Source organism: Danio aesculapii, chromosome 24 (genome assembly GCF_903798145.1).
Source record: "Danio aesculapii chromosome 24, fDanAes4.1, whole genome shotgun sequence".
NCBI classification, from domain to species: Eukaryota; Metazoa; Chordata; class Actinopteri; order Cypriniformes; family Danionidae; genus Danio; species Danio aesculapii.
In genome coordinates this window covers 18,819,113-19,104,112 of record NC_079458.1, presented here as the reverse complement: position 1 = coordinate 19,104,112, position 285,000 = coordinate 18,819,113, and the positions used below count along the sequence as shown (strand labels likewise).

At 36.6% G+C, this 285,000-nt stretch overlaps 2 long non-coding RNA genes across 3 annotated transcripts; both read right to left on the bottom strand.

The window, feature by feature from the left end:
- Positions 1-128,157: 128,157 nt before the first annotated feature.
- LOC130218879 (uncharacterized) lies at positions 128,158-204,287 on the bottom strand. Of its 2 annotated transcripts, XR_008836005.1 has the most exons (7): positions 204,091-204,287; positions 197,593-197,944; positions 183,632-183,738; positions 143,571-143,699; positions 143,333-143,456; positions 131,791-132,436; positions 128,158-128,676 (listed from the first exon to the last, which is right to left on the bottom strand). It is a non-coding gene; the product is annotated as an uncharacterized LOC130218879 (long non-coding RNA). The 2 variants fall into 2 exon arrangements; XR_008836006.1 differs by lacking the exon at positions 197,593-197,944.
- Positions 204,288-240,513: 36,226 nt separating this feature from the next.
- On the bottom strand, positions 240,514-245,708 carry LOC130218248 (uncharacterized). The gene is made up of 3 exons (XR_008835933.1): positions 245,607-245,708; positions 242,192-242,301; positions 240,514-240,639 (listed from the first exon to the last, which is right to left on the bottom strand). It is a non-coding gene; the product is annotated as an uncharacterized LOC130218248 (long non-coding RNA).
- Between the last annotated feature and the right edge of the window lie 39,292 nt (positions 245,709-285,000).

Genomic DNA, 285,000 nt, shown 5'->3' with positions numbered 1-285,000 from the left:
TATCTTTCTAAATCATAATATATGGTAATGAGCATTTTCCTTGCATTGAGAGTCCCAGGCAGCAAATGTGCCCTAAAAATGTCTGTAAATATTAGTTTTCCTGTCAGCTCAAAGAAATTCTCTTGAAATGGTTTTAAATAGCATTGCTTCTGTTTATTTTGCGGAAGATATTTAAATGCATTGCAATTAAAATAAACATTAATTAGTGTGTATCTGCGTGTGGTCTTAAACATCCTGAAACCTGAGCTAGAGAGGCCTACAAATCCGTTACAGTTCTGAAATCTGACACATACAGAAGGCTGACCTGTTTTTTATAGCAAATTATAAAATATTACACTAAAAATAATGAAGTGGGGAGAGATGTGGCCTGAAGGACCCTCGTTGTTCTATATTGAGTCTCACCTCCTGGCAAAGTAACTCACAGCAAGCTAATTATAAAATATTATATTCATATTATGTTGAGAGTAAAGGACTATTGCTGTACCTACTATAAAAATCAATTATGAACAGTTACACATTTTTTTTTTGTTTGTTACATGTGGGAATATACATGTGTCAAGATTCAATACATTAATAATATTATTACATCATATAATTGTAATCCATTTATAATCAGACTCCCTAGTTTTTCATGATTTTTTTTGTGATTTTTTTTTTTTCGATAAAAATTACTGATTTCGTGGCAGTAATTCCCAGAAATTAAAAGGAGCAGCTCTAACCATAATAGACGAAGCTGTGGATTATGAACCACAATCTGTTAGTATTTTTATTTGTTAAAATTGATCTATTACAGGCACAGTTTCTAGCGCAAGCTTATAACCTCAGTATAACCTCAGATTTTATTTCAGAGAGCAGGCATGAGGTTCAGCTGTGTCCTTTTCAGCTACTCTGACTGACAGTATTTACACAGCAGAGGGACAGCACGTGCTATTAGAGGCATGACACTTTTGCTCGTGATGTGGAGCCGATTCTTAAATCACAGCACATTATGTTAGCTGACCAATCAGAGCCTCTTGAGGATGGGCCTTTTGGAGGAACTTGGAAATATGATTGTCATTTCATGTTAGCTGAGTAGCTGTTTACAATCAAAGTAAGATTTATGAAAAAATAATGTGATTTTTTTACAAATGAAGTATGAGCACACAACCAAGCCTTTAAAATTACACTCTGGACCACCCCTTTAAAGACTCCAGCACAAGACAGCAAAAAGTGAAAGTAAACACTCATGGAAAACTTGTTAAATGGCAGCTGCCTAAATTACAACATTTGCTGTATCTGATCCCCACAGAAAGATACCTATATAAACATATATGTTTTGAGATAAGTTTTTAATACATGTAGCACATGAAATTGGCTGTTTTCCTATATTTTATAAATATACATGTACATATAATAAAGGCAAACGGACAATTTATATATGTATTTATAATATAGGAAAACGGCCAATTTTATATATCACATATATAAAAAGAGTTAGATCAAACCTATATTCAAACATATATGTTTAAATAGGTTCTTTCCATGTGGGCTCTCACTTATTTGCCATAGTTAAATTCCATAACATGCTAATTACAGTTACAGATTTCAAGTGTGTGCACATAAATACGTTTTTTTTTTTGTATTTTTTTATTAGTTCTTAGTTATTGCCTACATGTATATAATAGAAAATATGAGCTAGGCATCATATATGACAGTTGGCAAAGTATATGAGCTAAATAGGAGACATATCTTGTACAGGTATGTACATATAGGGCTTTGCATATAAAGAAGCAATACAGGAGACCTATGGCCATAAGCACATATATGGACCATATATATACACATATATGCAGTGTATATACTATCATATATGTGCATATTAGAGGTTGCACCGACTAGTCGACTAATCGACTAGTCGACTTTAATGCTCTGCAGTGACGCTCTTTGATTGACGTCGACTAGTCGCGCTGCGCAGATCACACGGTTTGACCTGAAATACATGGCAGCTTTACACAGCTCACTTACACAGCATGCACGATCATAGCGTTAAATATGCATCTGAGCAAGTCTCTGACAGTGTAATAGGGTTTAACGTAACATTATAGCCTTTGTCTTTCGTACGTTATGTTATGAATAACTTCACATGAATCTGTGTGCTGACGATCGACAAATGCTTTACTTCTGCACTAAAATATCTGTTATTGTTACATTCTTTCTAGAACATGCAGTGATCAATGTATTGACTGCATTTGTTTAGCAGTAAAATTAGCCCAGGTGCTAATGTTGCATTATTAACAACATGAATGTGTTGATAGTGCACTAAAACCAGTAATTAGTAATGTTGCATTGTTTTGCAACGTGTCATGAGCTGTCAAAGAGCATGTGAATATATTTTTCTTGCAAATAAATCACAAATTGTGGCGTGTTGCAAAACATTTGCGTCTTGTGTTTTATTGATGACGTCAACAGCTACTAGTCGACTCGACTTTGATAACATAAAAGTCGACTCTCAAAAATCTGAAGTTGTTCAACCTATAGCTTTCATATATGTGCATATATCCTCATATAGGTTCTTTCCATGTGGGGAATTTAGGCTATGCCATTTATTAAAATAATCTATTTCTAATATCAAGCTACACCGTTCTTTAAATTTTTTATTACATGGCCACGCACACACACACATACACACACAAAATACACCACTTCATCACACAAATCTAAAGACAGTGCAATGAAATATTAGAGTGTGTGAAAGTTTATGATGCATGTGTATATATGCATGTTGTTCAAAAACATGTAATAAATTGCTTCTATAGACACAACCAACAATGTAAACTCTATAACAAAACAGAAAGCATTGTTGAAAAAGGAGAGGAGCACTAATGCACTTAATACCTTCATCTATATTATATTGAGACTACCAAAATGAACATCATTCAAAACCTCTCCTGTTGGCTTCCAATGAAGGAAACATAAATGCATTTCATACAGTTTTAAATAACAACAAAAAGATCAGGAGTAAATAACAACCGGATTTCATTTCTCTTCAAAAAAAATATATATATACATACACAAAATCTCCAGTCTGTCCCTCCGCTCTTAACAGAAGCATCTAATATCAGAAAAACGCACTCAACCCAAACACAAAGCTTGCATCTATACGGAAACATCTTGTAGATATTGAAATCACTATGCGCCTCTCCATCTGAGTGCACGTCTTTTATTGAGCCTCACACGCAAAGATCATTTGATCCTCTCAATGAGTCTGGCATCAGAAAACATAGTGAGACCCTCATAAATAATTTGATTCTCTAAAGGGCCTAGAAAGCATCGGTTGAGGTACGATTCAAAGAAACCAGGCGATCGGCAGATAGAAGCTCCTCATTATGCGTATCAAGTGCATCAATCTCTGGAAGAAGCTCTCAGTGTGGAGATGGAGAAGAAGACATTTGTGCTCCGCAGGCAAGACAATGTGTTGACCCATAAACAAAGCAAGCGATCAGAGCGAGGCACTTGTGTGGAGAAATAGCAGGGCTTTCAAAACAGGAGCGTAATCTGTATGTGACTGAAGGCAAGAGTGAGGGAGGTTTTAATTTACTTCTGTACACGCGAGCAGAAGCCGGCCGAGCACATCAGAATGTGATTTTACACTCAAGTACACTCTGGACTCCTGCTTTTTACTTGTTTTTTTCTTCTTCAAACAGAAGCGATAGGGTAGAGTGACCCTCTTGTTCTCTGCGTGGCTGTGGAGCTCGTGGTGCATCTGTTCAGCCATTATAAGTAAAAGCACAAGGAAAAAGGAAAAGAGAAGAGGACGGAGGGGGAGGGAAAGTGGAGCAGAATACATTTAGATAAATAAATAAAAATGTACACAAAATAAATTAAATTATATAAATAAATAAACTACAGGGGTATGAAAAGTGTAAATGAAGCAATAATGATAGTTGATGATAAAGCACATCTATGAATTTTTCCAAAATAGTCTTACAAAAATTACAAAATCACTCTTAGACCAGACTATGGTGCACTGTAAAAAAATCTGTAATTTTACGTTTTTTTTCCGTCAGCTGGGGTGCCAAAAAAAAAAGTTAAATAACGGATGTTAGATTACAGAAATTTACCGTAGAATAACGAACGTTAAATTACAGAAATTTACCTAGAATAATGATTGTTAATTTAGAGAAATTTACCATAGAATAACGAATGTTATATTACAGAAATTTACCGTAGAATAATGATTGTTAATTTACAGAAATTTACCGTAAAATAACGAACGTTAAATTACAGAATTTTACCATAGAATAATGATTGTTAATTTACAGAAATTTACCATAAAATAACGAACGTTAAATTTCAGAAATTTACCGTAGAATAATGATTGTTAATTTACAGAAATTTACCGTAAAATAACGAACGTTAAATTACAGAAATTTACCGTAGAATAATGATTGTTAATTTACAGAAATTTACCGTAAAATAACGAACGTTAAATTACAGAAATTTACCGTAGAATAATGATTGTTAATTTACAGATTTTACCGTAGAATAACGATCGTTAAATTACAGAAATTACCTTAAATTAAAATTTCTGGTAAATTTCTGTAATTTACTGTCAGTTATTCTAGGGTAAATTTCTGTAATTTAACAGCCGTTATTTGCGCTTTTTATTCCAGCACCCCAGCTGCTGAAAAAAAAACGTAACATTTTTTATGTATTTTTTTCACAGTGTGGCCAAGAGTGTTCAAACGCTTTGCAAGCCACTAGAAAAACAAATTGAAGAAAGAATTGACAGTAAAAGTCAGTCCAAGGCACTTGAAAAATGTGGACAAAATATTAAAAAGCCTTTATTGACATGACTATTCCTTAAAACTGCACAGTTTTGAGGAATTGCCATGTCAATAAAAGCTTTTTAATATTTTTTTCCACATTTTTCGAGTGCCTTGGACTGACTTTTGCTGTTTATTCTGACGAATCCCTTACCCAAAAAGTACCGACACATTATTTAAGCTACATCTAAGCACCTTTTGTTTGATTTTGAAGAAAGAATTCATCATCTTCATGAAGCCATCATGCGACCCGAGTTTGATTCCCAGCTTGAGTTCCTTTGCCAATCCTTCCCCTCTCTCTACTCATAATGCTTTCCTGTCTAAAAAATGAGCGCAATCTCACAATTTTATGTATTAAAACTGGCCAAATATTATGAATTCATATGATTTTACTCGTATAAATTGCACTCATATCTGTTCAGCCATTGTAAGTAAAAGCACTGGAGGGGGAGGAAAGTGAGAAGCATAAGTGCACTCAGACAAATAAATAAATAAATAAATAAACTGCAGGGGTATAAAAAGTGTAAATGAACAATTATGATAGATCTATGACAGCACATCTATGTATTTATTCAAAAATAGTCCTACAAAAATTACAAAATCACTCTTAGAGCATATTACGGTGGTAAAAAGTGCTCAAATGCAAATGCAAGGTAAGAAAACACTTGCCAGTAGAAAAACACTAAAAAACCATCGGCCATTGTAAAGCACTGAGGGAGAAGAGAAGAGGACGGAGGGGGAGGGAAAGTGAGAAGCATGGTTAATACACACGCAGACAAATAAATAAGTAAAAATAAAATAAATTAAGTGTAAGTATAAATAAATAAACAAACTACAGGGGTATAAAAAAGTTATTATGATAGATGATGATGAAGCACATTTATGAATTTATTCAAAAATATTCATACAAAAATTACCCATGGACGCATTTTGTGTGATGACCAGGGCTCTCAATTTGATAATCATTTTAGGGGTGGAGGGTAATGTCAAACTAGATGAGACAAATATCCTAATAAATAAGAGAAAGTTTTCTTTGAGCATAACCACTTCATTAAGTACTTACTCATGTTTATATACATACAGTATTTCATTCTGTTTAAGTTCAATCTTTTTGATTATTTAATTCATGTTGTTTGATATTATGTTTTTTTTAATCTTATACTAATTTACATAATACATTCTAAGTAATTAGAAAAATGTAATAAAATGTAAAAATGTTATAAAAAGACATTGACATTTTTGTCAGAGAAACATAACTAATCTAATTAATCTCTTTACATGAACAGCTTAATTAGTTAATGTTTACTTATAAACAAATGCATTTGTTCACGGATTAAATAACATGAACTAACACTGAACAACACGTTTATTCAGCAATACTAAATATTTGTTAAGGTTATCTTGCACATTTTGTAATGTGTTAGTTAATGCATTAGTAAAATGAAAAATTCTACACAAATAATGAAAAATTAAGTTGCAGTCAATAAAAAAACATAAAATTTGTTCTGAGAACTAAAAAAATTTTGTTATAAGAACTAGAAAATTGAGTTGCAGAAACTAGAAAAATTCTGTTACGGTAACTAGAAAAATGAGGTAAAGCTACTTAAAATCAGTAATTAAAATTAATTAAGTTACATTAACTAAATACATATGAGAAATAAATATGAGAACTAGAAAAATAAGGTTGCAGTAACTAGAACAAATAAGTTACAGTAACTTTAAACATTTATTTTTCTGAGAAGTCGAAAAATTAAGTTGCAGTAACTAGTAAATTGATACTGAAAACTACAACTTGTAGTAACTAAAATAAATTAGGTTGTAACTAAAAATTAAGTTGTGGTAGCTTGAAAAAATTATTTAAAGTAACTAGAAACAATAAGTTGCTCAAAATTAGGCTATGTGCATATTGCATGCAAAATTAAGAACTACAAAAATTAAGTTGCAGTAACCAGAACATATAAGTTGAAGTAACTAGATACCTTAAGTTATGAGAAATAGAAAATTTTGGTTAATGTAATTAAAAAAAATAATAAAATGTCGTGTAACTAGAAAAATGACAAAGACGTTCTAAATGGACATGGAGTGTTTGGAGTATTAAACCTCAGCTTTAACTTGCATTTTATTTATGTTTATGGACTCTTTACTAGCATGGTTTATCACTGACAAAGCATTTTTAAGGTAATTAGGAAAGTTGTTATAGTGTAACTATTCCAACATTCACCTAATGCTTTACTAATATTTATAAACTCTTTATTACCATTACATATAGACCTCAAATCAGCAGAAGCCATTTACACATCACTTAAACTTTCAAAACCTCTATCACATTATGGAACAGTGAGAAAATTGCCAGTCTTTACCATCCTAAAACATAAACAACAGATAATTTAACAAATACATTAAGAACAAGAACTTTTTTTGTGATAAAACATCTTAATAAAGAATGCATCCACTAACATTTTGCTATATGTGTATTAACATTAACAAAGATTAAGTAATGCTTAACAGATGTGTTGCTCATTGTAATTCAATGCATTAATTAATGTTAACTAGCACAAACATTCTAAAGTGTTACCAATTATAAATTATTAAATAATTAATATAAAAATAATATTGATACATAAATAATAATGTATAATAATGAATAATAATAATTTTTAAAAATGACTAAATTAAAGATATATTTTTATGTGTGCACTCAAATGCGAGCATTATCACATCCAGATGTTAACGGCCACTGTTTTTCCAAGAACTCCCACTTAATGTTCCATTCAAGACTATATGGAAAACGCTGTTTACATATTTTCTCGGAAAAAAACAACAACCTGTGGAGGATCTTGTGACTGGAGCTGCACTAATGAATTCATGAGTTTCTGAAGAGCCTTAATAGAAGCGCAATTGGAATGAAAAACAATAACTGTGTAAAATATCAGCTGCGCACGCTTCACCATTACCACCTCATTTCGGCAGCAGTGCTCTTGCACGTTTGACTGGACAACACAAACTGCTTCAGCTTAAGAATGATTCATCCAATCATTGGCACCTAGTGTGTGTTTAAACAAGGTGAGATTACCACACAAGAGCTCATATATATTCACTAAACTGTTGTCTGGTGGTGACCACATATATCCACTTGTTATGGTGCATTGTATGTTGTTTCCACATTCAAGCCTCTGCTCATTTGAAATAGGATATCTCAATTTGAATAGTCATTTATGATTACATCTTTTGCACCAATACTTATAAAACATGAATCACTTTCTGATCATCTGAGAATAAACATCTGTGTATAAACATTTGAATCGTGTTTACAGTATATATTACCAGCATTTGTTGTTTCCTTTTGGAAACTGATCGAGCGTTTGGAGCAGAAACTGTGACGTCAGTCTTAACAAGCGGAGAGGGAGTCAAGTTAAGAGTGTTAACGTGTAAGGAAGGATCTATAAGTTGTGAAGAGAGCTTCTGTTGTTTATTTGAGTCTGTTGAGCTCCTACTGTAGCATGGAAGACGACATTGATTTTACTGTCAGGCTTAAAGCACTTACTTCCGGAGCCAGGTACACATGAAGTGGAGTGGGAGAAGTTATCTGCTCTAAAGCTGCTGCTGGAGAATCAACAAAGCATTCAGCTGCTTTTGTCTGCCACAATAATGGCTATGCTATTCAATAACAATTCTTTCTTATTATAGTAATTATTGATATATGAAACTATTTGCAATTAGGAAAGACACTTCATTGTTTTTCCAATTTTCAACATTTTATATATTATGAGAGTTGGGCAGCACGGTGGCGCAGTGGGTTGCACGTTCACCTCACAGCAAGAAGGTTGCTTGTTCCAGCCTCGGCTGGGTCAGTTGGCGTTTCTGTGTGGAGTTTGCATGTTCTCCCCGTGTTCGCGTGGGTTTCCTCCGGGTGCTTCGGTTTCCCCCTCAGTCCAAAGACATGCACTATATGAATTAGGTAGGCTGAATTGCCTGTAGTGTATGTGTGTGAATGAGTGTGTATGGGTGTTTCCCTGTGATGGGTTGCAGCTAGAAGGGCATCCGCTGCGTAAAACATATGCTGGACAAGTTGGCGGTTCATTCCGCTGTGGCGACCTCAGATTAATAAAGGGACTAAGTCGAAAAGAAAAAAAATGAATGGATATTATGAGAGTTTGGACTATTTCAGTGACTTTGACTATTGGGACACAATATCCACTTTTTTTTGTTTACTTAATGAAACTTTATATGTTTTAAGCATTACAGTCTTGAATTTATCAATAACATTGAACAAATGTTATTATTTTATTATTATGTTATTATTTTATGATGTTATTATTTTATTTTACTGAATTATATTACATTTTATTACTATAAATATAATCAATATATATATATATATATATATATATATATATATATATATATATATATATATATATATATATATATATATATATATATATATATATATATACACACACATACATACACAGTATAGAAAAATAATAAACAATAAAGAAATAATAATAAACATTTTGATTTATGTAGCATAATTATTCTGATTTATATAGCATTTTATTACTAATTTCATGGTGATTTTTTTACTTGTTTATAGAATTTTAATATTTAAAAATAAACATAATAAATAAATTTTTTTTAAAATTGTTAGAAAAAAAATCGAAATTTAAATAGAGTTGAGGCCAGAATTATTAGCCCCCCTGTTTATTTTTTACCCAGTTTCTATTCTTTGCCATGATGACAGTAAATAATATTTGACTAGATATTTTTCAAGACACTTCTATACAGCCTAAAGTGACATTTAAAGGCTTAACTAGGTTAATTAGGTTAACTAGGCAGATTAGGGTAGTTATGCAAGTTAATGTATGCCAATGGTTTGTTCTGTAGACTATCAAAAAATATATAGCTTAAAGGGGCTAATAATTATAACCTTAATTTATTTATTTATTTGTTTTTAAACCGCTTTTATTCTAGCCGAAATAAAACAAACAAGACTTTTTGCAGAAGCAAAATTATTATCAGATATATTGTGAAAATCTCTTTGTTCTGTTAAACGTCATTTGGGAAATACTTCCAAAAAAATCCAAAGCAGGGCTAATAATTCTAACTTCAACTGTATGTAGGCTGTCCTCACAACTTATAGACCCCTTGAGATCCAGGTGCATAAACATGATTGTAATTATTATTTTTTTTTATTACTATTTCATTTTTACCATGAAAAAAATGCCATTTTCAAAGTGAAGGTCATTGGTTCTTTCCAAGAGAATAAACTGCAATAAATGTATACCTTGAAAGCAATGCATGCGCTTTGGATAAAAGCATCTGCTGCATAAAATTCAATTTGTGAATTTCCTACACCTGTACCAAGCGCTTCAAAGCTTGAGCCATATTGTAATGTTTTATAATGAAGCCAGAGAGAAAGATGAAGGCCAGTTTACATATATGTGTCTGTGTGTGTCAAGGCCAAGCTCATTAAGGGCCAGCAAGCCTGTGTTGTAAAGGTCTGGTCACAGCTTGGCCGTGGCACTGCTATCTCTCAGCAGATTGTGTGTGCTAGACCACACTTTTTTCTTTCTTTTTTTTTGTATAAAATGGATCTGTTAATAAGCCAAGCACTTCATCAGCCTGCCCGAGGCTATAATGGTGTCCCACCAACACACTGCTTTCATTTTCGCCTTTCATCAAACACGCTTTCCTTCCCCTTTTCTGCTTCTCTCCCTCCTCCCACTACTTTCCATTTCAAATGGGCAAAGAAACAAACCTTGGACCCTTTTGGTCTGAAAACCAGCATATTTTTAAAAACAGCTCAACTCGTCACAACAGCAGATGAAATCTCGGCTGGGAATTCAGGATAGCTAAATAAATAAATAAACACAAGGGATGTAAGTAGGAGCTGTCAATCTTTTAGATTATAAATAATCATACACTTTTTGCTTATTTACCATATGTACACTATCATCATTTGCTATTTCCAGCCAAGTTGCGATGGTGATTCTCACAAAATGTTTTAATTTTCCTCAAGTTTTTTTTTTCTGTGTAACCTAGATGTCTTTCTAATTAATAATAATAACAAAATAAATGCAGAAATAAATGCTTGAGGACTCTAAAAGGACATCTATTCAGAAAAAGATATAAGGACTCCAGATTATTCATTCATTTATACACAACTAAGCTCATTCATTCATTCATTCATTCATTCATTCATTCATTTTCCTTTGGCTTTGTCTCCATTTCAGAGGTCACCACAGCAGAATGAACCGCCAACTTTTCCAGCATATGTTTTACACAGCGGATGCTCTTCCAGCCACAATTCAGTATTGGGAAACACCCACCCACACACTCACACACACACACACACACACACACACACACACACACACACACACACACACACACACACACATACACACACACACACGCACACACGCACACACGCACACACACACACACACACACACACACACACACACACACACACACACGCACACACGCACACACGCACACACACACTAGAGATTTTTCGTTTATTCAATTCACCTATTGTGCATGTCTTTGGACTGTGGGGGAAACCAGAGCACCTAGAGGAAACCTGGGTGAAAGTGCTAACCACTGAGCCACTATGCTGCCACAACAAAGCAAAGAAAGAAAGCCTGTGAAGAACTTTAGATTTAAATATCTTTTTCATTCTTTAATTATTTTAGATGCCTATGAGCCCCAATTCAAGCATCTCCATTAGTTTCTTTCTATAAAATTAACGGGTCTAAAATAGCATTGTTAAAATATTTATTGAGCTAAAAGTTTACATTTTTGTACACTGTTTACATATTAATTTGTATTTTTAAACAGTTTTTGTAAATGAAAGTAAATGAAAGCTAATAATAGTTGCAGATCTCTGTCACTTTCAGACAACTGTAAAAATTACACTTTCTTTCTTTCTTTCTTTCTTTCTTTCTTTCTTTCTTTCTTTCTTTCTTTCTTTCCTTTCTTTTCTTTCTTTCTTTCAAAATTTATGTGGGAAAATATGATTTAAGTAATAACTTTCTTAACAAATATAACAGACAACATTTACAGCATATAAACAACATAGTGCAGTCATATATAGTTCAGTATAGTCCCTTTTATTCCATTTTGATATTTAATTTAATTTGCTATCATTTTTTCTTCTAGATAAAGTCTTATTTCTTTAGCTTTGGCTGGAATAAAAGCAGTTTTTAATATGTTTAAGGTCAATATTATTTTTATAAGTATTACAATATTATTGTAATAAGAAATTACATTACATTTTTTTTTTGATTAGCTGCAGAACAAACCACTGTTATCAAATAACTTGCCAAATTACCCGAACTTGCCCATTTAATCAACCCAGGCTCATTCTGAAAACATACCATATCCATTTCTGAAGAGCGCCAATTAAATACATCCCAGGAGGCAAGTTTTTTTTGCAGTTTTTGATTTCACGATTCCACCAGAGATCGCTGTGTTCGCTTTTTCAGATCTCAAATTTATCTTGCGAGTACCATTCACGCCTGCTGTTCTCGTGTAAATCCACACGAGGCTGCTGTCGACTGAATGACTGACTGATCAACTGACCCACGCTCCTCCATCCCTAAACCCTAGTGTTTTCAAAGGCACCGATTGATCCAAAGCCCACCCACTTTCCTAAACCCAACAGAGAGTTTTAAAATGCAATCCAGAAAAAGTCCTCGCCAGATTTTTACCAAATTTTCAGATTTTACCACATTCACACCCTGTTATTTATTGTTTATGTTAATTTTTGGCTTTTGTTTTACCTGCTTTCTGGAACAGCTCTTCACTGAACTTGAACCCCATCGTCGTGATCAACTCCTCTCTGCATCTGAAGTCCGCCAAAGTACATGGCGAGCTAACTGGACAAACTGGTAACAGCAGGAAAGCCATCCATATTGAGGTAAGCGGTCAGCTGGTAAGTGTGAAAAGGAACAGGGTCATACCGCCCAGTAGCATTCGCTTGAAAGACGAAATTTAGCCAGACGTACTTCTGGCTAGCTAATTTGTGATCTCCAGAAATGTATATAGGGCTACGTTTAACCTAATTAATCTAGTTAAGCTTTTAATTTGTAATTTAAGTTGAATACTAGCATCTTGCAAAATATCTATTAAAGCTTTTGATACTGTCATCATGGTGAAGACAAAAGAAATTAGTTCATTGAAATAAAAAAAGCCTATTAAACAGCACTTAAAAGAATTACAATTTCACCAGAGGGCTAATAAATGTGACTTCATTTTGATAAAGGCCTCCTTAGTATATAAGATTATTATAGAATTATCATGTAGCCTACACATGCTCCAATGGATACTTTTTAGCAGAAACGGACACTTTAATCAAATATTTAAATAGATATTCAAATTGCAAATCTTTGCATTGTTTAATCTGGTGTGCATTATTTACACTATATGTATTTATTATTCATTCCACATAGACAGACACAAGGTAACCAGACTGCATCAGACATGTTAACCGATGCAGTTATTTCTCAAATTCATGTGCAAACAAGATGTTGTGACACTAAATAGAGCGAGTCACACTAATTCTCAGCAATATGAAAAGACTTGGTCTTGGCAGTGAAAGTGACCGTGCATTAACCAACACGAGTCCGACCCGGTCTTGAAAAGAGGTGCTTAAGTGGTTACGGGAGAAAAAGCACCGGCATTCCTTTCCTTTGCCCACTCCATTTTCAAAAAATGTGGTGAGGAAAGCTCAGAGGTCAGAAACCAGCTCAGATTTGTGCTGCAATTTGTAAACTTTAATCTTTATACATGGTTTTATTTCACAGACACATTTTGTGAAGTGCACCAACGCCAAAAACATACATGAAAGAACATGCTAAAAATGCTAATGCCAAATCACCTCAGGCAAATTATTTTCAGCTGATGTTTTACTTAATTAATTAACATGATTACGGTTTATCTTCCAGATCCAAAACCAGTCCAAAACACCCTGTACAATTAGAAGAGTTAAGCTAATACAGGAAGTGCTGAAACTATGCAAATGCGTGTGCATATTTACAATTTGTCCAAATGGCTGAACAAGAAGTTAATGAGAAGATTTCAGACCTGTGTATGTTCAGTTATTACAATTTTATGGCAAAGAATAGGTTGTGAAATAATTGAACAAAAATAAAGGAGCCTGAGAAAAATGCTAATTTTAGAAGACCATTTCTGATGGCACTTACAGGTTTTTGTATCTGAACTCTTCATATATGTTGTTATCTACCTTTTAGCAACATTTTCCCCGTTTTTTTTCTGGATACCACCGTAATAGTTAAAATACATTTTAGTAATCAAAATGCATGCCCAATTAATTTGACATCACAAAAAGTTTATCAAATTAAGAATTTTTAAAAAACCAACCAAACAAACAATCTATTAAAAATTATTGTTTTTAATTAGTTTTACACTCAAATTATTTTTACCGCTTGTTCAAACTACCGATTTAAAATGTATTCTGAAATTCTGGAATTTTTAAAAAGATTTTTTAACTGAATGAATTGTGTGGATCTCTGCATTTTTTACAGTGTACACTGTCAAAAATTCACATGTAACCAAGTTTACTTCAGACAGGTTTTTGCGAAGACACAGTGTTTTTGTATGTACCTGATATGAGGTTTTCAATCAATAAATAAAAAATGTCCTTAAACTGAAACAATAGGACTCTAAATGCTAAAAAAACGTTGTCACAAGGCTTTTCACACATAAATAATGAAAAACATTTTCTGAAACTGTGGAAAATTATTCTAATTTTAGTATTTTTTATTTCTCCCACTGATTCAGAAAGCATTTCCCAGTACTGGGTTGCAGCTGGAAGGGCATCCACTTTGTAAAACATATGCTGGATAAGTTGGCCGTTCATTCTGCTGTGGCTGTTCATTCTGATAAATAACCAGGCCACTGTGTACACGTTTTCAGATCTGAAAATTCTCTAGTGAGTGCCATTCGCACCTGCTGTTCTCACGTAAATCCAACAGAGGCCACTGACTGACTGACCAACTGACCGATACCCCACCCTCCCCCTTCCCTAAACCCAACCAATAGTGTTTTAAAAAGCACAGATTGACTCACACAGATTAAAGCCGTATCCGGAGGTAAGCGGTCAGATGGTAAGCAAGAAAAGGAACGGCACCATACCGCACCAAAGCATTTGTTTTAAAGATAAAATGCAGCCAGATGTAGCTCTGGCTACATAATTCGTGATCTCCAGAAACATATATAGGGCTATGTTTTCAGAATGAGCCCATTTTGCTAACATTAGTCAACATACCGTGAATTAACATGAACTAACAATGAACAACTATATTTTCATTATTATTATCATTGTTTGTTCATGTTAGTAAATACATTAACTACCATTAACTATTATGTGTCCTTTGTTGATAACCAATTTGTCTTGATTTGTACTTTGATTCGGGACCCCAAAACACCCTGTAAGTCCCTCTAATGCAACTCAATGAGCCCAAACACCACATCAACACATAAAACACACAGATGAAAATAGGAAATATACAAAATTATACTTATAGGAGAAGTAGAAGGCAGACTTATCAGAAACTCCCAGCTGTATTTAGCAATACCACATAAAAAATAAAATTAAAAATAAGATAATTTAGGCACACCATTTTTAATAATGCTAAAAAACTACTTTAAATCCTATTTTAGCTAACTATGAATATAATGAAGAAGAAGGAACAACAACGCAGAAAAGGAGACACTTTTAAAAATAAATATTTTGTATTAAAATTTTTTTTTAACATATTTATACTTTCTTTTATTGATTTGTTTAAACTATTTCACAAAAACACCTCACAAATAGAAATACACAGACTTTTGAGCTTTGTATAAGCATTCTGTCGCCCTCCTCAGCTTGTTGACACTTGTTGAACATTTTCAGCAAGCTGTTTTGTTTGTTTTTTTAATCGATTATTTGCGCCGTCTTAAATTCTACCGGATCATTAAACTTTAAAGTGTGTAATTAACTAAATAAAATAAAACGATAAATTCGTTTACTAACACAGTCCGACTTTATTTACAATCCTAATTGCTCTTTTTGTGTTGTGCTCAATGTTTATAATGTGTTTGTAATGTTTGTGTGTGTTTGTAACTTTAATCACTGCATTAATTGGTTCAGAATTTAATAACTGAGCTAGTGGGCCTAAAGGATCTTAAAGCTCTTATCACTCTACATTTAGACTTAATTATTAATGTTATACACCATCTAAGGGAAACAATTAAAGGAATACGACCGCATAATGGCTTGGCTGGGAGGCATAATGAAAACATCATGCTTATAAGCGGTGGTGTGGGTGGCCAATTCCAGAGACAAGAAGATTCTCTAATGAAACAGAGAAGCTCTGAAGCTCATTAATTGTGCTGGAATATGGTTAATTGAGAACGAGGCAGGGCTGGACGGGAAGGCCATTACGGAGGTTTTATGGACAACACTACTTTGATGGTTCATTTTGAAAGGGTGGATGTTAAACAAAGCGCAGCAGGACTTCTGTGATCTGTGAAACAGCCCCAGACATTAATCAATAATGTTTATACTGTAAATACAGATTTTACTTACTGTATATGCTCCTGTTTACTTTATTACTGGTGTATAAATAACTACATAGGAATAATTATATTTGTTAACAGATACATAGTTTAGGTATGACATTTTTTTAAATATTTTTCTACTTATCATTCATTCATTTTCTTTTCAGCTTAGTCCCTTTATTAATCAGGGATTGACATATGTTTTACACAGTGGATGCCCTTCCAGCTGCATCCCCTCACTGGGAAACAGTCATACACTCATTCACACACATACACTACGAACAATTTGGCTTACCCAATTCACCAATAGCGCATGTCTTTGAACATGCAAACTCCACACAGAAATGCCAGCTGACCCAGCCGAGGCTCGAACCAGCGACCTTCTTGCTGAGGCAACAGTGCTACCAACTACGCCACTGTGCCAACATTTTTCTACTTATATAATTTAGAATTATAAATATATTTTCTATGAGGTTTGAATTATTACATTTGGACATATTTAAATAATTACATTTATTTGTAATAATTAATGCATTTATTTTTAACTATGATCAAAACTGAGGGTGTCACGGTGGCGCATTGGCTAGCACGATCACCTCACAGCAAGAAAGTCGCTGGTTGAAGCCCCAGCTGGGTCAGTTGGCGTTTCTGTGTGGAGTTTGCATGTTCTTCCCATGTTCGCAGGTGTTTCTTCCGGGTGCTCCGGTTTCCCCCACATTCCAAATACATGCTGTATAGGTGAATTGAACAAAGTAAATTGGCCCTAGTGTATGTGTGTGAAAGTGAGTGTATGGGTGTTTCCCAGTGTTGGTTTTGTAGCTGGAAGGACATCCACTGCGTAAAACATATGCTGGATAAGTTGGCGGTTCATTTCGATGTGGCGACCCCTGATAAATAAAGAGACTAATCCGAAAGGAAAATGAATGAATGAATGTATGAATGAATAATCAAAACTGTCTGGAACCATAGATTAAGTACATTGTAAAAAAAATGCTGGGTTCCACCCAAATCTTCGTCCAACACAAATTTATTAAAGAGGTGGTCCAGAGTGTATTTTTAAGGCTTGGCTGTATTTATAGGCAGCAAAGTAATGTGTGCTCATGCTTCATTTGTAGAAAATCATGTTATTTATTTTCATTTATCTTACTTTAATTACATACAGCTCAGCTAACATGAAAACTGTCAAATTTCCTAGTTCCTCTGAAAACCCGCCCTCATGAGGTTCTGATTGGTCAGCTAACATGTAACTAAATTGTTAACAGCGCCAAACAGCATTTTCTGTTGTTTACGTCCTTGCTACAACATACCGTTAATGCTAGAAACTATGTAATAGATCGATTTACTGTTATAGAACAAATTAAAATACTTATAGGTTGTGGCTCACTATACACAGCTTCTATTGTGGTTGGAGCTGCTCCTACTCTGAGCTGCTCCTACTTTTGAAATCTCTTGCTTTTCTAGAAGCTGTCCTTTTTCAAATGCTAGAGCTATACATATTTTTTTTTTATTCTCTGGAACATATGAAATTCAATTAAATTGTAAGCACTTTTCTATTTGTGCCGTGTCCTTTGGAAGACCAAATACAGAAACGGAAGAAGCTCCATGAAAATAGCAGCGTTTGGACGGCATTTCAGCTTTCTCTGCAATAACATTACAGCATCTCTTGCTGGCACCCTTCGCTGTGCAGGGTGTATGCGTGTAACCTGAAGATTTTATGACATCATAAACTCAGATGTATTTTGTTGTAGTCCCCAAACTTCAGTCGATGTAGGCTAAGCTAACTCTATAAAAGTCAATGTCTCCCTTTGCATTGAGTGTATTACAGTCAGAGATGTTGTTTAAAGTCCCACAGCTACATTACACATCAACTAAAGTTTATATGAAATCATAGTGGACCACCCCTTTAAGTGAATTTATTATTATTTTTTTTTTGCAAATTTAGGTTTATTAAACATAAACCAATTAAGTTGCCCGCCTAAAATCTGAAAAACTGTTGATTCAGCTGATTTTAAATAAGTAGTTTGAACAAGACAAAGCGTAAGGGATAACGAATGGATCTAAAATGCATGACATGGAGGCAAAGAAGAACAGTACGCTATAAAGTGAAATTGCCTCTGTGAATTTGTCAAGTACTGACACATTAAAGCTAGTTTTGCTCTTTACAGCACAATATTTGACTGAATTTTCACATGCGAGAAAGATTATGTCTGTGAATGTAGTGTAACATTTACACTATTCAAAAATATTTATATTTTTAAATTATTTTTAAGTTAATAATATAAATAAATAAATATATATATATATATATATATATATATATATATATATATATATATTGTATAGTTAAAATGCTTAAAAAAGAATGCATCAAGATTATAAGGTAAGTAATAAGTAATAACATTTGACATTTATATACAGTACTCTTGCATTGGGACTGACAGCAGAAAATGAACATGTTTTTTCCAAACTTTTTAAAAACTCCATTATACACCTAATAAAAAAAAATCATTATACACATCTACACAGGACTGCATGAATGACATTTTTAAATGTGTAAATAAAAAATCTGCAAAGCTCTCTTCATTCACCAAGCTACCTCTAAACAACGATGCACCCATTTCAGACCACACAAGTGTTAAAGACACGAAACTAGGAGCTTCCAACTTACACAATGTACAACTCCCAAATAAAGGGAGTCGTTAACAGTCAATGCTCCCAAGTAAGAATAAGGTCAAGTTAAGTTTAAGTGTGTCATGCTTAACCGGTTGCTCCCTCAGAACTGAGTCAGTGTGAGTAAGCACCGAATTGAGTCAGTGTGACTCTCGGGGCTCCCCAAGGGCCCGGGTCAGACCTGAGCACTGAAGCACAGCCGTCGACACAAAGCTAATATCAGCTTCAGTTAAGGACCTGTGAGAGCCGGTTTCATTACAGCTTGACTTGGTCGGTGTTTAGAGGCCTCGCGCTCTTTGTCAGGTATTATTGGAGAAGGCAGTGGAAGACACTCAATGAATAGATCATTATTGATTTTACCTAAAAGGCACGTTGAATGAAATCAGTCTCTCTAGCATCTCCACTTGCCCCCTCCTCTCCACGGACGAGAACTCCCTCCATCCCGTCTCTTTCGCCAAATATCCCAGTATCGATCACTGGCCCCAAAGGTCAACTCTTGAGCATTCACTGCGATTGCTTCAACAATCCGGTTAGGCTTGTGAAGTACAGCCATTTGGTTTCGAGTGTGGTGCAAAACGCGCAAACCAACGCCAACAACAACAACAACAAAAAAAAAAAACGGTGGGTGCGAAAGGTTGAATGTACTTTCAACCCGGTTTGTCTTTGTCCTCTCTCTGAGGGGTCTATTTTCATGGATGTGCACTTTTCTTCAACAACAAAGAGCCGATTTTGATGGGGGCGGCACAGCTGGAGAATTGCAATCTAAAAATCACAGCTGGCTCACAGTGGGCGACTGGCCATCCCAGCATCCCTTATACATTTACAGTGCTGTTGTGGCTAAACAGGCTCGGATACCCGGTCTGGCACTCGGAGACGCGGTAATAAGGCTGGATCTAAAGGCAAAATGGTAATAAGGTTCGCGCCCCCTGCGGAGGAAGCGGACTGCGGCGAGGACACTTGTGATTGTTTGCATGCGTACATATTTTCATGTTTATGCATTTGTTCCGACACCTCAAAGCTTTGCACGAGTCGCCCACACTTGGATATCGAGGAGATGGCGTGGATAATAAAAGAAAATGACTCTCGGATAAAAATAAAGCACGCCCTTCTTTCTGTTTCATCATCACACGACTGTTGTTTGCTAAAATTCCCATCTGCGCGTGACACCCTGCTGTCTTTGCTGCCGTCGTACAGTTTCTTGACTATTTGTCAACCTCCGTGCGACATGCTGCGGTTTTAAAAAATTCATGCAGTCTAATTTATGCTAATATGCTGCCTATTTAAGTCGCAGTAACTGGCTGTTGGAGCTAAAGAGAGAAAACTGGAGGAGGGAGCGGTTTGTCTGCATTCCTCAGGTTTAGATGATCAAAGCATGTAATGATCAGGCCGCGACCAAGCCAAAGCCACATGGAGTGCTCTGTGTTTATGTTCCTGTTGATGTAGCATTGCTGGGTGGTTCAAACCATCAGGCTTCGGTTTTGTGCGTTCCGAATTGGCTGCAGTGATCTAGTTCAGAGAGAGAAAAAAACAACATATGTTCTGTAATACACTGTTTTGCAATATCTCCCCTTTCCTTTAAATTTTAATATGGCCTCTGTTTTTTATTCAGGAGTGACTCATAGCAGGCAATTCATGGTGACAGAATAAGTAAGGTTTGTTTCGCGAATACACACAAAGAGCTTGTATAAGGAGAACAGCAGCAGGCTCAAGTGCTACATTCAGACTGACAGCGTTTCTGTCAAAGAGAGTTTGATAGAAAGATTTTCGTCCTTTGCTAACAGCCATAAATTATAAAACAGTTCAACAAGAATGTGGAGTGTAGCATATTTGACTGCCAGGAAATCTAATGTGCGGTGCATGAGCAAGACCACATTTAAAGAGAGTATTAGCTCATACAGAACTGAAAATTTGATGGTTATTTACTCACCCCCACATAACTTTTTTCCTTAGTAGAACATTTAAGAAGATTTTAAGATGAAACTGTGATCCTTGGTGATACAGGTCAATGGCTATTGACACTTTAAGAGTCAAAAACCACACACAGGCAGCACAAATTTAATACCTGCAGTTGCTGAGAATACATGCCTACAGTATGAAATGAAACAACTGGTCAGTCCAAGAAACTGTTTAACTTCAATCTATTATCATTCATTCATTTTCTTTTCGACTTAGTTGCTTTATTAATCAGGGGTCGCCACAGCGAAATGAACCACCAAATTATCAAGCATATGTTTTACGCAGCGGATGCCCTTCCGGCTGCAACCCAACACTGGGAAACACCTATACACCCTCTTTCACACACACATACACTTTGGCCAATTTAGCTTATTCAATTCACCTGTACCGCATGTCTTTGGACTTGTGGGGGAAACCAGAGCACCCAGAGGAAACTCATGCCAACATGGGGAGAACAGGCAAACTCCACACAGAAATGCCAACTGACCCAGCCAAGGCTCAAACCAGCAACCTTCTTGCTGTGAGGCGATCATGCTACCCACTGCGCCAGCGTGATGCCCCTTCAGTCTATTATCTATTATCGTTAATCCATAGCCTCAGTCTTCCTGTTACATAATACATTTTTTTAAATTATAATACCATGACAGCCATTGGCACAAAGCTTGTGTACTTGACTGGCCTGCCTGCAGTCCTGACCTGTCTCCAATAGAGAATGTGTGGCGCATTTTGAAGCTCAAAATGTGACAATGAAGACCACATACTATTGTCTACTTTAAGACTTGTTGGCAGGAAGAATGGGACAAAATTACAAACTTCATCACTTGGTGTCTTCGGTCCCTAAAAGTGTTGTGAAATGAAATGGCAACATTACAAAGTGGTAAATGCTTTACTGTCGCAACTTTTTTGATACGTGTTGCAATAACCAAACTTGGAATTTGTTTATTTTGAAAAAAAATATCTAAAATTAATAAAAATAAAAAACATAAGGAACACATTAAATTGTCTGCAATGAAATACATGAAATATTAGTCAAAGTAAATATAGAAATCACTACTTTCTTTTTATATTGGCATTTCCATATTGTCCCAACTTTTTCTGATTTGAGGTTATAAAAACGTAATATAAAACATAAAATGTTATATGAATATTTAATTTAAAATATTAACAGATAATATAACAGTATATTTTTAATACTTAACACTACCTTTATTTCAGGGACTAGTAAAGGTTTTGTTGACTGTCCACTTTCCATATTAAATATTATAATATCTTCTAAAGATCCATTGGCATGAATCTCACAAGCATTGGAAAGTCAGGTGACTAGCTTTTCCTGCTCATTGTAGCAACCTAATACCTTGTAAACATGACAAATCAAATCTGTTTCTACTGGAAGTTGGTTGGTAGTGAGCCAATCAGTAGGATTGGTGATTTCGGTTAGTGGGTGCTATTTTTGCATGCAATATAGATCAAATAGTCTGCGAATGGCTTTTGGGAGGCATCCCATCTGAGACAGCAGATGAAACAACACATAAACATACACATAATGACACTTCATTTACTACTTCAATGTTAAAAAATCTGCCTGACCTAAACTGACCCCACCTTACACAGTGGATATAACTCCTCCCGAATACTCTGCATATTAAATAGACCTTCAATCTGAAGGTTATCTGATTAAAGCTTTTAGCTCTGACTTCTAAATCACATTCCCTAAGTGCTGAGGTAATAAACAATGTCAAGTGCATGAAGCCTTTTCTGCCACGTGATTAAAAAAAATAAATAAATAGAAAGTGAATGTGACTTTTTATCTCACATTTCTGACTTTGTCCTATAGCAATGGATTCGAATGTTGTCACTCGATTGAATGGGCATTATCAGTGTTTAGACATGGGCCTACTGGTAGGCTCAGAAGGCTGTTATCATACATCCACATGGTTATTCAGCTATAGATCACATATGGCTGTGGATGGAAGTTAATGAGAATTATGTACAATATTTATTACATTTCCAATAAATTGTATTTTGTTAACGTTTACCCCTACAGGTCAATATCCCGACCCTAAACCCAACCATCACTGTAATGTAAAAACAGATCTGGATCTGGAGTCTTCTCTATTAGTATAGCTGATTAACCATGTGGATGGATGATAATAGGCACAGAAGGCTCCTACTGGCCCATATCTATCAGCTGATAACCAAATATAACACCCATTCAATAGAGTGATAATATGCGAAGTAGGTGTTCTGACTTTATATTTCACTATTAAGAACTAAATCTGAATTTAAGTGATTTTCCTTGGGTTATTTCTCTCAATTGGGAGTTTAGAGTCTCTCATATATTTTTTTCTTGCACTTTTGAGTTGATATCTTCACTAAGAAAAAAATCTAAGATTTCCAATTTTCCAAGATTCCAAGTTTATGCAGTATCTCAGTATTTTTGGGGGATAATTGCACCTTATTTCATGTTATTGTGTGTTTCTTACAATTCTGAGTATATCTTGCAATCTGGACTTACTTTTTTATAATTTCAAGATTTCGCCCGCAATTTTACAGTTGTGAGCACCTAACTTGCAATAGTGAGATCACAATTCAAAGAACAAAAGCCTAATTTTTAAGAAGGACACATGCAATTGTTAGAAAATACTTCGAAATTGTAAGATAATAGGCTGTATTTTAACGATCTAGGTGCAAGTCTAAAGAGCATGGCACAAAAGCATTAGGGGGGGGGGTCCGATTCCACTTTTGCTATTTTAAGGATGGAAAATTAAGCTCTGCGCCCTGGCACATGGTCTAACAAGGTTGTACTTATTCTCTTTATGAGTTGTGGGTGCGTTTTGAGCATAACATGTATCAAACCAATCAGAGTCTCGTCTCTCATTCCCTTTAAGTTTCAGTACATCTCGCCATGGCGCATTTACTATTTACATGGCGGACTTTGTAAGTAGAAAAACTGACCGCTTCACTAGCGAGTTAAACAGCCCATCTGCATCAAGGATAAAGAACGAGCCTCCTCCATCCAGGCTCTTTGCTTTCTCTTTACTTTACTTTTTCTCTTTACTTTACTTGTTTACTTTCGTGGATAAGGAAACGGTGTTGTACGCACTCCACTTAAGACATCCATTAACCTACATGTTTAATTTTGTTTGTTAAACACAAAGATTTGTTTCAAAACTATTTCAAACACGTCTTGCGCCTTATTGCGCCGGGTGTATGAGAGGGCCCATAAAGGAAATGTTTATATCCTGTAATTTTTCTCATAAAATTTGACTTGGAGAATAGTGAGTTTATAGTATCTTTGCAAATCCAACTTTATTTCTAGCAATTTGTCATTTTTTGCAACTGTGATGCAAAGTTCTATGAAGAAAAATCATCTGAAGAGCCTACATTACATACAAATATTCCCACAATCTAAGTTTTTGCTGAGTAAGTCAGCAAAAACACGATTTTTCGTTTGACGTTTCCATGCAATCTGATTTCTGGCTTAAATCACCTCATTCCACTGCCTCTGCAAACTTCACTGTCCAACATGCCAAGTGAACGAAATCGACATGCCCCTACACGACCTCAACAACAAGCACAATACAGCTGGGAAACTTAAACAGTGCACGCAAAAATCATGACTCAAGCTCTGTGCGGAGAGCAAGGGGCTTTCCTGCTTCCCACTATTCCCACTTTCCACTCCAAACAGCATCCCTTGAGCTTCATTTGAGGGTTTTACCATGAATCTGCACATTTTTGCGGCTCAAATATACAGTACCAAAGCCAGCCAACTGTCTCCGCAAAGAAGCATTTGACCCTTGATTGGTGGAACTGTTGAGCCGGTGCTCCAAAAAAACTCTTCTCCTTAACACACAACCCCTTTCAGGCCTGAGTTTAGACCGGTAACACAAGTGTATTGATTCTCGATTCCTCCAGCAGTGCGGCAAAAGCATTATTCCAGTTCTGCTTGACTGTGCCTAAGACAGGGGGTAAACAGGGACTCTCCTTTAGCCAGAAACCAACAGTAATGTGCTGATTAAGACGAGGGGGGTCCCTCTAAGGCCAGACAGTGACATTTGACCACAGCCTCCGTCTGAGACTAATCAATCACATCATTATAATGGTCCAGGTTAAGGAATTTTCCAGTAAACTTGAAGGTTTTGGTGAAGATGGCTTTCATAGATGAAAACCAATGTAATCTTCATGAGCAAACGCTTAGCACTGAGCTTTGATGGCAAGTTAATTATTATGTGTTGAATGTAGCAATTACAACTGAATTCGTTCTGATTTCTGTGTCGCGTGAATTAGGCAAATGAGTTAAAGGAGTTCAGTTAAAATGTGTTTTAGGGAAAGGGAATTAAATTGTGTGTATGCTGGCTCAACACTGATAATTTTTATGGTTTATTATAATATGAGGCAGTTGAATGCTTAATTCTGATTGGTTGATGAATGTTTTGAGTATTGAAATTTAATTCATGGCAATGCTCAATTAAAGTGGTTCCAGTGCATTACAGTTTCACATGTCTTTGCTAGAGGATTTTACTTATTTCAATGTGAACTAAAACTAAAGAACGAAATATAATTAGAGAAATGGGTCTATAAAAAAGTCAGTAGGAAACAATAGTGTATTGTTTGAATATTTGATTTAATTGCAGATGCCAGTTTATACAATAATACCAAAAGTGTGATTTCTTTGTCAACAGTAATTGCTAGACGTCTTATACTGCTTAAGTGGAAGGACAAATTTCCACCAACTTTTATTCATTAGATTAGAGATCTTGTGTATAAGCTTACAATGGAGAAGATCTGGTACTCCACCAAAGGTTGCAGCTAAAAAGTTTATCTTATTTGGCAGCTAGTGCTGACAAACAGTATATATAGAGCAAATGAATCCAAACTTTTTTTCACATTTTTTCTTCACTCCATATTATTTTAATTTTCATATTTATTATTTTATTTCTTTATTTTATATTTTAAGCCTATTGTGATTCATTGTGTGTATATATATATATATATATATATATATATATATATATATATATATATATATATATATATATATATATATATATATATATATATATGTGTGTGTATAACAGGTGAGTGAACGTATAAATATACTTATATTTGCTTATGTATGTATATATATATCATACTATACTATAATGTATATGCATAATATATTGTATAGAAATGGTGCAGTGGGATGGGGTGCTCTGTTGGAGCAAAGATAATGTGTCTCTATGTTTCAAATCTTTTTGAAATTGTTGTTTAATTGAGTAAAATGTCAAAAAAAAAAAAAGATCTGAACAAAAACAATATAGCGTACAAATGGGAAAAAAAAGAAAACCTTGATTGTTCTTTTCATACAAAACTGTGCTTTACTATTTAGTGTTACTGGTATTTCTCTCCCATTTAAATGCACACACATAACCAGAGGCAGATTTAGTGATGTTGGGGCCCTAAGCAATTCCAGCCATGGGGTCCAAAAGTTCTAAAATGCACCTTTTGTACTATATTCATTCATTTGTTTTCCAGCTTAGTCCCTTTATTAATCTGGGGTCGCCACAGCAGAATGAACCGCCAACTTACCGCACATGTTTTACATAGCAGATGCCCTTCCAGCCGCAACCCATCTCTGGGAAACATCCATACACACTCTTTCACACTCATACACTCAGACAATTTAGCCTACCCTATTCACCTGTACAGCATATCTTTGGACTGTGGGGGAAACCGGAGCACCCAGAGGAAACCCACACGAACGCAGGGAGAACATGCACACTCCACACAGAAACGCCAACTGACCCAGCCGAGGCTCGAACCAGCGACCTTCTTGCTGTGAGGCGACAGCACAACCTACTGCGCCACTGCGTCGCCCTTATTATTATTATTTTGCAGTTTTTTTTCTTATATAATTTAATCTCCTTTTCTACTTTTTATATTAATGCAAAATAATAATAACGTGTAAAACATCTTATAAAACATTTGAAACTATTTGTTTTCTTAAAATGAATTCACAACTAAAAATAATAAAGAAACTATTTCATTTTTAAAACTAAATCTTTACTCATTTGACTGCTGGACTGGTCCATGATTGAAGGTGGGGGACAAATTTGCACAGATAATTACGCTTAAATTAAAAATTTTAGACCCTCACTGTACAAAATATGATAGAAAACAATAATAAATATAATTAATGGGCATCATTTATACATCTAGGTTTTTATTTAGGTATTCAGATTTCCTGGGGCCCTAAGTGGCTGCTTACCTTGCTTATTGGTTAAATCCACCCCTGCACAAAACATATAGACACATTCATACAAAAAGAAAAGAAAAAAGAAAGCACTGCCAATGTTAGTTAATCGAAAGAGATGGTAAAGGAAGAGTGGGATGAAGGAGAACAGAAGAGGATAAACAGTGAACAGGCAGGTTGATCGGGCATCTCACGATGATGCCCAGAGACTCAAAGGGGGGGTACCGTCTCTGTAGTATTTTGGTAGAGTGATTTGACCCCCCAATTCAACTTAGGAGGGAGGAGAGGGTTATAAGGATTGTTTATGGGAAGCAAGAAAATAGATGGAGGGAGGGTGGGCTAGAGAGAACAAGAAGGACAGTGCTAGAGGGAGTTTTAGGGAGTAGATGATTGGTTAAGGAGGCAAAGAGAGGCGTGGTCCCACTTCCGAATCTTTGCTAACAAGTTAACTCCATTTTGCGAGATACTAGTAGTCAGCTTAAAGTGCCATTTAAATGCTTTACTAGATTAATTATAGGTTAACTAGGCAACTTAGGTTAATTGGTCAAGATATTGGACAACAGTGGTTTGCCAATCTGGAAAAAAATAATAACGACTAATAATATTGACCTTAGCAGTTTAATTTTTTTTTTATTCCAAATAAATTCAAATAAATACTTTCTGCATAAGAAAAATATGAAAGTAAATACTGTGCAAAAAAAATTAATTAATTCATTTATGCAATACACTGTTTCTAATGGCAGTCAATGTTACTTAGATTACCTTTATAGTTAAATTTGTAACAGTTAACAATAGTTGATGTTAAAAATTGACTAACAAACTTTTTTACTGAGTGTAAAAAATTCTCCTCATGGTTCTCTTTTTCAACTTAAAAATATATTAAACGTACAGCTAATAAAATGTGGCCATGTTTCACAGTATTACTCCGTCAATAAAAACACATTGGTTTCTTAACCTTCCCAGAGGTAAACAACAGTTGTTCGCATTGGTTCCCTGAAAATACACCAAGCGTAAAGCACTTAAAGAACGTCTCTTCATTTTGTGGATTCAATCGCCTTATTAATTCAAATCTGACTTTGAATGCCTGCATGTAGCCGGGATAATTATTAGCAGGGGAAGATCAAAGGAAGCATATTATGGTCCTTCTTCATTTTTTTTTTTTTTTTTTTGCTGATGTGTGTGATGTGCCTCCACTTTGATGTTGTAAGCTGTTTCATTTAATGTAGAGAGGATAAAAATACTACACCATGTAATCTGGCATTTATCCTGGGAGAGCAGAATTCCAAAATGTGACACATGTCAAGAGGCAGGGAAAAAAAGAAATGGAAAGAATGAATGTGTTTCTTCCCAAAAGAACTGACCCCCCATGTACATCATCAAAAACATGATACTTTTGACAGAGGGGAATCTGATTTTCATTAAAATGATAAATAAGCAAATGAACTTATGACCTGGTGAAGATAATAAATAGACAGAGATGATGGGCAGGTTAATTAGTCAACATCATTTTTTTAGCATCATTTTTTTAGTGAAATATATATCCTACAGTGTATGTAGAGTATTAAAGTATTAGTGTATAGTATTAAAATAATCTAATTATTATTATTATTATTATTATTATTATTATTATTATTATTATTATTATTATTGTGAACTTGGTGGATTTCATTGTTCTCCAGTATTTGAGTTACCGTTTCCATTCTGGCAATGACCAGTCTAGCCATTCTCCTCTGACCTCTGGCATCAACAATGCATTTGTGCCCACATAACTGCCGCTCACTGAATTTCTCTTTTTGGGACCATTTTCTGCAAACCCTAGAGATGGTTGTGCATAAAAATCCCAGTTGATCAGCAGTTTCTGAAATACTCAGGCCAGCCCATCTGGCACCAACAACCATGTCACGTTCAAAGTTACTTAAATTTAGTTTCCATTTGAACTGCTGCATATCGTCTTGACCATGTCTACATGCCTAAATACGTTGTAGGATTGGTGTACCTAATAAAGTGGCCGTTGAGTGTATATGTATATATATTCATTTATTTTCTTTTCGGCTTAGTCCCTTTATTAATCTGGGGTCGCCACAGCGGAATGAACTGCCAACTTATCCAGCAAAAGTTTTATGCAGCAGATGCCCTTCACTGGGAAAAAATAAAGTAAAATAATAATAATTATATATATTAATTATATATATATATATATATATATATTAATATTTATATTATAAAAGAATATAGGCTATAAAACAAACCACTTTGTCAACGTCCAATTGCTAGCTTAATTAAATTAACAACATGAGTTTTTAAAAGACTTTACATTCCACTTTTTGAGTAATTTGCAAAACAACTAGTAAAATAATATGTGCTGTTATCATGGCAAAACAAAAGAAATTAGTTATTAGAAAATTGTCATTAAATTTCAATAACTAATTTACTTTGTCATTTGAGCAATTTATGACCAAATAAATCAGTTTAATGCATGATGAGCCATCAATCTCATGTAAATCAGAAATATTCGTCTGTTAAAAGTGAACTGTCAGCTTTTCAGAAACACTAGGTTACCAATACAATCGACAGCGAAAAAATCGAATTCCACGTTTTTCAAAAAAATGTAACAAACAGTATAGAGTGCATCCTGCCCACAGTGTGTAGCACGCAGCAAGCTGAACATTCTCAGTTTGTGACAAAATGAGAAAAAAAGAATACAGATGAGCCCTTACATGTTGATATGAACCCCCTCCCGACTGAAAGTATTGATTTTTTTTCGTATGTGACTGAGCGAGTGAGAAAATTGAGAAAAACGACTCTGTATATGAATATACATTGAAAGAAAAAAAAGGTAGCACTGATTTTGTATATATTCCAGAAAGATACATTTGTTCAATTATGAACTTGCGTGCATGTGTGCTCTGCAGACAGATAGAGGGATATACTGCGTGTATGTGTGTATAAAGTGAGTGTGGGTGTGTGTGTTAATGATATATCTTCCTTGGTCGGGCCTGTGCTTCCAATTTGGAGGCTGTCAGAGTTCAGGGTGATGGAGTGTCAGAGCTGGAAGCTTGATGCATGTGGAAAGGGCAGCTTCTATAGGGGCCCAGCAGTGCCTCTGTCATCACACACACACACACACACACACACACACACACACACATGGGGAGAAATGTCACGCACAAATATGCACTCAACCCCACACACTGTCAGGGCACAACGCACAGGGGCCCCACACGTGTATGACCCCCTCCCTCCCCTTCATGCTTTTCATACGTGTGAAGTGAAAACTCGTCAAAAATGACTGCAAATTATTATTCACCAAACCCTCCTCGAGATACAACAAAACAGCAGCATCGGTGGTGGTGGTGTGGCGATGCAGTAATATTGTGGTAGATTGAGGTGTTTGTTTAACTATGGACGCTTTTGGAATTGTGGATTTTTTAGAAACTGTATTATGAAAATTTTTGTTACTCTAATTTGTCTTTTAAAAATCTGATCGTTCTTTCTGTAATTACTTAATTAGACATACTTTGTCACAATCCTTCAAACCACTAGGTTTAACTCATTAATGATTTATAATTAATGAGTTAAATGAGTAATTATAGTAAAGTTTAGTATGATCATTTTCCTTTTAGGTATTTTAAAAAGAGCTGGTCAGAATACATTTGCTGTTGTAGTTTTATAGTAATATATGTAACAATGGATAAACATTGAACATTATTTTAACAACATTTTGACATTCTGTTTATTATTTATTATTTCTAATGGTGTAAAAATATTTTGCAGCTAGTTTAGATGTTATTTTGTCCTCTTGTATATAGTAAAGTTTTCTGAGTCATTTATTAAAGAATGAATTATTTGTTTCTCTCGCTCTCATGGCTGTATGCAAGCAGTCAACTGTGAAGCCAAGTGAAAGTATAAATTTGTCATGTTAAAACACATACAATTAACAAAAACTTTCGAAAGCGAAAGCCAAATACCAGACATTGGGAGATTTAGAAGTGCCAAAAAGGCATGTCTCAGTGGGACTGCAGAGCATGTCACTGTCTGTGGGAGTGTTGACAGTTCTCGCTCACACAGAACCATCAGTAAGCTTTGAAATGGGTAAACGAGAGACAATTGTCGACTGGTTAATCGATTGTAAATTTTTGGTTATCTTGGTATAAAAAAAAGAGTAAAAGGATGATAATAACCGTAAAAAATAAAGTGTCGCCAAATATACTTTAATATATAATTTTAAGCCATTAATATACCTGTGCAACCCAATATATATATATATATATATATAATCACTCATGTAAAACTTTTAACTAGTTTCTTGACAGAATGCCATGTTCTATTAGGTATTTTGCAATATACAAGTATTCAATTTAAAGTGCCACTTAAAGGCTAGGTTATTTGGGTTACTTAGGTAAGGTAGGTTAATTAGGCAAGCCATTAGATTTTTTTCTGTAGCATATCATCTTGTTAAGTCGTGACGTAAGTTATACTGATTCCGGGTCCAAGCCGCTACTCATTTAAATTGAGAAAATGTAGAGTAATTCCTATTTTTAGTCGTATCACACATTAATGGAATTTTATACAAAATCATGGTGAACACAACAGTCTCTTGACTTGCGGCATCACAGACATCAATATTTTAAGAATTTATAACAAATGAATCAGTTTCTGGCATTAATTAGGCATGGATATATATATATATATATATATATATATATATATATATATATATATATATACTGTATATATATATATATATATATATATATATATAGCGATCAGGATTTGTGAAAGTATTACATCACTTTGTAAACGTTTATTATCATCATTTGTTGAGTCTGCTCATACAGTTTGATAGTGCGCTTGGACCTGGAAGCTGCTTCATGTGATGTCACACTTAACAAGCGGATAAATATATTAAGGGAGGTAATAATATTGTCCTTCAATAGTCAAACTGCAAAAAAAAAAAAAAAAGTAAAAAAAAAAAATCAAACTGCTTATATTAGCCAAAATAAAAAAATTGTCTTTCCCCAGAAGATAAAATATTATATGAAATACTGTGAAAAATGTCCTTGCTTGCTCTGTTAAACATCACTTGGGAAAAAAGAAAACAAATAATTTAATCAACTGTATTCATACTTACATATTACACATATAACAATTGCTTTTCTTATTTTAGGGTATCATATTTTAGAAACTTGTAATAATTCTTAGTTTTATGAAGCGTTTGAATATTTCAAGATTTGAAATCTGGCTCGTGAGCAAGGCACAGGGGCCCCACACGTGCATGACCCCATCCCCCCATTTCATGTGTTTCATGCGCGTGTCTGAAACGAGAGCACGTCAGAAACGACTGCGAATTATTATCCGCCAAACCTTCCATGAAATACAATAAAACAGCATCAGCGACAGCGGCCCAGCGAGAGCTGAATTCAAACCGTCAGAAGCGCCTCTGTGTACCTGCTCAGCCACCATGAGGAGCCTCATTAACAACATGCAAAGTGAAGTGATTCAGGAGCTGAGCAGACGAAGCCAGGCTGTCAGTGAAGACGACTGCTTTAATTGTCTAGGGAGGGAGGGGAATCAAGTGGCGTTCGCTAATTGAAAGATTTCTCCTCATATTCCAGGTTCCTCGTGACAGATGCCCGAGGAGCCATTGAGCAAATGTGAGCTGACTTCATTGGGAGCTGATGAAAGAGACAGACCTCGGCCTCCCTGAAGGAGTTATTCTCCAAGGCCACTTGAAGACTGGCCGCTGTAGTAGTAGTGCACAGGTGTGACACACATACATACATACACAAATACATAAATGAGAAACCACACTGGCCAAGGACACAGAAACTGTGCTGGGCAGCAGTGATGCTTTGATGTTGGAAAGTATGGAAGATGTTTGGAGAGTGGTAATGGTTCCTCAAAACACAGCTGTGTTCAGATGTTGTGCTGCTGAGGTGCAGTGCTTGTGTGTTTTTTTTTCTTTCTGGAAAGTGTGAGTCTTGTTTTTTATATTGTCTTATAATATAGTCTATCTTAAAACAGTACTGTAAAAATGCTGGGTTCCACACAATCCATTTGTGTTGGGAAAACTTGAAGACATTAAGTTAACTTAATGTTTTTATATATATAAATTTAAGTGAATTGAACATAAAACAATTTAGTTGTCACCCAAAAAACTGAAGAATTTTGTTGATTCGGCTCATTTGATAGGTAGTCTGAACACACAGCAAACATCATTTATTTGAGTGAGTGATGTTGTCAGATAGACATGCTATTAACTTTGAGATGTTTCTTCTGCTTTTTATGTGTGTGGATTTTTTGAAAATAAATATTAAGTTATCTCCTTTAAAGTTTGTGTGGAATCAAAATTAGGAATGTCCCCATCAGGTTTTTTGCCCTCGAGTCCAAGTCTGCGTCATTTGATTTTGAGCATCTACCCGATCCGATACTTCTACAATACATAAACAAATAATAAAGAAGAGCGAAGAAACATCCTGGATGTTCCTTATTTTGTATATAATTCAGCCTGATCTCACGAGAAAACGTAAGTATTTTATGTTTTGTCAGTTTAGTAGCTAATTCGTACGAATTTGTACGAGTTCTGTTGTACGAAATTGTATGATTTTAAAAAGGAGGCGTGACACCTAACCCCACCCCTAAACCCAACTGTCATTGGGGGATGAGCAAATCGTACTAAATTGTACGAATTAGATCGTACGAATTCATACGAATTAGCCATTAAATCAAAAAGTTACGAATTGCCATGAGATTGTGTTGTTTAATTCACCTTATTTTAACATTCAACAACTCTATTAACAAACAGAGCACTTCTGTGAGGTAGCTTGAACAATCAAGTAATAAATAACATCAATTCTTCACTTCTGGACTTTAGTGCATCAGTAAATAGAAAAAAAATCCAACATAAAAACAAATAGCACCTCAACTTAAAATACCCGGCAGGCATTCCCAAGTTTACATATCTCTCAGTTTGCTATGGCAATGTTGTCGTCATCAACTTTATAATACCTCCAGACCGCAGACATACTCGCGCTTTCTGCTTCAAGCTGCTTGTTCTAATTTGTTAGCATTTAACCAATAGCGTCTCTGCAGCAAAGTGATGTCATGCAGCACACGTTGCTGTTTCTGTGTGAAGTTAGGAAAGAGGTCTAACTCTGTGGCACCGCATAACTTTAGATGATACATATACATTCCTGAGTCCTAATCGGGAGGTAATGTCCAATTCCAACTGATGTGATCTGATCTGGACATCCCTGATCAAAATGTACAATGTTTAAATTCATCTGTCATATAATATAATTTACGTTCATTCCATTCATCTTTATTTCTATAGCGCTTTTACAATGTAGATTGTGTCAAAGCAGTTTAACATAGAAGTTCTAGTAGACTGAAACTTTGTCAGTTCAGCCTTTAGAGTTGAAGTTCAGTTTAGTTCATTTATATATTTAATCCATGCAAGTTAATCCACTGAAGAAAAGTTTTTCAGTTTAATCAAAGTCTGACCATTTGATTCTGCACGGGGTATATTGACAATATTCTTAACCACGCCCCCTAACTGTTGGTTTGCTATGAGTGTAAGCCCCGCCTCTACTCAATATTCCATTTCAGTTGGAAGTACATCAACACACTGAAATAAAAGTCTCAGCAATGTACAATTCATGTAGACTTTAATATTAATGCTATTAAATAAACTTTCTGTAAGTAATCAGTTAATCAATTTTAATTTTAATGAGAACTCTTATCTCAGCATCATTTCCATTACATATCAAAACTCATTATATGACATTAGGTGACAGTAAATTAAGCTTAAAAGTCATGTAATTTCAATAATAATAATAAATAAATAAATAATAATAATAGTAATAATAATGATAAACAATATTCTCAGTTTAGGTATTTAAAAAACTTGTGATAATTCATATTTTTATGATGATTAACATATTTTAAGTCTTAATGAACTCTAATAAATGTGTAAGCCAAATGATCATGCATTTGTTTATATGGCAAAACATGTCTTTTTCTCCAAGAAGGTCCATTCTGTTTCCAAAGGCAGATATTGATTAGATCAGGGCCTGGTTAATATGTAGACTTTGGAGGTGTTACAATGTGGTCACATATTGATTGGTCAGTTTGCATGTCTCAGTATTTGGGCTGGCAATGCGGTGGTGCAGCAGGTGGTGCTCTCACCTCTCAGCAAGAAGGTTGGTTCGAGCCTCGGCAGGGTCAGTTGCTGTTTCTGTGTGGAGTTTGGATGTTCTCCCCGCGTTAGCGTGGGTTTCCTCCGGGTGCAAACATGTGATACAGGTGAATTGGGTAGGCTAAACTTGTCCATAGTGTATTAATGTGATTGAGTGTGTATGTTTCACAGAGATGGGTTGCAGCTGGAAAAATGTAAAACATATGCTGGATAAGTTAGCGGTTCATTCTGCTGTGGCGACCCTAGATTAATAAAGGGACTAAGCCGAAAATAAAATGAATGAATGAGTATTTGGGCTTTGGTCACATGGTCAAGAAATATACAAAATATGTAGTAAACTTGCTCTGCCTCTTTTCCTGCTCTGAGCTGTACCTGCTCTGCTCCTCTCCTGCAATCAGGCTATCTTCGATGCCTACTCTCTCTCTCTCTATCTCCCTCCCTCTGTCTCTTTTCCACTCCTCCTCTCTCTCAGGTAACTTTATTTTATATTTAAGCTGGGTACAATTTTTATCATTTGTTTTTATCATTTCGTTTTATATTTTATACAGTTATTTTGTAACTAATTCAGTTGTAACCATCGAGAATTGTTGTCATTAAATCGTTTAATTTTCAAGTATTTGTAAATGACTTTTGATTTAACATCAACACTTATTTGCGCCATATTGCAATATAATGCAATCACATAATAGCAACGCTCTCCTACATTTTTACCTATTATAACTGCCCTTATTTTTTTTTACCATTATTATACTGATAACTTTTTAGTCATTTGGCAGAACGCTCAGGTTACTAAAGTAACCCTCGTTATAGTGGAATGTTATAGTGGAATTATTACACTTATGGGAATTTCATTCAGAAGGCCAATCGTCTGAAAGAGTATGTAAACGGGCCAATGAAATGCCAAATGAATTGGCAGCGTCAGCTTGCGCACCTGATGTTTGTTGCAATCAATTTAGCATAAAAGCACAGCGAAAGCAAGATGAGGCATTCTTTTTAAACTGAAGAGACTGATACCTAAAGCTAAGGGACAGTCATTATGGCGATGCAATAATCTGCAGGGCTCACCTAAGCTGGGAACTTTACTGAGTAAAGAACTCTGGCGCCTTGAGAGTTTAGGCAGAGTTTGTGGAGGGTGATCGAGTTTTGACTGTGATTTTGTTGGAGAATTGGGTTGAAGACACAGCAAATGCGTTGTGTGAGGCAGTTTGAAGTGGAAGGTTGAGATGTTGTTGTTGGCGTTATAGTTGGAGATGTAGTTATTGTTGTTTATGAAGTAGTTGTAGTTGTTGTAGTAGTAGTAGTAGTAGTAGTAGTAGTAGTAGCTGATGTGGAGCAGTGCGTTCTATAAATCGGAGATTACTGTAGTGAGAAACCCTGGCTTTTTATAGTGGGTTAGGAATCGTCTGATTGGTGGATCTTTGGTGGATCATACATAGTTAATGCAGAACCAGCCATGTTCAATCATAATCAATCATCATCACATCCTTATAAATAAACTTAGTGAAGTTTATTTATAAACTAATTTCGAAAGGATCATAAGCTTATGACTCCTTTCGGCTGGTCCCGCATAATCCAATTTATGATTCACCAATCAGACGATTCCTAAGCCACTATAAATACCCTAAGTTCCATATAACAGCCATCTTAGTTTACCAATCTCCTTTCCACCCCTACTCCTTTCCTAGATGTGTGGCACGTTGGCCCAGTGGTAAGCACTGTTGCCTCACAGCAAGAACGCCACTGGTTCTAGTCCTTACCAAGCCAGCCAACATCCCCCGGGTTCCCTGGTTTCCTCCCACCGTCCAAAAACATGCAACTTAAATTAATTGACTAATCCAAATCACCACCATAGACATGCACATGGTAAGTAGTTGTGTCTTAAGCTGAATATCACTGAATTATTAGTTAATGTTTACTAAATACAAACATCCAAACCTTTGCTACAGTACAATTTCAACCACTCCAAACAAACAAACATTAGCCTGTTTACTTTACATGCCACCGCTGCCACCATCAATAAAACATCCTCACACAAACTCAACGAAGCAGCATTATTCCAATCGGCACAAAACCATAAAATCAGCCACCCCACCTTTACATTAAACACACTATAAGCAGTCGGGGAGGAAAAGAGCCCTACAATGGCAACTTTGTAAATGTCAGAGATTTCAAAGTTTGACATAATGAAAGGAAACAAGCATCATTCCTCCCCCAACGCCCATTAAAACCAGCCTGCAACGAATCCCCCTGTTTATCAATTAGCTCTCCTGTACTTTCAGACGACCAGAAGAGCAGAAGAGAAGAGAAAACAAAACACAGACGAAGAGAGGGAGGTAATGAAGATGAGGAGGGGAGGATGGAGATGCTCTCTCTCTCTCTCTCTCTGGTTGCCCTTAGGCGGTGGAGACAATAACTGACACATTTCTTAACCTAGTGTAGTGATGCCCCATATCCTGTAGCCTGGACCTTCCCTGTTCTCCCAGCATCCCCAGCTTTCCTTTTATCCCCATCCATCAGAGAGAGCTGACAGCCTGCCACAGGGAAACACACACGCACACGCACACACACACACACACACACACATATATACACACGCACAGGCACACACGAGCGCAGTCTCACAAGTGTGCGCTCACACATACACATACAAACACAAACACACAGACACATAAACACATGCACAGACGCAGACACAGATTCAAACACACACGGATGCATACAAACACAAATGCACGTAGACTCACACACTTATCCACTTATGTAGGCCTATGCACTGTCTGTAGCAAGTGTAACACTGAACAAAAAAAGGCTTACAGTAAGTCATTGTGATAAATGTAGAAGAAATGGTCACAGTGTTTTACATTACAGTTTTTCCCAATTGTTTACACACATTTTCTGAAACTTTGTCTCATATTGTCAGAACTCTACACACAAATCAAAGAACACACACACATTGGGCAAAACCCTTCAATTCCCCTGCAAAATGAAACTTTACATTCAAAACAATATGATTTCTTCTCAAAATGGTATTTTGTTTTCAAATGACACACACACAAACAATCGCATGAATAGACATTTATAAGAACCAGTTGATCACTGATGTGCTTAATGTAAAACACTATGACCACTTCTTCTCCATTCATCATAATGACTTGCTGTAAGCCTTTTTTTGTTTAGTGTTACACACTACAGACAGCAGGCCTACATAAGTCCACTGTAAAATATTTTTAGAATGTTGTTTTTATACAAAACACACAAATACACGGTACCAAATATATTTTACTGTATTTTTCCCACAAAAACAGTGTACACAGTGTTCATCCTAACCAACACATAGTTACACATCACGTAGTCTACATATGCCATCAACAAAAGTATTTACAGAATACAGGTACAGTAAAAATAAATTAATAAATAAATTGTGTGGATTTTGGTCAAACACTTTCAAGAGAATTGTGTGTAGTGTTTTGAAAAAAAAAAAAAAAAGTGTGTTTTGAACCTGCAATTTGAGTGTGAAGAAGGAATTGTGCTTGTAGTTTAGCAGAATCGGTTCAGGGGGTTGGTGCATCAGTTACATGTTGTAGTCATTGTCTGAAGTACAAGTAATTGTGTGTAAACAACTAAGAAAAGCGGTAAATAAGTCTGTTAATTTTGGTCATACACTTTCCATCCCCAGGCAGAAAAATAATCCTTAATAGGTTTGAGGAATGGAGAATATGGAAGGAGATAAACAACTAAAAAACGTGGGTTGGCAGCGAACCAGTTATGAACCAGATGAGCTCGGATTTCTAAATTACATTTATGTGTGAGAGTTGTTTACCTATGTGATGAGTTAATATGCAAAGTAGGGCAACTGACTTTAAAATTTAGGATAACAGTGTGTTTCTTGTGAAAACAAGAGATTTTCTGCATGAAAATTGTGCCAAATGCAGAGAATTGTGTGTAGTGTTTTGAAAAAAGTGTGTTTTAAACCTGTAATTTGTGTGTAAAGCAGGAATTGTGCTTGTAGTTTAGCAGAATCGGTTCAGGGGGTTGGTGCATCAGATACATGTTGTAGTCACTGTGTCTGAAGTACAAGTAATTGTGTGTAAACAACTAAGAAAAACTGTAAAGTGGCACAATACAGTATATGAGACACAAATGTAGGGATGTGTATGTGGATTGCAGCTAGAAGGGCATCTGCTAGAATAGTTAATTTTGTTGTGGAATAACCTCTTCATATATCACCCTTTTAAAATACAAGACTGTGATGAGATGGTGGCGATTTTACTGGCCACGCAATGGATGGAAACCCAATGAAGATATATAGTACTATGTTCCAACTCATTATCTTCATTAGATGGTTTTTACAGTGATTTTTTTTACAGTTCATCCAGAGTTTATCTTCAAGACTGAACTTTATGTATGAAATTTATACAAAATTCATACTAAAACAAAAAGGGAAACAAAAGTTTATGAAAACCTCCTCATGTACAGTAGAAGTGAATGAGGTGGCAGAGAAGCTGACTTGAACTTGATTTCAGAAATGCTGTTGCTGTCAATCATTGTTTACTTCACTAAGTCAGTTCAATGGTAAGACGATTGATTTGCGAAGGTTTGCGAAGAAATTTCATGCTCCCTATTTTCAAAATACGAAAATACAGTATTTTATTTTGATACATTTGTGGCTGCGATTCTTTGTAGTTTATTTTGATACAAATAAAATGGAGGTATTTTGTATTTTAGTTTAAAATACATTTCAATGTATTTTTACCCATCCCTTGGTGCAGACACAGATGCAAACACACAAAGATGCATACACACACAAACAGACATGCAAGTGCACAACCACAAAAGCATACACAAGCGGACACATTCACAACATACATGCTCACAAACACACAGACACATACAAACACTCACAAACACACACATGCAACAAACACCCCTCTGAATCTCTAGGCACCGGTGATAAACACAATACCCAGAAAAGCGCATTTTAAAGAACACAAATGATTATAATGTCCACAGGGCAGTGGCACAATACTAACCCATATGATAGATGACGCCGCTGGAAGCTTTTATGGGTGCCGTAGAACAGCCAGAAACAAAAAGGGAGATGAAATTGCAAATAGCAGAGGAAGGGAAATCACTTTTGGCTTATAAAAATCACTAGCGCCGAGATGAGGGGAATAACAGAGGGAACAGCATTGAAGCAATTGTTTAATTGAAAAAAGGCAGGATGAATTTGGCAGCGAGTTACTGAATCTGCTGCTGTGTGTGAGGAAACTGTAGTATTTTGAGATATTGGGAGTGTAATTGTGGAGATGTTTTGGAGGGTGTCTGGACGGGGTTTTGGTGGTGTTGTGGGCGATGCTGAGGTGGAAACAGACAGAAACATGTTGACAGACCTGAGACCAGTTTTGTCATCTAATCAAATTTTCATGGCCAAGCACTGACTGCACAACTGCATAAGGCCGCTGTGATAGGAGAATATTGCTTTGAGGACAGAGTTTTCTGTCTAGGTTTGTTGTTGTTGTTGTTCCTTCCATCCATCCGTCCACCATTCTGTACTTCTTGTTTTTCATTAGTCCATATTTTTTCTTTAATTTTTAATTATTATCATTTTCGTTCACCCATCATCCATCCTTCTCCTTCCTTTTCCTTATTGTGTCTTCCCCCTTACCTCCATCTTTACCTTCCTCTTTCTGTCTGCCTTTCATCCTTATTTTTCCTTCATCTATATTCATCTTTCCTTCCTTCTATGTCATGTTTGTCCTACCTCAATCCATCCATCAATACTTTATTCTGCTATCAATACTTTATTCTTTATTCTGTTACCTTCAATTCTTTCTTTCCGTCACACATCGTTTTTCCTCCTTCAAACCCCTTTCTCTTCATTGCTCCATTCATCAGTCCATTCGTCCATACATCCAAAATTTGCCTAATTAATATTTCTTCCTTTGTTTCTTCCATACTGTTTCTCTCATTTTTCTTTACTCCTTTTCATCCATCCTCTTTTTAACATATCCTTCTTTTTTCTTCCAAATTTACTTTAATTTATCCTATCTATACTTTATTTTTTTCTCCTTCCCTCCATCCATACTTCTTTACTTTCCTCTTTCTGTCTGTCATTTCAATCCATCCATCAATACTTTATTCTTTATTTATTTTGTCCCTTGTCTTACTTCCCATTCTTTCTTTTCTACACACTTAATTTTTTCTCCTTCAAACCCTGTTCTTTCCCTCCATTCATCCGTCCTTCAATCCATCTACCCATCCTACTTCCTTTCTTTCTTCCATGCGGTTTTTCTCCTTTTTGCTTGCTCCCTATTCATCTTTTTAACTTATCCTTCTTTTTCTTCCAAATGTTCTTACGTTTATCTTTTTTATACCTTATACTTTTCTTCTTCCCTCCATCCATTTTTCTGTACTTTTCTCTTTCTTTCTGTGTGTCATTTACTCCTTATTTTCCTTCCTTCCATTTGTCGTGTTTTTCCTAATTCAATCCATCCATCAATACTTTATTCTTTATTTATTTTGTTGCTTCTGTTACTTCCCATTCTTTCTTTCCTTCACACATTATTTTTCGTTAAAATCATTTTCCTTCCATCCCTCTGTCCATCCATCCCTCCATCATCCATCCATCCATCCATTCATCAATCCATCCATCCATCCAGCCATCCAGCCATTTCCTTACTTTATTTCATCCATCATTTTTTAACAAATCCTTATTTTTTTCTTCCAAATTTCCTTTCATTTATCCTATCTATACTTTATTCTTTTCTCCTTCCCTCCATCCATACTTCTTTAGTTTCCTCTTTCTGTCTGACTGTAATTTTCTCCTTATTTTTCCTTCCTTCCATTTGTCGTGTTTTTCCATCCATCTATCCATTCATCCATCCATCCATCCATCCATCCATCCATCCATCCAAAATATCCCTACTTAATATTTCTTCCTTTGTTTCTTCTACACTGTTTCTTTTCTTTTTTCTTAATTCCCTTTCATCCATCATCTTTTTACATATGTTTCTTTTTTCTTCCAAATTTCCTTTCATTTATCCTATCTATACTTTATTTTTTTCTTCTTCCCTCCATCCATTCTTCTTTAGTTTCCTCTTTCGGTCTGTGTGTCATTTTATCCTTATCTTTCCTTCCTTCAATTTGTTGTGTTTTTCCTAATTCAATCCATTAATCAATACTTTATTCTTTATTTATTTTGTCCCTTCTTTTACTTTCCATTCTTCTGTCCATCCATCCATCCATTCATCCTTTCATCTATTTATCTGTCCAAAATTCCCTTGCAATTCCCATGCTTTTTCTTTACTCCCTTTCATCCATCATCTTTTTACATATGTTTCTTTTTTCTTCCAAGTTTCCTTTCATTTGTCATATCTATACTTTCTTCTTTTTTCCCTCCATCCATACTTCTTTACTTCCCTCTTTCTGTCTGTGTGTCATTTGCTCTTTATGTTCCTTCCTTCCATTTGTTGTGTTTTTCCTACTGCAATCCATCCATCAATTCTTTATTTATTTTGTCCCTTCTGTTACTTCCCATTCTTTCTTTCCTTTACACATAATTTTCTTCTTAAAACCCTTTACCTTCCATCCCTCTGTCTGTCCATCCATCCATCCATCCATCCATCCATTCATCCATTCATCCATTCATCCATCCATCCACCCACCCATCCAAAATTTCCCTACATAATATTTCTCCTTTTTCCCTTACTCCATTTAATCCATCACATTTCTATCAATACTTTTTTATTTTCTGCTACTTTCAACTCTCTCTTTCCTTCATATTTCCATACATATTTATCCTTCCAACCCCTTTGTCTCCATTTCATCCAATCATCCATCAATCCATTGATCCATCCATCCATCCATCCATCCAAACAGCCAAACATTACTTTTCCTTCCTTCCTTCCCTTTTCTAACACATCTTTTTCATTCATTCATTCATTCATTCATTCATTCATTCATTCATTCATTCATTCATTCATTCATTTATTTTCCTTCAGCTTTTTAAGAATCAGAACTCTTTAAGAACTCTTTAAGAATCAGAGGTCACCACAGCAGAATGAACTGCCAACTTATCTAGCATATGTTTTGCACAGAGGATGCCCATCCAGCTGCAACCCATCACTGCGAAACACCCATACACTCTCATTCATACACATACACTACGGACAATTTAGCTAACCCAATTCACCTGTAGTGCATGTCCTTGGACGGTGGGGGAAACTGGAGCATCTGGAGGAAACCCACACGAACATGGGGAGAACATGCAAACTCCACACAGAAATGCCAAATGACCCAGCTGAGGCTCAAACAAGCAACCTTCTTGCTGTGAGGCAACAGTGCTAGCCACTGTGCCACCCCTTCTTCCATTCAGTACTTACAATTAAATTTCCTTTCATATATCCATCCATCCATCCATCCATCCACCCATCCATTCGTTTATCCTTCTCTCCTTCCCTCCTTTCATCCCCTCTCTCCCTCCATTAACACATTTGCTTCTCACACTCCCTCCTTCATTACCTATCCTTCCTTCATTGCTTCCTCTCTTCCTTCCATTCTTTCTCTTTTCATGCTTCCCCTTCCTTTTATTTCCCCTCCCCCCCTTCTTTCTCCATCCTCAGTTCTCTTCACAACTGTTGTTACAACTGAAACCCAGAACAGACTGAAAACAACCGACAAGGACAATTTACCAACCAGCCTATAAATCTTAAATCTATCAACCCATCCAGTATGTTGTGTTTGCGCTGACACAATTCTGATTTCCATAGTGTAAAGCAGGTCAGAGTCAGTGCACGAGAGTTCACCCACAGGTCTTATTTAATGTCTCTGTTTGCCCTTTGCATGAATATTTAGACGCTGCCTTATTGCATACACGCTTTTAAAGCGAGCTCCTCCTATTAATGATCTTAATGACGAGGAAGGGTGAAGATCCTCGCAAATTCTGCCCAGCCAACGCACCTCCGAGGCCTCGCCGCCACACTTTATGATGATGTTCTGTGCAATTAATCAAAGTGGCGTTTATTGCTTGTGCCAGACATATTAAATTGCTCCCTTGTCCTTAGGGCTCCGGGGCTACTGGGTGTCATTATGGCCCCGCAATCACTAAAACTCATTTCCTGTTTTTGCTACAGGTCACATATAATCTAAAAAGGTGCCTGGTCTTCTCTCCGATTGTAACATAAACTATATTGAAAATGGGAGTAAATTATAGAAAATCCCGAGCCCAGGACGTATTTGCGTAATGCGTTCGCAACATATGCCTGCTTTTGCCCCCCGTGCTGATTTGAGAGGCAATGGGTTTTATAATATAGCCATGCGTAGAATATGAAAATAAGAGTTATACGCTGCGTTTTGAGCAGACTTGTGTATGAAAACAAGCCTTTCTGTACTCCTAAGTCTTAAGTGGCAACATCTCTCTTATGGCCACAATAAACAGCTCATTAACAAGCAAAGCCTGTTTCTGTCTGGTGTGCGGTAATACAGGCAGCTAGCAGAGAAACACAGATAATGTATAATCACACACACAAACGTGTGAACAAATGTGGTGAGTTGCATTAAAGAAGTGATGCTGGGTTAGGAGGCCACATCTCCTTTTCAGAGATGACTCAAAAACCTCAAATGCTCTGTCCTAAAACAGTGTGCTGCCTACTAAGGGAGCACTTTAAGGTGTTGGAAGTGAGCTCCCTGCTTTTGATGACAGTTTATTAATGCTACCCCTTAGGATAGATAATTTTAGACAGGATTGCTTATCTTGAGTCCCAGAATGCACAGCAACTGGTGAGTGAAAAAAAATTAAATGTAAGATGTTGGGTTAGATACATATTTTAAATAAATATATTATAACACAAACACACACACACACATATATATATATTTGCCATATCTGGTTTCAGTTTTTTTTTTTTTGTTCTTGTGTGTATTTATCCTTCAACAACAAAAAAAATACAGAAAAAGTATAGAAAGTAATATAATTTCTAACGTAATAAATAAAGAAGACATATTATTACAATAATTGCCTTATAATATAATAAGGCATTGCCTCCTGTGATGGCAGAATTGAGTTTTTAGCATTCAACTCCAAATTTTAAGCTCAAAACATTAATGCAGTCTCGTGGAATGCAAGTTTTTCTTAAATCATGTTACGGGCCTCATACACTACCTTTCAAAAGTATTAGGACCGAATGAATGAATAAATAAATAAATGAAAGCAGTGTTTCCTCTAGGATTTTTTTCCAGCTGTGGTGGCAAGCCTTTTTTTACACAGACCTACCAACTACCTATGGCGTTATTTCAATAACAAATGTCGTGAGCGCAGTATTACAAGTCAAGATCGCATTCATGTAATACAAAAAAAAAAAGCGCTATATAAATACACATTACACTTGTCATGATTACCAGCGATCTCTAACCACCAGAGGTCGCTGGTAAGCACTCACTTTCACATGGACTACATCTAATGAACTACATATTCAGTCATGCTACACACACACACACAAACCTGCTCCAGGTCTCCACTGATTGGACTCCCACAGCTGATGCTGCTTCTGGACTAATAGCACACACTACTTTAGCAGCACATACACTCACTTCCTGGTCTTGTTTCCCCATGTTTTGACCTTTGCCAAGTTTGTCTGTTTGTCCCTGTTCACTGCCTGCCTTCCAACCTCTCACCTGTTATAGTGACTACGATTCTGGATTTGCCTTTATTCATCTGTTTGCACCTGTGTTGACCCTTGCTTGCCTGAGTACCGAATAAACCTGCACTTGGATCCTAACATTGTCTCTGTCACCCCCCGTGTTACAACACTACATTAATACGAGCATGTGAATCTCTTTGCTTGCGCACCGATTTCCTCTGTTCGTGCACAAAACTTCTTGCACACTCCCTCAAATATACGCTGCTCAAACACAGATCTTCTTGTGTGTGCTCAAATAAACGTTGCTGAAGAGCGATTTAGCGCGTTTATGTAGTGAGTAGTATGTCTCCAACATTTATTAGATTTGCTTGGAATATCTATGAATGCCTCTAATAGACCTATAGAGCGGCAATAATGCGTCCTGAAGTAAAGTGAAACAGCTTTAAACTCCAGCAAGATAAAGTCATTATATACAGAGCCATAGACCTTTATCTATAAAGTATAATTATTTAAACTTCTCATTATAACTGAATGCTATATGTCATGTTTGCTAGCCTCACGCATCACACACATGTCAGTCAGTCAATTAGTCAGAATGTAACCTTTAAGGGTTAAACAAATAATGCACAGCACCACTACGGTTACAGAAAAGTTTGCGCTGTTATAATTCACTTACCTTTTAATACGTTTTGGTGCGATTATAACCCGCTTTTAAAAAACGACTGAATGTTTTAATTGAGAAGCTGTAATGTAGCCATGGCGGGATGAATTTTGGAATGAATGTAGCGGAAATGACTTTTGTAAGTTGTTGGTTGGGTTTAGGGCGGGCGGGTTGATCGGTAAAATCGGTTGGGTTCAGGGAAGGAGGAGGGTTGGTCGGCCGGCCGATTTACTGATCGCCCAGTCAATCATTTAGCCAGTCGGACAGACACACATTCGTTCGACAGCGGCCTCTGGTGGGTTCGCGCGAGAACAACGCGGGTGCGAACGGCACTCGCGGGAGACGTCTGAGAAGCAAAAAAGGCGCACACAGTGGCCTCGCGGATTCGCGAAAAACCAAAAACTGCAAAAATACGTACCTCCCGGGATGTATTTCGCGGTCTCCAGAAACGTCCTCGGCACTACGTTTTCAGAATGAGCCTGGGTTGTAATTAACATGAACAACTATGACCAGTGCTTATAAGGAATTTATTAATATTAGTTAATTTACTCATACATATTTAAACCAATACACCAAACTAACATCAGTATGAATGGTTTTATTAACTAACATCAACAAATATTAATAAATTTTTTTAGAGGATCTTGCTAATTTTCGCTCATGTTACTTGCATCTATTGCTATTACATGACTCTGAAATACTCTATTCTTAATTATGACATTTCAAAGTATGTTATGAAAGGGATTAATACATCAGGAAGGTTGTTATCGCAGAAAACAGCCCAACAGGCTTATCGGCAGTCAAACACAGAGCGCTGGGCTGTTGTATAATGCTATGTTCACACCAGACGCGGAACACGCGAATAAATCACGCTATTTGAACGTAAATAGACATGTGAAAATTTTGAGTTTACTCGCTTCATTCACGCATCAATTTCGCTTCATTCATGCATCAAATTCACTTCACAATAGACGTGGATTCGCGCCATGGGCAGGGCTTCTGTTTGCCCGGTGACTCTAGCTTCATTGTTAAATGGCTAACATGGTTTAATAGAGAGAATAGCTGTGTTTATGTGCTTTAGGAAGGCTGATAAACAGTGTCGATTCGTTTGGCACCGTGTCTGAGTCCACTAGATCCATTCAGAGGTGCACCCAGCTCTGTGAGTTCATCAACTTCTCCAGAAACTAAGCTGTATGATGGAGGCTTTCAGCGGTGCTTCCGACTGAGCCGAGCCCAGTTTGATGAACTTGTTGTTCTTGTCCGGTGTCAGCAGGAGGGTTCCAACAACACCAACACAAACAACAGGCGCTACATCATAATCACGCCCTTACATTAGAAAGCTCCTGATTGGTTAATGCGGCATGAAAGCTGCTGAAGTTTAAATTTTCCAACTCGAGCGATACGTGTGAAATGCGTATTAAGCACGTCAATCGTGCAAAATGCCTAACTCGTGCCGCATTATTTGCGTGAATCGCATCATCCGCAGTGCCTCATTCACTTGTATCGTGCTGCAGGATGCCTATTAACGTCTTTAGGCATTTATTTACCAGGTAAATCACTCACGCTTGACACTTCATCACCGTCTGTTGTGAATGCAGCATAAGACTGGAGAGCTTTATTCTGCAAAACTACTGCCTGGGTGTACTTTATCCTATTTATTACATATCTACTTTCCACAAAATGTAACGATTAAAAGCAAAACAATTTTCTGAAGTGTAACATTTTATAAATTATTTAATTAGAGGCAAAGCTGACAGAAACAAAAATGGCTGAATGGAACATACACTAATCTACCCTTTATTGTCAGTCAGGATGACATGAAGTATCTTGATGAGCCTGTGTTGTTATCTCAGACTGATATGATTGACCAATCAGAATCAAGTATTCAAGACAGCCATGTAATAATCCCAAATAACAACCCCCGAAACGAATAAAATAGCCTCATCTGGGTACAATAAATAATATTGACCATTAATAAGTACATGTACATATTTTTATACACTAATCTGTCACGTCACCGTTTTTGACTGTTTGGCACCATCTTCTGACTGAATAATACATAGGTTAGTGCAGGCAGCATTCAGCTGATTTTCTTTCTAATAGCTTTACACTTGTTAGTTTAAAGTGTATTGTAAAATACATTATTACAGCCCAGATTAGAATGCTTTGTGTCTAATTGTTTACTTTTGTGACAATTAGACACGTAATAAGTGAGATTTATCACAACAAATTCAGTCTAATACAACAGCCTTATGTTTAGCATCGGGCTGCCTAGATGTACATTATCCTTTACTTAACAAATTATTAGATTTAAGCATTTTGTAGACACTTTTATAGATACTGACTTACATTGCATTGAAGGTTCACATTTGATCAGTTCTTGCTTATAAATCTTGGGAATTAAACCTGCATCCTTGGTGTTGCTAGCACTATGCTCTACTATTTAATCTGCTGAAAAGAGACCCATATTGTAGATTGTTACCAAGCCTAATCATTTCTGATGTACTCCATGGACTTGTCTTATTTCTGACAGCAGTACAAATAGATTCTGAAATTTAGCTTTGATGTTTTTTTTGTAGGTGTGTGTTTTGTAGGCAGACATCCAAGAAACCCACTGCCAAAATCTATTCGATTTCTCCCCATCTAAAACACCAATATAGCATTCTAAATGAACAAGTTTCCATGATGGTTAGAACGCTACCGAGGAAGGGACCTACATAGGGAGCAGGAAGTTCACTAGGTTTTGAAACAGAGCTCCAGAAGACACACAGGGCGACATTGAAAAAGATGTACAAACCCTGCCTATTTCTAAAACTTTAATGTCTGTCATTTCTTGGCAGTGGGATTTTGGATGACTTATCAGATAGTGTCCCTGGCTCTTCGATGTTAAAATTAATCAGACCATCCCTAGGTCTCTCTTTCTAGATACTGCGTGAGCCCTGATCCGGCGGGTCAGTCTTCATGAGATAATTTGCAGCTGCAGTGGGAATGGGAGGGTGGGGGAGGACAGTTATTTCAGTGGGACAGGCAGTTAGTTAGCCTTGCCATCAGGGTGGCATCTGTCATCCCACTGTGCTACTGCTTGTGTCCTATGATGGATGTCACAATTTGGACCATCAAAATAGGAGCCCCCCGCTGCTTTTAATTGCCAAAGCTGGGCTCCGGCACATTTGTTATTACCGAGCGCTTGTTACGTCACACCAAATGAATTAACAGGTGAAGATAATAGATGTGCACCCGGGCGACCCAGGCTATAGCCTCTACCAGGGCCCCGAGTAATTACGGGATAATAAATGTTCTCTATTGAAGCAGTGGGGGGCAGCATTAGACTGGCAAAAAAAGCCTTTCTGACAGGCTGTATGGAAATACACTGCACCGGCAGTGATGACACACACTCATCGGCTGTCTGACAGGCGCTTGTATAATTAGACCTGTAATACACGCAATTAGAAAAATAGTGAAAAGTGTGCAATTTTACAGGTAGAAATATATTCCATCGATTCCATTCAAATCGTTCAAACTTGGCACTGCGATGTCTGCTGGGGTAAGTGCAATGGTGGCAGCTTCTTGAGGACAGAATATCTATAACAGAAAGTAATGGGTGTTGTAGAACTTCTATGAATGCACATAAAAAATACACAGTCATGCTGAACTTTTGTGGTAATTACCCACTTAGGCTCAAATTGTACTCGTGCATACACTTCATGACAGATTCCAGCTTAAATAAGTCAAACACTGTCAATTGCCATTCCTTTTATTCTTTTGACCTCTTTAATTAAGTCATATTTTATGTGGATTCTTGCACATTATTATATTCCCGTAGTGCATGATTTGCAAACTAATACATTTTGACATTTGCAAGACATATCCAGCTCCACTTGTATGGTTTTCTAACACAGTAAACTCAACTGGTACACTTGGAATGAAAAGTAGGAATTTTGTGAAAAAGAATAAAAGAAAGTACAGCCAAAGTTGCATGGTGGTTTCACTAAATGCATATTTTACATTTGTGTCTGTTACTGGTTTCGGGTTTATAGAGTAGGTGTTAGGATATTTTCAAAGACAACAGAACATTAAACTTTTAGTGTAGCTCACGTTTGATTTTGAAACTATTTTATATGAACAACAACTAACACAACACAGTGTCTATACTTGTAAATAATACAATACATAACAATCCAATGCAATCTCAAGACAATTTCAATGCAACTTTATTAGTGGCTAGTAACTAACTTTTTTAGTTTACTAGTAATTTAGTGGCTAATCGGTATGATTTTGTACAATATCATTTTTACATTTTCCACATAGGCTCATTCTAAAAATGTAGCCCTATATACATTTCTGGAGATCTTGAACTATGTAGCCAGAAGTACGTATGACTGCATTTTGTCTTAAAAACAAACGCTACGGGGCGGTATGACGTCGTTCCTTTTCATGCTAATCAGCTGATGACTTACCTCTGTATGGACGGCTTTCCCACTGTTACCAGTTTGTCCGATAGCTCACCATGTACGTCGTCGGACTTAAGACATAGAGAAGAGTTAACCATTATGATGAGTTTTGAGTCCAGTGAAGAACAGCTCCAGAAAGCGAGTAAGACTAAAACAGAAGAAAAAAAATTAAATAAACAAGTTAATAACAGGGTGGTAATGTAGTAAAATCTGAAAATGTGGTGAAAATCAGGTGAGGGCTTTTATTTTTCTGGATTGCTGTCGCTGTTGCGGTTTAGGGAAGGGGGTGGGCGGATCAATCTGTGCTTTTGAAAACACTATTGGTTGGGTTTAGGGAAGGGGGAGGGTGTGTTCGTATATCGGTTAGTCTGGCCTCTGGGGTGGATTTACGCGAGAACAGCAGGCGATTATGGCAAGAGAAATTTGAGATCTGAAAAGCGTACACAGCAACCTCTGGTGGATTTGCGAAAACAACAACTGCAATAAATGTAGCTCCTGGGACGTATTTGCCGCTCTCCAGAAATGTATATAGGACTGGTTTCAGGCATCCTTTTAAAAATCTGTTGAATTATTTGAACCAAATTGAGCGAAGGGCGACGCGGTGGTGCAGTGGGTAACACGTTCGCCTCAGAGCAAGAAGGTCGCTGGTTTGAGCTTCGGCTGGGACAGTTGACGTTTCTGTGTGGAGTTTGCATGTTCTCCCAATGATCATGTGGGTTTCCTCCAGGTGCTCCAGTTTCCCCCACAAGTCCAAAAACATGTGGTATAGGTGAATTAGGTGAGCTAAATTGTCTTTAGTCTATGTGTGTGAATGAGTGTGTATTGATGTTTTCCAGTGATGGGTGATGGCTGGAAGGGCATCCGCTGCGTAAAACATGTGCTGGATAAGTTGGCGGTCCATTCCGCTGTGACAACCCCAGGTTAATAAAGGGACAAAGCCAAAAAGAAAATGAATGAAATTGAGCGAATTTGTACAAATTAGCCATTTTTTGGGCTAATATGTAAAATGTTAATATTTTCCTCACAAAAGCAAACAGATTAATTTTTAAGGTACTCAGTGTGCTCGCATTACTTCCAATAACAGGGCAAATGGATTCAAAGCATTGGTGTGAACAGATTAAAACTGTTGCAACAGCAAAATGTTTGTGCACAACTTTTCTAGAATTCAAATTTAACAATTTTTTACAAAACAGTGTCTAGAAACGAGAAAGGTGACTTGACAGAAGCAAATATGGCCCATTATGACATACTCAAGGTACCTGCATGACTTCTGACAATAGTACAAATGAATTCTGGAAAACTTTCTTAATGATGTGTTTTGTGTAGACTTATTTAAGCTGTTGTGGCAGCAACAGTTGTACACTACTGTATGTAATGTAACGCACAGTGTGCCAATGCTAGATATACATTCAACTATTTTTGATAAAACTAAACAGCGCATTTAATTTCCAAACTGTTATGAAACATAACCACCCAATAACTCAAACAAAACCTTTTGTGACCCATTTCTAGGTAATCTGTTTCAAATAAAACAGAATGTGCTATTAGCATCATTTCAAAAGTTTTCAGAAATGTCGCCACATGCACATATTTCCAGTGAGCCTAGGTTGATCAAAACCAGAAGAGTAAATATAACCCGCTCAGACTGGAGGCAGTGGGAGTCAGCGCATTCAGCAGAGTGTCAGCCAGAGATGGCTAGATATAAATAAGCCCAGAATGTCTTAAGCAAACAGAAATTATACAAAATTAATTAGCGAGCCCTGGATGATAATTACGGGTGGTGAGCGGCGGGGCCTTTGCGTGGGGCTGGAAAGAGCCCAGGCACAACAGAATTTGGGAGGATGTGGCGCGAGTCTGCGTTTACAGCCTGCTGCCGCCTCCGCACAAACCTCTGTAATTACTAACTTACATTTCTCTCTTTCGCCTTCACCTTTCATTTCACAGTCATTTGGGAGAGCCAAGGTAAACCAGAGGACTAATTGGCAATAGACGTTTCCACTGGTGAGGCGTAATGCATTAAAGATGTGGGGCTCAGGCTAGTTATGAGCAGCCAAATAAACATTAGCCTTTAGCTACACAGCTAACCTTCAGTATCCTCCCCCTTCATCCAGTTCCCTTCTTCTTTCTGTCTTTCTAGCGCTCTATTTCTGCCTCTCTCTTTTTTATTGATACAAACAAAGAAATAAACAATTTGCCTGTGCCTCTTTTAATTGAAAATTTTCGAAGATCTTAATTGGTGTTAGTGTTTTACTGTACATGTTATCAGATCACCAAGCTAAATAATCATCATCATTTTCTTTTCGGCTCAGTCCCTTTATTAATCAAGGGCTTCCACAGTGTAATGAAGCACCAACTTATCCAGCATGTATGTTTTATGCAGTGGATACCCTTTCAGCTGCAACCCAGTACCCCCTACTGAAAAAAACATCCTAAACCAGCCCAGGCTAGTTGGCTGGTTTTAGCTGGTCATCCAGGCTGGTTTTAGAGGGGGTTTTGGCCACTTCCAGGCTGGTTTCCAGCCATTCCCAGCCTGGTCTTAGCTAGTCAGGCTGGCAGATGACCAGCTAAAACCAGCTTGACCAGCCTGGCCAGGCTGGGAGCCCAGCCAAAACCAGCTATGTCCAGCTTAAACCAGGCTGGTCAAGCTGGTTTTAGCTGGTCATTTTCCAGCCTGACCAGCTAAGACCAGGCTGGAAATGGCTGGAAGCTAGCCTGGAAGTGACCAAAACCCCTCTAAAACCAGGCTGGTCAACCAGCTAAAACCAGCCAACCAGCTTAGACTGTTTTAAACTGTTTTTTTTTCTGTAGGGCTGAAAAACACCCATACACTCACTCACCGATTCATGTAGATTTAGTCAACAATGTAAGTCACATGACAAGAACCTAAAGTAAATTTCTGATGTAATCAACAATAATTCTTTCGCAACAGTACAAATATATCAGAACTTTAGCTTTGGCACACTTGTATAGACAAGCCAAGCTACCGTACAAGAAGACAGTTGTGCCCTATAAAACAATTCATGCACCACTCACTTGACAGCACCAATCTGCAGCATACCGAACCAACACTAAAATTGCCAGATCTTTGTTCATCTGTTTTTCATAACAGAGTAGGGAGCAACAAGCGAGTTTTTTTTTATTCTTCGTTTCCACTGTGTGGTACGGTTCGGCTCAGCTCACTTCAGATTGGCTTTGCTTGACCTGGATTGCATTTACACTGCAGTTTAGTATTGCATGAAGTGGGTGGGATTTAGCTTTATTCATGCCGCCTTTACTGCTGTGACATCCTGAAAAACTAGCTCTTGCTGGATATGCTCTTCTGATACCAAAAAGAACAACATCTGGACCTCTTCCACCAACCTAGGCTCATTCTGAAAACGTAGCCCTATATACATTTCTGGAGAGCACCAAATACATCCCAGGAGTTATGTTTTTTTTTGCAATTTTTGTTTTTGCAAATCCACTAGAGGCAGCTGTGCATGCAATTTGAGATATCTCTTGCGAGTGCCATTCGCGCTTGCTCTTCTTGCATAAATCCTCCAGAGGCCGCTGCCAACTGACTGACTGAACAACCGACTGATCACCCCACCCACCCTCTCCCTTTAAACCCAACCGATAGTGTTTTAAAAAGCACCGATTGACCAGTGCCCACCCCTTTCCCTAAACCCAATCGACAGTGTTTTGAAAAGCAATACAGAAAAAGAAAAGCCCTCGCCTGATTTTTTGCCACGTATTCAGATTTAAGCACATTCTCACCCTGTTATTTACTCGTCTATTTTATTTTTTGGCTTTTGTTTTCGTCTTACCTGCTTTCTGGAACTGTTCTTCACCAGACTCGAACCCCGTTGTCGTGGTCAACTCCTCTCTGCGTCTCAAATCCTTCGATGTACAATGGCGAGCTACAGGACAAACTGGTAACAGCAGAAAAGTCGTCTATACAAAGATAAGCTGTAAGCTGCTAGGGCAAATGAATGGCATCATACCGCCCTGTGGCATTTGTTTTAAAGACGAAATGCAGCCATACGTCCTTCTGGCTACATAATTTGCAATCTTCAGAAATGTATATAGGGCTACATTTTCAGAATGAGCCTGTGCTGTTTTCTACTGACCACGATGCTGTGATTTCAGGTGTGTTTTTCTTGCGCTCATATAAAAAGCAGTTTAGTCTTGCAAAACAACAACAGTTGCTTCTGCTGACTATTCAAATATATAGCGGGATTGGTGCTGTGTTGCAAATCTAATGACATGGGTAGTGACAATAGTCAAATCGGTAATCATGTGTCAAATTTTGGTAACAGTATGGATTTCTTGGAGCTTCACCTGTGGTGATACTAAAAAAAGTCCCATGTAAAAGGTACAGAATGCAGCGGAAAAGCCCTCAAAAGTGATAAGTAATAAGTAAAAATTCTTTAAAAAATTTTTAAAAACTCTACAAAATAAACAAATGAAGTGTACAGGAGTGAAACAGTACTTCTGTGTGTTGCAATGAACAGATATACTGTATAAAAAACGTGCCTATCCCTCCACTCTCCTCCTGTCCTGTTTGACTCTTCATGTGTCTGATTCTCCCTCTGCCAGCGTTTCTCTTCTCCTTCTCTGTGTTGTTCTTCAGCATGATGAGTAGCTCATGTAGAATGATGGCTGAGTGACAGAAGAACCTTCAAGCTGAGGCCTGAGGTCTGGTGTATGACAACGGGATGCCCAGCTGTCAAAACACTGAGGTGCTGTATGTATGCATGTGTGTCTATACTACATGTTAACGAAAGGCAAGCAGGATCTCTGTCACAAACATGCCCTGTGCAATGGACTGAAAATCACGGCAGCACCTCCTATGTGGTCTGTATGTTTTCCAGCAGCCGCTGAGCAAGGAATTCTATCTTTGGCAGAGTCCATGCCTTAATGTACAATGATGTGTAAAGTAATCTGCCATTTAAGAAAAACGGCCTGGTGGGAAGATCCTATTCAGCGGTAAAGACTCTGCATGATACCACAGGAAAGCTTTGCATATAAATGTCTGGCAATGCAGTATATAGTAGTGAAAATAATCAAACCTGGATTGAAAGTTAAATGACTTATTTAAAGTATATATTTGGTAATATTTTCATCAACAATGAACAATGAATAAAGGCTTCAGTTAGCATTATTATGTCTGTATTTGAAAATTATCAACATGCTTTAAGGCAATGCATCCGAATTAATGAAGTCTATGTCTATTCATATCCACAGTGATATACTGGATCTTATTCAAATGAGTGTCTCATAGTGAATTATGTTGTGCTAATTATACTAATCTTGCAAATTATGTACTTAAATATTAATCTACATCACATTGAGTAGATTTCAGTGTCATTTAGAGCAATGCATCTACATTAGGGATGTAAAAATACATTGTAGTCATGATTTGATCATGTATATGTTACCGGCAATGTGTAAAATCCTGATATTGTATAGAATGCCTAGGAAATGTATAGAATGTCTAATGGTTTTAGGCAAAGTATGAAATATCAGCTTTTGTAAAGATTTGGCATACTTTTTCTAGGCATTCTTCACAATTCCTAGGCATTATATATGTAGAATGACAAGTATGACTTAGACAAAGTGTCAGATTTTTGGTAACTGGTTTGGAAAAAAAAAAAAAAAAAAAAAAAAAAAAAAAACAGTTTTTAGCAGCATTGGCTCTTACTTGAGATAATTCACCACAGAAATTTCCTTGCATGTCAATGGCAGGATTTCTGTTCTGGCACTACACTGCCTTCCGAAATGGTCACAACAATCCACAGGAAAACATGGATTGTTGGATGAAAGAGCATCTGTGGAACCTCAGCCCAAAAAATATTCACTGACATCGTGAGAAGAACTATGGTAACATTGTCTGCGATATGGTACCTGCAATATGCTTTCTTAAAATAATGTTCAACACTTATGTACTTTGATTGCCATCATCAAACAACACCACCACCAACATCAGTGGTGGGAAAAATGTCAGTGGTAGGAGACCCCCTCCCCCAACTAAGCGTGATTTCCGACAGGGGTCCCCATCAGTAGTCCTTGCAGGGGACCCCCCACATTTTGCGCTACGCCACTGGGTAGGAAAGTTACATACTTTGCCACATGGCAACTCTGCATTCTATAGATCTATTGTTCATTGTATATAGAATGCCTAAGCAATGTGTAAAATAGCAATCATATAATACTTTTTGACGTCGATTTTAGACATTCTATATATTTCCAATGCATTCTGTAGAATGCCGGATTTCACAAATTGCCGGTAACATATATATATCTGGATTCTTAACTCAGAATCTCAAAATACAGAATTATTTTGATATTCTAAGCTATAATACACTGTAAAAAATGATATGATTAATTAGAATATGTTTTTTAGGTCATTGTAACTTATTAAATGAAGTTATACATGTTCTAACTAAATTTTATAAGTTAAACAAGCTCTTTTACTCAGTTTAACATAATACATTCAATGGTTTAATGGACTCATGAAGTTAATTTGATTCAGCTTAAAAATTTAAGGCAGCCAGGATTTTTTTTTTTTTTACAATGTAGATACAGGGGTGGATTTAGTGATTTGGGGGTCCTAAGCAATTTCGACCATGGGGCCTGAAAGTTCTAAAATGCACCTTTTAAACTTTAATTTACTTTTAATTTTTTTATTTTGCTGTTCTTATACCACTCAAGCTCCTTTTTTATATTGTATCTTAATGCAAAATAATAATAAAGCAAATAATAATAAATAAAAGTAAAGCATCTTGTCAAACTTTTTAAATGATTTGTTTTCTTAAAATGGATTCACAACAAAAAATGATATATAAACCATTTCATTTTAAAACTAAATCTTTACCTAATTTGACTGCTGGACTGTTCCATGATTGAGAGTCAGGGACATATTTGCACAATTGCAATGTAATAAACATTAAACTTATATTTTAGACTCTCATAAAATAAAATATGATAGAAAATGATGTTATATATCATTTATAGGTATAATTTATACTTCTAGGTATTTATTTGGGGGGCCCCAGATTTCCTGGGGCCATAAGTGGCATAACCTTGCTTATTGGTTAAATTCACCCCTGTGTAGATATAAATATAAAATAGAAGCAAAATAGCTTTAAATATAAATATATAAGTGTTATATCACCATCATGATCCTTACTTATAAGATGTGCTAAATAATTAACAATAACGTATTGTACTTTAAGTGCTAAATTTCGAATGAGTTTGGGGTAGCTGGACCTGAACAGTCATAAGTATGGTCCTTTTCCTCTTTGTCACTGACTACAAATAAATGAGTAATTTTAACTTGTAAATAAACTGTAATTTTATTGAACTATTAATAATGAGTGATTTTAAAATAAGTAGTTTTAACTGGTCAGACATTTGCCGTTTTTCCCAGGTTATAATTATTATATTTAATGGTATGTACACTAAACTTCCCATGCTCTCAAGATAAGCATACTTTGGATCTCTTAAGCTGCATACAATATTTCTTAATGCACTTCAAAAATAAACCATCTAAAGCAACGAAAATCATTGTATAACAACATTAAATTTGATATGGTGATTTAAAAAATGTACCATATGTACTTTCACATGGGTAAAAATTTGGGCAAAAATAGATTGTTGATGCAAGAGGTCAGAAGAGAATGACTAGATTCACAGTTTGAGCTGCTATAAAAAAAGGCAACTCAAACACAGTACCCACTTGTTACAAGTAATGGACAAAAGTTACTATAAGTTCAGCTAGTTATGTTTCTTTTAAATTTCTTATTGAGATCACAAAAATAAGAGGTTCAACTTGAGATTCAGGCACATCTGGTGAACGACAGCTTTGGAGGGGGGCTTGTATGGATATTTTGTGAATAAAACATGCAGAGAGCAGAATGGAAATGGTTCTGCTTGTCATATTGGCCATGATTGATGGAACTGCAGTGCATTGAACAGAGAGACACCTGCTATTTGGCCATTCCTTTACTGTGTGCCTTTCACCGACTGGACCGGGTCCAGACTGTCATATACAAATACTGCTTTTTTAATTGTTGTTATTTGAATAACTTTATGCATTTAAGGCATTCTACTGTAATTGATATTTATTTTAAGTTCTTAAATTATAGAAAGTGAAATTAAGACTTTTTAGACAATGTGAAGCAATGTAAAATACTAATTATTATTATTATTATTTATTATTATTATTATTAATAATAATAATCATCATGTTTTTATTGTTGTTTTTATTATTATTATTATTATTATTATTATTATTATTATTATTATTATCATTGTGGTTTATGTAAGACTTCATATTTATTTTTAAATTTATTATAATTATAAAATGGTAGTTAAGTTGTAGTTGTGTCATTTTGTCTTTGATAATAATAATTTTTAAGATGCCTATATAGTTTAATTTTAAATTTGTTTTTTATTTTACTTTTATTCTTTTTACTTTTATTCTGAACCGCCAATTATTCCAGCATATGTTTTGGAAAACACCCAGTACTGGAAACCACCCATAAACTCTCACATTCACACACACACACACACACACTTATACACTATGGCCAATTGCATGTCTTTGGACCTTTGGGCTGTGGCAGAAAACCGGAGAACCCTTAGGAAACCCACGTGAACACAGGGAGAACATGCAAACTCCAAACAAAAATGCCAACGACTCAGCTGGGACTCAAACCAGTGACCTTCTTGTTGTGAGGCAACAGTGGTAACCACTGAGCCAAAAAATAAATAAAAAAAAATAATAATAATAATAATGCAGCTCATTTACTCTCATTTTTTCCACACAACCCAAATAGAAATTTTCAAGACTGATTTCTATGCAGTTGTGTTAAATAGGCATAGAAGCTTTCAAGTTTCAAGCATCATTGAACACTTACCTTTTAAATCTAGTTTTGTGTAAGAAACAGCCTGAAATATAAATCTTAGAATCTTTAAATATACCATAATTTCCTCAAGACAGTCTTTGTTTATAAATGAATGCTGAGATGAAAAAAACAACAACTTATTAAATCTGCTCACCTTCGCATTACTGTTTAATGAAACCGGACACTGGGGTTGGGGGATATGCGACTATTGAACGCATTTGTGGTCAGTCTTTCTATGCTTACAGGCCAATACATCAAAAAATTTAAATATTCAGCATCAAAAAGCCAAAGGCTACATGCCTGATGATCTTAATTGCCCCATATTTTTGATGTCAAGCAATCATAACGCCTTCAAAGTGACACAAATTGATTTGTATGTCGACAGCTGTGCGCTTGCATAAAAAAAGTGCGGTTAATAGAACGAGTCTGTCTTAGCGGCTCTTAGCGAACGCCTTCTCAAACGAAAGAGAAATGCAAATGCGTTCATACTTGAGTAGCTCAGACATCTGTGAGGTTAATGGAGGTCTGAATATTGCTGTCCACCGCAATGTTATTCCTTTAAAGACAGAATCAATCATAAACAACGACTCAAAGGGGGGGAAAAAACGCTTGCCTTTAGACTCAATTAAAAGTAGAGTGACATAACACAAAAAGCATAAATTACGCAGCCCGCCATCATTGTTTTCTTGTTTACCATGTTATGAAGGGCCGATGTTTGATGTATGTACACACACTGCTCCGGGCGATAGTTTATGATCATTATTATTCAAATGAGCTGTTGTGTTTTGAAGGTCTTAAATCACTGAACAGGAATTTCTGAAGTCCCGAATTATATGCATGCAAATGGGCGGCTGAATGTATTCATGCTCGCTGTTTGGAATAACATTAGCCGCTATGCTAAGTTTGGTGTGTACGCCTAAACTATTAGCTAAGTCGATGTTTTTTTTTTGGTTGTGTAGCTCCTGATGTGAGCGTTACGACTGCTGGTCGCTTTCCATAACATGATTAATGACTTATTTTTAATGAGGGACAGCACTGAACCCCTGCCACGTCGTAGCAAAACACGCTACAAATGAGTGGACTGAAGCTTTAGCGTCATTAACAACAAACCTTACGCTCTCGTAAACAACTCGCACGCTTCAATTCTCCAGACGCTAAGCGAAAAGCTGGCATGCATATTACGCAGAAATCAGATGCTCATGAAGTCGATGGCAAAATGGTCAGATTGATAGAAAACTACTCAAACTGTTTCACATCATTCCCATAAATCTTGTAGCTGCTTGTTTATGCCAGGAAATAAAGGGAGCCTCTGGGAGACCAAATGAAACAAAGGGGAGGAAAAATAAAATAAGTTGAAGCGTGAGGAACTTTTAAAAGCATTTTGTCAATGAATCATGCAATTGAATATGATACAGCAGGACTCCATGAAGGTGCCCGTATAAATGGGCCTCATGCTGTAATTCGGTTTGAAAGCCCATTGCAATGGGAAGTTCAATACTAGATGAGTGGCCCCATCAGCTGTTAGTGCCACTTTGTTGCGTATTGCAGTGAGTGATCTAGATATTTCAGAGGGGGAAAACATGTTTAAAGAGTTTCTTTAAGTAGGACGTGACGCCTTGAAAGTCCATTAATGATATAATATTCACAACAGCTCTTCAGTGAAGTTTGCTGAATGATATGGTTAAATTAGTTGGTTGGTCAAATAAGTATTTGCAATGTAAAAGAAGTGCAAGTATAGACTTGGAAAAAAACTTTAAAATGTAGTTTTGTAAACCATAGATACTCACATACATGAACTCCAATCATTATATATTGGAAAAATATATATATTAAATATATATTAAAGTGTTTGGTAACACTAGTTTAAGTACCAATTGCCGCTATTAACGACCTGCCTATTATTAAAATATTGGTTGTTTATTAGTACAATGCTCAGCATATATAAGTACACCCCTCACAAATAAATTTTTTTAATTCATGTTTTTAATAGGAAGATATACAACATTATATCTGTGCATATACATCAGATTAGTCAGTCCTGAAGCCAAATCTGGAGCTTATCTAACAAAATAACTTACGATAACGGTCCAAGAACTAGTACACTCAATTTTATATGTTATAAATTTCATACAAATTCATACACATTTGTACCAAAAGGGTCAATATTGACATCTTAAATGTACAAATTAGCACCTTAAACTTTTAATAGGGACACATTCACATTCATATTTCCCTCAAATAGCACCAGATAATTTTTTCAGCTCTTTTCAATCATCTTAGATGCACTTATTTGGTCCACACCAATGTTACTATGCAAGCGCTCACATTTACTGTATTCAAATGAGCCTTGCTAAAAGAGCAATAATACCAGGGTTTGTTTTAATCGAACCAAACCTGCCAAGTGTATTTTTTAAATGAACCGCAGGTTTGCCACAGAAGGTCAGGCACCCATTACTTCTAATTGGAAAGAGTCCAGCAAGATAATAAAACCTGCGCAGGTGCGTTCGCATCTGCCTCTCGCTCTGGTTCACTGTCTGTCAGCCCCAATCTTCCCATTTCCCAGCTCTCCACCCCTGGAGGTAATTCATCTAACAGAGGCAGATTAACACATTACCGCTGTACCATCCTCAGCTCTTCAAATTGTATGCCTCGCTTAAACATTCCTTTCATTTACTGCTTATTTGCTGCTTAAAGCCTCTGTGATCAAGAGAGGGGAATGAGCAATTGTCTGAGACGCCGGCCTGTTTGCATATGTAAAAAGAGCGAGAGGAACTGAGTCGGGCATGAAGAGCTCAAGCATTCAGGTAAAAGATGAATCGCGCGCAGACACTGGGGATTTGCCCACTGGACAATTCCATCACAAACGCAGACAGCAGAGTCATTTGGAACAGATCTTGATTGGTTTCTCATTGTGTGTCCGGAAAATCCCTTGTGTGCAGCGAAGCTTTAATTGAGTTTGACATCTCAGGATTATGAATCCTATGGCTATGTTAAATGGCCAATTTACATCTTAATTTAAAATTCCACATGGATAAAAAAATGATATTAATTACATTATGCAGGGAATGAAAATCAAGTTATTGTTTTTCCCCCTTATTTTAATTTCAACCGCAGGGCAGAAAAGAGAGCTGTTTATTTGAATCACTGAACAGCGAGAAAGCAGGCCAAAACATAGAGTTTGCATTTTTTAAATTATAGCAACAACACACCAGTCCATCCCACTTCAGATTACGACTGTGAACACAGATTTTACTGAAGTATTTTGCTGTAGTTTGGGCAATATTGATGCCATGTCAATGAGTACATTTACATGGAATAATCAGATTTTAATATGATTAAGACAATACTTTGATTAAGAGTCTACCATGTAAACAGCAATCCGACTAAAGTCATAATTAAACTAAACAGAAATCAAATTAAGACGTTGAGGTTCGATAACTGAATATTTAAACTGTAATAAATATGGTTCATTATATGGTTCTTTACATATAGAAGCAGTTCTATGTTGAAGCATGCCATTTTGAAGAATTCTTTTATATGGAAATTATTATTGTGTGTTAGAGTACAGGGTTCTACCCCAACCCCCCCCCCCCCCCCCCCCTTTTTTTTTTTTTTTTTTTTTTTTTAAATCTTTAACTGTCAAGGAACCTCAGCACTCATTTTCTGAAGCTCAACCATTTGGCTACACCATTCTAAAAACAGTCCTTTAAGGTTCTTTTCACATAGTAACCGAATATTTAATCTCTAATAAATATTGTTCATTATATGGTTCTTTACAGATAGGAGCAGTTCTACATTGAAGCATGTCATTTTGAAGAATTGTTTTATACAAAAATGTTTGTTGTCTGAAGTTCTGAAGAATTATGATATCCTGATGAAACCTTTTATGCTGAAATACTTATCTTTTTTTTCCTGCCTTTTGTTTACATGTTCAACCATGCATCTACACTCTCAATGTTTTAAAAATTCTATAAAAAAATACATTTTTATTATAATGAATGTTAGATACTGTAAACTTAGTTTAGTTTTAATTTAGTTGGATTTTTATGTGAAAAGGACCCCCCCACCCCCCAAAAAAATAAAAAATAAAATAAAATAAATAAATTATAAATAAAAATCTAACAAAAAGTGCTCAGGAGTAGCTTAAATAATGTGTCAGTGCTTCCTGGGTAAGGGATTCACAAGAATTAACAGCAAAAATCAGTCCAAGGCACTCAAAAATATTAAAAAGCCTTTATTGACATGGATATTCCTTAAAACGGCACCTACACATTCTGGCAAACAACTGCTTTCATCAGGGTAACAAAAAAAAAAAAACAGTTTAAATTTTTATCTTTTTAAAGCACTTATCTATTGTAACTAAACTAAATTGGCTGTAGTATATGAGAGAGAGAGAGAGAGAGAGAGAGAGTGTGTGTGTGTGTGTGTGTGTGTGTTTGAATAAGTATGTATGGGTGTTTCCTGGTACTAGGTTATGACTAGAAGGGCATCCGCTGCATAAAACATATGCCGGAAGAGTTGGCGGTTCATTCCATTGTGGTGACCCCTGATAAACAAAGAGACTAGCCGAAGGAAAATTAATGAATGAATCTTTTGTAACATTATACATGTTTTTGGCTGTTACTCCTTATTTTGCACCCTTGATAAATCCATAAATGTCTTAAAACAAAAGGTCTTATTGACATAAAATATAAAACATAAAATGTATTATTACTAAAGCATTTTAAAGTTAGTAGATGGAGAGATGTAGTCGTAGTATTTTATGCAAGGTGCATTGTGCTATCTTCAAAGCATGCTTTAAGTGGCCATTCCTGCTTTCCTCATAGTAAAAGAAAAAAAAGAAAAAACATATCAGTCAGACCGCCTGGTTTTGACACATGAAACAAACAAAGCAGTGTTTGTCATTGAGATTAAAGCCGATCAAAGAGTGTAGTGACCATAAAATGCATCGACTTATGAACCTCAGAAAAAGAAAAAAGAGGGACTAAAAATCAAAAAAGTGAATTGTATCTTCCCGAGGAGGAGGAAAAATACAATTTTATGTGATAAAAAAACGTGTGAGGGAACTACTGCATTACAGACCGCTCTCTCAACGAGAATGTAAAAGGTAATTTCACATATAAAAAGAACTCTAATGCATGCTAGTAATGTCGTGGGGATGGAACAAAGGCAAACTTTCATCTCTTTAAGCTCGGATGGAGAAAACCTTTGATGCTTTGAAAATGATAATAAAAATCTCAGAACGAACCACTGAATACGATGCAGGCCCCCCAGCACTTAATGCAGACATGGGGAGAAAAAAGCCTTCAAATTGTGACATTTAGGCCGGCCAAATTACACCCTGAACAAACACAATAGTGCAGGGAATGAGAAATCCTATTATATCAACGATTAGTTGAAATCTCAGCACGCTAAGAGACAGAATTTATGTTCATAAGACGTTCTACATTTTGCAAAGCAACATTAATATAGAACTGATTTATTACAACGAGAGATGAAAAAGATTTAATACACTGCAGGTGTTGATGGGGTAAGAAAAGAATAGTTATCGCCATACTTCTCCAGTTAACTTACTGCATTAAGAATATGTTAAATATGCAAATAAGGGGATAGTTCATTATATGTGCTAATTTGCATACTTTTCTAACACATCCAAAAAAATCTGAAAAATAATTATTGTTTATTTTTTTTAACATTACAGTAAGTTTGTACAGTAAATCACCCCATAATTCAGAAAACAAAACCAACAAATAATCTTCACAATTTTGTTAGAATATAATGTTGTAAATAATCAGACAAACAATGATTTATGAAAAAATCCCTCTATAAAAACAAAATTACAATAAAGATTTGAATAAAGAAGAAAAAATTATAATTTTGAGAAATTGGGTCTTTACAGACCCCTTATTATGGGTTTTTGAAAATGACCTTCCTAAGTGAAGTGAAATATCTAGCTAAGGCTTAAATCTGAAAGTGGACTGTGTTTAAAACTATTGCTTCATCTATCAAAGAGTCGACTCAGAGTGGTTCAAATGAATCCTCTTGGTAACAAATCTTTAGCTGTGTCGGTGTGACGTTGATACGAAACTCAAGCCCCACCCATTTAATGCGCACGCAGACCCGGGAAAATTTAACCCCCCAGCCCCACCTACAAACACTGTAGAAAAAGGAGAAGATTAACACTGTAGCAGATCCCGGTTGAATCAAGTCGCATAGACTTTGTGCTCTGAAGTGTGAGGGAAAGTTCGTGTTATTTTCCCTACCCAAAGATGAGGCTGTGAAGAGTCAGTAGTTAAAGTTTATTTTTGCAAAAATACCTCAGCATTATAACAAAAGCCATGTGTTATGTCATTTTTCTGACGAGTGCTTTAGCAGTCTACACGCTTACAATGGGGGATTTGTCAGCCGTTTGTTAAATGAAGGATCAGAAAAGACAGAGTCAGAGCTTGACAGGAACTTTACAGTACACAGTTCACGAATTAGTCCATTTCACAAGTGTAAGTAATTTAAGTGCGATTAAAATGGTTGCTCCTTGTTTTCTCTAGCTTGCAAGTCATGTGTTTAATTGTGTTTTGTTACTTGTAACACTCCATGCCGCTTGTACTGTATCTGAGTAACTCTTTATATGCTCATATCGCGTTGAAAACACGACGCATGCCGCTTTCTTTACGAATTTAAATGCATTTGTGAGCTCGCGATCCTCTGCCATTTGTCATTGCTATGGCCATCGTCAGCTGCTCCTACACACATGCGGCGGTCAGGTTTCAAAATCTAAATAGTTCAGCTTTTGCCACTGTGTGGATTAATACTGAATGTGTGTAATGGTTAAGAATAGAGCAATATGCTGGTGTTAAACTGCATTGCATTAATGCACTCCTGCATTGGAGTCACTCATACACTGTGCCTACTTCTACAATATTGATAAGCATTTGGTGAGCATGGTGGTAAACATTTCTCTCTGTCTCACACTGAACGCAATCGACCAATCGCAATAGACTGGGTCATCAAGCCAATTAGTGCAGATTAGCATTGCACTAAGGAGGGGCTTGGGAACAAATGAAATACTGAACGAATCATATGGGAGTCATTGGGATAATTAGGTAAAAATAAATGACAATGACAATGAAAGTGTTTTTTTGACCTTGCATATATATCAGACTGTTGTTGGTGACCCCCAAAACCAAAATATGACCCTTTTTAATGCATAATAGGGGCTCTTAAAAAAAAAATAATAATAAATAAATATATATATATATATATATATATATATATATATATATATATATATATATATATATATATATATGTATGTGTGTGTATATATATATATATATATATATATATATATATATATATATATATATATATATATATATATATTAAGGGTGTAACGATATGCATGTTGGTATTTAACCGTTCGGTACGAGACTTTCGGTTCAGTACACATTGCAAACCGAACGATTCAGACTAATATCTAAAAACATAAAAGAGAATAAGTACAAAAAATAATGTTTTCAGTGCAACAGTGCTCAACAAGGCATCCCAAATGACGTGACATGCTGCCTTCCCAGCCTACCTCCAAACACTACTCCAGTCAGGCACACGCTGCACTACCTCGCAAAATGGCTAGTAACATTAATGTAATCCTCCTATAACCAACAGCGGGTCTGGCGTTTGGGAGTACTTTGGTTTCCCTGTAAGTTATGAGGGTGATGGCAAGAGAGTGGTGGAAAAAAAACTGACAAGCGCTATGACAGTAAGCTATTTTAGCGGTAATATTTGAGCATGTCAACATGCGCACTATGCAAGTATCCCCACAGCATTCAGACAGGCAATTCCTAGATTCGAACAGGGCAAAACAAATCACCAAGGCGATCGGTACATTTTGGAGCATTTGTGCATAAAATTGATGTCGTGTTTTCACAGCAAAATGTTCACCACATGTGCGGAATTAGGATGCATTCACACATTAAGCATCTTTGCACCTAAAAACGCCAAACGCAGCGCTCAGGAATGCTTTAAAACAGTCGTCTTGTCAACTTGCTGCAGTAAACAGCCCGCAATGCTTGCCCCGCCTTCAAGCTCTTCTTATTGGCACACTGCACTAGAACAGAACGCGAATGGATTGGTTAATATCAGCTGTCAATCACTCAGTTCCGATGACAGGGTGATACAGCAGCGAAAATGTAAAGGTCTGGATATGAGAGAATGAAAACAACACTGATAGATTTAGTTTTAGAAACCATCTACAGTTACAAATAAAGGCACATCTGATTAGTGATCATGTAATGAATGGCAATCCAGCATTTACACTTTTCAAAGAGTGGATAAAAGACTTCCAGTGGTTAAAGTCCACTATGAAAATGTCTAAAACATTCACCGTAAAGCCGGTGGGACGGAGTTTTCAGGTAACAGTGTTTGCCACTGAATCTACACATTTTAAGCATGAGATGTTCTAATGTAATTTAATCCTTCATTTAATCTTCACGATGCTGTCAGTCGTGCGACTGATACCACGTTCACCAATGCTAAAGAGCATGCATTCACTGAGATGAAACTAATACTTCAGCTCATGAAAAGACCGTTACTGCTATTAAGATGACGTATGCAAATAATAAGTTATATGTCAATATCATCTGTGCAATATCAGACAGCACCCGTGAGAACAGCACAGTTATTATTGTTAATTCAGTTCATCTCATGTCATCATCACGTCAAGAAGTGCGTGCAGGACCGGTGAGCGCATGCTGATTTTTGTTTATTTGTTAGTTGTGATTAGAGTGTTAATATATAATAGAATCTGCTAATATAAAAAGTCTTGTAATAGTGCTCAGAATTTTTGGTGGGTGCGACAAAATTTTGTCTGGTGCGCCTACATTTTTGAAGTTAGGAGCACTGGTGCTACCATGAAAAATGGTTCATTTCGAGCTTAATCGGTCGTGGAAATTTCGGGTTTTATAAAAAATGTTAAATGTAATAGAGCCCCGTTACATTATTCCTTCATAAGCCCATTTCAGTCAGATAATTGCTGCTTTCAGATCCACTAAAATGGAAGGTGAGTGTCAAATCAAGCAGATCTGTGCTGTCCGAAGAAAAGGTGGACACTTATCTTTCTGAAAATAAACATTACTTAAAAATTGATTGAAACTGGGTTCCATATAAAAACGAATTTTTTCTTTTCTTTTTATTTGTTTAACTACTACATATTACATTTATTTTTTATAAGCAGATTTTTGGTTTTGAGTATAAAGAAGGATTTGTTTTATTTGCTGCTAAGCAGAAACCCCAGAAGTAGCCTCTCACTTTAAAACATGAGTTTAAGTAAATAATCAGAATCTAAAAGTTTTGTTGGACAGAAATAAGTTGCTCTTTCTAAACTATAGTTCAAAGCTCTTTTGGAAGTGAGGTGCAAAAAAGATGGAGGAAATTAGGCATGAAAATTAGCATCATAAGGGACAGTCCAGCGGCCCCGCTCCTGAGGTCCGTCCGGCAGGACAGATGATCGTCCTCACTAAACGCATCGCCTCGTGAACCCCTGACCCTGGTGTGCATTGAAATAACCCATTAGCTGCGTAATGTATTTAGACCAATGTCTCTCCCTCCACCCCCTCCTTCTCAGAAACACATTTTGACTCCACATTTCCAATTATTCAAACCATTTCCTGTGAATGTAGTCTTGTGTCCCTGCGCTCTGAGAGCTGGCCGTTCATCAGCTCTTCCTCTCGCAGTTTTCCAGAGCTACAGCATACATTATCCTTGGAAGATAAACTGTTTTGTGTGCAGTGTTATTGTGATTTTGTTTAGGGATTAGTATTGTTTTATTTACCTGCTAGTACAGTGTCTATTAAAGAGCCCATATTATACATGAAAATAGGGTCATATTTAGGTTGTAAGGGTCTCCAACAACAGTCTAATATGCATGCAAGGTCAAAAAACACTTTGATGGTCTTATAATCTGCATTTATTTTTACCTAATTATCCCAACGACTCCCATATGAATCGTTCAGCGATTCATTTGTTCCCAAACCCTTCCTCAGCGCGAAGCTAATCTGCGCTGATTGGACCAATGACAGCCTGCTGCGATTGGTCGACACGGACCAGGCTTCAGCGCGAGAGTGAAATGGCCAGCTGCTAATCTACAATATAAAAGTAGTCACAGTGCACACACGCTTCATAGTGGATTTTGGCTGCCAGTGGGTGAATGTAAACACAGACGATGGACTAGAAAATACTAACGACTAACTATTTTATTGAGCAAAAAGTCCAAGAACTGGCGAGGAGGTCACAGTCTTCTTGCTCTTTTCACACACACACACACACACACACGCACACACACACACACACACAGGGCCTGCGCGTCCATAGAGGACCGGCTGAATAGAGAGGGCGCGGCGCTCAGTTATATCCACGAATACCCGTGCGTTACACACACGAGGAGACACAGACACACACACACACAGGGCCGGCGCGTCCATAGAGGAGCGGCGCTCAGTTATATCCACGAATACCCGTGCGTTACACACACGAGGAGACACAGACACACACACACACAGGGCCAGGCGGCGTCCATAGAGGAGCGGCGCTCAGTTATATCCACGAATACCCGTGCGTTACACACACGAGGAGACACAGACACACACACACACACAGGGCCGGCGCGTCCATAGAGGAGCGGCGCTCAGTTATATCCGCGAATACCCGTGCGTTACACACACGAGGAGACACAGACACACACACACACAGGGCCGGCGCGTCCATAGAGGAGCGGCGCTCAGTTATATCCGCGAATACCCGTGCGTTAAACACACGAGGAGACAATAATATTGAGCTGAAATATTTTGAAACTTGTCCGTTGCATGTGTGTAAACAGCTGACGATCCGTAATCAAAGCGGCACGCGTCGCGTTTTCAACGTGGCTTTACACGCGATATGGGAATATAAAGAGTTAACCTGATACAGTACACGCGGTTACAAGTAACAAAACACAACTAAATATATAATTTGCAAGCTAGAGTAAACGAGGCAATAATTTTAATCGCACTTACTTACACTTGTGAAATGGGGGTAGAAAATGATCCATGATCCACTGATCCATGTTCTGACAGTCTATACTGATCCTTCCTTTAACAAACTGAATAAGTCTTCTTTGAAAGCATATAGTTTCCAGAAGCACTCAGAACTGCTCAAGGCTGGGCTGTATTGCTGATGTTTCATCTTTGATTAGACGGTCCATAATATCCATCTGCACAGCGTGACTTCATTCGACCGGTGTCTGTGTGTGTCTCTGTGTGTGTGTGTGAGACTTTTTTTCTGTTAGTGGGCGGGGCCGCAGGTTTCAAATCTCCCGGGTTTGCGAGCCCAACTACTTGTGTTTCGTAGCTGCGTCATCGCGAAACACCTAATAACTCGTTATCAAGACGACTCGTTTGAAGCACTATGAGTCGACTCTTTTATAGATGAATCAATAGTTTTAAACACTGTACACTTACAGATTTAAGCCTTAGCTGGATATTTCACTTCACTTAGAGCTGTGTGACACACTACATGGAAGGGCATTTTCAAAAACCCATAATATGGGCTCTTTAATATAGTGTAATATCTTTTATTTTTATTATTTTAGTGTTTCTACCAACATAGACTCACTGTGAAAACTTAGACCTATACACATTTCTGGAGATCGCGAATTATGTAGCCAGAGCTAAGTATGGCGGCATTTCATCTTAATTTCACCGGCTTGCTTTTTACTACAAAGACATCGTTTTTGCGTGTAAGTAACATAGTAAACAATGTAAACAACAGGTCTCTTGCTGAAACTGTGACATAAACAACTGAATAAATATCCATAACTCAACACTATTGCCTTGGTGGACTAAATGTGTTCGATGAGATGTTGTTCTGTGGATTCCTACCTTTCAAAATAAACCCTGATGTCCAGCAATGAACAGCTTCCCATTGAAAAACATCTAGCTACAATGGCTGCTTGAGGGTTGTAGCTTTAGTTTAATGTATAGTTTTATCAAGATTACTCTTGTTCTTTTCGGTGCAATCTATTCATAAACACTGACATGTGCAAAAACAGTGCCCCAATGTGTCCATGTCCTGACGCTGGCTAAGAACAAACGCTAGTGGGCGGTATGACACGCTTACCAGCTGACCACTTACCGACATACGGTTGGCTTTTCCGCTGTTACCAGTTGTCCAGTTAGCTTGCCATGAACATCGGCAGACTTGAAACACAGAGTGGAGTTGACTGTGAATATGGGGTTCGAGTCCGGTGAAGCATGATTCCAGAAAGCAGGTAAGACAAAAACAGTAGCCACAAAAATAAAAGTAAATAACAGGGTGAGAATGTTCTAAAATCAGAAAACTAGGAGTGTCAAAATTAATTGTTTCTTCAGTGCACCAATTCGTTATCAGTTCAGTAATAATCATAACCGGTTACTATGTACTGACATCATTTATCTCATATGCGCTATGTCACCGTAGCATACTATGGCGAGGGAGGCGAGCGCAAGTAAGAGCAAATCTGTTCCAACTTACTATGACCTTTTATGTGAAGCTGCTTGGACACAATCTACATTGTAAAAGCGCTTTACAAATAAAGATGAATTGCATTGAATTGAATCGCAGCCCTTTCTGTTGAGTGTGTGACCAATCAAAGGGGTGTGAGAAAGAACTTGCTAGACAAGGCTCAGAAAGCGAGCGGGATATTTATATTTGTTTATTTGCTATAAATGCACATGTTGTTTAAAGGTACAGTTTATATATCAGACTGTTTGCATGAAAGGACAAAATTATATTACAAATAGTATATAAATATTTATACATTTTATTACAAGAATTGCTGTGCTGTGAAGAAAATATAAAACTGAGTATGGAAAGCATTGTCAATGCTCCGTGATGCACCGAGATATCGAATTGAACCGAATCGATGGCATGATAGTCGTAACCGAACCCTGAGACCAATGTAGGTTTACACCCCTACTGAAAACATGTTAAAAATTAGGCGAGGACTTTTCTTTTTCTGGATTGCTTTTGAAAACACTGCGGTTTGGTTTAGGGAAGGGGGTGGGTCAACGGGTGCTTTTTAAAACACTATTGGTTGGGTTTAGAGAAGGGGGAGGGTGGGGAGATTGCTCAGTCAGTCAGTCGACAGCAGCCTCTGGTGGATTTTTGGAGAACAGCAGGAGTGTATGGCACTTGCAAGAGAAAACCGAGATCTGAAAAAGCATACACAGCGGCCTCTGGTGGATTTTGCTCTCTCTAGAAATGCATATAGGGGTACGTAATCAGAATGAGCCTGAGTTGGTTTTTACTGTAGTCATGCTCTTATAATAGTTATACATGGATATACGCAGTATTAAACTTTATTACACTTTTATTAATTCTAGTATTTCAAGATATTATAATATATTTAGCTATTTAATTTTATAAATATTAGAATAATATACATATAAATATTATATACACAATTATGTTTAATAGTATTTTAATGGTTAAGTTTTAGTTAACACTAATAACCTTATGCATTTAACTAAAAACTATTGTAATTTTGACCCTTGCTTTTTCATCTTTTCAGTGAATCAAGTTGTTCACAGTTGCTCTCAGTGATTCATTTAGCCTAAATTTTCATCCGTTCACAGAAAAGTGACATCAGAAGATTTCATATGTTGAGCACAAGATGTATTTTTATGCATAATTAAGATAAACTGGGACTAACTGAAAGGAGGGAAATGTTCTAGCATGTTCCTTGGTGGAATTAAACTCATAGTTTTGGAAAAAACATGATAGTGAGTAAATAATGACAGAATATTCATTTCTGAGTGAAGTATCCCTTTAAAGGCTGGTTTTGGAAATTTAAATGAGGCAGCATGGACTTTAAGATAACTGAATTAATATTTTACATTTCAACTAAATTTGCCAGAGGAGAGTTGAAGTTAAAGAATCAAGACAGGGAAGCTTTGAGCTCTCTAATGTTATTCAAATACACTGACCCAAGTGCAGAAAAAATCCTCTCTTGTTCCAGTCAAGGACATTATCAGGTCTTTCATTTTTATATTCAATGCAATTTTGAGGTTGAATGATATTTTGCATGGGTATTGAAGGCAGACTAAAGGAACGCTTTAAGATAAGTGTTATTTGAGTCAGAGGGAATTTGAATGGACAGTTCATGGCATTGCAAAGACGCTGATTGGAGACTCTGTTCCTCTGAAATGTCTACGGTTGACTCCTTACATACCACAAAGTGGATCTGATCGCAGCGTCTCATTGAAGTCATCTATCCAAATGTGGGAAATAGGAGCAACAACACGGACTGGATACTTCCATACTTCCCTGCTATACAATGCAGCATATAAAAAGTCAAATTAGTAGGAATTACACAGCCAAATCAAATCCATTATAAACGTGCATTCATTTCAACTAAAAATAAAATGAACCCTCGGTAACGCTGTCTCCCTGACAAGCTTGAGGCCTCTGAGTGGAATGAACTGCCAATATTCAAACACAGATAGGAACATTTCTTCAAATTAATGCTAGAGCCCTTTGAAACGAGGAGGCTTTTTTCCTGCAAAAGAGAGTGAAAGAAGGAAGAAAAACAGCTCTGCTTATCTTTTAGTTTTGATTTAGGCTGAAACTCTCCGGAGGTGTAGTCAATCCCCATGATAACCAAGCATGAATCCTGATCTTCACAGCATAATTGCAGCTTTTGAGGAGTGAAACATGAGAGAACGCAACGCTAACACCAACTTTTTATTTCTAACTTTTCCTACAGTACAGATCCCCGGATCTCTTATGAGTAAAGAAAGCTAAGCTATAATTATTGAAAAGCTAAGCTTTAAGTTACAGCTATTTTCAGGCTGCTTTTTTGCTGATGCCTGACTTGGCGGCGCTTTGGAAAGGGCGTGTTTGGTTAAAAAATGAAAACGGCTTTTCTTTCTCATGAACTTGGGTTAAAACGGAAATTGTCATTTAATTTAAACTCTTAAAAGGGCTTATAAAAACAACCATTAAACTGACCGTTCCCTCATTTTGCAGCATATTACATCATATACAAAGTATGTGACCATAATTATGTGAGAAAGACCTTTTTGACTAACGAGAAATTATCCAAAAGTACAGACTATGTCCAAAATTAAGCCCAAAATGGATCTTTTGTACGCCTTTTTTGTATTCTGGAGCCAGAGATTTTTTCAAGCTGCGTGTTTCCGAACAATGACATAATGCTTCTATTTGTTGTTGTTTAACTACCTGACAGAATGCATTGTAAATGATTATCAATTGTACAATGGTTAACAATTGTAGTTTAGTTTTATAAAACAAACCAAAATAGACTGGTCAACATTGCAACCTTTCCTCGAATGCAGGCCTTGGGGAAACCACAAACATGGGTCATAAAGAAACCTATACACACACCACTACGCTATAACCAGTCTAAAAACAAACACTGCAGTATTTGGTGTAGGCATTTCAGTGCTTCTGTTTTGCTCTAATGGGAATGATTATAGTGTACCAGCAGCTCACAGTTACTGCAGGTTAATCTTTCTTTTTTAGATATACATGGACATGGTACTCTCATTTCACTTGCTCTTTCTTGAAAACCAGATTATTCTCTTGTACAGTACATGGTTTAATATATATTTAGACATACAGAGTTATATAGTACAACGGCATTACATTGTTCATTAATAAGACTGCCAGACAGCATTAGACTTTCTCCACCCCTACCTACCAGATCTCTTAGAGACTTTAAAACACAGAGTTTAACAAATCTTAAACCAATGAGGCCCAAAACCTTCTTTTCTGCAGTATAAATTCATGGTCAGAAAGCCACACAGGAATCATGTCAGTGGAAAAATTGATAATACAATAATAAACAGCTAAAAATCATCTACACCTCCCTCTGTGCCTGGCACTGAGCTCCCCTTGCTCCATTTGAGACCTTTAGGGCTGGAGCTGAACCGATTGTTCCGGTCTGGTTTTCTCCTTTGGAAATACAACAGTTCAAGCATGAATACAGACTGGGAACCCACACTGCATCTGTGCTGGTGGGTACAGATGGGTAAGGAGCCATCAGTGGTAAAAAGATCAAATCAAAGGTGCATCACTCACTATTTGGTACTGAGGTGCCAGCTGCTTCTGAGAACTTCAGGAACTGAATCAATATGTACAGCCTGGAAGCCACTTTTGGTAATGTACATGCATGTAACAGTTTGTCAACACACACAACCATGTTATTGGAAAAGCAGTACTTCATGGAAATCAGTGGTAAACTGCTAAAATCATCTGTTACCCAGATCGCCTGGTATTGAGCTTCCCAATGTCTGTTACAGTCCTTTAGGGCCAGATTTGAACCATTATTTCTATCTATATTTCTATCCTTGACCCTACATTTCTGTTTTGGAAATGCCAATATTGCACTCTCCGAAATAAAGGTACAGGAGCTGTCACCGGGGCAGTACCTTTTCAAAAGACACACATTTGTACCCAAAGAATCCATATTGGTACTTCAAAGGGGCATATTAATACCGAAATGTACCTAAAAAGTACCTATGAGGTACCATTATGAACACTTCTGTTACAAATTTGTAGTTTTTGAAAAGGTACTGCCCCAGTGACAGCTCCTGTACTTTTATTTCTGAGCATGTGTATAGTTTGAGAATGGACATTGGATGGGATCCTACATTAGAACTGTGTCAGTAAAAAAAAGGTAAATTTATCTACGCCTCCCTAAAACAAAGCTCTCCTGGTTGGCTCCATCTTAGACCTTTAGGGATGGAGCTGAACCAATCTCTCTGGGCCTGAACCCCAATTTTGAAAATGTGCATAACAGCTTGAGAATGGACACAGGCTGTGAACTTGCACCAGATCTATGTGAATAAAAATGTGGTACTATGGGGCCACTTTTCCTCTTTAGAAATGTCCATACTGCTCATGCTACTTTGAGAATGGATGCTGGCTTGGATCCCACATTGGAACTTTGTCAGTGAAAAAGAGGTAGTACAGGGCTCTCAATGATAAACAGTGAAAATCATATATGCCTCCCTAAAACTAAGCTCCCCTAGCTCCATCTGAGACCTTTAGGGATGGGGTTGAACCAATCACTCTGGCCCCGAACCCTATTTTCTACTGTGAAAATGTGCATAACAGCTTGAGATTGGACACAGGCTGTGAACCTGCACTTGAAATGTATCCGTGAAAATGGGGTACTACAGGGCTCCCTTCTTCCCTGACTCTGTTCAAGACCTTTAGGGTCCAATATGAACAAATCCTTCCGGACTAGAACCGCCTTTTCTCCTTTGAGATAAACACAACCCGGGCATCTGCATCGGAGCTGTGCCTGTGGAAGAGGGCTAGTACAGAGCTCTCAATGGTAAACAGCTAAAATCATCTACGCCTATCCCTCACCGCTTGGCATTGAGCATAAAACTCTACAATCGCACCCCCACGGGGATAAACAAGTCTTTAGGTCAAGTCCAAAGCGGCTCGGATACATTCCTTCCTGTTATTAATAAGATCTTGGAGGATACAGCTACAGCTCACGAATATTGAACCCAAGCGCCTGGCCTTCCACGTGCCGTAGCTGTGCATCGAAGGCACTCTAACCCCTTTTAATTGCCCTAGAGGTGGGACGGGTTACAGAGGGCCGTGCCTGGTGAAAATAATGCATTATTTATTGGGATCTGCCTGCTCCTCTTTGCGCGTGCATCAGGGCTAATAGATTAATGAGGTCACATTAACATTTCTTTCACAGCCTGGAACAAGAAGGCTGTTGATGGAAATTAGATTAAGCCAGCCTAGATTAAGCACATTTACTTCAATACAATCTCAGGTACTTTCTACTAACACTATATAATGGCATCGCAGCACGCACATAATGCGTATCCCATTACAAGCTGCATTTAAAAAATCAAATAAAAGTATGTAATTTTTGGGCAAAAAGTAAGAAACACTCACCAAATGCATCATTAGAGGCCGGCACGTCCGTTGTTTAAGGCATTAAGGTAATTTAACAATGTCAAGAGGAAAGTGTAATGGCCATGATGGATTTTTGTTTTTCTCATGCTCCATGGCCGATAATATTTTTATAGTCTTTTTCTTGTGTACTTAAGCCATTAAAGACTCCAAATGTAAGAAAATTGTCTGTCAATTTGTCAGTTATTTGCTCACTAAATGTTGTAGCACTTACTGTCATTTGTGGTGATCAATACTTAATAAATTAGGATGTTCACCTCAGTTTAAGACACGGATGTACAGCACCTTCTCTGTCCCAGAGGGGCCCGGACTGATGGAAGCTTCTCTCTAATGTAGCCAAAGCGAGCCTTTTCTGTAAATTGCTTTTGTAAATTCAGTTGCGCTGAAATACAACTCAACCTCGACTTTCATTAAACGGGATGCTGAAAGTCAGAGAAAGCAAGAAAAAGCGTGGGGCGGAGGAAGAGCTGGAGGAGGGGCATGGCCACTGAGTACAGTAATGCATGGAAGATTGTACTTTCTACAAAACAACCCCATTTACCATATTGAATTATCAGGCAGAACATCAATGCTCGTCGTCACTGAGAAACACACTCCCTATACATCCAATCCAATTAAATACGTTTGTTAAATAACGTAATGATTGCTTTAACCATTCTCTCACTCGCAGTCCATTCATTATGAATACTAAAAATGCCATCGTACACTACTCTGGGAAAAGGTTATGTGGACCGATGGAATTAATTGTCCCGCTGAAGAAAAATGTCATGGGAACAATTAGATTTTTGCGATGCCCGATTCCACCTCCCCAGCCAGTTAGTGGCGTGGCGTTTTAATTTGTAACCCGACATGATAATATGCTGTTAGTGGGTAAAAGCGGCAAATATATCTCATATTGATTAAAAGAGATGAGCTAATGTTTCTCTGTGAGGAAAAGCTGCTTTGTGCAGGTGTAGGTGCCCTCTCTGATTCATAATTGCCTCAAATCCCATCAGGTTCTCATTATAAATACTGGACGATCAGGCGGTGAACATTCACACAAACTACTGCTGCAGGCCAGCGTGCTTCAGGTTAATGATACAGTGGACGCTTTGCTTTAAATTTCACACAAATTTATTTTGAATAATTAGTATTCAGATGAAATAATGTCCATACGGTATATTGTACATCAAAGACATGCTAAAACTGACTAAAAGCTAAACCAACCTAAGCTCATTTCGAAAACGTACCCCTATATACATTTCTGGAGAATGACAAATATGTCCCAGGAGCTACGTTTTTTTGCGAATCCACCAGAGGTTGCTGTGTATGCTTTTTGAGATTTCAAAATTCTCTCACGAGTGCCATTCGCGCCTACTGTTCTCACGTAAATGCACCCGAGGCCACTGTCGACTGACTGACTGACCGATAGACTGACTCACCCTCTTCCTTCCATAAACCCAACCAATAGTGTTTTCAAATGCATGAATTGACCCACCCACCACCTTCCCTAAATTCAACCGACAGTTTTAAAAAGCAAAAAGCCCTCATCTGATTTTTACCATGATTTCAGATTTTACCACATTCTCACCCTGTTATTTACTTATTTTATTTTTTTTGGCCAGACTCAAACCCTGTCTCCGTGGTCAGCTACTCTCTGCATCTAAAGTCCACCAGCGTACATGGCGAGCTAACTGGACAAACTGGTAACAGTGGGAAAGACGTCCACATGGAGGTAAGCGGTCAGCTAGTAAACGTGAAAAGGAATAGCATCACACTGCCCTGTAGCGTTAGTTTTAAAGACGAAATGCAGGCACACGTACTTCTGGCAACATAATTTGCAATCTCCAAGAAATGTATATAGGGCTAGGTTTTCAGAATGAGCCTGCGTTGAACTAAACATGATTGCAAATATGAAAAAGAAACTATAAAACTCTCATATCAAAACAGATTTTAACGACATTTTGAAATGTAATTCCTGGCTCTTTCAAACAGCTATTTTGGGCATGCAAGATTATATTTTATGCACTTGAATAGGAAAATACTAAAACCTGTCACATTTAAATAACAGAAACTAATGTGATGTTTCACATAAATTAATTTATTCATTTTCTTTTCGGCTTAGTCCCTTTATTAATCTGGGGTTGCCACAGCGGAATAAACCGGCAACTTATCCAACATATGTTTGACGCAGTGGATGCCCTTCCAGTTGCAACCCATCACTGGTAAATACCCATACACTCTCATTCACACACATACACTACAGCCAATTTAGCTTACACAATTCACCTATAGCACATGTCTTTGACTTGAGTTGAGGCTTTATTGGTACCCGTAGGTAGATTCTTTTAGCAGCAAAGTTTGGCAATGATACAAACAATTAAATCACACATGTGCATACCCACATATACAAAAACAAAAAGTACCTTATAAAATATTACAATTTATTCAGAACGACAATAGGTGATGGGACAAAGCTATTCCTGTAACGTTTTGTCCTACTAAAAAGCATCAGAAAACTTCAACCCGAAGGGAGCAGGATAAACTCCTCAGACAGAGAATGAGAGCGACAGCTACTAATATTCTGGGCAAACTGTAAAAGATGCCTACTATACAGGGATTCAATACTCAGCTGTGATTTACCAATCAACCTGCTGGACCACCAATAACCTGGCTCAGTCTATTCCTGATTTTAAGGGACAGATTTCCAAACCATGCCACCAGAGCGAAGGATAGAATAGACTCAATAAAAGCACAGTAGAAAAGAGTACACAGCATCACAGTTTGCCTCAAAGTTTAAAAAATGGTCAATAATGGTACCCAAATATTTGTAGTTCTCCACATATTCTACTTTTTGACCCCTGATATTAGTCACCTCAGTTGCTTTATGTCTTTGGACTTGTGGGGGAAACCAAAGCACCCCGTGGAAACCCACGCAAACAGGGGGTGAGCATGCAAACTCCACACAGAATTGCCAACTGACCCAGCAGAGGCTTAAACCAGGACCTTCTTGCTCACATAAATTTGGTTTCTTATACTCAGGACACAAGAAGACTCTAGAAGGATATGTGATAGCCAAATCAAACACGGGAGAAAAAAGGAACCGAACAAAACTTCATATTTCGCAGTGTGTCACAATGAGCTGGTTTATAGCTTTTAAGAGCTTGTTTACATTTCAGACAAGTAGAGATAATAGGACCACATTAAAATGTCAAAAAAGTGTGCATGCACATAAATGGTTTGTTTGCACATCAATAGAACAGACTAACATGTCATTTTCCTTACAGCTCCCGTAAACGTCTTTACTGATTACAATCCTCATCCATCAAAACATTTCTAACGAGATGCTGCTTTGCTTTATCCAGCTAAGAAATGCTACTTATACTGATATGATTATTTCTTAAATGAGTGTGTGACTTTTCTCAAAACAATGTTAATTTTAAAAAAGGCCTAGCACATGTTATTAACCAATAATAAAGCATCTTAATAAAACTTTTTAAACCAACTTTAGCTTTCTACTAATTCTAATCGAACGACAAGGTTTAGACATCTTCATGAATGCCCAAGAAAGATATTTCCGAAAGATACTGACATATTATTTACTTCATATTAATTGCTCATAAATATGTAAAAAACATACTGTAAAATACATTTAAGACTTTCAAATAGCAGATTTTGGCATCATTGGCACAGCGCTCTCGATATGCTAAATATGTCAGAGGTATTTTAGGACAAATTTTACACATAAGTACCAAAAAAAAAAATTATATGATGCCAATTAATTAATTAATAAATTAATGAGTTATTAATATGATTTTAATATCACTGTTTTTATCAATGATAAAAAAAGCAGCTCGTGAAAACGAAGCTAACAATTCTTGTTTCCCAGCATGTTCTCTTTTAGTCAGCTAGGAAAGTTTTCTTTATGTATATACAGTGCTCAGCATAATTGAGTACACCCCATTCATTAAACAGATAGATTTATTAAAATAATATTTTAGTCACCAAACATATTTAGAAATTGAAAGATAATACAATCAAATTCAAGCAAAATATTGCAAAAAAAAATTACTATCTACAAAATTTCAACTATATATTTTTTTTTTTTTTTTGCTTCTCTTGATTTTTTGTCTTTTGTAAATGTTTCATTCCCTTTAAGAGTCAGTTGCATCGCGCAATGGCACATTTGCTATTTACATGGCGGACTTTGTAAGTAGAAAAACTAAATGCTTCACTAGCAAGAAAACAGTTGAACAGACAATCTGCAGCACAAGGATAAAGAATGAGCCTTCTCAAATTGTCCTTTACTTTCTCTATCTCTCTTTCCTGGATAAGGAAACAGTGTTGTACACTCCACTGAAAACATCCATTAGCCTAAATAATTAATTTCGTTTGCTAAGCACAAAGATTTATTTCAAAACTAATTCTAAATCAGTTCTAATTTCAAGCAAACGAACAAATGAGCAATAATAACAAAGTGTGGTAAAAAAACTGAGTTATATCCAAACATACGTCCTATGTGCTAAGCTTGTTTTTAAAATCATGTTATCATGCACCGGGTGTATGATAGAGCCCAATATAGTATAGCTTCCTATTAAAAATATGACTATAAAAGATAGATTTGTGAGGGGTGTACTTATACTGTATAGTTTGTACCATGTGTGCATATGCATAGAGTGTTTCATTTGTGTAAATGAATAGTGTCTTATGTGTGCATATGTATGGAGTGTGTCATGTGTGCATATGCATGGAGGGTTTCATGTGTGTATATGAATAGAGTATCATCTGGCATATGTATAGAGTGCATCATGTGTGCATATATATAGTGTGTATCGTGTGTATATGTATAGAGTGTATCATTTGTGCATATGTATAGAGTGTATACCATGTACAGAGTGTATCATTTGTGTGTAAATGTTTTAGCGGTTGCACGACTACTGATTTCTGTTAATCGATTTCTTTTCAAAACAATACTCGAATTACTCGACTACCCGAGGTCCGTCTTCGCGACAGCTGATTGGTCGGGAGACCAGTCCATCATCATTGGGTGACGTGGCGCGGGCATATAAAAAGGAGGCCAGGAAGAGTGGAGGAGAGCGCTTTTCCCTTTGATCCTTTTGCTTAACTTTCTTTTGGGTAAAATTATTTTGCATTACTTTTGCCCATTTTGAGAAACTTTGTGAATTTTGTACATTTTTATTTCGGTTGATTAGTTAGTTATTTTTTGCCTCAGCTTTTATCCTGAGAATATTGTGCTATACCTCCCCAAGTTCACTCTTTTCTCAGAGTAAGATGGACAGGGAAGATGTCGTACGACTTCAATTTTGCAAACACGTAGAACATATATTGTTAAAGACATCAGGTAAGAGGTGAACATCATCTTTGCATTTATTTTATTCTGCAGTTCAGTATAGGGAAAAATACGGTGCACTGCGCTGAAGACCTTTGTTTTCTAGCGAGGTAAGGGGTTATTCATGAGTTAGAATGGTTTTGTTATATTTCTTTCTTTTGTTTGGCTTCACTATCGTCCCTTTACTCTTGAACTAATTTTTGTTTGATACATTGTTTAAATCTGCTACTTTATTACATTCTTTTTATTATTGTAAACATTTCTCTTTGTATATATATTTGGGCATTATTTCAGTTTCACTTTTTGTACATTAAATCACTTTGTTGGCAGTTCCATTGTCAGTGTCTTTTGCTTACACCCTCACATTGTGAAAGTACAACATTTTTTAAATGTTATTCCTCTTACCATAGACTAACATCAAAGAGGTTGTAACACTGTGGTTCGAACTACTCTGGTTAAAAAGACACGAAGAAATCCTTCTCAATACACTTTTTTAATTAATTCATAGCTTAAAGCAAAAACTTGTCAAAACATTGTCAAAACATTGACATAACATTTTTTTTTTCAGTTTTACAGTAATACAAAAAACAAATAGGCCAATAACAAATATTAACGTCTGCGTCATATAGGCAACTTGTATGTGTGAACTCCCTCCTATTTCTTTAACAACCTATTGTGCCAACTTTATTATTTAACAAGCTTTCAGTAATAAAAGTTAATCTTAATTAAGCCAGTTCGTAAAAGACAAAAATAGTTTTTCAACAGTAGTTCGTAAACAATACAGCCCACCATCAAAAAAGTATAAATAAATAGTTTAAATTGAAAATACATAAATAAAATACAAAACAAATAAATAAAAAAGCTGTACGTAATTATTAAGCTATGACATTTTAATTTTACAATTAACGTATAGAAAGTAAAAAAGTATCTAACAGCTACACAAAATACAGAATGCGCATCTTGAAAGCTCCTGCATAACGCAGTATTTATAACTAATTAAAACATTTAATAGTTGTTTTAAAGAGCACCTAGGTTACCCCTTTTTTCAGATTTAACATAAGTCTTTTGCGTCTCCAGAATGTGTCTGTAAAGTTTCAGCTCAAAACACCAATCAGATTTTTTATTATACCTTTTATAAGATTCTATCTTATACCGTTTTGCATCAGGAAGCGGTTTTGTTGTACTGCACCTTTTAAGGCTAGTCCTCCCCGCCCACCGTTTCTACGTGCCTTTCTGCGTTCCTTAATCTCCTCCCTCGGCTGCGTCAGACAGACTTATCATGCCGATCGCCTGCAGTTGGAGCTCATCAGCTCCCACAGTATAAAAACACATCTACGAAGACAGACGGTGAGAAGCCTCTCCGCTAACCCTGACACTAATAAGTTCTCTCTCTCTCTCATGCAGAGCACACAGAGTGATCGGATCGGGCAATCTGCGTTTCACAGCAGCACGGACTACAAAAGGAAACATTTCACTATCAACTCACCTACAACTCACCTGGAGCATGACAACACTGGGACGAAGGGAAGTTCACCGAAGTCACCTGCACTCCTTGCACTTTCACCTCCCCATCACTGTAAATAAAAAGCACTTTGGGGGTGTTCACTTACAACTTGTGTCTGCCTTTTCACTCCACCCTGCTACAATGAATAGAGCCACGTGTGTATATGTATAGAGTGTTCCAATTGTGCATATGCATAGAGTGTTTCATCTCGACTGAAGTGTATTATTGCATAGTGTATCATGTGTGTAAATGTATGGAGTGTGCATATTTATATAGTGTATATGTATAGAGTGGATCATGTGTGCATATGCATAGAGTGTTTCATATGTGTATATGTATAGTGTGTACCATGTGTGCATATGAATAGGATGTGTCTTCTGTGTGTATATTTACAGAGTGGATCATGTGTGCAAATGTATAGAGTGTATCATTTGTGTCTATATGTCTATCCCCGATCCTGACAGAAGTGTAACATTGATGTCTGTAAGTATGGAGTGTTTCATGTGTGTATATGTATGCTGTGTATAAACATGGAGTGTATATGTAGATAGTGTGTCATCTGTCTGTATATGTGTGTAAATGTATAGAGTGTGCATATGTATATAGTGTATATGTATCGTGTGCAAATGTTTGAAATGTATCATTTGTGTGTATATGTATAGAGTGTATCATATATGCATATGCATAGAGTGTTTCATGTGTATTTATGATTAGACTGTCAGGTATATGTATCATGTGTACGGTCTGTGTGTAAGTATGGAGCGTATATGTATAGAGTGTATCACATGTGTATGTATAGAGTGTGTGGGTTTATCAACTTCCAGTGGGCATGTGACTCACCTTTCACACCAGAGCCCCAGGTTCTATCAAGTTCCAATAGCTTAGTGGGTTCGTGACACATAATTGATTATTATTATATAAGTATGGAGTGTTTCATGTGTGTATATGTATGCTGTGTATATGTATAGAGTGTGCATATGTAAATAGTGAATCATCTGTGTGTATATGTATAGATAATAATAATTATTATTACATGTATAGGGTGTATCATGTGTGCATATGCATAGAGTGTATCATGTGTGCATATGCCGAGTGTTTCATATGTGTATATGAATAGAGTGTCATGTGTGTATATGTATAGAGTGTGTATATGTATAGAGTGTATCATGTGTGCATATGCATAGAGTGCATCGTGTCTGCATATGCAGAGTGTTTCATATGTGTATATGAATAGAGTGTGTTTATGTATAGAGAGTATCATGTGTGCATATGTATATAGTGTATCGTGTGTATATGTATAGAGTGTGCATATTTATATTGTGTATCTGTGTGTTTATGTATAGAGTGTATCATGTGTGTATATGTGTTGTGACTATCCTTGATTGAAATTTCAAATTAGTCACATCTTGGGTCCGCTGAGGGGTTTAGACGCTTTCTTAGGAAATAATACATGGAACAACAAGTCTTCATTTGTGGCTGTTTATTGTAGAGCTTGTTTGAACAAAAACTAATATGAAATAAACAAAATCAAACAACTTTGGTCAACAAACACTGAAAGTAAGGTCTAAAGACCATGTGCTCCCAGCAGGCCCTTCTCCAGTAGGCCTTACCCAGGCCTTTTAAGCTTCCTCTGGCCTGCAGGGGGTGCAAATCTCCAAAATAAAAGAGATCAAGATTAACACAAACCTTTAAATAAAATAAACAAATGGCTCCAACAATATGTGTGTTGTGTATATGTATAGACTGTACCATGTGTGCATTTGCATAGAGTGTTTCATATGTGTATATGTATAGTGTGTACCATGTGTGCATATGTATAGAATGTGTCTTCTGTGTGTGTATATGTACAGAGTGGATCATGTGTGCAAATGTATAGAGTGTATCATGTGTGTATATGTATAGGGTGTATATGCATAGAGTGTATAGAGTGTGCATATGTATATAGTGTGTTAATGTATGGAGTGTGCATATGTATATAGTGTATATGTATCATGTGTATATGAATAGAGTGTCATGTGTGTATATGTAAGGAGTGTATCATGTGTGCAAATGTGTAGAATAAATCATTTGTCTGTATATGTATGCAGTGCATCATATGTGTATATGTATAGATAGTGTGGATATCAACTTCCAGTAGCTTAGTGGGTATGTGACTCACCTTGCACACCAGAGACCAGGTTGTGTATTGACAGAAGTGTATCAGAAGTGTATGTCTGTAAGTATGGACTGTTTCATGTTTGTATATGTATGCTGTGTATAAACATGGAGTGTATATGTAAATTGTGTGTATATGTATAGAGTGTATCATGTGTGTAAATGTATATAGTGTATATGTATCAAGTGCAAATTTATGAAATGTGTCATTTGTGTGTATATGTATAGAGTGTATCATGTGTGTAAATGTATAGAATGTATCATAGAGCAGGCATGTCCAAGCTCGGTCCTGGAGGGCCGGTGTCCTGCAAAGTTTAGTTCCAACCCCAATCAGACACACCTGGGCTAGCTAATCAAGCACTTACTAGGCTTTCTAGAAACATCCGTGCAGGTGTGTTGAGGCAAGTTGGAGCTAAAATCTGCAGGACACCGGCCCTCCAGGACCGAGTTTGGACACCCCTGGCATAGAGTGTGTTATGTATAGACTGTACCATGTGTGCATTTGCATAGAGTGTTTCATATAAGGATAGAGTGTGTCTTCTGTGTGTATGTGTATAGTGTATCATGTGTGCATATGCAAAAAGTGTATCATGTGTGCATATGAATAGAGTGCCATGTGTGTAAATGTATATAGTATGTATAGAGTGTATCCTATATGCATAGAGTGTTTCATGTGTGTTTATGATTAGAGTGTCATATGTATGGTGTGTGTATGTATAGAGTGTGTGGGTTTATCAACTTCCAGTGGGTATGTGACTCACCTTTCACACCAGAGACCTGGGTTCTATCCCAGATCTCGACAGAAGTGTATTATTGATTGTTATTATATAAGTATGGAGTGTTTTTATGTGTGTATATGTATGCTGTGTATAAGCATAGAGTGTACATATGTATGGAGTGTATCATGTGTGTAAATGTAGAGAGTGTGCATATGTATATAGTGTATCATCTGTGTGTATATGTAAAGAGTGTATCATGTGTGCATATGCAAAAAGTGTATCATGTGTGCATATGTATGGAATGTATATCTATAGAGTGTATCATGTATGTAAATGTATAAAGTCTATCATCTGTGTGTATATGTATAGAGTGTATCATGTGTGCATATGTATAGAATGTAGAATGTGTGTAAATGTATAGAGTGTGCATATGTATAGACTGTACCATGTGTGCATTTGCATAGAGTGTTTCTTATGTGTATATGTATAGAGTGTATCATGTGTGCATATGCATAGAGTGTATCATGTGTGCATATGCATAGAGTGTATCATGTGTGCATATGAATAGAGTGCCATGTGTGTAAATGTATAGAGTGTGCAAATGTAAATCTTCAGCTTAACCTTGCGAAAACGGAAATGCTTGAAGTTTTTGCCAACCCGACTCTACACAATAACCTTTCAATCCAGATGAATGGGGCAACCAATACTGCATCCAAAATGGTAAAAAGCCTTGGAGTAACGATTGATGACCAACTAAACTTCTCTGACCACATTTCTAGAACTGCTCGATCTTGCAGATTCGCACTCTATAACATCAGAAAGGTCCGACCCTTCATATCTGAACATACAGCTCAACTTATTGTTCATGTTATGAAGCGGACAGGAGACAGAGGTAAGGAAACGTTAGGGTGTTTATTAAATGACAACAAGGAGCACATGAAGGATAGCCAGGAGGATCAGGAATGATGTTGGGGTCTTTTCCTCCGTGGCTGGGTAACAGGAATACACGAGGATGGACAGCACACACCAGATACAGCTGACAGAGGATGACACAGACTTGGAAGGACTGGAAGACAGGACGATTCGGGAGGACCAGGAAGACTAGGAGGAATACAAAGAGAACAGGTAAGTAAATCGTTTGTTTTAGCTGAGGATGACTACGCTGAGTGGTCGCTCAGTTGTCCGCTTTCGTCGAGACGAGCCCGGACAATGAGCGACTGGAGTGCTGTGCTTTTATCTGGTGCTCGTGAATGTGATGCAGCTGTGTGCTCATTAGAAGTCAGGTGATGGTGATCTTCGTGAGTGGGGGTCGTGAGAGCCTGACCAATCCATGACAGTACCCCCCTCCCCAGGGCCCGCTCCTGAGGGCCGACACCTCCGACGCCGTGGTGGTCTCCCTCTGCCTCTAGGCGCTGGGAACTCAGGGTGGCTCTCATGAAACTCCACCATGAGACTAGGATCGAGAATATCAGCTCTGGGAACCCATGTCCTTTCTTCGGGGCCGTACCCTTCCCAGTCCACCAGGTACTCCAACTGGCCACCACGACGTCGGGAACGCAAGATCTCCTTCACTGCGTAGACGGCTCCTTCTTCTAGGAGCAGTGGAGGAGGGGGTTCCTCTTCGTGGTCAGGCTCTGTGGAGGGAAGAACAGGATCGTGATAGGGTTTCAGGAGTGATACGTGGAATGTAGGGTGAATACGGTAGTGAGAGGGTAATTGTAGTTTGTAGGTGACGGGGTTAACCTGTTCCACGATGGTGAAGGGACCAACAAATCGGGGACTTAACTTGCGAGAGGGCAGTCGCATGCGTATGTCCCGGGTGGATAGCCACACCTTTTGTCCGGGTGTGTATCTGGGTTCTTCAGACCTTCTCCTATCGGCGGTTACCTTGCTTCGACGGACTGCCCTCTGCAGATGTTGATGAGCCTCGTCCCAGACTCTCTCGCTCTCCCCGGAACCAGTGATCCACTGCGGGGACATCAGATGGTTCGCCATCCCAGGGAAAGAGCGGTGGTTGGAAGCCCAGGACGCACTGGAATGGCGTGAGTCCGGTGGAGGGTTGCCGCAGTGAATTTTGGGCATATTCTGCCCAGCCCAAATACTGGCTCCAGGAGTTCTGGTGACCACTGCAGAAGGTCCTCAGGAACCGTCCCACCTCCTGAATCTTCCTCTCTGTCTGCCCGTTGGTTTGGGGATGATATCCAGAAGAGAGGCTGACGGCCACACCTAGGAGCTTGAAGAAGGCTTTCCATAGACGTGAGATGAACTGTGGACCTCTGTCCGACACAATATCTTCTGGAATACCAAATGACCTGAAGACTTGATTAAAGATATTGTCGGCAGTTTCAAAGGCTGTGGGAAGACCTTTCAGAGGGATTAGTTTGACAAACTTTGAGAATCTATCTACTATGACTAGAATACAGGTATTACCTTCTGACGAAGGGAGGTCAGTGATAAAGTCCACTCCTAGGTGTGACCAGGGACGGTTCGGAATCGGCAAGGGATGGAGCTTTCCAGCGGGTAGATGACGTGGGCTCTTGGATTGGGCACAGTCCTTACAGCCCTGAACATATTGCCTCACATCCCTTGCCATGTTTGGCCACCAGAATCGTTGGGATACTAGCGAGAGAGTATTGTTGATCCCTGGATGTCCAGTGCCTAGCGAGGTATGTAAGGAGTGGATCAGATCTACCCGGTGTTCAGGTGGTATGAACTGCCGATGAGGAGGGCATCCCGGCGGAGCAGGGGCTTCCGGAGTGGCAACGACTGGAGGAGCGTTCCAGGTGATCGGACAAATGGAGATGTGTTCGGGAAGAATCTTCGTTGGGAGTTCTTCATGATCGTGATGCTCGTGTAAACGAGAGAGAGCGTCTGCTCTTAGATTCTTGGGTCCTGGACGATAGGAAATGGAGAAATCAAAACGTGAGAAGAAAAGTGACCATCTGGCTTGACGTGGACATAGTCTCTTGGCCTCTTTGATGTATTGGAGGTTTTTGTGATCTGTGATCACCTGGAACGGATGTTTGGCTCCCTCCAACCAGTGACGCCACTCCTCCAAGGCTAGCTTGATTGCTAGAAACTCCCTGTCTCCTATGCTGTAATTCTGCTCCGCCGGGCTCAACTTCCGAGAGAAATAGGCACAGGGATGCAGTCGGGGCGGTGTATCATGATGTTGAGATAATACTGCCCCGACGCCGGTGGTGGATGCGTCCACTTCCACCACGAAAGGAAGATTTGGGTCAGGATGAGTCAGGAGTGGGGCCCTTGTGAACTCCTTCTTAAGAAGGCGGAAGGCTGCGGCTGCTTCTTTGGTCCACTCCAGTCCTTTGGGTTTACCCTTGAGGAGATTAGTGAGAGGTGATGTAATCCTGCTGTAGTCCTTGATAAACCGTCTATAAAAGTTAGCAAACCCGAGAAACCTCTGGAGCTCCTTAATGGAAGTGGGTTCTGACCAGGATAGAACAGCCTCAATTTTCTTCCCATCCATACGTATACCGGTTTGGTCAATGATGTATCCCAAGAAATGAATCGACTTCTGGTGGAATGAGCATTTCTCCGCTTTGAGGTAGAGGTGATGTTCTCTCAATGTGTGTAGGACCTCCGCAACGTGTTGGCGATGTTCGGCCTCACTCCGGGAGTAAATGAGGATGTCATCTATGTACACTATTACACAGTGGTGAAGAAACTCCCGGAGGACTTCATGAATGAAGTTTTGGAATACGGAGGGGGCGTTGACCAGACCGTAAGGCATGACCTCATATTCATAGTGGCCAGTAGGAGTCACGAATGCTGTCTTCCATTGGTCCCCCTCACGTATTCTTATCAGATTATACGCGCTGCGGAGGTCCAATTTAGTGAAGACTTTAGCTTCTCGGAGCTGTTCCAAAGCGGCTGGTACCAGAGGAAGGGGATATCGGTATTTTACTGTACCGTTATTTAGGACCCTGTAGTCGATGCATGGACGCAGCCCTCCGTCCTTCTTGGCCACAAAGAAGAAGCTTGAGGCGGCTGGTGATTTTGAGTGACGTATGTACCCCTGACTCAGAGCCTCCCTTATGTAATCTTCCATTGCCTGATTCTCTGGAAGCGAGAGCGGGTAGATCCTACCTCTTGGCAACTGGGCATCTGGAACTAGGTCGATCGCGCAGTCCCATGGCCGATGCGGCGGTAGCTGGGAAGCTCTCTTGGGGCAGAAGACATCATGAAAGGAGCTGTACTCCTTAGGAATGTGGATAGACTGCTTCTCAGGAGGGCTCTCGACCGATGTTGCAAACAAAGAAATGGGGTTCCGACCTTGAAGAGGGAGATTTGGAAAACAGGCAGGTGTACATCCAGATCCCCATTTCTTTATCTCTCCTGTGCCCCAAGAGATGATGGGATCGTGCTTCACCAGCCACGGGCGCCCTAGAATGATGTCCATATTTGCACCCTCCAGAACCAGAAATTGAATCCTCTCTTGATGTAACAACCCCACTTGAAGAAGGATGTCTTCGCATTGTCGATGGATACGGGTCGAAGATCGAGTGCACTGGGTTATCGGTTGTATCTGGTATATATGCGAGGACGCCTCAGTACGGAGGTGGAGTTGACGACAGAGGGATTGGGAGATGAAGTTCCCTGCTGACCCGGAGTCGATGAGGGCTGTGACAAGGAGAGAAATAGAGGCAGTAGTTATTTGTACGGTGGTAGTAAGTGGTTTACATTGTTCAATATTCGTACTGAATACACTCACTGAAGTCCGAATGGGACGAAGGAGACACTCCATACGGGTGTGTCCACTGACACCGCAGTATAGACACAGACCCCGGGTCAGCCTCCTCTGTCGTTCCGCTGATGTCAGTCTTCCAGACTCTATTATCATGGGTTCTGGTTCTGGAGAGGCTGTTGACTCAGGCGATTGGAGGAGTGCAGACGAGGGGGTGATGGTGTCCTGTTGATAGGAACGGAGACGATCGGAACATCGGAGAGAATGTTGGATGAATCTCTCCAGACCCATTGTATCATCTAATGTGGCCAGTTGGATTCGGAGAGTGGGTTCCAAGCCGAGCCGGTACGTGGTCAACAACGATCTCTCATTCCATCCACTTGCAGCTGCTAGAGTGCGAAACCGGAGAGCATATTCCTGTGTAGATAGAGTACCTTGCTTTAGATGATACAGCTGCTCTCCAGCGGCTACTTCCCCATCAGAACGTCCAAACACCTCTTTGAAATACTCCGTGAAGGTAGTGATGGAATTCATGACCGGCCCGGCTTGGTTCCAGATCGTCTCAGCCCATTTAAGTGCAGGTCCAGAGAGTAGTGATACGATGTAGGCGATCTTTGACTTATCTGTGGGATATAGAGAAGGTTGCATTTCGAATATGAGGGAACATTGTAACAGAAAACCATTGCACTCCCCCGCTCCGCCTGAGTAGGGCGCTGGTCGGGCCATGGGACTGGAAGGAAGGGCCGAAGAAGAAACTGTGGAGGCGGAAGTGCTCGGTGCTGGTGGTGCGTTGGAAAGTGGAGCTGGTGGCTGTAGAATCCGCTTCAACTGGTCCACCAGCTCTTGAAAGTGATCGGGGGTGCTCATGTTGTCGTCGTTATTGGTCCGGGCTTCTGTTATGAAGCGGACAGGAGACAGAGGTAAGGAAACGTTAGGGTGTTTATTAAATGACAACAAGGAGCACATGAAGGATAGCCAGGAGGATCAGGAATGATGTTGGGGTCTTTTCCTCCGTGGCTGGGTAACAGGAATACACGAGGATGGACAGCACACACCAGATACAGCTGACAGAGGATGACACAGACTTGGAAGGACTGGAAGACAGGACGATTCGGGAGGACCAGGAAGACTAGGAGGAATACAAAGAGAACAGGTAAGTAAATCGTTTGTTTTAGCTGAGGATGACTACGCTGAGTGGTCGCTCAGTTGTCCGCTTTCGTCGAGACGAGCCCGGACAATGAGCGACTGGAGTGCTGTGCTTTTATCTGGTGCTCGTGAATGTGATGCAGCTGTGTGCTCATTAGAAGTCAGGTGATGGTGATCTTCGTGAGTGGGGGTCGTGAGAGCCTGACCAATCCATGACAGTTCAAGCTCTTGTTCTCTCCAAACTGGATTATTGCAACTCTCTACTAGCCGGGCTTCCAACTAATTCTATCAAACCTCTTCAGCTACTTCAGAACGCAGCAGCACGAGTGGTCTTTGATGAACCCAAAAGAGCACATGTCACTCCGCTACTCACCCGTTTGCACTGGCTGCCAGTTGCTGCTCGCATCAAATTCAAAGCTCTGATGTTTGCTTACAAAGCGACCTCTGGCTTTGCTCCTTCTTATCTGCTCTCACTCTCACACAGATCTATGGGCCTTCCAGAAACTTGCGTTCTGTGAATGGACGTTGTCTCATGGTTCCATCCCTAAGAGGGAAGAAATCACTTTCCCGAACTCTCGCATTCAATCTGCCCATTTGATGGAATGAACTCCCTTACTACATCAGAACAGCAGAGTCACTTGCTGTCTTCAAGAAACCACTAAAAACTCAACTATTTAGTTTCCACTTTCCTTCCTAATCTGTAACTGCCTCTCTGGCTATACCACTAACTGTTCTCTCTCTCAAAAAAAAAAATAATAAATTCTAATGCTTTGCTTCTTAGACTTTACACACCTGAAACTTGTCTATAGCACTTGTTCACTGCTGCTCTTATAGTTGTGTAAATTTCTTCCTTGTCCTCATTTGTAAGTCGCTTTGGATAAAAGCGTCTGCTAAATGACTAAATGTAAATGTGTGTCATCTGTGTCTATATGCATAGAGTTTATCATATAGCATAGAGTGTTTCATCTGTGTTTATGATTAGAGTGTCATGTGTATATATGTGTGTGTGTGTGTGTGTGTGTGTGTGTGTGTGTGTATATAGACTGTGTGTGTGCACATATGTATAGACTGTACCATGTGTGCATTTGTATAGACTGTGTATGTGTATCATGTGTGCATATGCATAGAGTGCCAGACTCTAACCATAAACACACATGAAACACTCTATGCATATGCACAAATGATACACTCTATACATAGAGGTGACAGACTATTTTCATATATGTATAGAGTGTGTAAATGTATAAAGTCTATCATCACTGTGAATATGTATAGAATGTATCATTAATGTCTGTAAGTGTATATGTATGCTGTGAATGTGTATATGTGTATCATGTGTGCAAATGTAAATAGTGTGTCATCTGTGTGTATATGTATAGAATGTATCATGTGTGCATATGCATAGAGTGTATCATGTGTGCATATGAATAGAGTGCCATGTGTGTAAATGTATAGAGTGTGCATATGTAAATAGTCTGTCACCTCTATGTATAGAATGTATCATTTGTGCATATGCATAGAGTGTTTCATGTGTGTTTATGGTTAGAGTCTCGTGTATGTATAGAGTGTGTGGGTTTATCAACTTCCAGTGGGTATGTGACTCACCTTTCACACCAGAGACCAAGGTTCTATCAAGTTCCAATAGCTTAGTGGGTTCGTGCCTCACCTTTCACACCAGACAGCAGAGTTCTATCCCAGATCTCGACAGAAGTGTATTATTGATTGTCATTATATAAGTATGGAGTGTTTTTATGTGTGTATATGTATGCTGTGTATAAGCGTAGAGTGTACATATGTATGGAGTGTATATGTATAGTGTATCACGTGTGCATTTACATATAGTGTTTCATATGTGTATATGTATAGAGTGTATCATGTGTGCATATGAGTAGAGTGCCATGTGTGTAAATGTATAGAGTGTGCATATGTAAATAGTGTGTCATCTGTGTGTATTTGTATAGAGTGTATTTTCTGTGTGTGTATCATGTGTGCGTGTGTGTATATGTATAGAATGTGTCATGTGTGCATATGTATAGACTGTACCATGTGTGCATTTGTATATAGTGTATCATGTGTACATATGCATAAAGTGTTTTGTGTGTGTATGATCAGAGTGTCATGTGTGTATATGTATGGAGTGTATCATGTGTGCAAATGTGTAGAATAAATCACTTGTCTGTATATGTATATGTATATGTATACAGTGTATCATATGTGTATATGTATAAATTCTGTGGAGTTATCGACTTTCTGTAGCGTAGTGGGTTTGTGACTCACCTTGCACACCAGAGACCAGGGTTCTAACCCAGAACCTGACAGTAGTGTATAATTGTGTATCATTGATGTCTGTAAGTATAGAGTGTATATGTATCGTGTGCAAATGTATGAAATGTATCATTTTTGTGTATATGTATAGAGTGTGTAAATGTGTAAAGTTTATCATCACTGTGAATATGTATAGAATGTATCGTTGATGTCTGTAAGTATATAGTGTATATGTATGCTGTGTATATGTAAATAGTGTGTCATCTGTGTGTATACGTGTAGAATGTATCATGTGTGCATATGAATAGAGTGCCATGTGTGCAAATGTAAATAGTGTGTCATCTCTGTGAATATGTATCATTGATGTCTGTAAGTGTGAATGTGTATATGTATAGAGTGTGAATATGTATAGAATGTATCATTGATGTGTATATGTATTATGTGCAAATGTATCATTTGTGTGTATATGTATAGAATGTGTATATGTATGTATGTGTATATGTATAGAGTGTGTAAATGTATAAAGTCTATCATCTCTGTGTAAATGTATAGAGTGTGTATATGTATCAAATATAAAAAATTTGTATATGTATGGAGTGTATATGTATGCTGTGTATAAGCCTAGAGTGTATATATGTATGGAGTGTATATGTATAGAGTGTGCATATGTAAATAGTGTGTCATCTGTGTGTATATGTATAGAATGTATCATGTGTGCATATGCATAGAGTGTATCATGTGTGCATATGAATAGAGTGCCATGTGTGTAAATGTATAGAGTGTGCATATGTAAATAGTCTGTCACCTCTATGCATAGAGTGTATCATTTGTGCATATGCATAGAGTGTTTCATGTGTGTTTATGGTTAGAGTCTCGTGTATGTATAGAGTGTGTGGGTTTATCAACTTCCAGTGGGTATGTGACTCACCTTTCACACCAGAGGCCAAAGTTCTATAAAGTTCCAATAGCTCAATGGGTTCGTGCCTCACCTTTCACACCAGAGACCAGGGTTCTATCCCAGGTCTCGACAGAAGTGTTTTATAGATTGTCTCTATATATTAGTGTATTATTGATTGTCTCTATCATATGTGTATATGTATAGATTCTGTGGAGTCATCGCCGTCCTGTAGCGTAGTGGGTTTGTGACTCACCTTGCACACCAGAGACCAGGGTTCTAACCCAGAACCTGAGAGTAGTGTATCATTGTGTATCATTGGATGTCTGTAAGTATAGAGTGTATATGTATCATATGAAATGTATCATTTGTGTGTATATGTATAGAGTGTGTAAATGTATAAAGTCTATCATCACTGTGAATATGTATAGAATGTATCATTAATGTCTGTAAGTGTATATGTGAATGTGTATATGTGTATCATGTGTGTCATCTCTGTGAATATGTATCATTGATATGTGTATATGTATAGAGTGTGAATATGTATAGAATGTATTATTGATGTGTATATGTATTATGTGCAAATGTATCATTTGTGTGTATATGTATAGAATGTGTATATGTATGCGGTGTATATGTATAGAGTGTGCTTATATAAATAGTGTGTCACCTGTATGTATAATGTATCATTTGTGCATATGCATAGAGTGTTTATATGTATGTATGTGTATATATATAGAGTGTGTAAATGTATAAAATATAAAGAATTTGTATATGTATGGAGTGTATATGTATAGAGTGTGCATATGTAAATAGTGTGTCATCTGTGTGTATATGTATAGAGTGTATCATGTGTTATTATATGTATAGAATGTATCATGTGTGCATATGCATAGAGTGTATCATGTGTGCATATGAATAGAGTGCCATGTGTGTAAATGTATAGAGTGTGCATATGTAAATTGTGTATCATTGATGTCTGTAAGTATAGAGTGTATATGTATCGTATGAAATGTATCATTTATGTGTATATGTATAGAGTGTGTAAATGTATAAAGTCTATCATCTCTGTGAATATGTATCATTGATGTCTGTAAGTATACAGTGTATATGTATAGAGTGTGCATATGTAAATCGTGTGTATATGTATAGAATGTGTCGTGTGCATATGAATAGAGTGTGCAAACATAAGTAGTGTGTCATCTCTGTGAATATGTATAGAATGTATCACTGATCTCTGTAAGTATTGAGTGTGAAAGTGTATATGTATAGAGTGTGCATCTGTAAATAGTGTGTCATCTCTGTGAATATGTATCATTGATGTCTGTTAGTGTATATGTATTGTGTGCAAATGTATCATTTGTGTGTATATTGTTACGACTTTATAGTTTTGTTCTAGGGTTTAAGCGGCAACATTTAAGGGTGGTTAAAATTTGTGGTGAGTAGGTGGCAAAATTTAAACAACAACCAAAATACTGCCAAAAAAATAGGTGAATTTATTTACAATAGTGAAAAGGCAAACAGAAAAGAAAAGTATTTACAAGGTCACACAAAAGAGAATAATTCAACGTATTGTGGTTGGGGAAACGAGAATTAAGTGGCGCCAAATAAATGAAAGCAATATAACAAAACGCCCAAATCTAGCTATCAGGACCCTCTAATCTATCTAATAGAAAATAAACAAACAGAACATCTTCAGCGTTTTCACGCTATATCTAATCCTACTCTTCTAACCAAAAATACGAAGAAAACTTACAGCGGGTGGCGCTCACTTCTAAACTAGTGTGTTTAGACAGTATAGTTATCTACATGATGCAAAATGTATGTCACGTGACCTCTAAACTCCTCGAATCCCCAGGGAAAGGCTGACGCCAGAGATCGGGGAATTTTACCAGCACACAAACAAGACGGTAACAACTATTAACACAACAAGAACAAGACCAACATCAAAACTCTAAACTAACATCAATATCACATCACATAAGCCAAAACACACACAAAAACAAGCAGCATAAAGCAAACAAGACAGAGCAAAAAGCAGTACGAGCTTCCCCGCTCGCGTCCCTTTAAACGGTGAGCTCCTAATGTGATTGGTAGAGATGTCGATGACGTCACAGGGTGGAATAGAGATTGACATCTTCACGGACGAATGGGAAACTGGAATGGGCGTACCTAAGAATTGACAGAGAGAGAGGGAGGGAGCGAGCGAGCGAGCGAAAGAGAGAGAGAGAGAGAGAGAGCGAACACACACACAAGCAAAACAGACAGGCATAATATACATTTGACTGTAACACCCTGACCCTCAAGAACAAACCTGTTTGTTAAAATAAACCAGAGAGAGAAAAAAAAATTAAACTCTAGACAGGGCATCCGCCATAACATTATCAATGCCTTTTTTATGTCTAATATCCAAATTATAATTCTGGACTAGCAGAGACCATCTCATCAGTCGTTGGTTATGATTGTACATCCTGGATAAAAATACGAGGGGATTGTGATCTGTATATACAATCACAGGTAAACAGCTGGAACCAATGTAAACCTCAAAGTGTTGCAAAGCAAACAACAGAGCAAGGGTTTCCTTTTCAATCGTAGAGTAATTGAGCTGATGTTTATTAAACTTACGAGAGAAATAGCTAACAGGATGGTCAATACCAGTATCATCTTCCTGGAGGAGTACTGCACCAGAACCCACAGCACTTGCATCAATCTCAAGCTTAAATGGTGATGCACAGTCAGGAGCGGCAAGAACAGGTGCATTACATAACAGTGCTTTCACACTATCAAAGGCACTTTGACAAGCATCAGACCATACATACGATGTAGAAGGGCTAAGTAAGGATGTTAAGGGGTTAACCACAGTAGAAAAGTTTTTGCAAAAACTGCGGTAATAACCGGCCATACCCAAGAACCTCCGTAGTTCTCGGCGAGTGGTGGGGACTGGAAACTGTGAAATAGCAGTTACTTTCGCATCTACAGGGCGAACTTGACCTTGTCCAACCTCCTTGCCCAGGTATGTGACAGTCGCTTGGCCGAACTCACATTTAGCTAAATTCAGTGTCAGAGATGCGTTAGAAAGTCGTGTAAATACTTCCCTTAACGAATTCACATGATCAAGCCAGCTCATGGAATAAACTACTACATCATCGAGATATGCGCTACAGTTTGGTACATCTGCCAACACCGTATTTACTAGACGTTGAAACGTCGCGGGTGCGTTTCTAAGACCGAAAGCCATCGAAGTATATTGCGTAAATGAATCTGGAGTGACGAATGCTGAGATGTCAGAAGCTCTATCAGTGAGTGGAATTTGCCAGTAACCTTTCAGCATGTCTAATTTAGAGACAAACCGTGCAGAACCGACGTTGTCAACGCAGTCCTCCATGCGTGGTAAAGGATAGCTGTCTGGGACAGTGACTGCGTTAACCTTTCGGTAATCAGTACAAAATCTGTACGTTCCATCTGGTTTGGGCACCAGCAAGCACGGTGAACTCCAAGGGCTACTGCTAGGTTTCGCCAATTTATTTTCAAGCAAGTAGTTTACTTCTTGACGCATAATGGATCTTTTAACCATATTCAAACGATATGGGTGCTGCTTTATTGGACGCGCGCCATCCACATTAATATCGTGTTTTAACACATTTGTTTGGGATGGAACATCATTAAACAAACAGTTAAAATCAGATATTAACTTAATGATATCAATTTTCTGATCAGCAGGCAAATGTTTGAGATATGAATTTAGATCACTCAAAAGTTCTGAATTGACTAACCTCACAGATGATTGGGGAAGGTCACGAAGAATTACACCGTCATCAGCATCTGACATCACAGCAGAAATCTGTTCCGCAACTGCAACAACAGTGGAAACAACGGATTCCGTATTTGACACGGGCACATCCTTACCTGTCTCTTTGGAATGGTATGCTTTGAGCATATTAATATGACACACGCGGGTTTGACGTTTCCTATCGGGTGTATGAATCATATAATCAGTCTCACTCATTTTCTTTTTAATTTCGTACGGACCGGCGAAACGAGCAGAAAGTGAAGAACCGGGTACTGGTAAAAGTACGAGAACTTTATCTCCAACAACGAATGAGCGCGCAACAGCCTTTCTGTCGTACTTGCGCTTCATACCTTTCTGTGCACTGGCCAAAGATTCTTTAGCCAGTTTACACGCTGAGTGTAAACGATCACGAAACTGACTAACATAATCTAATATGTTAGTTTTCTTACTGGTCTCAACAGACAACATGCGTTCTTTTAAGACTTTTAACGGACCTCTAATTTCGTGGGAAAATACGAGCTCAGCTGGGCTATATCCAAGCGATTCTTGAATTGTTTCTCTCGCAGCAAATAAAACCAAAGGGACTCCTTCATCCCAGTTCTTATCTGTACTCAGGCAGTATTTGCGGAGCATGGACTTGAGTGTTTGATGAAAGCGTTCAAGCGCACCCTGACTCTCAGGATGATATGCGCTTGAAACACGATGGGTGATGTCGAGTGATTGTAAAACTTGCTTAAAAAGCTTCGATAGAAAATTCGTTCCTTGATCACTTTGAATGATTTTGGGCAGGCCAAATGTAGAGAAGAATTTTATCAGAGCTTTAACAATCACAGGTGCAGTGATTTTTCTCAGTGGAACAGCTTCTGGAAATCTAGTCGCGGCACACATTATAGTTAGCAAAAACTGATTACCAGATTTTGTTTTGGGGAGCGGCCCCACACAGTCAACAATTATGTGTTCAAAAGGATCGCCAATCACAGGTATGGGAGTCAAGGGAGCAGGCGGAATCACTTGATTTGGCTTTCCCACTATCTGACATGTATGGCAAACACGACAGTATTTAACCACATCTTTTTTTAAACCTGGCCAAAAGAAATGCTTCAAAATTCGGTTGTATGTTTTTGTAATTCCTAGATGGCCAGCAAGCTGATGGTCATGCGCCAGATATAATACGTGTTGACGATAAGGAGATGGAACCACAATTTGATACACAGCATCCCAATCAAAATCCCTATCCGGATTTGAACACCATTTCCTCATCAGTAACTCATTGTCAATGAAAAATCCACTTTTCATTTCTTTTATCACATCTGTTGTGACAACGGAATTGAAAATAGGAGCAAGAGATTTATCCTCTTTTTGAGCAACAATTATTTTCTCTCGTGATACAGGTAACTTTAACGTTTCCGTATCAGTCACACTTACATCAACATTCTCTGTGTTTTGTTTTTCTTTGGATGTGTTAGAATTAGGAATTTTCTCATCAGATAGCAGAGGAGAGAAAAATGAATCAGCCAACTCAATTTCACTACCCATCTTGCGCGACTGCGCGCGCGTAACTGCGCACGCAGGGAAAACATCGGGGTAAGCGTCAGTCAAATCCGATTGAGCACACAAATCTGGTTTTTCGGTTACTTCTAACACTGGCATTACTTTTCCTCCTGCCAGATCATTTCCAAGAATAACATCTATACCCTTCACAGGAAGTGACGGGCGCACAGCCACCCTCACAAATCCTGTACACAGATCACTCTTCAAGTGTATACGATGCAGCGGCGCTTTGATGCAATTCATCTCAATGCCCTGCACAATCACACTGGAACCACAGAAAGTGTCGTCCGACAACTTTAATTTGTCTGCAACAATAAAAGATTGCAAAGCACCCGTGTCCCGAAGAATTTTTACTTTAATCTGATCCTCACCATTTTCAGACAACGAAATAAATCCTTCCAGAATAAAAGGTTTGTAGTTGTCATCAATTTTGTCATCATCAGATGCATTAAAAGCAGTGTGAGTTTTTAAAAACCCTACGCTTTTCACTTGCGGTTGCTGTTTCCGTTTTAAAACCAAACAATCAGCTATTACATGACCCTGCTTATGACAATAATAACACTCACGTTCTTCACGAGGTGTGCTAGATTTTCGACTGGTTTGTGAAGAATTAGGTTGGGATTTCTCAGAACGTGCAGGTGCAAAAACATTCTTGTGAGTTAAAATGAACTCGTCTGCTAGAACAGCGGCTTGCGACAATGAAGTCACCTTCTGTTCATTTAGATAGACAACAACTCGCTCGGGCAAACAATTTTTAAATTCTTCCATTAACATCAGTTCCCGCAGTGAGTTAAAATCAGCCACCTTACTAGCGCTGCACCACTTATCAAACAAGATTCCCTTCTCTCTTGCGAATTCAACAAAAGTCTGTGCAGACGTTTTCTTAGATGCTCTGAATCGCTGTCTATAGGCTTCTGGAACAAGCTCATAAACTCGCAAAATTGCAGACTTGACAATTTCATATTTTAAGCTATCCTCAACTGACAGAGTAGAGCAAACCTCTTGAGCTTTACCAAACAACTTGCACTGGAGCAATAGTGACCAAACCTCTTTAGGCCAACGTAAAGAAATGGCTATCCGCTCAAATGCACAAAAATAAGAATCTACTTCTGATTCTCTAAATGGTGGGACTAATGCAATGTGCTTACCTATGTCAAATGCGGTCGGAGCTGGATCAGTAGGCGGGGACACATCAGAGGACACAGAGGCAGGAGCCGAATTGGGCTGCGCAGCTGAGCCAGAAGAAATCTTCATCGCCTCCAGATCTAGCTGTCGCAGCTTGATCACTTTATCAGCCTCAATTTCTAGCTTGCGTATTTCTAAACCGCAAGTTTATTTCAGCCTGACGTGTGTGCGCTTTTTCTTGTGCCTCGTACTGCAGACGGGCTAAGCGGACTTTCAGTCGCGCGTCATCTCTGTAACCAGAGGAAATCGGGGAGAACGGATCAAACGCTGGCAAGCCGGCCTTCGCCTCCGCGCTGACATCAGCTTGACCATTTGGATCCTCCTCAGCACCCGGACTGAGATGCGCCACAGCAACGTCATCCTGGCTAATATTTTCACCAGTACCCTCCACAACATTTGACAGAGGAAGAACATTTTTCTCATGTAAATTCAACAGTATCTTACCTTTTATTTCTGCCTTGCGACTCTGCTTGTTAACAACAATCTGATAATGATCAGCGATCAGTAATAAATCCTGCTTCCTACAAACATTAATCTGCTCTATGGTTGGTTTTGTAACAAATTCCTCCAAACTAAAAACCTCCATGATACAGACTAGACAAAACAAACAGCAAGATACCCTTCCGCATACACCTGTTATATGCAATACACAAACGAACACCAATTGCCACCAACAAACACAAAAATTACCACAATTTCAGGTTCTTTTATTAAAAAGATATCCCGGACGAGCCCCCATTTAAATGTTACGACTTTATAGTTTTGTTCTAGGGTTTAAGCGGCAACATTTAAGGGTGGTTAAAATTTGTGGTGAGTAGGTGGCAAAATTTAAACAACAACCAAAATACTGCCAAAAAAATAGGTGAATTTATTTACAATAGTGAAAAGGCAAACAGAAAAGAAAAGTATTTACAAGGTCACACAAAAGAGAATAATTCAACGTATTGTGGTTGGGGAAACGAGAATTAAGTGGCGCCAAATAAATGAAAGCAATATAACAAAACGCCCAAATCTAGCTATCAGGACCCTCTAATCTATCTAATAGAAAATAAACAAACAGAACATCTTCAGCGTTTTCACGCTATATCTAATCCTACTCTTCTAACCAAAAATACGAAGAAAACTTACAGCGGGTGGCGCTCACTTCTAAACTAGTGTGTTTAGACAGTATAGTTATCTACATGATGCAAAATGTATGTCACGTGACCTCTAAACTCCTCGAATCCCCAGGGAAAGGCTGACGCCAGAGATCGGGGAATTTTACCAGCACACAAACAAGACGGTAACAACTATTAACACAACAAGAACAAGACCAACATCAAAACTCTAAACTAACATCAATATCACATCACATAAGCCAAAACACACACAAAAACAAGCAGCATAAAGCAAACAAGACAGAGCAAAAAGCAGTACGAGCTTCCCCGCTCGCGTCCCTTTAAACGGTGAGCTCCTAATGTGATTGGTAGAGATGTCGATGACGTCACAGGGTGGAATAGAGATTGACATCTTCACGGACGAATGGGAAACTGGAATGGGCGTACCTAAGAATTGACAGAGAGAGAGGGAGGGAGCGAGCGAGCGAGCGAAAGAGAGAGAGAGAGAGAGAGAGAGAGCGAACACACACACAAGCAAAACAGACAGGCATAATATACATTTGACTGTAACAATATGTATAGAGTGTGAATGTGTATATGTATGGAGTGTGCATCTATAAATAGTGTGTCACCTGTATGTATAATGTATCATTTGTGCATATGCATAAAATATAAAGAATTTGTATATGTATGGAGTGTATATGTATAGAGTGTGCATATGTAAATAGTGTGTCATCTGTGTGTATATGTATAGAATGTATCATTTATGAATAGAGTATGCATATGAATAGAGTGCCATGTGTGTAAATGTATAGAGTGTGCATATGTAAATAGTCTGTCACCTCTATGTATAGAGTGTATCATTTGTGCATATGCATAGAGTGTTTCATGTGTGTTTATGGTTAGAGTCTCGTGTATGTATAGAGTGTGTGGGTTTATCAACTTCCAGTGGGTATGTGACTCACCTTTCACACCAGAGACTAAAGTTCTATCAAGTTCCAATAGCTTAATGAGTTCGTGCCTCACCTTTCACACCAGAGACCAGGGTTCTATCCCAGGTCTCGACAGAAGTATTTTATAGATTGTCTCTATATATTAGTGTATTATTGATTGTCTCTATCATATGTGTATATGTATAGATTCTGTGGAGTCATCGCCGTCCTTGCACACCAGAGACCAGGGTTCTAACCCAGAACCTGACAGTAGTGTATCATTGTGTATCATTGATGTCTGTAAGTATAGAGTGTATATGTATTGTGTGCAAATGTATGAAATGTATCATTTGTGTGTATATGTATAGAGTGTGTAAATGTGTAAAGTCTATCATCACTGTGAATATGTATAGAACGTATCATTGATGTCTGTAAGTGTATATGTATGCTGTGTATATGTAAATAGTGTAGAATGCATCATGTGTGCATATGAATAGAGTGCCATGTGTGCAAATGTAAATAGTGTGTCATCTCTGTGAATATGTATCATTGATGTCCTTAAGTGTGAATGTGTATATGTATAGAGTGTGAATATGTATAGAATGTATCATTGATGTGTATATGTATTATGTGCAAATGTATCATTTGTGTGTATTTGTATAGAGTGTGTAAATGTATAAAGTCTATCATCTCTGTGTAAATGTATAGAGTGTGTATATGTATAAAATATAAAGAATTTGTATATGTATGGAGTGTATATGTATGCTGTGTATAAGCCTAGAGTGTATATGTATGGAGTGTATATGTATAGAGTGTGCATATGTAAATAGTGTGTCATCTGTGTGCATATGCATAGAGTGTATCATGTGTGCATATGAATAGAGTGCCATGTGTGTAAATGTATAGAGTGTGCATATGTAAATTGTGTATCATTGATGTCTGTAAGTATAGAGTGTATATGTATCGTATGAAATGTATCATTTGTGTGTATATGTATAGAGTGTGTAAATGTATAAAGTCTATCATCTCTGTGAATATGTATCATTGATGTCTGTAAGTATACAGTGTATATGTATAGAGTGTGCATATGTAAATTGTGTGTATATGTATAGAATGTGTCATGTGTGCATATGAATAGAGTGTGCATAGTAAATAGTGTGTCATCTCTGTGAATATGTATAGAATGTATCATTGATCTCTGTAAGTATAGAGTGTGAAAGTGTATATGTATAGAGTGTGCATCTGTAAATAGTGTGTCATCTCTGTGAATATGTATCATTGATGTCTGTTAGTGTATATGTATTGTGTGCAAATGTATCATTTGTGTGTTTATGTATAGAGTGTGAATGTGTATATGTATGGAGTGTGCTTATATAAATAGTGTGTCACATGTATGTATAGAGTGTATCATTTGTGCATATGCATAAAATATAAAGAATTTGTATATGTATGGAGTGTATATGTATAGAGTGTGCATATGTAAATAGTGTGTCATCTGTGTGTATATGTATAGAGTGTATCATGTGTTATTATATGTATAGAATGTATCATGTGTGCATATGCATAGAGTGTATCATGTGTGCATATGAATAGAGTGCCATGTGTGTAAATGTATAGAGTGTGCATATGTAAATTGTGTATCATTGTGTATCATTGATGTCTGTAAGTATAGAGTGTATATGTATCGTATGAAATGTATCATTTGTGTGTATATGTATAGTGTGTAAATGTATAAAGTCTATCATCTCTGTGAATATGTATCATTGATGTCTGTAAGTATACAGTGTATATGTATAGAGTGTGCATATGTAAATTGTGTGTATATGTATAGAATGTGTCATGTGTGCATGTGAATAGAGTGTGCATAGTAAATAGAGTGTCATCTCTGTGAATATGTATAGAATGTATCATTGATCTCTGTAAGTATAGAGTGTGAAAGTGTATATGTATAGAGTGTGCATCTGTAAATAGTTTGTCATCTCTGTGAATATGTATCATTGATGTCTGTTAGTGTATATGTATTGTGTGCAAATGTATCATTTGTGTGTATATGTATAGAGTGTGAATGTGTATATGTATGGAGTGTGCATCTATAAATAGTGTGTCACCTGTATGTATAGAGTGTATCATTTGTGCATATGCATAAAATATAAAGAATTTGTATATGTATGGAGTGTAAATGTATAGAGTGTGCATATGTAAATAGTCTGTCACCTCTATGTATAGAGTGTATCATTTGTGCATATGCATAGAGTGTTTCATGTGTGTTTAAGGTTAGAGTCTCGTGTATGTATAGAGTGTGTGGGTTTATCAACTTCCAGTGGGTATGTGACTCACGTTTCACACCAGAGACCAAAGTTCTATCAAGTTCCAATAGCTTAATGGGTTCATGCCTCACCTTTCACACCAGAGACCAGGGTTCTATCCCAGGTTTCGACAGAAGTGTTTTATAGATTGTCTCTATATATTAGTGTATTATTGATTGTCTCTATCATATGTGTATATGTATAGATTCTGTGGAGCCATCGCCGTACTGTAGCGTAGTGGGTTTGTGACTCACCTTGCACACCAGAGACCAGGGTTCTAACCCAGAACCTGACAGTAGTGTATCATTGTGTATCATTGATGTCTGTAAGTATAGAGTGTATATGTATCATATGAAATGTATCATTTGTGTGTATATGTATAGAGTGTGTAAATGTATAAAGTCTATCATCACTGTGAATATGTATAGAATGTATCATTAATGTCTGTAAGTGTATATCTATGCTGTGTATTTGTATAGTGTGTCATCTGTGTGTGTATATGTGTAGAATGTATCATGTGTGCAAATGTAAATAGTGTGTCATCTCTGTGAATATGTATCATTGATGTCTGTAAGTGTGAATATGTATAAAATGTATTATTGATGTGTATATGTATTATGTGCAAATGTATCATTTGTGTGTATATGTATAGAATGTGTATATGTATGCTGTGTATATGTATAGAGTGTGCTTATATAAATAGTGTGTCACCTGTATGTATAATGTATCATTTGTGCATATGCATAGAGTGTTTATATGTATGTATGTGTATATGTATAGAGTGTGTAAATGTATTAAGGCTATCATCTCTGTGTAAATGTATAGAGTGTGTATATGTATAAAATATAAAGAATTTGTATATGTATGGAGTGTATATGTATAGAGTGTGCATATGTAAATAGTGTGTCATCTGTGTGTATATGTATAGAGTGTATCATGTGTTATTATATGTATAGAATGTATCATGTGTGCATATGCATAGAGTGTATCATGTGTGCATATGAATAGAGTGCCATGTGTGTAAATGTATAGAGTGTGCATATGTAAATTGTGTATCATTGATGTCTGTAAGTATAGAGTGTATATGTATCGTATGAAATGTATCATTTATGTGTATATGTATAGAGTGTGTAAATGTATAAAGTCTATCATCTCTGTGAATATGTATCATTGATGTCTGTAAGTATACAGTGTATATGTATAGAGTGTGCATATGTAAATCGTGTGTATATGTATACAATGTGTCGTGTGCATATGAATAGAGTGTGCAAACATAAATAGTGTGTCATCTCTGTGAATATGTATAGAATGTATCATTGATCTCTGTAAGTATAGAGTGTGAAAGTGTATATGTATAGAGTGTGCATCTGTAAATAGTGTGTCATCTCTGTGAATATGTATCATTGATGTCTGTTAGTGTATATGTATTGTGTGCAAATGTATCATTTGTGTGTATATGTATAGAGTGTGAATGTGTATATGTATGGAGTGTGCATCTATAAATAGTGTGTCACCTGTATGTATATTGTATCATTTGTGCATATGCATAGAGTGTTTATATGTATGTATGTGTATATGTATAGAGTATGTAAATGTATAAAGTCTATCATCTCTGTGTAAATGTATAGAGTGTGTATATGATACACAATTTCGTGTATCATATACAGTCTCGTGTATGTATAGAGTGTGTGGGTTTATCAACTTCCAGTGGGTATGTGACTCACGTTTCACACCAGAGACCAAAGTTCTATCAAGTTCCAATAGCTTAATGGGTTCGTGCCTCACCTTTCACACCAGAGACCAGGGTTCTATCCCAGGTTTCGACAGAAGTGTTTTATAGATTGTCTCTATATATTAGTGTATTATTGATTGTCTCTATCATATGTGTATATGTATAGATTCTGTGGAGTCATCGCCGTCCTGTAGCGTAGTGGGTTTGTGACTCACCTTGCACACCAGAGACCAGGGTTCTAACCCAGAACCTGAGAGTAGTGTATCATTGTGTATCATTGGATGTCTGTAAGTATAGAGTGGAAATGTATCATTTGTGTGTATATGTATAGAGTGTGTAAATGTATAAAGTCTATCATCACTGTGAATATGTATAGAATGTATGCTATGTATAGTGTGTATATGTGTAGAATGTATCATGTGTGCAAATGTAAATAGTGTGTCATCTCTGTGAATATGTATCATTGATGTCCTTAAGTGTGAATGTGAATATGTATAGAATGTATCATTGATGTGTATATGTATTATGTGCAAATGTATCATTTGTGTGTATTTGTATAGAGTGTGTAAATGTATAAAGTCTATCATCTCTGTGTAAATGTATAGAGTGTGTATATGTATAAAATATAAAGAATTTGTATATGTATGGAGTGTATATGTATGCTGTGTATAAGCCTAGAGTGTATATATGTATGGAGTGTATATGTATAGAGTGTGCATATGTAAATAGTGTGTCATCTGTGTGCATATGCATAGAGTGTATCATGTGTGCATATGAATAGAGTGCCATGTGTGTAAATGTATAGAGTGTGCATATGTAAATTGTGTATCATTGATGTCTGTAAGTATAGAGTGTATATGTATCATATGAAATGTATCATTTATGTGTATATGTATAGAGTGTGTAAATGTATAAAGTCTATCATCTCTGTGAATATGTATCATTGATGTCTGTAAGTATACAGTGTATATGTATAGAGTGTGCATATGTAAATCGTGTGTATATGTATAGAATGTGTCGTGTGTGCATATGAATAGAGTGTGCATAGTAAATAGTGTGTCATCTCTGTGAATATGTATAGAATGTATCATTGATCTCTGTAAGTATAGAGTGTGAAAGTGTATATGTATAGAGTGTGCATCTGTAAATAGTGTGTCATCTCTGTGAATATGTATCATTGATGTCTGTTAGTGTATATGTATTGTGTGCAAATGTATCATTTGTGTGTATATGTATAGAGTGTGAATGTGTATATGTATGGAGTGTGCTTATATAAATAGTGTGTCACCTGTATGTATAGAGTGTATCATTTGTGCATATGCATAAAATATAAAGAATTTGTATATGTATGGAGTGTAAATGTATAAAGTGTGCATATGTAAATAGTCTGTCACCTCTATGTATAGAGTGTATCATTTGTGCATATGCATAGAGTGTTTCATGTGTGTTTAAGGTTAGAGTCTCGTGTATGTATAGAGTGTGTGGGTTTATCAACTTCCAGTGGGTATGTGACTCACGTTTCACACCAGAGACCAAAGTTCTATCAAGTTCCAATAGCTTAATGGGTTCGTGCCTCACCTTTCACACCAGAGACCAGGGTTCTATCCCAGGTTTCGACAGAAGTGTTTTATAGATCTCTGTAAGTATAGAGTGTGAAAGTGTATATGTATAGAGTGTGCATCTGTAAATAGTGTCATCTCTGTGAATATGTATCATTGATGTCTGTTAGTGTATATGTATTGTGTGCAAATGTATCATTTGTGTGTATATGTATAGAGTGTGAATGTGTATATGTATGGAGTGTGCATCTATAAATAGTGTGTCACCTGTATGTATAGAGTGTATCATTTGTGCATATGCATAAAATATAAAGAATTTGTATATGTATGGAGTGTAAATGTATAGAGTGTGCATATGTAAATAGTCTGTCACCTCTATGTATAGAGTGTATCATTTGTGCATATGCATAGAGTGTTTCATGTGTGTTTAAGGTTAGAGTCTCGTGTATGTATAGAGTGTGTGGGTTTATCAACTTCCAGTGGGTATGTGACTCACGTTTCACACCAGAGACCAAAGTTCTATCAAGTTCCAATAGCTTAATGGGTTCGTGCCTCACCTTTCACACCAGAGACCAGGGTTCTATCCCAGGTTTCGACAGAAGTGTTTTATAGATTGTCTCTATATATTAGTGTATTATTGATTGTCTCTATCATATGTGTATATGTATAGATTCTGTGGAGCTTCGCTGTACTGTAGCGTAGTGGGTTTGTGACTCACCTTGCACACCAGAGACCAGGGTTCTAACCCAGAACCTGACAGTAGTGTATCATTGTGTATCATTGATGTCTGTAAGTATAGAGTGTATATGTATCATATGAAATGTATCATTTGTGTATATATGTATAGAGTGTGTAAATGTATAAAGTCTATCATCACTGTGAATATGTATAGAATGTATCATTAATGTCTGTAAGTGTATATCTATGCTGTGTATTTGTATAGTGTGTCATCTGTGTGTATATGTGTAGAATGTATCATGTGTGCAAATGTAAATAGTGCGTCATCTCTGTGAATATGTATCATTGATGTCTGTAAGTGTGTATATGTATAGAGTGTGAATATGTATAAAATGTATTATTGATGTGTATATGTATTATGTGCAAATGTATCATTTGTGTGTATATGTATAGAATGTGTATATGTATGCTGTGTATATGTATAGAGTGTGCTTATATAAATAGTGTGTCACCTGTATGTATAATGTATCATTTGTGCATATGCATAGAGTGTTTATATGTATGTATGTGTATATGTATAGAGTGTGTAAATGTATAAAGTCTATCATCTCTGTGTAAATGTATAGAGTGTGTATATGTATAAAATATAAAGAATTTGTATATGTATGGAGTGTATATGTATAGAGTGTGCATATGTAAATAGTGTGTCATCTGTGTGTATATGTATAGAGTGTATCATGTGTTATTATATGTATAGAATGTATCATGTGTGCATATGCATAGAGTGTATCATGTGTGCATATGAATAGAGTGCCATGTGTGTAAATGTATAGAGTGTGCATATGTAAATTGTGTATCATTGATGTCTGTAAGTATAGAGTGTATATGTATCGTATGAAATGTATCATTTATGTGTATATGTATAGAGTGTGTAAATGTATAAAGTCTATCATCTCTGTGAATATGTATCATTGATGTCTGTAAGTATACAGTGTATATGTATAGAGTGTGCATATGTAAATCGTGTGTATATGTATACAATGTGTCGTGTGCATATGAATAGAGTGTGCAAACATAAATAGTGTGTCATCTCTGTGAATATGTATAGAATGTATCATTGATCTCTGTAAGTATAGAGTGTGAAAGTGTATATGTATAGAGTGTGCATCTGTAAATAGTGTGTCATCTCTGTGAATATGTATCATTGATGTCTGTTAGTGTATATGTATTGTGTGCAAATGTATCATTTGTGTGTATATGTATAGAGTGTGAATGTGTATATGTATGGAGTGTGCATCTATAAATAGTGTGTCACCTGTATGTATATTGTATCATTTGTGCATATGCATAGAGTGTTTATATGTATGTATGTGTATATGTATAGAGTATGTAAATGTATAAAGTCTATCATCTCTGTGTAAATGTATAGAGTGTGTATATGATACACAATTTCGTGTATCATATACAGTCTCGTGTATGTATAGAGTGTGTGGGTTTATCAACTTCCAGTGGGTATGTGACTCACGTTTCACACCAGAGACCAAAGTTCTATCAAGTTCCAATAGCTTAATGGGTTCGTGCCTCACCTTTCACACCAGAGACCAGGGTTCTATCCCAGGTTTCGACAGAAGTGTTTTATAGATTGTCTCTATATATTAGTGTATTATTGATTGTCTCTATCATATGTGTATATGTATAGATTCTGTGGAGTCATCGCCGTCCTGTAGCGTAGTGGGTTTGTGACTCACCTTGCACACCAGAGACCAGGGTTCTAACCCAGAACCTGAGAGTAGTGTATCATTGTGTATCATTGGATGTCTGTAAGTATAGAGTGTAAATGTATCATATGAAATGTATCATTTGTGTGTATATGTATAGAGTGTGTAAATGTATAAAGTCTATCGTCACTGTGAATATGTATAGAATGTATCATTAATGTCTGTAAGTGTATATGTATGCTATGTATATGTGTAGAATGTATCATGTGTGCAAATGTAAATAGTGTGTCATCTCTGTGAATATGTATCATTGATGTCCTTAAGTGTGAATGTGAATATGTATAGAATGTATCATTGATGTGTATATGTATTATGTGCAAATGTATCATTTGTGTGTATTTGTATAGAGTGTGTAAATGTATAAAGTCTATCATCTCTGTGTAAATGTATAGAGTGTGTATATGTATAAAATATAAAGAATTTGTATATGTATGGAGTGTATATGTATGCTGTGTATAAGCCTAGAGTGTATATATGTATGGAGTGTATATGTATAGAGTGTGCATATGTAAATAGTGTGTCATCTGTGTGCATATGCATAGAGTGTATCATGTGTGCATATGAATAGAGTGCCATGTGTGTAAATGTATAGAGTGTGCATATGTAAATTGTGTATCATTGATGTCTGTAAGTATAGAGTGTATATGTATCATATGAAATGTATCATTTATGTGTATATGTATAGAGTGTGTAAATGTATAAAGTCTATCATCTCTGTGAATATGTATCATTGATGTCTGTAAGTATACAGTGTATATGTATAGAGTGTGCATATGTAAATCGTGTGTATATGTATAGAATGTGTCGTGTGTGCATATGAATAGAGTGTGCATAGTAAATAGTGTGTCATCTCTGTGAATATGTATAGAATGTATCATTGATCTCTGTAAGTATAGAGTGTGAAAGTGTATATGTATAGAGTGTGCATCTGTAAATAGTGTGTCATCTCTGTGAATATGTATCATTGATGTCTGTTAGTGTATATGTATTGTGTGCAAATGTATCATTTGTGTGTATATGTATAGAGTGTGAATGTGTATATGTATGGAGTGTGCTTATATAAATAGTGTGTCACCTGTATGTATAATGTATCATTTGTGCATATGCATAGAGTGTTTATATGTATGTATGTGTATATGTATAGAGTATGTAAATGTATAAAGTCTATCATCTCTGTGTAAATGTATAGAGTGTGTATATGATACACAATTTCGTGTATCATATACAGTCTCGTGTATGTATAGAGTGTGTGGGTTTATCAACTTCCAGTGGGTATGTGACTCACGTTTCACACCAGAGACCAAAGTTCTATCAAGTTCCAATAGCTTAATGGGTTCGTGCCTCACCTTTCACACCAGAGACCAGGGTTCTATCCCAGGTCTCGACAGAAGTGTTTTATAGATTGTCTCTATATATTAGTGTATTATTGATTGTCTCTATCATATGTGTATATGTATAGATTCTGTGGAGTCATCGCCATCCTGTAGCGTAGTGGGTTTGTGACTCACCTTGCACACCAGAGACCAGGGTTCTAACCCAGAACCTGACAGTAGTGTATCATTGTGTATCATTGATGTCTGTAAGTATAGAGTGTATATGTATCGTGTGCAAATGTATGAAATGTATCATTTGTGTGTATATGTATAGAGTGTGTAAATGTGTAAAGTCTATCATCACTGTGAATATGTATAGAATGTAGCATTGATGTCTGTAAGTGTATATGTATGCTGTGTATATGTAAATAGTGTAGAATGCATCATGTGTGCAAATGTAAATAGTGTGTCATCTCTGTCAATATGTATCATTGATGTCCTTAAGTGTGAATGTGTATATGTATAGAGTGTGAATATGTATAGAATGTATCATTGATGTGTATATGTATTATGTGCAAATGTATCATTTGTGTGTATTTGTATAGAGTGTGTAAATGTATAAAGTCTATCATCTCTGTGTAAATGTATAGAGTGTGTATATGTATAAAATATAAAGAATTTGTATATGTATGGAGTGTATATGTATGCTGTGTATAAGCCTAGAGTGTATATATGTATGGAGTGTATATGTATAGAGTGTGCATATGTAAATAGTGTGTCATCTGTGTGCATATGCATAGAGTGTATCATGTGTGCATATGAATAGAGTGCCATGTGTGTAAATGTATAGAGTGTGCATATGTAAATTGTGTATCATTGATGTCTGTAAGTATAGAGTGTATATGTATCGTATGAAATGTATCATTTGTGTGTATATGTATAGAGTGTGTAAATGTATAAAGTCTATCATCTCTGTGAATATGTATCATTGATGTCTGTAAGTATACAGTGTATATGTATAGAGTGTGCATATGTAAATTGTGTGTATATGTATAGAATGTGTCATGTGTGCATATGAATAGAGTGTGCATAGTAAATAGTGTGTCATCTCTGTGAATATGTATAGAATGTATCATTGATCTCTGTAAGTATAGAGTGTGAAAGTGTATATGTATAGAGTGTGCATCTGTAAATAGTGTGTCATCTCTGTGAATATGTATCATTGATGTCTGTTAGTGTATATGTATTGTGTGCAAATGTATCATTTGTGTGTATATGTATAGAGTGTGAATGTGTATATGTATGGAGTGTGCATCTATAAATAGTGTGTCACCTGTATGTATAGAGTGTATCATTTGTGCATATGCATAAAATATAAAGAATTTGTATATGTATGGAGTGTAAATGTATAAAGTGTGCATATGTAAATAGTCTGTCACCTCTATGTATAGAGTGTATCATTTGTGCATATGCATAGAGTGTTTCATGTGTGTTTAAGGTTAGAGTCTCGTGTATGTATAGAGTGTGTGGGTTTATCAACTTCCAGTGGGTATGTGACTCACGTTTCACACCAGAGACCAAAGTTCTATCAAGTTCCAATAGCTTAATGGGTTCGTGCCTCACCTTTCACACCAGAGACCAGGGTTCTATCCCAGGTTTCGACAGAAGTGTTTTATAGATCTCTGTAAGTATAGAGTGTGAAAGTGTATATGTATAGAGTGTGCATCTGTAAATAGTGTCATCTCTGTGAATATGTATCATTGATGTCTGTTAGTGTATATGTATTGTGTGCAAATGTATCATTTGTGTGTATATGTATAGAGTGTGAATGTGTATATGTATGGAGTGTGCATCTATAAATAGTGTGTCACCTGTATGTATAGAGTGTATCATTTGTGCATATGCATAAAATATAAAGAATTTGTATATGTATGGAGTGTAAATGTATAGAGTGTGCATATGTAAATAGTCTGTCACCTCTATGTATAGAGTGTATCATTTGTGCATATGCATAGAGTGTTTCATGTGTGTTTAAGGTTAGAGTCTCGTGTATGTATAGAGTGTGTGGGTTTATCAACTTCCAGTGGGTATGTGACTCACGTTTCACACCAGAGACCAAAGTTCTATCAAGTTCCAATAGCTTAATGGGTTCGTGCCTCACCTTTCACACCAGAGACCAGGGTTCTATCCCAGGTTTCGACAGAAGTGTTTTATAGATTGTCTCTATATATTAGTGTATTATTGATTGTCTCTATCATATGTGTATATGTATAGATTCTGTGGAGCCATCGCCGTACTGTAGCGTAGTGGGTTTGTGACTCACCTTGCACACCAGAGACCAGGGTTCTAACCCAGAACCTGACAGTAGTGTATCATTGTGTATCATTGATGTCTGTAAGTATAGAGTGTATATGTATCATATGAAATGTATCATTTGTGTATATATGTATAGAGTGTGTAAATGTATAAAGTCTATCATCACTGTGAATATGTATAGAATGTATCATTAATGTCTGTAAGTGTATATCTATGCTGTGTATTTGTATAGTGTGTCATCTGTGTGTATATGTATCATTGATGTCTGTAAGTATGTATAGAGTGTGAATATGTATAAAATGTATTATTGATGTGTATATGTATTATGTGCAAATGTATCATTTGTGTGTATATGTATAGAATGTGTATATGTATGCTGTGTATATGTATAGAGTGTGCTTATATAAATAGTGTGTCACCTGTATGTATAATGTATCATTTGTGCATATGCATAGAGTGTTTATATGTATGTATGTGTATATGTATAGAGTGTGTAAATGTATAAAGTCTATCATCTCTGTGTATATGTATAGAGTATGCATCTGTAAATAGTGTGTCATCTCTGTGAATATGTATCATTGATGTCTGTTAGTGTATATGTATTGTGTGCAAATGTATCATTTGTGTGTATATGTATAGAGTGTGAATGTGTATATGTATGGAGTGTGCTTATATAAATAGTGTGTCACCTGTATGTATAATGTATCATTTGTGCATATGCATAGAGTGTTTATATGTATGTATGTGTATATGTATAGAGTATGTAAATGTATAAAGTCTATCATCTCTGTGTAAATGTATAGAGTGTGTATATGATACACAATTTCGTGTATCATATACAGTCTCGTGTATGTATAGAGTGTGTGGGTTTATCAACTTCCAGTGGGTATGTGACTCACGTTTCACACCAGAGACCAAAGTTCTATCAAGTTCCAATAGCTTAATGGGTTCGTGCCTCACCTTTCACACCAGAGACCAGGGTTCTATCCCAGGTCTCGACAGAAGTGTTTTATAGATTGTCTCTATATATTAGTGTATTATTGATTGTCTCTATCATATGTGTATATGTATAGATTCTGTGGAGTCATCGCCGTCCTGTAGCGTAGTGGGTTTGTGACTCACCTTGCACACCAGAGACCAGGGTTCTAACCCAGAACCTGACAGTAGTGTATCATTGTGTATCATTGATGTCTGTAAGTATAGAGTGTATATGTATCGTGTGCAAATGTATGAAATGTATCATTTGTGTATATATGTATAGAGTGTGTAAATGTGTAAAGTCTATCATCACTGTGAATATGTATAGAATGTAGCATTGATGTCTGTAAGTGTATATGTATGCTGTGTATATGTAAATAGTGTAGAATGCATCATGTGTGCAAATGTAAATAGTGTGTCATCTCTGTGAATATGTATCATTGATGTCCTTAAGTGTGAATGTGTATATGTATAGAGTGTGAATATGTATAGAATGTATCATTGATGTGTATATGTATTATGTGCAAATGTATCATTTGTGTGTATATGTATAGAGTGTGTAAATGTATAAAGTCTATCATCTCTGTGTAAATGTATAGAGTGTGTATATGTATAAAATATAAAGAATTTGTATATGTATGCTGTGTATAAGCCTAGAGTGTATATATGTATGGAGTGTATATGTATAGCGTGTGCATATGTAAATAGTGTGTCATCTGTGTGCATATGCATAGAGTGTATCATGTGTGCATATGAATAGAGTGCCATGTGTGTAAATGTATAGAGTGTGCATATGTAAATTGTGTATCATTGATGTCTGTAAGTATAGAGTGTATATGTATCGTATGAAATGTATCATTTGTGTGTATATGTATAGAGTGTGTAAATGTATAAAGTCTATCATCTCTGTGAATATGTATCTTTGATGTCTGTAAGTATACAGTGTATATGTATAGAGTGTGCATCTGTAAATAGTGTGTCATCTCTGTGAATATGTATCATTGATGTCTGTTAGTGTATATGTATTGTGTGCAAATGTATCATTTGTGTGTATATGTATAGAGTGTGAATGTGTATATGTATGGAGTGTGCATCTATAAATAGTGTGTCACCTGTATGTATAGAGTGTATCATTTGTGCATATGCATAAAATATAAAGAATTTGTATATGTATGGAGTGTATATGTATAGAGTGTGCATATGTAAATAGTGTGTCATCTGTGTGTATATGTATAGAATGTATCATGTGTGCATATGCATAGAGTGTATCATGTGTGCATATGAATAGAGTGCCATGTGTGTAAATGTATAGAGTGTGCATATGTAAATAGTCTGTCACCTCTATGTATAGAGTGTATCATTTGTGCATATGCATAGAGTGTTTCATGTGTGTTTATGGTTAGAGTCTCGTGTATGTATAGAGTGTGTGGGTTTATCAACTTCCAGTGGGTATGTGACTCACTTTTCACACCAGAGACTAAAGTTCTATCAAGTTCCAATAGCTTAATGGGTTCGTGCCTCACCTTTCACACCAGAGACCAGGGTTCTATCCCAGGTCTCGACAGAAGTGTTTTATAGATTGTCTCTATATATTAGTGTATTATTGATTGTCTCTATCATATGTGTATATGTATAGATTCTGTGGAGTCATCGCCATCCTGTAGCGTAGTGGGTTTGTGACTCACCTTGCACACCAGAGACCAGGGTTCTAACCCAGAACCTGACAGTAGTGTATCATTGTGTATCATTGATATCTGTAAGTATAGAGTGTATATGTATCGTGTGCAAATGTATGAAATGTATCATTTGTGTGTATATGTATAGAGTGTGTAAATGTGTAAAGTCTATCATCACTGTGAATATGTATAGAATGTAGCATTGATGTCTGTAAGTGTATATGTATGCTGTGTATATGTAAATAGTGTAGAATGCATCATGTGTGCAAATGTAAATAGTGTGTCATCTCTGTGAATATGTATCATTGATGTCCTTAAGTGTGAATGTGTATATGTATAGAGTGTGAATATGTATAGAATGTATCATTGATGTGTATATGTATTATGTGCAAATGTATCATTTGTGTGTATATGTATAGAGTGTGTAAATGTATAAAGTCTATCATCTCTGTGTAAATGTATAGAGTGTGTATATGTATAAAATATAAAGAATGTGTATATGTATGCTGTGTATAAGCCTAGAGTGTATATATATGTATGGAGTGTATATGTATAGCGTGTGCATATGTAAATAGTGTGTCATCTGTGTGCATATGCATAGAGTGTATCATGTGTGCATATGAATAGAGTGCCATGTGTGTAAATGTATAGAGTGTGCATATGTAAATTGTGTATCATTGATGTCTGTAAGTATAGAGTGTATATGTATCGTATGAAATGTATCATTTGTGTGTATATGTATAGAGTGTGTAAATGTATAAAGTCTATCATCTCTGTGAATATGTATCATTGATGTCTGTAAGTATACAGTGTATATGTATAGAGTGTGCATATGTAAATTGTGTGTCATCTCTGTGAATATGTATCACTGATGTCTGTTAGTGTATATGTATTGTGTGCAAATGTATCATTTGTGTGTTTATGTATAGAGTGTGAATGTGTATATGTATGGAGTGTGCATCTATAAATAGTGTGTCACCTGTATGTATAGAGTGTATCATTTGTGCATATGCATAAAATATAAAGAATTTGTATATGTATGGAGTGTATATGTATAGAGTGTGCATATGTAAATAGTGTGTCATCTGTGTGTATATGTATAGAATGTATCATGTGTGCATAGGCATAGAGTGTATCATGTGTGCATATGAATAGAGTGCCATGTGTGTAAATGTATAGAGTGTGCATATGTAAATAGTCTGTCACCTCTATGTATAGAGTGTATCATTTGTGCATATGCATAGAGTGTTTCATGTGTGTTTATGGTTAGAGTCTCGTGTATGTATAGAGTGTGTGGGTTTATCAACTTCCAGTGGGTATGTGACTCACCTTTCACACCAGAGACTAAAGGTCTATCAAGTTCCAATAGCTTAATGGGTTCGTGCCTCACCTTTCACACCAGAGACCAGGGTTCTATCCCAGGTCTCGACAGAAGTGTTTTATAGATTGTCTCTATATATTAGTGTATTATTGATTGTCTCTATCATATGTGTATATGTATAGATTCTGTGGAGTCATCGCCGTCCTGTAGCGTAGTGGGTTTGTGACTCACCTTGCACACCAGAGACCAGGGTTCTAACCCAGAACCTGACAGTAGTGTATCATTGTGTATCATTGATGTCTGTAAGTATAGAGTGTATATGTATCGTGTGCAAATGTATGAAATGTATCATTTGTGTGTATATGTATAGAGTGTGTAAATGTGTAAAGTCTATCATCACTGTGAATATGTATAGAATGTAGCATTGATGTCTGTAAGTGTATATGTATGCTGTGTATATGTAAATAGTGTAGAATGCATCATGTGTGCAAATGTAAATAGTGTGTCATCTCTGTGAATATGTATCATTGATGTCCTTAAGTGTGAATGTGTATATGTATAGAGTGTGAATATGTATAGAATGTATCATTGATGTGTATATGTATTATGTGCAAATGTATCATTTGTGTGTATTTGTATAGAGTGTGTAAATGTATAAAGTCTATCATCTCTGTGTAAATGTATAGAGTGTGTATATGTATAAAATATAAAGAATTTGTATATGTATGGAGTGTATATGTATGCTGTGTATAAGCCTAGAGTGTATATATGTATGGAGTGTATATGTATAGCGTGTGCATATGTAAATAGTGTGTCATCTGTGTGCATATGCATAGAGTGTATCATGTGTGCATATGAATAGAGTGCCATGTGTGTAAATGTATAGAGTGTGCATATGTAAATTGTGTATCATTGATGTCTGTAAGTATAGAGTGTATATGTATCGTATGAAATGTATCATTTGTGTGTATATGTATAGAGTGTGTAAATGTATAAAGTCTATCATCTCTGTGAATATGTATCATTGATGTCTGTAAGTATACAGTGTATATGTATAGAGTGTGCATATGTAAATTGTGTGTCATCTCTGTGAATATGTATCACTGATGTCTGTTAGTGTATATGTATTGTGTGCAAATGTATCATTTGTGTGTTTATGTATAGAGTGTGAATGTGTATATGTATGGAGTGTGCATCTATAAATAGTGTGTCACCTGTATGTATAGAGTGTATCATTTGTGCATATGCATAAAATATAAAGAATTTGTATATGTATGGAGTGTATATGTATAGAGTGTGCATATGTAAATAGTGTGTCATCTGTGTGTATATGTATAGAATGTATCATGTGTGCATAGGCATAGAGTGTATCATGTGTGCATATGAATAGAGTGCCATGTGTGTAAATGTATAGAGTGTGCATATGTAAATAGTCTGTCACCTCTATGTATAGAGTGTATCATTTGTGCATATGCATAGAGTGTTTCATGTGTGTTTATGGTTAGAGTCTTGTGTATGTATAGAGTGTGTGGGTTTATCAACTTCCAGTGGGTATGTGACTCACCTTTCACACCAGAGACTAAAGGTCTATCAAGTTCCAATAGCTTAATGGGTTCGTGCCTCACTTTTCACACCAGAGACCAGGGTTCTATCCCAGGTCTCGACAGAAGTGTTTTATAGATTGTCTCTATATATTAGTGTATTATTGATTGTCTCTATCATATGTGTATATGTATAGATTCTGTGGAGTCATCGCCGTCCTGTAGCGTAGTGGGTTTGTGACTCACCTTGCACACCAGAGACCAGGGTTCTAACCCAGAACCTGACAGTAGTGTATCGTTGTGTATCATTGATGTCTGTAAGTATAGAGTGTATATGTATCGTGTGCAAATGTATGAAATGTATCATTTGTGTGTATATGTATAGAGTGTGTAAAGTCTATCATCACTGTGAATATGTATAGAATGTATCATTGATGTCTGTAAGTGTATATGTATGCTGTGTATATGTAAATAGTGTAGAATGCATCATGTGTGCATATGAATAGAGTGCCATGTGTGCAAATGTAAATAGTGTGTCATCTCTGTGAATATGTATCATTGATGTCCTTAAGTGTGAATGTGTATATGTATAGAGTGTGAATATGTATAGAATGTATCATTGATGTGTATATGTATTATGTGCAAATGTATCATTTGTGTGTATTTGTATAGAGTGTGTAAATGTATAAAGTCTATCATCTCTGTGTAAATGTATAGAGTGTGTATATGTATAAAATATAAAGAATTTGTATATGTATGGAGTGTATATGTATGCTGTGTATAAGCCTAGAGTGTATATATGTATGGAGTGTATATGTATAGAGTGTGCATATGTAAATAGTGTGTCATCTGTGTGCATATGCATAGAGTGTATCATGTGTGCATATGAATAGAGTGCCATGTGTGTAAATGTATAGAGTGTGCATATGTAAATTGTGTATCATTGATGTCTGTAAGTATAGAGTGTGTATGAAATGTATCATTTGTGTGTATATGTATAGAGTGTGTAAATGTATAAAGTCTATCATCTCTGTGAATATGTATCATTGATGTCTGTAAGTATACAGTGTATATGTATAGAGTGTGCATATGTAAATTGTGTATATATGTATAGAATGTGTCATGTGTGCATATGAATAGAGTGTGCATAGTAAATAGTGTGTCATCTCTGTGAATATGTATAGAATGTATCATTGATCTCTGTAAGTATAGAGTGTGAAAGTGTAGATGTATAGAGTGTGCATCTGTAAATAGTGTGTCATCTCTGTGAATATGTATCATTGATGTCTGTTAGTGTATATGTATTGTGTGCAAATGTATCATTTGTGTGTTTATGTATAGAGTGTGAATGTGTATATGTATGGAGTGTGCATCTATAAATAGTGTGTCACCTGTATGTATAGAGTGTATCATTTGTGCATATGCATAAAATATAAAGAATTTGTATATGTATGGAGTGTATATGTATAGAGTGTGCATATGTAAATAGTGTGTCATCTGTGTGTATATGTATAGAGTGTATCATGTGTTATTATATGTATAGAATGTATCATGTGTGCATATGCATAGAGTGTATCATGTGTGCATATGAATAGAGTGCCATGTGTGTAAATGTATAGAGTGTGCATATGTAAATTGTGTATCATTGTGTATCATTGATGTCTGTAAGTATAGAGTGTATATGTATCGTATGAAATGTATCATTTGTGTGTATATGTATAGAGTGTGTAAATGTATATAGTCTATCATCTCTGTGAATATGTATAGAATGTATCATTGATGTCTGTAAGTGCAAATGTATGCTGTGCATATGTAAATAGTCTGTCACCTCTATGTATAGAGTGTATCATTTGTGCATATGCATAGAGTGTTTCATGTGTGTTTATGGTTAGAGTCTCGTGTATGTATAGAGTGTGTGGGTTTATCAACTTCCAGTGGGTATGTGACTCAACTTTCACACCAGAGACCAAGGTTCTATCAAGGTCCAATAGCTTAGTGGGTTCGTGCCTCACCTTTCACACCAGACAGCAGAGTTCTATCCCAGATCTTGACAGAAGTGTATTATTGATTGTCATTATATAAGTATGGAGTGTTTTTATGTGTGTATATGTATGCTGTGTATAAGCGTAGTGTACATATGTATGGAGTGTATATGTATAGAGTGTATCATGTGTGCATTTGCATATAGTGTTTCATATGTGTATATGTATAGAGTGTATCATGTGTGCATATGAGTAGAGTGCCATGTGTGTAAATGTATAGTTGGGTATATGTAAATAGTGTGTCATCTGTGTGTATATGTATAGAGTGTGTAAATATATAGTCTATCATCTCTGTGTATATGTATAGAATGTATCATTGATGTCTGTAAGTGTGCAAATGTATGAAATGTATCATTTGTGTGTGTATATGTATAGAGTGTGTAAATGTATAAAGTCTATCATCAGTGTGAATGTGTATATGTATGCTGTGTACATATGTATGGAGTGTATATGTATAGAGTGTGCATGTGTAAATAGTGTGTCATCTGTGTGTATATGTATAGAGTGTATCATGCGTGCATATGAATAGAGTGCCATGTGTGTAAATGTTCCACAACAGAAGTGCATAATTTTCATGCAATGATTATTTTTTAAGTATGAAGTGTTTCATGTGTGTATATGTATGCTGTGTTAAAGCAAAGTGTACATATGTATGGAGAGTGTATGTTTATAGTCTATCATGTGTGCATATGTATATAGTGTATTGTGTGTAAATGTATATAGTGTATCGTGTGTAAATGTATAGAGTGTGCATATGTATATAGTGTGTCATCTGTGTGTATGTGTATAGAGTGTATCATGTGTGTTTATGATTAGTGTCGTGTATATGTATCATGTGTACGGGGTGTGTTTATGTATAGAGTTTATCACGTGTGTATGTATAGAATGTGTGGGTTTATCAACTTCCAGTGGGTATGTGAGTCACCTTTCACACCAGAGATCCAGGTTCCGTCAACTTCCAATAGCTTAGTGGGTTTGTGACTCACCTTGCACATCAGAGACCAGGGTTCTATCTCAGATCCTGACAGATGTGTGTCATTGTGTATCATTGAAGTATGAAATGTATCATTTGTTTCTATATGTATAGAGTGTATCTTCTGTGTGTATATGTATTGAATGTATCATGTGTGTATGTGCCATGGAATGTATAATTTGTGCGTATATGTATAGAATGTGTCATATATATAGACTGTATCATGTGTGCATATTAATAGAGTGCCATGTGTATATGTACAGAGTGTGCATATGCATAGTGTTTCATGTGTGTTGTGTATATCTGTAGACTGTACCATGTGTGCATTTGCTTAGAGTGTTGCATATGTATAGAATGTGTGCAAATGTATAGAGTGTATCATTTGTGTCTATATGCCTATCCCAGATCCTGACAGAAGTGTATCATCGATGTGTGTATATAGAGTGTATCATGTGTGCATATGTATAGACTACCATGTGTGCATTTGTATAGAGTGTGTATGTGTATCATGTGTCCATATTAATAGTGTATCATGTGTGCATATGAATAGAGTGCCGTGAGTGTGTATATGTATGCTGTGTATAAACATAAAGTGTGTATATGTATAGATTGTTTTGTGTGTATCAGAATAGAGTGTCATGTGTGTATATGTATAATGTGTATCATCTGTGTGTAAATGTATAGAGTGTATCATGTGTGCATATGCATAAAGTGTTTTGTGTGTGTATGAATAGAATGTCATGTGTGTATATGTATGGAGTGTATCATGTGTGCAAATGTGCAGAATAAATCATTTTTTCTGTATATGTATACAGTGTATCATATGTGTATATGTATAGATTGAGTAGATTTATCAACTTCGAGTTGCTTAGTGGGTTTGTGACTCACCTTGCACACCAGAGACCAGGGTTCTATCCCAGATGTATCAATGTGTATCATTGATGTCTGCGAGTATGGAGTGTGTGTACGTGTAGAGTGTGTAAATGTATAAAGTCTGTGTGTGTGTGTGTGTGTATATGTATAGAGTGTGCATTTGCATAAAGTGTTTCATATGTGTAGAATGTGTCTTATGTGTGCAAATGTATAGAGTGTATCATTTGTGTGTATATGTCTATCCCAGATCCTGACAGATGTGTGAATAAGTATAGACTATTTCATGTGTGTGTATATGTATAGAGTTTATCATATATGGATAGTGTTTCATGCGTGTTTATGATTAGAGTGTACGGTGTGTGTATGTATGAAGTGTGTGGTTTTATCAACTTCCAGTGGGTATGTGACTCACGTTTCACACTAGAGACCCAGGTACTATTATCTTCCAGTGGGTTTGTGCCTCACCTTTCACACAAGAGACACGGGTTCTGTCCCACATCACAACAGAAGTGTATAATTGATGGTTATTTTCTAAGTATGGAGTGTGTATATGTATGCTGTGTATAAGCATAGAGTGTACATATGTATGGGGTGTGTATGTTTATAGTGTGACTCACCTTTCACACCAGAGACCCAGCTTCTATTAACTTCTAATAGCTTAGTGGGTTCGTAACTCAGCTTTCACACCAGAGACCCTATCCCAGATCTCGACAGAAGTGTATTATTGATTATTATGTTTCATGTGTGTATATGTATGCTGTGCTGTGTACAAATGTATGGAGTGTATATGTATAGAGTGTATCATGTGTGCAAATGCAAAAGGTGTATCATGGGTGCATATGCATGGATTGTATATGAGTGTTTCATATGTGTATATGAATAGTGCCATGTGTGTATGTGTATCATGTGTGCATATGTATATAGTGTGTCATGTGTGTAAATGTATAGAGTGTGCATATGTATATAGTGTATCTGTGTGTATATGTATAGAGTGTATCATGTGTAAATGTATAGAGTGTGCATATGTATATAGTGTGTCATCTGTGTGTATATGTATAGAGTGTATCATGTGTGAATATGCAAAAGGTGTATCTTGTGTGCATATGCATAGAGTGTATCATGTGTGTAAATGTATAGAGTGTGCATATGTATATAGTGTATCATCTGTGTGTATATGTATAGAGTGTATCATGTGTGCATATGCAAAACGTGTATCTTGTGTGCATATGCATAGAGTGTATCATGTGTGCATATGCATAGAGTGTTTCATATGTGTATATGAATAGAGTGCCATGTGTGTATATGTATAGAGTGTATCATGTGTGCATATGTATATAGTGTATCATGTGTGTATATGTATAGAGTGTATCATGTGTGCATATGCATAGAGTGTTTTATATGTCTATATGTGTGTTGTGTATATGTATAGACTGTACCATGTGTGCATTTGCATAGTGTTTCATATGTGTATATGTATAGTGTGTACCATGTGTGCATATGTATAGAATGTGTCTTCTGTGTGTATATGTACAGAATGGATCATGTGTGCAAATGTATAGAGTATCATTTGTGTGTATATGTCTATATGTCTATCCCAGATCCTGACAGAAGTGCATCATCGATGTCTGAATAAGTAAAGAGTGTTTCATGTGTGTATGTGTATAGGGTGTATATGCATTCAATTTAATTAAATTCAATTCACCTTTATTTGTGTAGCGCTTTTACAATGTAGATTGTGTCAAAGCAGCTTCACATAAATGGTCATAGTAAATTGGAACAGTGTAGTTCAGTTTTTAGTATTTAAGTTCAGTTCAGTTTAGCTCAGTTCAGTGTGGTTTAATAATCACTACTGAGAGTCCAAACACTGAAGAGCAAATCCAACGATGCGCAGCTCTACAGATCTCGAACCATGCAAGCCATTGGCGACAGCGGAGAGGGGAAAAACTTCACTAATTGGTGAAAGTGAAGAAAACAAACCTTGAGAGAAACCAGACTCAGTTGGGCACGACCATTTTAATTTCTCCGCTGGCCAAAGGTCTTGTGCAGAGCTGCAGTCTTAGCGGCGGAGGCTGAAAGCTGGCCTCAGCGAAGACTCGTCTGCCCCTGGAGCGTCACAGGAATCAGTCTCATGTTCTCCACTCCTCCATGACCACCACAGTAGCTGCTCAGGATACGGCCAGGTCCAAGATATGGAAACCTTGGGATCATCTCATTGTTGGTCTTGGATTGAATCAGTGACTCTGCATAGTCTGAGGGCCTCGGGAAGAGTATCTCCAGGTGGAAATGGAGAATAAAGAGAATAATTAGCGTAGCTGCTGTTCATGGTGTATATAAACAAGGTGCAGAAACCTGTGTGGAAGCCTGCTAAGTGGTGCACTGAGTGTATGCTTTACTAAACAGATAGGTCTTTAATCTAGTTTTAAATTGGGAGAGTGTGTCTGAGCCTTGGACGTTATCAGGAAGGCTATTCCAGAGTTTATGAGCCATAAATCAGAAGGCTTGACCTCCTTTACTCGACTTAGCTATTCTGGGTACTACCAGAAGCCCTGAGTTTTGAGATCTTAAAGAGCGAATTGGATTGTAGCGAGACAGGAGTTTGGTTAGATAAACAGGAGCTAGATTATTTAAAGCTTTGTAGGTAAGAAGCAATATTTTAAATTCAATACGAAACCTAACAGGCAGCCAGTGTAAGGAGGATAAAATTGGGGTGATGTGATCAAATTTTCTAGACCTGGTAAGAACTCTGGCAGCTGCATTTTGCACTAGCTGAAGTTTATTAATAGAGGATGCTGGGCAGCCAGCAAACAGTGCATTACAGTTGTCTAGCCTAGAAGTCATAAAAGCATGGACTAGCTTTTCTGCATCTGCGATGGATAGTATACCTCGTAACTTAGCAATATTTCTCAGATGAAAGAAAGCAGTTTTTGTGACATGGGATATATGATTTTTAAAAGTTAAATTTCTGTCTAATATAACGCTAACTTTGTATGCCTGTAATTGTAGGTCGAGTTGTGAGATCTGCTGTGTACAGGATTTAGGCCCAATAAGTAATAATTCTGTTTTGTCTGAGTTTAAGAGAAGATAATTGTTGGTCATCCAGTCTTTAACATATTTAATACACTCCAAGTTAGCTGGGACAGTTTAGACATCTTGTCAGGTTTAGTTGAAATATATAATTGAGTATCATCTGCATAGCAGTGAAAGCTGATCCCATGTCTTCTAATAATGTCTCCCAGGGGTAGCATGTATAATGTAAACAGCAAAGGGCCTAAAACTGATCCTTGAGGCACCCCGTACTTTACTGGGCTGACTTGTGAAGGCTGTCCATTAATATTCACAAACTGGTAACGGTCAGCTAAGTATGACTTAAACCATTGTAGAGCCTGTCCCTGGACACCAGTAGACTTTAAGCGATTAATGAGGATACCGTGGTCAATGGTGTCAAATGCCGCACTAAGATCGAGTAGAACTAATAGCGAGATGTACCCTTGGTCAGCAGCTAAGAGTAAATCATTGGTTATTTTCACTAGTGCAGTTTCGGTACTGTGATGAGCTCTGAAACCTGACTGAAACACTTCAAAAACATTGTTCGTCTGCAGAAAGGAGCATAATTGAGCAGAAACAACTTTTTCTAGTATTTTAGACATAAATGGAAGATTTGAAATAGGCCTAATTAGCTAAGTTGCTGGGATCAAGTTGTGGTTTTACTAATAATAGGCTTAATAACAGCTAATTTGTAAGGATTTGGAACATGGCCTAAAGATAAAGAAGAGTTGATAACATTAAGAGGTTCTCCTATAACAGGTAGCAATTCTTTCAGTAATTTTGTTGGAATTGGATCCAACATACACGTAGCTGGTTTAGAGCTATTTAAAATTTTGTCTAGCTCTTCCTGTTCTATGATTTTAAAGCACTGTAGGTTATTTAGATTCAGTAGAATGTTTACTGGATCTGAAGTATAACGCGGTGCAGAAAGTTTAATATCTCCTATTTTCTGTCTAAAGCCTTCTATTTTATCACTGAAAAAATTCATGAAGTCATCACTACTAATTTGCGGTGGAACATTTTGTTCCAAAGATGACCGATTATTTGTTAATTTAGCGATGGTGTTAAATAAGAATCTAGGATTGTTATGATTATTTTCTATCAGTTTGCGGAGGTGCTCCGCCCTGGCAGATTTTAAAGCCCTCCTATAGCTGGACATACTGTCTTTGTACGCAATTTTAAAATCTTCAAAATAATTTTTTTTCCATTTACGTTCCAGGGCACGGGTTGCTGTTTTGAGAGCATGGGTATGACTATTATACCATGGTGTAGTTTTATTCTCTCTAGCCTTTTTTAGTTTGATGGGTGCCACAGTATTTAGAGTGCTAGTAAAGATGGCATCCTTACTGCTGGTTACTACATCAAGGTAATTTGCGTTTGCGGGTGCATTTCGAAATAGAGAAAGATCAGGTAAGTTATTTATGAATTCATCTTTGGTGGATGGAACAATAGTTCTACTAGGGCGATATATCGGAGCAGATCTGCTAATTTCAGGTAAACACAGCTTATATAGTAAGAGGTAGTGGTCTGTAATATCATCACTTTGTGGTATAATGTCTACATCAATTACCTCAATTCCATAAGACAGAATTAGATCTAGTGTATGCTTTAAGCGATGGGTTGGACCAATAACGTTTTGCTTTATCCCTAGTGAATGTAGTAAATCCATAAACGCGAGCCCTAATGTGTCGTTGGCGTCATCTGTGTGGATTTTAAAGTCTCTTACAATTAGTATTTTATCAGTTTTAATTAGTAAGTCAGAAATAAAATCAGAAAACTCTTTTAGAAAATTGACATAGGGTCCTGGGGGTCTATATATGGTGATTAGAGCAAGAGATAACATAGGTTTTTGCATAGTGCCCAGAAGCATAACATTAAGCGCAACAGCACAAGTCTGTTTCTCTGATTAACATTAAGAATATCACTAAAGATTGATGCAACTCCACCACCACGACCAGTTTGACGAGCCTCATGTTTATATAAGAATCCTGGAGGAGTTGCTTCATTTAAACTAATATAGTCATTTTGTTTCAGCCAGGTTTCAGTGAGACAGAGTGCATTAAGATTGTTATCTGTTATTATTTCATTTATGATAAGTGCTTTAGGTGCTAGTGACCTGGTGTTTAGGAGACCAAGCTTTATAAAATTTGTATTTTCACTTTTTAGTGGTTTTTCTGGTTTAATTCTTAATAGATTATTTCTGGAGCACACAGTACGTTTATTTCTTGATCTAATAATACGAGGAACAGACACAGTCTCTATGGGGTTAGCCAGATATGCATTACTGTACGAGTAGGAGTTTGTATGGATAAATTGTGAATTTTGTGAATTTTTACTTACTAGTCAGATAGAGCGAAGTATTCTGGAGATGTTGTCCGACAGGAGTTCAGCTCCAGCTCGACTGGGGTGCAGCCCGTCAGCGCGGAAAAGCCTGGGACGCTCCCAGAAAAGATTCCAGTTATTGGCAAAGAGCAATTTCTGTTCTTCACACCATGTTAATAGCCATTCATTCAGAGCAAAAAGTCTACTGAACCTTTCATTTCATTTCCTTGGCGATAGGTAGGAAGCGGTCCAGAAACGATGATCTGGTGGGCGAGGTGAGTCGAACCGTCTCGATCAGGCTTCTGAAGTCCTTCTTCAGGATCTCTGTCTGCTGGAGCCCGGTGACGTTTGTCCCCACGTGGAGGACGACGGCACCGAGGCTCTCGGAAGTGTTTAGGATAGTAGGTATCTGTGCAGAATTATTCTTAACTCGGGCACCAGGGAAGCAGAAAGTGCGTACTTTGTTACCATTGGAGGAAGCGGAGCGGACGTGGCGCACGATTTAGTCGCCGATGATGGCCACATCATGACCCGTCTCGCGGAGAGGGGCGAAGCGGTTCTCCGTGGGGATCTCAAACACTGGAGGAGGAGACGTTCTGCCCCGGGGCCGTCGACCTACCCCGAGGCGTGAACGACGCCTGGGAGAGCCCTCGGTGCGCTGAGCCTGGACAGAGAAACATGCGGGGTTGAGGAAGACGTTGTGCTGTGGTTGTATTGCACACTTATCTGACGAGCGAGTACGGGGTAAGAGCATTTGTGTGTATATGTATAGAGTGTATCTGTATCTGTGTTAATGCATCATGTGTGCATATGCATAGAGTGTTTCATGTGTATATGTATAGACTGTACCACGTGTGCATTTGCATAAAGTGTTTCGTATAGTGTGTGCAAATGAATATTGTGTGTATATGTATCTTGTGCAAATGTATCAGTTGTGTGTAAATGTAAATAGTGTATCATCTGTGTGTATAAGTATAGAATTTATCACGTGTGCATATGCAAAAAGTGTATAAGAATAGAGTGTACTTATGTATGGAGTGTGTATAAGCATAGTGTGACCATTCACACCAGAGACCCAGGTTCTGTCAACTTCCAATAGCTTAGTGGGTTCGTGCCTCACCTTTCACACCAGAGACCAGGGTTCTATCCCAGATCTCAACAGAAGTGTATTATTATTATGTAAGTATGGCGTGTTTCATGTGTGTATATGTATGCTGTGTATAACCATAGAGTGTACATATGTATGGAGTCTATATGTATAGAGTGTATCATGTGTGCATAAGCATAGAGTGTTTCATGTGTGTTATGTATAGACTGTACCATGTGTGCATTTGCATAGAGTGTTTCATATGTGTATATGTATAGTGTGTGTCTTCTGTGTGTATATGTACAGAGTGGACTATGTGTGCAAATGTATAGAGTGTATCATTTGTGTGTTAGAGTTCAAGATGGCGCCGATGACCATGGCCGCCTCTGTGTCGTGCTCTGCAGTAGTGTTTGTGTTTTTGTTAGTTTGTGTTGTCTCGAGTCATATTCCTACAATTAGTTTCACCAGAGACGAATTGTTGGACATTCGGGCACATACACCACTGAATATTTTTCCATACCTGGATTTATCTGATGTTCTGTTGGACATTGTAGTCAGAGGATCTGCAGTGCTACTCAAACGCTTTCAAGCGCGCAGACGAGGAAAGCGTGCAGGCGCGCTTGTGAAACTCAGACAGCGCGGATTTCGGACCGCGTTGCCTAGCATCCATCTGGCAAATCTCCGCTCTCTACCCAACAAAATAGACGAACTCATTCTGCTCTCTCAGCCAAACAGGGATTTTCTGCATTCAGCTGCTCTGTGTTTCACGGAAACCTGGCTGAACAACACCATACCGGACAACGCGCTTCACCTACCGGGCTATCAGCTGTTCAGAGCGGATCGCGACGAAGAATCAACGCGGAAATCACGCGGTGGCAGGACGTGCTTTTACATCAATGAAAGGTGGTGTACAGATGTAACAGTTTTAAAGAAGATGTGCTGTCCAGATCTCGAAGCACTGTTTATTAACTGTAAGCCTTTTTACTCCCCACGCGAGTTCTGCTCGTTCATCCTCGTCAGTGTTTACATTCCTCCGCACGCGCATGCGAGCCTGGCGATACAGAAACTAGCTGATCAGATCACGGTGATAGAGCAACAACACCCGGACTCTGTTTTAATCATTCTCGGGGATTTTAACAAAGCAAAACTATCCCGTGAACTGCCAAAATATAGACAGCATGTTACATGTCCCACAAGAGACAGTAATATACTGGATCACTGCTATACTACAATAAAGGATGCATACTGCTCCGTCCAACGAGCAGCTTTGGGACACTCTGACCATTGTTTGATTCATCTCATTCCAACCTACAGGCAGAAACTGAAAACAGCCAAACCTGTATTAAGATCTGTGAAAAGATGGACTAACGAAACAGTGCGGGATCTACAAGCCTGTTTCGACCTCACTGACTGGAGTGTTTTTGAAGCTGCTGTAAACGATCTGGGTGAGCTCACAGAGACTGTAACATCTTATATCAGTTTCTGTGAAGACGTGTGCATTCCTACCAGGACTCAACTCACATACAACAATGACAAACCATGGTTCACTGTAAAACTCAGACAGCTACGTCAGGCCAAGGAGGTTGCTTACAGGAATGGGGATAGGGCCTTGTATAAGCAGGCCAAATACACACTGGAAAAGGATATCAGAGTCGCAAAAAGGAACTATTCTGAGAAACTAAAGAGTCAGTTCTCTTCCAGCGACTCAGCATCTGTGTGGAAAAGTCTGAAAAACATAACAAACTACAAGACACCATCCCCCAGCACTGTAGACAATGAACGACTTGCAAACGATCTAAATGAGTTTTACTGCCGGTTTGAGAAAACCCCCCACACCCACTCTGAACTGCTCTTCACGCCACCATTAACACCTCCACCACCCCCGCCTCCCCCATACCTGCACAACAGTTCAGTGAAGAGGAGGTGCGCCAGGTCTTCCAGAAACAGAAGAGGAAAAAAGCACCAGGCCCAGATTTTATTTTATTTGACCAACTGGCCCCCATCTTCACCCTGATCTTCAACAGATCACTGGAGCTGTGTGAAGTGCCCTCCTGCCTCAAACGCTCCACCATCATCCCCATCCCAAAGAAACCCAAACTTACAGGACTAAATGACTACAGACCGGTGGCACTAACATCTGTGGTCATGAAGTCTTTTGAAAAACTGGTGCTGGCCCACCTGAAGGACATCACTGAACCCTCACTGGACTCTCTTCAGTTTGCCTACAGAGCAAACAGGTCCGTCGATGATGCAGTAAATATGGGACTGCATTATGTTCTGCAACACCTAGACAGACCAGGGACCTATGTGAGGATCTTGTTTGTTGACTTCAGCTCGGGGTTTAACACTATCATCCCAAAACTTCTCCTGCCCAAATTAACTCAGCTCTCTGTGCCCACCTCTGTCTGTCAGTGGATCAACAGCTTCCTAACGGACAGGCAGCAGCTGGTGAAGCTGGGAAAATTCTCATCTAGTATCTGCACAATCAGCACTGGCGCCCCCCAGGGGTGTGTCCTCTCCCCACTGCTCTTCTCCCTGTACACGAATGACTGCACTTCAAAAGACTCCTCTGTGAAGCTCTTGAAGTTTGCAGACGACACCACACTTATCGGCCTCATTCAGGACGGTGACGAGTCTGCTTACAGGTTAAGGAGTAGGCTGTCTGGTGCAGTCACAACAACCTGGAGCTCAACACGCTCAAAACAGTGGAGATGATAGTGGACTTCAGGAGAAACCCCCCTGCTCTCCCCCACTGAGTATCATGGACAGCATTGTGGCAGCAGTGGAGTCATTCAGGTTCCTGGGCACCACCATCTCTCAGGATCTGAAGTGGGACACTCACATTGACTCCATTGTCAAAAAAGCTCAACAGAGGCTGTACTTTCTTCGTCAGCTGAGGAAGTTTAACCTCCCAAAGGAGCTGCTGGAACAGTTCTACACCTCCATCATTGAATCAGTCATCTGCACATCAATAACTGTCTGGTTTAGCTCAGCTACTAAATACGACCTCCAAAGACTAAGTCGAATAGTTCCGACCAGAGATGTATAAAGTACTAGAGACCCAGACTTAAGTAAAAGTACAAGTACTCTATCAAAAAGTGACTTGAGTAGAAGTAAAAGTGCTCTTTAAGCACCATACTTAAGTGGAAGTACTAAAGTATTCAACATTTTTTGTACTTAAGTATTGCAAGTAGTTTATTTCAAAATGTACTACTCAAGTACTGAAAGTAAAAGTACAAGTATTGTGTAATGTAGTTATTAAAGAATGCAGTCAAAAGACATCATATTGTTTTGTTTATTTTAAATCTCTTTTTTGGGAGCACGTCATTAAGCAGAACAAAAAGAAACATGACTTACAATACTGTTTTTCTCTCACGCTTGAACCACAGATCTGACAGATTATAACAGCTTTAACACACACCTTTCAAAGTTGTGTGTCACAAAAACAGTCCATAATCCACTCAAAACGCTATTGAAACCCATTTTCGGAGCACAAATTACTGGTTGTAAACGCTGTAAATGAACGTTCTAATTCACTTGATTTTGATTTTATTGTAAAAAAAAAGAAAACGTGTATATAACTGTGTTAAATGAAAATCTGAAATATTTTATGGCTTATGGCTATGATTTAGTATTCAAAAATGTTTTGTTTTGATTGTTTTAATTAAATTGGTCTTAAACTTCATATTTTTATAGTATATTTATTCATTCTGGTACTTTTACCATAAACCAACATCTCAACCATTTGGTAGAGGCTGATATTTTAGAAATTATGGGATGTGTTGGGGGAAAATGTTGGTTTTTTTTCTTGGTGTGACAGTTAAATGGTTACTTGTAATACAATTGTGTCCTTTAATACAGCAGTAATATATATGAACTGTACCCTTAATTTGACCCGCTCAAAGAAAACACTCTTTCTGAATGTATCAAACAAAACTCATGCACAGAAGACAGCATGAGCATTTATAGCAAATAAACTAATGTAAATATTCTCCCGCCTGCTTTTTAAACGCAGTTATTATTTGGTTATTTTCTTCACCTTCTAAACAGAAAGGGCTGCTATCGGCTTTAGAAATGAAAGCGTTGTTCACTGACGGCGGGAAGAACAGCCGCGGTTACAGTCTATGTATGTATAATACGCGGTTATCACAGGTAATCTATAATAGACACAGTGGAGAAAACTTGCACCTCATACACGCCCAGGTCTGGATCCACAAGTATCGCTTTAACAGCCAATAGCCAAAAGTTACCTCACAAACAGGCCAGCGGGTCAAATGTCCAAAGTGAGAGAGGCAGAGATGGAGTCTCACAACATTTCTCTGTAGTAGTGAAATAGCGGCTCGTGTGCTGTGCCGCCTTCACTCGCCCTCGCGCCTCCGTCCTTCGCCATAGTATTGCGACACCGCACATAGGAGATAAATGACGTCAGTACATAATAACCCGTTATGATCTATTACTGAACCGATATCGACCATTTTGACACCTCTAGTAACGAGTAACGATGCAGCTCATAAAAAATCTATCGGAGTAAAAGTATTAAACTCATCGAAAATATGTACTTAAGTAAAAGTGGAAGTAGGAGAAAAAAACAATACTCCAGTAAAGTACAGATACTGCCTTTTAGTACTTAAGTACAGTAGTGAAGTAGTTCTACTTCGTTACTATACATCTCTGGTTCCGACTGCTGAGCGAATCACTGGTACAACCCTTCCTACTCCCCAAGAACTGTACTTATCCAGAGCGAGCAGAAGGGCTGACAAAATCACTCTGGACCCCTCACACCCAGCACACTGCCTCTTTGAACTTTTACCTTCTGGTCGACGCTACAGAGCACTGCGCACCAGAACAGCCCGACACAGAAACAGTTTCTTCCCTCAGGCAATCCATCTCATGAACACTTGATGATAATAATTGTGGAGCCAACATCACTACTTGCCATACACTTTTATACACATATACACTTATTTAACAACACACTTTACATGCCAATTTGCACATAACAGCTGCACATATAACGTTGTATATAGTAATAAACATGTTCATACACTTGTCAATCTGTATATTTGCACTCACTACTTCTATTTTTTCAAAAATATATTTATTATCTGTTTTTTTGTCCTGTCTCTGTAATCCTGTTGCACTGTAGAAGCTCTGTCACGAAAACAAATTCCTCGTATGTGTGAACATACCTGGCAATAAAGCTCTTTCTGATTCTGATTCTTAGTGGGTTTGTGACTCACCTTTCACAGCAGAGACCAGGGTTCTGTCCCAGAAGTGCAGAGATGTATAGTAACAAAGTAGAAGTACTGAAAGGCAGTATCTGTACTTTAATGGAGTATTGTTTTTTTCTCCTACTTCCACTTTTACTTAAGTACACATTTTCGATCAGTTTAATACTTTTACTCCGATAGATTTTTTATGAGCTGCATTGTTACTCGTTACTAGAGGTGTCAAAATGATCGATATCGGTTCAGTAATAGATCATAACCGGTTATTACGTACTGACGTCATTCATCTCCTATGCGCGATATCGCAATACTATGGCGAAGGACGGATCCGCGAGGGCGAGAGAAGGCGGCACAGCACACGAGCCGCTATTTCACTACTACGGAGAAATGCTCCATCTCTGCCTCTCTCACTTTGGACATTTGACCCGCTGGCCTGTTTGTGAGGTAACTTTTTCTCTCCTCTTGGCTGTTAAAGAGGTACTTGTAGATCCAGAGGAGCAAGTTTTCTCCACTGTGTCCATTATGGATACCTGTGATTGAGCGGGTCAAATTAAGGGTGCAGTTCATATATCTTACTGCTGTATTAAAGAACAAAATTGTACAGTATTACAAATATCCCTTTAACTGTCACACCAAGAAAAAAACTATAATTTTTTTATTCCATTTCTTAACTCCTAATGTCGCTAGTTAACACAATCAATGCATTTTTTCCCCCAACCCATCCCATAATTTCTAAAATATCAGCCTCTACCAGATGGTTGAGATGTTGGTTTAAGGTGAAAGTACCAGAATGAATAAATATACTATAAAAATATGAAGTGTAAGACCAATCTAATTAAAAACATAATCAAAATAAAACATTTTTGAATACTAAATCATAGCCATAAGCCATAAAATATTTCAGATTTTTATTCAACACAGTAATACACACGTTTTCTTGTTTTTTACAATGAAATCAAAATCAAGTGAATTAGTGCAACAGGATTTAGTTTGCTTGTTTAGTTTAGTTTCACGAGTGCTTCCAGAAGATGGAACTCCTCTTTATTGTGGTATTAACCAATCAATCAAACTTCCAAAACTCCCAAAGCGTGAGTGTGTGTTTGTGTATGTGTGTGTGTAAGAGAGAGAGAGTGTGTATGAGTGTGTAAAAGTGTATTTATATGTGTTTGTGTGTGCGTGTGCCCATGTATATGTATAACAACATCTGTATTACACAGATATTACGAGGAGATGGTGAATTATGTGGACATTATGTATGACATTCAATCATACTAAATATTTTTCAATTTCAGAAAGTAAAACTACACATAATTTCCTGTAAGGGTTAGGTTTAGAGATAGGATTTGGGGTTAGAGCAATTGAAAGTACAGTTTGTACAGTATAAAAACAATTATAACTTATGTTATGTCCCCACAATTCACAAAAATGTGTGTGTGAGAGAGAGAGAGAGAGATATAGAGAGAATAGTGTGTGAGAGTGTGTGAATGTGTGAGAGTGTAGGGAGAGAGTGTACATTTAGGTGTGTGCAAGGCAGTGTACATGTGTGTGTGTGTGTGTGTGTGTGTGTGTGTGTGTGTGAGAGAGAGAGAGAGAGAGAGAGAGAGAGAGAGAGAGAGAGAGAGAGAGAGAGAGAGAAAGAGAATGTATGTGAGTGAACATGGTGAATTATCTCATCAGTGAAGGGATTTTCTGGTAAAAGGGCCTGACGATGTGAGTTTTTGTACCATAGAAATTACTGACATCCATCAAATATCTACAAAAAACAAACAAACAATCAAATATCAACACAATTGTTAGCACAAGTTAATAGTTACTAGTTACACAAGTATTAGCCATTTAAGAGGTAATCATCTTTGAAAGTTGTGATTTCCACACACAAGGTCTAAAAATTCATTATATTTACTCCAAAAATATCCTAAAAGTGTTGATATATATATATATATATATATATATATATATATATATATATATATATATATATATATATATATATATATATATATATATATATATACTTAAGACATTTTCTATATTCATGAATAAATAACAAGCTGTGTCAAATTTATTCTGTGAATGATCAAAAGTTGATGTTTCTCAGCAAACAGTTCATTCAGACTGCAGAAATGCATGATATGAAATCATTAGTTTTGCTTTGACAAATTAACCATTTGGTCTAGCATGTTTTTGAACCATTAATACAAACACACTAAATATTTTTCATGGTACCAAGTAACATAACTTTGTAAAGTTAGGGCTCTTAGAGGGTAATATGTTAAAAAATATATGCTTACCTTGCAAATTTTTACCAAAAACAGTTCACATGATGTCAAGACTGATTTCTTTGTTTTTGATTTCAATGTAGAAGCAATGTTGTGATGAGTACTTTCAAGTTTAGTTAAGTTAGGTACTCCTCTCAATAAGATATGGACAACTTTTTGGTCGAGCAGGCAAGTAAAGGAATAATATATTAATATTAATATGTTTATATATTTTGATTAAAAAATTCTTGTGTTGTGAAGAAAAAAATCTAATTATGTATGGAAAGCATTATCAATGCTTAGATATCAAATTGAACTGAATCGATGGCATGATAATCGTAACCGAACCAAACCGTGAGACCAGTGTAAAATCACACCCTTACTTATTACAATTATAGACCTTTTTCTTGGCTACTGCATGGAGGGCGCCATAGCGACCAGCGTCTTCCGGAAGAATGTTAAGAACTTCCATTTACAACCGGTAATTTGCGCTCCGAAACTGGGTTTCAATAGCGTTTTGAGTGGATTACGGAGTGTTTTGTGACACACAACCTTGAAAGGTGTGTGTTAAAGCTGTTTTAATCTGTCAGATCTGTGGTTCAAGCGCGAGAAAAAAAACAGTATTGTAAGCCATGTTTCTTTTCAATCTGCTTAATCACGTGCCCCAAAAATAGATATTTAAAATAAACAAAACAATATGATGTCTTTTGACTGCTTTCTTTAATAATTACATTACACAATACTTGTACTTTTACTTTCAGTACTTAGGTAGTAAATTTTGAAATAAACTACTTGCAATACTTAAGTACAAAAAATGTTGAATACTTTAGTACTTCCACTTAAGTATGGTGCTTAAAGAGCACTTCTACTTCTAAAGTCTTTTTTTGATAGAGTACTTGTACTTTTACTTAAGTCTGGGACTCTAGTACTTTATACATCTCTGAATATTGATGGTTATTATATAAGTATGGAGTGTCCCATGTGTGTATATTTATGCTGTGTATAAGCATAGAGTGGATACGTACAGTATATAGTGTATATGTATAGATTGTGCATATGTATATAGAGTATCATCTGTGTGTATAGAGTGTCATGTAAGTATATGTATAGGGTGAATCATGTGTGCATTTGAATACAGTGTATCATCTGTGTATGTGTATATAGTGTCATGTGTGTAACACAGGGAGAACATGCAAACTCCACACAGAAACACCAACTGAGCCGAGGCTCGAACCAGCGACCTACTTGCTGTGAGGTGACAGTACTACCTACTGCGCCGCCAGCTCGATAACGTTAATATTATTTTGTAGTGTGTGCTGTGCCGCGGTTTTAATATCTTGCAGTGTGCGCACATTTAAGATTTGAGGTAATAACATCGCCATGATGGTCAAAGAAATCGAAACATGCTTTTCACCCCAATGCAATTTAATAGGCCACTATAAAGACTAAAAAACTTTATTCTTACATTTGCTTAATTATTGCAGCCTAGGGCTATACTTCTCACCATGTATTTTATATTTTCTAAAACATACAGTATAGTGTAAAAGGATGTTTATTAAAACAAGCAAACAAAATTATATTTTAACTGAACACATCACATAATGTACAGTACACATAAATATTGTGAAAAGGCAAAGCTGAAAATCTAAGGTTAAAGCGCCACCCAGCAACCAAAAGCTTCTGGCGCACGTAGGTACCTCCGCAGCAGCGTTACGAGTGGCGGTATACGCGCCGTTCTGAAGTAGTGACATCTGTATATGCTGAGCACTGCAGAATGTTCTCTATACTCTGTAGGTAAGGGAAGTGTTCCGGGCACACTCTCTTCTTCTGTTGTTACAAACATTCCACCCTTCAATGCTTGGGTAATTTCATTCTTTCGTTAGTTTTCATTATTTGTTGCTCATGATACAGTCTAATGTAATGAAAACAATGTAATGCCTGATTTTTAAATTACATTCATTTATTTAAATTGTCTTTATCTGTCTTTGCACAAAATCAAACATGTGTATTTAAACAAGACCACTATTATAATAAGGGTTATAAGACAATATACAATTGGGGGGGATCTTGTTTTTTTTTTTTCAGGGAAAAATATTCTAAAGGAGCTGTTGGCATGCAATTGAACCAGATTTTCTTAAAAACCCAAACAATACAAACAAAAATATAACAAGACAAAAAATCTGAAAAATTGTTATGTGTAATATCAATGGAATAACACAAGGATAATGTACTGAACTACTGAAATGTATTTAATACTTTAAGTAAAAGTCTTTTTAATGATAGCAGCTTAAAGACGCCTCTCATATGTAGAATGAAGTCACATGCATTGCTCAGGTGTGAGTTTTTCACAGACTTCAACAGTGTAAAAAGCTTAATGATTTTGAGGGTCTCGTCTATAGAATCTGAGCTTTATTTTCTTTTTTATATTGGATTTAAGTCAGGTGATTGACTGGGCCATTCTACAGCTTGATTTTCTTTCTCTGAAAGCATTTGAGAGTTCCCTTGGCTGTGTTTTAGATCATTGTCATGCTGAATTGTCCACCCTTCATCTTTATCATCTTGATAATGTAGATGTTAGACTAAAGCAGCTAATATTCATTTACATTGACGAAGGGCAGAGGGTTGCTGAATAACTACTGCGAGATTTCAACTGCTGTCTGGGCTTTCTACACCTCCCCTTCTTCATGTGTTCAATACTTTTTTCCTGTGTCGTTTCATTTTATTACACATAACCTAATTTGTAAACTAATTAATATTGTTTTCTTTGCATATATGGATTTCTTTGGTTGATACCAACATCTAGTGAACATTTTAAGTCAACAGCACCTTTAGAAATATGTTTGAGAAAATGGTGACGTGTTAAATACTTATTCCCTTACTGTATATAGTATTTTGGTAGTATTTAATAGGAGAATTTCCCTACAAAATCCTACTGTTTTTAATTAAACGATGCTTAAGTTAAAATTGTTAATGATGCTGAGACAAACCAAAGAACATGTAGATGCTCCACAGGTCGAAGTTCGCAATTTTCATTGTTACACCATTTGGAAGTAATCAGAAAGCGACGTCGTCACATAACCCTGCGAATAAGGTGTCAGCAAGCTCCTTTTACTGAAAAAAAGAGAAAATAAATAAATATATAAAGCGTTGCTCCAGCAGATAAAAAGTGTTCAAATTACAAAAGGAAAGGATGGAAAAATAACTGCAATTTACACTCATTTTCACCTTTTGTTGCGAGTTTTCTGTCCTGGGATTGGCGCGGCCGGGGAGAGGAGGCTATTCTCCAGGGAGCGGGATGTGTGTTCGGCAGGACAATGGACGGAGGCTCACACCAGGCCCGGCGCGTCACACCTGCTGAGAGAATAAATGACACACTTCGTTCTTCACCGTTGTCTGCCTGGCATTTCACACACGCTCCAAATTCATCACCTTTGTCTTCAAAACAAAGGCAAGAGGAGAAAAAAAAGGGGAGAAATTGCTTGGTCTGAGGTGAGCTTAAGGAAATATTTCCAGAGCCGGAGAGGGACAATAACCTTTTGTGTGCTTTGTGCTAGTACACAGACAAAAGCCTCAAATACAACATCCGTTTGAAGATCTAAGTCCATCAGAGATGTTTTTATGAGGGATGCACATTTTGGCATGGCAGGTCTATTAATATTCTTCCAAGTTGTGATTGGAAATTAAGCTGGATGGACATTTCCCAAAGGGCTTGCGGCAAACAGAGAAGCGTGTTGGATTGAGTCTCATGCATCTGTGTATGAATCTGCTATAATCAGACAGGGAGAGATGTTATGCTTGAAATTAAATTAAAACATGTTTAAGATTATTATTATTATTGTCAGTGTTGAGGGAAGCTTCTATTGAACAACTGGTTCTTAGTTACAATAGCTACTTTTTAAGGAAAGAGGTGTTTTTTGTTTCACTTTCTCATATGAGGTACGGTTGCTGTTTTGTAATAAAATAAAATTTTATTTAATTAATTAACAATAAAATTTTACGTTTGACAAATGTATGGCCCTTTTACACCAAAACTGAAATGGGAAGTGAATGAATCTCAGGCTGAATAAAATATAAATTCACATCTCTGTACAGCTGAGGAGAAGCTTAAACAAACCTTTCAGCTATGCTACCTTTCTGCATTGATGAAGCAATTAATGCATGAAAAAACCCTCTTCTGCATAGAATATTGATTTAAGTTTAAGTTTTTGTGCAAGTCAGATGAGTAAATCAACCTACATTAGTTAATTACTGTTTTTTAGCAAGTTAGCATGTCAGTAAACCGATTTCTAAAGACTCCTAAACTTTTTGCTCAAATTAGTCACCAGCAATTTTCGAGATGCTATTCACCATTCACAGCTGAACAATTTTCACTGGTGAAAAGCAGAGTTAACTTGCAAAATCACTCCCTGACGTTAGATGGTTCTTAATGATAAACAAAAATAGCCCGGGACACAAGGTGGCACTGCCAACTTCACTCTTCAGGCACTGATTTGTTGCACAGAAAAAGTAGACACCTAACTCTTTTTCATTGCCTGTCTTCAATATCCAAAACCCTATGTCCTCATTCACTATTGCCTGCATTAGACCAATTGTTGTGTGAATAGAATTGTCACACTGCCTCCACACTTTTGTACGTCATAAAAAATTGAAACCAGCTTAGATTTTTTCTGTTTTTCGCAACAGAAAAAACGCTTTGAAATGTGCTTTGACAGGTCAGAATCACCGTATAAGCGAAAAGCTAAATACGATGAACACAGTTCATAAAATAAATATAGAATGTGACGGACAGTTGAGAATTCATGACTGGTGCAGTCTGCCCTGCTTCTGTTTGGTATGTGTGTGTGTGTCCATATATTTGACGTAGCCTACTGTGCACATTATAATATAAAGCATTGTCCGCTTTTGTTCTGCTGCTTTGACACGTCAACGTGGCCACCATCTATTATAATGTCCATAGGTACTGCCAGTCTCTGTTCAGAATTTGTTTATGCACGTGAATGTGTGACGTATCCAGCCTGATCTCATGAGAAAACGTAAGTATTTTACGTTTTGACAGTTTAGTGGCTAATTCGTACGAATTCGTACGAGTTCAGCTGTACGAAATGGTAAGATTTTAAAAAGGAGGCGTGGCACCTAACCCCGCCCCTAAACCCAACCGTCATTGGAGGATGAGCAAATCGTACTAAATTGTACGAATTAGCCACTAAAAAAAAAGTTACGAATTGCCGTGAGATTGTGTTGACGTATCACAAGCAATGTATCAAAATTCCACTGATTTCCTGAAATAAATTCGCATTTCGACATAATCCAGTGCAGCTCTTTGACAATGAGCTAAACTCTCCTTCCTCTCTATGCAGTAATGGATGAACACAATATGCAGCCTATTCCTCTTTCTTTTTCTACTTTGGAGAAGAGAGGAGAACAAAGTAGCACTACTTAAATTGACTCCGAAAAGTTTTGTGTTTTTCGTAATGGATTAATTAATATGCATTGGACTCAGTGTGCAAGGTTAGGTTACATGACTAATTTTTTCGCATTTGACTACGAAAAAAAAAAACACATACAAAAATTTCGGACTTAGTGTGCAAAGACCTTAAGTGAGCTGTTTGTTAGAAATGAAACAAATGATTTTGATTCCTGTCATGTACAGTACACTAATTTAACAATTATAATTTATTTTGAAGCGTACACCATACTGTGTGAATGCCATCTTGTGGTCAGATGCAGGAATTCATTAGGTGAATGAACTCTCACAATGCATTATGGGTATTTTCTACATCTAATAGATGTCTAGCCTTGTTTTATCCAAGCTGTCTCTGTTTAGATGTCTATTAGATGTTTATTAAGCACAAAATTGTTTGCATGGTCGTTAATGTGGTGCATTATGGGATTGATTGTGTGCACGTAGGCCATCCGCTTTGTTTTGGACACCACCAATGGCTGCTCGGGTGGTTTTCTTCTGTTTAATCTCCTTCACTCCAGCACAACACAGAACTTATCCTTTTAGTCCATAAAAGAAAATATGAAACTCACCATAAAATGTGTACTCAGGTTAACTATTCATGATAGAGTGCCATCAAGTGGAGTTTTAACTTCAACAGCTCAAGGCAAGTAAACAAAGGTGCAAATCCCATAGGTCAACCCACATGGCACATCAGACCCCCTTCAAAAACAGTAAGCCAGTTTTTTTTAATTGATGATTTTATGCCTACCATTTTGTACATTGCTTTTAAACATTAAAGAGCTGCAATAAGTGTGAAGTCCTTTGTGCACTGGCCTTAATAGTGTCTTTTTTGTTCTTTGCCATTTTGTAAAAATAAAATCCTAGAGATTTCAGGTTAAACTGTGTTCAAGTTCAATGTGATGATGCAGAAACAAACCAAAGAAGATGAAGAGACTCAACAGGTCGAAGTTTGCAAATTTTAAAGTAATCAAAAACCTTTGTTGTCACATAACTCTGTGAATGAGATATCAGTGTCCATTTATATTCCTCCAAGTTGTGATTGGAAATTAAGCTGGACAGACATTTCCCAAAGGTCTTGTTGGAAACAGGCAGCAGGTTGGATTGGGTCTCATGAATCTGTGTATGAATCCGTTGCCTGCAATAATCAGGTAGTGAGAAGTGGGGACTTTATGTGTGGAAGACAGTCAATTAAACTGGAAGCGGGACTAAAGAGGAGTGATTATGACCTGACCTTTAGCAGTGCATTAAAAGCCCCGGCAGCCGAGATCTTGAGAATGAGGTGTCATCTCTGAATGCAGACCAATAAAACGCAGTCGTTCGAATGGGGGATCAAAAATTATGTCCAAATATACACAGCCACCTAGATTTATGTACAAACAATTCCGCTAACTGCTTTAGGCGAGGAAAAGTGAGCTGCACGCACAAATGTCAGGATTTAACACAGTCCTCATTTACGCCGCAGTCACATCTTGTATCTTATGAATCATTTGTTACCAAAGCTACACATTTATCGTCTTTAATTCTTTCTTAAGCCCTTTTAGCAGCTGCAGTTGAAGGGATTATGGAATTAAAATTGTGAAGTCGAACCTTTTTGTTTTCAGTCAGTCTAGATTATACTAGCTTGTGTTAAAAAACATACCCATAATGCAATGCGGTGCTCTTTCTCATGTACAGTAGATATTTTGAAAAGGATTTAAAGGTATTATATATATATATATATATTATTATTATTACTTTTTTAATAGCTTTATTTTTAGCTAGCATATTATTTAATTTTGGCCAGAACTGCATTGAATGTCAAAAATTTAAGGATCAAGAAAATTATTTCTTAATATCTTAATTATATTTTATCTTCTGTGTCTCATAAATGTACCTCATAGGTTTATAAAAAATGTTTTCAGTCACATGATGATAATTAGCTTTGGTCAGAGTTTCAAAAAAAAAAAATATATATAAATTATAAAATAAAATAAAACAAAATAAAATTGTGTATATAAATGTAATATATAAAATTTATAAATATATAAAAATGCAGGGCTTCACACAATTCCTTCATAATGTCCCATATTGTTGATTGAACATAAAACTATTAAGTTATCCCACCAAAAAACTCAAAAAACTAGTGTTGATTTAGCTCATATATATATATAAATAAATTTATTTATTTTGCTAGTATATTAAACATCCATTGGTGCAATAAAAGAAGTCATTTAGCTGTAAATTCAATCTAATAGCTTTTTTGAAAACATCTGTAGGCATTTATAAACAATTAAATCATATGCTACACTCTCAGAAATAAAGGTACATGAGCTGTCACTGGCGTGATACATTATTAAAAGGAACACATTTGTACTTAAAGGGTCCATATTGGTCCCTCAAACGTAAATATTAGTACCACATTTTTTTTAAGAGGAACACTTTTCTATTTTTTAAGTACTAGTATGTACCCTTGAGGTATTAATATGGACCTCTTAAGTACAAATTTGTACCTTTTGAAAAGGTACCACCCCCGTGACAGCTCACATATCTTAAGGTTTCTGAGAGTGTAGCATCATGTTGCATGTCTGCAAAATCCAAATGTTGTGTCTGCCTTGCTAATAAGAACATGTCAGGAGTAACAGCTCCATCAGTTAACACATAGCAATTTTCTTGATTTATGAACATACTCAGGTTAAAGCAAGTGATTAAGAGATCATGCATAATTTAGGAGAAAACTGCTTCCCGATTATTTATCACTCCCTCTATTTTTTTAAGCAGAATAAATGAACTCATGCATTAAGCTGTGCGTTCATTTCAAGTAATGTTTAAAACTGCTTTTGTTCTCCATTCCTCTGTATATTTCGGGGGAACTCCTGCAAGAATCCTCCTCATCCTCTGCCTCAAACAGGAGCCGGGTTTAAGACCAACCTAATCCCTCCAAATGGTGCTCTAATTTCATAATCTCCCCCTGAAAAGTAATTTTGAATTGGCTCCAAAGGTTCAGAAATAAAAATGGGAAATTAATGCTCCAATGCATGGGTGGCTCTTACATTTTCTTCTTCTTGGAAAAAAAAAATGAAGTTGTTGCAAAAATCTCGATGATCCTCAGGGGACGTCCTCTCCTCTCTCAAAAAGAGCTGATTAGCAGGATATTGTAATGCAGATAACAGCCTCTACCTCTTCTCTGGTATTAAGCCTGAGGCTGTGTTGCCGGGGTTCTGTCTGTGAGTGCTGTTCCCCAGTGGATGCATACACTTTTGGTTTCATCTGATCTCAGTGCATATAGCTAAACTCAGAGGATTTAGCATTGCATTTGGTGGGAAGTGTCTTTATGTTGCACCTGCCTGGAATTGGTTGAGGAGGAGGGCTGTCCAAAAATCACAACTGCAGAATTGCTAAATATAAAAGGTAGTTCTGGGTCATGATGTTTGATTCCATGATCTGATCCTACCGACAAACAGGAAAACTAATCAACCAGCCACTCTGTTATGTTAGGCTGAACATGCAAACAAAGGTAGTGGTGGCTGACGTGAAACTGATGTTTCGAGATCCCGAAGCGCACGTGTTTCGAAACACTGCACCGAAGCATGATCCAAAACACCCAGGTCATGTGACTGATGCGTTTCAAAACACCAGGTCATGTGACTAAACCAATTAAAAGCATTGGTCATTTCAGAGGCGTTTGGAGATCTGGCAAATCTGCATTTGACTGACAGGTTCAGAGAAAAAAACTCATGTAGTGAACCATGCGTGTGCACAGAGTAACTGTGCTGCTAATGGACCGAGTTCGAATCCCTACTTGTAGAAATACTTTGTAAATATGACTTGATGTATTTATTAATGTTACTTTTTATGACCAAAACAAGACATATTTATTCACAAAGTGTTCATTCGAATGTCAGACCAATTTTAAAACAAAACAGGTTACAAGAACAGATCATTTAAAAATAACATCCATAGCTGCATCTCCCTGGATTCGAACCCATTATTTTGGCATGCTAGTCCTGAACTCTCGCTTTACTAAATCACTTAAAAGCTCAAATCTTCAACGTGGAGTTGAACAGCTCAATTTGCTTAAGAGTTTCTTTGCTGAAGCTGTTTCAGAGAAATACATAAAAAATGGCCACTAGGTGTCACTTTAGAGACAAGTTTTGAAACGTTTCGATGCTTCGACACATTTGCTTTGACTGTTTTAGTATATTAAGAAGCCTTGCTTTGCCCATCATTACAAAAAACAGTAAAAACAAACTGTAAAAAACTGTCCAAAGGTCAAACAGAAAATAAGGAACAAGGATGAACACTTACGTAATGAATACAACATGAAACAATATTCAGCAAAGCGTGTGTGAAACTGAGAGGTTTAAATTCTCTAGATAATCAGTCTATGATGAGCTTCCATCTGTATGTGTGTGCAATCAAGGCGAGAACTGGAACTGGTGTGTGTGTGAAGTGCCTGATGGGACCCGTAGTTCTCCTCAGTGGCAGAATTGTAGTTCTCCAGTGATCTGCTAGTGATCATAACACAATCAGTAAAACATAAATCAACCAACCAACAATGCATCTTTTGAAAAAACAGGTTCCAGGACTAAAAATTAAGTTGCGGTAACTAGAAAAATAAAGTTGCGGTAGCTAGAAAAATTAAGCTACAGCAACTTAATTTAACAGCTTAATTTTTTCTAGTTCACAGCATAATTTTTTGAGTTCTCACAATTTATTTTTGTAGTTTTTATAACATATATAGTTTTAGTTACAGCAACTAAATTTCTCTAGTTACAAAAACTTATTTTTTTTCTAGTTACAACTTAATTCGGCAATTTTTAGTCAAAGTTTAGTCATTTTCTAGTTCACCCTCTTACAAGTTAATGTATTAACTAACACATTTCTATATTTGTAAGTTTATATAAACAAAGATTAATATTGCAAAATAAATGGGTTGTTTATTGTAAGATCATGTTATCTATTCCATTGTTGAATACTGTGTACTAGTGTATTTGTAAGTAAACATTAACTAATTAAGCTGTTATTGTAATGAGGTGCATTAGAACATACATTAAGTGTTAACATTAACATAGAATATGTAATGCAGAACGAAATCGTTGTTCGCTATCAGTTCATATTAATGAATGCATTAACAAGCATGTTAATATATGTTTAGCTAACATTAACAAAGATTAAGAAATGCTTAGCATGTGTTATTGATCAATAGTTCATGTTAGCTAATGCATTAACTAATGTTAACTAATACAACCTCATTGTAAATTCTTTTTCTATACGTTTAGTAAGTTAAAGTTTAAAATGGGATTTGTCAGACAAAATGAAAGTTATAGTCATGTCTCACTGTAATCTGCAATTCCTTACACTACATTTCAAATTTTATTTCAGATTTTATTGAAACAACACTTACTGCACCATCCAGTTTTCTTCAGTTCAACATGCACTGAGTATAAAGAATGCCTGTGACCCTGAATTTAAATTCAAAACAGCTACACAGTTGAGTTTCTTTTTTCACACATTGTTGCTTCAGAAAGCCTGATTGGCGAATGTTGTGAAGTTCTGCCTTGATAGAGGAGGTAATCAGCGACATAGTCACTGGCCTTATTATGTGGAATAATGGAGCTAAACGTCTGTATTAACACATCATATCGCTCTCGCCATCACAGCAGTCAATGATATATAAAAACCATTTATAATTATCCCCCTGCAATGAACTGTCATCAGCCAGTTTGGCATGAAGAGGAAATCTCATTTCCTTCAAATCACATTCATAGGCAGGGACTAGCAGGTAGCAGAGGAAATGCTGAGTGGGGTTTTCCACAGGGGGAAGAAAAAGACAAGGTCCAGGAGACCCAGCACAAGGAAGATAGTAAAAATATTATGCTAATGCCTCCACAGTGGGCTAATCACCACGACCCTGAATTAAAAGGCCAGATAATTAATTCCAGAGTACTAGGTTATCTACTTTGGCTATTGTCTCCACCAGAGAAAAGGAGAAAGGATTCATCCCTTTGTCTGTGTTTAACAAGACAGATAAGGTAGGCCTGAACTCGCCTGGCATGGGCTTCTGGAAATTAGAGCATGGATGTGTAAAAAGAGGTTCTTCTTTATTGCGAAGACGAAAAAAGGCATGCTGACCTCCTTACGATGTCCTTCTACATCCAGAAAAGAAACTGCGGCTGACTTGTTTGGGCAGGAAGGGCGGCTGAAGTCCTTTGTGGTGGTCCTGAGAAGTGTGATATTGCGTGCTACTTTATTTATCCTGTCCTTTCGGCCTGACACAGCTTCTACTTTTCCAGGACAGATCTCATTAAAGGATACGCAAAGGTCTTTTCGCCAGCCTGTAGGTGAACGATGTGAAATATTGGTAGGCAGACTGAATCATGCGAGACAACAACAACAGAACAAATCTGATTTACTCTGAGCCTTCTTTGTTTTTGGGGCATATTTGAGGACACAAAAAGAAGTGAAATTACAGGAAGCGGTGAGAAAATTTGTCTTGTATGACCACCATAGATCAATATGTCTGGAGCAGAGATGTCTAAAACCTACAGTAGGATTCACATCATAACCACTCATTTTAAATGTAGAGAAATACTTCAAAAAGAGAGAGTTAGAATGGTATTTCGACTCAATCTGCAATGATAAATGATCTTAAACTTGGATAAACTTGAATTTAGACCTGGCGTCCATTCTTCTACCCTGCTAAAATGATCTAAGATTATTTGACAGATCCTGTATCTTTTAATTTTGTTAACTGATCTCTGGCTAATTTGATTCTTCAAAAAAGTTCTGAATCAGATTAAAATGACTGAATGAACTGATCTGAGATCGTGTGTTGTGAAGGACAGATCTATCAATCCTCGAAATCATGATCAGCAATGCAAAGATTGACTGTGTAATGACATTATCTGATTAATTTTCACTTAAGGAATAACTGTCTGTTTAACCTAATTGTGCATCATAAAAAGCATTTTGATGTCCTTAGAGGTGTCTGCAACTTTTGCGAAGCATCAAATCTCCACCATATTAGCTGTGAAAACAACATAATAAATGTTCTCTTTGAACCCTTTGGGGAGTCTTTGTAGGCTCTAAAACTATATATTCTATATATATATATATATATATATATATATATATATATATATATATATATATATATATATATATATATATATATATATATTCAGCATTCAGTATATATTTAGAATTCAGTGTATACTTTTGAGTATTACAGTACCTTTGCTTGAAAAGACCCGATCTATTCCTGTTTATATGAAATAAGCCTGCTCCTGAGCAGGTTTGAGCCACCAGAACTCACGGATGAGTTTTGAAGAACAAAACAATCCTGGATTGTGTTAAATTGTCAATAACCAAATCCAGCTAACTGAGTAATCCACGTACGGAGAATGTTGTTTAGTGATGTTTAGTATAAAGATTACAAAATATTAATAATAATTTTAATAATAATAATATTAATCATCATCAGCGCCGGTCACACAGCACTTATGTGGCAGGCCAGAAACACAAACTTGTGCGACAAGTTTCGCAGTTCGCTGCGCTGGAAAGTTCAAGGTTGGTAAACCTGCAAAATCGCATCATGTGATTGCGTAAGACCAATTGAAGATCAAAACATGACGTCTATGGACAGAAATTTAAAATATGGACCAATCGCTCGCTTTTTTTTAATGTCTAATCGTCTTGTTTAATCTTGCCCTTTTTCGCAGTGCCATACGCATGCAAAAACTGCAGCATAATACAATTGAGAAAACAAGGTCAATCTCAATTGGTTTAATACTGGGTTCACACGAGTATTTATGGAAGTCAATGCAAGTGTGCGAAGGAAGGCAAATTACTTTCAGGCTGTGTGCATGACATGGAATGTCACGTTTGTTATGAACACTAGGAAATCATCTTCTATACAGGTTAAAAAAATTAACTCAAGCTGAAAATATATGTGAGTGAACTAAAGTGACATGTTGCTTTACATTTGGTGTGAACCCAAGTTAGGACTTTGCCGCAAACCCAATACAACTATTGAGCAATTTAAGACAGCATTGAATGTTTCATAGAAAACACAACAGGGTCATTATGTTCCAACTGACTTCCCAGCTTAAATTTTGGAATTTGTTAGGATTATTATTATTATTTTTTTAAGTATAAAAAGTGATTGAAGCTAAAATTTGAAATGTATTGGGTGCAACTTTATTCTGCAATCCACTATTTTGTAAAGGGAGAAGATATTTGACACAAATAAGAGGGAGCGTAACAGTGACTTAGAAAGATGGCTGCGTTATTATTACATAAAAAAAAACTGTTATCTGATATGATGCGGCACGGTGGCTCAGTGGTTAACACTGTCGCCTAACAGCAAGAAGGTCGCTGGTTTAAGTCCCGGCTGAGCCAGTTGGCATTTCTGTGTGGAGTTTGCATGTTCTCACCCGTGTTCCTGAAAGAGAAGCGGTAACATGCAGTATAGGTGAATTGGATGGATTTAGGAGGGACTAAATTGGCCATAGTGTGTGTGTATGTGTGTGTGAGAGAGAATGCGAGAGTACTAGGTTGTGGCTGGAAGGGCATCTGCTGCGTAAAACACATGCTGGAATAGTTGGTGGTTCATTCCGCTGTGGCAACCCCTGATAAATTAAGGACTAAGCCGAAGAAAAATTAATGAATGATGTTATTTGATATGCTTTAAAGCAGGGGTGTCCAAACTTGGTCCTGGAGGGCCGGTGTGCTGCAGATTTTAGCTCCAACTTGCCTCAACACACCTGCAAGGATGTTTCTAGAAAGCCTAGTAAGAGCTTGATTAGCTAGCCCAGGTGTGTCTGATTGGGGTTGGAACTAAACTTTGCAGGACACCGGCCCTCCAGGACCGTGTTCGGACATGCCTGCTTTAAAGGAATGGGCAGGAACTTAATGGCTTGTTTCAGGTCGCTGATTGAAGAAGACTCCTATTAAAAACCATGTGTATGATAGCTCTAAACAGGAGGTACATTGTGATCCATTCAACAAATACTGTAAATTGGAAAAAAAAATGTGGGTTGATGGCTTTGATTAAAACACTTTAGTTATTTTCCCCCAAATTACATATATGCTCTGCCATCTACAGTAGAGTATGGAATTGAAAAGTTATTGAAGGTTATCAATGTTCCATGTTCCACTGTCACTACTATATCTACATTTCCAATGCAACTACATCTTGATGCCCATATTGATACACAGTAAAAAGACACTTCTTGAATCTGCGTATTTTCCATACACAATCCTTCCTATAGTACCAGTAGCATCGTATGACTCTACCAAAGCCAGCCTTCGACGGGCCCAGCTGCAGTTTGAAGTCCTCTCTCTCTTGGACAAGCCTAGGAGAGAAGCACCTCTGTGCAATCCCATAATCCACTGTCCACGCTCTGTCAAATGCAAACCTGCCTGCGCCTCCCCAGCAGTGAATTATTCATCTGTGCCACGGGGTGAGGAGTCAAATAAGCCCATTTTGTCAGCAGTGGGCAGTGGAGTTGATGAGAGCTGAAGCAGGGGCTGCTGGGAAAGGGGTGACCATCTCTGCCTGAGCTGTCGCTTCTGCTACCTCAACCAACAGAGAGAGAAAGAAAGAGAGAGAGAGAGAGAAAGAGAGAGAGAGGAATGTAATGAGAGCAGGTCTCATGCATTATTCAGCAGTAGGACGTCTCACAAAGAAATATAGAAACACTGGGCAGATTTTTGACAAGGCAGGGTTGCAATCATGCACACCGCACTCCCAGAGGAAATGTGATAACTCTGGTCAGGAGCAGAAGAGAGAGAGAGACAGAAAGAAGCAAAAGCGGGCATGTGAATACTGGCCTCCATGAGAAAAAAAACTGAAGGCTTTTCAAATGAATTGGAATTTACCTAAGCGTCATGCAAAGCTTAGTGGCATCAGACTCGCTGTTTACACCTGTTAATGTTGCTTAGCAGGCATTTACTTTGAAGTATCCTGTAGTGGGAGAAATCCTGCGTTCAGAGTGTTTTTAACAGGTATAAAAACATAATATGTCAGGCGGGATGTGTATTACCTGCCAAATTTACATATGTTAAGTGCGGCAAATGTAGGGTGATACATCTGCCTACAGTAAAGCGGATTAAAGGCTGAAGTGTTTGGCACCATAAACGCTTGCCTAAATGTAATTTGCTGAAAACTTAATGCGTTCATTGTAAAGGTTGACTGTCAGGGAGAGGAAAAGAAAACTGACACATGAAAAAAAATGTTGGAGGAAACCAGGAATGAAGAGAAATGAATGAGATAATAAACACAAGTCTGGGTGTTTTAAAAATAGAACAAAGCAAGTGAAGTTTAGACACTTTAAATGATTACTGGCGTAATCACATCAGGAGTTCTGTTGCTCTTCTTTTGCAAAACCGATATCCATTTCACAAAGTATTTAAATGATTAACCACAGACATCACTAGGGATCATAAAAATCCCATTGAATTATACAGTACATTTACATTGACAATTTAAAACATTTATCAGACCCTACAAACTAGTGCAGGATCTACTTTAAAACGGTAACTTGGGAAGGTACTTATAATTTAAAGCAGTTCAACTAAAGTCAGCCATTAGCAAGGCTACATGCTGCTAATGAAGTATGTTTAAAAAATATTTTATATGCTATAAATACACTGAATAATAAGAATCTCAGGGGTGTTTAATGCATCTACACCAAACCACATCCAGAAAATTAAAAGCCTACTGAGCGGCAGAAGAAAGTTTTGGGCTTGAGGTGTGCGTTTGTACAGATATTTGTCAGAATATTCCAAATTTGTACTTTAAAGCCATCAATTAAATCTTAAGTGAACATAAACATTTGGAAAAGGGTTCATTTACATGAGAACAATGTCCTAACAATAAAAAAAAGTCTTTCTTTGCGGTTTTAAAAAGTTTTTTGTTTAGATGGCAAAGTTGTTAAAACCTGTTCACACAGATCCACAAAAACAACTAAATCTACTGTATTACACATGCCAGGCATGTACAAACTTTAGCTATTTTTCCATCCAAAGATGCTAATTTAACTTATGTGCAAAACTGGAATATCGCATAAAAGACATGCGAATAAAGCAGTGTTTCCATCCAATAAGAACAAAATCGTCACTTTCTGATTAACTAGCGCCAAGTATCAAATATGTATCAAATAAGTATCAAGTATCAAAAAAGCTGCGTGACTCTTTTCCTTATTTAATAAGTGACTTGCGCCTCAGAAGACAATGTCAACACGCAAATGAATGCGTGGTGGCGTTTGAAGGCATGAGGTGTCGAGCACAGATGCTCTTGACAGTACTGGAGATGATTAATAATATAATAACACTAATACTGAAATGGTTAAGGCCTTTTAGAATGACCAAAACAACATTTCAGATGCTTTACAATCAGTGTAACACATAAAACACATCAACATGACATCAAGGTTTTTACAAAATAACGTGTTTGGTTCTTTTTTAAGATGGAAGCAATAATGGTATGATTTTTTTAATACTTGCACTTTTAAATAGCTTTTTAAATGGTGCTTATTACCTATAAAATACAAAAAATGCTTCCCAATTCAAACTTAAAACTTCAGTTGAAACACCGAAAGAAATCAAATGCTTGTCGGTATATGATATTTGTGAAAAGGGTGTAAAAAATGTCAAAATATGACAACAAAATTTTTCTTGTCTAGAAAAATGCACCTTTTCCACTGAAAAATACAATTAAGTTGAAGCATCACTACTGCTAGTTTGCATCCCCATAATCATTTAAAAAAAGAAGTGTAAGAAGTGTACTAGATTGCTTGGGTTTATGAGTCTTGTTCTGATTGGCTTAGACTTTTCACACAAGAGGTTTCACAGCACAAGAGGGGAGCAACATGCTTTGACAAAAATGAGAACACTTGAAATTCATAGTCCCTGTGATATCCTCTCATGACTATGAATGCGATTTAAGCACAGCCGTAATGAAAATGTCAGCATTTTGCTTGCCTTTTCACCCTCCACAGCTGACAAATAATACAAACATATCACCTGTTTCTCTAATGCAAAAAATCCCAACTCGATGCATCAAAGTGTCATTAGGATTTTCATATTGCTTGAATTATTTTAAGAACAGAACCGTTCAGCCTGTACAAGGCTGTAGCCTCACATACTGACAAACCCAATGCTCACAAACCTTAACCAAAATATAAAAGATGAAAAAAGTTTTTTCATTCTTTACATTTCTGTCTTGCTATCAATCCTCACTTCTGGATTGCACTGACTGAATGGAATTTTCTGTCCTCTCTCTCTCTCTCTCTCTCTCTCTCTCTCTCTCAGGCAGTGATATATGGCTGTAGGCAAAGGCTGAGATGAAGTGGAGAAAAGTAAATACTAATGCAATTATTCCAGCCAAAGTGTCTTATTGATATATAGGCTGCTCTAATCCTCTTTATATCAGTGCTTTCTATATTACAGAAACAGCGTGAATGTAGTAATAAACATAGGGGAGCGCTCTTAAATATATCTGCTGCTTCATTTATTCGCTATTATAGTGAAGAAACTCTGTGAGCAAGTTACATTTAATTATGTTTTAAATTCATACTTCAGCCCACCAATAAAATGCAACTGTTTGGCCCCAAAAACACAATAGTTCAGTACACACACATTTGTCTTAAAATCTTTTTCCACTGATGTTTGCAATTGAGGTACTTCGGTTTTTGTTAGACAAATGGTGATTTCACAATAATATACAGTGGGTGACACATCAAAATGACCATTACCACCGTGTATGGCACCGCCACGGTACTAAGGGATTACGAACATGTTTTAGGTGTAATGGAGTTTGCGACTGTGCCGTCATGGGGCACAAAGGAACCTTTAAGTATAAGTATTTAGTTACAATTAATATAAGCAAATTCCTAAATCATATGATGTATTTTTAAAAGCTTCAAAGCAATGTATAGCCTAAAGCAGGTGTAGCCTTTGTACAGTAGTATATTGTCATACTTTGACAACATTAAAACTTATCATAATTATACACTTGAAATCTCTGCAGCATCTAGCCTAGTTTGAAAACCCCAGGGTTGTTTTTGTAGATCTATATCAGACTTTTGAAAACAATTTGCCTGCGCTTGATTATTTTGAATTATTGCTATTCTCATCTAAATTGATTGGAATATTTCATTTATTATTAAATATTCTGTAGGGTCAAATCCGAAGGAAGTAGTTTCAGTATTAAATGTCAATCTTCTATGCATATCACATTGTAGCCTGCAGTGAAACAAAACAGACTTTTAAAAACGGTTACGTCAGTTGTCCTGTGTTATTATAACAAATGCCATTACAATCGATGTTTAATTTATTTATTTGTTTGCATATTTTGATATATTTTTTTTTGTATTCTAAATAAAACTAAAGGATTTAGAAATCGAACATTATTTTTACCCCAACGCAATTTATTGGGGCACTATAAATGCTAAAGATGATTGCAGCCTAGAGCTATGCTTCTCACCATGTATTGTAGACATCTCTAAAACAAACAGTACAGTGTAAAAGCATGTTTATTACTAAGGAAACAAAAACAACCAAACAAAATTATATTTTAATTTAACACACCACATCACATACAGTATCTTTGCATGGTACACATACAGTACTGTCCTATCTAGTATTGTGAAAAGGCAAAGCTGAAAATTGCATGTTGATATTTTAGTTAACAAAGTCTATTAAAGCGCCACCCAGCATTCAATAGCTGTAGGCACATTTACTGCCAAGGTGGCAAGAGCGGCGGAAGACAGAACATATTGAATTGTTAACATCTGTATATATATTTGTCTGATATATATATTTGTCTGATACTGATGACTTGTAGAACAGTTACCTTGTCAGAATTTGCAAATTGACCACTAAATCAAATGTGTAAAATATGTCTTTTTGTCAGGATATCTTGAAGCATCCATGGTTCTTCACTTTAATGCTTTAATTAAGATAAAACAATGAATTCTTTTGTTCTTATTTATGGATTGTTTACAAATCACCATGACTAATTTTTTAAATAGACTAAGTAAAAATTAGATTGATATTGTGCAATCTGAATTCAGTAGCATTACACATGACCATTTCATGATCATTTCATGACCATCCAACAGCTTTTCAATGGCCATTGCAGATTACACCCATAGAAAAGTGTGAAAAAAAATCTATAGCTTCCCACTCAAGTGGACATCTTCCTCCAAAAGGTTTATAAGAGTACCTGAATGCATGTATAATTACTGTACAGGTATTCAACTCCAAGCAAGCATTTTCTGTGTGTGTTTTTAAAAGAAATCTAATAGATGTCTAGATATATATGGGCTGCCTAAAACAAACCTAAATTTAGTCTGTCAGTGAAAATCTAAGCAACTCAGGCTCATTACGGATACGTACCCAGGTCTACATTTCTGGGGACAGCAAAATGTATAACCGGAGGTACGTCTGCTCGACGTTTTTGCAAATCCAACAGAGGTTGCTGTATATGCATTTTGATGATCTCAAATTTCTCTCATGCATCCTCTTCTTGTGTAAATCCACCAGAGTGTGAAATGTACACTTCAGCTGACCAGACGAGTTTGCTGTCAACTGACCGACTGATCCACCCACCCGCTTCCCTAAACCCAACCAATAATGTTTTCAAAAGCAATCTAGAAAAAGAAAAGCTGTCACGGCCGCGTGATTTCAACATGTTTTCATATTTTGTGTTATTTATCTTTTTTTTTGTTCTGCGTCCCAAGACTGTCGACGTACGTGGTGAGCTACTGGGCAAACTGGTACCAGCGGAAAAGCCATCCACATGGAGGTAAGTGGGCAGCGGTAGCACGAAAAGGAACAGAAGCCGTCTGTGATGTCATACCACCCCTGTAGCATTCATTTTAAAGACATCTGGCTACATAGTTTGTGCTCTTCAGAAATGTAGACCGAGGTACGTATCGACAATGAGCTTGTTTGCAACTAATAGATGTCTAAAAATATCCCAAATAAGACTAGGCATCAAATACAAGTGAAGTCTGGCTAATCTGTGTATCTGTTGGCTTAACAATTTGGTCAAACTCTAATGCCCCATTCATACAAGGCGTTAGTGTCAATGCTTCCCATTCACTTTGAATAAGTGACGTCAAGCGTTGCTGTACTGAATTGTGTGTCCATCGGCGCTGGGAATTCCTCAACTTTTCAAGTGCCAACCGAAACGTCAGCCAGTCAGGGGTGCGTTTCCCAAACAACGACATAACTCATGACTGAACTGTCATAGTACGATGCATCGTTTGAGAAAAGAATGATGTAGTGACGAGTGTTTCCCAAAACCTGCAGTTTGTCTGTTGCAGATCCATCGTTTGAGCCACGTTAGTTATAATGTAAAACGTCCATAATGATGCTCTAAATGGGGTGGAGTAACAATTTCTTTAGGGAAGAACCCCATTATTTTTTTGTGCAAATTATATTGTTTTACAGGCACACGCATTTAAAAAAAATCCAATATTAGTTTTAGTAAAAACATGCACTCACTTTCTATATTAACTGAAATATACAGTTGAAGCCAGAATTATTAGCCCCGCTTTGAATTTTTTTCTTTTTTAAGTATCTACCAAATGATGTTTAATGGAGCAAAGATATTTTCACAGTATGCCTGATAATATATTTCTTATGGAGAAAGTCTTTTTTGTTTTATTTCGGCTAGAATAAAAGCAGTTTTTAATTTTTTAAAAACATTTTAAGGACAAAATGATTAGCCCCTTTAAGCTATATATTTTTTCAATAGTCTACAGAACAAACCATCGTTATACAATAACTTGCCTAATTACCCTAACCTGCCCAGTTAACCTAATTACCCAAGTTAAGCCTTTAAATGTCACTTTAAGCTGTATAGAGGTGTCTTGAAAAATATCTAGTAAAATATTATTTACTGTCAACATGGCAAAGATAAAATAAATCAGTTATTAGAAATGAGTTATTAAAACTATTATGTTTAGAAATGTGTTGGAAAAATCTTCTCTCTGGTAAACAGAAATTGGGGAAAAAAATAAACAGGGGGGCTAATAATTCTGACTTCAACTGTATGTAAATGGAACATATGGCCATATGGCGTTTCCTTTACAAATATTATTGAGAATATTCCATAGTGTATTCTAAATTAACATAAAATCACTTACAAAACCTAACACATAATCTAATATCATATAGCCTATAAATCATATAAATAAATAAATAAATAATAAGGCTATTTTTTAAGAAATGAAATTTAATATTTATTATATATTAGGAAATGAAAAAAAATCATACTTTAATAATAGTATTAATAATATTAATGATGACGATTATTTTTATTATTATTATTACTATTAAGCAGGATATTGTTTATTTATTTTTTTTTTTTGTTTTGTTTTGAAAAGTCTACTTTTACAATTTGACACATGCAAACCACTGCAGAAATGTGTTGTTTTTTTGTTTTTGTTTTTTTGCAGAAACTAACAAGCCCATGTCATATACAGTACAGATACTTAATAAATAACCTACTATAAATTTAAATGATTAACGTATGATATATATATTTTTTTGTTATTACAAGTTTTGGAGACTTAACATAAATTCTGCTTTTAAATAATAGGTCACCTATAGCTTTCATCATGAACCACGGCTGTGTTCAAAATGACATCAATGTTTTCAAAGTACACTACGAAGGGAGCGCAATTGTAAACATGAAGATCGCAAAAACTGAACTTTAAAAATGCTTTGAAAGCAAACTACACCTAAGAGTGATGACTTTAATACTTTTTTTTTATCGTTCCAAGTTTAAATGTTAAAATGTTCTAAAGGAATAGGGCATAGAGGGGATAACTGGGAATAGAATACAGCCATGAACTATGTTTCTAACTACAGCTCTAGGGGTGTAGTTACAAGCATAGAAGTTTGCGATGCAGTTTGTGAATGTTCGTTGAAACGATGGATTTCGAAATGCCAATTCAATGAACCATGTTTGTAATGACACAACTTGCGACCATAACGATGGTTTTTAGGAAAACACTGCAGATCGCTTTATGCAAATACCCCAGCTCAGACAGTAGCCGATTGTGGACTTAATTTATTGACTGATGCTGATGATGATCACGTCAACCCAAATTTTAAAAATGCCCTTTTCAAGTGTTGACACTGAAGCCTGTGTGAATCATGTGTAAGATGATTAGATTTTCACAGACATCACAAATTTAGCCTTGGTTTAGCCAAACCATCAATGTTTAGACGTCTGTTAGACAAAAAACTGTTGAATTGTAGAAGCACATTTTAAGGGTAGATAACGTACAAATGTGTCCCTTTAAACGACAAGATGTGGTTTCCACAAAGTACAACGTTGTACAGTACATTTCTGATGCACAAAGAAAAAAGAGACCTCATGGGGAAAAAAAATAGGTTTCAGGTATACTCATAGATATCCATCCCGAAGCAGCTAATGTGAAACAGATTTCAGCTGGGTTTCATTATAAAAGACACAAATTTAGTCTTAAGAGGGCTTACGTCTCATGAAGTCACAGATGCACTAAAAACAACAAAAAGCAGAGCAGAGCATAGTTTTAATAGTCATTTCATAATTAGCAATCATAACATCGAACATTAGATGCTTTTAGAGACCGTCTTTAGGTCAAGCTCTGTTGTTTTCTTTAAGAACACGGCTATGAAGCGAATTAAATTAGATTGAATAAATGATGAACTGAAAGTAGGTCAAGGGCTCTTCAGTAAACAAAACTGTAAGTGAGTTATGAAGTAGGCGACCGGTCTTGTAAAACCCTTCATTCTCTAGTTTTTATATCTATAGGTCCATCTTTCCAAATATGTTTTTAAAAAAAGGCCTCTGAGTAAATCAGATAATGCTGATGTTACATGTGTGTGTTTGTGTAAGAAAAAAAAGATGGATTCTTGGTTAAAAGATAGTTCACCCAAAAACGAAAAAGTGCTTCTTGCTGAAAAAAAAATTAGCTTATCCTTAGGTCACAGGTGAATATTTTTTTATGGCTGAAACTGTGGTCCTTGGTGATTCATAAAATGCAAGTCAACAGCAACCAGCAGTCTTAGATTAAAAAATAAAGCATATACAGGCAAAATTATTACCTGTAGCTCCTAATGTTATCCCTAAGTTATATGAAGTGAAATGATCGGAAAATGAGCATTATTTACAACACGGTTGGGTTTAGGGGTGGGGTTAGGTGCCACGCCTCCTTTTTTAAATCGTACAATTTCGTACGACTGAACTTGTACGAATTCATACGAATTAGCCACTAAACTGACAAAACGTAAAATACTTACATTTTCTTGTGAGATCAGGCTGGGGAAACCTGATTTACATATGCAAAATACAATGCCATCATTTCAAAAACAAGATCATTCAAACTTGGTAGACTTCAGCCATGTAATGCCATGTTTGTTGTATGTAATGCAGAGCTTCTCAACAATTTGTAACAGGCTAAACCCTCAGGATCTAAAATATTTACAGTATCTCAATTATCTTTATTATGCCAACAATTTAACTCCATGCTTGCATGTTCATGGTTTTCTAATAGTGGTCGCATGATATTCAGTCATTGTTGAAGTGATTTATTTTGAATAAATCATCATTTTGATTTTCCGTTATCGTACATTCCCATGGTTGAATTGTCTTTTCATCAACACAAAACAACCCCCAGTGAGTCATTTACAAAAAGATGTTATATAATGTTTAATCCACATCCTTTTTATAATAACAAAGATTGCAATGCATTTAAAATACTCAAATCTGTATGAGAAACAAGTTCGCTAAACAGTAATTTAAATGTAATCAAAAAATAATCTAATAAAGCTTACGCTCAGTCAACTGGACTATTTGAATGTTGATTAACGGTAAAGTCACACTTTATTTCGATGGTTACATTGCATCTACATGCCAACTCATTCTCATTAGATTATAAGTAGACTGTTAGTTTGGGGTTAGGGTTAACATTAGTGTAAGTTGACATGTACTTGCAAAGTTACTTATAGTCAGTTAAATGTCTGTTGAAGGAGCAGTATCAACAGATATTAAGCAGAGAGTCTACCAATACTCGAATGGACCATCAAAATAAAGTGTTACCAAAGGTAATAATGCTCTAAATAACATTCCGTTTCTTGGACAAACAGATTGTTTATGGTTTTAGACCTCAGTGTATAATCAAAACCCACAGGCCAATTTTGTTTTCCCTAAATATGTTTTTCTTACTGTTAAAGTGCCATTGACTTGCATTCATTCATTTCAGCTAAATACATCTTTAATGTTCTACAGAAAAAAAGACAGACCCGTATATCTTAAATGACCAGAGAGTGAGTAAATTAAAATCTAATTAAGTACTTGATGTATTTAAAGAGGTATTGTCTCAGATAGAGATAGTGTCTCAGTAGAGAAATCTCTACATATTAGACCAAAAAAAGTTCAGTGATCCATAAAACTTCTCTTCTCTGATTTGCTCACTATTTCTGCTTTCTGATTGAAGGGAATGTAATCCTAATGAAATGACCCTTTAAAGTGAGCACATGCCCTCACCTGATAAGTTATTCCTGACTCGCTTTTAAGCTGCTGTCAAACAATTTCCCTCGAAACTGTGCTTTGTTTTTTTTGTTTTTTTGGAGGAGGGGCTTTGAGTGAATCCCACCGGAGGAAGAACGAGTGTGCTGACACTGTACTGGGAAACATCATGCCGCTGACAGAGCTTTAATTGAAATGACAGATTATTTTAATGTGTAGGAAAGTCATTAAAACTCTGCACAGCATAGCAGCATCCATTATCCTGGCTGAAAATAGCTCAGCTTCTCAAACAGCTCGGTAAATATGTTAAAGCTGTAAAATAAGACTGGATCAGGCTGCTTTGTCAGTCACCCTTGCGTATCTGGGTAAATCAGCATAGAAGGAAGATACTGAGAAATGCCCACATCAAGAAGTCCAAGCGAAAAATCAGCAGTTGATTGAAATGATGGTGACAAGAGTTTTAGTGAAAATAAGCTTGAAAATATGGTCCTTTCAAATGACCAATTGAGTTATGTAAAGACAATAATAATCTACAGACAAATGCTCTATCTATCTATCTATCTATCTATCTATCTATCTATCTATCTATCTATCTATCTATCTATCTATCTATCTATCTATCTATCTATCTATCTATCTATCTATCTATCTATCTATCTATCTATCTATCTATCTATCTATCTATCTATCTATCTATCCATCTATCCATCCAAACAATTTCTACGAAACAAACCACTGTTGTTGAATAATTTGCATAATTAAACTAATAATCTATTTAATTAACAAAAAAATTACTACATATTACATACTGTCATCATGACAGTGAAAATATATTACAGGTTTTTCTCAGTCACTATGGTGCATTTCTATTTACATTTGCACAACAGTTAATGCATTTCTCAAAACAATTAGTACAAACTGCAAAACCTAGTTGATAACCTGCAAAAGTGTCACTTGCTCAAAATGGATAGCTCATTCCTCAAAAGCAAGTCTTCATGTCAATGAAAGTGTCAGTGTCATCAAGATGAAAAGTCCTGACACCATTGTTAATGAACAAGATAGTCAAATGGCTTCGTCATGTTTTCATTATGACAGTTTACTCTGTACAGTTTTTTTTCGAATGCAAAATGTTAGATTTTGGTGACACTTCCTGAAAATGCTGGAGATAGCGCTATATACTATTTGCACAGCCATTTGAAAACTACAGTAAAGTTAGACATCACTGCATTTAGTGAGGTATCTACGCCCTTGACTAATGCACTAACGTTAACTAATGCAAACTTATTGTAAAGTGTTACTAAAAAATATGTATGCATACAAAAAAGTACACAAGATGACAACATATGCTCATTCTGAAAACTTAGCCCTATTTACATTTCTGGAGATCGCAAATTATGTAGCCAGAAGTACGTATGGCTGCATTTCGTCTTTAAAATGAACGCTACAGGATGGTATGACCATGTTCCTTTTTGTGCTTATCAGCTGACCTCTTACCTTCGTATGGACGGCTTTCCCGCTGTTACCAGTTTGTCCAATAGCTCACCATGAATGTCAGCAGACTTGAGATGTGGAGAGGTGGTGAGCACGACGGTGGGGTTCGAGTTCCAGAAAGCAGTTAAGACAAAAACAGAAGCCAAAAAATAAAATAAACAAGTAAATAAAGAATGTGTTAAAATATGAAAACCTTTTTCTGGAAAAAATTTAAATCTTTTTCTGGATTAGGGAAGTGGTTAATCGGGTGAATTGGTGCTTTTGAAAACACTATTGGTTGGGTTTAGGGAAGGAAGAGGGTGGGTCAGTTGATTGGTCAGTCAGTCAGTTATTCAGTCAGTCGACAGCGGCCTCTGGTGGATTTACATGAGAACAGCAGGTGCGGATGGCACTTGCGAGAGAAATTTGAGATCTGAAAAAGTGTAAATAGCGGCCTCTGATGGATTCGCGAAAACCAAAACTGCAAAAAAAAAAGTACCTCCTGGGACGTATTTGGCTCTTTAGAAATGTATATATACTACATTTTCTGAATGAGCCTGGGTTGCAAGATGATGTCCAAATAATGCATCTAGAAATTTCTAAAAACGTGAGCTGACAATTGATTTCCTTTAATACGACACTAATTATAGCACACATGAGTAAATCAACATTTTTTAAGTGCAATCGGATGCTGCTAGACAAGCAGCACCATAAAGCAGTTTGCGTTTCCAACCTGAGGACAAATGAACAGTAGATTAGAATTCAGCAGAAGCCCTAAACGCCAAGGCTCATTTAAATGATCTACTGGGAAACATTAAGCGTGATGACTGCACTAACAATTGATCTAAACGAGCGCGGAAATGCGTTTGATTTATTTCAGTTGTTACCTGTTACCGGCGCTGGGGCTCTAATTTTTGTTTAGTTGTTCCACAGGCTTCATACTGAGAGGTATGTATTTCTCAGGCATGTTGATTTGTCTTTTATTACCAGGCCCAGGCACGTTACGTCGCATGAAAAGAGGCGACATGCTCAGAATTGACCCACAAAAACCAACATCTCACCAACCATCCTTCCACCCTAGACATCTAGGGCTGATTTTTGATGGCCGAATTGCTTTCCCGACAGCATCTCAATCTCTCTCTTAATTTAGGATTCCTTAAACAATCCGGCGGTGCAGGTCGGTGAATTATAGACATGCGGCGGCTGCGGCTGCATTTTGATCAACTGATAGGAAATTCCATTTTCTACTGCGCAGTGTCTCTAAGCTCTCAACGCGGCTGCTTAAGACTATAAGCACCAGTGAGGGACTCACAATTTGGAGCTTATTTTCCTCGACTCCCATTGTCATTCAGCAGAGGTAAATATTTAAAGAGGGTATTGAGCTGAGCACGGCGTACTCTGGGACATGGCAGCAATGTATATGGAGGAGAGCCTTTTATTAAGAGCAATGGCAGTCATATTAAAGTAAAGAATGTCTGACATGGGCAGGAAATTGCCAGTATATGACACAATTCCTCAATATACGGCAGTCAGCTGTACTGTAATTTTCCAGGACAGATGACAGAGGCAGAAAAATCCATCTAAAACAGCTGATTATAGTCTGCCAGCACATTCGGCTTGATAATTATGCCGAGGATTCTGTCAGGGCTTGGGATATTTTCATTCTGATTTCTGAATTTGCGAATGTTTGACGGGGAACTCGTGTTGTATAATCAAGAGAACGTGTGCTATTTAAGGCAGCCGTTTTCACCTTTAAGAGCTTTTGCTATTCAACCTCCATTGGTAGGTCTATTTACCTGTCTGCAACATGTAATCAAACAGGAGCTGACATTAGCGACGGCCTTAATGTAGGTTAAAAGCTGATCTGGCTACCGAGCCACATGTTAGTCTTTACTTCAAATGGTGGTCGATGCACTCGCCTTGTTTATATAGTGTTCTCAAAGCGACGGTCCAATAAAAACAAACTGTATCCTGTAAGCACACCCAGGTTTTAGTGCTATTGGCATTATTCTTATCTTGGTCCAATCATTTCTGCTATAAGCTAGCATATATATATTTTCCTATTCATCTCTTCCTCTCCCTGCTGTTTTCTTCCTTTGGCTTTGACAGCAGCTATTTTACATGCTTTAAAATCTGTTTTATTTCGAATAGTTTATTTTCTGACAATGATTTCCATTGGCACATAACTGGCATAGAATTTCTACAATGATCAGTTGAAACAATCTCAGTGTCACAATTATTTATGTAAATAGTGGCTAATTTGTATGAGTTTGTGCAATCTTATTTTTGATTTTCATATTCTTTGATTCATTGATATTCCTCATTATATTCATTGATTCCTCAGTGGCAATTTTATTTGTGGTCAAAACAAGTAAACCCATTATAACTTGGAACCGTTAAGTGGACAGCTTAAATATTATTATTATGATAAAAATTTAAGGCCTTTTATTTACAATTTTTTTTTAAAGTACAGTCAACTAATCACTTTAAAAGAAATGGTTTTACTCACTTTACAGTAGTTTTTCCTTTTTACAGTGTAAATCAAAAGAACTACAATAAAAAAGCTACAATATTATTTGAGTCAAAGTACAAAAGTAGTTGATTTTAATGAACTTAAGTGATAAAAGTAAAAGTTCTTTCTAATAAATGTCTATTTAAATACCAAAACATGTCATAGTTTGATATCCACACTGATAATTCATGATAATTCACATGAACATGTGCAAAATACATTCATACATGGAAACCCTTTCAGAACAGTTTGCAATATCAGTGAATCATTTACTGTAAACTCACTCTGAACAAATTGTTTGAATCAGTGAATCATTTCAGAAGGGTTCAGAAGGACCCTACAAAGACACAAGGGCTTAGTAATTCTATATGGAATCCAGTGTTTCTATGAAAGAATTACATTAATCAGTGAAATATTCACTGGAGACTCATACTAAATGGATCACTTGAATCAGTAAATCATCTAACAGAGACTCACTATGAACAGATTATCCAAATTAGTGAGTTTTTGACTAATTCACAAATTAATTGTTCAATGAAAGTTGTGAATTGATTGAACAAGTTAACTGATAAAATTCAGACAATTTCTCCCCCTTCAAGATATTTTTACTCAGCTTTATTCAAAAAATGAATGATGTAAAAAGTACAATATTTGGTTTTGGAATGTAGTAAAATAAAATTAAAAGTCTCCTAAAGTAAAATACTCTGTTAAAGTACAGATACTTATAACAAGTACAATAGTGGAGTACTATACTTAGTCAATCTACAGAGAAGATTATTTAATTACATTAAAATCTATGGTTAAAAGTAAATACTGAAAGTTCCTAGAGAGATAGCGGGAATATTTAATCATACTGTAAGTCTGAAAAATGTGTTACCATATAACATTGAATGTGTTTGATAAAAGCGACCAAAGAAATGCCTCAGTTTACTGCAAAAGACTTGCAAGATGGCCAGATGAAAGGACTTTCCACCTTGCTGAACAGCATGAAGAACATTAAAGGCTGAATTGAATGCTATAATTCATTTGGAAAGACCTGTGCAGTTCTGAAAGTATCTGATGTGATGTGATCTGTAAGTGGTGTGACCAAAATGAGGCTTGATATATGAAAGTATGTTTTGCTACTGCATGGAGTGGAAACTTGACTGTATGAAGGACATCATGGATTCTTTGAAGTATCAGGCCATTTTGGGAAAGATAGTGTGATGCCTGTGAAGCATATACTTGATGATCATTAAACTTTCTAGCTGGACAATTATCCCCCAAAAATACATACAAATCCACTGTTTAGTTTCTTTATTTAAACATATTTTTTTAAATATTTTGTGGGATTTAAAAAAAACACTGGCAACATGAATACCAAAGATTATCAATATTCTGACATTTTTTCAAGCTAGAAATGTACCAGGAGTGTAGTGGAGAGGTGAGTTGTTGTGAGTACATTGTAAGTACATTTAATTGAGGTCAAACAAAATACGTGATTCTCTACAAAAGTATAGGTTATGAGGTTAGAATCATTCAAATGTGTTTATAAACATTTTACAATATTATACGGATCCCTTGGTTAGACATTTTTAACAAAATGTCTTAAAGTTCAAGGACGTTGAATGATTTTGATTGCAACTGTATATTTAAAAGGTTTTTTTTATTATTATACAATTTCTATATCTATATAATTGAACAAATTCACCAAATCCATAAGAACTAAGACTAGTTAGTTATTAGAAAAACTGGTTAACCGATGTTGATTGGTTTATTGTTTGGTTGATTGGTTGGTTGATTTGTTGGTTGATTGGTTGGTTTGTTGATTGGTTGGTTGGTTTGATTGGTTGATTGGTTAATTGGTTGGTTAATTTATTGGTTGGTTGGTTAGTTGGTTGATTGATTGGTTGGTTGGTTGGTTGGTTGGTTGGTTGGTGGGTTAATTGGTTGGTTGATTGGTTGTTTAGTTTGTTGTGTGGTTTGTTGATTGATTGAATCTTCAAACAAAATTTACTTATGAAGAACTAACTGAAAACACATGATAATGTAATAATGATAATAATACATTTTCAGTAAAAAAACAGTTGTTAATATAAGGAAAGGCATATGTATTATATTTATTTTGTTTGTAATGAATAAAAAGTAGGGGGCAGCACGGTGGCGCAGTGGGTAGCAAAAAGCCTCACAGCAAGAAGTTTGCTGGTTCGAGCCCTGGCTGGGTCAGTTGGCATGTCTGTGTGGAGTTTGCAAATTCTCCTCGTGTTCACGTGGGTTTCCTCAGGGTGCTCCAGTTTCCCACACAAGTCCAAACAAAAGCTGTACAGGAGAATTGAATAAGCTAAATTGGCCGTAGTGTATATGAGTGGGCGCAAGAGAGTGTGGGTGTTTCCCAGTGTTGGGTTTGTTGGTGAAAGGGCATTTGCTGCGTAAAAACATGTGCTGGATAAGTTGGTGGTTAATTTCCAGTGTGGCAAAACCTAATTAATAAAGGGACTAAGCTGAAAAGAAAATGAATGAATGAATGAATGAATGAATGAATGAATGAATGAATGAATGAATGAATGATTTTTTTTGGCCAATTAAATTGTACTGTTTTTTCAGGTCGAACGACGTTGAAAGCATTGTTTCATGCACTGTACCTAAAAACTTTACAGGCTCTTTTTATTCCTTAAGGATTCTGTGCCATTATGTGGTTCATCTAATACACACAATCCTCTTTAATTAAATGTAATTTAAAATGTTTCCACATTAAGAATTCATTTCAGTAGAGTCTTATTCTGATAAAGAATACATAATTGAAATATTACAGTTTTTAAAATACAAATTAATGGCCCGCGTGTTCACCAGATTCCCAGTGTCTTCTTACACCATTTGAGATAAAAAAAAGTGGCAGGAAATAATGTATTTAATTAATATTCAAGCTGAGATAAACACATCCATGAGCCCTGAGAGCTGTAATGATCATTTCAGTTCATCGTCTGAAGCAAAATGGGATATAATTACAAACACTCAAGATCCACTCTCATTCCCATAATGCAACGCACTTAATACACTTTCGTCACAGTTTCAGACGACGGCTGCTCAACTTATCTTAATGTAAACGATTGCAAATGATTTACATCTGTAGAACACTAAATGCACAAACATACTTTTTTGTTTCATGAATAAACAATGTGGATTTGAACAGTGAACTATTACAGTGAATAGCTGTAATATGTCAGAGAGAGGTTGAGGCTGTGATTGAGAAGGATTTTAATAGTGACTATTATCCATCTGCGCGTGCAATAATATGAGAGCTGTCATACCTTTTATCAAGATACTCTGGTGAACAAACAACATTTCTCATATTTAATCTATTTACAGTAATGGACTTTTTATCAGGGTGGTTAATGTTTACCATTTCTTACGACCAAATCAATCTGTAGGGTAATAAAGTAAATGAAATGCGTTTAATCCGAGATATGGAATGTGTTTAATTCAAATGCAAAACTAGATAAATAAGTAAATAACAGTAGCTGTCCGTAGACACTGAGTTCAGGCAGAGCTCTTTGTGTTTGAGGTTTTCTTTGTGTTTTTATGCCAATAGAGGGCAGCAGATGAGAGAGAGTGATGACAGACAATGACAGCCAGAGAATCGTGTGTTTCTCACATTTGAGTTTTGACTGTTACTGTAAGATAATACATCCCAACATGCAAATCCCCCTGTGTTATGCGGCAATAAAAATGTCAGATTAGGATATTTTGTAGCATATTGAGGATTCACCCACACATCTGTATACCTGTGCTGGTGTTTATCTGATGTTGAGATATTAACAGAATGAGTAAATCATGTGCATGTAACTAATACAAATTACCATAATTAATTAAACCAAGCCTCCAAATAAAGATAATTCAGATTAAACAAACAAAAAACATATTTGATTTGATCAAAACAAAATGCAAACATTAAAAACCATAATGAGTTTATTATTTAATTGATTAAATATGCTGTTAGTTGATCTTAATGAACTCTATGACAGATTGATGAATTGAAAAATGCATACATGCATGCATATATACATTTGTTCTATATAATATATATGTAATATTTGTGACATTATAATTATATATTATATGATTATTAAAAAATATTATATATTATATATATACATAATATCTACTATTTTATTGATATAATAATAATTAAACATGAAATTTATATATATATATATATATATATATATATATATATATATATATATATATATATATATATATATATATATGAATAATATTCTAACTAAAATTTATTCTATCTATCTATCTATCTATCTATCTATCTATCTATCTATCTATCTATCTATCTATCTATCTATCTATCTAAATTTAGAATTCCAGAATATGTAGAATATACACAATTGTTGATTTATTTATTACACTGATATCACACTAGAAGCAATATATTTCGGCACAAACATACAGTATAATAAACCTCCACAGTAAAACCGAACAGCAGACCCTCTTAGTGAACAGAAAACTCAGAGGGTGTAACATTATCAAACACAATTCGGCTTTCTTTGATCAAATTCCAAAATGGACGCCTCTTCCCCTGCACCCCGAACGCGCTGTGATGGAAGCCATTTGTTAAAATGAAGTGAAACGTCCAAATCGAGATAATGACACGAGACAGACGGGCAGCGAGGAAGCCGTCGGAGGACATTACAGATTCAACCCCCACCCACTGATGTGCACTTCCTAGAAAAATGATAAAAACAAACAGGAAATTACTTGGTGCGAGTATTTTGACTGAAGAACGCACTCGTGTACGCAGGTGCTGTCTGTACAATCACAAAGTGATGCTTGCACTCCATTTTCGAGAGAAACTAACCAGTTGTCACTCTGGTCTGAAATCCGGCCATCCATCAGAAATCCCAAAGTATAGCTGCAAGTCTTTTTCCACCCCACTTACATAATTTACATAATTTCATGCATATTTTATACCAATGCATTACATCTTTTAGTACTGGTCACATTTCATTTGAGGCCTTTGTAATAATGTAGAATTTGTTTTAATGAATTATTCCGTTGCTACACAACCAGAGAGGCATTTCAGCGAGTGTGTGTTAAGCAAATGCTACATCTAAGAATTAAAAAAGTGAGCATGCACATGATGTTCTTTATTAAAAATTCAATATTACACGCATGTGTTGCCATTATCGTAATTACTATTTCATAAAGTGCCGTAATTAAGTCTTACAGGCAGACGGACTGTGAGGATATGCTTTACCCTCTGCCCTGCCAGCTCTACCTGCCTACCTGCCCTACTTTAGGTGCTGAAAGCTGACCTGCGCTGCCGCACACACACATACACCATGAATAAAAGCACCACCCTGCTTATATTAGAACAGCTTGCACTAATCCCCAATGGAAAATGATTCCTACCGAGCCAATTAAAATTAGCAGAAACACTGGGTGCATCCTCTAGAAATCTGACAGTTTCACTGGGTTTGGAGGAGAAAAAAAAAGAAGGTGAAGAAAAAAGGAAAGCAAAATACTAGAAAATGATGTTAAAAGTCATATAGAAGCCTGAGGCTAACAAACTTTTCATTGTCCCCCTCCCTTCTTTTAGCACATCGCATCTCTTTTCCAAGACTTTGCCCATCTTAATAGCTAACAATATTTTCTGGCATGCTTGTGTTAGGATTCAACAATGAGTATTTGAAAATGCTTTAAGATTATTTTAGTCAAAATGGCTTCGAATTATTGAATGCAGTCATTTGCGATAGGTTTTTCACTTCTGACCTATAGGTGGTGCTGTTATGAATTAATCACTGTGATATGACAAAGACGCACATTACATTTGGGGTCAATATGTCAAAGCTATGTAGAGATACAAATGCAGCTTGGCATTATGCTATCAGCTTAATTGATGCACTAAATGAAAAAACATATCATAGATCAACACCAAAATCTCTCTCTGTTTTCTTTGCCGTATAGCCAAACAATGATCAAATTTGGTGAAAATCAAATCAATGGCCCTGGAGGAGTTTAAAAAAAGAAACACTAAGACTATCAAAAATGCAGACATGAAGTTCAGCAAATGATAGCATAATTAGTATCAATGTTTTTGGCTTGATCCAAACAATTTATTAAGATCAGGACAAGTTCATCAAAAACTATCAGCATTTCTAAAAATTTCACTAAATTTTTTTGGTCCACAAGTCTAAACTTCTTAAGAGCCTTATGGTTACCAAAGGTACATGCCACCCCAGCAGACACACAATATCATATGATGTTAATATTAGGTTAGATTTACAGTAGGTCATCAGCATCTAAGGACAATGATATTTTGTCGTCCAATAACGATGTGAAATGATGTTGATTTATTTGTTGATTTTAGGTTGTGTTGGAGAGTGACCAAAATCTAACATTGAGCCAACATCTTAAACCAACATAATACTGACGTCAAATACTGACATTTACTCATCAGGTATGGCAACCAAAATCCAACATCTGTTAGACGTCATATAACGTCCACACTATGTCAAGCTGTAACATCATTAGATGTTGATATTTTGTTTTTAGGTTGCATTGGAAAGTGACCAAGATGCAACATCTATCCTATGTTGGACATCGACATGGGTCTGACGTTACCCAATTTTTGTTTCCAAACAAAATGCAACACCCTACGTCGTTGGGGTGCAATGTCAATCTGATGTCATGTTGACGTCCTGTGCCTGCTGGGACATTTCTAGCAATATACACTCATACAATTTAGCATTTTATGACAGGATAGAACTGTTTATCATTTGGGTATTTTGATCCAAACCTAGTGTTTGCCAAATAGTTCAGATACTATAAACCACATATCTTCTGACTCCTGACCACTAAGAGTTACTGTTCTGAAATGGTGTACTGTGACCTAAGGTTATTGTCATAACATAAGTTAGGAATGACAATTCTCAAGCATTGGAAAGATGAACATATAATTTGGCAAGTTCTTTACCAAATAAGTTTGTTAAATATTGAATCCCATAATGTTTTTGTTAGCCTAGTTTAAAGATGATATGGTTTGATTTTCATGATAATTAGGTGTACGAGGAGTTCAAAAATCAAAATGAGCTATGAAATTAAAATTTATATTACCCATATAGATGATTTTTTGATGCCTTTACTTTGATATTGTATCTTCATAAACGTAACTTAAAATAGTAAGCAAATCACTTGCATTCATTGCGCTATCTTACTATCTTACTTACTCCCAGGACTGTTTATATCGAAGTTGATATTTAGCCACACCATACTGGTGTTTCGTACCATCTCATATTTTTGAGGTGGGTTGTTAGCCCAATGCTCAACACCCAACCTGGAGGACCAGGACATACACACATACACTATGGACAATTTAGATTACCCAATTCACCTATAGCACATGTCTTTAGACTGTGGGGGAAACCGGAGCACCCGAAGGTAACCCACGCGAACACAGGGAGAACATGCAAACTCCACACAGAAATGCCAACTGACCCAGCCAAGACTCAAACTACTAACCTTCTTGCTTCTTGCTACCCACTGCGCCACTGTGCCGCCCTCATTATGCTATCTAAGTGTATTAATTTACTTTTCTAAATTTTATTTGATTCCAAAACCAAAGTGACATATCTTGTCTTCTACCTACATATACTGTATACATATATGTAAAAGTAAATTCTAGAAAATAATTCGCATTAGAAGTACGTTGCATTTTATAACATTTCTTCCATGTGTTTTCAGCAAAATGTAGTGTGTTTTATTTTATTGCTAACTGCTGATCTTCAAAGTAATTTATTTTCAAATAATAACAATAGATCATTATAAATGTCCTCCAACATTTGATTTCATGCTGACCTATGGCAATTTTCTGCAAATAATTGTTCTAAATAATAATATTCTTATTTGACATTTTGAAGGCACATTATCAGTAGTTTATAATACAAAGCACACAAAAAACTCAAAAGTGTACAAACCTCAAATCTAGACAACTTGTAATAGAAATAAATGGTTTCTTCCAGATCTGCATTTTCTGCTCAATACCGTCTATAGATATACATGACATGACAGCTCAAGGCTAACAAACTTTTTATTGCCATTTCTTCTCCTCCAGGACTTTGTGCATCTCAATAGCAAATGACTTTCCTGGCACGCTTGCGTTTGTGCGTGTGAAAGATGATGGGGGTAGGGGGTGAGCAAAGAGGGGGACAATTGCAGCATCTGTGGTCAGGCGCCCTGCCAGCACAAACCGCTAGTCCCCCATTCGACTGGCGGCACAAGTGCACCTTATTCAGAACCTACATATATATCCCCGGCTATTACGACCTGGAACCCCGCCAAGCCAAACTTCTCAAGCATGCCAGAATCTAATGCCCTTTTTGATATGTGGCGGAAAAACCACCAAGGGCTTCTGCGGGGTCCACTAAATTCTTATCATTCGCTTTTCTTCGCGCCCTGCCTTGCCTACATTCATATGGAGATGTCTATACTGCTGCTATCATGAACCTTAAACATGCAGGAAGCATACATTATCAAAAAAAAAATTGCCCGGAAATGGAGGGAGAAGATGGAGAAGTAAGTTGGCTTGATGAAATGGAAATGGACGAGGGACCCGATTGGCCCTCAGATAACTTCAGATGGAGTTCTCAGTTAGGTCCTGTCATCCCTCTTGCTCCGTCTTGTTTTGATCGAGCTGTCTAAATGAACTCATTTATTTTTTTCACCTGAATGCTCCAGTTGCCACTACGAAGGGAAGACTTGTAGTGAAGCGGGGGGGTCACAGTCAATTTGACTGCAGACTGCTCTAATAGCCTATATAGATGAACTTAAGGTGGGAAAATCTGTTTGATATTCGGTTAGACCGAGCGCGGAGGGCCTGAGTGTTAGCTATCATCTCCTGTGAGCGTCTGATAGAGAGATCGTGGAGATGAGATGGTTATCGGACTGTTTTCTCGCCTAGGAAGCAAGGGAGAGCAAGATGCTACTAGATATGGCTTTATATGGCGATGCAAGCAAACTGTGTATTAATTTGCTGAAATGCATTTACTTGAAGTACTTCCATGCAAAATAAGATCAGAAATAAGCAATGCAAATGCACATCCTGCTTACATCTCATATTAAGTTGGGTTTTAGCCAATGTGATCACAAGTGGATGGCGGTAAATACAAAAGTAAATAGCATCTAAAGGTTTTGATGTTGACATCTGCCACTTCCAGAGATAGTTGAAAAAGCATAAGATCGGATTGCTGTTGAAATGTAAATGCTTATGTGGTCTAATGTGTTCTAACAGCTGCAAAAGCCTAGCTAAATTACAGACCAGCTTAAATTTTGCCACTTTGTTCTCCACAAAATAAAGAGCTTTTGTTCTACTAGTGTAAAGCCACTACTAACATTTCTTAAAATTTTAAATGTCGAAGATGACATTATTACAAAATACTAACTATTAGCGCTGCTCAATTAAGCGATTTTAAACCAAAATCGAGATTTGAAAAGGTGCGATTTTCAAATTGCAAAAAAAATCTGCAATGATTTCGATTATTACTATGGCGAAGGAGGCGAGTGAGAGAAATTAAAACGATCCAACTAATGTTACTTAAAAAGCAGACAACTGTTACAGAACAATTTTGTATAAGAACTTGCTCGACAATGCTCAAAAAGCAATATTTATTTTCTATAAATGCTCATGTTGTTCTGTGCATGTACTTGAGTTTTGTTTGATACATTCAAAAAGAGCAAAAAGAGTGTTTTCTTTGAGCAGGTAAAATGAAAGGTATAGTTCATATACAATTGAAGTCAGAATTATTACCCCCCCCCCCCCCTTATTTCTTTTCTTTTTTAAATATTTCCCAAATTATGTTTAACAGAGCAAGGAAACTTTCACAGTATGTCTGATAATATTTTTTTCCTCTGGAGAAAGTCTTATTTATTTTATTCTGACTAGAATGACAACAGTTTAAAATTTTTTAAAAACCATTTTAAGGTCAAAATTATTAGCTAATAATTAGATAAATTTATATCTATTTACTGTATAAAATTTTGTACATAACTCAATTGAATTTAAAATTCATTCATTCATTTTCTTTTCGGTTTAATCAGGGGTCGCCACAGCCGAATGAACCGCCAACTTATCCAGCACATGTTTTACGCAGCGAATTCACCTATACCACATGTTTTTGGACTTGTGGGTGAAACCAGAGCACCGAGAGGAAATCCACGCGAACGCGGGGAGAACATGCATACTCCACACAGAAACGCCAACTGACCCAGCCGAGGCTCAAAACCAGTGACCTTCTCGCTTTGAGGCAAATATACTCTAGTTATTTTCTTAATTTCATGACAACTGACAACTTTATTAGGAAAAAAATGGTTTTAAATGAACAGTAGCATTGTCTAGTGTACTTTGTGATTATGCTTGGTCTTTCTTTGGTGCTATTAAAACCATCACATTAAACCTGCAGATCTTTAATGAAATTATTATTTTAAATCGCAAGATAAATGGCAATTAGATTTTTTTCTCCAAATCGTGCAGCCCTAATTTATATATTCCTTACTAATTCTGATATCCACTTAAATGTAAATGCTCTATTAGAAACTTATATACGGAAATAAAAAATGTTACATTACATTAAAGGTCATATGAAGTGCTTTGAAATGTGCAATTTTAATTGATGGTTCAAATAACGCGAATACAAAAATAAAATGTGAAAGCGAACCTCATTCACCCAAAACAAAATCATATTTACGCTGTCTGTATTCACCAAATAGCAACAGACATTGTGTTTACCAGATTTAATTTTGAATCTCCTAGTCTCCTGTATGCTGACTTTATCTGTATGTGGGTAATGTATTTCCCCCTCTGGGCTTGCCATAGAGAGTTGCTATACAGAGGCATCTGTGACAGAGACTGTACAGTAACCAACATAGTCCATATGTTCCAAATCAAAAAGATGGACATAAACACCAGGTAATAAACAGCCCTGGTGAGACTATTTTAAAAACTAAAATTTTACATGTATAAAGTATATAAATATATCACAAACCATGACTTAAAAGCAATAATTGGGGTAAAATTCTAAATATATTGCTTTAGATGCTTCTTAACAGTGCCATAAACAGCTATTTTTAGTAACCATAACTAATATTATTGAGGTCACATTGCCCATACAATAAGCTTTGGTGTCAACTCAAATACAATCCAGATTGCTATAGAGAGTAGCATCACAGAGGCTAAAAAGTGCTTTCTGACTGTACAGTAATCAACATAGCCCATAGGTTCCAAATCAAAAAGATGGATCTACAGTAAACACCAGGTGTATACAGTACAGTACGTCAATGTATATCCCATGTTTGCTTGGACCATATGGACCAAACCACATCTTAACTCCAAGTGTAAACAGAGCCACAGATAGGTTATAAAAGTTGACGACAAACATGAATTAATATACATTTTTTTAAACTGTAAACTGCTTAAACTGGCAGTACAGAGTGGAGAAAAGTAAAGGGATTTGTGGACATGGTTAGTTTCTTTTCCTAATCTGCCTATTAGCACTAAACTGTGAAATTCACAAACCCATGACAGGGCCACTGTTACTGGCAAACTGTGGTTCGACTTCCCTAGAGAACTCTCTCTCTTTCTTTCTCTCTCTCTCTCTCTGGCTCTTTCCTGTCTTATAAATCCATTTGAACGTCCCCAGTCGCATTACAATGATAGAGCGGAGAGTATGTGCAGATATTGAGTTAATAGGTGTGAAATTTTTATTGCCCGAGCAAGGGACGCCTTTATTGGTGCAAACTTTCAAAGATGCATGTTTGATTTTAATTCTACACACTGTCATTCTGGATTGTACTGCTTGTCATTTAATGGAGGGAGGATGCCAGGGTTTATAATTGCATTTGTAAATACGTGACACTTCGTCAGCTCAACTTTGGCGAGTTTACTGCCCTAATTTGGACAGAGTTTCATCTCTTTGTGCTGATCTTTATGATAGACTTATGGAGAAGGTGTGTGAGAGAAACGGTAATAGAGAAAGGTAAAAAAATTATAATAATTAGCTGATTATGAATATGACAACACAATCTCATGGCAATTACTACAGTATCTCAAGGCCAAGACTACAGTTAAATTTTTTTTTTGTTCTGATGACCTTCACTCATATTCATAAGAATGGAAATGCAAGCTTGTGCAAAAACCTTTTGCATTTCATTGTGTTCCAAATTTGGGATTTGTTTAAATGTACAGTAGTTTGTATTATGTGCACCTTGTTAGTAGACTGCATTTACATTTTGGATGTACTATTGTTTGTAATATGTTAAAAATATTAAGTCTTTATATCTTAAAGGTGCTTTATTCGTATGAACTATTAAATGCTGCATGAAATCCCATACATTTTTGTCTAAACTATAAATATATCAATATAATAATGAACTTTAACCACAAAACTCTGATCACACTAAATAAAAATAGTTCTTTATCTGTACTTTTATCATTTTTCAGATGCTCACTTAAAATGTGTGAACATCATTAAAAAACAGGTTTTCAATGATTTATTTTGTATCAAATCTTATATCTTGATTTAACCCTCTATTTATTCCATTCTTTTTTTGCTGATTATTATTGAAAACAAACCTAATAGTGTATATCATGTATGCAACATAAAGTAGGTATTAATATTTTCTCCAGTAAATATTATAACAAATATATAACAAGTCCAGTATATCCAGATGCATCAGAATAATGTAGCTACTAGCTAACAATGTATATATTGAATACTATACACTATACTACGCCTGGCATGGCTTTGAGCTAACTTACCTGAAAAGTCTTATTAAATGTCCAATCTGCATCATTCTGGTGGTCACTAAAACCCATCTCATCCTCACTTTCATCTGCAGGAAGAGCCAGTTCTGTCCTTTTCTTCTTTCACTTACCATAGAACATGGTGGTCCTCACTAATACACTCTGTATTTATATCTAATCAAAAGTAGTGCCATTAAAAATAGATTTTTTCCATAATGCAAATGCCATTACCAAATGAATAATCAACATTATATTACTAGCATTCATGTTGTATTGTTACAACTGAAAAGATCATAGCTAATCTTGCTAGCTAGCTAACCTATAGCAATATTGTACATTCCACTATTGCACAGTGTTGCCGTTTGGCAACACATACATTTGATCGATTTACAAATAACTAATTTGATGAAAACTGTGTCGTCATAACTTACTGGAGGTGATGTCTCCGATTTTTTCATGGCTCTGACATGAGTTGATCTTTTGTTTTAATTGACGTTTTCATTTGCATTCAGCAACTACTCACAATAAAACGCCAGTCTGTCAGAAATCGCGCCACAGAAAAACACGGCGTGTCATGTGACTTAACCAAAGCACATCATTGGCTAAACTAAGATCTTCTCTTTCCAACAACAACAACAACAAGAAAAAATTAAAATTGAATGTTGGTCTTAAAGAAACAGTGGCAGGGAAATCAATGAACATAAATATCATGTTGCCATATGGCAACACTGTGCAGTAGAGGGTTAAGGATTAAATATTAAGGTTTAAATATTTTATAACTGTATTGGAAAACAAAATATTGAGGAAGATATCATTTTTTTGCGATGCTCGCAACATTTAATGCCATGACTTTATGAATTCGTAAACCCCATTCAAAGCCTTGAATTGCAAAAGCCTGACTTTAAAAAAAGACCTTTGCAATCCCTGCAGAAACCCTAGATAAACAATAAACAGCCTTGGTGAGACTACTTTAAAACTAAAAACTTTAAATGCATACAGTAAATAAATATATCTCAAACTATGCCTTAAAAGCAATCATTGAGGTAAACTTCTAAATATATTGCTTTATATGCTTTTTAACAGTGCCATTTTTAGTACCCATAATCATAATATTATTGAGGTCAAATTGCCCATACATTAAGCTTTTGGTGTCATTTCAAATACAATCCAGATTGAACGTGGCTGAGTGATGCTGCTGTTATTGTGAGCCTGTCAGATGGTATTTTAGCATTTTGCTTAGATATGTCATCCTCCATTACGGATCAGCTTGATTCACTGCATTCGCTCACTGTTGTCAAATTCTAACACGGCACACATCAGCTTGCCATTGGGAGCTTCTGACCCCATGTGACACCTTCATTTTGTCATTCACTGCCGTTGATTTTTTATACTATATATGCTAATGACACCTCGGGTTTCACAGAAACAATGGCACCCAATGGCTTCACTATACGGCAAGGGTTAAAACTGAGGCATTATAAAGTGGCTCTGTGCTGTTTCATATCTCAAATTGGAGCTTGTGACTTGCTTAAATACTCACATATTGGCTGAGAAAAAGTCTTGGCACTCCTGAGTTCTGGCCCAAGGTCTTTTCGTGATCGTGTTCCCCTTCTGCTCTCCCACTGCTTTCTGTCTCCTTTAACTGTCCTGTCCAATAAAGACAAAATGTAAATAAGTCAAAAAGTGTTAAAGGGATTCCAAGCATCAAAATAATAAAAGTATAATATTGATCTTTTTTCCCTCCTGTACATTATAATGTGTCCTTTTGATGTGTGTTTTTGTAAGAGTAATAAGACTATCATATACTATAGTACATTTAACAGAAGACACCCATAAAATGTCATTCATTGCAAAATGAATTTATCTTAACAATTTAAGTTTAGGTACCAATAATCACTATTAACTAATGTATATTACCTGCCTATTATGAAGATATTGGCTGTTTATTTGTAATTACAGTATAAAGTACATATTCTGCACAATCTTATTCTATATCCCCTATCCTACCTAATAGCTAACTACTACTTTAATAACTATCAATAAGCAGCATGTTATGGGTTTATTTAGATGAAAGTCATAATAATGTTTTTTAATAGTGAGAATTGTACCTTAAATAAAGTATGACCAAATGTATACAGTATATCAACAATTCTCATTAGGCATATTTAGTCATTTAATGACATACTTTATTAAAAGTTTTTTTTAATCCCAACCCCCCCTCACGTCCCCACTATTATCATCAATATTATTACTTCTACTTTTGTTATCATTATTATTAGTACTGTCCTGACTTGTCCTGTTATCTCCTCATTATCATTATTACAAGTATCTCTACCGTTGACATTATTCAGGTTGCTGTAGTTGTAGTAGTAGTCATCGTAGTAGTAGTAGTAGTAGTGGTTAAAGTTGTAGTTTGGGTTTTTGAAGTAGTAGTTGAAGTAGTAGATGTCGTTGCTATAGTGGTATCAGAAGTAGTGGATGTGCACTAGTAGTAGTAGTAGTAGTAGTAGTCGTCGTTGTCGTTGTCTGTGTAGTAGTATCAGAAGCAGTAGACGTTGTTGATGTAGATGTTGTAGTAGCAGTCATTCCTGTAGTAGTATCAGTAGTAGATGTAGTAGTAGTAGTAGTATCAGTGGTAGTAGTTGTTGTAATAGGTTCAGTAGTAGTACACATTGTAGGAGTAGTAGTGGTTGTGGCTGTAGTAGCAGTAGTAATAGTTGTAGCATTAGAAACTCTCTGTAGTAGTAGTAGTAGTTGGTGTAGTATTTGGGATTTATTTTTATTATTATTATTTTTATTTTTGTAGTGGTTGTTGTTAATGATTATTACTGTTGTCCTTTCTTGCTTGTTTACTGTCATTATTACTATCAGTATATCACTAGCATTGTTGTCACTCCTTATATAAGTCACTTGCTTCATTTAGTGACTGTTATTGTTCCTTTTGTATGTACTCTGACCTGTTTACCATGTTACCTTTACATGCACACACGCGCGCACACACACACACACACACACACACACACACACACACACACACACACACACACACACACACACAAACACACGCACCTGCTGGTACTTGATTGTATTGTTGTTGTTTTTTGTATTTTTGTTATTGTTTCATTTTCTTTGTATTTGCATTATCTCAATTTGTGTACCTTTTGTATATTCAAAAAATAAATAAATTAAATTAAAAATTTATTTAAGGATTAAAGTTTAGCTCAAAATATATTTTTAATCATCCAAGACATGATATCATTTAGAATGATCGCTCATTGTGTTTTAGGTTTTTGAAACAAGAAAGTAACACTTGTATTAACTATGCTTCTGTGTATATAAAATAACCTTTATAGACACCAAAATATTTTTATTTAATATTTTATGTCAAACTTAAATTAACCGTAAATTGACCTGTAATTGGGCTGCGCAGTGGGTAGCATGTTCGCCTCACAGCAAGAAGGTCGCTGGTTCGAGCCTCGGCTGGGTCAGTTGCTGTTTCTATGAGGAGTTTGCATGTTCTCCCCATGTTTTCATGGGTTTCCTCCGGGTGCTCCGATTTCCCCCATAAGTCCAAAGACATGGTAGTCTAAATTGTCTGTAGTGTATGTGTGTGTATGGATGTTTCCCAGTGATTGGGTTGCAGCTCGAGGGGCATCCGCTGCGTAGAACATGTACTGGATGAGTTGGTGGTTCATTTCCCTGTGGCGACCCCAGGTTAATAAAGGAACTGAGGCTCGAACCAGCGATTTTTTTATGCAGTGAGACGACAGTGCTACCCTTTGCGCTACCGCGTCACCAACAAACGAATAACCATCCATAATTCAACACTATTGTGTCATTGGACTAACTGTGTTCTATGAGATGTTGGTCTGAGGATTCTTACCTTTCAAAATAAAACATGATGTACAGCAAAGAATGCGTGTGTGTCTTATTACAATGATAAGTATGTACTTCATATCTAAGAGTGTTCTGTACAACTTGTACACAAAGTTGTCAATGCATTCCTTATAAGCTTCCCATTGAAAAACAACTAGCTGCAATGGCTGCTTGAGAGTTGTAGCTTTAGACTGATGTATAGTTTGTCAAGATTACTCGTGTTCTTTTTGATGTAATCTTTTCGTAAACACTGACATGCAAAAAACAGTGGCCGAGTGTGTCCACGTCCTGATGCTGGCTAAGAGATGCCATTGGGTAGTCCTTAGTAATGAAGCGACCATCTAGCACAAGTATTGGGCGTAAAGAATGGCATGATATTGCAGCCCAAACCATCACTGATCCACCCCTATGCGTCACTCTCGCCATGCAACAGTCTGGTTGGTATGCTTCTTTGGGGCTTCTCCACACCGTTACTCCCCCGGATGTGGTTCGTCCTTCTTGGTGGTATGCTGACATTACCCTGGATAACGAAAGACTTGCTGTCTTGGTCATAGATGCGCCAGTGAGACATGCACCAACAATTTGTCCTCTTCTGAACTCTGATATGTCACCCATAGTGACTGTGCATTGCAATGCTTTAAGCAAAACTGAGCTATTACTCTGCTCTTACTGGTGGAATGTAAATCAATAAAGATTGGCCCCCAGCCTGGTCAAAGTTATTCTTGAAACTTCCAACAATACATATATATTAGGATGACACAGTGGCTCAACGGTTAGCACTGTGGCCTCTCAGCAAGAAGGTCGCTGATTCGAGTCCCGGCTGGGTCAGTTGGCATGTTTATCCCGTGTTCATGTTGGTTTCCTCCAGGTGCTCTGGTTTCCCCCACAGTCCAAAGGCATGCAGTATAGGTGAATTGAATCAAGGAAATTGGTCGTAGTGTATGTGTGTGAGTGAGTGTGTATGGATCTTTCCCAGTACTGGATTGCAGCTAGAAGGGCATCCGTTGTGTAAAACATATTATGGATAAGTTGGCGGTTCATTCCACTATGAAAACCCTTGATCAATAAAGCGACTAGGCCGAATGAATGAATATATATTGTATTGTATATAATGAATGTATATATATTTTTACAGTGATGGCAAAGCTTTATGACAGCTTTATGGCTTTCTTCTGAGTCTTGGCACATGATAATTTCTTCAAGAAACATTTATTATACTTAAATTGTCTAAAACTATTCCTTAGAAACCACAACACTGTATATTTATTCAACTTTTTTTGTTTAAAAAAAGAAAGAAAGAAACTGAAGCTAATGCATTCAGAGCAGAGATTAACCGATCTCGTTTCCTTAAAAATATTTTCAGTGGACGGCTCTAAAAAAACAAATATTTTTCTCAGTTTGAATTAGTTTTTATAATTTAAAACATCTATTGTGGCACAAAAAAATATATGGAGGTAAAAGGTCTTTCATTTAACCATCAATATCAATAAAAAAGGTTTTATTTCTAAATTGAAACTGGAACACACTATTTGTCTTTTTCAGATAGACAAGAACTGTATGACTTAGACAGAGTTTGTAAAATCCCGACTTTCCCCACCACACATTCCCCACAGTTCCCCTCCTTAAAGCAAAGCAATTAGACTACAGTCACCGCATGGACTCAAGGCTAGATTAATTTCTCCACACTGATAACAAAACACCCCTGTCCAAAGATGTCATTAGCTAAAAAATTGAATTATGTGATTTTTCTAATATGGAGAATAAAGTGCTCGCTGATCTCCATTCGTCAGGTTCCATCTGCAATGAGTGGGCTCGGGGGAGATTTCCTCATTCAGGGCGAATCTTTCAAGGTTGAATAAAAGAAATGGTGGTGGGTCCCTGAGAGAGGGAAGTGATCATCATTTTCACCTTCAACTTCTCTTTGATGTGGCAGAGTCAATTTTTAATCAGCTACCATCGGGCCTGGCTTCATTTCTCCTTACAAAGTCCTATTACTCCCCACTTTCTGGGAGGAGGTGATAAGGACAATGCTCTCCTCTCTCCCTCCGCAGAGCCTCACGTATGATGAGTCCCTTTGGAGAGGCTTGATAAAAAAAAAAAAAAAAAAAACGAGGGGACTGAGCCGGGAAGGATAAAGGTCACCTCTCTTTCTGGATTAACCCTTCACATCCCACTATGGCTAAAAGGGGTGAAGAGGATCTTGTAGGAGTCTGGGGAACCCAGGGGTTAACATCATCTCAATGAGACACACAAGGCGCTAGAGACCATTTCTGTTGGGATTGTAGATGCAGAAATTGAGATAAAAAAAAAAAACTTTAGGGGCACAAATGAGAACTGATCAAATAATGTTCTTCTTTAACCTTTTGGGGTTACATATTAATAGTCTGGCAACAGACTTTTTTACTAATAAAAAAAAAAGAGTATATATTTTTACTCAAAACATTAATCCACTGAAGGAGGAAATACTTTGACAAATCAGTAAAATAAAATAAAATATAGTTATTTGTTTATAAAATGATTTCAATAAATGTTAAATATATAAAAGGCTTTAAAAAATTGATAAGATATATATTATTGCAGGTTGTGATTGTGATTATATATATGTGTGTCCCACCAGTGACAATATAAAGTTATATCGCACTGCTACGAGTGTGATATTGAGTTTATACAACAGTTCGACCTCATAATCATTTACATAAAAAAGAAAATCAAACACGGAAAGTCTAAAAATCCTTTTGTATGAGGAACTACTTTTTTCTTTCATTCATTCACATCTGCAGCTAATGTCAGAACAGCAGAAACTGTTGCTAATTTCACCAACATACTTAGAGCTAGTATTTTAATGATTTTCTAGCGTAATATCTAAAGTCATGACAAAATAGGTGATTTTGCTCACATTTGAAGATTATAAGGCTGAACGGCATGAAATGCCATCAATCTAGAGACATTTGCAGTATTTTTTGTTGCAACTGGAATATCACAATAATTAATTATGAAAAAGCCAAAGCAAAGCAAACGCTACCAGATTACTATGGTATAAATTCAGCACTACAACATACAAAAGAGATAGATCGACTTAAAAAGTCACCTACCAGTTTTATAACGCTTTGATCAGCTGTAGTTTAAAATTACGCCTCCTCTAAGGGCTTATTATGCTGTCTCTGCCACCAGCTAGTGGATGGACAACATCAGCCGTCTTTGGCCTGCTCATTGACAGGCTAATGGCCGCTGACGTGCTGTCTCTCAGAAATAATAAATATTTAAAAATAGGCACTATCCTTATAAATAAATGTAGTTACATTCTAAACAACTACATTCTCGACCAAAAAAGCCTCAAAAGTACAATATGTTGTCCAACTGCTGTAATATCTGTCAAACTGTAGTGTCCTCTGCTTGTCGCTGTATGTGGGCGGAGTAATACACAAGGGTGAAGGGTGAAAAGGCTGGACAAGTGCTGCTATTTGCAGAATATCGCACGACTATCAGCCAATCAGATTCAAGTACCAGACAGAACTGTTGTATATAATATAATATAATATAATATAATATAATATAATATAATATAATATAATATAATATAATATAATATAATATAATATAATATAATGTTGTTATTTGTGCTTAAAATTATATAAATAAATGGGTAATTATATATATAAAAAAAGTCTTTACAACCATTAATACAGTTAATTGTACATGTTACTGAATGAAATCATAAAATTCTGTGATTTAATTATAACATTAGGTGGTTTCTGGTGATATTTGTTATGCCGTTTAACACACATTAATACTTTTATGACTTTCAATTTTACATTTGTTCTTCTATACATTTTACTTTTCACACACCTATTCTTAGTCACTCAGATGAGCCTGATATGCTAATTTCCAGACATCGTTCAAATGAGCTTGATCTTGACAAATACTCAAGATGAACATTCAGGTTCAACTGCATAAGAAAAGGTGAAAGAAAGCTTCCCCAAAGGCCAGTCGTGACCTAGGTAGGGTCGTGGAGTGGTTTTACATTTCTCCCCATCCTCTCTTCACTAATCAGAACTAGTTAGGCTTCCCCATGCATGATTCTTTGTCTGGAAATGAGCGCAGCCCATGACCCTGCATACAAGTTCACATTCAGATACCATAAAGCTGCAGTTGGTAATCAGCATAGAGTGGCCCAATCTGAGCTCAGCGTGGTCCAGACAGACATCTCTCAACCCTCATTTACAGTCCAATCAGGTGCATATGCCCCGCATCTGTCTGCCTTCCCTCCTTTCAAGCCAATTTAACGAGTGCTGCTCAGGTTTGGATTGCCACTACCTATAATGTTCCTTTAACGGGCAAGTTTGTTTTTCACATCCGCTACCCTTTCCTGCTGATTTAATGAAGTAAATTACATTTAGTGAAGGCAATGTTGAATTACATACAGTTCAGGATAGAGGGATATTGTTACCAGCTGGTTGATTGTAATATTTAGAAATACTGTTAATAGATCTGTCTTTTATTAATGTTTTTTTGTGAACTAATATATTTTAGCTGAACTATGATTTGCTACTAACAATAATTAACATGTCATAAGATTTCAAGAACATATTCTAGACAATATTTGATCAGAAAAAAACATGTCTTATGTGTGATGAGCATTATGCCTCCTAAAATAAAAAGGGTGTCCCTTTTAAATGCATATGTCACCCATAAAAGTGAATTTTGCTAACATTGTGTGGTGTACTATATCAACTAAGTATAGTTTTAAATTATGCAAAACTGCAAATTAAATTTCCTGAGCCCTTTATAGTGTTCACACTTAGTTTGGTTCAATTGGTTTGTTGGCTCAGACTAAAAAATAAATAAATGTGTCCACAAAATTCAGGTTTATAAGTCACATGTGAGCTGAATAAATACGCTTTCTATTAACACACTTTATTAGGGTAGAAGAATGGCTATATAGAAAAAACTATTTCAATATCTAAAATCTGAGGGCTTAAAAAATCTAAATGTTGAGAGATTAGTCTTTAAATTTGTCCATATAAACTTCTTAGCCATCCCTGCAGGCACAGGATGTCAACATGATGTCATATTGACGTCGTACCCCTCAATGTACCCCAACGTTGTGGGGACGGATTGGATTTTGTTTGGAAATGAAAATCAGGTTGACGTCAATGTCCAATGTCCAACCTAAAATCAACCAAATATCAACGTCTAATCATGTTACACCTTGACGTTGTGTGGACGTTACCACTGACTATCTATCAGACGTTGGATTTTGGTCACTTTTCAACACAACCTAAAAATCAAATACCAACGTAATTTGTCGCTATTGGATGTCAGAATAATGTTGTCTTTAGACTCTGGCTAGACATTGAATTTTGGTCACCTGACATCATGACCTAAATTGAACCTAATTTTAGCATCTTATGATGTTGTGTGCCTGCTGAGATGCATTTGTTTTGATATACATTTCGTAAGATATTTACATTAAAGAGTAATGCAACTTTTTGGCACTTGGGTGCTTTGTTTAGATTTCAATAACTACAACTTTGACTTTTTATTCAGTTTGTGGCCTCTTTTTATTCGTAAAATTGTAAGCTATGACATTGTCTTCCTTTTTACTACAAAGACACTGTTTTCAAGCATAAGTAACATAATAAACAATGTAAACAATAGGTCTCCAGATGAAACGGTAACAAACAAATGAATAATCACTCATAGTTCAACACTACTGTGTCAGTGGACTAAATGTGTTTGATGGGATGTTGTTCTGAGGAATCTTAACTTTCAAATTAAAGCCTGATGTACAGCAATGAATGCGCGTGTGTCTTTATGATGTTATTTCATCATATGGAAATTATTGTTGTGTCTTTGTGATGTTATTACAATGATATAAACTCCATATCTAATAAGCATTTTCTGTACAACTTGTACAAATTTAGCAAATACATTCTTTATAAGCTTCCCATTAATAAACAACTAGCTAAAAAAGGGCTGCTTGAGGGTTTTAGGTTTAGACTGATGTATAGTTTGTCAATATTACTTGTGTTCTTTTTGATGTAAACTGTTAATAAACACTTAAATGTGCAAAAACAGTGCCACAGTGGATACACGTCCTGATGCTGGTTAAGAAAAATCGATAATTTTGACCTATACAATGTATTTTTGGCTATTTTCAGAAATATACCTGAGGAACATAACAGTTTGTTGTCCAGAGTTACAAATAATTACAATATTTTTTTGATTAGCTGGAAGGTCGTCATAACACAAGTTTTAAACAGTTATTATTATTATTTTTATTAGTATTATTGTAATTTTAAATGACACCCTTTAACCACATTTTGGCAACAAAAACTACTACTGAAAAAAACTGAACAATTATGAAAATAAATAAAAATTAGGAACGCTAACATAAAAAGTAAAGCAAATCTATAGAACTAAATATAAAATAAAACTGTAATAACCATAATTTAAGAAAGATTTCAGAAGCTTTCTGAATAAAATATCCAATCCATTACACAGACAGGCAGAGCAAGAGAGCAAGATAAAATAAAAAAGGGAGAAAAAACAGCGGGTGTTCTTGAATGCAACACAGATCTATGGTGAATGATGTATTCTGACTCCTTTATGACTGTGGAAATTTCCCCCACACAAACACACAGCTGGTTCGATGATCCTCCTAAATGCCTGTCATTTGCTAAGAGACTGTATGGTTACTTTCCTAAAACAGAGCAGAAATGAAGGGCCAAGCTGGTGTGCCCATCGCCCGTGTGCCTCATCTTAATGTCGTTTCAAACAGCCTGAGTTCAAGGTGAGAAAATGAACACATGTGTAATGCATTTGCCTGCGCGTATATGGCACGAAGGGCCTGGAGTTATTTTCATTTTCAATGGTGAAATAAAATAATGCACCATAATCTCATGGGTAATTGTCAACATCCCTGACTAGAGAGGGATCGCACAGTTTGCGTATAGAGAGGGGGGAAAAAAGCAAATTTTGGGAGGGACGAAAGCAGTGTATGGCAATATTTTCATGGTACCATCATTTTCCAGAGGACCACACGCACTACGACCACATCTTCATTAACTCAAATTATAGCAGGAAGTCAGGGAGGAGACGATACTGGTCTCATTTTTTTCTTCTTCTTTTAATAAAAAGTGCTTGCTATGTTGGAAATGAGAACTTATGTTCGAGAGGGGTTTTTTTGAGGCGGGAAGAGGGCAAAATTAATCCCCCTGCTAGGCTAAAATGAGTTAAAAACACATCAAAAGCCAGCTTAACCTTAGAAACCCTCATCGGGGCTTAAACAACAACAAATGATGATTCCACACCATTGTTTCCAAGAGACTCTTTCTTCCCGGTACTTTTGGCTTTGGCTTGGAATCTTAAAAGCCTGTGGTTTTATTTTTAATGACTATGCCATGGATGTGAGGCTAAGATGTGTGTGTGTGCATGCATTAAAAAGGAGTATTTTTAACTGTGACATTGCAAATGACTAATACCACTAACAAGCCATGTCTTCCCTCATTAAAATGTATAATCCTTGGGTTAAAAAAAATAATAAATCAGTTGGTTAATGTTGCTTCGCCTCTTGCGGATGAGAGTGAATGCCACACTAAGAGTCCTGCATCTCCAAACAGTCCCTCATTAACACAGGGAAACGGCTTCTTTTCTTCACAGAAGGGCCATTTCAAAGAGCAGTCTTAAAGGTCTATTTGTTTAGCCAACAGAGCCTGGGCCTTTTTCAGTTTTTTTTTTTTTTTTTGCCTATTATTTATTCCATGGCATTCACTAACATCCGAGACACATTTCTACTTAAGGGTGTCTATATGTGTGTGCGCGATTGGCAGTGAAAGAAAAATAGGGGTTGTGGAGTATAGAAGTTCATTGGATGATCAAACAGAAGAGCAATCAGCTCTTTTCTGGAGATGCAGAAATGTACAAATCACGAGCATTGGTGTGTTTGATTTTGTATGCATGCTGTACGTACAGAAAGGTCTTTAAGTAACAACAGCAACTTCATTTTTAGTGGTGCTCGCTGTGACAAACATCATTACTCTTGCATGTTCTCAGAGTTATGGACTTGATAAAAGCTCTAACTGTAACTTTTAAATTATGCAAGTCATCTTGTACAGTTTATGAGACAAACATGAATGATATCTCAGATCATGGTTTTGATTATACATTTCTTTAGACACAGCAAAAACACAACATCCCAGAAACCACTAATAAAATATAGGAATTGTAGAGCAATGCCTTGATAACCACACAACAGGGACTCTCAACCGGTGGGCCGCAGCCCACTAGTGGGCTTCAGCAATCCCGCGTGATTTATATATAAAAAATGATAATACTATACTATAATTTTTGAATTTCATTATTAATATTCTATATTAACTCAGCGCAAAAACAGCATCATGGTCCACATAGTACACGTAAGTCTGTTCATTCACACACTATGTGAGAAGTGAAAATATCTCTTTGTGTATTTTTGTGTGAACAATTTAATATATCTGCATAGTTGTCCAATCGAATGTCCTGTGAGCGTTTTATAACAGACGCACACCCATACAGCAGGATCTAGAGCGGCTCAATGGTGTTTCTGCCATAGAATGTAAAATAAATTTGCACATGAGCTTCAGACGCAGTACTGGCGGACCTGTTCACTGTTCCTGTCAGCGATCTCCCAATAATATCCAGCTGCAAACTCATCCGCCATCAGATTGATGCATTTTAAGAGATTTAGGGTGTTTTACTGTATTTTATATTTGTCTGTATATTTTTGAATAGAAGATATTTATTAGTAGATATTCAGTCAGTACAGTTTAAAGCAGAAGCTGGTTTTTTGCAATCTCCCTGTTGACCAGTGGTTTTCCTAGAATCTGTGTATGTTTTTTCTAATATATAAAATTATAAATATATAGTTTTAGTTTTATAATGTTTACAATTAAATAATAAAAAAATTATATATATATATATATATATATATATATATATATATATATATATATATATATATATATATATATATATATATATATATATATATATATATATATTATAAAATGCTGATAATAGAAAATAACAGAAGGCACAACAAGCATTCATGCAAACATTTTGGAGAAAATGTCAGACAGGTGGGCCTTCAAAAATTGATCGGGGAAAGAAGTGGGCCCCGAAGTGAAAAAGGTTGAGCTAGTACTTCTTTGAAGTAGGAAGACAAACATAAAACTACAATAGCATATCAAAATAAAGAATAGAAACAAAATATCATAATAATTTAAACTGAAATAAACAATGTAGAAATAAGAACGTGAACATTTCAGACAACAGTGTTTGACATAAAAACACACACAGACAAAGGGTCACTGTGGTAGACAGTAGGGAAGCATACAGTAATACACACATGACACACACACACACACACACATATAATTGAGTTTATCTACTGTCTCTCAGGCTGTGGCACATCCACACATATCTGGCAGCCAGTGATGCTGTCTGTCCCTCTCCTAGAATAATTTTCATTTGTTCCTCTTCAGTCATGTTTAGAAACTTCTCTCTGTAGTTTGTGAGTTTGTTGAAATATGTGTCAGGGGTTGATTTAAAGTGTTGGCAGTGAAGCAGAAAGTGCACCTCTGTCTCGATCTTGCCTATCCAAAAGTGAACATCTCTCCTTCTTTCTTTCTTTTTGTTATTTTGCCTACATATTTGATGCTAAAATGTGAATATCATGTGGTAAAATTTGTTATGCATTTGATTGGAAATGTTCAGCACAGGAGGACTTGGTGCCCAAAAAAGTCAACATCTGGGGTGTGGAATTACTTTGGATGGAGAAAGGCTGTTGTATTGCAGAATCAGGTAATTTCTAAGACCTGTGAGTCACATACCGCATCTAAAACAGCGAGGTGCATCACTTCCTTCAACATTCAACATGCTCTGAGCATGTTCTTTTGTCATTGAACGGCACCCACCAACTGTTTTCCCAGAGGATAACAAACTAACAAAACATTGCTGTAGTTCTGATACAAGTTTTATTTATGGAGAATATTAAAAAGCACTGGGTGTTTGGGTGTTCTGTGTTCGCCTGAGGTAATTAGTCTACTGAAATGTGTATATTCTATACAAAGTATGAAGCTGATCGCTCAGTTCTTGTTATGTGACTCGCAGTGCGCTTCATTCTGAACTTGTGCATGCAAAAGACGCAATATGTGTCACAAAGCGGTCTAATATCTACGCATGGCAAAAACAAATCTGTGGACACATCCAATAGGGCACGCAACTACTTCCGACATGTGGTCAAACAGAACGTCGGAGCCTTACTTGTGTTTGATGCTACACACACACACACACACACAGTATATTTGTTTGGCCATAGGTCAGTTCTAGAGACAAATTGTTACACCTTTACTAGGTGATTTATATATATTTGCTTTATGTCTGTTTTAGAGACACGTTAAAGGTCTTTGATGAAGATCTAATTGTTTTCCTTAAGAAATATGTTGCAGATTTACACTGTAGAACGTCTCTGTGTGTCAAAATCGTGATTAAAATCGCAATAATGTTCAAGAAAATTTTGATCGATTTCTTTTGCCCATATCGCACACCCCTTATAACAATGCAGAACGCCTTAGAAACTGCAGAGAAACACTCTCCTAACTTTTAGCAACAACACAGAGCATTTTATTAACCACAGAGCATTACTCTGGCAACTACCCAGAACATACTAGCGACACACAGCAACAACTAAGTGCACTTTAGCAACTGCATAGAAACACCCTGGCAACCATCAATAAAATCCAACTGCATGGAAGGCTTAAGCTTCTGCCCAGAAACACCCTAGGAACCACAGAGAACATCATAGCGAATGCTTGGAACATCTCTGAATATGCAAAGCAAGACATTCACAACCAACTGGAACACGCAACTGCATGGACATTTGCTAAAAAACAACTCAAGAGTACCACTGTGAAGCATCTGAAGATAACATAAATATCACATTTATTTTATCCTCTCAACCTTTGTGAGGCACAAACAAAAAAAAACTACTACACACCAAGGGCAACACATTAATAACAGAATATTTTGTATGAACAAAAATGCAAAAAATCTTGCTAAACAATACTGCAGACGAAATGGTTTTCATTGTCATCATCGTAAATGATCGTATCTGTGTAAATCAGCCACCATCGTGTTCATTAAACGGGAAAGGGTGTTCTCTAAACAAAAGAAAAGAAACTGGCCAGCCATGGTGGCAACAAACTGGCCCAAAATAACAATGTATTATTAACATGCAGAGTGCAGGCAAAGGGTGAATCATCCCTTTGCTTATTTATGAGTAGAATCACTAGGCACAGATGAGAGCTCATTTTCTCAGTGAAATATATGGCCTCAGACCCCTGGCTGCAGTGCACACGTGCAGCCACACATACTAGAATACTCTTTCACAACTCACTATGGGACATGTATACACTTTCAAGGCCTACAATACAGAAACAACACTGTAAAGCAATGTGAAAAATAAATAAATAATAAATAAATAAATATGAAACTGCTGTTTACTATTTATAAGGAACCAATATTTTTAGAGTGTACGTTAATATTAATTGAAGAACAATTTTGGTGCTCTTAAAGGTACAGTACCTGAATCAGGTTCCGGGTCACTTCATTGACAGGCCACATCACACTCTGCATGTCTGAAAGCTTTCTCACAGGTGTGTCAACAGCTTGTTTCTGGTTCCAGGAGGCCGCGTTCAGTGATGAGGTGCAACGTTTCTCTCTTCTTCAAGGCAGTGGCAGGTCAGAGTGGAGTGTAACTGGGGTGGGTGTGAAGGCTCATGGGAAAGGAGAAACAAGTGTGAGATTGAGCATTGTGCACTGCCTGCTAACAGCTGCCGTTCCAGCTGTGTTGAAGACTTCTCTCCTTCTCCAGCCTCCTGTTCTTCTGGTTACTTCTGCTGCACAGCTGCACGGACACGCATCGGCTCCTCGTTACCTACATTGTTTATGGAATTATAGCACATTTGGTCTAATTAAGCACACAGCGTGTGTTTATGCATGTCAGAATCCACTGAAGAGAACGAGGCAATATTTATACAAGCCTCTGCTTGCCTGGAGCACAGCAACCCGCCTGTGAATATTTGGGGCACGTGTTGATCGTGTTCCACAAAATTGGACGGGGCACTTAATGAAAATTGCAACACTGTTGCTTCGCTTCATCGGGTTGTTGATCAACCTCCGACAGAACTTGCCATTCATAGCTAGACAGAGCGCTCGGAGCGGGCAACATGTCGAAGTAAACATGCATGACATTTAGGAGCCATTAATCGCCAGCCATTATGCCAGGGGTACATTTCTCACGGCTGGTTTCACGCATAAGGCTTTGAAAATGCAAATGGGATATATAATCTGTTTTCCTGCTCTTGTTTTGTTCGCTTTGAATGGATAGACATGATATAATGGTGCAATTTTCATATGAAAATGACCAATTTAAGGGATTAGAGCTGTTAATTTACAGCCGATTTACAGCGTGAACCATGAAACTACAAATAACAGCCTCCAAACATGATTAGACAATCACTTCATAGAACACACTGACAAGTCTTTGATATGGAACTCTGAGTGGCCATAAAAATAACACAACGCATCTAACAAACTGTTTTTTTTTTTAGCTTTGAGTTTAATGAAACTTGAGCTCTACTAATGGGAAATCTGGGACAAATGTAACTATTTTTATCGGGATGCTATACTGTATAAACAAAATTTTTGTAATTTCTTGTAATAGCTTAAAATGTGCAGAAGTTTATATTAAAAATGATATGTTTATATTGTATATGTTTAACCCAGTGGTTGGATTTTGCAATATTTGACACATATTTAATGTTAAAATTTTTGCACAATATGAGTACTTTAACAAATAAAATAAAACACACACACATTGAAACATACAGAAATATATGTTTTAAGAAAACTAAAGAAAATATTAGATTAAATCTTAGTAAGAGCATGATGAACCTGGAATTAATAAATAAAAACACAACCACAATGAATTCATTAAATGAACACATTAAGGCCCCTATCATACACCCGGCGCAATAAGGCGCAATGTGTATTTGGCACGATTTGTTGCTATTTTCAGACCAACGCAAGCGTAATTTTCACGTTTTACACCACGATGTTTAATTAGCAAATTTATTTGCGCAACTTTGTGGACTCATGGGTGTGCTGGTCTAAAATAGAGGAGTGTTAAGGCGCATTGTTGGTGCATTGCTATTTTGAAGAACTGAAATAGACTGTGCCATTGACCAACTGAAAGCAGGTCTAAAGTCCAGCATTAGTTATGTTAGTTACTTAATACACACAGGATGAACAGCAATACACAAATATCTTTACTTATGAAAAAATTTAAGGATTAAAATGTTACAAAAATTATTATTTTCTACATAAATATAAAAATCACTACCTACAAGCCTTCTTCATGCCTCCATGCTTTTTTCATTTCATTCATGACAATTTGCATGTGTATAATGTTATTATTATTAGCAGTATTTATTACATGCATATTTATTTTTGTTTTAATAAAAAAAAGTTTAGATTTGTCCACCTGTCGGGTTTTGGAGACGTAGCCATCACCATATGGGGCATAAGAATAGGACGAGTGTTTGGATACAACTTTTTTGACCACACTTCGTTATTATTGTTCATTTATTCATTGCTGGAAATTAGAGCTAAATTTAGAAATAGTTTTGAAACAAATCTGTGCTTAACAAACAAAATTATATATGTAGGCAAATCCAGGAAAGTAAAGGAGTAAAGAGTAAAAGTAAAGAGAAAGAGAAAGTTAAGAGGCCAAATGGAGAAGGCTCGTTTTTTATCCTCGTGCTGCAGACGGTCTGTTTCACTCTTTTCTCGCTAGTGAAGCATTCAGTTTTTTCCACTTACAATGTCCGCCATGTAAATAGCAAATGTGCCATGGTGCGACACACCTGACTCTTTAAAGGGAATGTGAGATGAGACTCTGATTAGTTTAATGCCGGTTATGCTCAAGACCCATAACTCTTAAAGAGAATAAGCATAACCCTGTTAGACCATGCGCTGGGGTGCAGAGCATACTTTCCCATCCTTAAATTAGCAAAAGGGGATTCGGACAGGCTCTTAATGCTTTTGCGCCATGCTCTTTAGACTTTGCACCTAGATCGCTAAAATAGAGCCTTAGGAGTAAACCTTTACAATGGCTCATTTACAGGCATCATAGGGAAGTTCCAAACTACTTTACAGTCCCCTTAAAACACACAGAACAAAAAGAAAGAAAGGTCTAACACTATATGTCTTAAACCTCTTATAGCATTTCTTTAAATATATTTTTCTTACATGCTTATAGATGGAAAGCAGAGCTGCAGAAACAGAATAAAGGATATGCTCTTCTCTTCTAATCAAAGATCTGAGACAATAATCTGTTGATACTGCAGGTGCATTATTCTCAAACGGCTATCAAATTAAGGCCTCTCATCACAAACTTCATTTGCACTCTAGAGGTTATCTGTCTAATCAAATGGCCTGTGGATGCTGTGATTACAAGCCTACCTAACGGTAATCAATAAAGTGTTTGTGAAGTATAATCATACGCAGGTCTCATCTGCGTAATTCCTCTCAGTCTCAGTCTGGACCTGCTTTAATCAGTACATACTTTTTAAATATCACAGAACTGATTATCAGGGGTGTAATAGTACATGCACAAGGCCAAAACAGGTCTTTTGGTTCCACTATGCATGTGTGCCGAATAAATACAGGGTTGTTAAAAAAATGCCATATGTGAAACTAAGTCTGTTAAAAATTGTCAACAGCAACTAGTTAGACTAACTAGTAACTCATTACACTCAACACTGATGTGGTAAGGCAAACAATAAATGCTGTTTAGATGCTCTCTGATGTGGCATGATAGTTCACTATAGCAGCAAGGCATGAATAAAGGCTATAAATCCTTCCTTTGTATTACTGTTTACTATTAAATACACATGAATGAACATTTCAAATTTTACACAATAGTCAAATCGTAATCGGATAAAAAATTCTGAAAAAAATGAATAAAATAATTAATCATTTTATTGAATTAAAATTCAATAACTTTCTTTTCAACTTAGTCACTTTATTAATACGGGGTTGCCACAGCGGAATGAACCGCCAACTTATCCAGCATATGTTTTACGCAGTTGTGCCCTTCCAGCCACAACCCATCACAGGGAAACACCCATACACATTCGTTCACACACATACACTAGGGAGAATTTAGCCTACCTAATTCACATATACCACGTCTTTGGACTTGTTGGGGAAATCGGAGCATCCGGAGGAAACCCACGCAATCACGGGGAGAACATGCAAACTCCACACAGAAACGCCAACTGATCCAGGCAAGGCTCAAACCAGCAACCTTCTTGCTGTGAGGCGAACATGCTACCCACTGCGCCACTGCGTAAATAGATAATATATATATATATATATATATATATATATATATATATATATATATATATATATATATATATATATATATATATATATATAAATTAATTTATTTATCAGTGAATAAATCCAAAGAAACCGACAGTTTTCAAGTGGTAAATGGTAAATTTACCTTTGGCTATTCACCAACTATTCACTGTATCACATTCACACTCATACACTCAGGCCAATGTAGTTTATTCAATTCACCTATAACGCATGTCTTTGGACTGTTGGGGAAACTGGAGCACCCGAAGAAATCCCACACTAACACGGTAAGAACATGCAAACTCCACACAGGAATGTCAATTGGCCCAACTGAGACTCGATCCAGCGACCTTCTTGCTGTAAGGCGAAAGTGCTAACCACTGAGCCACCGTGCCGCTATGCTACAATTTTTATTATTTTTCATTTTATTAATGTTTTATTTATTCATTTTCCTTCGGCTTAGTCCCTTTATGTATCAGGGGTCACCACAGCGGAATGAACCGCCCGTTTTATTAAAGCATTTAGCAATTTTTATTAGATCGAAACCAAAGACTGTATTGTCTGAAAATGTAAAGTACAAAAAAAGCTTTTATGTTTTCATTTTATTTATTTATTTTTTTTACAATTTTCATTCTGCTTATGTGCTCTAAAAAGGATATACAGCATCGTAGTGAATAAATGGTGACTTAATGAACTATCCCTTTAACGGTTTCTCCCACAAGCAATGTTAATTAATTGACTCAATGACCCATCTTAAGGAATTTCTAATTAACTTTGCATTCAAGAGTTCAAGTGAATGTTTCCCAGCTTGGCGTAATTATACAACAGCTAATGACATTCTCCAATATTAACCCACGTCCATAAAGAAGCAGAGTTCTCTCCCCTGACTAACTAACCTCGTTAGGTGTCATTTTCCACATCAAGGTGGAAATAAGCAACGAGAGAAGACAGTCTGGCCTTGGTGTACCACAGGGAACGTCTCACATCTATATGACACCAGCCACTCACAAAGAAACAGGCTAATCTTCATTAGGTCAAAGCGAGAGAGACAAAAAAAATCCAGGTGACATCCAATTACGTGTGGATCTTTGACAGGCTGTGTTCAATTAAAAGTTGCAAGTTAACAAGATATAGATTTGTATGAACTTTGGTGCGGGGAAAGCTTCCAGTGCTGTCATAGCGGAAATTCTGGTAATTTAATTCCAAGCCTAAAAGCTGAAGTATAAACAAGAAGAAGAAAAAAAACAACGCTGATGGATCACAGTCAGTCAACAGTACGATATTTTAGGCCGTAACTGCATTCAATCTAGCTCATTTCATTCATAAAAGGACGTGAATTATGGGCTGTTATGAATAGAGAGTGCAGAAATTAGAAATCAAATCCTGTCTGACTTTATTCTTGCCCTGCAATCTATGCAGATTAGACAGGGGCAATTTAGTCGCAGCTGCCATGCTCATTTTCCTGCCATTACACTGGAATGAAGTAAGACATTCCATTATTATTTAGAGCAGGAACGACGGCTAAGGGGGAAGTTGCTGGAAATTACGGTGATTTTTTTTTTTCTTCCTCCTCCATTTTTGGCCGGACTTAGTGCGGTCATTACTTCAAACATCTTAGTTTGAATCAATATCGGTAATGATTCATTCTTTTGATTAAGAGGCAACTCCATCTGTAGGTGTCAGGTAATTACCGCGATGACCTGTAATGAGAATATTTCACAAGACTCCCACTTCCACTTTTCCTTTCTGTCTCTATCTTTTTTTCTTTCTTTCTTCTTTTTTGGCTGCTGTAATTACCTCCTGTTCGCTTGAGATCTGTCCACAGTTATCAGTCACTGACACTGGACTCGCTGGTCCTGCAGTGCCAGATTTACCTGAGCGCCTCGCAAACCTCATTAGACACATCAACTGATGCGGAGACAGTACATCAGACAATAACCGAGGACGTTTTCAAGCTCTCAGGGGGAAGGGAAGATTCAGGTGAGGCTTTACACAACAACTCGCAATAAAGGGGTTTGCAGTAAGAGAACAAAACTCACATGGAGATTGGCCCAGTTCTCTTCAGTTCTCTCACAATATCTCTGCTGTTGTAAAAGTAGACTCATTTGAAATGAGATCAATTTGTTTAATTAAAAAAAATAATAATCTCATTAGTTTGAAGTATTAATTTTTTAAGCAATTATTATTGCACTCTAAAATCAACCCAGGCTAATTCTGATTACATACCCCTATATACATTTCTAGAGATTGCCAAATACATCCCCGGAGGTACGTTTTCTAGCAGTTTTTGTTTTCGCAAATTCACCAGAGACTATTGTGTAAGCTTTTTGAGATCTTAAATTTCTCTCGCGAGTGCCATTCGTGCCTGCTGTTCTTGCGTAAATCCACCAGAGGTCACTATCGACTGACTGACTAAATGACTGACTAAATGACCAACCTACTGATCTACCCTAAACCCAACCAATAGTGTTTTCAAAAGCACCGACTGACCCGCCCACCCACTTTTCTGAACCCAACCAACATTTTTAAAAAGCAATTCAGAAAAAGAAAAACCCTCAAGGCAGCATTATTTTTACAACATTTTCAGATTTTACCACATTCTCACCCTGTTATTTACTTGTTTAATTTTTTTGGCATTTGTTTTTGTCTTACCTTTTTTCTGGAACCGTTCTTCACTGAACTCAAATCCTGGCTTCATGGTCAGCTCCTCTTTGCATCTAAAGTCCGCCAAAGTACATGGCGAGCAAACTGGACAAACTGGTAATGGTGGGAAAGCCATCCATATGGAAGTAAGCGGTGAGCTGAGAACTCAAAAAGAAACTGTGTCATACTGCACCGTAGCATTTTTTAAAGACGAAATGCAGCCATACATACTTCTGGCTACATAATTCGCGATCTCCAGGCAAAAAATGCTGGTATAGTCTAAAATTGGGTTAAATATGGACAAACCCAACATTGGGTTAATTTTATATAATATCATGATTACACAAAAACGTTCATAGCACTAATTGGGTCAAATAAGGTCAAACCAAATGTTGGGTTCGTTTTTCAATTGGGGTAATTTCAATTAAATTTAAATGACAGTTTTTAACGCAATAGTTAAAACTTATCCATATTTGACCCAATGATGGTTATGACTAGGCCAACAAAAATCTGTATGAGCAGAAATCCACAGATTTCCACAGATTTTCAGATTGAGTCTATTTATTTACTTGTGTAAACGTGTGTAAATTGTTATTTATTCAGTTTTTAAATTAATTTCAGCAATATTGTGATATACAATAGAAATATTAAAATGTCCACATGATTTATTTACAACACAGTTTGTAAAGTCATATTTTCTGTTTAGTCATATTTTCATTTGCTTTGTTTAATAAATAACTGGATCTAGTTAGATTTGCATTGTAAACATAAAAAAAAGTTTAAAAATTTATATTTTTTTCATATTTTAAGTTTTAGTTATGATTCTCCCAAAATCATTCCGCATAAATCCGCAGATTTTTTTCTATTAAATTCTCTGCAGAAATAACAAAAAATGGCCACAGATTCTGTCTTGCCCTAGTTATGACACCCCAGGATTTTATAGAGTGCACTAATGTTAAAAGTGACCCTTTTTACTTAGTCCATTTAACAGTTTTTTAAAAACCAAATTTCAGAAATGATGAATATTATGTATTTATTTATACATAATTTAAAACAAACAATTACAATATTATATTAATTACATATTACTATATACTATCTACAATAAGCAGATAAACTGTCATAAATAAATGAATACAGATTTTTACAGTATATTCTATTAAATTGTATACTTGTATACTTTTAAATCTATTATATTATATTATATTATATTATATTATATTATATTATATTATATTATATTATATTATATTATATTATATTATATTATATTATATTATATTATATTATATTATTCAATCAGCTTAGTCCCTTTATTAATCTGGGGTCGCCACAGCGGAATAAACCACCAACTTATCCAGCATATGTTTTACGCTGTGGATGCCTTTCCAGCTGCAACCCATCATTGGGAATTATATTATATTATATTATATTATATTATATTATATTATATTATATTATATTATATTATATTATATTATATTATATTATATTATATTATATTATATTATATTATATTATATTATATTATATTATATTATATTATATTATATTAGGCGACGCAGTGGCGCAGGAGGTAGTACTGTCGACTCACAGCAAAAAGGTTGCTGGTTCGAGGCTTGGCTGGGTCAGTTGGCGTTTCTGTGTGGAGTTTGCATGTTCTCCCTGCGCTCGCGTGGGTTTCCTCCGGGTGCTCTGGTTTCCCCCCACAGTCCAAAGACATGCAGTACAGGTGACTTGTGTGGGCTAAATTGTCCGTAGTGTATGAGTGTGTATGAATATTTAACAGAGATGGGTTGCGCCTGGAAGGGCATCCGCTGCGTAGAACATATGCTGGATAAGTTGGCGGTTCATTCCGCTGTGGCGACCCCAGATTAAATAAAGGACTAAGCCGCAAAGAAAATGAATGAATGAATATATTATATTTTAATCATTAATACAGTTTCAATCTTTTTTGGTCCTAAATGCTAACAAAAGTTGTTTAAAAGAATTTACAAATCTACATTGTATGTAAAATAAATAAATAAATAAATACTGAATTTGAAAATAAATAAAAATAACATTTTTAAGAGTACTTCTATCACTATTCTTACTCATCATGTGTAAATAAGGTGTAGTCTAATTATACAATTTAATATTTTATTGGAGGATTGCTAATAAGAGCTCTGACTGCTTTTTTCCCTCATCTTTAAAAAAAATCAGCATGGTATTGTGAACATAAACATTTTATCTCTACCAAAAAGAAAACCTGAATGCTAAATGTCACACTTTTACTTACTCCTGATAAGATGTCTTCTCTTTTTTCCGGGCCTTTGCTATTTATCTAAGGAAGTGAAACAGCTTTTAACTGTTTTTTTTTTCTTCTTCCTCTTCTTCAAGTGGATGTCTTTCATGGATTGGAAATCAGACAGCAGGCCCAGCATCAGAGCTTACAGCACTGATGGCTGGACTCACGGCGGGCCGAATGGCTTCAACCTGCTAGTTAAGACAGGAACAGCTCTCACGCTGGGTCATGTGGGTTTTGTCAGGAAGAGCGAGAGAGTTTCTTTGTGGAAAAGGAGTTTCATCTGCCGCCTTTAAAGGTTTTTGAACTGCAGTTTGGCATTAAGGGTGAAATGGCATTGCTAAAGTGCTCAGCTGTGCTATCAAGCATTCACAAGGGAAATGGATTTAGTTACATGTGCTCTAGAGCAACCTACACATCACATCATCACCATAAAGAGCTCCGAGGCTTTTGCAACATACCTGTCGGCAAACTGGAATGGCCTCCATATTGGATTCCAGCTTTGATGGAACATCTTCAATTTGACTGAAGTTACAGGCAACAAGATTATCGTGCTGACTGCTGTACATGAGAGAAAAATAAAAGCAACAAGGCTGTCAGATGCATTGCTGAAAAGGAAAAAAAAAACTTTGTTAAAGGGATAGCTCACACAAAACTGAAAATTCTGTCATTTATTCAAAATTCACGAGTCACAAGCAAGTATTTTTTCTGTTGATCACAAAAGAAGATGGTTGTGTGATATTCTGCAAATAACAGCACTCATCCAGCCTCTTCATCCTTCACCCTTGTGTATTACTCCGCCCACATACAGCGACAAGCAGAGGACTCTAGAATTTGACAAATTTTGCTGCTGTTGGGCAACATAATGTACTTTTGAGGCTTTTTTAGGCAAGAATGTAGTTGTTTAGATTACAGTTATGCAGTTTATTTATAAGGATAGTGCCTAATTTAAATATTTATAATTTTTGAGAGAGAGCGCGTCGGTGGCCATTAGCCTGTCATTGATCAGAGCAATAATGATTGCCTTAAGATAGTGACAGAGACAGCATAATGAGCCCCTAGAAGAGAAAAACGTTGTTATTTCTAACTACAACTGATCAAATCAATATTAAACTGGTAAGTGACTTTCTAAGTCGATCGCTCTCTCCTTCATATGTTGTATAGGGTTGGGTATTGTTATTGTATAATAATGGGATTATTTCGATTCCGGTGCTAAATTGATACTTTTTAAACGGTACTGGTGCCAAAACGGTGCCTGAACCGATACTTTTGAGCCACAAAATTATGGTGGATGACTCTAGAAAAATCTTTTACTTGACAAAATTTTTTAAAAATTAATTTTAATAGAACAATATAATTAAAGTTTAAAGAAAACATTATTTCAGATTTTATATATTTGAATTACATTAATATATTTCCTTTGATCATTTGTGGTTAGCATGAATTTAAGATTTGCATTATGAAATTACATTAGCTTACTAACTTGTGGAAAGGCTGTCAACTGCTTTTTTCTAGGGTTGGGGCTTGTGACTATGTTTACATTGTTATCAATAATCTATCGTCTTACATGTTATAGTAAATAGATCGATTAACGTCATTGCGTCACCACGCTATCCATGTTTCCTCCAGAGTTTCATGTAATTTCAGGTGTTTCAATTTAAATTTTTCAACTTTATCTGCAGTTTCCCTTTCATTCAGGAACATTTCATTCATGCCCTCGTGACGAACTGACGTATTTGATGCAAGCATAAGGACTGGTGGAAGAGTGCTCTTTTAATGGAATTTTATACTGCAAGTTGAACCTCCGCATTTCACGACGCAGGTATCTGTGGTCCTTTACGGTAATCAAAAGTCACTGTTTACATGGTAGTCTAGACTCTTTATCAGAGTTTTGTCATCGGAGCATTGGTGTCCATGTACGTACCCAGTGAAAGTGCTAGATAATGTCGCAAGCTTTCAGAGACAGTGCATTCCTCTGCCTTTAAGTTGATTCCGTGAGCCCTCAAATGTATCATTAAGTTTGACGTGTTTCCCCCTTACATGCAACTTTTGTAAAGCATCTGCTTCACGTTGCTGTGTCAAAATCCTTGCTTGTAAAACATGCTTTAGAACGCTTAGTTTAAGTAAATTTGATGAACGCAATCATGCGTGTTGATCTGAAGAGAGTCGCTCTTGCTCACCGAATGTGATGTACTGCGTGCGTTGCGTGCGTCCGTTCCCTAAGCAACAAACGCCTGACATCGCCTGTCCGTTTTCCTTAAAGTTGTTTAGAATTAAATGTTTAGAGATGGTGTGACAACGTGTACCTATGTGTGCTTTTGATGCATCCCTTGATGCTTCTTACGTCCTTGTCGCAGCACCAGTGGCACAGAAATTATGCACCGAAATTCAAATGCTGATTCGGTCCGGTACATACCGTTTACAAAGGTACCGGTGCTATAATGGCGCCAGGTTTCGGTACCCAACCCTAATGTGGTAGTGCTGTATTTATCCCATATAATTGTAGTGTATTGAGTGAGAGATGGGACTGTAGGTATTTTGTCCCGGCCACTCTTTGTATAACAAGTTTTTGGTTGGCCATCAGTTTATTTCTAATGAGTCTCCTGTTTTCGTTACTGCAGACTTGTTCAGTAAACAGAAAGAAAGAAGAAATGCCTGCATGTGTTTAGAGTTTTTCCTTATCGCAAACACAACGGCAATCTGGTAGTGATTGCACTGCTTTGGCTTTTCAGGGTTATTATTGCAATATTCCTATTGCAACAGAGAAATACTGGAAAATCTCTGTAGACTGACGATATTTCATGCCGTTCAGCCTTATAATCTTAAAATGTGAGCAAAATCACCTGTTTCGTCATCACTTTAGACAGTACGCCAGAGAATCATTAAAATACTAGCTCTAAAGTTATGTTGGTGAAATTAGCAACGGTTTCTGCTGTTCTGACGTCAGCTGCAGATGTGAATGAATGGTGGAAGAAAGTAGTTCCTCATACAAAAGGATTTTTAGGCTCACATGTTTGATTTTTTTTTTTTTTATATATAAACGATTATAACGCACACCTCCCACCAGTGCCGATATACAACCTATATATATATTTAAATGTTGAAAACATAACTATTGACTTCCATAGTATTTGTTTTTCCTACTATATTTAAATCAAAGGTCACAGGTTTCAAAAAAAATTTCAAAATATTTTCTTTACATTCAACAGAAAAAACGACACTCGTAAAGGTTTGGAACCACTTGAGGTTGAGTAAATACACTGTTAACAATGTTTATAAATTACACAGTTTTGCAGACATCATTTTTTTCAGTGTGTATCGGCCATTTGCCTGTGACTTGACTATGATTCTGGATTACCCTTATGCTACCATTTGTACCTGTTGACCAGTGGCCGCCTGTCGACGATTCTTAATAAATAAAACTGCACGTGAATCCTCACTCCATTGTGAAAATTACTGTATTTGGGCTACTAATTTTTGGACTGTTATCATTAATTATTTTGTTAGGTTAGCTCCAGATTTGGCTTCAGTACTGACTAATCTAATGTATATGCACAAATATAATACTGTAAAACATCCTATAGAAAATATTAATTTCAATGAGAGATTTGTGAGGGGTGTACTTATATATGCTGAGCTCTGTATTCTACAGCAAAGATATACAATAGTGAAAATACATATACAGCCAGATAAATTGTGCTTTGAATATAAATACAGTATTATTGCTGTACTTGGTTTACAGTAAGTTAATGATAAACTCCTGCCAGTAAGTTACTGTAGATTCTACAGGAAATTATTACCATTTTTGGATGAACTATCTCTGTAAGATTTTAGAAAAACATATCAAGACCCTGCTGAGGAAAAGTAGACAAAGTTTATTTTAATCAAAATCCAACAAGGCTCACTTAAAATAATGTATTTTTTAAAAAGTCATCTCAGTTTACACTGATATTTTTTGTTTCAATCGGAATGAAATCACACTAGTTGAGAAATCCTAGCGAAGGAGATCAAAATAGACAGCAATTTATGAAGACTAGCACCCTATAACATTTGTTTAAATCCCTAACTTTACGTATGAGCAATAATAAGTCAAGCTAAGCAACCACTGCTAATAAACATGGACGTGGAGATTTCATAAGAGGCCCAATAACACTGAAAAACACTGGGCCTTGAGAATCTCCACGAATGCTCTATCCATTAAAATTCTTTAAACATGACATCTCTTCTTGTTGTCTCTGAATCTTCTTAAAGGAGTTGGCCATCTAATTAATCGTCTACAGTGCACTGAGCATAACATAACCTTCTCTTTCAGACTCCCAAACAGCCCATTTTATGCCCAGATGATCTCGTACAGTGGAGGGCCGCATTAGCATGCAACTTTTTAAATACTTTTGTGTTTTATGAACGCCATCGTAAAGCTTGGCCTACATCGCCTATTAAAGTACTTCTAATCTTAATTTCCTTGTACTGAGTAACCCAAGTCTTTCATCTTATCTTAGTAAAGAGCAATGAACAGGAAGAGGACCATCATGCTTGAGTTGCATATTCATCTCTAATGAATTCCATATCCCCCACACAAACTTTATATCCTATTAGTGATAAAGAACGAAGAGGACGAGAAGAAAGCCAAGATGCAACATGCCAATTATGAAGATTTTTTTAAAGAGTACGATTCTGCTTGTCATAACAGGCCTCTTCAACAAATGTTGGTAATTTTCATCAGACTGCATCTAATCAATTGATATTAAAGAGCGTGGTTTGCATGGCCATGGAAAAAAATAAGATCAGCTAGAGCTTTTCTTAATAAAGATTGCAATAACACAGGCCTTGCCATGTCCCACAGTAATGAGACCTATTTTCAAGCACACCAATTGCATGTCTGAAGAAGAAAAAAAGGAAATAAATACAACAAAAAATAAAAAGAATAAAAACTGCGCTTGATTTTCAGACCAAAATTTAGAAAACCAGAATTATATGCTTCAAGCTTTCACCAGCCAAATATTTAATATCATCAACCTTTCTGCCAGACATATTTTTTAACTATGAAGTTTCATCTAATAAAGTACTAATTGCACCTTCTCTGCTTTCTGTCTTTGGCATTCTGGAAGGAGTTTGCATTAATTCTGATATATTACAGCTGTACGTCTGAGCTGTTTTTTAGGACAGCGAAGCATTTTCAGAGCCAAGTTAGTCATCGTTCTTTCTGGCTTTACGTGCCAGCCTTTAATAAACAAGCTTGAGCCTGAAAGATCCCTCTGGTCTATCTTGTCAAATAGTTTTCTAATTGAAACCCTTTCTATAAAGTTAAGTGAAATACCTCATGTGAGTAAAAAATAAATAGAAACAGAAAAAGACATGAGGGATCTTATGTGAGTAATTGCATACAAGTAATATTTACAGTTATATTTACAAAAAGTGAAGTACAATTGTTTAATTCATTCATTTTCCTTCGGCTTAGTCCCTTTATTCATTAAGGGTCACCACAGCGGAATGTACCGTCAACTTACCCAGCATATGTTTTACACAGCGGATGCCCTTCCACCTGCAACCCAGTACTGGGAAAAACCCATACACTCTCACATTCACTACAGGCAATTTAGTTTATTCAATTCATCTATACCACATGACTTTGGACTGTGGGGGAAACCAGAGCACCTGGAGGAAACCCACATGAACGTGCATGGAGAGAACATGCAATCTTCACACAGAAATGCCAACTGACCCAGCCAGGGCTCGAACCAGCGACCTTCTTGCTATGAGGCGACAGTGCTAACCACTAAGCCACTGTGCTGCCTAAGTACAATTACTTTTGAAATTCAATTTCTGCACTAATTTTTTGCTACCAAAATATGCAAGAAAAACTGTATAATAAAACATGTATTTGTGATGATGCTTGTGGTGAAACATCTTTTTATAAGTTCCCTTGAAGTAACCAGAACTGTATTTTATAAAAAATAATTCATGATTTTCAATCATTTTAAGATCAATAATTTTACCACCTATTTTTTTATTTTATTTTTGATTGGCTAAAGGACACAGTACAATGACTTGCATAATTAATCTATATTACCTAGTTAACCTCATTAACCTAGTTAATAATTTAAATTGCTTAATACTAGTATTGTGCAAAATAAGTAGCAAAATATTGTGTACTGTCATCATAGCAAAGAAAAGATATTACAAATTAGGCTAACACTTTATAATAACTACACACAAGGAATCATTTATTAAGCATTAGAAAATAGTTGATTCATTACTTGTAAAGCATCAACTCTACATTAAACAGACTTTAGTAAGTACATCTACAGTATAATGTGCTAATTGGTTGTATTTTCATACTTTGTTAATGATTAATTTATCTCTACTAAATTAAGTATTGCATTATTTACAAACCAGTTATTTAAGAATAGTTGGTGTTTTTTTAAAGATCATTCAGAATGCGTAGGTAAATTATTAATAAACTAATCAAATTACCATTTACATGTCTTATTATTTAGGCACATATTAATAGTTACTTTGGTAACACTTTATAACTATACACTGAAACATTTTTGAAGCATTAGCAAATAGTGAATTCATTATATGTTAAGCATTAACTCAACATCAATAAACCTTAGTAAGCAGTTTATAACTGCAGCTATAAATGCTGTATTCTTGACTTTGCTTAATAATTGTGTTTTCATACTTTGTTAATGATTCATTTTTCATTACTAAATTAAGTATTGCATTATTTACCCACCAGTCATCAGTTATTTAAGAATAGCTGTTTTTTAGATCATTCAGAATGCATAAGTAAATGATTAATAAACTATTCAAATTAACATTTATATATTTTATTATTTAGACATTTACTAACAGTTACTTTGTATGTTAACACATGCTTTATTAACTCAACTTCATAAAGTAAGGACTATTTATGCTTTGTAAATCTCTTATAAATAACAATTACAATACAATCAAGCACATTTTTTTATGTTGTTAAGTCATGAATACAGCATTTGTAGCTGTAGTTATAAACTGCTTACTAACAACTATTAATGTACAGTTAATGCTTAAACAAATAATAAATTAACTATTTGCTAATGCTTAATAAATGATTCATAGTGTCTAGTTATTAAAGTTAAGCTGTCGGCACCAGTGGTGTAGTGGTTAGTGCGTCGACACATGTACTCCGGCGCTCTCGGCGACCAGAGTTCAATTCCGCCTCGCGGTCCTATGCCGATCCTTCCCCTCTCTCTGCTTTCCTGTCAATTCTCTCTTCTTTCCTTTCCAATAAAGGTGGAAACCCCGAAAAAATTATAAAAAAATAAATAAATTAAGCTATTATGTTTAATAATAAGCTGGAAAAAAACTCCTCTCCTTTAAACAGAACTTAAATATTTGACAAATAATTACAGGACGGTTAATCATTTTGCATTCAACTGTACATAGAAAGCATATTTAAATGTATATAATGTTAATTATTTTTGCGGAAAATAAAATGTTCAAATCAATGTTATCATTCAGCGTAACATATATATTTTCTTAAAAATATCCAACACTTTTATTATGACCTGTACTTAATAAAATATATAAAATATTAAGTGACTGTGTAATTTTTATTATTATTTAAACCATTAGGTAAAAAAAGCATGAGCTTTTCCCCAAAACTCTCAAAAGGCTTTTAAATTCACTACACTTTTTACACAAGCCATGTTTATTCAAGACATAAAACACTGCATTTGACACTTCTTTCATCCTGACCGAAGCCACTAAACCTCACCACATGCCTCTCCATTTCCAAATCCCAATCAGCGGCCCTGTAATTTGGCTAATTAGCCTGTGATCTGTTGACAACTTGACTGGATTATGGGCCGGCTGTGATGCCTTCTGCTGTCTGAGCGTCTGGTGTTGTGTTTAGAGTAATCCACGCTTGTAATCGTTTTCCGCTTGCTAATTAAGAGCAGATAATTGCGGCTTGATTTAACGGCGTTTTGCTGACTGTTGACAAATTGTTGCAGGCGTGTTTGTGGAAGCAGCTGGAGAAAAGATGAGCTTTCATACACTTCCATAACACACGCTGTCACTCTCATCGGCGACTATTAGACTTCAGCTACATCTCACCATTTGCAAATAACATTACGGCATGTAGCAATTTGTCCATTTCAACGTATTTACAGGGGATACAAAAATAACAAGGTATTTGCATGATTTCTACATTTGTTGTGGTGACATTGTATTTGCATGATGCTATTATTTGCGCGGTAATTGTTTTGTTTTCCCAAACAGAATTTTCAATATAAGTCTAGCAAAGTGTAATTTCAGAGTACACACGCTCTCCTTGTTTTGAACAGGCCAGCTGAGACCTTTTAAAGGGATAGTTTACCCAAAAATGAACATCTGCTGTTGATTTATTTACCCTCAGGCTATTCTCTATGACTTTTTTCATTAACGGAACATTGAAATAGATTTTCAGCACAAATCATAGTCCTAGACGACTGATATATTTAATATCACTTGTTTAAATAAACTATGAACAGTAGCTATGCTAATTATATTCTTTGTTCTCTATTACCACATGGGGATACTCATCTCGTGGCCTCTAGAGATTGTGCAGCCTCATTGATCCAAGATATGTGAAGAGATGAAGCCAACCATAGAGGACTTCTAAAGGTATCCATAATCCTGGACCAGGCTGTATCCTGAGCAGTTGCTGTGGTGGTCATGAAGGAGTGGAGAGCATGAGACTGTTTCTAAAAAGACCCCAGTGACAGATGAGTCTCCGCATTCATTCCACGGGCCAGCCTGTACATCGGCCAGTGGCCTACTCACGCTTACAGTTTCTCCACGATGGACGTCCAGCGATCTCCAGCCTCCGGCACCTAGACTGCAGCTCTGCACAGGACGTTTGGCCACAGGAGAAATGGGCCTGGTTTCTCTCAAGGTTTTTTTTTTTCTTCACTTTCGTCAATTTGTGAAGTTTGTTCCTCGGTAGTCGCTACTGGCTTGCTTGGTTTGGGAATTGTGGAGCTGCGCATCGATAGATTTGATCTTCAGTGTTTGGATATTCAGCAGTTTCAATTTACTAGATCTTCTATGTTAAGCTTCTTTGACACAATCTACATGGTAAAAGCACTATAGAAATAAAGATTAATTGAACTGAACTCAAAGTCAACAGCTACCAGAATTATGAGTCAAGAAAATCTTATACAGGCAAAACTAAATCAATGTGGCTCCTGATAATATGTTGAAGTCTAGAAAGCGAAATGATCAGTGTGCAAGAAACTGAAATAATATTTACTAAATGAATACTAGAGATGCTCCAATATTACATATTGTCCTGTGAAAAAAGTGAGTGAGCTTGTTACCTTAAAATTGACATATAAATTAAGTATGTACACATTTTTTAAATATAAGTTAGGTCAACTTAAAAGATTCAAGTTACAATGGGTTTACTCCCTCTTTAAGTGAAACAACTAATTGTTTTTAATTACTTGTAACAGTGCACATTCTCTAAAATAATAATAATAATTATATATTAAATATTTTAACATTATTTTACCTAAAATAATGTTAAACTGATATTCCCTTTTTTTGACAAGGCAAGGAAAGGCAAGGCAAATTTATTTATCTAGCACATTTCATAGACAATGGTTACTCAAAGTGCTTTGCATAAACAAGAATAAAAGAAACAAGAAACAATTCAAACAATTTAGAAGGATTAAAAACAAATTAAAACCGATTAACCAGTTAAAACAGATTTTAATGAAAGACATAATAGTGTGATCTGTCGGACGTAGCACAGTGCTCATTCAGTAAAGGCACAGCTAAACAGGTGTTTCAGTCTTGATGTGAATGTGCCTAATGTTGAAGTGCATCTGATCATTTCTGAAAGCTGATTCCAGCAGTAGGGGGCGTAGTACTGTAGCTGAACGTAAATACACCCTGCTTTGACTGACCTCTTGAAATTTCTAATTTATTTGATCCTAAAGATTTGAGTGATCTGTTAGGTTTGTATTCAGTGAGCATATCTGTAATGTATGAGGTCCTAGCAATTTTGTGATTTGTAGATAATTAATAATACTTTAATATCTAATTTGTTCCTGCAAGCCAGTGTACGGACCTGAGGACAGGTGTAATGTGATTAGATTTTCTGGTTCTGGTCAGAATCCTGGATAAGCTGCAACTGTCTGACTGTCTTTTTAGGAAGGCCAGTGAAAAGGCCATTATGGTAATCCACTCTGCTGGTGATAAAAGCATGAACAAGTTTCTCCAAGTCCTCAATGGAAACAAAGCATCAAATTCTTGCAATGTTTTTGAGATGATAGTATGCTGATTTACTTACTGCTTTGACATGACTACTGAAATTCAGATCTGACTCCAAAATTGTTGGAGTGTTAATAATTCACATTAACATTAACTGAATTTTGAAAAGTTAATTTTCACATTCACTCACCAAAAAATCTTCATTGTAAATTTGTCTTGTTACAAGTTTTAGCAGAAGATCCATCTTGTGAAATTTAACAGTCTTAAGCTTACATGCTGCAATTTTGATAAAATAAATGCATTTAAAGTTATTTCAGTTACTGAACTCAGAAAAAAAAAAAAAATATATATATATATATATATATATATATATATATATAAATCTGAAGCACAACCTTCCTGTGGTATAATTACACTTTAGTTGTGCATAATGTTGTACATAAAATTCTGTTCCTTGTACAAACCAATCATCTCTCTTCATAAGACATAAATGTCACTGGTATTAATTTAGTATTTTACTCTATTTTACTCTTAAAATTTTGGAATCTTTTTACTTGAAGATTATAATTTAAAAAAAATAAAAAGATCCTTATTGTTCTACTGAGGAAAATAAGTCATCTTTTATCCACAGAGAGTGAGTAAATTAATAGTAAATGTTCATTTTTGTGTGTCCTATCCCTTTAAAGATGACCACTAAGAGACCAACATATGCGGTCAGATCTGGATGCCCCTGAGTGTCTCATCCATAATGCATGGGTTCCAATAAAGGTGCCGATTAGAGGCTAATTTTAGCAGCTAATTCAGGACGGTCCTCAAATATAGGAGTTTTCATTTGCATAGATATAAAAAATAAATGAACCTCTGGATATATAGTCTGACAACAGGACAAGCCTTAAAGACATCTAATAACAAGCTCACGTCACGCTGACTGCCTTTCCACTGCTCTTATAGCAGGAAGGAGATTTTAAAATTGCATAATGATATTATACTGATATATGAGCCCGAGCCTGACAGACACCCATGCAAATAATGTGACTTATCTCAGCTCACGTATACAAGCTGTATATTTGAACCACAAGTAATGAAAAAGAAAACGTGAAAACCTTCAACTATCCTTATCAGCGCAATTTAGATTATTATATTCAGTTTTATCCGCGCTGCATCGACAGATTTATATGAATAGCGTTTTGGCAGTTATTAAAAAAGACAATTCATCTTGCCGTCAAACGCCATCATTAAAGTGATTGACAGCTGGGCGATGCATCTGAGGCCAATCAGAGGGGGGAAAAAAGCAAAAGATCGGGCTACGAACATAAACCCAGGTGGGTCATTAAACATGCACAGAGGGCAGTTCGTGAGCCCTAATGAGGGGTCAGGCTTTGGGTGGGTCACGGCTGGAGGCAGGTTTTCTATCTCATCGCTTCGCTCCTTTTAATCTTCTATTCTCTTAATGAAACTAATAGACGAGCTGTCGTTGATTAATGATGCTTCACATCGGCTGGGAAGTATTAGTTTGGAATTTTATCGGCCTTTATTTCCTCCGGAGCTGTTCATTATTTATGAATGCAAAATCGTTTTCTGATGGACAGATGGATAGGGTTGCTGTTGCGAAAGCCTGTGATGTCATAATTGACTTAAAGGGATGGTGCATCATTAAATGGTTCCAAGCCCTGACTGTTTTTAATGATACAAGGAAATATGTAGGACAAATAATGCTCCTCAGTATATCTGTGATATTTCATTTATTCATTTTCTTTTCGGCTTAGTCCCTTTATTAATCAGGGGTTGCCACAGAGGCATGAACCGGCAACATATCCAACATATGTTTTACACAGCGGATGCCCTCTGTGATATTTGAAAATTAATATTAATAATGATCCTTAGTAGGGGTGTAAAAGATTACGGTTGATCCATGATTCGTATGGATCACAACCCACGGCTCGGAACACACGTGACCAGCCGATTGATACATTTTTTTACTTGTAGATTAATCCTAAATTTGTAACGATCACAGAGCGATCGCCTCTTGTATCATTCAGATCACAAACAATATATGAAGGCATTTAAGCTTTCCTGTAAAATATAATGATGACGGAAGAAGTTGTGGTAGGTTATTCGGGATGTGGTGGGTTTCATTAAAGGTGTTTTCTGTCACTACTTGTTTAGCCTGCATCAATGCATGTAAGCTGCACAATCATTAAAAGTTCGGGATCTCAACACTCACGCAACATAAATTTTAAATGATGGTTATTTGCATATGTTTATTTATCCCTAGAATCGCTGCATTTAAATCTGTGTTTGAAAAACGCAAAAATCAAGAAAGAGATCCAGTCTTCAGTCTTTTGAGTTAGTTATGAAGTTACACAAAGTCAAATAACACAGAAGTACTGGGATAACTGTAGTTTAGATAAAACCACTAATGTTTATGGTAAAGATTAAAATCACCGTCATATGCATTTAACGACGCCCAAAAATGAAAGCTGTAGGCGACAATTACATTATATAACTAATCGGTGATGACAACCAGCCATCAAAAATATGCCACTGAATAATACTTCAAAAATGATACATCTAGCAATGAAACATGAAGTTTTATGAGCGAATATCTGAATCATTTAGTGAAAATGAGACGAAAAAAAATATGGGCTGTACAAATTATAATGTTAGATTTATACATTTAGTGCCGTCAGCAACAGTAGTAGTAATAGTGAATTTTTCACAGTAATGAATATTTTACTATTTATTTTTGTTCAGCCGATTATATCTTCATTTTATTTTTGATTAAATGACAGGTTTTAAGTTCTGTTTGTCTTGCAGTACTGTTTTTGTAATAAATGGAATGCAAGTTACATTTGTCTCCTCCCCTTTTTGGCTGATCAAAAAAATGGTCAGATCCATGATTAAAAAAACCATAATGTGATCAGAACCGTGAGATTTCTGATCCGTTACACCATTAATTCTTATTAATATTTATTTGCAAAAAAATATGATTACATTTAATTACATTTTTTGCAGATTAATGCAACATAGGCTTATTCTAAAAATGTAGCCCTATATACATTTCTGGAGATTGCGTATTATGAAGCCAGAGGAACGTATGGCTGCATTTCGTCTTTAAAACAAATGCTACGGGGTTGTATGACGCCGTTCCTTTTCGTGCTTCCCAGCTGACTGTTTACCTCTGTGTGGACGGCTTTTTCGGTGTTACCAGTGGCTCGCCACGTACATTGGAGGTTTTAAGATCAAGAGCGGAGTTGACTGTGACAACAGGGATTTGAGTCCGGTAAAGAACGGTTCCAGAAAGCAGGTAAGACAAAAACAGAAGCCAAAAAACGAAATAAACAAGTAAATAACAGGGTGAGAATGTGGTCAAATCTGAAAACATGGTCAAAATCAGGCTGCCACCAGGGCTTTTCTTTTTCTGGAATGTTTTTGAAAACACTGTCGGTTGGGTTTAGGTAAGGCAGTGGGCACTGGTCAATCGTTTTTTAAAACACTATAGGTTGGGTTTAAGGAAGGAGGGTGGGTAAGTCGATCAATCAGTCAGTCGACAGTGACCTCTGGTGGATTTATGTGAAAATAGCAGGCGCGAATGGCACTCACAAGAGAAATTTGTGCGTAAACAGCGGCCTCTGGTGGATTCGCGAAAACAAAAATTGCAAAAAAAATTTGCTCCTGGGATGTATTTGATGCTCTCCAGAAATGTATATAGGGGTACATAATTAGAATGAGCCTGGATTTAATTAATTTGATGTATGGACTGAAAAGAAAAATACTGACATGCAAGAGAAATCTGTAACATCACAAATGTCTTTAATTTTACTTTTGATCGATTTAACACATTTGCTGATACAATAAATGTGTTACACTTCACACACACACACACACACACACACACACACACACACACACACACACACACACACACACACACACACGCGCACACACACACACACACACACACACACACAAAGTGATTACTGCAGAAATTCAACTTTGCCGTCACAGCCATAAGGTAAATTTTCAATAATGTATTACATAATTTATGTATAGTAGCATATGTGTGTGTGTTTGGCTATGTTTGTCTTGTATTTTTATTACATTTGCTATAAATTAAATTAAATATCCATTTTATTCATACTGATAAAAGTAAAACACTACACTTAATAATACTTCTTATCTGGCATGATTGCACATCTTGACCATTTTTGCATGAACTATCCCTTTAAAGAGGGGGCGGGGCCTGACTGAATAACAGCTCGTTACCTGGAACTGCAGGAATGAGTCAAGTGTTTTACGCACACGCACTGATGTAAAAGACACACATGACCACAGTCTATGAACCGGGGTGCTCACTCGTCCACCTCCAGACGACCTTATAGCTGATTAAGAAGTGCTTGCTGATTAGACGAGTGACTGTGGATGGCCTGAGTGATAGAGGGAGCGAAGAAAGAGAAGTTCATTAACTCTTGCTGCATTAAAAGTGATGAAATGCTATACAAGCCCCATGAATCCTCCCAGCCAATCGGAGTAGGTGAGAAACAGCGAAGGCAACATGAAGGATGGCCCCATAGAGGGCAGCACTGTGACCTTGCGGCTCATTAACTCTTTTGCATATGCACACAAAGACCAGAGAGTGCTGTAACACGGGGTGACATGTAGAACAATCAGTTTAACCAATTATACATGAGCTATGGGGGCGAATTCGCTATCGTCAGTGACAGCAAAAGCATAGGTGTAGCCAAGTGGCCTTAACTACTAGGTACTTCCATTTAAATGTACTTATTGTGTTCCTAATGTATTGGACAACATTTAAAATGCTTTTGAGGGGGATACAGGGGTAAGTTAAGGGACAGGTTTGGTGGTATACATAGAGTAGGTTTATGAGTGGGTTAAAGTGTAATTATAAAATACAGAAATTAGAGCAGATCATTTGTAAAAATGTATGTACAACATGGACAGCACGGTGGCTCAGTGGTTAGCACTCACAGCAAGAAGGTTGCTGGTTCAAGTTCCGGCTGACCCAGTTGGCATTTTTGTGTGGAGTTTGCATTTTCTCTCCGTGTTTGTGTGGGTTTCTTCCATGTGCTCCGGTTTCCCGCACAGTCCAATAGTATCTGGATGCAGCCTTTATGATGCAAGCTGAGATTGCATCACTCAGCAATGCAATGTCAGACATGATGCACTCAAATGGAGCGAGTGATGTCACTGTGAGGGGTAGGGTAATGGGTGGGGTTAGGTGAGCCCATTAAAAAGCATTGGATGCACCTCGGATTGCACTGCACCAGGTCTGCAGCCAGACCCCCCTCCCACAGTCTAAAGACATACGCTATAGGAGAATTGGGTAAAACAAAATTGGCCTTAGTCATGAACCCATGTTTGAATGCAAGAGTGTATTGGTGTTTCCTAGTACTGGGTTGTGGCTGGAAGGGCATCCGCTGCATTAAACATATGCCGGAATAGTTGGCGGTTCATTCCGTTGTGGTGACCCTTAATAAATAAGGTGAAGGAAAATTAATGAATGTATGAATGTGCATAATGAATATTTGTAAAAACATGTACATACACAATAAGTGTATTGTACCAAATTATTAATTAAAGTGTAAATAAATAGTAATTAAGGACACTTAATATAGAGTGTGATCAAACAGAATGAGCAGAGAAAAGTGTGGAGTAGGTTTTGACCGAAGCAAGTATTTTATCACAAGAATTTGACCTTTTCTGTGTTAAAAAATGCTAAAGTCATGTCCCGATGCATCTTACATCCTAGAAACTGTGACAGAGGACAACCCAGTAACTTGTTTTGGTTTGCTTCCAATGTTTAAAAATGAGCTCTTCTTGTTTTACCCCACTAGTGACATGGGAAAGAGGTATATCTTTGTATATATTACCATCATAAAGGCCAATTTTTACTTCTGCATCAAGTCTAAGATGTAGGTCCAGTGTAGCCATCGCACATTTACACATTCAAATGTAACTACACATCATAGAGTGCAAAATTTGTGATTGGCCGGCTTGGTATTGGAACAGGTGTGGGCGGAGCTGAAAACCAAGGGAATGGAGAGTCTTGAGTCTCACAAATGGATTCAATTGTTTTGTTTTTATTTATGATTAAAGTAGCTGAACATTCATCAGTTTCTGAATTTATTTTCTGAATGAGCACTCTAAAAAAATACAGGGCTTTTTTTTTCTACCCAAATGTTGGGTTAAAACATTTGGGTATTTTTTGAGGGCTATTTTTTCAGTCTTGGGTAGTTTTGGGGTAGTTCTATGTAACGCAAATCTGGGTTTCTTTCTGGGTAAATTTTGCTGAGAGTTAAATCAATGTGAGGGCTGTGCAGTGGGTAGCACGTTCGCCTCACAGCAAGAAGGTCGCTGGTTCGAGCCTCAGCGGGGTCAGTTGGCATTTCTGTGTGGAGTTTGCATGTTCTCCCCGTGTTCACGTAGGTTTCCTCCGGGTGCTCTGGTTTCCCCCACAAGTCCAGACATGCGGTATAGGTTAATTTTGTAGGCTAAATTGTCCGTAGTGTATGTTTGTGAATGAGTGTGTATGGATGTTTCTCAGTGATGGGTTGCAGTTGGAAGGGCATCTGCTGCGTAAAACATATGCTGGATAAGTTGGCGGTTCATTCCGCTGTGGCAACCCCAGATTAATAAAGGGACTATGAATGAATAAATGAATTGAATCAACGCACCCTATCACCATACAGACACATCAACCCAGCTCCTTGGGTCAAATCAACTCAGCACAGCAGGGGCTGACTGAGATGGACTCCTCACACATATCCATGTGAGCTTGAGCTACTGCTACAGTAGTAACTGAAAACACTGGCGAAGAAACTCAACATAGTGAATCACAGAAACCTCATTGTCTACTAGCATTTTCAGAAGTGTAATGACAGACCAACACAGATAGAACACAGAAGCATATATGCTCACATCAGCATCAGCGATGTGCAAGGTATACCATATTCATTTGCTCATTGTAGTAGCTAGAAATTTAAAATGTCTGTGGCAGAAAAAAAATCTACGAGAACTGTATGAATAGTAATAACACTTTTAATAATAACAGTTTAATATGTATTTGCAAGGTTCAGTACATCAGTACAGAAACATGATTTGAATTAACTTTACTCCACAACAACTACATAAATGTATTCCCTAACCTTTTAGATTGTGGTTTGGTCTAGAAGTTGTAGTCTCTTCCTCTTTCTATCACTACCTGACTCTGGTTTGATAGAGTTTATAAAGCTTTAATTCACAGGTGTTCATTTCTGACATTTTGACTGCATGAGATTGGCTTGTTTTGTTGTTTCTGGAGTGTCAGAATAGCTCGTCAAGGCCCTACCTTCTTCTGAAAAACAGCAGCTCTTTTGAATTTAAAGGAACGCACACAAAATGGTGTGTTTTGCTCACACATGGATCGTTTAAAAGAAAGAAGGTGAAGTTTATTATGACATAGATGGACGTTTGTTATACAGCTACACATCAATGCTATGAATTATCAGTAAAAAGTTTGATAAACCAAAAGATTCTAGCATATATTTGTTTATGTTGTATGAAAAATTAAAACTTACAGCTACCCTTTTAATGAAGAGTTTCGTAAACATGATTAAACTCTCCCAATTGCATTTAAATGTAAATGTAATTGCTAAATAAATATAATTGTAAGTGCTTCATCAGTATAATCCCTGATAATATAACTGATACAAATTTAGTTTTTTTTCACCTTTTTATTTATAATTGTACTAAAAGGACATGTTGCATTTATTTGTTGTTTATTAATTATTTAATTAATGAATTTATTATTATTATTATTTTTCATATTTACATATGAACTCAAACAAAATCTGAACACATAAATAAATATACATTATAACAATTACAAAACCCTGGAGATGCGCCCCAGCAGTAGATGTAAAAATGCAAAGGCAAAATGTACTGATATCATCAGAATGCGTGTGGCTGTGTAAACATATTTACTAAATGTCGAGACATTCGTCTGATAGCTGCTGTGTGGAGAAAAAAAAACAGCTATTTTTTCAAGTTTGCTGGCGTATCTCAAAGCAGACATATATAGAGATTAGGATTTTAAAAAAAACTAAAATGAAAAAAATATATAAATATCTATATATATCAGTACCAGATACATTTAAGAGATCAGACAGAGATCAGATCCCTCCCATTTACCTCTGTTAGAAGTGAAGTCAGTGCTGACAGAGCTGGTGACAGATTACTTTTACCTTTAACCACGGCTGTTGGCCTCCTTCTCATCTGCCTGAGCTCTAAGGGCCCTCAGTTCCACCTCCAAGGCATCCGAGCTTCCCTGCAGAGGAAAACACACATTGAAAACTTACCACAGCTTTACAAATGAGGACGTTAAGATTTTTGCAAAGGTACTTAAAGGGGTCTTTTTATGTTTTTTTACACATCCTTTAGTGTATCATGTTGCTCTTTGTGCATGAAAAATATCTGCAAAGTTACTAATGATTCTATATATCAGTAAGCACTGTTTCTAAACTGACTCAAATGCTCATATTTCAGTAATTTTTTCCTGAAATGTATAAATTCATTCATTTTTTTCGGCTTTTTCCCTTCATTAATCAGGGGTCGCCACAGCAGAATGAACCGCAAACTTATCCAGCTTATGTTTTACACAGCGGATGCCCTTCAAACCGCAACCCGGTACTGGGAAACACCCATACACTCTTTCAGTCACACACATACTACAGCCAATTAAGCTTATTCAATTCACCTGTACCGCATGTCTTTGGACTGTGGGGGAAACCAGAGCACCTGGAAGAAAACTCACACAAACATGGGGAAACATGCAAATTCCACACAGAAATGCCAACTGGCCCAGATGGGGCTTGAACCAGTGACCTTCTTGCTCTGAGGCGACAGCGTAACCCACTGCAGTTTTACATTTATATTCAGTTTAAACTTACACTGAATTTAAATAAAATAAATAATACACAAAACTACTTGTGTTATATACGCATATATATATATATATATATATATATATATATATATATATATATATATATATATATATATATATATATATATATATATATATATATATATATATATATATATATACATACATACATACATACATACATACATACATACATACACACACACACACACATATATATATATATATATATATATATATATATATATATATATATATATATATATATATATATATATATATAGCTGAGGTATTATTTAGTTAATTTAGATTGTTAAAATTAAGTTAGGTTAAAAAGTAATGCTTAAATCTGACCCTGTAAACTCCCTCTTAATCTGAATTGGCATGCTTCTTTTCAAATCTTCATCTACTCCAAAACTACTAAAATTACAACTAAAATCATTGTAATTAAAGTTACAATCAAATTAGGGAAAAGAATGAAACATGAAAAAACAAAATCTTTTTTTTATATATTGTGAGACAATAGTTTGACATGAAGATGTTTTTTTATTTTTTTTATTTTTGTATTTCTACGTTTTCTGCGTGTGACTACTGCATTTGAAACTATGGGTTGCTCCTCTTGTTTGGAAAACTTCCATTCAAACTGAAACAAATTATTTCAAATAATAAGGTTGTACAACAAATAATTCATAAACATATTGAAAACCTTGTGCTTTACTTGTATCTAAAAATGATTCAATAATATTTTATGCTTAGTTTTTTAAAGTGACTTAAGTATCACAAGAACGTTCACTGTGTTGTGTTCCTCCACATTATTTCTCATTAATAGTTTAATATTGCTGCGGAAAGACTTTTTGACAGTTTCTGTAGTCTTTCTTAGTCTTCAGATTGAAAATAATTTGTTAAATCTAATAAGTTTCTTAAAAATTCAGTGGATTAACTGTGAGAAGAATAACTACACCTCATTGTACTCACAGTTTTTTTAAACACTCACGGAATGTTTACTGTTTAACAGAAGCTACTCCCAGAATTCCCACTTAGCATCATGGGATGTTATTTAAAATAATTTTAAAGTTTTTCTGATGATCTAACATGACAGCCTCATGATGCTCTTCATCACTAATGGGATCCAGCATTCCTCAGCATCTTCCTCGAAACTCCCGACAAGCTTAATAAAACATCAATAGCGGCAAACGCATGGTACGGCGAATCAATCCCTAGCATCAGCCGGGACAGCAGCAGCCAGACAGGCGAGATGATGGCACCAAAAACTCCCTGCGCTCCTCCTGTCTGACTGTAGAGACCACGGGACGCTGCGGCCTGACACCAAAACTCATCCAGTGACTTTGATCACACGCAGGAAACCACGCGACGAAACGCTGCGTCTGTCTGATGCCGCTGACAGTCGCACTCAGTTCGGAGAGACGCTGATCTCTATAAGTGGAGACTGAGAGCTTCGCTTACTGACGGATGAAGGTGACCCAGTTTGTAACAGGAACTATTAGCATAGCAGCGCTGGGAGAGAACAATGTAACTTTTGATAAACAAGTGGGGAATTGAGGACGGCATCTGAACTTTTTGTGGCAGTGATTTGTGCCTCCTATGTACAGTTAGAGCTTCTAAATCTTTCACACCAACATAACAATGGCTATTATAAATAATTTTTTAAATAATAATAACGATAAAAAAACTGTAAAACACTACTGTAAATAAATCTGTACTGGTTAACAGTAAGTTTTTTTTCATATATACACTACCTGACAAAAGTCTTGTCGCCTATCCAAGTTTTAGGAACAACAAATAATAACTTGACTTCTAGTTGATCATTTGGTATCAGAAGTGGCTTATGTGAAAGGCAAAGGCCTCTAGATTATGCTTATTTTACCTAAATAAAATATGATAATGCCTTTATTTTTAATTATGTAATTAGGACAGTAATGTCTGACTTTGCTGAGACACTTCTTTTTACTTAATGGAAATAATGTACAATATAGAATATAAAGTCACAGTCCAGTGGAAAAATACTTATTATTGTGATTGACTCCTATAAGTTTGGACAACTGTATTCATACATCTCTGCAAGTCATTTGGAATGGCAAAGAAAGCATTCTTGCAGGACTCCCAGAGTTCATCAAGATTCTTTGGATTCATCTTCAATGCCTCCTCCTTCATATGACCACAGACATGTTTAATAATGTTCATGTCTGGTGACTGGGCTGCCCAATCCTGCAGCACCTTGACCTTTTGCTTTCAGGAACTTTGATATGGAGGCTGAAGTATGAGAAGGTGTGCTATCCTGCTGAAGAATTTGCCCTCTCCTGTTGTTTGTAATGTAATGGGCAGCATAAATGTCTTGATACCTCAGGCTGATGTTGCTATCCACTTTGCCGATCTCTCACACACCCACACTGAATGTAACCCCAAACCATTATTTGTCCTTCACCAATCTTGACTGATTTTTGTGAGAATCTTGGGTCCATGTGGATTCCAATAGGTCTTCTGCAGGATTTTTCAATGATTAGGATGCAGTTCAACAGATAATTTATTGGTAAAATGCCACTTTTGCAAATGATCAACTAGAAGTTGTTATTATTTGTTGCTTTTACAACTGGGATTGATGACGAGACTTTTGTCAGGTAGTGTACTTAGTCAATAACCGTACATTTACACTTTTTTGTGTGTTGACATTATTATGATTATTTTTAGTGTTTCTTCTCATCAATTAGAGTATGCACAGCACAATATAGTTATTTGTTACGTCTAGTTTTGATCATGTTTATTTAAAAAAAAAATAATAAAAGAAATGCCAAAATCAAACAATTTCAAATGTTGGCAACTACGAGAAAAAAGAAGCTTAAAATCTGAAATGACAAATCTTAAAATAAATGAAACCTATAAAGAAACAGGAGACATATGTTGAAAAGACAAATCGGTAACACTATTTTTATGGTCCCTGTTGCACATTTTGTTGACTAAAAGTTGCATTGCATCTACATCCCATGCATGCTGCGCTATCCCATGATGCCCCACGAGAGAATTCATGAATGGGAGTGAAGCGTGGGATTGGGAGTGACGGAATGGAAATGGGAGTGACGCAGTTAGGTCACGTGATCATGACAAAATGGCGGATGTTGTACGTGTAGAATTCCATTCATTCTTCTTACATTCATACTGTATAGAACGTACTATTCTAACGGCCGAGTAGTACGTTTATTTTCAAATGCAGTACCTACTGAGTAGTAGGCGGCTTCAGACATAGCCATCGATTATTTTTATTATGTCTACATTGTTTTAATTACTTTTTATTTTGTTTAAAAGTTAAATGTAAGATCATTTTCTCTCCATTATACAGCACTCGGGATATATTTGAAAAAAGCATTCAAATTTCACAGAATAGCTTAACGTTAAGAAGCTTAACATGACATACTACAGTTACCAACATTTAAAGTGGATCATCAACTTTCATCAAAGTTGCCCTAAAACTATTAAACAACACCCATTCTTGTCTGGGACAATTCTGAAAACATTTTTGGATTCACTTCATTATATATGTCAAATTAAGCTTTGTTTAACAAATCAACATTCGTGTAACGCTTTGTTCAGTAAATATGTTGCTCTTACTTTTTGTATCTTTTCAAACACAGAACTTTTAGAAATGAATCATACGCCTCCAAATCGTATGGTGCAGTTTTACTTTTATTTTATGAAAAAGTCTGTGCATTCAACATTTTTCTCTTTTTGTGTGTGTCTTACAGAAAGTCCTATAGGTTTGAACAGCATAATGGTGATTAAACGATGACAGAATTTTAATTCTAAATCAACTCTCTCTTTAAACTAAACCAGTTTCAGTTCAAACCGCAGCAAATGACTGTTATGTTTTTAACACAGAGCGATGACAGCACTGAAATGAAGAAAACAAGACAACAGTCAAGATAAGTTACAGACCATCTGCGCTATCATTAAACAAAGCTGCCAGAGACCTTCAGTGGCAAATTAAAAACCCATCAGACATTTGGAGGACAAAGAAAAAAAAATGATATAATTGTTCAGACTTATGAGAAACCATGGCTTCAGTTGGCCATCGGCTCAGTTAATCCAGAACCAGAAAACGTAAATCTGCCTCACTGCGATGTTTAGGCCGCATCTGTAACAAATTATTCCCATCTGATAGTGTGGAAAGAAGGGGGAATTCATTAGAGATGGAACATTTCTATATTATGATTTGCAGTGGCTATGCTCAATGCTCAAACTACTAATTATATATTATATATATATGTACATATATATATACATATATATACACACATATACGCGCACACACACACATATACATATATACATATATACACATATATATATATATATATATATATATATATATATATATATATATATATATATATATATATATATATATATATATATATATATATATACATATATACAGTTGAAGTCAGAATTATTAGCCCCCCTGTTTATTTTTTTCCCAATTTCTGTTTAACGTAGAAAAGATTTTTTTTCAACACATTTCGAAACATAATAGTTTTAATAACTCATTTCTAATAACTGATGTATTTTATCTTTGCCATGATGACAGCACATAATATTTTTCAGATATTTCTCAAGACACTTCTATACAGCTTAAAGTGACATTTAAAGGCTTAACTACGTTAATTAGGTCAACTAGGCAGGTTAGGGTAATTAGGCAAGTTTTTGTATAGCGATGGTTTGTTCTGTAGACAATCGAAAAAATATATAGCTTAAAGGAGCTAATAATATTGACCTTAAAATGGTGTTAACAAACTGCTTTTATTCTAGCCGAAATAAAACAAATAAGACTCTTACCAGAAGAAAAAATATTATCAGACATACTGTGAAAATTTCCTTGCTCTGTTAAACATAATTTGGGAAATATTTAAAAAAGAAAAAAATTAAAAGAGGGGCCACAGCGGAATGAACCGCCAACTTATCCAGCATATGTTTTACACATCGGATGCCCATCCAGCTACCACCCATCACTGGGAAACATCCATACACTCTCATTCACACACTTACACTACTGATGATTTAGCTTACCCAATTCACCTATACAGCATGTTTTTGAACTTGTGGGCGCCACTAAGCAACCATGACACAATAAAATAAAATAAAATAAAATAAAATAAAATAAAATAAAATAAAATAAAATAAAATAAAATAAAATAAAATAAAATAAAATAAAATAAAATAAAATAAAATAAAATAAAATAAAATAAAATATTCAGTGTTACAAATCATCCCATCTGACGTGAAGGAAAGGGGGGGGGGATTTAAATGCCTTAGAGATGGAACTTTTCTATAATATGGTTTGCAGTGGCCACGCTCAAACTACTAATTCCTCCAATATACTTAATGGAAAAGAAGAGCTATTCATTTCCCCCACAAACACGTCCATTAGGAGCAGAGACTGAGGAATCTGTGTTGATGTGCTGCTTTTTACGGCATGTAAAAGAGAAGCTGAACTGATCGGCAGCCGCTCTGTCTTTTTTTTTTTTTTTCTATTCTCTGGGGTAAAATTATCTTTTGAAACCGTGCCAGCCGTCCTTGTTGAAATGGCAGGGGAAAGTGGACATGTTCTTGTCTAAAACCAGCTCCAGATAAAGTGATTATGTCTTACATTATGCCACACTGGGATTTCTTCATCATGCAAAGTAGCAGGAAAAGAAAAATGGAGGAATGAAACATAAGCAAGAATTAAAATGTGAGTGAGATAAATGGGACCGGCGCTATCAGGCATCTTGTAGCACTTCATATCATCCATCTGGACTCAGTCGCAAGTCACCAGCCGTTTCAGCAGATGGGCTATTATAATCATATGAAAAGATGCACACAGAAGCAGTATGCCAATTCAGATTAAGAGGGAACTTTCAGAATCTGATTTATGCTTTACTTTACGACTAAACCAAACTAAACTAAACCAAACTAAGGGCGGCACATTGGCTCAGTGGTTATATTTGCAGTGGCTAGGCTATGACAGTATATAACTGTCGGGAAACTGTTTAAAGACGTGCTATAGGTGAATTACAGAAACTAAATTAGCCTTAGTGTATGAGTGTGGGAATGAGTGTGTATGGGTGTTTCCCAGTACTGGGTTGTGGCTGGAAGAGCATCTGCTGCAAAAACATATGCCGGAATAGTTGCTGGTTCATTCTGCTGTTGTGACCTCTTATAAAGAAGGAACTAAGCTGAATGAAAATGAATGAATGAATAGTTAATGTATCTACTGACATGAACTAATTACCGTATGAACAATACTTGTACAGCATTTAATAATTATAGTTCAACATTTACTAATGCATTATTAACATCTAAATTCATGCTTGGTAACATTAGTTAATGCACCCTGAATAAACAAACTAATAATAAACATCTGTATTTTCATTAACTAACGTTAGCTACCTCTGAAAAAGCCAAAAAATGAAGGAAAATTAATGAATTAATAAACTAAACTAAACTAAACTAAACTAAACTCAGCTATATTTAAAAACATAATTAGTCATTTATTATTATTATTATTATTATTATTATTATTGTTGTTGTTGTTGTTGTTGTTATGATTATGATTATTATTATTTTACTTTTGGAGGGTATTAGAATATAACATTTTTTTGTCATTATTACGTTTATTTATTTAATTGTATTTATTGTTATTGTTCATAATTTCACTACAATTTTGTCATCATCATCATTATTATTATTATTATTATTATTATTATTATTATTATTATTAATAACTGTATTTATTTTTTCTTAATAATTTAATTACAATTTTGTCATCATCTTTAATATTTATAGTAATAATAGTAAATATTGTATTTACTTATTTTTATTAATGTAATAACAATTTTGTCATTTTCATTTATATTTATAATAATAATAATATTAATAATTGTATTTATTTATTTATTTGTATTAATTTAATTAAAATGTTGTCATCATCATTAATATTTATGATAATAATAATAATAATAATTGAAATTACACCCTGTTTTTAATTTAATTACAATTTTGTCATTATCATTAATATTTATAATAATAATATTAATAATTGTATTTATTTATTGTTTTTAATTGAATTAAAATGTTGTCATCATTATTAATATTTATTATAATAATAATAATAATTGTATTTACAAAGGGACTAAGCCGAAAAGAAAATGAATGAATTAATGAATAATTGTATTTACTTATTGTTATTAATTTAACGAATTACATGTGTCACGGTGGCAAAGTGGGTGGCACAATCACCTCACAGCAAGAAGGTCACTGGTTCGAGCCTCGGCTGGGCATTTCTGTGTGGAGTTTGCATGTTCTCCTCATGTTTGTGTGGGTTTCCTCCGAGTGCTCCGGTTTCCCCCACAAGTCCAAAGACATGCGCTATAGGTGAATTGGGTAAGCTAAATTGTTCGTAGTGTATGTATGTGAATGAGAGTGTATGAGTGTTTTCCAGTGATGGCTATGCTGGATAAGTTGGTGGTTCATTCCGCTGTGGCGACCCCTGAATAATAAAGAGACTAAGCCGAAAAGAAAATGAATGAATGAATGAATTTAATTAAAATATGTTTATTTAATTAATATAATTAACATTTTGTCGCTATTATTATTATTATTATTATTATTATTATTATTATATTTTTACAATTTTATTAAAAACATTGCTATGGAAGATCACTATATAGTTCATATTTTAGTTGATTAATTAACTTTCTTTGATAACTTTATTTGACCGAAACATTGTGACCATATTAATTACACCTCAAAGCCTTTAAACATTCATACACATGCAAACAAGACCTCCTTTGCACAAACAAGTAAAGAAAACAAGTCAGAAGTGTTATTCTAATACTATATTAATGAACACAATGGACTGGGCATGACATCAGAGATGGGTGTGTTCTCAGCATTTTCCTTTCGTCTCATTGGACGGGTCTGTAGAGCAAAGAAATCTGTTTTAATAAAAGACATAATCTTATTTAAAATAAATAGGAGATCAATTCCCCAATATCGAATTCAGGGATGAAAACTGAAGCAGTAATGGGTCGACCGTGACAAAGGGCTGAGAGATGGAATTGGGAATTGGATGGAGAAGAAGAAAAAAATCGAGGCATTATTCATAATACGTTCATCTTTCAGTGCAAGCAGACTAGCTTCATCTCTCTCTCTCTCTCTCTCTCTCTCCAGTTCTTCACTTCTATAATGGCCATTCTGCATCCCCATTTTCCAGCTAACAGCACAGATCACATCAGAGCCGTCCATTCATTTGGTGCAGCATGAAGGGTGCGAAAAGCGAGCCCGACCAGGAAGCCTTAACGCGTGCTTTTTGTCAGATTCCTTGACCATCTAAATGAGGGGTGCCGAGTATCACTTCGACATACGGCTAACAAACCACTTGGCTTTCAGGCCTTTTGATTTTGTTTGAAAGAGGGAGACAATCCACAGCCAAATTGACAAGATGGTGCGAAGCCAAGAAAACGGCCAACGAACACCATTAGCCAACCAGAGAGCAGCTCAAACTTCTATTGAGTCTTCGGCTTGTCCGGACTGCGGGATTCATTAACAAGAAGCTGTAAATTGAACGGAGAGATGTTATGGCTCTTGCTCAAGTGTGTCTTGTGTGAGAAGGAAGGCAACTTAAAAGAAGCTCAGACAATGAATGGAGCTGAGAGCTGTTTAGGATAAGCCAAGCAGAAAGCGTTTGCTTTGTAAGTGTTGATGGTGTTCAAAGCTTGTGTTGTGCTTTGATCTGTCCAGACCGACTCTTACAAGGAGATCTTATAAAGAGCATAATACAGCCGAGATGAATGGGGAAAATGCCAAATGTGAAGTATGCATTTATGATGCAAATGCTGTGACGATGATGATCCTCTTAAAAGCAATCAAGCAAATATGTCAGTATGTGATCAAAGAAGATCACAAATATTTGGCCATAGTGGTAGTTTGGCTGTATTTTAGGGTGTGTGTCAAACGAAGCGCTTTTCTTGTTTTTTTTTTTGTTGTTGCAGTCATTGACAGTGCCATGCTGTAAGAATGGCATTAGCAATGCAATAAGCATCTGTTTTATGCTAAGAGGTGAACAATTGGAGAAATCTTCACTGAGGCCAGCTTCCAGCCTCCGCCACTGAGACTGCAGGTCTGCACAAGACGTTTGGCCAGCGGAGAAATTAAAATGGTCGTGCCCAACTGAGCCTGGTTTCTCTCAAGGTTTTTTTCTTCACTTCCGCCATTAGTGAAGTTTTTTTTCCCTTGCCGCTGTCGCCACTGGCTTGCATGGTTCGGGATCTGTAGAGCTGCGCATCGTTGGATTTGCTCTTCAGTGTTTGGACTCTCAGTAGTGATTATTAAACCACACTGAACTGAGCTAAACTGAACTGAACTTAAACTCTACAAACTGAACTACACTGTTCCTATTTACTATGACCCTTTATGTGAAGCTGCTTTGACACAATCTACATTGTATAAGCGCTATACAAATAAAGGTGAATTGAATTGAATTGGAGAAGAGCTAAGAGATGAGCATTTTTTGGAACAGCACTTTCAGTTTCGCAAAAACGCTTTGGTGGACACATGCCATTAAGCTGGGTGCACACCAGAGGCAAAGCACCATGTTACTCGCTGTAGTTTACTCATGGGATGTTTTTCCACATCTCCACATTTTTGCTTGAGTTCATGTATTTGAACCTGCACGGTACTGTAGCTACAGACTGAGATGAACTCCGTATATTCACAGCAAATGCATCAGGGATTCTGCATCATTCATGCAATAATTCACCTCTACTCACTCGTTGGCATTGATATTGTATGTAATTTACTTATGTGGATACTTTGCGTTTGGTGTGAATCCAGCTTTAGTCTTTGCTTTTTGTTCAGTTTTACCATTTGTAGTCAACCTTGTCCATTTTTTTTTACAATTCCAAATTATGTTATTGTGTTTTTCCCTTTTAAAACAACAGCAAACATAACACATTGAAGATACATGTTTTACACAAGCAGTGACTGGGGGATTTAAACTCTTGATATCTGGCCATAGTGGTAGTTTGGCTGTATTTTAGGGTGTGTGTCAAACAAAGTGTTTTTCTTTTTTCAGGTGTAGTCAATGAAAGCGCCATGTTATAAGAATGGCAGTAGCATGGCAAGGCACTAAGCATCTGTTTTATGCTAAGAGGTGAACAGTTGGAGAAGAGCTAACAGATGAGTATTTTTGGAACAGCACTTTCAGCTTCGCAAAAACGCTTTGGTGAACACATGCCATTATGCTGGGTTCACACCAGAGGCAAAGCACCACGTCACTTGCTCTAGTTTACTCATGGGATGTTTTTCTCCACATTTCCACATGTTTTTGCTTAAGAACAATTATTTGAACCTGCATGGCAGATACAGACTGAGGTGAATTCCACACATTCGCAGCAAATGCACCGCGGATTCTCCATTATTCATGTCGTGGCCCAATAATTCACCTCTACCTCGTTTGCATTGATTTTCTATGTAATTTACTTACGTGGATACTTTGCATTTTGTGTGAATTCAGCTTTAGTGTTTGCTTTTCGTCCATTTTTAGTTTGTAGTCAACCTTGTCCGTGTTTTTTTCCACTTCTCTCTAAAAATTCAAACTGTGAAACTGAATTACAATTCTAAATGATGTTATTGTGTTTTTACCCTATTAAAAAATAGCAATAAAGACCACATTGAAGATACATTGTAACACAACAGTGACTGGGGGGATTTACACTTTTGATATCTAGCAACCACAAACCGAAAAGCTTGAGAAGCCTGAACAGAAGTCTGTAATATTTTGGGGCCTATCATACACCTAACGCAATAAGGCGCAAGACGTGTTTGTTGTGATTTGTTGCTGTTTTCACACCAGCGTAACCCTAATTTTCACATTTTTTCACAGTAAAATCTGGTCTAGCACAGAGCACGTTAGTTATGTGCCTATGCAGGTTCAACTGCTTAACACACACAAGATGTACAGCAATACACAAATATCTTTACATATGGAAAAAAAGGATTAAAATGTTACAAAAATTATTATTTTCTACATAAATATAAAACCCACTGCCACCATGCCTTCATGTCAGGGGGGCTTTTCTCAGCTTATTCATGATAATTTGCATTTTTTTAATAATGTTACTATTATTATTATTATTATTATTATTATTATGAGTATTATTATTATTATAAGTATTATTATTATTATGAGTATATTTATATTTGTTTTAATAAAAACAAGTTTTGACTTGTCCACCTGTCTGGTTTTAAAAACCCCATGCATCACTATATGGGGCATATAGAGTAAAAGTAAAGTAAAGTAAAGAGAAAGTAAAGAGGCTGAATGCAGGAGGCTCAGTCTTTATCCTCCCGCAGATAATATGCTAAACTGTTTTCTTGCTAGTGTAGCATTTAGTTTGTCCGTTCAGGTTTTCCACTTACAAATTTCATTCATTCCTTTTCTTTTCGGCTTAGTCCCTTTTTTTCATTCACAGCAAAATGAACCGCCAACTTATCCAGCATTGTTTTACGGAGCAGATGCCCTTCCAGCTGCCACCTATCACTGGGAACCACTTACAAAGTCTACCATGTAAATAGCAAATGTGCCATGGCGCGGCTTAATTGATTCTTAAAGGTAATGGAAGATCAGACTCTGATTGGTTTAATGTACTTTATGCTCAAAACACACCCATAACTCATTAAGACCATGCACCGGGGTATGCAGAGCGTATTTTTTCCATCCTTAAAATAGCAAAAGTGGATTCAGACACGCCCTTAATGCTTTTGTGCCATGCGCTTTAGACTTTGCGCCTAGAATGTTAAAACAGAGCCTGTCTTCTTTTTTATCAAAAGAGAGCTTTAGCTACATTATCTTTTTTACAGCTTTATCTTTTTGTCAACAATATTGCATGGTGATATAGTCACAGTAGTCATTTCATCTTATCATCGTGTCTTAGTCATGGAGGAAAAGCTTGTCAAAGGACATTTTTCATAATAGATTTTGTTAACATTGGCCATTACAAGCACACAGTCCTGATGAATACACCTAAAATGGCTGTAGCAAAAGTTAAAGTAATAAAAATGATGAAATATTTCTTTCAAAAATTTCATTTTTTATTGATTTACTCCTCCTTTTGACTTTTAACCAAAGTGGTCCTTGATGAAAAACACACAAAATTAAGCGTGTACATCAAAACAGCCTAAAAATACTACAGTGAGTGTGTTGAGAGACACTTCACAATATCTCTGACAACTCTCAAACATACAGTAAGCAAAGCACTTTCTGTTTATATGAGAGGCAGACGCAGAAACGTACACCGTGTGTTAAATACTCAGCTGTTTACTATCAATTTGAGGTGTCAACAAGTGCCTTTCACTGCATTCATATTCCTTTTCTCTAAATCTCATTACTCCAAAAACAAACATACAAAACAAGATCATGACAGATTAAGTCAAACTTGAAGAGCAGAACTATGATCTGAAGAAATTCTTTCTCTTTAAGCATCAGGACGGACAACATCATTCGATTTTGAACAACAACATGATGAAAATGCAACTCGATAACCATGCATGTGAATGTTGTGGAGTTTAGTCCCCAGGAAGGTAATCGTGGGCGATAAAGCATTACTAAACAGCATGTAACAACAATGATCCGAGACTCGATGGCTTTCATCAGAGCTGATTGTATCATGATTGGACTTAAATTGCAAATCAAACACTGTAGTTGTAATCAGAGCGAGAGAGAGATACAAAGGGAAACAAAGCATAGCAAATGTGTGCCTTCTCCAAGTACAGACTTGTGGAATTTAAAAAAAAAAGGAATAAAAAAGCAAGGTTGACCTCTAAAGATAGTCTGCCCTGCTCTTCAAAAAAGGCTGCATGGGGGTTCACAGGGGCTTTGATATTTTTCTTTTGGCATTTCTTAATTAACTAGCTAAATTAATGTAATTCTTTATTATTCAACCAAACCACAAAATGTGGGTGGTCCGGGAAGGTTGTCGTGCCACCAGGCCGCACATCATTAGGCAATAACCCCTCAATGAGCATTACCTCAGACATCACCATAAAAAGCCATTGTTCGCCATTCAGAAGTGATATGAAATATTGGCTGAGTTTTATGAAGCTCATTCGCAATGAGGTCTCGTCGATGTGCTTGGAGGGCAAACGTGTTTAATATGAGCGGTAATAGTAACCAGGGGAGGGCTGAGCTGAATGAGGGAATGGGGAGGGAAAAAAAAGGGAAAACGGGAAGATGAGAATAATAACAAAACTTAAATGAGCAAGTTAATTTGACAGCGTCTGCGGAAAAAGGCCAAGAGTCTGTTTACAAGGTAGCCGAGCAATATATTGTAAATATTCACACTGATATTAACAATGATTTTAAACATAGTGATTTACAATAGATTATAAAATAAGCATGCTCACAATGAACAAAAATAACTTGTGGGCGGAACTAATGAGAAAGTATAAAACTTATTGGCTAGCCCGTTTTATTTTTACATTTTATTTTTTATTATCGTTTAAGATTCAAATTTACTTTAGTGTCTTCTGTCAGTTTGCCTGAATCAGTTATTTAAATATGCATGATTTCTATAAGTGAATAGTTCACCCAAATATGAAAGATGTGTCATTTACTCATGCTTTACTTTTCACAAACCTGTTTAAGTTTTTTTTTTAATTCAGTTGAATAAAAGAGAAGATATTTTGAAGAATGTTAAAAAATGTTACAATTGACAATCCCTTGTAGGAAAAATGTGAATAGTTCATCTAAATTTGAAAGGTGTGTGATTTATTCACAATTTCTTTTCACAGACCTGTTTGAGTTTTTTATTGTTTATTTTTTTGCATTCTGTTGAATAAAAAATAAGATATTTTGAAGAATATTAAAAAAAAATTACTAATTGACATCCTTAGTAGGAAAAACGAATACTATGGAGGTCAATGGTTGCCGGTTTCTAACATTTTTCAAAATATCTTCTTTTGTGTTGAACACAAGAAACTCAAACAAGTTTGTGACAATTGAATGGTGAGTAGATTCATTCATTAATTTATTAATTTTCTTTTCAGCTTAGTCCATTTATTAATCTGGGGTCGCCACAGTGAAATAAACCATCATTGGGAAACACCAATACACACTCATTCACACACATACACTACGGACAATTTCGCTTACACAATTCAATTCAATAGTGCATGTCTTTGGACTTGTGGGGAAACCGGAGCACCCGGAGGAAACCCACGCCAACACAGGGAGAACATGCAACTGTGTGTTGGAAAGTGACCAAAATCCAAGGTCGAGCCAACATCTTAAACCAACGTCATATTGATGTCAAATACTGACATTTATTCGTTAGGTATGGCGACCAAAATTCAACGTCTGATATACGTCATAGTGATAACATCCACACAATGTCAAGCTGTAACATTATTAGACAACCCAGGCTCATTCTAATTATAAACCTCTATATACATTTCTGAAGAGAGCAAAATACGTCCTAGGAGTTATGTTTTTTGCAGTTTGTGTATTCGCGAATCCACCAGAGGCCGCTTTTTCAGCCTCTGTACGTTTTGTACGTTTTTTCAGATCTCAAAAATCTCTTGCGAGTGCCATTTGTGCCTGCTGTTCTCACGTAAATCCACCAGAGGCCGCTGTCGATTGACTGATTTACTGTCTGACTGAATAACCAACCGTACAACACCCCCACCTTCCCCCTTCCCTAAACCCAACCAATAGTATTTTAAAAAGCAGAGATTGACTGGCCCACCCCCTTCGCCAAACCCATCCACAGTGTTTTAAAAAGCAATCCAGAAAAAGAAAAGCCCCTGATTTTTATCACATTCTCAGATTTTACCACATTCTCCCCCTGTTATTTACTTGTTTATTTTATTTTTTTGCTTTTATTTTTGTCTTGCCTGCTTTCAGGAACTGTTCTTCAACCGGACTTGTACCCCGTTGTCGTGGTCAACTATGCTCTGCGTCTCAAGTCCGCCGATGTATGTGTCGACCAGACAAGCTGGTAACAGCGGGAAAGCTGTCCATATGGAGGCAAGCGGTCAGCTGGTAAGTGAGAAAAAGAACAGGGTCATACCACCTCGCAGCGTTCATTTAAAAGTTAAAATGCAGCTATACGTAGCTCTGGCTACCTAATTTGTGATCTCCAGACATGTATTTAGGGCTACGTTTTCAGAATGAGCCTATGTTGTTATTAGACATTGATACTTGGTTAATTTTAAGTTGGACGTTGGACATTGACGTTGGCCTGACGTTGGGTTCTGACGTCAACTTGATATTCATTTCCAAACAAAACACCCCCCAACAATGGGGTACAACATCAATCTGACGTAATGTTGACATCCTGTGCCAGCTGGGTCCAGTGTTACAAAGTCAATTTATTATATGAAACTAATATTAAATTATATATGTTATAAACTATGATTTCTAAATAGTTACTTTCAAATATGCTACAGTATAGTACAGAAAAATAACAAAAAGTAAATTGAGAACAGATATATTTTAAAATGTTTAAAAAGTGTAAAAGGTTTTCTCCTTTTCCTTTTTTTTCCCCAACGATCAAAACTGTAAAGCAGAAGTGTCAAACTTAGTTTCAATCCTGCTTCAACACACTTACGCTGCGGTCACACTAGAGTTTGTGCGTGCGAAATTCTGCTGTGCAGTGCTGCGAAAAGGGGCGGATTTAAACAAGAGGATTAGACATTAAAAAGGCGAGCGATTGGTCCATGTTTTAAATTTCTGCCCAGAGACATCATGTTTTGATCTTCGATTGTTCTCACGCAATCATGTGATGCGATTTCACAGGTCAGAGTTCACCAAACTTGAACTTTCCAACGCAGTGAACTTGTCGCATGAGCTTGTGTTTCCGGTCTGATGCATTTGTGTGGGTATGAATGGAAGTCTATGAGGAGAAAAGTGCAGTGTGACCGCAGCTTTACATGTAGGTTTTAGGCAAGCCTGAAGGACTCAATTAGTTGATCAGGTGTATTTAATTAGGGTTGGAACTAAACTGTGCAGAGCTGCGGCCCTCCAGTTGAGTTTGACACCTGTGCTGTAAAGAAATATGTCTTAACAGTTTTACGCAGTTTGCAATACTCACGTGTTTTCGGTTTACCTATTGAAAAACGTTATTATAGAACCTTAATCTCTACCCCAACAACTTGTGATGGTTACCAAAAGTTTAACAAAGTAACCTTATTTACATTTTTGTTGTTTACCAACAATATATTGTCTGGGTTAGTCATGCAAATTACAGTACAAAAAAAAAGTTTATCATGAAACAATTAGTTTCAAACTACTAAGATGCAAATAATCATAGTACCGAAGAGTAAAATTTTCAAGTTTAATCCAAATTTGCCACAGCAGAGATCAAGGTAATCCAATTCAAAAGCATCAGTAATCATATAACAACCATAAATCACAAGCTATGGGCAACTGCTCATTAACAGACATTTTTTTTACAGTATAGCATTCATGTGACACACAAGCCGGGTGTACAGGATGTATTCTGGGAACTCAGTAATGTTGAAATGAAACTTGTGGACATGGTGTGTGTGTGTGTGTTTAAGCGTGTCCATGTTGAGGTAGCTCCACATACTTGCGCTCTTTGATCCAGCTAGTGGTGTTGCTGACCGGCGGTGTTCAATCCTGGCAGAGGTGAACGGTGTCTATGTGGGATTCCTCCGGGGCCCAGCTTAACCACTGCAGCTGTGCGAGAGAGAGACGGGATCAAAGCACACCCAAAAAACACACTAGATGAACACACACTCTCTCCATCACTAATAATAACCACCTCAGCCCAGAATCCAGTCTCCTCTCTCTCTCTCGCTCGCTCGCTGGCCCGGCTCTCGGCTCACATAATCAGGGTTTCCTTCTACATGCTATTAATTGATTCAGTATGCTTGGAAGAAGTGGTTCCTGCGTTCCCATGTCTCAGATTTTCTTGTTTATTATGCTAACCATACACGAGGGGGTGGAATTCTAATCAGGTGAATTCAATTACCGAGCTCCTGATCCTGATTTTCTACTGGGCTCAACAAGTCCCACTGAGAGCGCATGTTGGTGTCAGCTTAAAAACTTTTATATTTTGCTTTCTGGCTCTCCTAGAAGACATGCATGCATTATATATTTCGCTAAAAAATGGTCGAAGTTCAAAACTGGATTCAATCAGAACACATGAGACCCCACCTGAAACAAAAGCAGACGATAGGGAGTAATGTGGAACATGTGGATGCTCAACTAATGCGCTTAGTTTCAACCGCATGTCTAGAGTGTGTTAGTGGATGAAGTGCAATACTGTAAATACAGAAGTATCTGTTTGAAAGGATGAAAAAATATTCAATGGACCATCATATGACACCAATTTAAACAAACAAAAAATTATTATTGATAAATAATGCTGTGTTTTGGCAATTCATTCATTTGTTTTATATAATGAAAGTAACATTCATTCATTCATTTTCTTTTCGGGTTAGTCCCTTTATTAATCCGGGGTCGCCACAGCGGACTAAACCGCCAACTTATCCAGCATATATTTTACACAGCAGATGCCCTTACTGCCGCAACCCATCTCTGGGTAGCATCCATACATACTCACTCACACTCATACACTACGTACAATTTAGCCTTCCCAATTCACCTGTACCGTCTTTGGACTGTGGGGGAAACCGGAGCACCCGGAGGAAACCCACACGAACGCAGGGAGAAACTCCACACAGAAACGCCAACTGACCCAGCCGAGGCTAGAACCAGTGACCTTCTTGCTGTGAGGCGACTGCACTACCTACCTACTACCTACTGTAAATTACATAATTAATAAAGAAAAAATAAATATTAAAATAAATTAAATATAAAATTTGAATACTTTTGCCAATATTTAGTTTTATTTTCGTATTTAAAAATATTTGGAAATTTCTAAAGGATATTGTTAAACTTTTCTAATATGTTGACTTATAAATACAGTTGTAGTCAGAATTATTAGCTCCCCTGTTTATTTTTTTTCCCCCAATTTCTGTTTAACGGAGAGAACATATTTCTAAACATAATAGTTTTAATAACTAATTTCTAATAACTGATTTATTTTATCTTTGCCATGATGACAGCACATAATATTTGACAAGATATCAAAACACTTCTATACAGCTGAAAGTGACATTTAAAGGCTTAACTAGGTTAATTAGGTTAACTAGGCAGGTTAGGGTAATTAGGCAAGTTATTTTATGACAACGTTTTTTTCTATAGACAATCGGAAAAAATAGCTTAAAGGGGATAATAATTTTGACCTTAAAATGGTTCATAAAAAAATAAAACTGCTTTTTTTATAGCCGAAATAAAACAAATAAGACTTTCTCCAGAAGAAAAATATTATCAGACATACTGTGAAAATTTCATTGCTCTGTTAAACATCATTTGGGAAATATTAAAAAAAAATAAAAAAAATTCAAAGGGGGATAATAATTCTGACTTCAACTATACACACACATAAATAAATTATAATCAACAACAACAACAAAATAATATATTTTTGTGCTGGTTTTATTACTAATATTATTTTATTTTCATAATAAATCCAAGCTTCAAAACACATATAAACGTTACGATACTGCAAAAAAAAAAAATCAATGACAACAAGACCAAAAGTATTATATATTTGTGTTTGATTTATTATTAATATTATTTGATTTTCTCATTTTATTTAGATACTTCAATGAAAAATAAAGTTAAGTAATTTCATTTAATGTAATTTAGGGGTTGACACGGTGACTAAGTGGTTAGCACTGTCGCCTCACAGCAAGAAGGTCGCTGGTTCAAGTTCCGGCTGGGTCAGTTGGCATTTCTGTGTGGAGTTTCCATGTTATTCCTGTTTGCGTGGGTTCCTCCGGGTGCTCCGGTTTCCCCCACAGTCGGTGCTGGTGAATTGAATAAACAAAATTAACCACAGTGTATGTGTGTGAATGAGCGTGAATGGATGTTTCCCAGTACTGGGTTGCAGCTGGAAGGACAACCGGTATGTAAAACATATGCTAGAGAAGTTGGCGGTTCATTTTGCTGTGGCGACCCCTGATGAATAAAGGGACTAAGCCGAAGGAAAATGAATGAGTGAATGAATTTACTTTAATTTAATTCGTAAATTGAGATTATAAATAATAATAAAAACATAAAATAAATAAATAAATACTCAGAAAAATAATAATAATAAAATACTCATGTAATACAAGATGGTGAAAGAACGTTATTTTTCACATGAAAACTGAAGCCTGGTTCAAGTACAATTCCACACCAGTGTCCAAAAGCAGGCACATCCAAGTATTTCCAGCAGCGGAGAAGATGAGAAACATACAGTCACAGAGAAAAAAACACTGAAAGTGAAGGATGGAGAGAGAAAGAGTGAACCAGGAAGTGGGAGAGGAAGACAGAATCCCCTCTGAATGTTCTGTAAGCCATATGTTGTGCATATAAAGCTCTGCGATGTGCCGAGGTGATTCATGACTCCAGGAGACAATCCTAATATTTCTCCAGAGGCTGTTAGGACTCGGAGACAGTCTCTACATACTCCGTCTAGACAGCACTTGTCAGAATTACGCAGTTCAAAACACTCACAAAAAGCGAGTGGAACTTCAAATGATGACTCAATTCAATTGGCGATTCGTTCTTCTGCCGTTTTTTTCCATAATGTGGCTATTCTCAAGCTCCATGTCAAATGTTTTTACATGATTTTCAGTCTAATGGCTAGAGGCTGTATGAACACTGGACCTTGTGCATATTAAGTTAATGGAGGCAGTTCTATGCATGGCTGCGCCGTGTGAATATATGCTACATCCCGCACTTCAAGCGCTGATTATATAGATAGATAGAGAAAGATAAAGCGCAAATGGAGAAGAGGGGGAGGAAAGGAGAAGGAGAAACTGATAGAATGAGAAAACGAAGCACGAGGTGGCAGCTCACGATGATTAAAATGGAGATTAAGCAATTTCAGTTATCAGAGTGTGCATTTGGTTTGTCAGTTATCTCACCTCCTGTAGATACGTCTCAGTCGTATCCAAAGAAAAGCTCCATCTGATCTCACATTCCAACACGCATCGAGTGCCGTAAAACTGGCAGCTAACAGGTTTCCAGGGATTCCTTCAAAAAAAAAAAAATTGTGTTCAATGTTTAGCTCTATTTTCCAGGTTGTGAAATGACTATATAAAGAATTTGCTATATACAGATGACTATATATCAGAATTTGCTTTAAAAAAGAGTGGAAAAAAAAGATGTACATTGAAGATCAGAATTAGAGTCCTGTCTAAAATTAGTCCTTTTCTAAGGAGTAAAACAAAACAAAGAACAATTCTAAGTATATATCATTGTTTATATAGTATAGAAATTGTAAAAAATGTAACATTAAACACTCATACATAGCAACATTTATATCAGTATATCACAGCTATTGTTAGTGGCTGGTTGTAATAATTATCAGATAAAAAACTGGTAACCAAACTTTTCAAGTTTTCAATAAATTAACAAGATGGTGAGCTGTTTGTTCAGATAGAAACTAATTGGGTTGAGCCTTTCATTCATAACATATGAAGTCAAAAAGTCAAAAGTTCAAAAATATTGACTCTTTATAATCTCACTTATTCAAGTCCTCCCAAAGAGGCTGGTCGTCCATGAAAGACGAATAATGTGAAGAACATTATTCAGTTCAACATAGCCGCTGTAATTGATCCTATGTTCAGTGCTAAACAAGATAAAGATCAAAACATACAGTGTCTTACTGTTTCAGACCATTAGGACCAATAGCCCATCGCATTGCATTGACCAAACCTGCAGCACAAAGAATTTAAAGGCCAGACTAAACTGTCCTGGGGAACATGTTGTGTGGACATAGAACTGGCCCAGTGGTTAAATTTGAATTTATTTGGGATCTGATGGGAAATATTATGCTTGTCTTCAAACGGGAGAAAGACTGAACCCAAAGTCAATAAGAGGTGGAGATGAAGCGTAGTGGCTTGGGGTAAGTTTTCTACTGCAGAACTCTTATTCAGCAACATGACTGAGTGAATGCAAATCTTTATCAGATTGCTCCCTCTGCATCATGTGTTTCTTCTCTGCATTCATAACTCAATCAGCCAGCAACTTGGTTCAAGGACAACTAGCCCCATCACAGTGAAAATGGCAGCCCAGAGTCCTGATGTAAACATGATTGAAAATCTCTGGAAAATGATTTGTGACAATGTTATGGCCTTAAACTCACTACTATCAGTGAACTGTGGAAGAGACTGAAAAAAAAAAAAAAACAGAATTAAGATCAGTGATGTCCTTGGTTATTTTGTCTGTCCCCTATTCCTCTCTTTAGGTCACTCTAACTAGTGTTAACTTACTGTTTTTAATCAAAACAACAAAATAGTGCATCATTTTTAAAAGGAGGAACAAGAAAAGGTTACATTTTTCTAGTGTCCAGATTTAAAGGTACAGACACTGCTTAAAGGGTTTGATAACCCAAAAAATATATAATTCTGTTATTTATTACTCACCCCTTATATTGTTTCAATCTCCAGAGACCTTTGTTCATCTTCTGAACACAAATTAAGATATTTTAGATGAAATCTTAGAGCTCTCTGATCCTCCATATATGCTTGTTATCAAAATATTTCATAACTGTAACAAGAGGCAATTCAATCATAACTTAATGCTAAAACAGCTATCATAACATTATTTATCATTATGTGGCTCTTTTTGGATTCTCGGAAGCTCTAGAAATTAAAAAAGTAAAACAGGGACCATTGTTATTGTTACATCCCTCAAAATGGTCTATAGTAACAGTGCTAAGATAAGGATCCAAAAACACTGTCAAAACATTCTGTGTGACTTCCGTGGTTCAACTGTGACCATACGAAGCTCCAAGAACATATTTGTGCACAAAAAAAACCAAACTCGTCTTTGTTTCCCAATGTTTTCTCTCCCTCGTAAAGTTGTCAGTGTGCACATTTACTATGGGCAATACAGCATATTTGCCATTAGACTCAGCAGCACTACTCGCAAGCGTATGGCCAGTGGTAAACATGCACCCTGACCTGAGGTGGAAGATTTTTGGGTCAGGATTTTTGTTTCCTTTCCTGAACATCTTGAGACTTCTGCTACTATGGAGGATGAGAGAGCTCTTGATTTCATCTAAAATATCTCAATTTGTATTCCAAATATGAACAAAGGTCTCGGGGGACTCTAATGACATAAAGGTGAGTAATTAATAAAGTAATTTTTATTTTAGGGTGAATTAACCCTTTAAAGCAAGACAATAGCAACCGGTGAGCCCTCATACTGCCAACATAACACAAAACAACCGGACCACCCTGATTTACAGTGTGTGTTTGTGTGTGTGTGCTCTCTCCAATGCAGTGCAACGACAATGGCACAAGCCACCTCTCAAAGCTGTTAAGGGCCTTTCTTCCAGCGCTACATAAAGTAAGACATTAATTCAGTATTAATTATACAACACGTCAAACTACATCTCAGTCCCGGCTCCCCCGGAGTCTCTCGAGCGTTCTTAATGACAGTAATTACCACTCATAAAAAGACCCATCTAAAATTAACATTTCTTCTCCGCCTTGATAGAGAAAATGTAAATAGCAGTGAAGTACAGATGTTATGATTAGGTCCAAATTGCACAGCGTTCTTTTGTTTCCATGTGTGTCGGACAGAACAATGGCAACTTGACAAAAGCACCACAGGCCAAATTTCTCAAAGGAAGGGGAACACGGACCACTTCAGGAGGGAACCTGTTTAACATTTAGATTGTTTCTCCTAATGGGGGGTGGGCAAGATGTGTGTGTGTGTGTGTGTGTGTGTGGTTGTACAGGGTTCTGTGTAGCAGCATCATGTACAATAAAATGAAAGTGCAGACGATGTTGTCCATTTAAGTGAGATTTGATAGCAGATCTGGGGTGCGTTTCCCAAACAACGATGTAACTCACGGCTGAACTATCATAGTACGATGCATCGTTTTGGGAAAAAACTATTTAGTGACGAGTGTTTCCCAAAACGTATAGTTTCTCTGTCGCAGATCCACCCAAAAACCATGTTAGTTATAACATAAAACGCCCATAATGACGCTCTAAACAGGGCGGAGGAACTACTTCTTTAGAGAAGAACCCCATCATTTCTTTGTGCAAATTATATTGTTTTACAAAAACACACATTTAATCCAATATTAGATTTGCTAAAAACATGCACTCGCTTTCCATATTAAGTGAAATATATGTAAAGGCCACATACAGAGCCTATGTTTCCTTTACAAATATTATTGAGAATACGACATATCCTATTCTAAAACAAATCACTTACAAAAGCTAACATGTATTCTAATATCATATATAAATCATATGAATACATAAATAATGAGGCTATTTATTATAAAAATGAAAAAAAAAATCCTAATTTAATAATAATATTAATAATACAAATGATGATCAAGATGAGGATGATAATGATGATGATGATGATGATGATAATAATTATTGTTATTTTTATTATGTATGTATGAGAAATGAAAAAAAAAACAATTTAATAATATTAATGATGATGATAATGATGATGATTATGATTATTATTATTATTATTATTATTAATATTATTGTTATTATTAAGTCGGGTATTGTTTATTTCTTTTATTTTTGTTTTTTAGAAAAGTCTACTTTTACAATTTGCCACTTGTAAACCACAGCAGAAAGTTCTAACCAGCAGGCCCATGTCATATACAGTACAGATACATAATAAAAAACCTACTATAAATTAAAAGAATGCTTTTTGTTTACACTAAAGCTTAATTGATAATTATTTTTTTATTTATTTATTGGAAAATGTATTATTCATGTAAAATACTACATCAACTGTTGTATTAAATTAAACGTAAGATTATTTAATAATATTTTAATTAAAAATTACTATTTCAAAATATTTAAAACTAGTACACTACTGAGGGACAATTTGATTGATTGATTGATTGATTGATTGATTGATTGATTGATTGATTGATTTTTCAGTTCAATTAGCCTTAAATGCAAATGAGCTGCTTCTCCCCGCACACCATCCCCACGTGCGTGTCTGTGGGTAGCACGTTCGCCTCACAGCAAAGTCAGTTGGCGTTTCTGTGTGGAGTTTATATGTTCTCACTGTGTTCGCGTGTGTTTCCTCTAGGTGCTCTGGTTTCCCGTCCAAAGACATGTGGTATAGGTGAATTGGGTAGGCTAAATTGTCCATAGTGTATGTGTATGAATGTTTCCCAGTGATGGGTTGTGGCTGGAAGTGCATCTGCTGCGTTATGTGCTGGATAAGTTTGCGGTTCATTCTGCTGTGGCAACCTGGGATTAATAAAGGGACTAAGCCGAAAAGAAAATGAATGAACATTATTTAATTAAACTATATTTTTAATTGAAAGTAGATCATAATGAACTATGAATTCAGATTAATTTTACTCAGTTGGACAATAAAATTGTTTGACATTTTTTTATAAGAGTACACACCCAAAAAATAAGTTAAATTCACAAATTACTATAATAAATAATAAAAAAAAACCTTAAGCATAAAAATTCTGTTTCTCATTTTAAAATATTATTAAATAAATAACCTTTTGCGTAAAAGCATACCAAAACAGTAACTCCAGGTAACAGTGTAAGTGAGGAGACCATTTTACCACAATTTACCCTAAAACCAACAACAAAAATATGCTGGAACACTCTCAGAAATAAAAGTTCAGGAGCTGTCACTGGGCCAGTACCTTTTCAAAAGGCACATACTTGTACCTGAAGGGTCCATAATGGTACCTCAGAAGTACTTTTTAGGCAATAATATGGACCTTTGAGGTACCACTGTGGACTCTTTAGGTACAATTATGTATCTTTTGAAAAAGTACTGCCCCAGTGACAGCTCCTGTACCCTTATTTCTGAGAGTGAATGAGACTTTCAGATCTGTGTAAAAGCATGCATCGAATGTAAATATTCCATGAGCGCTTTTAGTAAACGGACTCTTTCCACCTTCTTCAATAACAGGGCATATATCTCCACCCAGCCTATCTGTTTCCCAGTCTCTCTTACTGATGGTTAATAAATAAGGGAGTGCTAATCTGCTACGATTTTCTCTGCCCTGGCTACGTCCATCACGCTGTCACCTGCCCAGCATGTTTGACAGTTTATTCTGCCTCATCAAAGCCAACGCAGCAAAAATCACTTTCCTTTCTGCAGCCAAAATCCACTCCTGGGTAATCACCAATAAGTGGCTTTCTGTATGCACAACTACACAGAGAGACGGAGGAGAGAGAGACAGAAAGAGAGAGAGAGAGACAGCAAGAATCAAACCGAGAAGAGAGATTAAAGAAAGGCGATTAGGAGAGAAGGAAACACACACAGCATTCACTGTATAGTGTGTCAATTACTGCTGCACCACAGAGTGCTTTACAGGACCTTGTCTAATGTATGTTAAAGGCGGGCTCAGCTCTTTTGTTAATATATCCCATATTTTTCATAACTGTGCCACAGATTCGGGCTCGGAGATGTGAGGCATCACCTCCCAATGTGTGCACATGGACTCAAAAGGCATAGAGCCACGGATATTATTCTGTGGCAACTGTCTGTGGCAAGTGTAAAATCAAAGGGAATCTATAGATCTATCGATTAGGGTGGCAAAATTGGTCACATAAATTCCTCATCACAAGCTTCAGAAAGAAGTAGTGTATAGTGAACAGAGAAACCAGTGAATGGTTGCCATGTTTCTTCACAAAACACTAGATGTACACAAAAAATATTCATTAAAAAACATATATAACATACATATCTATTTTCATAATATATGAAGATAGTTTGAAAATTGATTTTGTCAGTTAAAGTGTTTCTGTAGGTCACATGACAAATGGAGTATTTTTTTTTAAAGGTGGTGTCTGTTCAGTAATTGTTGAGAGAGAATTTTCTGTAAATATTCTTTCATTCATTCATTTTCTTTTCAGTTTAGTCCCCTTATTAATCAGGGGTCGTCACAGCAGAGTGAACCACCAACAATGTTTTACGCAGCGAATGTCCTTCCAGCTGCAACCCATCACTGGGAAACACCCATACACTCCCATTCACACATATACACTACGGACAATTTAGCTTACCAATTCACCTATAGCACATGTCTTTAGACTTGTGGAGGAAACCAGAGCCCCCGGCACCCACGTGAACATGGGAAGAACATGCAAACTCCACACAGAAATGCCAGCTGACCCAGTCAAGGCTCGAACCAGCAGCCTTCTTGCTGTGAGGCGACAGCGCTACCCACTGCTTTATTTATTTTTTATTTTAAACTGGAAACAAGTCATTTAATAGTGAGATTTGGTCTATAGACTAAAGTTTTGAAAGTGTTCCAATGCGGATGGAGTGATTTTTGCTAACAGCATACACTGTAAAATATATCCATAAATTAACAGTTTTCTGTATTTTGTAATATATGTTTTTTTTTTTACCCCTTAATTATGTTTTTGAGTTGCATTATGGGATTTTGATCGTTCTTCCAACATTTTTTAACCATGAAAAGTTCAAAAAAGTGAATTTTATTAATATTTATAATAGTTTAAAGCAGTGGTTCTCAAACTGTGGTACATGTATCAGTAGTGGAATGCAGGCTTCCTTCTAGTGATACGTGGAGGAATCGCTGAATAATAAAAGAAAATGAACACACTTTAACAGTTTGACGCAAACGATAACACGTTAAATTTAAGTAAAGCAGTTTTAAGTAAAGCAGCCATTTTTAAATAACTTTTAAAATCACATTTTAACTGACATGTATTTTTTGGTTTGTTTGTTTTATGTTTTTACCTGTAAGCACAGGACTGTGTTCATGTCAATGTACGATTTGAAATGTTTTAAGTGGATGACAATATTACATATTCTAATTAGGAATTAATCTGCCTTGTTTTTGCCTACTACACTACTGTATTTCAATACTGGTCATTATGGAGAGACTTTTTTTTCTGAGGTGGTACTTGCTGAAAAAAGTTTGAGAATCACTGTTTTAAAGTGATATATTATCTGCATTGGTGTTGTATATTACATTGTGTAATAAGCTGCCAGTACATTTTCTGTTATTTCACAGACTTATATCTCTCTATATTATTTCTTATACATTATACTATTTCATTCATCCATTCATTCATTTATTTTCTGCCGCTTTTCCGGGGCCGGGTTGCGGAGGCAGGAGAGAACCCCAGACTTACCTCTGCCCAGACAATTCCTCCAGCTCCTCTGGGGGGATCCCAAGGCGTTCCCAGGCCAGCCGAGAGACATAGTCCCTCGAGCATGTCCTGGGTCTTCCCCGAGGCCTCCTCCAGGAGGGACATGCCTGGAACCCCTCCCTAGATAGGCGTCCAGGAGGCATCCGAAACAGATACCCGAGCCACCTCAACTGACTTCTCTCGATGTGGAGGAGCAGCGGCTCTACTCTGAGCTCCTCCCGGGTGTCAGAGCTCCTCACCCTATCCATAAGAGTGCACCCAGCCACCCTTCGAAGGAAACTCATTTCGGCCGCTTGTATCAGAGATACAACCCAAAGCTCAGGACCATAGGTGAGAGTAGGAACGTTGATTGACCGGTAAATCGAGAGCTTTGCCTTTCAGCTCAGCTCCTTCTTCACCACAACAGACCGGTACATCGACCGAATTACTGCTGCCACTGCACCAATCCGCCTGTCAATTTCACATTCTATCCTTCCCTCACTCGTGAACAAAACCCCAAGATACTTGAACTCCTCCACCTGGGGTAAGGACTTTCCTCCCATTTCAAACTACTAAAATGTCAATTAAAGTCACTTTGTAAAACTGTAGAGATAAATTTTCAACATCAAAAGTCAACAGAGCAGAGATCAATAGCCCATATTGCAATTCACAACCGTAAATAAACTGAAAACACTAATAAACTGTTAATGAAAAGATGATTTTTACAGTGCAGAACCATCTTTTACTGAAGGGTGCTCCGACTAAGAGTAGATTTTCTACTCCTGTCCAGTTATGGGATTGACTTCTGCATGAAGAATACATGCGATATTACTTTCACATCAGCTAAAACTAATTGAATTTGATTAGATTAGCCAACATTTTGCCTAGAGTATATACAATAGTCAGCTTGCGAAATTTTTGAACGGAGCCACTGACAAAATATCAGAGTATACGGTATGTACATATATTTACATAAAAGTGTACGTACAGTAAAATACGAAAAAACCTGCATTTACACAGCCTTCCCATCTCTAACATGTATTTATTTCTATTTCAAGTACAGTCACATTTCAAAATAACTTATTTACGGCACTTTTCATTGAACCAACTAGCAATTTTATATGCAACCAATCATGGATTTTTTTTCTCTCTCTCCTAGCTCAAGAGACCCTTTTAACAGCTTAAGGACGAGATATGAGTTCAATTACAGGAAAGTGAAGCATGTGAATATCAGAAAGGTCTTCTGTAAACATTTAAATGGTAGTTTATGCTCGACTTACAAAAGCAGATGAGGATCTATAGGATGACACGACTCGGAACATGCTGTTTTTTTAATCTTGGCAGTGCCATTGAATAGGAGTTGAATAGTGCTGTGGAGCTTTATGGACTTAAGCACCTTTAGATGGCTGTTTGCACGTAAGACCACTCAATCTCTCACTCTCTCTCACACACACACACTCATACACTCTCTCGCACATTCACCCATCACTGCCTTTTTGCATATTAAACCTCTTTCTGCACTGAAAAAAGCAGCTCCGACAATGCGGATGCAAGCTGTTTGCTGTTGTATATCACGCTCTTTGCTTTCCCCTTCACACACACACATGCGTGCATACAGATCCAAAAGTGATTTGTGTCAATTTTCTTTACCTCAGACTGAATGGTCTCAAATCTGCATGGATTAGAGAGAGGCGAACAGAATGGAAGGGATGTCACTCCGGCACTGAAATAAAGACAATTGGGTTGTATTGAGTGTCAACCTCTGCTGCTCGGGGGATCAGGGATTAAACTGCTGCTATTGACACCGCAAGCTTGAAAACGGGGAGGCTTCAACATTCACCAGAGATGTGGCTTCAAGAATTATTCTAATCCAAAACATACAGATACAGACAGAGGAAGAGAAGAGAGAGAGAGACAGGCTGGGGATGAATACATGCATGTGTGAAGATCTTGAGTGAAGATGAATCAACAGCCGACTGGAGTGCATGTGAAAAGCATGATCTACTTGAGTTATTAGTGATATTAACTGGATTTGTAGTTTTGTTGAAGAAAATGTGAGTGGTGCTTGTCTGTGCAAAACTCTGAAGTGAATATCAGAGTATTCTGTGTGTTTCTAGGGCATCGCTTTGTCGTTGCTAAGGTTTTGTAAGTGGTTATTAGGATATTGCTTTGCAGTTGATACTGTAGGTGGTTTTGTATGGAAAAAAATTAATGCAATTGGTTGAAATACAGGATTTTTAGAATGAGGCAGTATTAAAGTTGTCTTCAGAAACATTTTTTGTTGTGTTGGTTAAAAGTCTCTTCACATTCCATTAGTGAAGATTAAAGTAAATGATCTAAATATATTTTTATGTATTTTTATATTCTGGGTACGGCATAAAACTAAAAAAATCCTATATTTCATTGTCGAGCCAACATTTCCCCTAATTCTGATAATTAGCCTAAACTGTCTGTTGCAAATGCAGATTTGTACAACTGCACACCCGTTTATGCAGATCGGCCATTTGTATGGACACATTTGCGCATTCATGTGCACACGAGAGAGAGAGAGAGAGAGAGCGAGAGAGAGAGAGAGAGCGAGAGAGAGAGAGAGAGAGAGAGAGAGAGAGAGAGAGAGAGAGGGGTAAAAACAAATCCTCAATCCAAACTTTTTAAAATCCGGAATCAATATTGGAGTTACTTTTGCCCGCTGGAGAAAGGATGATACCATTGCTGAAGTATTTCTTTTAGACAGTTAATGTTATGTTTTAAAACTATTTCAGTCACGCAAAGCTGATGTAGATTGTTTTTATAGGATATATGCACAGAAGTGTTGTTCAGCCGCTGAAATCTTCCGGCGAAAGATTGATGTGACTATTTTCAGTTTCATAAGGGACCATTGCATAATGTAGATTTTTATTTAGTTCAACAACAAAACATACATGTAAATATCGCTATTCCGCCTAGCCTGCTTTACTGAGCTGAAGTTGGTTTTATATTTACATTGGTTCATTTTTGAACAATGACAACCTGTGACAGGCTCCCTATATTATTTACCATGCTACTCTGAATATTCGGTCTGAAATAGCATGTAAGTATGGCTTAGTAATAAGTGTAATTCCCGCACACCGCCAGCCAAGCACTAAGCAGAGTCGCTTTAGGACAGCACGTGAGAGATTGTTATCTGCTGTCATCTGTAAGGTGCGCGCGTTCCTGTTTCAGGAGTCGTGGCTTTGGACGGCAGGGGAGGAACTGTGTTTCAAAGATATTATGCTAACTGGTTAGCAGTTGGCTGCACCTTTAAAGAAAAAAAATAATAAATCCAAAGATATATAAAAAAAAAAAATTGGGGTGGGGGGGTGGGGGTTATAGCAAATTATTTTAACGTAAACTTTTCCAACCAGCTATAAATTAATTTTACTGCATTTTGCATAATTCAATGTGGTTAAAGTTTCGATTTTACATTAAGTAAATGTTATGTTGATGATGATGATGATGATACTATTATTAATACTATTACTTCTACTAATACTACTAATAATAATACTAATACTAAGAGCGTACTCTAATTGCCTTGAACCATGCCAAAGCATGGTTGTCCCCTTTCCCCTCTCCCCTGACGGCCTGCACTCACACTTCTTTTACCTTCTGAATCTGAGCACGCTTACACCATTGATGACAGAAAGAGAAAGTGGACATTGCTTTAGTTATATCATTTTAATATTTTATCATTTATTATTTTTAGTTGTTTGGGATGCAGTGACACACAGTCAAATATTTTGCTAAACAGATCCACAACTTTTGACACTCATAAGTAATCATAAAATTCCTCGTGCTGCAAGTATTAGGAGGTTCGCATTCATTAAAATGTAAGAATGAATAATAAATCTATATAAAACAGTCCCTTAAAAGTCAAGTCTTGTCTTCAGTTTTGGCTCAGGTGCGCTTTGCACTCACACTACTCACACTGAGCCCAACCAAACCACGCTCTGGCACACCTCTTCCAATCGGACCAGGGCTGGCCAACTGAACTGCACCTGGGTTCGGAGCACTCACACTTGTCAAACCAACCAGAAAATGCGCCCGGGCATTGTTCGGATAGCATCAACCCAGGCTCATTCTGAAAATGTACCTCTATATGCATTTCTGGAGACAGCCAAATATGTCATAGGACACAAATATGTCACCTGCTGTTCTATCATAAATCCATCAGAGGCCGCTGTCGACTGACTGACAGACTGACTGACAGATCGACTGACCCACCCCTCCCCTTTCCTTAAATCCAACCAACAGTTTTTTGTAACGCACCGATTGACCTGCCTACCCACTTCTCTAAACCCAACCATCAAATTTAAAAAGCAATCCAGAAAAAGAAAAGCCCTCATCTGATTTTTACCACGTTTTACCACATTCTCACCCTGTTATCTACTTGTTTAGTTTATTTTTTGCCTGTTTATGTCTTACCCTTTGTGCTTTACCGGATTCGAACTCTGCCGTCATGGTCATTTGCTCTCTGTGTCTCAAGTCCACCGATGTACATGGTGAGCTAACTGGACAAACTGATATCAGCTGGAAAGCCGCCCATATGGAGGTAAGCGGTCAGCTGGTAAGCGTGAAAACAAGCAGCGGCATACCGCCCCATCGCGTTCATTTAAAAAACTAACTGCAGCCATACGTGTTTCTGGCTACATTAATAACGATCTCTAGAAATGTTTACAGGGCTACGTTTTTTAGAATGAGCCTATGTTGAATAGCATAGTGTGAGTAAGCCCTAATACTAATAACAACACAACAACAACAAAAAAACAACACAACAGGAGAATATTTTTATGCCAATTGTAAGTTATTATACAACAACAACAATAATAATAATAATATATTTTTTTATAAAATAGCAAACTACATTAGCAACAATGTAATAAAATTACAATATTCAGTGCATTATATAATAATAATAATAATAATAATAATAATAATAATAATAATAATAATAATAATAATAATAACAAAAACTTTATTATTATTATTATGTTATTTACATTGACGTTTATTTGGAAACAACAACATTTAAGTGATAACAGAAGCAGTATGGCCAATCATACTGTGGGAAATTATTTTGCATAGAGCATTGCCTATTTGATTGTAGAGTTTTTGATCCCAATTGCCAGTTGGTATCATCATGTGACCTTCTACAGGCTCAGATGTCTACTGTCACAAATTATGAATAAAACTTTCATACAAATTGTGCGTGCTTTAGTCAAACTCTTTGATTGCAAGTGTGATGAAAAGCAAAACATGTTAACACAAACTACTCAACATCTTCTTATGTTCGGCATCTAAATATTTAACCACATACAAAATCTGTAATAAGAGGCCTCAGGCTCCGGCCCTGCATGAAGAAACATCATCAACATCGTTACGACTTAAATGAAAACACCACCGCCATTCATTGTTAAAGCCGTCATTAAACATTGATCCATTCCACTAATTAAAAGCCTCAGCGGATGTTGGATTAGTTAAATATGTATATTCATAACGGCGTGCTGTTAAATTAAACATACAAGTTTGACAAGTACATGATGGAAGAAGACGTCCAATCATATATACAGTTCATGCCCTCACGGCACACTTACATTTTAAAAACCAAAAGAGACATCCGATTCCTTACAGATAACACTAATGGATTCGTTAATTGCTCCAGAACCAGCAACAATTTTAACGGCGGCCACCTCCTAATGCCTCGGTAACGGCACTTCAGTGATGAATAATTGGCGGGATGGAGACACGGGATGAGAGATACTTTAAAAACAGGGCCGGCTAAAGTAATTAAGCGAACCCCTATATATACACGACAAGTCCAAAATGCCCTTCACGAGGGCTCTTTCACTCACAGCCAATCAGCTCTCAGGAATGGCATGTCCTTCCGTCTTGATATGTGTGGCCTTTTTCAATCAGAGAGGATGAGTGTTTTCAATCAGGAGCGGATGGTAAATAGACCTCAGTAAAAGCTGATGCGTGATTGCTGAAGGAAGGGCGGGTGGAGGGGGGGTTCCTCCAAGCCTGTGTTTCGCACTACAATATGATAAAAGCGTGCATTCAGCCTTGTGTTCAACAGGGCTTTTGTGTGCTCGATTTGGTTATTTAATTAATTTAAACACTTCTTTGATTGTATTTACTGGAGATGCATATATGCAAAAAACAGTAAAGCATGCATTTGGCCACTATTCGGTTAAGTTTATTTAAACACTTCATTTTTATTCATTCATTCATTTTCTTTTCGGCTTAGTCCCTTTATTAATCCGGGGTCGCCACAGCGGATAGAACCGCCAACTTATCCAGCACATTTTTATGCAGCGGATACCCTTCCAGCCGCAACCCATCTCTGGGAAACATTCACACATTCATTCACACATATACTCATACACTACGGACAATTTAGCCTACCCAATTCACCTGTACCGCATGTCTTTGGACTGTGGGAGAAACCGGAGCACCCGGAGGAAACCCACGCGAACGCAGAAAGAACATGCAAACTCCACACAGAAACGCCAACTGAGCCTAGTCTCAAACCAGCGACCAAGCGACCTTTTGCTGTGAGGCAACAGCACTACCTACTGCGCCACTGCGTCGCCCACACTTTGTTTTTATTAAGAAAAAAAATCTGTTTATACAGTACAGTATTTTTGTATATATATATATATATATATATATATATATATATATATATATATATATATATATATATATATATATATATATATACTCTTTAAGTCACTGGCCACTTTATTAGGAACACCTGTCCAACTGCTTGTTAAAGCAAATTTCTAATCAACCAATCACATGGCAGCAACTCAAGACGATCTGCTGCAGTTTAAGCCGAGCATCAGAATGGGGAAAAAAAGGTGATTTAAGTGACTTTAAATGTGGTGCCAGACAGGCTGGTCTGAGTATTTCAGAAACTGTTGATCTACTTGGATTTTCATGCACAACTGGTTTACAGAGAATGGTCCAAAAAAGAGATAATATCCAGTGAGCGACAGTTCTGTGGATGCAAACGCCTTATCGATGCCAGGGGTCAGAGCAGAATGGCCAGACTGGTTCAAGCTGATAGAAAGGCAACAGTCACTCAAATATGCAGAAGAGCATCTCTAAATGCACAACACATCGAACCTTGTGGTGGATGGGCAACCGCAGCAGAAGACCCCACCGGGTGCCACTCCTGTCAGCTAAGAACAGGACACTGAGGCTACAATTCGCACAGGCTCATTAAAAGTGGACAATAGAAGATTGGAAAAACATTGCCTAGTCTGATGAGTCTTGATTTGTGCTGCAACATTCGAACGGTAGGGCCAGAACTTGACGTCAACAACATGAAAGCATGGATCCATCCTACCTTATATCAATGGTATCAATGGCTGGTGGTGGTGTAATTAGGCCCATTAGAACCAATTGAGCATTGTGTCAACACCACAACCTACCTGAGTATTGTTGCTGACCATGTCCATCCCTTTATGACCACAGTTTACCCATCTTCTGATGGCTACTTGTAGCAGGATAACATGCCATGCCATACAGCGTGAATCATTAAAACTGGTTTCTTCAACATGACAATGTGTTCACTGTATTTAAAGGGCCTCCACATTCACCAGGACTCAATCCAATAGAGCACCTTTGGGATGTGGGAAATCTGCAGTAACTGCATGATGCTATCATGTCAATATGGACCAAAATCTCTGATGAATATTTCCAATACCTTGTTGAGTCTATGCCATGAAGGATTAAGGCAGTTCTGAAGGCAAAAGGGCTCCAACCCGGTACTAGTAAGGTGTACCTAACAAAGTGGCCAGGGAGTGTGTATGTGGCCTTCATCTGGCCTTCATGAACACAATGCCAAATGCATCCTCAACGGTTGTGCTCTATATTTGATTGTTGTTGTTATCAATAATAATAACTATATCTTACTTTTCTACTGGATTTAGATTATTAATTATTTTAATAATAAACAGTGAACAGCATTATCACCAATTTAGTACTTAGTACATTGTTTAGTATTTAGTACATTGCAATAATAATAATTATGTTATGATTATGATTATGATTATGATGATTCTTCTTCTTATTATTATTCTTATTCTTATTCTTATTCTTATTCTTCTTCTTCTTCTTCTTCTTCTTCTTCTTCTTCTTCTTCTTCTTCTTATTATTATTATTATTATTATTATTATTATTATTATTATTAAGGACAGTTCACCTAACAATTCTAATTTTCTCACTATTTAACTTCAAGTGTTTCCAAACATGCATTTTGTCTTGTGTTTAAACAATCGTTTATTTGACTTCATTGAATCAATTGACAATACATTTGTTTCTAAGATTAAACTCTGCTAGTTGTAAGCCATTTTATGGGGAAAGAAATACATACTGGAAGAACAACATGCAACAATGAGTTTCAGACCTTCAAACCTTTGAATGACATGACACAGAGTGGAGAAGAAATGTGAAAGTTGAGGAGGAGGAACACAAGGACACATGAAGGGCACTTGTACCTTTGCATAAAGCTGAGTTTGTAAGGGTTTAGTGCAGTTTAGAGCTTTTCTTCTCAGCCATGACCTTAAATTCACTAATCAGGGAAGTTAAGCAAACCACTATTTCATACTGGGGAGAAAAAAGAACAAAATGGGAACTATAAATGGTGTGTAACATTTTGGTGTCTGCATTAAAATACATTAACAAAAAGTGATTTTATATTCACAGAAATGCAAGTAAGTGTCTACAGTGTTATTTAAGGTTACAAATAACACTGGTTGAATAGTAAAGTCAAAATACGTATGAAATAATGTTCCACTGTCATTCAGTGATATGAAAAATCACAAAAAATTAAACAAGGTTACTTTATTTTAAGTCACATGAACTATTATGTACATACATTTCAATTAATAATTTGGTACCTACTATGTACATAAATGTTACATGCATTGTACTTATATTTTTAAATGATTTTAATTAAATTACATTTGTAATTAACTTCTGAAATTGCATTTATAATTAAACTGTTAATATGTGTAATTGTGGTTATTAATTACAATTATCATAATATATATCACATGCAATCACATGCCATAACATTAAACATTATATATATATAAACTATAATTGTTTTATTGCCACAAATGTGAGTAGCATAATCAGATATGATACTGGATATAGTAGACAACCTTTACTGTTTAAATTAAATGAAGGTTAAACATTACTGATGTTACAACAGTTTTTTGGTCAAGAGCAGGAACTGATTTTATTGCCTTTTGTTGTGTGATTAACAAGACAGCAGGAATATTTTTACACTTTAAGACAATCCAATTAGTAAATAGTAAGTAAAGGTAATCAGTGACTTTAATTTAATTATTAATAAAATATATCTAGTACAAATTTAGTTTTTCCTAAACTTACTAAACCTTTTCTGTTAGTGTAAGTGCAATATCAATTCTGAGAAGTACATAAATTAACTTTCAGAGAATTACATAAAAAACACTGAAAGTATACTCATGTTAAAGTATACATACTATTTTTATTTCTCTTAGTGTAAAAGTATACTAATAGTACACTTGAAAAAATATTTTTCAAGATTTTTTAGGGTTTCGTAAAGTAAGCACATAAAACAGATTAGTATTTAATGATAATTAAAGCTGTCATGAACATTTCACATCATTCAATTTGCCTCTATTCACACATTTGTGTTGACTGTACGTAATATAATTGTGAGAATACTTGAATATTCAATATGTAAAATTTTTACATTTATATATATATCTATATCTATATCTATATATCTATATCTATATATATCTATATCTATATATCTATATCTATCTATATCTATATCTATATCTATATCTATATATATATATATATATATATATATATATATATATATATATATATATATATATATATATATATATATATATATATAGGGGAAGAGGGTTAAGGAGTTGCGGAAGAAAGTGAAGAGTGGGGCGGGGGTGCGTGTAATGAGGGGGATCGGTAAACTGAGGTGCTGGATTAGATTTCAGAGGTACCAGACCCGGGTTGTTCTGGCACAAATAAAGCCCTGTATGTGTATGTAGAACAGTGTTACACATTTTGCTAACTTAAATGCAGAGTAATGAAATTGAAACACCCGATTTTAGATCACAATAATTCATTAGTATGTTGTAATAATAAATGTGACTTAAAACAAAGTGCAATTCAATATACGTATATAGGCATTTATTTATTTACCCTTTAGCAGGCATCGTAACAACCTTGTTGATCTTTTATCCATATGTTGTCATTATCATAATATTTGTGAGAGTTGTGTCAGTATATTATTCAATCCAAGATGTGGGCCAAATATATATATTTTTTTCTTTCAAGTAGTGCACCTTAAAGGGTTAAAAAAAAAGAAAGAAAAGGTAAACCAAGGCAAATTTGGTCCCACTTTATATTGTATCCCTAACCTGTGAACATACAAGGTAACAACTAGATGCGCATGTACTATACTGGTGTAACTACTCACATGTAAAAACCTACTAAACTGTATGTATAACCCTAGGTACAGATGTGTGACAGGACATTAGTAATTAAATATTATTTTTTACATCGGAAAGTACTCATAAAACAAGAATTACTTATGAGTTAATTAATTATAAGTGCATTTAGTGACAACAATATGTGGGATCAAAAAAATTGTTATGAAAGTAGGTCAGCAAGTATTAATTGGTAAACAGAAATGTAAGTCTAGAAGGGACGTAAGATATAAGGGGTTTGAAGAGTGAGTGATTCAGCAAATAACAGCGACAAAACAAATCTCCTGTTTGATCCACATCTGCTTACATCTGAAGCTAATTGCTCCAGTTTTTCATCTCCAACTATCATTTCAGTGCATCTTCAACCAAGTGCCCAGAAGCTCATTCTCTGATTCCAAGAAATGTCTCAATTAAGCTACTGCTGCAAATAGAAACCAAATAAAAACAACAATGTCAATACTTGAAAATCAGAAAATAATATGCTCCATCCACAGACCTCTTTGTTCATTCTGCAGCTCTGCCAGCTCACCTGACAGGCTGGTCACTGTAGATACCTTCAAATACACATACAGACACGCAGAGTCGATGCAATTGTGCAAGCTTACGCAACATACAACAGCAACAACAAAACTGTCACAAAACAACATTTGCAATACTTCTTCCTGCCTGGTGAGCTGATTCAGAGATAATGAGGTGTGTGTATGCATTGGTTGGTGTTGTAGGAACAGCAGGGTTCCACAGATGGGATGCAACAAGATACAGGGGACAAGTTCGTATCTGGTTTTAAGGCCAGTGCAGAAAGTGCTTCGCTTTACATAAAGCCCTCACTGCGATGACATATTAAAATGATGAGTGTTATAAAGTCATGGTTCATTAAGCTGAATATACTAACCAAACTGATGCCTGGCCTAAACTCACAGAAGGAGGAATGCTTGCAAAGGTGCACACTAATGGCAACAGCAAGATAGTAGGTGCAGGACTTTGAGTAAAAAAATACTCTAATATATAAATACTACACTGTATGCATATTACCATATATCTAATATATTCTATATATTCAGAAACTCAAATAGGCAGCTATAAACACTACAGGCTATATTTTAACATTGTACGCACAAAGTCTAAAGTGCATGGTGCAAAAGCATTAAGGGAGAGTGGAAAAATTTAGTCTGTGCCACAGCGTATGGTCAAACAGGGTTTTGATTATTTTCTCAATGAGTCATGGGTGTGTTTTGAGCATAACGTGCATTAAACCAATCAGAGTCCCATCTCCCATTCCCTTTACGATACAGTTGTGTCACACCATGGTGTGTTTGCTATATACAGTACATGGCAGACTTTATGAGTTGATAAACTGAATGCTTCACTAGCGAACATTTCACTAGCTTCATCAGAATACAGGATTTTAAAGAAAAAACAAGATTATTTTACTTCACTGGCAGATAAGTGAAGTAAAATATTTCTTCTGAAGTTGAAAGCAAAACAAAATATTTACTTGATCTAAGTTTTTTTTTTTTTTAGATATTTGGACTAGAAACAAGACAAAGCAAAGTAAGAAAAGCATTTTTGCATTGTGATTATTTAATTTCTGTACTTGAACACTGTTAGACTCCCCATAAAAACCATCAAACAGTGCTCTTCAAACTATTGTATCTTGTGACACTGTATTCATATCACAATACTTAGTGCAGAAAAATAAAATATCGCAACATCAGATTTTTTCAATATCGTGCAGCCCTAGTTAATATAATACATTTTTAATTTTGGGGTAAATTTGTGGTAAACGTTGGCGGAATATTTGGACCCCAAGTGCCCAAATAGGCCATGGCATTAGTGTATAAGTAACACTGCGTCATGAACAAATACAGTAGCATCAGCCAAACAGGAAGAAAAATTCCTCTATTTTCAGGTATCATTCTCATAGTCATCCATGGAGCACACACAGTGACACACTGACACAGAAGACCAGCAAAAACACACACAAGAGTGTCCGGGCGATTAAAATATCACTTTGGCAATTACTGACAAATGGCCATCGCTTGGCTGTAGCTTCACAAAAGCAGGCAGCAAAATGTCCAGTGGAGGTAATTCTGAACTAATTCTGCGACACTCAAAATCCACTTAGAAGATATAGCAAGTAATGGCTTTGACCCAAGCAGATGAGGCTGTTTCAAAGCCAATTTCCTTTGGATTCATCAAGCTTGACCATTTCTCCAGCCATAATAATCCTCTGGCAGGTTGGCTTCATATTCCCAAGCCGAGGGACAGACAAGTTTAATGCCCCATAGAAAAACGCTCACGCAGGAACAAAGAGAACTCGTGAACCAGCCAGCGTCCCTACATCAGACAGGACCAGTCTCTGCTCACCCTGACCGCTATTAGAGGAACCCCCCGCAATTATCTACAGCCCATTTATAGCCCACACTGACAGGACAATGTGTATTATAGACTGAGGACGGAGGTTGTCTTTGGAATGAAATATGTTGATGGTAAATTAATTCTGAACTCAACATATAAAACTAAAAATAAAGAAGAGCTGGCAATGAAGCATTAACAGCACAGGATTATTACTTCAAGCTAAAAACCCATTCCTATTTTAGCATCATAAGCCAAAAAAACAAGAATGTCCTTTTTTTTTATTAAAACAAACTTCACCAAGAGAGAATAGAGAACTTTGTAACAGGTTCGTAGATGCAGATAGCCCTGTTGTGTGTTTCAGTCAGCTTCATTGAGGTTCAAGTATGGTATGGCATACCCAAGGTTAGTTTCATTTGGCTTGTCTTAATTTAAAGTCCCTGGAGAATCAAAATAAAGTTTCTTTCAGACATTAGTATCAGTATGTATGTTAGTCTTAAAGATATCTAGAAGGTAGTGCGTCACAGTGACATAATTTGCATTTAGAAGATAAAAAATATACAAAGCTTGCAGTTTGTCACCTCTGTCTAAATAGATCAATATTTTTAGGGGATGCTTCGGTTTCCCTAACAGTCCAAAGGATATGTATAGGTGAAGTGGATAAGCTAAATTGGCTGTAGTGTGTGATTAGGAGAGTGTGTGGGTGTTTCCCAGCACTGAGGGTCGTACTCTCAGTGCTGGGTTGCAGCAGGAAGGGTTTTCGCTGTGTAAGACAAATGCTAGAGTACATGGTGATGCATTCCACTTTGGCAACCCCTGATAAAGCAAGTAATTGGCAGAAGGAAAGTGAGTGAGCAATAAATTATAATATAATTAAATATTCAAATTTGGTTCACTGATGCATGTATTACACAAACTAACATTACTGATTATCAATGTATAATTTTAACCCTGATTTAAAGTCACTTAAATCACTTCTCTTCCTGATTTTGATGCTCCGTTTGACCTTCAGCAGATCATCTTGATCACGTCTATATGACTAAATGTCTCTCTACAATCCATAAAAGTGGTGTTCTGAAACTTTGGGGCACAGATACACTCTTTCAGTTTAAATCTAGATTAAAAACAACTTTTTTAGAAAATCACATATTGAGAATGAACCTCATAAGAGTGCACAACTACATCTGATTAGTTGCATACCATGAAATTCAGAGAAAGATGTTGTTTACAAATGTTAAGAACAGGAGCTACAGTGCGTCTAGAAAGTATTCATAGCGCTTCACTTTTTCCTCATTTTTTTATGTTACAGCCTTATTCCAAAATGGGTTAAATTCATTTATTTCCTCAAAATTCTACACACAATACCCCATAATGACAATTTGAAAAAAGATTTTTTGATATTGTTGCACATTTATTAAAATAATAAACCTGAAAAATCACATGTACATCAGTATTCACAGCCTTTGCTCAACACTTTGTTGATGCACCTTTGGCAGCAATTACAGCCTCAAGCCTTTTTTAATATGATGCCACAAGCTTGGCACACCTTTCTTTGGGAATTTTTGCCCATTCCTCTTTGCAGTACCTCTCAAGCTCTATCAGGCTGGATGGGAAGCGATGGTGTACAGCCATTTTCAGATCTTTCCAGAGATGTTGAATAGGATTTAGGTCTGGGCTCTGGCTGGGCCACTCAAGGACATTCACCAAGTTGTTGTGAAGCCACTCCATTGATATTTTGGTGGTATGCTTTGGGTTATTGTCCTGCTGGAAGATGAACCGTCGCCCCAGTCTGAGGTCAAGAGCACTCTGAAGCAGGTTTTCATTCAGGATGTCTTTCATCTGTCCTTCTTTCCTGACTAGTGACTTAGATGGTGGGCCAGCTGTAGGAAGAGTCCTGGTGGTTCCAAAAATCTTCCACTTACCGATGATGGAGGCCACTGTGCTCATTGGAACTTTCAGAGCAGAAGAAATTTTTCTGTAACCTTCCCCAGCCTTGTGCCTCGAAACAATCCTGTCTCAGAGATCTACAGACAATTCGTTTGTCTTCATGCTTGGTTTGTGCTTTGACATGCACTGTCAACCCTGAGACCTTACATAGACAGGTTTATGCCTTTTTAAATCATGTCCAATAAACTGAATTTACCACATATGATCTCCAATTAAGCTGCTGAAACATCTCAAGAATGATCAGTGGAAACAGAATGTACCTGAGCTTAATTTACAGATTCACAGAAAAGACTGAGAATACTGATGTACATGTGATTTTTCAGGTTTTCTATTTTTAATAAATGTGCAACAATTTCAAAAAGTCTTTTTTTTCACATTGTCATTATGGCATTTGTGTGTAGAATTTTGAGGAAATAAATGAGTTTAATCCATTTTGGAATAAGGCTGTAATATGCAATGAATACTTTCCAGATGCACTGTAAGGGTAAGCGTAACCAAGGAAAGTGTCTTCCATGTTATGTTCTTTCTAGTAAAAGAGCACAAAAATAAAGAACTAATAAATGGCAAATCTTCTCTAGTACGTTATTGCAATGTAAATCCTGGATAGACATACAGTACGCCAGTTAAATACCAAAAGCGACAAGGAAGTTAGCATACATGTAGAAATTGTAGAAGCTAAGTGTTGCTCTTTGCTAGTCCAAAAAGGCCTGTAGTGCTTATTAAAATCATTGGATAAAGCCGTAGCAGGCCGAGAGGTAGTCTAATATTAACACCTAATAAAAGAATGATATAAAAGTTTATTGCGGTGAAGTCGGGCTAAATTAAAACACAAGTCCCACAGGTGCAACGTGGGTGGGAGAACATCTGCCCTCGTCTTGAGAGATTTGTGACATTAATATAAATGAATTTGGAAAGCACACTGGGGAAAAAGAGAGAAAGAGAATATTATTTTCAAACTTCATGCTCGCAATCTTCACCTATTTCTCTCGCCTTTTTTTCTCTCTTTCTTTTCTTTCCTCCAGAAAGCTCATTTGGAAAGCATCTGATGGTGGAGAGGAACGCAATCACTTGATGTGGACGCTGGGTTCATTCGCGGTAAATGTGTATTACCTTTAATGGGAGCTGCTAATTAAAGTGTCTGAGGAAAGCAGAGAAGTGTGTCTGGTCCTTACAGCCATTAGATGAGCAATATTGCGGAAAATGCACGCTTACATTAAAATACATCGGCCTGCTGAGGTTGCATTTAGTGCATGCGGCATTAAATCAGCACTATTATAAAGCTGGATACATTAGCACACGGTTTTTCTTTAACAAATAATGTTTAGGTGCACTTCAAAACTTTATCAAATAGGTGGGAACCACAACGCAATTAGTTAATTAAAGCTTCAGTTGTTGGTCAGCCTATTTTAAAAGCTTTTACATTTGTCCAAATCACCAATGCACTGTTGCTTTTCTCTGTTAGCATGTTTGCTGAATATGTGCATAATGGCTTTAATTTCTCCCTGATATGAACATTCTGTCATTAGTTAATCATGTCAACAAATCATGTCCAAAATATTGCTGAATCACTCTGACTTGCATTGTATGAAAAAAAAATTTTTTATTTATTTTTTTTATAATATTATGTTTAACTGAAAAAGGAAGTTAAAGTTTTGGATAAGCAAGGAACTAAATTTAACAATCACCAAATGCAAGTAAAACTGTTACTTGACAGTTGGCCGGTAAGTTTTTAATTCATTTTAATAACGCCTGCACTGTAAAACCCAAAAAATTAGGATAAGTCATCCTCATGAGTACTGTAAACTTTATTCATTTGAGTAAATGAGGCAATCTGAGCACAGTAAAAGCTGATAAATGAACTCAAACCAAACCAGAACTCAAACCAACTGAGTACTGAAAAACCCAATAAGTTAAGGCAACTTAAACCGTTTGAGGAAACTGATTGCTACAAACCTACAAAGGAATTTAATTAACTTATTACCTTCAGCACTGAGTTCAAAACTCTTTTCAAATGAGTAGAATTAACTTTCAGTCAATTTTACATTTACATTTACATTTACATTTAGTCATTTAGCAGACGCTTTTATCCAAAGCGACTTACAAATGAGGACAAGGAAGCAATTTACACAACTATAAGAGCAGCAGTGAACAAGTGCTATAGACAAGTTTCAGGTGTGTAAAGTCTAAGAAGCAAAGCATTAGTAAAAAATGTTTTTTTTTTTTTGTTTTTTTTTTGTTTTTGGAGAGAGAGAGAGAGAGAGAGAGAGAGAGAGAGAGAGAGAGAGAGAGAGAGAGAGAGAGAGAGAGAGAGAGAGAGAGAGAGAGAGAGAGCACAGTTAGTGGTATAGCCAGAGAGGCAGTTGCAGATTAGGAAGGAAAGTGGAGACTAAACAGTTGCGTTTTTAGTCGTTTCTTGAAGACAGCAAGTGACTCTGCTGTTCTGATGTAGTTAGGGAGTTCATTCCACCAACTGGGCAGATTGAATGTGAGAGTTCGGGAAAGTGATTTCTTCCCTCTTTGGGATGGAACAACGAGGCGACGTTCAATCACAGAACGCAAGTTTCTGGAGGGCACATATATCTGCAGAAGTGAGAGCAGATATATAATATAATAGCAGATATAATTTTGAGTTAACTACACTCATTTCATTTGATAAAGTTGACTGTTGGGTTTTACAGTGTGAGAATTTGATTGAATGCTTAATGAGTAATAAATAAAAATAAAATTTAATAAAAGTTTAATAAAAAATAATAAAATCACAAAACCTTTGTGCATCTTTGGAACACAAATTAAGACATTTCAGATGAAACCTGATCCTTAATAGACAGCAATGGTCCCAACTTGCTCAAATTTTAGAAAGGTACCAAATAAACACACTCAACATACAAAGTATACAAGGGTTATATGATTTAATGTTCAAATGCAGAAAATTAAACGGTATGCCGAAGCCTGCATTATGTCTTTTAAGCATTACATTTATGGAATAATACAAAGACAGTTTTCAGTATAACTGTAATAAGAATATCTTCCTGAGGGGACTAACAAAGGATAATCTTATTTTATTTATCTTAAAACCACAAAGCTTACTCAACACATGCATAATACAATAACAAACACACACACACACCACTCACACAATTACCTCTGTCAGTGCACTTTAGCAGTACATACACTACCTGACAAAAGTCTCGTCATTGATCACAGTTGTAAGAGCAACAAATAATAACTTGACTTCTAGTTGATCATTTAGAAGTGGCAGAAGGTAGATTTTTCTGATGAATCATCTGTTGAACTGCATCCCAATCATCACAAATACTGGAGAAGACTTATTGGAGCCCTCATGGACCAAGATTCTCATAGAAATCAGTCAAGTTTGGTGAAGGAAAAATCGTGGTTTGGGGATACATTTAGTGTGGGGTGTGCGAGAGATCTGCAGAGTCGATGGCAACATCAGCAGCCTGATGTATCAAGACATTTGTGCTGCCCATTACGTTACAAACTACAGGAGAGGGCACATTTTTCAGCAGGATAGCGCTCCTCATACTTCAGCCTCCACATCAAAGTTCCTGAAAGCAAAGAAGGTCAAGGTGCTCCGGGATCAGCCAGCCCAGTCTCCAAACATGAACATTATTGCGCATGTCTAGGGTAACATAAAAGAGGAGGTGAATCCAAAGAATCTTAATGAACTCTGGGAGTCCTGCATGATCACTTCCTTTGGCATTCCAGATGACTATTAATACGTTTTTTGAGTCATTGCAGAATTTACTCAAGGGAGTCATACATAATAATTATTATTTTTCCACTGCATCATGACTTAATATTCTATACAGTACATTGTTTCTGTTAAGTGAAAAACTTTTGTCTAAGCAAAGTCAGACCTTACTGTCCTAATTAAATAATTAAAAATCAAGGCATGATCATATTTTATTTTGGTAAAATAAGCATAATAGAGGACTTTCAGTTAAGCCACGTCGGATACCAAATGATCAACTAGAACTCAAGTTATTATTTGTTGTTCCAAAAACTTGGATAGGCAACAAGACTTTTGTCAGGTAGTGTATTTGTTTCATATTAATTCTGAAGGCATATAGTCTGTTTTAGGATGTTTTTTTGGCATTTTTCTGAACTTTGAATGAGTTCCATTGAGGATGAGGAATGTTGCTGTCTATGGAGGATGAGGGAGCTCTCAGATTTCCTCTAAAATAACTTCATTTGTGGCAAATAAAGGTCTCGGAGGTTTGGAATGATATTAGGGTCAGTAATAAATAATATCATTTTGGGGGGAAATAACCCTTAAAATCCCTATTTTCATGTTAAATCTAATAACAGGCACATGACCGGTTAACATATATATATATATATATATGATGTTTAACAGAGCAAGGAAATTTTCACTGTATGTCTGATAATATGTTCTCTTCTGGAGAAAGTCTTATTTGTTTAATTCTGGCTAGAATAAAAGCAGTTTTTAATTTTTTAACCATTAACCATTTTAAGGTCAAAATTATTAGCCCTTTTAAGCTATAAGCTATATATTTTTCCGATAGTCTACAGAACAAACCATCGTTATACAATGACTTGCCTAATTACCCTAACCTACCTAGTTAACCTAATTAACCTACAGTAGTTAAGCCTTTAAATGTCACTTTAAGCTGTATAGAAGTGTCTTGAAAATATCTAGTAAAATATTATTTACTGTCATCATGGCAAAGAAAAAATAAATCAGTTATTAGAAATGAGTTATTAAAACTATTATGTTCAGAAATGTGTTGAAAAAAAATCTTCTCTCCATTAAACAGAAATTAGGGGAAAAAATAAACAGGGGGGCTAATAATTCTGACTTCAACTGTATACTTAATCTTAAATGCCAACTTCATCTGCTACATCAAAGTTTCTAAAAGCAAACAAGATGCTCCAGGATTGGCCAGCCCAGTCACCATATATGAACATTATTGAGCGTGTCTAGGATAAGATGGAGGAGGAGACATTGAAGATGAATCCAAAGAATCTTGATGAACTCTTGAAGTCCTGCAAGAATGCTTTCTTTTCCATTCCAGATGACTTTATTAATAAGTTATTTGAGTCATTGCAGAGATGAATGGATGCAGTACTCCAAGCTCATGGGAGTCATACACAATATTAATTTCTGGATTTTGAATGAGTCTTATTGAGGATGAGGACCATTGCTGTCTATGGAGGATAAAGGAGCTCTCAGATTTCTTCTAAAATAACTTAATTTGTGTTCTAAAGTCAATTAAAGGTCTCAGGGGTTTGGGATATTACTGTAGGGTCAGTAATCAATAATATTTGGGTGAAATAACGCTTAAAATCTCTATTTTAACTACATTAAATGTAATAACAGGTATATGACCGGTCTATATATATATATATATATATATATATATATATATATATATATATATATATATATATATATATATATATATATATATATATATATATATATATATATATATAGGCAGGTGTAGTGTGGTTTTAGGCCCTGGGCATTAGATGAAAAAGTGACAGATCTTGCATCTATTGACTCAACAGTTTACTCAAGCTTTTTAAATATGATTTTATACATATGTCATTCTCTAGATTTTTCCTCATGATTATGCTAAAATGCAATTGTAGTCACACAGGTGAAGATGGCATAATACGATTACTTAATTAAACCTTCAATCGCACAGTCGGCCTCATTTAAAAGCTTTTAAATTAGTCAAATTATCCCAATCACCAGTGGGCAGTCGCTGTTGTCTGCAGTGACTTTGCCGTGAGTGTGTATAATGACTGTGCTGATAATGTCAATGGCCATTACCGTGAGGTAGTCTGTAGTTTTATGATGACCATAAGCCCGATGCATTCGGCTCAGTAATAAAGGCCTGAAGGACATGGAAACACGAAACTGCGACCTGTGACATCGCCACACCAACCCGGGAACATGCCTATCATGTTTGCATTTAGCCGGTGCCTCTCAGTGCGCCTGCTTTTAACCATCATCTCTCAGCTGTGCGTTTCCAAAGGGTTTTTAATCGGCACCATTCCGGCGAGTGGGACCAATCAGAGTAAATGAAGATCAATAATGAGCCAATGGGCACGCTTTATTTGGTAGATGAGGTGAATCATTAAAACGCAGCGTGCTAATTTGACAGCTGATGCGCCAGGGTGGGCACTTAGGAGTAATGATGCCATCAGAGCAACAGACAGAGAGAGAAAGAGAGAGAGAGAGACTGCTTCATTTCACACAGGAGCGAGAAATGGACTCTTTAAAATTCTTTTGACATTTTAATGTTATGAATCCATACACATCTCATCAAGCTATTACATGTAATGAGGCGACACACGTGAACCCCAACACGAATGGAGATGATTGTGTTTAAAATGACATGCATTATCATGGTGTCCATTTGCATGACGAATGAACAGGCCAAAAAATGCACATACACGCACAGTGAGGGCACTTGATAATGTGCCACCTGTCCACCTTGTTCTTTTTTGGGTTTTTATGAGAGATTCTAGGGTCAAAACCACTGTTTGTTTGACATTTTTTATGAACCCGTCAATTTTGAGATTGTGGTATTTTTGATTTTTCATAAGATTTTTGATTTTGATCTTTTATGTGAAGCTGCTTTGACACAATCTACATTGTAAAAGCGCTATACAAATAATGGTGAATTGAACTGAATTGAATAATGTGTTTTTTTAGCCTAATGAAAACATCAAATGGGTTTAAGGTTTTTTTGTCACACTTTGTGACTGTATATTTAAATTACAATATATATTTTTTTGTTTCTCAAAATTACTGCTGGTTTACTGTGATTTTCAAGCACAACTATCTCTAGGGTTTACAGAGAATGGTCGGAAAAAGAGAAAATATCCAGTGAGCGGCAGTTTTGTAGACGCAAATGTCTTGGTGCCAGAGGTCAGAGGAGAATGGCCAGACTGGTTTGAGCTGACAGAACTGCAACAGTAACTCAAATATCCACTCATTACAATCGAGGTATGCAGAAGAGCATCTCTGAACGCACAACATGACAAACCTTGAGGCAGATGGGCTACAGCAGCAGAAGACCACACCGAGTGCCACTCCTGTCAGCTAAGAACAGAAAACTGAAGCTACAATTTGCACAGGCTCACCAAAATTAGACAATAGATGATTGAAAAAATGTCGCCTGGTCTGATGAGTCTCAATTTCTACTGTAACATTCGGATGGTAGGATCAGAATTTGGCATCAACAACATGAAAGCATGGATCCATCCTGCCTTGTATCAACGGTTGAGGCTGGTAGTGATGGTGTAAAGGCGTAGGGGATGTTTTCTTTGCATACATTTCTTAAACATGGCAATGAGTTCACTGTACTCAAATGGCCTCCACAGTCACCAGAGCTTAATCCAATAGAGGACCTTTGGGATGCGGTGGAATGGGAGATTCGCATCATGGACATGCAGCCGACAAATCCACAGCAAGTGTGTGATTCTATCATGTCAATATGGACCAAAATCTCTGAGGAATATTTTCAGTACCTTGTTGAATCTATGTCACAAAGGATTAAGGCAGTTCTGAAGGCAAAAGAGCGTCCAACCCGGTGCTAGTAAGGTGTACCTAATAAAGTGGCCGGTGAGTGTATATATCTCATATTTACAGGGGAATATTTGCATACACAATTGACCTGATAATATATAACTGCAGTATGTTGTGTAATTATGTTGTGTATTCTCAAATCCCTTCTATAAAAACCTTTGAGTTTAAATAAAAAGACCTGATTACCAATTTTTAATTTTTTGTAGTAGAAATGAATGCAAACATTTATGAAAACATGTCATATACCCCCCAAAAATGCAATTATCATTATAGTCAATCAACTGGGTAGCACAGTGATAACTTTTAGTTAAGTTTTACCCTATTCACCTGCAGTGTCTTGTATTCCCACAAAACCTTTATATGTGTGTGAGTGTGCAGAGAGAGAGAGAGCGTTCCGGGTTTGTATTGATCTTTCTAGCGGATCAGTATCCTTTTCCCACTGTGGTCACTGAATAGGACAAAAGTTCAATACAAAAAAAAAATCAGCTGCTCATCCAGTTCTCACAAAAGCAATTTGTAATATAGATTTATCTGGGCTGCCGACAAAGCCAGCTGCTGTTTTTACTATTTAAAAGCTTTGATCGGATAACCGGAGACGCTTCGTCTTTTTTAAGGGTTGGTTGGCGTCATTCATTTGCAATGTAGGTGGCAATTTTACCTAAAATAAACACAGCTATGGATTGCTTGAAATAAAAGAGGAAGCAAATGGATTGAATAAATTCAACGAGCCTGTCTGCGGTGGGCATCACTGGTGCTGCTAAATCTACAAGTACTTAATCCAGAGCTGCTTTGGCATTAATGATGAATATTTAAAGCCTTACTTCTGACAGCGATTGGGCCTGTTTCACGCCACACACATCAGGAGCGGGTATGGAGCAGCTATATTTCTTTCTACTATACTGAGAGTTTGCTTTAATATTAGACAGCAGAACATATAATAGTGCCATTGAGAATTGTGAAATCAAACTTTTCATCACTTAATTTCCCTTCCAGTGTTTTCCAGATTTCTATATTTTCTACTTCAACATCTTCTCAAGTACAAAATCTGTGGAGATGCAGCAGAAATAAGCAAAAAATATTGCTCACATCCATGTACATTACCTGACAAAAGTCGTTGATCCAAGTTGTAAGAGCAACAAATAATAACTTGACTTCTAATTGATCATTTGGAAAAGTGGCAGAAGGTAGATTTTTCTGATGAATGATCTGTTGAACTGCATCCCCATCATCACAAATACTGCATAAGACCTATTGGAACCCTCATGAACCCAAAATTCTCACAGAAATCAGTCAAGTTTGATGAAGGAAAAATCATGGTTACATTCAGTATGGGGGTGTGCGAGAGATCTGCAGAGTGGATGGCAACATCAACAGCCTAAGGTATCAAGACATTTGTGTTGCCCATTACATTACAAACTACAGGAGAGGGCAAATTCTTCAGCAGGATAGCACACCTTCTCATACTTCAGCCTCCACATTAAAGTTCCTGAAAACAATGAAGGTCAAGGTGCTCCAGAATCGTCCAGCCCAGTCACCAGATATGAACATTATTGAGCATGTCTGGGGTAAAATGAAGGAGGAGGCATTGAAGATGAGTCCAAAGAATCTTGATGAACTCTGGGAGTCCTGCAAGAACGCTTCATCGTCGTCCAAGCTCATGGGAGTCATACACAATATTAATTCTTTTTCCACTGCACTATGACTTTATATTCTATACTGTACATTATTTCTGTTAAGTGACAAGAGTTGTGCCTAAGTAAAGTCAAACCTTTCTGTTCTAATTAAAAATCAAGGCATGTTCATATTTTATTTTGGTAAAATAAGCGTAATCTAGAGGGCTTTGCCTTTTATATAAGCCATTTCTGATACCAAATGATCAACTAGAAGTCAAGGAATTATTTGTGCTTCCTAAAACTTGGATAGGCGACAAGACTTTTGTCAGGTAGTGTGCTATTGCAATCAGACAATCAACAGCATAAAAGTGCATATACTGAATGAAACGACATACTAAATTAATGACAAAGAGGCAATATTTGCCTCTGGTTTAGATTTTCAAAGTGATTTTTTACCTTCATTAAAGAAAAAAAACACATTAGTCCAACGCAAGCAGCAAGTAAATGAGTAAATGAGCAAATTGTTTGCTTTTGTTAACCCAAATGCATTTGATTTGGTCTTGGAAAAAGAAAAATGTATAAGAAATGCATCATTTTAGTAGGAAAACATTACATATCTATCCATCCACCTACTGTAAGTCTTTCTAAAATACCTTTTTTAACGGGAGATGAACGTTTTGGAATGACATGAAAGTCAAAAAATGAAAAGTTTCATGTTTTATCACACTAAAATGGTCATAAATTTACTCCATTTAAAAGTAAAAGTAAATTTTATTTACTCCCACTATACTGTGTGGTAAAAGAAGCTACAGTACATGCTACAGTATGTACCATTGTGAATTATGCTACCTGTTAATACAGCAATAAAAGTGTGTCTTTTAGTTCATGTGTGGTGTGAAACAAACCTTATAGCGTTTAAATAAAAAGCCGCAGAATGCTTTTTCTTCCAAGCAAACAAAGCCAATGAGGTAAATAAATGGCTGATTTTTCCCAAAACGAGAGAGTGTTGCTGTGTGAGATGTGTGAAGTGAAGGTGTGAGGCAGCTGATTAGAACTCTCTCTCTCTCTTTCTCTCTCTCTCTCTCTTTCAGAGAGGTGATGAGAGCTCTGGGTGGTCGATATGACACTGTCTCAGCCCATCGTAATTAGCGAGCGTATGCAGGGTCCATCACAGATCAAACGGCACATAAAAATGATCCCGATCTCTCGCAGTCACGCTTAAGCTACCTCAAGCTTTACCTTTGTGAACCCACCGGTGTATTTAGCTTACCTCACACCTCAAAGAAAGAAAGCGAGGGCAGAAAACGAAGGAGTCGAGCATTAATTATTTATCACTGGAAGTTTCCAACCACCGAAAAAGACAGAAAGAGTTGAAGGGAATTTAAATGATTTCAAAGGAACTCGCAGAGACCTGGATTAATGAAGTCTCAGGCTTTGTGAAGCGCCTACCTGACAACAGTTATCCAGTCTGAGACCCGCGTGTACGACATTATGAAATATTACACGTTGGAATTAAGGCTCTAAAGTACCTTTCCACATTTAGTCCTCTCATACCAGAACAAGATAATCCGTGTGCTGTCACATGACATTCCCTGCTAATCAGATCGGAGAACATCGCAAATCCTCCAGTTCACCTCCTGCAGAGGAGAAGCGGTCTGCTGACAGAGACTTCAAGTGCATGAATAAATAAACAAACAAGCCATGGTCACAACCCCACGGCGAACGTGTGTTGGTAGGTTTAGGTGTGTGTGTGTGTGTGCATGTGTGTGTGTGTTTGTGATCCGTAAATGCTAGGACTTGGACATAGCTGACCTTTAAGGCTGTGAGTGAGAAGTGTAGGAACAGACTCCGCTGGCCTTTATATGGATGTTTGGGGTGTCGCACTTGAAGAGTGTGTTTGTGTGTGTTTGTGTGTGTGTGTGTGTGTGTGTGTGTCACTCTCATCTGCTCTTTGGCCTTGCATGTGTTTCTGCAGAGCCATGAGTGCAGTTGCTTTACCCGGAGCAGGGAACACTCTGAAGGTCTGCATCTCCTTTTGCACACTGACAGCCCCTGAAATTGAGTATTATTAATATCAATATATCAATATTAAGAAAATCAGTACTACTACTACTACAGTAATGATAATTTACTCACTATTTACTCGCCATCTGCTCATTTCAATCTTTGTGAGCATTTTGTTTTGAACACGTACCCATATAATACATGCAATACTAATTAATAGTAAATACTATAGTGTGATGAACTATACAATAATAAAGTGTATTAAACTGTATACTATATTGTATACTATATATTATTCATTAACATTGTTAATGAACGGTCAAGTATACTGTAGTATTAGCTTTAGTGAACTGATAAACTGTAAAAAAAAATAATAATAATGTAATGTATGTCATATACACTCACCTGCCATTTTATTAGGTACAACTGCTTGTTATCACAAATTTTTAATTAGCCAATCACATGGCAGCAACTCAATGCATTTAGGCACGTAGACATGGTCAAGATGATCTGCTGCTGTTCATGAACGTAGCATGGTTGTTGGTGCCAGACAGGCTGGTCTGACTATTTCAGAAACTGCTGATCTACTGGCATTTTCATGCACAACCATTTCTAGGCTTTACAGAGAATGGTGCGAAAAAGAGAAAATATCCAGCGAGCGGCAATTCTGTGGGCAGAGGTCAGAGGAGAATGGCCAGACTGGTTTGAGCTGATAGAAAGGCAACAGTAACTCAAATAACCACTCGATACAACTAAGGTATGCAGAAGAGCATCTCTGAACACACAACACATCTAACCTTGAGGCGGATGGGCTACAGCAGCAGAAGACCACACTGGGTGTCACTCCTGTCAGCTAAGAACAGGAAACTGAGACTACAATTCGCATAGACATAGAAGATTGGAAAAGCTTTGCCTGGTCTGATGAGTCTCGATTTCTGCTGTGACATTCGAATAGTAGGGTCAGAATTTGGCATCAACAACATGAAAGCATAGATCCATCCTGCCTTGTATCAATGCCACAGCCTACCTAAGTATTGTTGCTGACCATGTTCATCCCTTTATGACCAGAGTGTACCCTTCTTCTGAAGGCTGCTTCCAGCAGGATAATGCACCATGTCAGAAAGTTTGAATCATCTCACACTGGTTTCTTGAACATGACAATGAGTTCACTGTACTGAAATGGCCTCCACAGTCACCAGATCTCAATCCAGTAGAGCACCTTTGGGATGTGGTGGAACGGGAGATTCGCATCATGGACATGCAGCCAACAGCAACTGAGTGATGCTATCATGTTAATATGGACCAAAATCTCTGAGGAATATTTCCAGTACATTTTTGAATCTATGCCACAAAGGTCTAAGGCAGTTCTGAAGGCAAAAGGGGGTCCAGCAGGTACTAGTAAGGTGTACCTAATAAAGTCTCCAGTGAGTGTAGATAATATGTTTGTAATACTATAGTTGTTGTGTTATCATATCAACTATAGAATCACCAAAGCATATTAATTCAAGAGCTTTACTATAATATGGTTCAAAAAACACTATCGTTTTTACTATAAAATGCACAATATAAACAATGTAGTACACGCTATTATAATTTTTTTTATTTTATTTCATGTGGGAATAAAATAGAGGTGAAAGTCTACCTGTAAGCACAATCTTCAAAATATGATGACAGAATTTTGATTTTTATGGTAAACTATCCCTTTAAACACACATTAGTCATTATAATGATGAACGAATGATGACAATAGGGCTTAGTTTGTTAATTTGTTGAGAAGCTGAATGATGCATTGTCTTCTTGATGGTGAGAACAGTAGAAATAACAGCTATACTGGTATAAAGAGCATGAAATTAATTAAGAAAATAGCTGTTTCCATCCAAAAATGCAACTTAACTTTATGAAAAAAATGGAATATCGCCTAAAATATGTGCGAATAAGCAGCGTTTCCATCCAGTGAGTCATAGAGCACAAAATCGTCACTTGCTGATTAAATGGCGCCAAATATCACCAGTAAAACGGCTGCGGTGGGAGAAACTGTGTGAATCTTTGCTTTATTTAATAAATGATTTGCGCCTCAGAAGCCAATGCCGACACAATATGAACGCATGGTACTGCGCCACAGCATTACCCTGGAGGTAATTAATAATATAATAACACTAATAACACTCTTCCGCCTTTAGTGAAGTTTTTTTTCCCTCTCCGCTGTCGCCACTGGCTTGCATGGTTCAGGATCTGTAGAGCTGCGCATCGTTGGATTTGCTCTTCAATATTTGGACTCTCAGTAGTGATTATTAAACCACACTGAACTGAGCTAAACTGAACTGAACTTAAACACTACAAACTTAACTACACTGTTCCTATTTACTGTGACCTTTTATGTGAAGCTGCTTTGACACAATCTACATTGTATAAGCGCTATACAAATAAAGGTGAATTGAATTGAATTAATACTGAAATGGTGAAGGTGTTTTGGAATCACCAAAACAACATTTCAGATGTTTTACATTGTGCTCGGCCTGCTGGTTTGCCCATTCACACACATTTTTATTACATGATCTATTACAACAAAAGCACATGACCTTTGTTAATGCGCATGCTGGAATTTGTTCGATAAAGGTGTTTCCATCACAGTTTATCCACATTTCTTATCGAACAAATAGTTTATGCTCATCTTGCCATTTCCATCAACCATTTTTTTATGCGCATATCCAAAATGGACATAAAAATAGGTGGATCGAAACGTAGATAATGACAGACAGATTCAAACCTCCTTCCCCAAGCGAGCACCAAGGCTCAATGCAAACCACTGCACCATATCTCTGACATATCCTCTTTAATGTGTAAAAAACGTTATACCAACACATGGCCAAAGCATCAGCACATCCAATTGTGCAGAACGCTCATAAATCTTTTCCCAGAAAGTTCTTATGCTCGAGGTCTGTTATTCTGATCCAGATCAAAATCTCTCATTCTCACAGTAACACATAATGACTCTCATTCAGTGACATTAGCATGAAACTTAAGAGCGGTCTCGAATACTGTCATTCGCACAAAGCTTTCTGACATCCATCTTGGGTCCCACAGTAACCGTGGCATCTTAAATCAGCCATAATGACACCCCTCGCAAGCCCACCAGGTAGCGGGTGCTAATCTTAAATCAGCGAATGCGCCAGCGGTCCTGAGAAGTTGGATTAAGGCAGAGCTTTCCTTCGCGCCGAGGGGGCCGATGTAAAGATGGTTTTATCAGAGGTCATTCAAATTTTTCTGCATGGGAGACAATGGGACCCGCAGCAGCAGGGTGCCTCGTTCCCAAGCCTGGAAGTCTGGCTATAAAGAGGGAATCGATGAAGTGTCTATTTCTGCTCAGCCACAATGGGAACTGGCTGCCGTGGCAAAAAGGGATCAATACAACAAATTATTACAATTTCCACAACCTCCACTGGACTTTCGGTGGGGCGCGAGCGCGCGTGTGGTCACCCCTCCTCTGCATTAGTGCAGTCAAATGGCAGGGGGTAAGAGATAAAATAGACTTAAACACACACCTCACAAATGCCTATTCAGCCACAATCAGTCAGCTTATATGATGGAGCCGGCGCTTTGAATGATGGTTTATGAATAATTGCAGTGCATGTAGGTTGTTGTGCAGAAATGGCTTTAATAAAGGGTTTGGACCGTGAGTCCACTCGCCGCGGAGACCACTGAGAGGAAAGTAGTGATTCAAAACAATATGTCAGGATGGATTTGAGTTCGGTCGAGGGAGAGAGTGACACAAGGCTGTTTGAGAGTATGTGCCGCATTTCAATGCAGAACTTTTAGCAATGTTATAGATTGGGCCACAGTTGGTGTTTGTGGTAAGGAGAATGGGAGGGTGAAGAAGGGCCTCTTTAGTCAGCAAATAAGCATTTTGTGTGAGGAAAACTGGTACCATAATGTCACATCTAGTGATCTAAAACAAATACAATTTTAAGTTTCAAAGTATAGATTGTAAAAGTAGGTTTTCTTAAACCGTAAAACCCAAAAAGTTAAAGTAACACAAACTATTTGAGGAAACTGATTGCAACAAACCATTTAAGTTCAAAAACTAATCCTAATGAGTACTGTGAACTAGGGTTGTCGCGATACCATTAATTCATGTCACGATTCTATACCAGCTGAAATATCGTAATGCCAAGTAGTATTGCAATACTGTTATTCATAACTCAAATCCATAAAGTAAAGGAAATAAAGAAAAATGTCAGAAATACTATATTTTATTTGTTATAATAGGCCTACTTGAATTGAATTAATAATTCTCTTATTATTGAAAAACGTATTTGCACATCTCTTCCCCTAAAATGTATTCTGACCAACAAAAAAATACATTAAAATATAGGTACAAATTATATCAAATGAAATTCGTTACAAAAAGAGCATTTTCCCAACAAGCTTACGCTATATGAAGTGGTTAAAAATTTATCACAGTTTTAATGTTTCCTGTTGCTCTTTTGGGTTTTTTTATCTATTGTTTTTTTTTTGTCTTATCAGGTGAGAATCCAAAGCATTTCAACGTTTCAATTTGTGAGTTATTCTTTTTAAGAGATTGTCACAGTTGTTGTAGCTATTAAATCATATTGACAGAAGCAGAAATGAACGGATTAAGGTTCAAACTGAAGCATCAGAAAATGTGCAATAGGCTACCATAAAAGGCGAGAATTCTACACAGGTTTGCAACCTTGGAAGGCTGTGTTAAGCATTAGCATATAGTGAATTCATTTATAATGTGCTTAATAATTGTTATTTCATAATTTGTGACTGCTTGATTTTTCATTACTAAATTAAGCATTGCATTATTTACAAATCTTTTAATGGTTTTTAAAATCATTCAGAATCAGTTAGTAAATGATTAATGAACTATTGAAATCAACGTTTATACGTCTTATTATTTAAGCATATACTAATAGTTATTTTGTATGTTAAAAATGCTTTATGACCTCAACTTCATCCAGTTTTGTGACCTAATCTAGTGAGAACTATTTTATATTAAACCGTTTGTTCAGTGGTAAAGTTTCTTCATGGACTCGTCAATGCCAGTGAAGAAATGTTCTCTTTTTTTGTAAATCCTTTTTTTCTTTCTCTCTCTCTCTCAGTTTTTTTTTAAATACTACTGTCCAAAAATGCCAAAAATGATGTCCAACAGGATCAGTAGACAGGCTGACATTCAAATACAACTAATGAAATATTAATAACTAAATCTGCTGTAGTCTATATATACTATGTCAGTTGGTGAAGTTTTTTTACCTCGCCACTGGCTTGCTTGGATTGGGACTTGTGGAGTTGCGCATTGATGGATTTGCTCTTCAGTGTTTGAACTTTCAGCAGTGAAATTTAAACCATACTGAACTGAACTAAACTAAATTTCTACTCTGAAATCTGGACTTTACTAGAACTTCTATGTTAACACAACCTACTGTACATTGTAAAAGTGCTACATAAATAAACTTGAATTTAATTGAACTTTATACATTTATATGGTTAGCATTTGCTCTTGTGTGACTTAACCAAGTTTAGTTGTTACCTCCTAAAATAACACGTTCCTCATATTTTGAGGATTAATTAAACTTGCAGGGTCTATTAAAACAAATATTGTGCAAGTACATTGCCATCCCTTTTTAATCGCTCATTGCTTACCATTTAATTGACAGTATATATACCTAAAGTGTACATACTGTAGAGTGCATTATTGTGAACAAAGGAATATATTTTTTATTATTATTTTTGTCTCTTTTTCTTTTCATTAAACAATTGTATTTGTGTTGCTTGAAGGTGATATGTTAACTAAACTTCTGTTGAGTGTGATATTCTTTGCATACTAATGAAGCATTTTTGTTAAAGTAGATGAAGCTGATAGAAATGCAAATGCCTGATTGTCTAAAATTAACTTGAGCTGTGAACACAGAATATATGCAGTTGAGAAGTCTTATGCTTTTAATGTTGTGCAGAGAATTCGTAGAAAAAGAGGACGTATGTATGGGCGCGGCCAATGGAGGACTGGAGAATGATTGACAAGTGACGCATTTCACTAAACTCCACCTTTTAATATCAGCTATGTATAAACGTTGAAGTCAGGAAATGAAAGTTGTTGATATTGAGGATAACAG